Source organism: Amia ocellicauda, chromosome 1 (genome assembly GCF_036373705.1).
Source record: "Amia ocellicauda isolate fAmiCal2 chromosome 1, fAmiCal2.hap1, whole genome shotgun sequence".
Classification (NCBI taxonomy): Eukaryota; Metazoa; Chordata; class Actinopteri; order Amiiformes; family Amiidae; genus Amia; species Amia ocellicauda.
The window spans coordinates 21,006,987-21,257,937 of record NC_089850.1 but is presented as its reverse complement, the minus strand read 5'-3'; the positions used below and the strand labels follow the sequence as shown (position 1 = coordinate 21,257,937).

Below are 250,951 nucleotides of genomic sequence, written 5' to 3'. Positions count from 1 at the left end.
CATTTCCACTGCTCCCGGGTCAAATGGTGGCTAGCTTAACACCACTCCAGCTGACGCTTGGCATTGCGCATGAAGATCTTAGGCTTGTGTGGCTGCTCGGCCATGGAAACCGATTTCATGAAGCTCCCGAACAAACAGTTCTTCTGCTGACATTGCTTCCAGAGGCAATCGGAAGTGATTGTTGCAATCAACGAAAGACAATTTTTATGAGTTACATACTCAACAGTCCCGTTCTGTGAACTTGTGTGGCAGACCACTTTGCGGCTGAGCTGTTGTTGCTCCTAGACGTTTCCTCTTAACAATAACAGCACTTACAGCTCACCAGGGCAGCTCTAGCATGGCAGAAATTTGACAAACTGACTTGTTGGAAAGGTGGCATCCTATGACGGTGCCACGTTGAAAGTCATTGAGCTCTCAGTAAAGTTAATTCTACTGCCAATGCTTGTCTAAGGAGATTGCTGTGTGATTTGAGTTTACAGTGGCTCTCAAAAGTTTTTACCCCTCTTGGACTTTTCCACATGTCATTGTGTTACAACATGAAATCAGAATGGATTTAATCAGGAGTGTTTGCCACTGATCAACACCGCAAATTTCCATAATGTCAAAGTGAAAAATTTTGTTCTAAATTAATTACAAATACAAAACAGAAAATAATTGAATGCATAAGTAATTACCCCTTCAGTCAATATTTGGTAGAGGCACCTTTGGCAGCAATGAGTATATGCTGTATAAGTCTCTACCAGCTTTGCACATCTGGACACAGCAATATTTGCCCATTCGTCTTTGCAAAATTGCTCAAGCTCCATCAAGTTGGATGGGGACCTTTGGTGAACAGCAATTTTCAACTCTTTCCACATATTCTCAATTGGATTGAGGTCCGGGCTTTGACTGGCCACTCCAGGACATTGACCTTTTCATTTTCAAGCCACTCCAGTGTGGCTTTGGCTGTATGTTTAGGGTCATTGCCCTGCTGGAAGATTAATCTTCTCCCAAGTCCCAGCTCTCTTGCAGACTGCAGCAGTTTTTTTTTACAGGATTTCTCTGTACTTTGCTGCATCCATTTTGCATTATGCTGCCACCACCATGCTTCACGGTAGGGATGGTGTTCTCAGGATGATGTGGGGTGTTAGGCTTGCACCAAATGTCGCGCTTAGCGTTGTTGAGGCCAAAAAGCTCTATTTTGGTCTCATCAGACCATAGAATCTTTCTCTACTTGGTCTCAGAGTCTCCCACATGCCATATACACTAATTAGAAGCGGTGTCCACATACTGTTGGCCATGTAGTGTACAAATACTGGACAGTCCGCTAAAATACTAGCTGGCTGGCAACCCTAATTGCCACAGACAATTTTCTACTTTTTCATGTTTGAATGGTTAAACAGATGTTTGTTATTAATATTTTGTTTTTGTTAAACAGTTATTTACATAAAATAAGTAAAAAAGGAAACATTATAAATAATGATCGCATCCTAGTTTGTATTGTTTTTTGTGGATCCGGAGCTGGAGCTGGTTAAAAGCAGCTGGAGCTGGAGCAGCAGGGTGGAGCTGCACCGGAGCCACTCCGAAGCTGGAGCTGGGGCTGCTGGAGCCCGCATGGAGCTGGAGCAGGGGGTCTCCATCAGCTCCGGAGCCAGCCTGCAAACATGGAGCACTGCCAACCCTCCTCAATTGTGGAGGCAGCAAACAAGCTGTAGCATGAAGGTGGTTGGTGCCTGTCAAGTTGGCAACCCTAGGACCCGCTGGTGGACAACGGCGGTGAGGGAAGCTGTCAAGTCAAAGAAGGAGGTCTTCCGAGCAATGCTCGCGTATAGGTCTCTTGAGTCAATTGAGAGGTACCGGCTGGCCAAGAGGGCTGCAGCAGTAGAGGTCACCAAAGCGAAAGCTCAGGTATGGGAGGAGTTTGGAGAGGCCATGGAGAATGACTATTGGACAGCTTCAAAGTTGTTCTGGCAAACCATTCGGCGCCTCAGGAGGGGACAGCGGGACGGTGTCCAAGCTGTTCTCAGCAAGGGTGGGGAAACACTGTCCACTACTGGGGAGATCGTTGAGAGGTGGAAGGAACACTTTGAGGAACTCCTCAACCTGGTCGACACGCCCTCCTTGCAGGAGGCAGTGCTGGATAGCTCCGGCGAGATTGGATCTATCGCTGTAGCTGAGGTTGCTGCAGCGGTCGAGGGCCTCTGCGGCGGTAAAGCTGCAGGGGTAGACAAGATGTTGAAAGCGCTTGACAGTGTGGGGGTGGCGTGGCTAACTCGCCTCTTCAATGTTGCGTGGAAGGCGGGTACAGTTCCTTTGGATTGGCAAACTGGGATGGTGGTCCCCATCTTCAAGAAAGTGGACCAGAGGGTGTGTTCCAAATACAGAGGGATAACACTCCTCATCCTCCCTGGTAAAGCCTGTGCGAGAGTGCTGGAGAGGAGACTTCATCCGATAGTTGATTCAGGATGAACAACGTGGATTCCGTCCAGGCCGTGGAACAATGGACCTGCTCTTTGTCCTTTACCAGATATTTGAGGGGGCATGGGAGTATGCTAATCCAGTCTACATGTGTTTCGTGGATATGGAGAAGGCATACGACTGTATTCATCGGGATGTCTTGTGGGAGGTGTTGTGGGAGTATGGGGTGCCGGGGCCGCTTATGCGTGCCATCCAGTCCTTTTATTCCCAAAGCGAGAGCTGCGTATTTTTGGTGTTAAGTCAAAAACGTTCAAGGTGGGTGTTGGACTCTTGTCCCACTCCTGTTGTGATTTTCATGAACAGGATATCAAGGTGCAGCCGAGGTAAAGAGAGTATCTGGTTTGGGGGCTTGGAGGTGGCATTGCTGCTGTTTGCAGATGATGTTGTGCTTCTTGCCCCATCCAATTGTGATCTCCGACACACACTTGAGCGTTTCGCTGCTGAGTGTGAAGCGGTTGGGATGAGAATCAGCACCTTCAAGTCTGTGGCTATGGTTCTCTCTCAGAAAAGAGTGGATTGCCCGCTCTAGGTTAGGGGGGAGCAGCTGACTTAGTGGAGGAATTTAAGTACCTCTGGGTTTTGTTCACGAGTGATGGAAAGGGGGAGCGTGAGATTGACAGGCAGATCGCTGCAGCATCTGCAGTATTTCGGGCGCTGTATCGGTCCGTGGTGGTGAAGCGGGAGCTGAGTCCTCGGACAAGGCTTTGCGGTTTAAACGTCAGTTTACCTCCCCATCCTCACCTATGGTCATGAACGTTGGGTAATGACCGAAAGGACGAGATTGCGGGTGCAAGTGGCGGAAATTAGGTTTCTCTGCAGGGTTGCTGGACTCACCCTTTGGGATAGGGTGAGGAGCTCAGTAATCCAGGAGAGCCTCTGAATAGAGTTATTACTTCTCCGAATCGAGGGGAGCCAGTTGAGGTGGTTCAGGCATCTACCGGGCACGCCCCACTGGGTGGAGACCCCGAGGTCGACCCAGGGCACACTGCAAGGATCATATCTACCGACTGGCCTGGGAACGCCCGAGAATCCACCTGGAGGAGCTGGAATCTGTCGCTGGGGAAAGGGAAGTCTGGTCCGCCCTGCTTAGTATGCTGCCACCGTGACCCTCAACAGGACTAGCAGTGTAGAAAATGGATGGATGGATGGATGGATGGAGATTTCCATTATTTTCTTAATATTAATTATCTCTTTACTTTATTTTCTTTTTGTTTTTGCTTTGGATGTGTGGAGTAGGTTGTATATATAACAAATATTAAATCCTATTTCAAATTGCCATGACTGGAAGCTTTGAAGCAACAACATGTGAGGGTATAAATACTTTTGCAATGCACTAATATATACACTCACCTAAAGGATTATTAGGAACACCTGTTCAATTTCTCATTAATGCAATTATCTAACCAACCAATCACATGGCAGTTGCTTCAATGCATTTAGGGGTGTGGTCCTGGTCAAGACAATCTCCTGAACTCCAAACTGAATGTCTGAATGGGAAAGAAAGGTGATTTAAGCCATTTTGAGCGTGGCATGGTTGTTGGTGCCAGACGGGCCGGTCTGAGTATTTCACAATCTGCTCAGTTACTGGGATTTTCACGCACAACCATTTCTAGGGTTTACAAAGAATGGTGTGAAAAGGGAAAAACATCCAGTATGCGGCAGTCCTGTGGGCGAAAATGCCTTGTTGATGCTAGAGGTCAGAGGAGAATGGGCCGACTGATTCAAGCTGATAGAACAGCAACTTTGACTGAAATAACCACTCGTTACAACCGAGGTATGCAGCAAAGCATTTGTGAAGCCACAACACGTACAACCTTGAGGCGGATGGGCTACAACAGCAGAAGACCCCACCGGGTACCACTCATCTCCACTACAAATAGGAAAAAGAGGCTACAATTTGCACAAGCTCACCAAAATTGGACAGTTGAAGACTGGAAAAATGTTGCCTGGTCTGATGAGTCTCGATTTCTGTTGAGACATTCAGATGGTAGAGTCAGAATTTGGCGTAAACAGAATGAGAACATGGATCCATCATGCCTTGTTACCACTGTGCAGGCTGGTGGTGGTGGTGTAATGGTGTGGGGGATGTTTTCTTGGCACACTTTAGGCCCCTTAGTGCCAATTGGGCATCGTTTAAATGCCACGGCCTACCTGAGCATTGTTTCTGACCATGTCCATCCCTTTATGACCACCATGTACCCATCCTCTGATGGCTACTTCCAGCAGGATAATGCACCATGTCACAAAGGTCGAATCATTTCAAATTGGTTTCTTGAACATGACAATGAGTTCACTGTACTAAACTGGCCCCCACAGTCACCAGATCTCAACCCAATAGAGCATCTTTGGGATGTGGTGGAACGGGAGCTTCGTACCTTGGATGTGCATCCCACAAATCTCCATCAACTGCAAGATGCTATCCTATCAATATGGGCCAACATTTCTAAAGAATGCTTTCAGCACCTTGTTGAATCAATGCCACGTAGAATTAAGGCAGTTCTGAAGGCGAAAGGGGGTCAAACACAGTATTAGTATGGTGTTCCTAATAATCCTTTAGGTGAGTGTATATATATATATATATATATATATATATATATATATATATATACACACAGATGCATATAAATAAAATAAAAAAACTCTAAAATTACAGATACCTGCAAACTCTTCAACAACCCCTCTTCACCTCCAGATCTCCCACCTGAAGCATCCAATGGTCACACACATTGTTAATGATTCACTATTGTCTGTGATTGTTCCAGTACCTCTAAAGATGGCAGTTAGTACTCCATTGCTGAAAAAAGAGAACTTAGATCCTAACATACTTAATAATTATCAACCAATTTCTAATCTGCCTTTCCTTGCAAAAATACTGGAATGCACTGTTGTCTCCCAACTTAAGATGAATCTAGCTGGCAATAATTTGTATGATCCATTTCAGTCCAGTTTTAAAGATATGCCTAGTATGGAGAATGATCTTGTTAGGGTTGTTAATTGTAGCATTTTGAGTTTGGTACGAAACTACAGACCATAATGCTTTAACAAACTTAATAATTAAAGTAAATCAAATTAAAACTAGTGATTGCTTTATATACAAAACTGAATTAACAACATGAAACTATTAATAATATAGAATATAAATACAATAATACAAGTACATTTTCCAACTACAGTATTTATTTTTTACCGTGTGACCAATCAATAGTCCCTGCAGAAATTCCGTGTTCACGGAACTTACCGCAGAATTTGCCTTCTTCCACAGGATTCTCTTCCTCCTGCAGAATTCCGCAGAATAAGCCACTGAATGATATAGATGGAAAAAAATTGTTACCATATATAACCACTAGCTGTCAATAATGTAACATAAACTTATTGTGCCTATTTTGCATTTTATTCACACATAGGCCTCCTGTCATCGCTGTGGCACTGTCTGTACAAACTCCAACACATTTTTTCCAGTCGATGCCATTCTCTTCGATAAATTCATTCAGAAGTAGAAAAATATGCTCTGCTGTAGTTCTTGCTGGGAGTGGCTTACAGAACTGAAAGTCCTCATGGGACATGCCCTCAAACTCATATAACATAAACGAGCAAATTGGTAAAATCGGCGACATCAGTAGACTCATCTAATTGTAGTGAAAAGCATCTGCTCATCTTAATGCGCTCTATCAGTGTACCTCTGACATCATCTACCATGTCAACAATTCTACGAGTGACTGTCATTCGAAAGGGGCACCAGGTTGAGCTGTTTAGCAGCTTTTTCTCCACACATAATGTCATAATGTCACATAATGTAATGTCTTTTGCCAATGGTAAACAAAGTTCTTCACCAATAGTGTGGGGCTTACCTGCTTTAGCAATCCACAGACTAGCATGGTAAGATGCTTCTTGGGCTTTGGAAACTGGAGTAGCACTGTTCCTTATGGTGGTCTTGTGCTGTTTCAGATGTTTAATTTTCCTTTGAAAAAAATCAACAGGCTTATTCTTCAAGATTGCATATTTCAAGGTTAAGTGCCGCCTCAGATGCACTGGCTTCATGCTCTCATTGCTGAGAATCTCACAGCACATGACACACTGTGGTCTTGGCTCTTCCTCCTTCCAAGTAAATAAATAAATAATAAGTAATAAATCCCAAATTTAAATAATTTGGATCATACCGCCTTGTTGCCATTTTCCAACACTTGCTAACACCAGCAGTGCTGTCTGTATCTGGTTCACCAGCAGAGCTAGTGTTAGCGACTGATTTATTATCCTCCTTGTTCTCAACATGTGTGTCTGATCTGTTGGAGCTGGGATCAGTACTCTTGGAGTCTTGTCCTTCCAGCCATGATGTAATAGTTGATTTTTGCGAGGTATTCATTTTCAATTGTTCTATTGGCGAATGTGGTGCTAAACTCAAATATTCAAATATACTCAAATATTAGCACACGGTGAACTGACGTAGCTAACAGGAACATAATAAACGTCATAAATTAGTAGAAAATATGAAAACCCGTCTCAAGCTTTGTGAAACAAATTCAATAAATTACAAATTTTTTATTTTATTTATTTAATTTTTAATTACCAATATTTCTGTACACAATAAATTCCAGGGTACCACCTGGGGGCGCTCCACGTACCACAGTTTGATAACCACTGGTCTAGTCTATTTTATAATAGACATTTAATTTGATAAAGCTATATATATATATATATATATATTTTATTTATTTTATTTTATTATTATTATTTATTTATTTTATTTAAAGTTTTTCATGTACAGTAATGCCATCTAAAAGTAATGTATGTTTATACATGTATAGTTCATGTAACTGTATACATTCTAAAATGTAATATTGATTTGTCATGACAAATGTTAGCATTGTCATTGAAATTGGCAATTAAAGTGTTTCATGTCAATTTTGAGACATGGGACTTTTATAAAAGTTTAAGCAGCCATCATTGTCTCAGTTTATGCCTTTTAATTGTTCATTTCATTTCATTTTCTGATCTCAATCACTGCTGCAAATTTCCACAGAAAACACCTTTTTAAATTGTAAAATTGAAGAAATAAATCTGATTTATGGGAAGGACTAAAGTAAGGAACCTTGGAGTTATATTTGATCCCTCACTTACATTTGAGGCACATGCATGCAACGTTGCATTAAAACCACAGTGGGAAAGAAAATGGCAAAGGTATTTTCAACAAGCTCCAGCACTGATGATGACGATGTACTATTTATCCTGTGGAGTCAAATGCAAAAACACAGAAAAAGCCAATATTGGGTGCATCCAATATTAATGAAGTTTACAAATCTGGGGGAGGACCACCGGCTGATACAGGAGCACAAAATGGACAATGAACGGTTCTGAGGGTACTTCCGGATGTCACTAGTTCAGTTTGAAGAACTACTTAGAATAGTCAGGCTCCACCTGCACAAACTGAAGACAAACTTTACTGAACCTATTGGTCCAGAGCAATGTGTGGTTATATGTCTGAGGTATTTACATATTTAATGTGATGTGTCCAACAACCATATACACAAGCATACACTTAAATGTAAGATAACCCCTATATTCTAACAAAATGTATTTTTCAGAATTTAGAAACTGGTGACTCCTACACAACCATAGAAAACAGCTTTCGAGTTGGCATTACAACTGTGAGCAAAATTGTAAAGGAGATATGCAGTGGCACCCCCAGAATTATTTATTAGGCCACTGAAATGGGGCCACGGGGGGGGGGGTGCTGACAGTAATTAATTCACGCTAACGGGGAGGGGGTGCTTCGTTCATGCTAACAGGGGGGTTGTGCTGACAGTGTTTCATTCACGCTAGCAGTGGGGGGGGGGCTGACGGTGTTACGTTCACGCTAGCGTAGGGGGGGTGTTGACAGTGTTTCTTTCACACTAGCGGGGGGGGTGTTGGGGGTGCTGATGGTGTTTTGTTTACGATAGTGGGGGGGGGCGCAGACGGTATTAGTTGGGGATGTGTCAGATGCTGTGGGAATGCCTTGTGGAGACCTACATGAAGGTACCGAATGAACCAGAATGGCTTGGTATTGATAGCAGATTTGAACAAAAATTGAACTTTCCAAATTGTTTGGGAGCTCTTGACAGAAAACACATTGTAATCCAGGCACCATCCAATTCTGGATCAGTGTTCTTTAATTACAAATGAACATTTTCAGTTGTGCTATTGGGGTTAGTTGACACAGATTACTGTTTTATGGTTGCTGATGTCGGTAGTTATGGAAGTGATGGAAGAATTTGTTCAACATCGGCATTGGGCAGGGCACTCCAGAATGGAACTCTATGTGTTCCATCACCTTCACCACTTCCATAGGCACAACACCTGGACCAAGTAACCCATGTCATTGTGGCTGATCAGGCTTTCCCAGTCCCTTTCTTTGATCAACGCTTGCCAAAAGCACGTAAAATGTCAGAAAACACTTCTGAAAGCATATTGGAAATGAACACACATGCATAAATACATACTTTTTAAAATGTATTTATTTATATAGTACTGGCAAAAAGTGTAATCCAACACACCCACATTACATATACATGAAATATAATAAAGGGATTTTGAACGATGAATGTGGCTCTAATTGATATATATATATATATATATATATATATATATATATATATATATATATATAATTTTTTTTTTTTGGTTGACTGATGTATATTAATTTGAAAATGGAACTATAATGGACCCTGGTCTGAATGATTTTAATAAACACAAAAGGAAAACATGTATAGCTAGTGAGATGTTACAAGTGTATGAAAGAATAATCTTCATATTAAGTTCCTCAGTAAATGTGGGCTGAGAAACAGGTATGTGACTGCTGAACTGCAGGGGTGGGTAAATTGCATTTGCGTTGCATTCTTTTTCATCAGAGTTATGCACTACCTGCAGTATTTTATTTTTGCATGAATACTGTTGGTCAGGAGACATACTTTTAAGTGCCAGTGCAAGGCTCAGCAAGTAAGCAATAAGCGGATCTTGAGGTTCAGTTGCACGCCATTCATCAATCTCCATTCGCTTCTCCAATGCTGTCACATTCTTTCGGCTGGTTTTCCTTGGGTGACAGGTAATTCTACAGCCTTTCATTCTCTGGAACTGAATGACTTTGCTGCCTGTGTTTCTTCCCAATAAACTTGGGTTTCCGTCAGATCCAATAGCACACGCTGTGCCTCCCCCTCTCACTGAGTTGGTGGTCTACCAGGCCATGATGACTTGACTACTGCTTTGGGAGTATGGAACCGTCAATGGCTTTACAACAACAACTAGCATTCTGCAGCTGCTGCCCAGGTGAAAAACTTGGAAAGTATATCCGCACTTCATGTCTGATTCACTAGAGAACTTAACCATCAAGTCCTGAGCCTCTTCACAGTGCAGGAGGGACACTGCTGGTCCCAAAGAACACCCTGAATGTGGCACACTAGGTCCCCGCCCACAGCAGAATGACCATTGTCTCACATGCTGACTGTGATGAAAACACATTCTATCATGCCAATTACATCGTATATGCCCACCAAGTCCCCCTGATTAACTTCTAATGACATGCAATGCCATCTGTATACATGGCATTCCCTACCATGCCCTGCTGGACACTGGGTCCACAGTGACCTTTTCTCTCCTTGTCACCACAATCACCTGCTTCAGCACCATGACTGGACAAGGGGCCTGCATACTAGGCAAGAGTCGTGTGCACCTGGAGGTGGACAGCCGCACCTTTTACTTTCCAGTCTGTGTTGCCAAAGCACAAGAGCAGTGTATTCTTTAAGAGGACACCAGGCACCCAGTTAGCCCTCATGATGCCATGAGCCTGAAGAATTGGCATACCCAGCTGCTGACTATGGGTCTGACTATGCTTGTGAACTATAGGACCATATGGAGATTGCTCATGAATACACATGCAGGTAGTTACGAGCTGCAGGGACCGCAAACACAACTACGATTTGCACACCCAATGGCAGCACTTTGCGCCAGGGTACCTGGTCTGGCTGTTCAACGTGAAGCGGACAGTAAGTGGATCGGACTCTGAAGTGTTGGGAGAGGGTGAGCATGGTGGTCTGTTGTGTCAGTGGCACTCAGTGGTTCTCCATCGAGATCGGTTGGCTCCCTATAGGCCGCAGAATCAGCTTGATTCCCCAAGGTGAGCGTCCACTCCTTCACCTGCCCCAATGCTCCATTTAGTGGAGTTGCCACTCCTCTGGGACATTATGCCAGTTTCTACACTAGTTGGTGTTGCCCCATCTACCCAGCAGCATAGCGACCTAAGGTGGGGGGGTCCTGATATTCCTACTGCATTAATATTGTTCTATGTACCGGGGTAAGCTCATAACACTTAGCTAGATAAAGAAGAGGCAGAGGGAAACAAGCAGGTATTCCAGGTTAGAGGGTTATTCCTGGTGAGAGAAATTTTTATTTTTATTTTTTAGGACAACCACAATGGATTGGTTAGACAGTAATTATGTATCTTTTTTCATTTTCAAAAAACGGTGTGATCTTGGCCACCGCTATCAATGACAATACAGTTTACTTCAATCCTGATATCAGATATAAAGTATATAAATCCTTCTATAAGAAAGCAGAGCAAAATTGACTAAGCCTTTGCAGACCACCAGTTATCCCAAATTGCTCCCAAACCAAACCTAAAGCTATCACAATCTGTGTGCCAGTTTATCCCCTGATTTGATCTCTATAGCACTTTTTCTCCCATATAATGTAAAAAAACTACTTCTTAGAGCAAGCAATGCAGTTGCACATCACTCATCCCATCTACAAGTAGCATAGAAGTGTCAATGGAAAATTCACACAGTATTGAAATGTCTCAGATATATTGCATAGTATGTACTGAGCTAAATCAAAAGGAAATGTCAAATCTCTCACATGGATGGGACAGTGTATGTTACAATGTCTACATCCATTTTTTTAAAGTACTATAAGAAAAACATATCACAGAAGAAATTAACTTGAATGTTACGTTCTTTAAAAACACATAATTAATTATAATAAAACTTTCTTCACAGCATACAGTAAACTTCTTTGTTGGTAACATGGGAAACAATAGGTTATTATCATAACCCCAGTTCCCTGAAAAAGAAAGACAGCCATTACTGAATGGGAAGAGCCTTCTGACCTGCCAATCAGTGAAAACATGTACCAAAGCTGCCCAATAGGGGCCCTGATGGCAGGAGGAAGACCCACCTCTGACATCTTTGAAAAGTCTCCTCCTGACTGCAGCTGCCTGCCATTTCTTCATCAGGAAGGTCGTCTGGCTGAGTGACCCCTGAAGAGTAATGGCTGTCTTTCTTTTTCCGGGAACCGGGGTTATTATAATAACCTATCTTTCCCTTTCAAATCGAAATACAGCCATTACTGAATGGGAAGACTATACCAGAGCTGTCACGAATCCTGACACCTGATTTAAGCCCCAATCCCATCATGGCAAGCATAGCAGAGCCTCACGGAGCCTGAGGGCCAGCTGTTTGAAGTACCTGAGTGCCCAAGTTTGGGCGCAGCCGGTCTGCCACATTGAGGCAGTAGAACCTCATGAAGGTCTGTTGACCGAACCAGGTCTTCAAGTGAGGTGCCGTGAAAGAGAGCACACAATGTGGCCTGTCTCCTTTTTGAGTGCGCTGAGATGTGTTCAGGCATGGGAACGTTAGCAGTTCGCCACGCAGTGTGCCAGTCGCTGTTTTGAAACTGCCTTCCCTCTGGTGGTGGAACCGTAGCAGACAAAGAGCTGGTCGGATTTGTGGATGTGTGCATATAGTACTTCAAAGCCCACAAAAAAGGGCAGAATGTGTGTAGTCTGCGGTCCTCATTAGATGTATGTGGTGGGGGATGGAAAGACTCCAGGACAATTGGTTGATTAATGTGGAATGCCAACACAACCTTAGGTAAGAAGGCCGGGTTCATCCTCAGAGTGACTCTGTCATTGCTTCCAGAGAAGATCAGACAGGCTTTATCCACAGACGTGAATTTCACTAATTCTCCTTCCCGACGTTATTGCTACAAGGAAGGCTGCCTTGAGCGAGAGAAAGTGGAGCTCCGTTGTGGTAATGGACTCAAAGGGAGCACCGCTCAGTCCTTTCAGCACTAATTCCAAGTCCCAGGCTGGAATTGTGTGCTTTATTGGTGGTCTAAAATGTCTCGCCCACTTCAGAAATTTGGTTGCTAGGAAATGGGCTCCTGGGGAGACATTTTCAATTGTATCATGGCATGCTGAGATGGCAGCCAAATAAACCTTCAATGTTCATGCAGATTTCCCATCTTCTAGTAGCTGTTGCAGGAAGCACAGGATGGTCGACATATGGCACGACACCGGATCCACATGTCTGGCTAGACACCAGTTCTGGGAGGCAGACCACTTATAAGTATAATGGGCCCTGGTGGAGGGGGCCCTGTCCATCTGCAGCATTTCCACGACATTATCAGGCTGCTCTGTAGACATTAGGCGGTGCCTTTCAGGGGCCAACCCCACAACTGCAGCTGTGCTGGGTTGGGGTGCCACAACGATCCCTCTGCTTGACTCAGCAAGTCCTGTCAAAGTGGAAGCTGCCATGGATCATCTGTACCAGCATCGCAAACCACAACTGTCTCAGTCACCGAGGGGCGATCAGGAGGACTTGTGTTCCATCCTGGCGAATCCTCTCCATTGTCAGTGATAGAAGTGGCAGTGGGAGGAAAGCATACAGCAGTTCCTGTGGCCATGAGTGAGCAAAAGCGTCCATGCCCAGGGGACCACCTCCTGTTTCCAGGGAGAACCACAGATTTGTTCCACCACCTGGGGATTCAGTCTCCACTCCGAGCTGTCCGGACATCCCCTGTAGAGAATGTCCGCCGCAGTATTGGACACGCCAGGCAGGTGTATTGCTCGTATTGAGCGGAGATTGTCCTGCGCCCACAGGAGAAGTCTGCACACCACACGATGTAGTCTGGGGGAGTGTAGGCCCCCCGGTGGTTGATGTAAGCCACCACCGACGTGTTGTCTGTCTGAACCAGGGCATGCCAGTCTGTCAGAACAGGGTGAAAGTGGTGCACGCCAGCTGCACTGCTTGCAGCTCCTGTACGTTGAGGTGAGCGGAGACCGCTCCCTCTGACTCCCATCCCATTCCAGACAGCACCCCATCCTGTACCTGAGGCATCTGTGGTGATGACTTCCCGTCTGTGCGGGCATACGACGGGGGAGTCGAGGCGCAGATTGTGCTGATCTCTCCACCAGGATAGTGCCTGCCAGCATGTTGAGGTCATTGTCAATAGGTGGTGTTTGTGTCTTGCTGGGTGTAGCCTGTGGGTGTTTACCCAGCATTGTAATGGATGCATGTGCATGAGTCCCAGGGGGAGAATATTCGAGGTGGCCACCATCAGCCCCAACAGTTTTTGAAACTTGACCAGTTGGAAAGTCGATGCCCTTCTGAATGATGCGAGGCACTTCTCCAATAACTCGAGTCTGTCTTTGGATAGGTAGGCAAGCATTTCCCAAGAGTCTAGCCTCATTCCCAAGAAGCCAACTATCTGTGCAGGTTCGAGGGAGCTTTTCTCTGTGTGAACTGCAAGACCCAGTGCAGTCACATGACGTATGACCTCTGCTGTATGTTCCTCTGCCTGAAGCCTGGAGTCTGCTGGAGATCCGCATATTTCGAAGCTGTCTCCTTAGCCTTACCCGATCACCTTAGCCGGCTGACGGCAGCCACGCCCAGCCACGTTGTTCAGCATGTGCTGCTGACTGGCTAAGGTCTCCGTCACTTCCCTAAATTGGCAGAGCATCATGCTCTTAAATTGCTCCTCTTCCGCTCTCCAGGAGGGAGGTGCCCCTTGCCTTCTAGGGGGAGGGGACTGGCATGGTGAAACTCTCTGCAGAGTAGAGCACCGAGATAAGGTGGATCGGGACCGTCTATCCCTCAGGGATCTCCTTCTGTGGGAGCGTGGTCTCCTCTCTGGAGAATGCCTACAAGGAGGCGGAGAGGGGGAAGCAGACTACACCCTAGCTGGGGATGGATGAAGACGATCACCATCTGGCTTGTTGTTGTGTAGACACTCTCAGGGTGGGCCTGCGTGGGGCTGAACCTGCAGAAGAGCGGCGGGTAGAGCCTCCACTGCGACGACTCGTTGAGGCACTTAAAAAACGGCGGGGAGTTCCTGGCTCTCTTGCGGCACGTAGCCTCTGTGAAGGCAGTACAATGCTTGCAGCCTCCGTCACCAGTCAGTGCTTGTTGGGTGTGTTCAGTGCCCAGGCATCGGACACAGAGGTCATGCCCATCGTCAGAGGGCAGCTTGCTCTGGCACCTGGAGCACCGATTAAAGTCCCCTTTAGGCTTCATCCTGGACAGCAAGAGGTCTGTCCTGATGTCTTCGTCGTCCAGACCTTCAATATACACTCACCTAAAGGATTATTAGGAACACCATACTAATACTGTGTTTGACCCCCTTTCGCCTTCAGAACTGCCTTAATTCTACGTGGCATTGATTCAACAAGGTGCTGAAAGCATTCTTTAGAAATGTTGGCCCATATTGATAGGATAGCATCTTGCAGTTGATGGAGATTTGTGGGATGCACATCCAGGGCACGAAGCTCCCGTTCCACCACATCCCAAAGATGCTCTATTGGGTTGAGATCTGGTGACTGTGGGGGCCAGTTTAGTACAGTGAACTCATTGTCATGTTCAAGAAACCAATTTGAAATGATTCGACCTTTGTGACATGGTGCATTATCCTGCTGGAAGTAGCCATCAGAGGATGGGTACATGGTGGTCATAAAGGGATGGACATGGTCAGAAACAATGCTCAGGTAGGCCGTGGCATTTAAACGATGCCCAATTGGCACTAAGGGGCCTAAAGTGTGCCAAGAAAACATCCCCCACACCATTACACCACCACCACCAGCCTGCACAGTGGTAACAAGGCATGATGGATCCATGTTCTCATTCTGTTTACGCCAAATTCTGACTCTACCATCTGAATGTCTCAACAGAAATCGAGGCTCATCAGACCAGGCAACATTTTTCCAGTCTTCAACTGTCCAATTTTGGTGAGCTTGTGCAAATTGTAGCCTCTTTTTCCTATTTGTAGTGGAGATGAGTGGTACCCGGTGGGGTCTTCTGCTGTTGTAGCCCATCCGCCTCAAGGTTGTACGTGTTGTGGTTTCACAAATGCTTTGCTGCATACCTCGGTTGTAACGAGTGGTTATTTCAGTCAAAGTTGCTCTATCAGCTTGAATCAGTCGGCCCATTCTCCTCTGACCTCTAGCATCAACAAGGCATTTTCGCCCACAGGACTGCCGCATACTGGATGTTTTTCCCTTTTCACACCATTCTTTGTAAACCCTAGAAATGGTTGTGCGTGAAAATCCCAGTAACTGAGCAGATTGTGAAATACTCAGACCGGCCCGTCTGACACCAACAACCATGCCATGCTCAAAATGGCTTAAATCACCTTTCTTTCCCATTCAGACATTCAGTTTGGAGTTCAGGAGATTGTCTTGACCAGGACCACACCCCTAAATGCATTGAAGCAACTGCCATGTGATTGGTTGGTTAGATAATTGCATTAATGAGAAATTGAACAGGTGTTCCTAATAATCCTTTAGATGAGTGTAAATGTGTGTTGCATTAAACTGTTTTGTTTGACAATTTTAGAAATAAAACCTGTCAACGCCGAGAAATATCTTCTCATTCCCGTTTAACTGTTTTACTGTTTAACACACGTTAATAGACATTAGATTATTGGTGACCCTGCCCATCCTTAATCATTGAATAATAATCAGTTAAGGGAAATGAGACTTTGTAAATGAGACTGATATATATATAACGAGAAGTTACCTGACATAAATACTAACCTGCGTAGTTATTTGATGTCCGACTAACAATACTAATGAAAGACTCACCTTCGTCTTACTAACCGGTATTGTAGTCAATGTGTTTATAACCTTTTTTGTTTAACGATTTGTGTTATCATATGCGATCCCATGGTCTTTGATTTGGTCACGGAAGTGATTTGTCTTTGATTTGTTGATCTAGAGTTGAATTTTAATTAGTTTTTCCCTTTTGTATAATTAGTGTAGTGCTACATTTAGTCTTTGTTTTTAATACATTTGACAATTTATATCTTTGGAATTGGTGTCTGCGTCCAATTATTACAGAAATTGAGTTCTACAAGATTCCAGGATTCGTGATAAGGTGATACTATAAATTCACTTCTTTAATTGAAATGTATAAGTGTACGTTACGCTACAACGCACACAAGCGAACGAGACTAAAAGCAGTATCACTGGCAGGTGAAAGAAGAAATGGCAGGCAGTTGCAATCAGGAGTTGCAATCACAGATGCTGGGGGCGGATCTTCCTCCTGCCAGCAGGGCCCCTATTGGGCAGCTTTGGTACATGTTTTCACTGATTGGCAGGTCAGAAGGCTCTTCCCATTCGGTAATGGCTGTCTTTCGATTTGAAAGGGAACACATTTCATAATGGACATTAAAAGGATAATCTTCTAAAAAGTACTGAAATACCTTAAAGCTGGACATATTTGCATACATGGACCTGCATGAAATTACAAGTGTGGTGCATAGTTTGCCACATCAGTGGTAAAGTGCATATATTAACAGCATAGCTTAGTCACAAATGGGCTGTGTTGTGGATACAGAAATGTAATTGCCTGCCAAAAGAGATTAGTGTTTTTCAAAGGAAAAAACTGTTCCCAGGGGATGATGTGTAAATCTTGATATGCTTTTACTTAACATATTGTAATGACCGCCGGGGGTGGGGGTGATTACTACATGTTTTCTTCACAAAATGAATTATAAAGATACATGTAAAGATCATTGGTAGGTGTATTTGTTATTATTATTATTATTATTATTAATATTAATATTATTATAATTATTATTATTTGTTATTGTCAGCTTTACATTTCTGCTGGTGAAAACTAATTATTTTCAACTTCAGGAGAAAAATACAAAATAATTGAAAAGCTACTTTACCAGTTTTATTTCAACCCAACAAATTCATTTTATATGTTTTTTTTAATTGCACTGTATTTCAGAGCACAGATAGTCAAGTGCCATTGTTTTGTTCCCTAATGTACCAGTATGTATAAACTTAATCTAAATTACTACTGAGAATTGTCCTCGTGTTGTACTAGCCAAGACACTAGTTCATACTTCAGTTTCCATGACAACTGTCTTAGCAACTAACATGTTTTTTATATAATATTTATTGACGGGCAAGTTGACCTGAAAAATACATCGACCTAACCCAGAACATAAGGATTTTTTAAAATGTATTACATTTTTGTATTTTTATTTCAAATACTAATTATATTTGCAGTTTAACGAAACTGTTTGGTTGCTGTTTTTCTAACTTCTAAATGTTGTCATATTGATCAAGAAATTGTGTATGATATAAATGATTATTTATAAAACAAAATATGCAAGAGTTTTAATAACACTAGAAATAACAATAATTAAAAAATGTAATTTCAAAGAGCAAAGGCAAACTCCTTGTGGTTGAAGGCATTCTGCTACATAACAATACAATGTCATGCTAAAAAGAAAAGGCTTATTTGGATTTAATAGGATTATTATAGGGCACAGAAGCAAGCACAACACTAGTGGATTAAATGGTTTATTTAACTGTTGGAAAACATGCTTTCACAAAGAAGAGAAACTATAAGGTTATGTTATGTATGCAGACTCTCACAGAATGCCATTTTAACAATAACTTCTTTATTGTATTTGTCCCATGTCTGCCATCTTCACTGATTTCAGCAGTGAGTTCCTTAATTATGCAGTATGACAGTCTTAATATATCAGCTCAACAGCAACTACTGTTAAGAGAAACAAGTAAACAGTGACGTATATTGTTGCAAACCTGACAGACATTTATAATAATATCATCATAACTATAATTATTATTATTCCATAATCAATTGTAAACACAGTTGTTGGATATTCATGGGGTTGTGCTTTAATGATTAGTGGGATAAAGGGCTGGCACTGTCATGGTTGTCGCAGTGATGGGTGTGCTCTGTACAGGGCAAGCTCTGTAATCTGCTACCAGAAGCAGCTAACCTGCCCACAAAGGAAATATGTGTGTTTGAATTTGTAGACAAACTGGAAATAGAGACCCACATAAGCTACGTCGAAAGATAGCATCTCAGTTGTAATCTAACATGTTCGAACTCAATTGTCTATACCAAATTTAGCTCATGCTAATATTGCATTAGATGAACATAAATGAATACATATATGAAAAAAACATATAACTTGTATTACTTGCAATATACTTTAATGAAAAGAAAACTTACATATAGTACATACAAGTAACATATTACTTATACATGTTTATAAAAGAAATAGACCATAAGTGATTTTCTTTAATATATGTATTCATTTCTGCTTATAGTGCTATAATAGCAAGTACTAAACATGCATAGAAAACATTTAATTGGAATAAGTTCAATGACCAATAAGTAAAGAAAAAAATCTTTCATGTGGAACAATAAAGTAGCAATACTAATATTAATAATAATAAATATATGTTCAAATATGTTCAAGCAGCAATTTCTGGTGGAGAAGCACATATAGCACTATGGAAATGTAATGCAATATTTGGAATTACAAAAATGTCAGGTCATTATCAGGGTTTGCAGATATTGCCATGGCTCCTATGGAAAACTGATGCCATGTATGTTTTGTCCAAAAATGCCGAAGGTTATTCTTGAACTTGGACCTCTCCACGACAAATTAGTACATTTACTAATAACTTAACTTCAAATTAAACATTAATTATTCTAATTGCAAATGTTAAATTACATTTCTGTAATATTTTTGGCCATAAGTTAAAAAAAGGCTTATATTATAGTTTGTTTTCTGTCCATGCTTAAAAAAAGAACATACTATCCTACAATCCCCTGGGACCACCTACTACAGGTTAAGAACAGTGGCCTACTTTCAGAAAAAGTTCAGAAACGGGGTCTGGATTGAATGGGGCCAGTTTGGCCTGCCTGCTCCATTTTTTTAAAGAAAAATGTAAAACCTACAGAGCCCTGGAGGGGACAAGAAATTATATATATATATATATATATATATATATAAATAAATTGAGTGGGAACGATTAATATATCATGGGGACGTTTTAATTATATCGTGTGCACGATTGGTCAAACTACATAATTTGTGACAGGATTACATTCAGAAGGAAGCAATGTATGGATCGAATTCAATGTCAAAATTAGCCAAAATATGTACCTGCAAAACTGAATTTTCTACACTTAAGGTTTTTAGTTTATGCTTACAATTCCATTCCAAAAAACAATGCGTAGATCAGGCATCATGGATGATCATTGGCAATATCAATCTCCAGTCTCATCAGACATGGCTGATGACACGGCAGCAGAAAGATAGTCTAAATTGCTTAACGTGGCTTAATGTGCTTTAAACATAACCATTACATTTCAAAGTTTGTACGTAAACAGTTGGACACGTCCTAATACTATGAATAAAGGATGGATATGTTTTTACTAACATAAACAATATGATTACGATGTTAAGCTGTAATTCATGCTTGGCTACAATAGGGCTTAGAAAAGACAAGACACTTATGCTTTTAATATCACTTTAAACATCCACTCTTTTTTGTAACAGCTTGGACAATGCCACTCTTGTAATTTATAGTTTGGATGTAAAAGGCTATGATTTAATTATTCACATTAAGTGCATTATATGCAGGGTAATCGTAATCATATTGTTTATGTAAATCATGTGCAGCACACGATATAATTAAATCGTTCCCACAATATGATACATTGTTCCAATAATATAATTAAATCATTCCCACTATATAATACATTGTTCCCACGTTATATGAATATTTTTATTATTATTTTATTATTATTTTTTATGTTATTTGTTAGGTCATATTCATTCAGATCATTCTAAGGGGTTCACAAACCTTCTCTCACCACTGTACTTGTAGAAATATTTTATTGTGTATGTTTTCTTGTTTGGAACATTTATAATATATAATAATGTGTCATGATTATAAAATGTAAAACCAATGTCTAACTATGACTCCCAGTTTATATTATTTAACTTTAGTGCATTGAAGCAACACTACACTGGAATTGACTAAAAACAAACCATGAGGTGTAAAATGTCAGACTTAGCAATCTCTTACACTAAACATCTTATGTTGTCTGAATGAGCACTTATAGTAAAGAAATAAACTGAAAATTGCAAACTAAACTAAAATAAAATATTGCAATATACTGTAATTCATTATAAAGAAATAAATATTGATCCCATTTTATATTTGGTCACATTGTAATAATCTGAAGTCTTTATTCTAATCAAAGTGCATTTTAAATAATTTGAAACAAAACATTTTGAAAATGCCTGAATGTTCAACAATCTATCATAAACATTTAGCTTCATGGCCAGTTAAATATTCTTCCTGTGATCTGATAAAACTTTTGATTAAAAGGGTGAAAAAACTTGCGCAGTTTTGTGGACACAGAGGGATCTATATCTGGGTGTATTCGCCCTTTGCTACCTGCCAGGCACTTGTTAAAGACAATGTTATATCGCAGGCAGTAGAACCCTCTGGTAGCATTGAAGTATAAGTTATATTGGCTAATCCTTGGAGGGAGATTTAGAAATTGCTCTACAAGCTGCAGCTCTGGCAAAGGATCGGTTATAAGTTTGTCTCCATCTACAATGTGAAACTGTTCAATAGGAAAGTATTTCAGCCACCTCTCCAAATGTTTGGTGTAAATACTGGTTCGCACAGCTTTGTACTTTGTGTTAACCTCATAGGTGTTAGTATCCATGGCAAGCTTCTCAAACTTATAATAAGTCTTATTCTTTCTTTCCTTTCCTTCCAGAACTTGAGTGTAGTCTGAAATGGCTCTTGTTGTGGGTTCCCTCACAATAATTAATAGTTTGATAGATGAGTTCATTTTAAAAATTCGCTCTGGGACTTCCTCAGTGATAAAGTAGGCCGGACTCTTCTCAATGGTGATTTGGTGAAGGAAGGAAAAGGGCATCTTTCCTCTGTACCAGTCGATACCCCTGGCATAATTTTGGTCATTGTCAAAAAAATGGATTTCCTGTGAGGCTTTGACCACAGCAGGATGTAGGTTCAGCATCTCTAGAAGTGCTCTTGTTCCTCCTTTTCGCACTCCAATGATGATGGCCCGAGGAAGTTGCTGCAACAGGTTGTGAACTCTAAACTTTTCTTTTGTGGAGTTCCCTTTGCGGAGCTCGTGCAGAACACCCCGCTTGTACTGCAGAGTTCGCAGGGGGATTTGCTCATGGAGTTGAGGAGTCAATCTGCTTTCTATAGGGCAAATAGGCTGCAGCCTGTGAAGTGAAAATGAATGTCAAATGCTTTAACACAGAATGGACTGAATACTATAATTAAATCACAAGTGATGCTTCTTCTGAGGCACTTCTACTTCAGAGAGAAAATAAAGTAAGCACAAACATATACCTGTAGTAAATCTGAATACGTTTAAAATACATTCCACTTTCCAGTAGCTTCACAGTGATGATATCAAAAGTAGTACTGCATCTAACAAAGCTAATGTTGCTGGTAATTTCAAAAATACCCATTTTAAAGGTAAATACAATTTTAATTGTCTAACAGTAGTAAAAATAAATAGATAAAAATAAAAACAGTACATTTTACATTATCATGTTACAGCTTCACAATTATTTGTCCATCATCCTATTACGTAGGATCATATTGCTTTAAAAATAGTAAATATTCATAAAAGGTTACACACACACACTTATATATATATAATGACACACTGTGGGGTGACTTTGTAGCAGGATCGTGGGATTGACAGCGTGACGGCCGGTGGAGATGCCTTTAGGCGAGACAAAAAAGAAAGCCTATCCCAGTTCGGGCACTTACTATACTGTGATTAATTTCCCTAACTAGCACTTGGGACGTGAGTGGATGGGATTTTGAGTTAGAGCCATAGTTGTTGTCCAATCCAAGTTTGTTTGTTCAGTGTTGGGTCCTCATACAAAAATGGGTCAGGTTGCCAGTAAATCACTACAAATGCTCATTCAGAACTCTCTCTTGCCCTCCTGCACCTCACTCCAGGTATCGTGCCCTGAACAGGGTAATCGTGGGTGCTTAAATAGGGAGTGTGCTCTACCTCGAGGGGGGAGGCGGAGACCAGGAATGGCTTTGAGTGACTCCTCCTCACATTCCTCCCCTTCCTGACTACACCCAACACTGTGTCACTATATATATATATATATATATATATATATATATATATATATACATACACACACACAGTGTCTTGCAAAAGTATTCAGACCCTTCCTATGGTGAAGTTGTAACAAGGTGGTACAAGCCTGTTGGGTTTGTTCACTTTTCAGTTTTTGCAAGTTTTGTATTCTAGGGTTTTATTTTGAAGTTTGTGTGCTGAGCACTGTGTGGGTTGTGGGTTAATTGTTAGTTTTGCACTTTAATTGAGCACGTTATTATTGATTTGTAGTTAGTCACTGGCAGGTGTGTACGGGTGTGATTGTTCTAAGGGGACACACATAGTAATATACCCTGTTGCTTATATTCAGTACATTAATTTGACAAAGCACAAAAATAAAATGTTTAAATAAATGTATATATTAGTATTAAAACGTGTTCACCCACTTTCATTTTGTGTCTTATTAGATTAAAGTATTTACCATTTTCCTTTGTCCCACAGTGCACTGCACAAAATTAGTGTTGAAAAATGAGGGCAAAGACGATTGAGTAATTCAGGGCGGGGGGTCTGGGGGTCCCCAGAACTGGAGACCTGAAATGCGCGGTTCTGAGTCATTTCGAAGTAAAAAAACCAGCTCAAAATCTCCATGAAATCAGGCAGATTTGGAATCAAACATATCTTTGCTTCACAACCACATATCACCAGCAAAAAATCCCATATCATCCAACATTATATATGCAAACTAAACGCGGTTTCTGGTTCGAGCACTGAGTGCAACAAACCTCCGTAGCATTACTTAAAAAAAATTAATAAAAATTATGATAAAAAGTTAATTAAACTTATTCTCGCGGTCCAGTCAAAAGTGTCTGGTGGATTTGGCCCACGGGCCGCCCACACTACGCCGTGAAGGACTGAAATCCTGCAGCGCCCGCAAGGTCCCCCTGCTCAAGAAAGCACATGTACAGGCCCGTCTGAAGTTTGCCAATGAACATCTGAATGATTCAGAGGAGAACTGGGTGAAAGTGTTGTGGTCAGATGAGACCAAAATCGAGCTCTTTGGCATCAACTCAACTCGCCGTGTTTGGAGGAGGAGGAATGACCCCAAGAACACCATCCCCACCATCAAACATGGAGGTGGAAACATTGCTTTGGGGGTGTTTTTCTGTACTCCACTGCACCGCATCAAAGGGACGATGGACCGGGCCATGTACCGTCAAATCTTGGGTGAGAATCTCCTTCCCTCAGCCAGGGAATTGAAAATGGGTTGTGGATGGGTATTCCAGCATGACAATGACCCAAAACACACAGCCAAGGCAAAAAAGGAGTGGCTCAAGAAGAAGCACATCAAGGTCCTGGAGTGGCCTAGCCAGTCTCCAGACCTTAATCCCATAGAAAATCTGTGGAGGGAGCTGAAGGTTCGAGTTACCAAACGTCAGCCTCGAAACCTTAATGACTTGGAGAGGATCTGCAAAGAGGAGTGGGACAAAATCCCTCCTGAGATGTGTGCAAACCTGGTGGCCAACTACAAGAAACGTCTGACCTCTGTGATTGCCAACAAGGGATTTGCCATCAAGTACTAAGTCGAAGGGGTCAAATACTTATTTCCCTCATTAACATGCAAATCAATATATAACTTTTTTGAAATGCGTTTTTCTGGATTTTTTTGTTGTTATTCTGTCTCTCACTGTTAAAATACACCTACCATTAAAATTATAGACTGATCATTTCTTTGTCAGTGGGCAAACGTACAAAATCAGCAGGGGATCAAATACTTTTTTCCCTCACTGTAGTTCAGCAAGTCCAGAGATGCATGACTCAAATTAAGTTGCCGTGGGATAAATGAGTGGGACTGTGATGTGTGGTGAAAAAAACAGGGCTGATTGCTTAGATCCAAAAAATCCTGTGCAAACAGATGTTTTCACTGATGAAGACCACAACTGAAAGGCATCTACACTCTATACTTGTCACGGTCTCCCCTGTTTCTACCTTAGTTCACCACCAGAGGTCTCCCTCTCCCGAATACTAGTTTAGTGCTTCTCCTTTCCTTTATCCAGTCAAACCAGTCTTTCCACATTCTTCCCTACCAGGTACACCTGTTCTATCCTCCTCTCCTGTCATTGGTCAATCCTTCATTCACCTTGTTCAATCCCTATCTCCTTCACAGTACTTAAACCCCTCTGTTTCCTAGATTCATCGCAAAGTCTTTCATTCTCTCCTGGATCATTTCTAAGCCTTGTTTCTTGATTGCCTTCCTGTGTATTTTTGACCTCTTGCTTCCTTCTCTCGTTTACCCCTTTCGGAGCTCCCTACTAGCCTGTTCGCTTGATCGTTTGACCTGGACTGTCCCTGTTTATGCTCTCTCGTTTTGCCCTTATTGGATTATCTGCTTCAACTCTAAAAGCCTGCACTTGGATCCTTTCCTTTGGTCCTAGAGGACGTCACAATACTGGACTTTACTCCGGACATTGACAAACTAGTCTTGCAAAAGAGGTGTCAGGTCTCCTAAAGAAATTAACCCCTCAGAGCAGCAAGTGTGCTGTGTGTTTTTAATAATTGTAAGTGTTAAAGATTAAGTATAATTATAACAAATTAATTTTATTTAGAGTGTAGTGAATCTTGTTGAAACAAAACAGTGAATCATAATCAATAGGGACAAGCAAATATTTATGTGGCCCTCAAATGAAACATGAAGTTATCGTATGGCCCGTTGTAAAATTATGATTGACACCTGGTCTACATTTGCCTATACTTTTCTCCATCCTTTTTCCCTTCAATCCTAACAAGGTTTCCAGTCCCTGCTGAAAAGAAGCATTACCATAGCTTGATGCTGCCACCTCCAGGGTTGACTGCACTTTACAACAGTACATTAAAATCTAAAAAAACACAAATCCCTTAATGTATAAAAAAATACATTGTATTTATACGTTCTGTTTAAATAAAAAATAATAATTTTGCAGTATGTGGTAAAATTGAAATTAATGAAACATACTAGATCTATTATGATACTGATACAAAATTAAGTTAATGCAAAGGATAAATATTCTCTCCAATAGATGAAGTACTCTCTGTATTTATCATTGTGATTTTCTATACTGCTGGAGAAAATGATGTAATGGTCATATCTTGCTGCAATCCTAACAAGGTTTCCAGTCTTTGCTGAGGAGAAGCATTACCACAGCTTGATTCAACCACCTCCAGGCTTAACTGTAGTGATGGTGTTGACTGGGCTGTGAGATGTGCTGTGTTGGGTCTGCATCAAACATAACACTTTTTTGACCAATGAGTTCTAATTTGTGGAATAGATTGTGTATATAATAAATATTAAATCCTACTTCAAAGGGTACTTTCTCCCAGGTATGTACTTTCTAAATCATTTGGCGAGCCCCCTGACTGGTAGCTCGCAATCGACCTGTTGGGGACCCCTGCTTTGATGCAACAAAATGTAAAAATTGTGAGAATACTTTTGCAAGGCACTGTATATATGTATGTTTTTGTATGTGTATTTGTGTATACAGACCTATCCAAGCTCCCAACTCTGGCAACTAAATACAGGAGACTTCCAACAGCAAGGCTGCCCAGCAAAAGGAGCTTCTGTCTCAGCAACACCTGCTGTTTGAATAGCATGGCCCTCCATCAATCTTCAGTGCTGCGTCTTCAGCCTGTAGAGATCATAGGACATAAATCACCAAGTAGGAGAGGACAGGCAGATAAAAACATTGATTGAGTTCTTAAAGTGATTAAGCCACACTTAATCAAGATGTAAGCTACAGAAGTTTTAAAAGCACTGAAGAATTATTAGCAAAAACAATGTTTTTTTGTAAGCTCCTATACGTAGGGTCAAATTAAATAAATGTTTGTGCTGCGGTGAGGCATTAATGGCATTACTGCAATGAATCTCGTCCCTGCTAAACTTTTCTGGTATGAAATCTATAATAATTTGTGGTACCAAACGAGCTTTTCACAGATCAGTGAGGGAGAGATGCAAGAGCTCAACCCATCAGCCCATGTTTTACATTGCATCATCCACCAAGAATCATTGTATGGCAAGGTAGCTGAATTAGATAACGTAATGAGCACAGTTGTTAAGTGTGTGCATTTCATTCGCAGCCAAACTTTGCATTACTATCAGTTTCGAGCTCTGTTAGCTGTACGATCACAATACGATGACATACAGAACTTCTTACAAGTACGTTGCTTGAGTTGTGGCACAATTTTGAAGTAGTTCTTTAATTTGTGCCATGTAATACAATTTCATTAGGCAAAGGACTTGACAAACCTCATTGGCTGATGGACCTTGCTTTTCATGTCGATCTAACGGAGCAAATAAAACATTTGAATAGGAAATTTCAAGGACCCATAAGGTTGTCATAAGAATGCAAGAGGAAATAAAGACAAGTTGAATTTGTGGGATAGGCGAACTGTTGGAGGAAATTTCACTGACTTTCCCTTGCTGAGAGGTTCTAAAAATGCAAAAGTATGTATTTCGGAAAGAAAGCTACATACGCTACAGTGCAAAACTGTCAGACTATGTGGAAGCCACTTTAGACTTCCAGTTAAATATTCCAGTTATTTGCCAATCCATTCACTGCACAACAGCCCCACATAGAGATTGTGGATTTGCAGAGCACGGAAAATCTCAGGGATAAGTACTCTACAATGCCATTCCAAGACTTTCACCAACACATCTCAGCTGACAACTTCCCAAAGCTACCAAAGCTTTTTGCCAATATACAGAGCCTTTTTGCAAGCACTTATATTTGTGAATAACTCTTTTCAAAAATGAACATAAACAAATCGAAATGCAGATCAAGGGTCACAGATGAGCATCTGTCTGCAATACTGCATGTTGCCACTGCTCTGGATATCTCACCTGATATGTCAAAACTATTGAGGGGGAAAAACTGCCAGGTGTCAGGACAAGTTTTAAGAGGTAAAAGTTAGTTATCTCTTGTTATATGAACCATACACTCAACATACACTCCAGGAATTCTATGACTTTGGATGCAGGAGTGACAGTTCTTTTGCCCACACCAACAAACCATTCTTCTACTTTTGACAGACCAGTAATAGAGGAGAGAGTAAGAAGAATGGTCTGAGACATGGCAATGGTAAATCATACAATGTTGTAGGGAAATGGTATGAATATTTTGAAAAATCAGAGCCAAAAGTATCAAAACGGTTCACTTGCTGTTTTACTTGCTGTTTTTACAACAGTAAATTAAAATCTAAAAACACACAAATCCCTTAATGTATAAAAAATACATTTTATTTATATGTTCTGTTTAAATAAAATAAAAAATATTTTGCAGTATGTGGTAAAACTGAAATTGATAGTGTTATATAAGTGAAACCCCCCTATCTTAGATTCTTTTAGACATTACTAACTCAGAGCTCCAGATCAGACTATTTGGATCTCAAAAAAGGGCATTTTTAATGTTTCACAGCAATCAGTGCAGTCTCTGTAGTTTTCACTAGGTCCATAGACTTAATTCATTAATTAGTGATTGCATTTGTAAGTAGTATTTCACAAAATAAATGGTTAATTCCTCATATCTTTCCACAGAACTGAACCAGCAACACTGTTAAACAATTTAACAAGTAAACAAATAATAATACAAATTATGATTATAAAGAAACACATTTATGTACATAATAAAAATAAAATTGTCTTTCAAACATAAACATTTCAGACTGAAAAAGAAGGCCAGTCTTTTTTCTAAGTGAACAATATAAAAGCCTGAAGTTTGAAGTACTAAAAATGTAATATTTTGAACCCCAACACATTTCCACATTCTAACCTGTTCTCCACCTTAGACATGCAGATACGTATATATTTTTTTTTTGTAATGTGAGCTATTTTTATCTTCACACTTCCTCTAGATTTTGTTTCCGGTGACACACCTCAACTTGTGCTGGCGCAACCTCCCAGCCACTATCCAATCAAAGTTTCTCTGGACAACATTATCCTACCTCTGTTTTTTATGATTGGTTGATACGAATGCAACAAAATATTTTCCAATTACGTTCCAGTTAAAAGTTGGGCAGTATCATGATGATATCGTGATGTGGGAACTTCCTTGCAAAATACTGTTAGCTAGCTAGTTAGCTTACCCATTTCAGCTATTATGCCATTAACTACTTTCTACTTTGAGTGGGAGAAGGATTTTTTGTTTACACACATTGTTTTCATGACTCTTTGTTTACCTGCAAGGTGATATTAAAATTATGTTTCAGTTAACTGAGCAGTATAATATGGTTATTATAACTGGAGGGATTTTGGGCTGTAACACTTAAAAAATATATATGAGTCACTCTGTACGTTTTTCATAAGGTAGCTCCCATCAAAGAAAAGGTTGGCGACACCTGTTCAATTTGATAGTATGATTGTAACTTCAGATAATTCTTCCTGAGTGGCCATCTCCAAAGCGTTTCATTATAGCTGAATAAACTATTTTGCTATTATTCTAATTGAACTAGGGCCTGATTGTGCCTTGCCTGGCTATCTACTGAGGGAGTAAATTTCTCGCATTTAGAATGATCTGTGTCAACTGACAAGTTTCAGAAAATGTGACTTTTTTTGTCTCAATTAGTGTCGACACTACACTTTCAAATTCAGTACAGCTGTATAACAGTTCACTTCTAAGTTTGTATTTGCACAGCATACGGTAACATTTCACTGCCATGTTCAGTTCCTTCAGAAAATATTTGTTTAAATGATGCAAAAGTTCTGGATCAATAAGGTCAAATTACATAAGGTAATTTGCTTTTTCAAAGTGTTCTATGGCTACAAAATTATAATGTCATATGCTTCCTTTGCTACAGGAAAGCACTTCATCAACACCCACACACCCTTGGACAGGGTGCCCTTTTTTTGGCTTGAGTCCCTGCCCCACAAAATGTCTGTGCACAGTACTGCAGCCTGCTACTGCATCTGATCTCCATTTCTGTAAGACATTGCATAGAATATTAACATGAATCATCATAGAATAAAAGAAAATGTCAAAAAGAAAAGAAAATCCTGCATTGCCAGTCCAATTGATTGGTGAACTGATCCATCAGCAGTCCTTTAAAAAAAAAAAAATCTTAAATCAATCCTTCAATCAGTCTTTTGATTTTCATAAACATTGTGTACTGTTCTGTGCTAGTACTATTGCAAACTCATCATGTTTTTGTTCTGGAGACTATGAGAAAAATCCAGAAAAATTTGAAAGATTTGCGAAAAACATAATTGAACATACTAGCTGCATGATATTAAGCTGAAGGGCATAGCAATGTACAAATTGTATGGATTGTGTTTTTAGTTTTGCTTGCACATCATTTAAAGCATCACTCATTACAGCTGCACCATCATTTGTGTGTGCAATAAATTTATAAGGCTCTAGTTCTTGTTTCAGAAGTGTAGCTAGTCCTCCTGAAGTTTGGTCCTGAACTTCAAAAAATCCAATAAATCTATCCACTACAGCTGCCCAGATTACATATCTGAGCACGATCTTTAGTTGACTGAAACATGACACAACTGTAGTTTTTGTACTGTTACGAATCTTGCATCTGCAACTTCAGCTGCTTTTTAACTTTTGTACAAGGCAAGTATGCAATCAAACAGTCCATTTTGTATGGTCATTGATGTATTTTTTGATACAGTTTTCTGTCTAATACAGAAAACTGATCCCCCAAGTTGAGAAACACTCCTCGATTTAAAGAGGAATTAGTCTTATAGTGACCTCTCAGTGCTAACTCACAACTTCCACAAAACTTAATGCAGTCTATTATCCTTCAAAGAATGTCTCTCTTATATTGCACAAGCTCATTGTGTCTCTGATATCCTTCATCCATATGAGTGGCAATATCAGAATTTCCCATAATTTTCAGTTGCACTTGTTTTTCTTAAATCTTTTCTGATGTGTTTTAAATCATCAATTTTGTTTGTGGTCCATGCTGTCTTGCCACCAAACAGCATACATGGGGAATGGCATAAATTAACTAGCCTTGCAAAGTAATTCCAGGTTAGTAGAGAAAAAGATGGCATTGCAGCCTACCTCCACACACAGCCTACACTGCAGTTGATTAATTACAATAAGACAATACATCAGCTAATATCACAAACCTTCACCACTGGCAAATTGACTGGAAATGTTACAAAATTAAACTTTTGGTGGCATTGGCAACCATTTAGTCTCAGTCTGGAGCCCTGTGGCGGGATTGGTGGCAGTGGTGACTGCATTGACGACATTGGCATGAATTTAGTTTTTGTTCCTGAATTGAGCACAATAGTGATCGTGTTGTCTCTTCCTAGTGCAGTGGATTTAGTCTCCTAGACTCAGGACTCAGGATGATTATCAACTCTGGATATCTTATTCAATACATGCAAGGGATGAGCCACCTATCACTCGTGAAGTGATTTGGGACGGATATTCGAATATTCGGCTCTCTATGTAGCGGTAATGAAGATTGAGGGGAGGGTGGGATTTGTCATTTCTTGTCTGTTATTGCCTAAACAAGAACGTACATCTGTTAATGATGGCTTCCTCACTGAAAAGGCATAGAATACTTTGATAAAGTCAACAAAAACACCTAAGTGTAAGTTTAATTGCAGTTCAATTAAACTACCACAAATCTACAGCTGTTAGCCCATATAAAAGCCAAACACCCTTCTTTGATGCTAGCAATGACATAAAAGGAAAGAAGAAAGAGTTATCATTTCTAATAACTACACTAGTGATTTAATTGGCATTCTATAGTAAGCCTTCCCATCTCATCAATATTATTATTATCATTACTCATGAATAATAATTATTAACCTCTAAATTGCCAGCTGCATTGGAAGGTCATTTGCATGTAATATGTTGCAAGAAAGGAGTCATAGAAAAGTTAAGAAAAACATGTTCCTTACAAGAATGCAGGCAATTAATAGTTACTGAAGAGTCACAGCACACAAAGGACAGAGGCAAGATAGGATTTCTATATTTTCCCACCACACACTATTATGATATTTTGCCAAACATTTTGCCAAAAGGACGTTAATGTTAGGCCATTTGTGTTGCAGCTCACATTGCTAAACTATTATGAAAGTCAACTCTGCCATATTCTTTGGGAGATGCACATATTGTATAAGCAAGTGTTACTTTGAAATTGTAATTAACAGAAAAGGTTGTGAGAATATCGTGAACAATAACACTTACTTGCAAAATAATAGTCTGACATGAGATGCATGAGAGTATTATTCTACAGAGTTAAGTACACTATTAGTGACAATTAATGAGTGAAGGGGTTCTTTTAGCAGGATAATTCCCCATGCCACAAGGCTTGGATTGTCCAGGTGTTCAGAGGTCATCATCACCTGAATACTAAACCCTGTCTCTCACATTCCCAAGCAGCATGTGCACTTGCACCATCAACACTCTGCTCCCATTGGACCAACACTACACATGCCTGTCCCCTGCTTCCCTCTGCTCTGCATTTAAACCCCCTGTTACTACAATTCAATGCTCAGTCTTGTTTGTTTTCCAGCAGCATTTTTAAGTGTTATGGTGGTCTAGGATATAGACACCCTTGTGTTGCTGATCTTTACTAGTTCTTATATACTATGATCTCTGGATTGTCCTCTGACTTCTTGTATGCCTGATTGACTGACCCTTTGCCTGAATACCCAATGACATCTCTTGCCTTGTCTCCATTGCTTTGTTTGCTGGCCCTTTGACCTGGATTGTTAACTACATGCTTCGTCCCACACTTGAGTTCTTCACGTCCCTGGCTGTTTGCCTAACAGTCATTACACCAGGGATGGGTCTGGGACCATGATCATGAATTCAGCTTAATACAGGGGCCTCCCCATAACTAACAAGCATCTGTGAGATGAGATTGAGCTTTTTGGAGTAGAGGTCCATCTCCAGTCAATTTGGAATAACTATGTGAAGCAATGGAGTTGCAATGTACCAGTATCCCTGTGCTGCAGTTTCGACATCTTCAACAAATTGAGGCTGTTCTGAGGGCAAAAGGGGGAGCAATTCACTAAACGGGTGGTGTACCTAATAAAGTGACTACTCACTGTATTTGAGAGTTCATTTTATGTTAAACTTTTGTATTAATAAAAGGCAGGGGAGGACGCACACCCAAACATTTCGGAGTTGCAAGCTAATGAAACAACATCCCACTCAACATAAGACAAAGAAAGCCATACACTCATGTAGCACTCCAAAATAAAATCAATACATTTTATTAAAGCAACAACCACACAAAAGCAAAACAAAGTTTAATCCAAAAAGCCTTCATCAGGGTGCAGTGAGTCAGAGACCATGCAACAAATATAGTTAATGACAGGTGAATTTAATTAATCACAATATAGTTAAATAAACTTATGATAATATTATAATAAGCTTCATTAATGCATAGAATCAGTTAAAGGGAAATTGTTAAGTAGACATGACTATTGCAGTACATAATAGTTAAATAAAGCCAAAATAAAACATTAAATACATATTTAAACATTCTTAATTGGTTCAGTGTTATTGAACATTTAGATAAACTGGGAATGTCAAATATAATTGAAGGAGTTAGACAGATGTTAATTAGTTGATACAATAATAAATCAACCTCAATGACAAATTGATTGAACAAGAAAATACTTGAATTGTGACATTGCACAATGATTGTGAAAAATAAATTTTATTTATTTTTGTTTTAAATCATGGCCTCTAACCAACCCCCCCTCCCCATCACCTTCATCCTCATCATTGTCATCATCTGGACTTCTTTTTGTTCACTAGTAACATATTTTTGTTCATAAAGGTAAGTATTTCTCATGTTTATTAATGTACATGATACATAGTTACACTAACAAACTAGTGTAAATCTCGTCCATGGAACCTAACCCCATTTTTTCCCATAGGATTTTAGTCTTGCCAACAGCAGTTTTGGCAGCCACTGGGAACCTAACCCCTATGGTGGGCAAAGGATTATTGTATGGTGAAGGTTTCATGCCATGGTGTTCATAGTAATAAATCAGTTACATACACATTCTGAATAAAACATAACTAACAAAACACTTAATTAAATTAATGTGAGGTATATATGCAATTTTGTTATTCAGTGTGCTTTTAGTAACAGAATGACTTATAAATGATTTGAATAGCAATGATGGAAGATTGTTAATGATCACTCAATAGATGGCTTAGAGGTGGCTATATTGGCCTCTTGGGGATGGATGATTGAAATACAGTTTAACAATTCTAGTCATCCCAAACGCAGGGCTCTAGCTATAATCTGTTTAAAACATTAAATGCATGTACGTGTGTGTGTGTTGTTTCCAAATTCAATTCAAAATTTGAATGTTAATCTCTTCTAAGGCTTTAGTGCACACCATCTCACCCTACTATACCAACAAAGGTCATAATGAAATCAGACAGACAATCAGTTATCAGACAGTATCCTTAAGCACAATTTTATTTTGTCAAGGCTGTGTGTAACCTCTCCGTGCACACTTCCACAGCCCTCTTCCTGCTTTTGGTGCCTTTTCCTTACTATAGGGAAGATAGTGACATGTAAAAACAAAGATCCACCTAATGAAATCTACCTAACAAAATTTCATTTTGAATTTGATAATGTATTATTGATTTGTTTGTTTTTGACATACATCATTTGTCTAGACTGGTGATATTTCCCATAACACTGTCACTTCATTTTTAAAACAAGACTATAAAGCAGCCATTTTGCTGACACACCACTAGAAATACGATTGCCAGAATTAATAAGGTACTGGAGGAATTGTGTAAACAGAGAGATTTCTCACTCTGCATCGGGGACGGAGTCACAGGAAAAGTGATGTATTGCTGTTGGTAAAGGCAAAGTACATATGTACCACAGCTGTATTTGCACCTTGTATTTGTTAGGGTAGTGTGATACTGAAACGTTCATTCTCTACATTAGTTTAACAACCTTGTTTACATGAGCCAGTTTAGATAAATTCAGTTCTTTAGATTTTCAAGGGTATAAAAAGCCCTTACAGCTAAAGACTGTTTTTTTGGCATAGCAGATTTATTGCTCATTTGGTTTGTCTGGAATGGGGACTCTGCAATGTGCTTATGACAGTGGTTTGAATCACTGTCTGGCTTCATAAGCTATAAAGCTAAAGTCACAGTCAAGGACAGCTTGCCCATTAGGAAGTATAACTACAGGACAGTGAACTGGGCCAGCTGACTGTTTTTGTGCACTGGAATAGAAACCACACTGTTAAGTTATAAAAAGAAAACTCCAAGCTAATTTCAATGCATTATATCTACTACTAATTTAAATGCCACTTTTATCTTACAATTATCCAGTGTATGACATAAATTAAAGAAGATATTACTTAAGGCTTTTGTACATTTTAAAATGCTAGTTTTCTTTACATTCGAGACAGAGACAGCTACACAGTGATATCACCTTAATAATACTTGCCTAAGCTTATGTTTTAAATGTGTAAAAAACAAACACAAAATCACAGCCTGTGCAATAATGCTAAACTACAAGGACAGCACTTTATTACATGGAAAATCTCTGAGTGTATAGTGTAAGTAAACCCAAACATTTAAACACACACCGTGGGAAACATTTATATGTCTATAAGAAACCTCAGGTCTCAAAAATGTGTCACAGTTAATGTCATTCATACTTTTGGATCACTATGTTATGTTTGTATCCTTTTAAATTTAGACAGATTTGTTATTCAGGCATGTTACAACTAGATTAAACAGTTTAATCTGATGATGCAGCTGCATTTCACCTTGTAATTCCATCTAGTTAATCTCACCACACCATAGCAGATAGCAGCACATTCTGGTGATGAAAAACAGCAAACCTGTTTCTCAGTTTACCTTATATTCTAATACAGCTAATTTATATAAATAGCATAGCAACACCAGCAAACTATAATCCAATTTAAACAACAAGTTACATTAGCTTCCATATTTATTGGCATTGGATTAATTGTACAGAAGAATGAAGAATAAAATGACATGTTTGTACAGTTCTGACAGAGTGGAATACTACATAACTACATAATATCTACATAACAAAAAATACATAAACTCCAAGCTTATAGCACCTACATCAAGCCACTCAAATGAAAAACAAAATAGAGGATCTTTATGAAGCAACAGGACAGCTACAATAAAAAAGGGCAGGGTGCAATTTTAAAACAACTTGAGACATTTATAGGTAAATATAATATAAACATCAAAAATGCAAAACAGCGTCTCCTAATAGGAGATAATTATTTGATTATCAAGAAAGTATAAGAATTCTACAAAAACCTATAGTGATGACAGCAGTGAAGATTTGAAGAGTTTTCAATGAACATATGTAAAATACCAGGAGAAATAGCTTAAAGAAGCATAAAGAAGTTGAAAATTGGGAAAACACCTGCAAATGCTGGAGAAAATATACAGATTATTGTGAAACTTTTCACATAGTGAAAATAAGAATAAGACAAATCCCAGGTAAATTTAACAACATAACGGTCTTCCACCTTGAGACAGTAATTGCTGCAAAAGGTGCCTCTACTAAATTTTGACTGAAGGGGGTGATTACTTATGCATTAAAGTATTTTCTATTTTGTATTTGTAATTAATTTAGACCAATTTGCAGATTATATTTTTCACTTTGACATTATGGACATTTTCTTTGTTGATCAGTGGCAAAAACTCCAGATTTAAATCCATTCTAATTTCATATTGTAACACAATGAAATGTGTTAAAGTCCAAGGGGTGTGAATACTTTTGAGAGCCACTGTAGATTGAATCCTGTCAGCATAGCACTGTAAAACCCACACAGGGCAAAGCAACTGCAGCCGGCGGACCTTGAGCCATCATCTGCAAAACACAGACAAGATGGATGCATAGAAAGTGCATCCCCTACCCGTTTAGCCAGTACAACAGCCAGTAGGAGTGCTGTCTTCAAGGAGAGAAACTTCAAGTCGACAGACTGAAGCAGTTCAAAGGTGGCCTTGGAAAGTGCCTCAAACACAACGTCAAGGCGCCACGATGCAAGTGTCAGTGTTGGGGTCGTTACTCACAAAAAGTAATATATTACATTGTACTCTTTATTCATATTAAAAGTAACTACATACTTTAATTAATTAGTTACTTTACTTTTTGATTACTTTGCATTACACCCCAAATGTTGCATGACTTCACTAAACAATTAAAAAGTTACACCAACACAAGCAGTCGAATAATGACAGAAACATAGTTATCTTTTGTTGTTTTAATAAAGGGAAAAGTTGTATTGCCACTTATCTCTTTAAACACTAGCATCAAGGCCCAGAACAAATCCCCCAAATCTCCTTTCTACAATAAGGGAATTAGTTTAACAAATAGTGCCATAAAATAATTGATTCAGTTAATGTCATTAACAAAAATTAGAACTTTTTTCAAAAGGCAGCTTTGGAGGTTGAAATAAAATAAATGAATTGAAATAAATAGGACAAACAAGTGGTCGCTAAGACGGAAACTAAGCCATATCGTTACAATATGTAATGCAGTAACAAGATTTTTGCAGTTGATTTTTTTTAATGGTATGAATTTGAATTTGAAACATTTTGCTAAATAAAATGCAACAAAAAATAATCAGACACAAACATTACATTATGATAACTGGATTAATCCATGGTAATAAATCTTAAACCTGGCAGGTCTTACATGGTTTAACAATAACTAACATACATTAATACATATAGCTACATAACTAAAGAGTATTAAAAGAGTAACAACATAATTTTCAAATTAATCTACATTCATCTAAAAGATCTGAAAGGTTTAAAGGTATCATCTAATCTAGGTATCTAGATGTGTTTGAAGAAAGAATGGTGGTAAGACTGTATAGTCCTCCAGAAATAAAAACTCAATATTCAGTCAACTGTAGCTAGCAGTGATCTACACATTTCTGCTACACTTTGCCTACAGCTGGTGAACATATCTAATATGAATCAAATTTGTTTAATATATATATATTAATTTTCCATGATAATGTAGACTTAATAAAAGGTTCCAAATACATTAAAACCATAGTTTACCATAATCATTTATTTGACATTTGACATATACACTAAAGCACACTGATGCATATTAAACTGCATTCAGATAATTATTTTGGACCAATTGAAGTCTTTCTGGTTTATAGTGTCTTAAATCTCTTGCTGTGGGTGTTTCTGGGCTGTCCAATATTGCACAAGGAAGAAGTCTTTCGTACGATTCATAGCTTTTGGTAAAAGGTTCTGTGAGATATGATCTGAGACTTCAATGTAATTTTTTTGTCAGCAAATTAGCTTCCACTCACAGAAGCAGTCCTCATGAACAGTAGCCATGTATGTGGTTCCTGCAGCCTCAGGCCTCCATGAAGGCAGTTTGAAATCTGTCAGTTTTTATGACTGACCTTGAAGAGAATTCCATTTGGTAATTTATGGCAAATACTGTTCTAAGGAGACCCATTTCCAAGATTCACTGTCATTTTGCACTAAACGATTGCTCTGCCTCGAAAGACAATCTACGTCCCTGACAGAGCAATCCCATCAAAAATATTGCCTGGCCACCTCGGTGACCTTTCTAATTAACGGGAGTAGAAATTAATACTTTTAAAAGCTGCTAGTTTTTAAAAGGCTTGTGCAAATTATTCTAGCAGTTTCCTTTGTACACTATGATGCACTGGTTTATGACATTTCTGCTTTTTCAAGTTTGAGTTACAGTACTGAGTAACTGAAGCAAATAGTATTCAGATCACTTGAAACTGAAACATATACACTACCGGTCAAATGTTTTAGAACACCTCAATTTTTCCAGTTCTTATTGAAATGTACACAGTTTAATGTCTCAATGTACTCTGAAATTAAAGCATAGAACAAATAAACAATTGGAGATAAAAAAACAAATAATGGAATCGTTTTAACAAAATTTAACCCTTTAACCATTAAAAGGACCCCAAATCCATGTGCTTCTCTTTAATCCCATGTGACCTCTTCACTGTTGTGTTGTTTGCCAAGTGTTTGGTATCCCATGAAAGCTGATACTCAGTTTTCTAACGATGTGAAGCATTCTCTGATGTGAAAAATTAGTTTTCTATACCCCTCTGCATTTACTCCCTGAAATGGGGGGTGGGGGGATACTTGGTCTGAGTAGGAAAACCAGATCTCAGAAACTATTGCCTATTATGACATATTCTGGAGCCAGACAGTCTACTGATCAAAACAAGACCATCCACATTTCGGTAGAGGCAACACACACCCACAGAGAGCTCAAAATGTAAAAATGGAAAACTGTTTACAGTGTACTAATACACAATGATTAATATATACTGGATTACTCGTTAGGTTATTTTGAACAAAACAAGCCTATTTGCAAAGGAATCTGATACATGAGTGATCTGTGACTGTCTGAATGAGACTCCCCCCACCCCACCCCACCCCAAAATGCAGATTGTGTGTTTACCCCCTGGGCTCTGAATGATGGTGGGCAACACAGAAACTGTAAATTGGATGTGTTTGAGAATTAAACGTGCTGGTAGCCAAGAGAATAAGCTTTCAAACGATGTGTGCATTGTAGGAATACAGTGTAACTTCTATGTACAAGAGCTGCCTGTAACACTGTGAAATAATGCTTAAGAGGGTGTAGTAACACAATATATAACTCAGTTTTTGGTAACCTAAACTATTTTTTTAATCTCTGGCAGTTTACCGCTTACCTTTGTACCATTTCAGGTTATTCACTGGACTTAAACTGCTGTGTTCTAAAACTTTTGACTGGTAGTGTATATGTAAGATATTGTATAATACATCACATTTCCATAATTTATTAATGAAATACAGTATTTAAATGTTATAATAGGTCTGTGTGATATGACGATATATATCGTGTGATGATAGAAAAACGTCTATCATTTCATATTATGCTCATCGTTTATATCGTTGTGTCGCAAATCCCACTCTTTACGGCACTATTTTTTGTCATTTAGACAATGCTTTGCATTCTCCAAGGTTCTTCCACACGTGTCGGATGCAGGTAAGAAATGTGCATCAGAAATACAAACAGACATGGAGAAGAGGGAACTGGACACAGAATAACCACAATAACGAAAAGATACTTTAAGCCGCAAGTGCACACATTTCGCCCCGCTCTTGTTGCCGGGCTAAACTCGATCTGCAAGCACCCCCACCCCCACTAATTTAGATTAATATAATTTGTATACAATTAAATAATAAAGCTGGTTTGCATTTTACTAAATTGGAAAGCAATGCAAACACATACAGAAAGTTTCATTTTCTTTTTATTATGACGGTGAAGTGGTGCAGACAAGATGTTAAGTCACACAACCAAGGGCCAAGGGAAAGGGAGCATAGGGGAAATCAAAATAATACAAGTACTAGTAATGGCAAGTATTATGATATAACATTGTAAAGTGCAATCTTACAGGAAAGTAAAGGACTAAATTACAAGTACTGTCTAAAAAGATGCGTCTTTAGTAATCGCTGGAAGGAGGTCAGACACTCTGCTGTTTTGACTTCAGTGGGAAGGTCATACCACCACTTAGGGGCCATTGATGAGAAGGAGCGGCTCTGGAGGAAGGAGAGTGGAGAGGAGGCAGTGTTAGTCTTCTGGCACCGGAAAGCCACAGTGGTCTGGAGGGGATGTATGGAGAGACGAGTGTCTGAAGGTAGCTTGGTCGAGACAGCGGTAAGTGAGGGTCAATGTCTTGAACTGATTGCGTGCCGATATCGGGAGCCAGTGGATGGAATGGAGCAGTGGAGTAGCGTGTGCGAATCGGGGCAGAGAGACACCAGACGAGCCGAAGAGCTCTGGATGAGCTGGAGCGGCGGGTAGTAGTTGCAGGCAGGCCGGCCAGGAGGGAGTTGAAGGGACTGGACGAGCAGCTGAGCCGAGTAGTCGGTGAGGAAGGGTCGGATTCGGCGTATGTTGCTCAGGAAGAATCTGCAGGTGCGTGTGAGCGTGGTGATGTGCTGAGTGTAGGAGAGCACAGGATCATAGGTTCGTAGCGGAAGAAGGAGAATCCCCCAAGGGGATTGAGATGGAGAGGTCAGCAGAAGGTGAGGAAGAGTGAGGAAAAAAGAGGAGATCCGATTTGGAGAGGTTGAGCTTGAGGTGGTGCGAGTGCATCCAGGTGGAGATAGCAGACAAGCAGGAAGAGATGCAAGAAGAAGGAAAAGACAGGAAGATCTGGGCATCATCTGCATAGAAGTGGTAGGAGAAACCATGGGATGCGATGAGGGGGCCCAGGGAGTGTAGAGAGAGAACAGGAGGGGGCCCAGGATGGAGCCTTGGCATACGCCTGTAAGGAGAGGTTGGGAGATGGATGAGGAAACTCGCCATGTCACATGATAAGTCTGGTCATTGAGGTAGGAGGAGAACCAGGTGAGAGCAGTGCCAGAGATTCCAAGGTCAGCGAGGCAGGAGAGGAGGATGGAGTAATCTACTGTGTCAAATGCTGCAGAGAGATCAAGGAGGATGAGGACTGAGGAGAGGGAGGCCGCCCGAGCACAGCTGACGGAGTCAGTGACTGCCAAGAGAACTCTCAGTAGAGTGAGCTGTGTAGGAGCCGGATTGCAGGGGATCCAGGAGTGAGTGATGGGAAAGAAATGCAGAGAGCTGACGATCGACAGCACGCTCAAGGGTCTTTGAGAGGAAGAGGAGTAGGGAGAGGGTCCAGGGCACACGTATATTATTTGGGGACTCAATTATTTTTTATTTTTCACTTAATATCTTTTTGGGTCACTGCTATGACTCCCATTCTCACGTACAAAAAGGAATCAATCAGGCCCATGCACTCCTCTGACACACACACCTTTGAAACTCAATGGGTTTTTTTCACAATAAAGGCTGCACATCGTCTTACAGGAGAGCTGTTGTAGGTATGGTTCATTTCCCTCTGAACACATCCACCAGGAGACTCACTAGCAGTCACTGTGGTAGCGAAACCCAAGAAACTTAAGCTTCCCTACCCTGGTCTAAGGTATCCCACCAATGGATGAATATCAGTTACAGTCAGCTACTGACTCAAACTGGTGATATCTAGGCTATGAGGCTCAATATGTGCTGTGTGAAGCATCTTTACTGGTTGAGTCAATAGGGAGCCCAAGCTGCAGGCTCTCAAATAACCTGGCATCCAGTGGTGTAGTGGTTCCTGGAGAAGTGGGTATACTCTTAATTTATGCCCCCCATTTTTTTTTTAAAAGCAGCCCAGGAAAGGATGAATGCCCTGTGTTATAAACAGTGACATGGAAGTCTAGTCTTGCATATTTAGTTCACCCCAAAATGGGCCAGTAGTATTTGCACATTGTCACTTAACTTCTGCTGCTTGGAGTAAGGATCATTATGAAATTAATATTAGCCACCAATCTCAACCCAATGCAGGGTTTCTAACTATGTGCTCATATTTTTGGCTCAAGTGACTTAACTTCAGGTAGGTAAGTAGTGCAATACTTATATAAATATGAAATAATAAATAACTGATTTTGAACACAAGATTTATTGTCAGTGCAGGTTTTGAAACATGTCAACAGCCGGTCTACCCCTGTACTACAGTATATTCCAGACAGACTTGCTCTCTGCAGGGGTTTTCACACTGCATTGTCTAGAACGCACAGAAGAGGCAGCACGGTGGCTCTTCAACCAGGTCCTTGTATACTTTCTAGGATCAAAGTTGGAAGTAGGGGGTCCGTTGATGTTAATCATCATTAAGTTTGATATGTTTGAGACCAGTAAGACAGCCCTTTTGTCTGTGCTGATATTGTTTATAAGGCTAAAGTTTCTTTCAAACTCTGCTGTGCTGACAGGGAATGTTTTCATACAGTTAATGAGCGGTTTTTGGTCGTTGGGCTCACTGTTGGGCTCTTCCAGTAGGTCCCGCATCCCATTCAGTGCTTGGTCTGTGCACAAGTTAAATCGCTTGCACAGTCGCTTAATTTGTTCTTCACCATGGCGGATGCTGGGGTTTGATGGCCATTTACTCTGAGCAAGGATGCTGAGGTCCTTGATGGTCTCATCTTCGAAAGACAAGCGTTGCTCAAGATTGTTCACAAGGCTTTGTAAGAACTGGCCTGGATTGACAGACTTGAGCTTTGCATTTCTTTTCAAGGCTATAGATCGATACACCCCACTCTCTTTAGCTTCTAAAGCCTCACCATATTTCTCACCTGGACTCTCTTTAAATTAATGTATCACACTGATTGTGCGTTTCAGCAGATGCTCTGCTCTGAGGAGAGTTGTAGAACAAGCCTGAAGCTCCTGTGACAGGACACTTAGTTCATGGAGTGTGTCATACATGAGCCCAAGGTCACAAAGAAATTCAGGACTTTGAACACGGTCCAATAAAAACTGCTGCAAAAGAGCTCCCAGTGATGTCCAAACAGCATGAACAGTCTGAAAGCTACTGGCCATCCAGCGTACATCCAAGACTCTGCCAATGCGAAGAAGTTGTGAGCCTACTTCAGGTGCTGCATCTATGAGTTCACGCTAATTTTTGTTTGACATACTATACAGAGAATATAGCTTGTGCATAAGTGATTGACAGAGTTTACCTCATCGACTGCATCTGACACAGCTAGTTCAAGTCTATGATTTATACAGTGCCATACAAAAAGCTTTGGGAACCTCAAGGTCAACCTGGTTGCTACTCCTGACTTTTTTCCTAACATGACGCTGGCACCATCAGTGACAAATGTTATCCAGTTTTCAAGAAGCCATTCTTCTGTAAAGCCAGCATTAGTTAAACAAGTGAGTAAACCCTCTACTATGCCATCTGCTCTCTGATTTTCCAGTTCATCAAGCTCAAGGAATATGAATTCAGTGCTTTCTTCTTCTTGAACTGATGTTTTAACTGAAACTGTCATGACTTAAAAGTAGAGGCCTCGTCAATTAGGACGGCTAACTTACTCGGTGATGCTATTATGCTACTGACGATTTTGCTCTGCATCTCATTGGCAATATGTTTGGTTATTTGTGTTGCAATGTAACGTGAATGAAGTATTGAGCCCATCTTTATACCATTCAATTCCTGCAGCTCAATGAGGCTCTCATGGTCAGAAAAGGGTCTGTTCTTTTTGGCCAAATGGTAGGCTGTTCGAAACACAGTTTCGGTTTCCTTCATTTAGGACTCAGTCATAGCCTCCACCGCATTCTCAATGACCGCTTCTTTCTGTTGTTCTGCCATCTTCACAACTTGAGTGTGGACCTTAGACAAAGCATGTTTCCTCACCTTATTTCTCAAGACAGACAGATTCTCTACTTCCCTGGCCAGATGCTTGAATTTCAAAGTTCATCCATTCTCTCTCAAGAGATACACCTTGCTCCTTGATGATTCCAATGGAGTTCACACTGCTACAGACCAGACATCCTGTAAAGCATAAACAATGTAACTACTGTATTCATATTTGTAAGTGTGTAGTGTCCATTTCTCCCACATACATACAAGCACACAAACACACACACTGTAGATTTATCTGTGTCCACTGTTTTAGAAGCTGCCAAACTAACAATCTACCTAAACTTATCCAATTTGTTTTTGTATCCTAACCAGGGGTTCTTGGATTTAAAATCTTCTTTTTGTTTGGCTGTCCACTGGTCTGGCCAGTCATTATTGGTGTCTACAAAAACAACAACAACAACAACAACAACATGAGTGATTGAATTATGGTCTATAAATGTAACAATGGAAACAATTACCATAACCTGAACATTACTGAATTTAGTTAATTGAGGAGGAATTTACAAACAATGCGAAATCTAACTGTATTTGTCATTGAATCATTCATTCAAGAGATTCGTTCAAAAACACTACATCATCCAGTAATGAAACAAGTGAAGTGTCTATGAATGAGTCATTGAATCATTCATTAAAATCATTTTTTTTAAATAATTAAAATTAAAAAAATTAAATAGACTGCAACAATTAACATTTTGTCAGAACCTCTAGTAAATTACATGCTATTTTGTTTAGTTGTCTGTAGTGATGTTACATATGACACTGAAGATTCGCGTGTATCGAGTTCGCAGCGCAATTTCTCATGAAGCTCCGTGCCGGAGTGTGTATCGTTTTCAGAGAAACACGTGATCAACGAAAAAGAAGCCTCACTTTCTTTCCAGTCACATGAATGCTTCGTGTGTCGAATTGTTTAACACAAGACCACTACTCTATGGGTTTACGGAAGTTCAAGTCCATTTACTAACATTTTTATATATATATTACATTATCATATATTCTGCCATGTAAACCCCATAAATATAAATATAAGGACCTATAAGTATAAAAACCATAAACTAAAACTTGCCTCTGTTGGTCTTATTATTATTATTGTTGTTGTTGTTACATTGAATTTATTGCCACACAATAATATTTGAATTATACTATGAGAAAACTGAACACATTTATTGAATAAAATGGATAAATGGATTAATGGATAAAACATCGGAGCTGCACACTCGATTTTATGGCTCCTATAAATTTAACCTGCCACAAGATGGCACTGTTTTTGACACTCCTGATGCTTTGAATCTTTTCCCAAGACAATCAAAGAAAAGCTTCAAGAGGCTTAATTTTTCCATCCCTAGTTGTCTGTTCAGAATCATGATCTCTATTTGAACCAAAAAATCGCGGTCTCAATTTATCCTACTCCTTTGTGTGAATTGACTGTTTCTCCCATGACATACAGTGATGGGCTAAGGGTAATTTCGAGCCCTGACATATGTTATTAACATAATTTACAAGGTCCTGCTATTAAAAATTGCTCACCTTGATTGACGTCTTCAATGACTACATTCGAAGTTGTAGTTGAAGAGGCAGCATCTCTGTCACTGTCGGCATCCTCTCTGACAGGGGTGGGGGACGGAGCGGGCGTGGGCACTTGGCTATCATTAGCTGAGCTGCTGGCTAACAGCACCGATGTAGCATTGCGAGGTCGTTTAATTCTGAAATCAATTTTTTGTTTGAGTAGTTCGCTTCATCTTTCCTATTAATTTCAGTAATTAAATATTCCAAAGGCCATATTTTAACATGGCGTCGAGCATTGCCAAAATGACAGGCAGCGAATCAGGCAGTGATTGACAGTGCTCTGATCCAATGGCGTTGGGCATTGTCAGATTGACAGTACCCTAGCCCAATGGCCGTGTTGGGGGCAATCATATTTCAAGGGAAACCGGCGCCTCGGTCCTGACCGCATTACTGTCTTTACTGGGTGTTTTAGAGTATATTTGCATTTATTCACATGCGATTGGATTAGCTACTCATGTGCTGGACTCTCATGATTTTAGCTAATGCAGGACACTACTGAATGATGCATATCAGAGGGGATTTAGCAGTGGGTATATGCAATGCTGACTGATAAAGACTGCACTACATCCCTGCTGGCATCCAGTTTAGGTTATTTCAAGCGTCATAATTAAAAATGTATAAGCAATTCTAAACCATCATTCTCTTCTAGATCCTCTGCAATCCAGCTTCTGCACTGCTCACTGAAACTGAAACTGTCCTGACACTCCTTGATATCTCTCCAGCCTTCCACACTGTTGATCACACCATCCTCCTGTCTGTCCTCCCTTGTCGACCGTGGAATCTCTGGTACTGCTCTCACCTGGTTCTCCTCCTAACTCAGTGACTGCACCAGGTGACATGGCATGGATAGTTGTCCACACCACAAACTCTCCTAACAGGTGTGTCCCAAGGCTCTGTCATTGGCCTCCTCCTGTTCTCGCTCTACACCAGTTCTCTGGGCCCCCTCATCTCATACCATGGAGTCTCCTACCACTTTTACGCAGAGGATACCCAGACCTTTCTGTCTTTTCCCTCTTCTGACCCGCTCATTCCATCTCACATCTCTTCCCGTTTGCCTTCTTTTTTCTCCTGGATGCATTCACATCATCTTTCCCTCCTCCTCCTCCTAACCTTTTTACATTTTTTCCTAACTTTTTTCTCTCCATCTAAATTCCCTTGAAACCTACCATACTCTAGCTGTTCTCTTCTGCTAAGAATCTAGGAGTCACCCTTGATCCTGCTCTCTCCTACGCTGATATGCACCTGCTGGTTCTTCCAGAGCAACATATGCCAGATCCAATCCTTCCTTACTGACTATTTGACTCAGCTGCTCAACCAGACCCTGGTTCTCTCCTGCCTGGACTATTGCAACTCCCTCCTGGCTGGCCTGCCTGCAACTATTACCCACCCACTCCAGCTCATCCAGACCTTGGCTGCTCGTCTGGCGATCTCTCTGCCCCGATTCGCACATGCTACTCCACTACTCCACACCCTTCCCTTCTCAGCTCGCATTCAGTTCAGGACTTTGACTCTTATAACCATTGTCTGGACCAGACAGCACCAATCTACCTTCAGACACTCAATCTCCTTTTCATCCCTGGCACCGAAGTGGTTGAACAACCATCCCACTTAGGTCAGAACAGCAGAGTCCCTGACCACATTCCAGGGATTACTCAAGACACATCTGTTCAGACTGTACTTGTAATATAGCAGTTATTCTCCCAAGCTGTTTAGCACTCCTGTAATTTAGCATTTTATATAACTTTGCTTTAGTATACTCCTGCTCACTCATTGTTAGATCATCTGTTGTTTACTGTGAATTCTCCTATGCCCCCCCCTTAACTCTTTTCTAAGACTTCACTGCATCATGTCTACACTTGTCACCTGTTTGAACAACTATGTATACTTTATTGTAATTTTGTATTGATTTTACTAGGATGTAAGCTTTGTATTTTCTATTAACAGTGCCTCTTAGTAGGGATATTAAGTGAGCATACATTTGTGAAATAAGTCCTTTACTGTCAGGAAGAAAAGCAAGAATGGCATCCAGTGCAGAATTAAGTAGTATAAAAGGAAATTAAGGGAATTGGATACACATGGAATTTCAAATCTGTAAGTTGCGAAAGAAGCTTGAATGGTGCAAATTACATTTGTCTGACATGGTTTTTAAATAGCTAGCAAAGCTTTAACAGAATAAAAATCCTTAAAACATTCCAGGCCTTTCCAATCAATCATAGAGGGTGGAAATAAGTGGTTACATGAAATGGGACCTAATATAGAGAGGGATTTGAACTTAAAGTGTTTATGACATTGAGACCAAATTGTGATGGTTGAGAAGACAATTTGATTGGATGTGTAACAAGAGAAACTTAAAAGGAAGGAAGAGCAAGCCAAGGCAGGAAGAGATGATTAATGTCAGGAATGTGATTCTAATTGACCAGTGCAGTCTGGTACATGAAGCTAGTAGGTAATTTTATTAATACTGGCTACCCAGTAATACAAATCTAATCTGTTTTGTTGAAGAAGTGAATTACAGTCCCTAGGAGGTCTGTCCTTCCAGATAAAAAATGTGAATAACTGATCAAGATAGCAAAAAAAGGATTTTGGCATGAAGAGAATGAGATACTGAAAGAAAGATCAATTTTGGCAGAATATTCATTTTTACAAGCTATCAAAAGGGGTAGACTAGCCCATCTTTGAAAGTCCAGTTTGTTTTGTGCAGATAAAGGTCTGATGTTTGAAGTGAAGAGTGAAGAAAGAGAGCTAGTCTAGTAACCTTGTCTCCCTGATACGTGAAGCCTCACTTAACCAAATAAAAAGAGGGTGGAGCTTCAGAGATCTTTAAATGCAGCATCACTGATAGGGAAGCATTCACTCTTGCTAAAAAAAAAAAATGTTGTACCCAGAAAATAGGCAATATTCCTCCAGAATAGCAACAGTTTTAAGAATGAAAACCACAGGGTCAGATGCATATAGGAAAAGGGCATTGGCATATAAAGAAATACATTGCTCCACATTGCCATGGTGCACACCTCACAGCACTGGTGAGGTCCTTATTGCATTTGAAAGTGAAGAGACGTGTTTTTTCAAGATGACCAGCCTGACCATCACTAACAGCGACAGGGCCTATGCACCAAAATGCAACTCAAACCAGATAAAATATATACATAAAAATAAAATTGTACAATTCTGAAATAAAAATAACAAACCATTTATATTTTAATTTTATTGAAATAGGTGTACGGATACATTGTTATAAAAGTATTGTATTTAACTGACAAGATAACTAACATCCAAATGCATTTATCAGATATTGTTTGTGCAATTCAAGTTGTGCAATTACATTTTAATAATTATCCAGAAGATGGTGATAGACCTCTGTACTGTACCATATGTTAATTTATGTGGCTCAAAGTGAAAAGCTGACATTTTGATTGTTCAATTGCACCAACATCCTTCAAAGAAATGTTATATTTAGTTAAAAGGCAACACTGTACACTGAATTTCACATAGTTCCTCCAAGAGGTAATGGAGAAGATTTGTTTATAATTCAAATTCAAATAATTCAAAAATGCAGCATGGTTGCCAGGCCATGTGAGCAAACTGTAATGCAAACCGTCTGATTTCAACTTTTGACAGCAGTTCATATTAATATCATTTAACACTGGAAATGCCAAACTGGTCAATTGAACCAATTCCAGTTTATAAAATTAATCAGTAATGGGAGATATATTACAATCTACATTAAACCTCAGAACCAGTCAAATTTGCTGATATGTTAATTGCTTTTCTGTCATGTTATTTATAATATTGTAACAGTTTGGCCAAAGTGTCAGGACTCTGTAGCAAAGGAACATGCAATTCTGCAGATTTTACAATACAGGAATTGCTTTCTGTTTAGTGATTCACCCGTACACTGCCCTCACAAGGATAACAGGACAAGAAACGTGGGAAAGGGAGGAAGGCTGTGATTTGCACAATTATTCAAGCTACTATTGTGTTGAAATTTTGAATGACTGTGTCTACTAATCATGTTTGTTCAAGGCAAGTTGCGGCATTAAAAACATGGCTGCTGTGGGCCAATTACAATTACAATACAACTTTATTAGCCCCCAAGGGGTAATTTGATTTAAAGTTGACAGCGGTGCATCAAACAGGCAACATTCCACATACAGTGCATCCGGAAAGTATTCACAGCGCTTCACTTTTTCCACATTTTGTTATGTTACAGCCTTATTCCAAAATGGATTAAATTCAAAATTCTACAAACAATACCCTATAATGACAATGTTGTTTGAAATCTTTGCAAATGTATTAAAAATAAAAAACAAAAAAAGCACATGTACATAAGTATTCACAGTCTTTGCCATGACACTCAAAATTGAGCTCAGGTGCATCCTGTTTCCACTGAACATCCTTGAGATGTTTCGACAACTTGATTGGGGTCCACCTGTGGTAAATTCAGTTGATTGGACATGATTTGGAAAGGCACACACCTGTCTATATAAGGTCCCACAGTTAACAGTGCATGTCAGAGCACAAACCAAGCCATGGAGTCCAAGGAATTGTCTGTAGACCTCAGAGACAGGATTGTATCGAGGCACAGATCTGGGGCAGGGTACAGAAAAATGTCTGCAGCATTGAAGGTCCCAATGACCACAGTGGTCTCCATCATCCATAAATGGAAGAAGTTTGGAACCACCAGGACTCTTCCTAGAGCTGGCCGCCCGGCCAAACTGAGTGATCGGGGGAGAAGGGCCTTAGTCAGGGAGGTGACCAAGAACCCGATGGTCACTCTGACAGAGCTCCAGCATGTCTCTGTGGAGAGAGGATTACCTTCCAGAAGAACAACCATCTCTGCAGCACTCCACCAATCAGGCCTGTATGGTAGAGTGGCCAGACGGAAGCCACTCCTCAGTAAAAGGCACTTGACAGCCCGCCTGGAGTTTGCCAAAAGGCGCCTGAAGGACTCTCAGACCATGAGAAACAAAATTCTCTGGTCTGATAAAACAAAGATTGAACTCTTTGGCCTGAATGGAAAGCGTCATGTCTGGAGGAAACCAGGCACCGCTCATCACCTGGCCAGTACCATCCCTACAGTGAAGCATGGCGGTGGCAGCATCATGCTGTGGGGATGTTTTTCAGCGGCAGGAACTGGGAGACATCCTTGATGAAAACCTGCTCCAGAGCGCTCTGGATCTCAGACTGGGGCGAAGGTTCATCTTCCAACTGGACCATGACCATAAGCACACAGCCAAGATAACAAAGGAGTGGCTACAGGACAACTCTGTGAATGTCCTTGAGTGGCCCAGCCAGAGCCCAGACTTGAACTCGATTGAACATCTCTGGAGAGATCTGAAAATGGCTGCACCGACGCTCCCCATCCAACCTGATGGAGCTTGAGAGGCCCTGCAAAGAAGAATGGGAGAAACTGACCAAAAATTGGTGTGCCAAGCTTGTAGCATCATACTCAAAAAGACTTAAGGCTGTAATTGGTGCCAAAGGTGCTTCAACAATGGCTGTGAATACTTATGTGCTTATGTGCTTTTTTTGTTTTTTATTTTTAATACATTTGCAAAGATTTCAAACAAACGTCTTTCACGTTGTCATTATGAGGTATTGTTTGTAGAGTTTTGAGGAAAATAATGAATTTAATCAATTTTGGAATAAGGTTGTAACATAACAAAATGTGGAAAAAGTGAAGCGCTGTGAATACTTTCCCGATGCACTGTAGACACACCAAAAGCAACACAACACCCAAACAAACACATAGCAAAACACAGCACATATAAAAGTAATAATAACAGTGAAAGTGCAAAAAACAGTAGTCAATATTCTGGAGGCATCTGTATAAAGTGCAAAGTGCAGTATTACGGACTCAAATATCTAAAATAATCTAATTTGTCCTGAGGATGCCAATGGGTCTCTTATAGTCTATTTCATAGCCCTATTAACCAGAGGAATGGCCTTTGGGACAAACGATGCCCTGCGCCGGTTAGTGGAGCACTTGAGACAGCACACGCATCCAAGGGGGAGCAGTTGGAACTGGGGGTGGAGAACATGAGTGCTGTCCCCCACAATGTTACGTGCCTTCTTCCTTACCAGCTGCTCATAAAAAAAGGCCAGACTCCTGAAAGGCACTGCGATGATCTTGGAGCAAGTGCTCACGAGGGCTTGTAGGCGGTTCCTGTTCTTGAGGCTAAAGGATGTGAACCAGCAAGTGATTGAAAAACACAGGATACTCTCAATGAAAGAACTATAGAAAGTTTGCATTGTAGATTTATGGACACTGAATGAGTTCAGTTTCCTAAGAAAGTACTGTCTCTGGTGAGTCTTTTTGAAGATGGCGTCAGTGTTTTGATCAAACTTCAGAGTACTATTGAAGATGGTGCCAAGATATTTGTACTGGTCTACAATGTCCACCTCCTCGTCATGGATGATCTCTGGGGACATCCTGGGGGTTTCCTTCTTAAATCAATTATGATTTCCTTTGTTTTTGAAACATTCAGCTCCAGCAGTGCACTGTCACACCAGCTGATGAAATCCAGAAGGGTGGGGCCGTGTTCCTGCTCAGACCTTTAAGGAGTGACAGGAGAGTTGTGTCATCTGCAAATTTGACAAGATGGCAGTTGTTATGGCCACTCTTGCAGTCATTAGTGTAAAGAACGAACAAAAGCTGTGACAGTATGCACCCTTGTGGTGAACCTGTGCATGTACAGAGAGTATCTGACAAACATTTGCATACACGCTCTGTAGTCTATTTGTTAGAAAATCCATAATCCATAAAATGAGTCCAGGTAAAAGATTGAACTGGGTGTTGAGTTTGCTGGCGGGCTATTGATCAGTGTAACTGCGTGTGTCCGGCGCTGCCCTTGTCTGTATTCAGATCTAAAGACGTAAGTTGCCCTGGACAAGGGTGTCTGCTAAGAAATAAATAATAATAATAATAATAATAATAATAATAATAAAGCAGCCATTAATTGTGCTATTAGCAGTACTGCCTGGGAGGGATTGCGCTGTCATTCAACACAACGCAGATGTGTACCCTCCTAATTAGCTACAGACGGAGTATTTAACAGCCTCCTAGAACCTTTGTGCCAGCAGCCTTCAGTGCCCCCCATCCGAACAGCCACAATTCCAAATGGCCACAATTCCAAAGGGCAGGGACTCTAGCTGTGGGACTCCAGCGAGGAGAAGACTGCGAGGAGAAGCCACACAGCAACAGCAGGCAGCCATGACTATCTTTCCGATTCCAGTCCTGATCTCTCCTTCCTCTTGGTGTGCACCTGCACGCCATTGCCTCCCTAATCCCTCTAACCTCATGTTCCTGCCTCTCCCCTCCTCCTCCCTCCCCTCTGTTCCCCTCTCTGGAGGTCTGTGGATCTGCCCCTCTGCATCTGACGAGGCCGACTTCATCTCCACCTTCGCCTCCCACCACTCTCTGGATTTCCTCACTCTCGCAGAGACATGGATGCCCCTGAGAACTCAACCACCCCTGCCACCCTATCCTCTCTGTTTGCCCTGTCCCACTCCCCCGTCTTACCGGGCGAGGAGGAGGAACAGGGCTTCTGCTCTCCCCTTCTCTGTCACCCCCTTTCTCTCCTCTATCATGACTAACAGCTTTGAATTCCATGCAGTGGAACTCACCTCTCCCTCTCACCTCTTCCTTCTAGTTCTCTACTGCCCTCCCGGTCTACTCACGTCCTTCCTGGATGAACTCAACTTTTTACTCTCCTCCCTCCCCTCACTGTCCTCATCTACCATCCTCCTGGGAGACTTCAACATCCACCTCTCCAACCCCTCCCACTCTGCTGGATTTCTCCCCCTCCTCCACTCTTTTAACTTCTCTACTCCCCGTCTCCCTCGACTCACAGGGCTGGCTGCCAGCTAGACCTTATCTTCTCTAGAGGCTGCTCCCCTTCGACGCTCTCTGTGACACCCCTGGACATCTCAGACCACCACTTCATCTCCTTCTCCCTTTCTCTCCCCTCCCTCCTCACCCCACCCACTCACTCTGTCACCTTCCGCTGTAATCTCCGCTCTGTCTCCCCCTCCACCCTTGCCTCCACTGCCCTCACTCTCTTACCTTCCATTGATTGTTTTTCCCATCTGTCTGTTAACTATGCTACCTCCTCTTTGTTCTCCTCCCTCACCTCCTCCCTTGATTTTCGCTGTCCTCTCATGTCTCGTCCTGCTCGTCCCTCCCCTCCTCAGCCTTGGATCTATTCCGCTCTACGCTCAACCCAATCCAATCTGTGCACCACTGAACAGAAGTGGAAAAGGTCCAAACTCCCAGCTGCCCTCGAACTCTACCGCTCTCTACTGTCCACATTCTCCTCCTCACTCACCTCAGCCAATCACTCTTTGAATCCACTGTCAACAGCCCCCACAAACTCTACTCCACCTTCTCCTCCCTCATCTCTCACTGCAGATGATTTCGCCTCCTTTTTCTCCTCCAAGATCAAAGTAATCTGCAAGCTCTTCAACAGTCCCCCCTCCTCTACCATCCCGCCCAAGCCTCCCACCAATCAAGCTTCCTTTTCTTCATTCTCACCTCTCTCGGACTCTGAACAAACCTACAATGTGTGCCCTGGACCCTCTCCCTACTTGCCTCCTCCAAGCGACCGCTCCTGATTTACTCCCCTTCATCTCCTCCCTCCTCTCTGGCTGTTTGTCCTCTGCATTTAAACAAGCTGCTGTCATCCCACTCCTCAATAAACCTACCCTTGTCCCCACCTAAGACCTACCACCCTGTCTCCTTACTTCCCTTCCTCTAAAAGACCCTCAAGCGTGTGGTCCACCATCAGCTCTCTGCATTTCTTTCCCATCACTCACTCCTGGATCCTCTGCAATCCGGCTTCCACACAGATCAGATTGTTTTCCTGATTTCTATAAATAAAAAGCTAAATTGTGGATCATTTGACGTATGGACATATTTCAACCTCACCTCATACACATGACCAGGGAGAGGATGGCTCAAGGTGCAATAGCTTGTATTCACCTAGAAACCCCTACATCAGTGGTGGAAAAAGCTAATTTCTGATGAAGACACATATTTCTAGCAGATGCACAAATACAAAATTGTGCATCCTCACCTGTTACAATTACAGAGCTCCACCGAAGTGGATCTCTGTGGTTTCTGCGGCTTGTCAATCACGTCTAGTTTGCATGTATAATCTCGGTTGATATGTGATTTTTCGCTGGTGATATATGGTTTAGAAGCAATGTTTGAGTCCAAATCTGCCTGATTACATGGATTTCATGAAGATTTTGAGCTATGTTTTTCAAGTTCAAAATTACTCAGAATCGCTCATTTCAGGTCTCCAATTTTCAAAAATTCTTTGCCCTCATTTTGCAACAATTAAAAAAATAAAAGTGGTCTGAAAGTGCTTTAATACTTACATTTATATTTATTTAAATGTTTTATTTTTGTACTTTGTCAAATTAATGTAATAAATATAAGCAATGGGGTATATTATTAATTCTCATAATTGTGTGTGTGTGTGTGTGTGTGTGTTGGAAAGGGGCATTTGGAGGTGTGATTTTTTTTCCCCCTTTACCTTGAGTAAGAAATTCGGACCCTGACAAAAAATAATTCACTACCCCTGATCTATAGGCTCCTAGGACAGAGCCATAGCATAAATCCAGGATCCTATTCTGTCGCGTTGTGCAGTTTACATATTGATAATAACTTTTCAGTGCCTTGTCCATAGCAGACAATGGTTAAAATCACCAAGAATAAAATTAGGAGCATCTGGAGAGATGGCCTCCAGTTTGTTTATAGTATTTACTAAGAGTTAAATTGCTTTATCAACATTAGCCCATGGGTGGATGTAAATAACAACATAAAATAGTTAAAGGAATTCCCGAGACATATAAAAGGGTCGGCGTGAGACGGCCAAACGTTCAATATCTGATTGACAGATTTTCTCCTACACTAATACACTATCATACCACTTTCTGTTAACATATATACAGACCCCCCGCAGCATTTTTCCCCCACCTTCACCTTGTTTCTATCGAGATGGATAGGCAGACCAAATCCATCAATGGATAAAGCATTGTCATCTTCTCCGCTATCCAGCCAAGTCTCAGTAAAAGCAAGGATGGGCACATTCCTATATTTGTGCAGGTAATTCATTTCATTTGCCTGCAACTCCTCCAGTTCATGGTGTAAAGAACAGACATTCCTTTCTCCTGGGATTTAATCCTTCACAGGGGGATGGTGGAGGTCAACAAGTATATTCTAAAATGGATTAACGAGGCCCGCGGCAGAGCATAGATGCAGTAAAAACTGCCTAATCACAGAGTATGCAGAGCCCACAGCATTGCACTGAGAACACCATGTATAACATTTTTTTTTTTTTTGGGTCCTGGGTATTCTAATTGCTTATGCCTCAAAAGTATAGAAAATGGCTATTATTCCCCACAAACTTTGTTTTTGTGACCAGGACAGTGATATTTTGATGTATACCTACTTCCAATGAGAAAACGGGCGAATTTGTGTCTTTTCGTTCACATAAAGTCAGAAAACAACAACATATGAATCCAAATTAACATGTATTTATACTAAAGTAATACAAAAATGACTACAAAAGATTTAGAAGTAAGTCGTTTTTTTAGATTTACGGTTATACTGTAAATCACTTTCAAGAATCAGCCCCCAAATGTAGTCCCCCATCGTGTTCTCGTTATACTGTCCATGGTAGCGGTGTTCAAAGTCCAGTATATCCTGGTGGAAGCACTCGCCTTGCTCCTCCGAGTACGCTCCCATGTTCTCCTTGAAAAGTTATCATTCATCTTGACACAGGGAAAGTTGTTTATAAATACAAAAAAGGTTAAGGACTAGATGCCTTGGTGATTGGTTTAAAAATTAAAACCATAAAACAGCAACAACAAAAAAGCCTAGAATAAACATAGAACTTGAACTTGCACGCACTGACAACCCAACCAGCGCACAACAAGAGCTGCACCCAGTTTGCAGCCAATGCTAATAATTATTTTAAACATATTCAGCATGTTGAAATCTTAGAGATCAAGGTCAGTGATCTTGAGGCTCAGCTTGTTGATCTGCGCTGTATTAGTGATATGGAAGAATTAGTCAATCAGCCCATGAGAAAGATAGTGTGCATGCCAAAACCTAGGAGAGTTGAGACCTTAGAGCAGGAAAGTGTAGAGAACTGCTGGGTTACATTAGGTTGTAACCGCAGAAAAGGGCGTGCGCATCCATTAGGAGACAAAATACAAAGAATATTTTGAACTGCAAAGAGATCTTAAGAAAGGGATCAAGAAATCAAAGAGGGAAATAGAAAGAAACATAGCTCTTGGAGCTAAAACTAATGCAAAGAGCTTTTTTCAATACTACAACAGCAAGAGGTCAATAAAGGAGGACGTGAAACAGATAAAGGGCAGAAATGGAAGGATCTTGGGAAACGAACAAGATGTGGCAAATGTTCTAAATGAGTATTTCACGGAGGTTCTTACAAAAGAAAAACTGATAACATGCCACAGGTTAACAATCAGTCCAGTCAAACCCTAAGAGAGATCAAGATAAATGAGGAGGAGGTACTAAAGGGACTAGCAGAATTAAAAACAAACAGATCACCTGGGCCAGATGGTATATTTCCAACAGTACTTAAAGAAATTAGGGAAATTATTTATAGGCCACTAACTAAAATATTCCAAATTACACTTAGAACAGGGGATGTGGTAACTGACTGGAAGACAACAAATGTCATACCAATCCACAAGAAAGGGGACAAAACTGAGACAGGAAATCAGTCCAGACCAATCAGTCTCACCTGCATCACCTGTAAAATGTTGGAAAAAATGAGGAGCATCTTAATGAAAACCATATTCTTGGAGATAATCAATATGGGTTTAGACGAGGCAGATCATGTCTTAATAATCCATTGGAGTTTGTTGAACATGCAACAGCAGCTGTAGATCACGTGAAAGCATGATATACTTAGATTGATCCTCAAATTGGAAGCTGTAGGCTTTCAGGGTAATGTAAGTAGATGGATTATGAACTGGTTGATGTATAGGAAACAGAGGGTGTCAATTAGAGGATTTGCTTCTAACTGGAGTGAGGTTGTTAGTGGAGTTCCACAGGGATCAGTTCTAGGGCCTTTGCTTTTTCTAATCTATATTAATGATCTGGACTCTGGGATAGTTAGCACACTTGTCAAATGTGCAGATTATACTAAAATAGGTGGCTCAGCAGATACAATTGACACAGGTTGTTCAAAGGTACTTAGATAATATTCAGTTGTGGGCCGACACCTGGCGGATGAAATTCAATGTGGTGAAGTGCAAGGTATTACATGCAGGTAACAAAAATGTCCACTATAATTACACTATGGGAGGTACAGAACTTGATGAAGTATTGCATGAGAAAGACCTAGGAGTCTATGTGGACTCCTCACTCCTCCATCCAAGCAATGTGGGGAAGCAATAAAAAAGGCAAACAAATGTATATTGTCAAAAGTATAGAATTGAGAACAAGGGCAGTGATGTTCAGACTGTACAATGCACTAGTTAGAGCTCATCTGGATACTGTGTGCAGTTCTGGGCTCCACACTTCAAGAAGGATATCGCTGCTCTAGAGGCAGTTCAGAGGAGAGCAACCAGACTTATTCCAGGTCTGAAGGGAATGTCCTACTGAGACTGAGGAACTGAACCTTTTCACCCTGGAACAGAGGAGACTGCGTGGGGACTTGATCCAAGTCTTCAAAATCATGAAAGGCATCGACCACATCAAACCAGAGGAGCTTTTCCAGATCAGCAGGGACACACGCACCCGGGGACACAAATGGAAATTGGGCTTCAAGGCATTCAAGACAGAAAACAGGAGACACTTCTTCACACACACAGTCATCGCAATCTGGAACAAACTCCCCAGCGATGTGAAGCTGGAAATTTGGGAACATTTAAAAATAGACTGGATAGGATCCTTGGATCACTCAGTTATTAATGGACACCAAACGAGCACGATGGGTCGAATGGCCTCCTCTCGTTTGTAAACTTTCTTATGTTCTTATTATTTAGCGAAGTAAATGAAGAAACTACCCATATTGTGTAGTGTAGAAGTCTATCGCCATCTTGTGGAAAGTTATTGTAACTTAATTGCACAAAATGAATTGCAAAAATATGCAAACTTCAAATGTTTCATAAAATACATAACCTGCTATGCAGCTTAGAAGCTGAAAAGTTACATGAAACTTCTAGTTTTTATCATAAAATGTGATATCAAAAACAACAAACAATATATCAAGTAGATCTATTCAAATCAATTGAATAGAGCCCATTACTAATACTGTTTGGCCACATGGTTTGGTGGCCAGGTTGCTTTGAATGACAAATTGTCAACATTCTTTAGAAATCTTTAAAAATCACTGAATCATGAATTGATCTGAAACTCAGGCCAAGACCTTTCCTAATAACCTAGATTTGCATTTGTTAATGGCAAGTTTATTGGTCACATGGTTTGATAGCCATATAAAATTATACTAAACATTCAAATGTCTTCTTCTCAGAAACTGTTTGCCAGATTAAGGCAAAACTTCACATACATAAACTAGGAAAGCTTCCCTCTCAAATTAGTTACTAGGGGTATAAATCAAAACATATATCACAGTATCTGAGATTACAGGCAATATGCAACAAGTGCAAAATACAATACACATATACAGGAGACAGAACATACAGTAGAAAAACATGTTTTGAAATAATTAAAAATGATATCCAGTTACATGACATAAGTAAGCAATATATTTCAGTCATTATTTGTTATGAAATACAGGAACAGAGTAATAAACTCTAAAACTTATCCAGTTGCATGCAACAAAAAATGAAAAAGGATGTTTTTCATTCCTTCATGTACCCTACTCCCCACACTCTCTTAAACACACACTCTGTGACAGCAAATTAGAACTTTAGACAGGTCTGCCTAAAAAGCCCTCCAAGTATCATTCGTTTAGTTTCTACTTAAAAAAAAAAATGTACATAAAATGTATTTGTGGGTTAAATTTTATTTTATATAATCCAAGTTTCGCCTTTGTGAATTTTAACAATTAATTATTTAATTATGGGTCAGATTGTGATCTGTATAAAGGATGACTATTAAGTCTTGTAATCTCCTAAAATAAAAGTATACCTTTATAAGAGTACTAGCTATATACAGTAAACAAATGTGGTTTTCCCTCTTTCACTTGCTTGCACATGTTCAGGTTCATATACAGTGTGGATTATTTCAAGTAAATAACAGTCTTACTAGAGGTGGCTGCAAGACTAAAACCACACGTAAGAAAGTCTATCACTTTCTATTTACAAAATGACAGTTCCCATCAAAGGGATCAAGAATGAGGATATGAGTACCATCAACACATCCCATTATTTTCAGAGGATGGTATTTTTGTTCAAACTTATTCTCAATGGCAACAGCTTCCTGGTTAGTTGATACTCCCTTTAGTGTCTTGAAATGTGTTGGACAAAACCATGTAGTTGAACATGTAGTCCAATTTCTTAATTATGCTTTTGTGTACACTACATTAGTTGGCAATCTATCTGTATTCACCGCAGCTAGTTTTTTCAGCACTAAAGCAACTCACATTAGGAAAGGTATGGGATTACAGACACATTAATTTGATGGGCTAAGAAACACAGAAACCATATGGGAGTTTAGTGAAAGATGCCCACTCATTGTAAAGTTTTGCTTCCAGTTTTTTTCAGAAAAATGTATCATTATTAGTTTACCACCATTCTCAGCTCAAACTCGCAAACTCAGGGATCTTGTGTTAAGTGCTGCTGATGACATTAAGATAGATGTATAAAATCCAATTGGCTCAAATCATATGATTATATAATACTCAGATTGACTCTTCGCTAGCAGCAAAGGCATTGCATGGAATTACAGCCCACACATACCAAAACAATATTAAATTCCATCTGAAAATTACAGACACTTTAGTTTGTCTATTTACTGATCTCAGGCATGCATACTTAATACCAGAATATTCCTATTACCACATCAAGGCTGAATATCAAGAATTCTGATGTATGTATAGTACTGTGCAAAAGGTTTATGCAGGTGAGAAAAAATATAAGAATGCTTTCAAAAATAGACATGTTAATAGGTTATATCTATCAATTAACTAAATGCAAAGTGAGTGAACAGAAGAAAAATCTACATCAAATCCATATTTGGTGTGACCACCCTTTGCCTTCAAAACAGCATCAGTTCTTCTAGGTACACTTGCACACAGTTTTTGAAGGAACTCGGCAGGTAGGTTGGCCCAAACATCTTGGAGAACTAACCACAGTTCTTCTGTGGATTTAGGCAGCCTCAGCTGCTTCTCTCTCTCCATGTAATCCCAGACAGACTCGATGATGTTGAGATCAGGGCTCTGTGGGGGCCAAATCATCACTTCCAGGAGTCCTTGTTCTTTACGATGAAGATAGTTCATAATGACAGTCGCTGGATGTTTGGGGTCGTTGTCATGCTGCAGAATAAATTTGGGGCCAATCAGATGCCTCCCTGATGGTATTGCATGATGGATAAGTAACTGCCTGTAGATCTCCTCAATGCTGAGAAGATCATTCATTCTGACCAAATCCTCAACTCCATTTGCAGAAATGCAGCCCCAAACTTGCAAGGAACCTTCACCATGCTTCACTGTTGCCTGCAGACACTCATTCATGTTCTGCTCTCCAGCCCTTCAGTGAACAAACTGCCTTCTGCTACAGACAAATATTTAACATTTTGACTCATCAGTCCAGAGCACCTGCTGTCATTTTTCTGCACCTCAGTTCCTGTGTTTTCATGAATAGTTGAGTCTCTTGGCCTTGTTGCCACGTCGGAGGTATGGCTTTTTGGCCGCAAGTCTTCCATGAAGGCCACTTCTGACCAGACTTCTCCAGACAGTAGATGGTGTACCAGGGTCCCACTGTTTTCTGCCAATTCTGACCTGATGGCACTGCTGGACATCTTCCGATTGCGAAGGGAAGCAAGCATGATGCGTCTTTCATCTGCTGCAGTAAGTTTCCTTGGCCGACCACTGTGTCTATGGTCCTCAACGTTGCCCGTTTCTTTGTGCTTCTTGAAAAGAGCTTGGACAGCACATCTGGAAACCCCTGTCTACCTTGAAATGTCGGCCTGGGAGAGACTTGCTGATGCAGTATAACTACCTTGTGTCTTGTTGCTGTGCTCAGTCTTGCCATGGTGTATGACTTTTGACAGTAAACTGTGTTGGCTGTTCCTCACCCAGTTTTATTCCTCCTATATAGCTGTTTCTGTTTCAGTTAGTGATTGTGTTTCAACCTACATATTGAATTGATGATCATTAGCACCTGTTTGGTATAATTGTTTAATCAAACACCTGACTATATGCCTACAAAATCCCTGACTTTATGCAAGTGTACCTAGAAGAATTGATGCTGTTTTGAAGGCAAAGGGTGGTCACACCAAATATGGATTTGATTTAGATATTTCTTCTGTTCACTCACTTTGCATTCAGTTAATTGATAAATTTAATCTACTAATGTCTATTTTTGAAAGCATTCTTACATTACAGCATTTTTTTCCACACCTGCCCAAAACTTTTGCACAGTACTGTACACGGAGCATTCAGAATAAATATTTTAAATACTGAAAATTCCAAATACCTGTGCCCTGCAAATTTACTGAAATGCAAAACCCTTCCCAGCGTACATCACTGTAAAGTACATGCATACTTTACATTCTGTTTTTATTCACTTGCAAAACCCACTTTATAAAAGGGTAATCTTTATACTTGAACACTAGTTTTGCGTCCCTCTCTCTCTTCTGTACATGGCAGTCTGTTTCAAATGTATATGGGTCCAATACAGAATGTGCACCTAATCATAACCAGAATCAGGTTTAGAATAAGAAAGAGGATTAGGTAAAACCTGTATCTCTACAGTCTGATTTTATAGTGGGCTATAACTGCTAGTTTCAGTCTTATAACAATATTTCTGTTATGGAATGTGAGTTAAAGGGAAGTAGTGCACTCACCAAAATTATGTTTATATCAACTCGTGTTCTTGGGAGTGTAGTAGCTGTCATTATAGTAACTATTAAAGTATAAAATAATTACTTTTACAACAATCATAAATACTGTAAATACCACAAAGGACAGCTCTTCTGTGTTTCTGGATATAATGTTTCGATACTTACTGGATAGCAGAAAAGACTACATGTAAAAAGCATGGAATTTGTTTGACAAATTCAATGCTTTTTACACGTAGTCTTTTTACATGTAGTTCAGTGGTTCTGCGACCATATGGCTCCGTGTTCACTGGGACACTGAGACATGACAGGATTTCAAACAAGCCTAACTAACGGAAAGACACTAACATTTTAATTGGGCATCATATACACCGTTGCCAATTTGAGTACCGTTGTATTGCAATAACTTAATCTAATGAAGACACTAAAGCAAAATAAATTCTACTTTTTTTTTTAAGTTTATAAGATTATAGTTTACACTTATTAGTTACAGGTTTAGAGGGGGAATTTTTATGGATTAAGTCTGTTGAATGTTTTTAGTTTTTAATTGTTTGGGCACAGTTAACCTTATTTGATTTGTGTGTGAATGGGGCAAGTAGATTTGTATGAAGTGCAAGTAGATTTTATGAGCTTCTTGTCCCTTGGACAATAAATGTTTTCAGAAATTGTACACCCCTGGCTTCACAGAGTTCTCCTATAAGTTTCAGTTCATATGACATTAACAGAATGGGTGCTTGAAGCTCCAACAACCTCTCCAGGGACTAGCAGGACCTCATTAATTTCAATTGGCTATTCCACCTGGTAGCATTTGCAAGCAGCAGTTTGAAGTGTCCTTCTAGGACATTAGGGGATTTTATAGATTTGTGGCAAGATGCCATATGCTTGTGAACCTTTGCCATCAATATCTTTACAAGGCCTTTATGTTCCATGGCATCATGGACAGAAAGTCGTACAATGTGAATAATGTACGGACTCCATTCAAGTGGAAAATAATCTAGCTGCTCACTTACATTGAGCATTTCAAGGTCAGTTGCCTTATCCTTATCTTCATTCTCATCGGTTTCACCATCTTGGACCTCTAATGGTGGGAATAAAGTGAATACCTTCACCATGCTGGCAGCATTATCAGACACTATCAATGATTCCTTGCTTTCTTTGTTGTAGTATGCCATGGTCACCTAATATATTTTATCAAGATGTTTTCTGCTGTACGTTTCCCTTTAAAACGTGTGGTTTGAAGACCAAATTCCAAAATCAAGTTGTTTGTGATCCCAAGAAGGACCTCATGTCCCTGCTCGACCACAGCTCTATAGTCAGACAGTCTTCAACTTGTTGCATTAGAGACCTCCAATAATCCAATAATAATAACACTGTCAGTGCACTGAGGAATAAGATGCTGGTTCATCAGTTTCCTATTGGGCATGCTGAAACATGGTGGCTTCAGGACCTCAAGAGGACCTAATTTTTTATTAAATATGTTTTGGTGGCTAATTCAATGTTAATAAAATGTAGGTCAATTACATCTAAATAAAACCCTAAACTAAAAAATGCACATTGCTTAATTTCACAAATAGCCATGCATGAAAAAGGGCTTGGTTCTAGTGTGCATGCTAAGGGTTAGCTTTTATATAGAAGTTTGTAGTTAGCATTAATTGTACTTTTGTTAAATGTGGTGAACAGTTCACAGATGAAATGATGGTACTTAATATAGTTTGTAAAATATTAATATTATCAGTGTTAAAGACATTTTATAATGATTTTTTAATTTTGAAAGCCATGTGACATGTTGACTGTTAAGCATTTCAAGAAACTGATTTCCAAGGCATGTAAGACTTTGAGGGGGAAAAGTAACACCATGCACTTACTTGACGATAGCTTTTGAAGTTGGAAGTTGCTTTGGTTGAACCTCAGATAGGAAGTAGTTACATATAGCACAAAGATTTCCTGGTATACCACTTGCAGTTGGCTCACCAATGTGAAGTCTTCCCAGACCCTCTATCTGTAGTAGAACTTTTATGCATGATGTTATTTCTCAAGGGACATCCAAATCTCAAAGTAGTTATACCAGTCCAGACTTCACATCAAAAAACCAGGCAGTCTTCCATAGCAGGTCATGGCAGCCAACAGAGTTCTCAAAATAGTTCAAGATCTTAGACAAAAAGCAGACTGGAGTCACTTTCTTTATAGAACACACACATATAAAACAAAAATGTTGTCTTAAAATTTTATTGATTTTGACCTTTGACCTTCGTTTAAAGGTCAAAGGCATAATTATAGCTTTTTTCTCTGTATAATGTCTCAGAGAGAGGAGATAGACCCATGGTGAATATTGAATCCAGACAGGAAACCTATAAAAATAAGGTTATAAAAATATGACCTTCAACCTTTTCTTCAAAGTCAAACTCACTAGGAGTCTTAAATCTAAAAACTGAATTCAGATTTGTAAAGAACATAATGGGTTTACTGATCAAATGGTTCAAGCACCTTGATCTTGATCATTGACCTCTCCTTAAAGGTAAAGCAATATTTCAAATTGTTTATATGACTTTAAAGAGTGTAGATAGGCTAATGGTTGCTATAGGACACATATAGGAACTCATACACCGCTCAGCCATAACATTATGACCACCTGCCTAATATTGCGTAGGTCCCCCTTTTGCCACCAAAACAGCCCTGACCCGTCATGGCATGGACTCCACTAGACCTCTGAAGGTGTGCTGTGGTATCTGGCACCAAGATGTTAGCAGCAGATCCTTTAAGTCCTGTAAGTTGCGAGGTGGAGCCTCCATGGATCGGACTTGTTTGTCCAGCACATCCCACAGATGCTCGATTGGATTGAGATCTGGGGAATTTGGAGGCCAAGTCAACACCTTGAACTCGTGATTCATCAGACCAGGCCACCTTCTTCCATTGCTCCGTGGTCCAGTTCTGATGCTCACGTGCCCATTGTAGGCGCTCTTGGCAGTGGACAGGGGTCAGCATGGGCACCCTGACTGGTCTGCGGCTACGCAGCCCCATACGCAACAAACTGCGATGCACTGTGTGTTCTGACACCTTTCCATCAGAACCAGCATTCACTTTTTCAGCAATTTGAGCTACAGTTGCTCGTCTGTTGGATCGGACCACACGGGCCAGCCTTCGCTCCCCACGTGCATCAATGAGCCTTGGCCGCCCATGACCCTGTCGCCGGTTCACCGCTTTTCCTTCCTTGGACCACTTTTTATAGGTACTGACCACTGCAGACTGGGAACACCCCACAAGAGCTGCAGTTTTGGAGATGCTCTGACCCAGTCGTCTAACCATCACAATTTGGCCCTTGTCAAAGTCGCTCAGATCCTTACGCTGCCCATTTTTCCTGCTTCTAACACATCAACTTTGAGGACAAAATGTTCCCTTGCTGCCTAATATATCCCACCCACTGACAGGTGCCATGATAACGAGATTATCAGTGTTATTCACTTCACCTGTCAGTGGTCATAATGTTATGGCTCATCGGTGTATATGGTCTATTCAAAAATATCCTGCATTCTGACCTTCTCCATATGGTCAAATTGAGAACTGGCTCATAACTCCTTACAGAGAAAACCTAACAAGCTGCTTCAAAGCTACAAAACCGCAGTTTCGTCCATATATCCGTACACCCCCTAGAGATTACATGTACCTTGTGATAAAGTGTTGGTGATGAATTGGTTATGAAATGTTGGTGATGAACAGTCGTAGACCCATTTTCCCACAGCCGTGGATTCGGCCTACCTATACTTACCTATAATTACTATTGTGGAGTAAGAATGTGAAACGCTAACACACGTGTTGACTTGATGAAAATGACTTGAGTTGCCATGGGGAAGATTAATCTGTTGCTTTTGGAGTTTTTCGGCTGTGTATCCACGATCCAGGACATTATGACACAACACATCCCAAAACCCTGAAAGAGCATACATGCTGGCTTTTGACATCTGTCATTATTTAGGAAGTGTTACATGTTAAGATTTTAAAAGTTGCTAATGATCTTACGTATACACTATAGCAACAAGTAAAGATGTATAGCTGATGTTTTTCATAACTTAACCCTTTACCAGGTTCCTACAATGCATTAAAGATGGTGATTGATGATCACATGCTTATTTGTACAGCAAGCTTTAAGAGAATGCGTTTCTGAAGTAGCAACATTTGACGTTGCACACAGAGAAGCTATGAGAAGCTATGAGCAGCAAGTGCAGCAGGCACAGAGACACAAGACCGCAAACAACATTTCAGTATTCAAATATCTGAAGCATTTTCCTACACTGGACTTTGAAGTAATGCGTGAGCATGATGGAGAATGCATGATTCTCTCAAACCCACACTGAACTTGTAATGCTGGAGGAGGCTGGCACCTGACACCGGAAATCAAAGCCCTATCTCCCATGCCCCAGCTGCACATGCATATCATTTCACCAAAATGTCCATACAGGTCAGTAATTTTGGGCAACATGCTTCCTCAATGTGCTTCAAGGCCATTAGATTACATTAAACTTACAATTGTAGCTTTGACATCATCAGGTCTTACACCTCTGTGTATTTTTCTGTGTAGATTCCACTTTTGTTGTTATGACCAAAGACTCTGAATTTGTGACTTAATATTTCTTCGAATACATTTGTATCTAATCCACAATAGGCAAGACTTTTATGAAACAATACTTTGTCAAAACACATAACTATCAGAATTAGTTTTTAATCCCAGCAGTCAATTGAATCAATATAAGAGTCCCCATAATAAATTCCAGACTTGAGTTGAATAAGTATTGAACAGCATCTACAGTTTTTACTATCCAATCATATAATCTAATGTATGGTAATTTTTATGCCCTGCAAAAATCACATTCATGTTTTAGTAGTGGCAAAGCAAACAGGGTCTCTAATGCTGTCAATTGTCTTTTTGGGTTTCACTGTGCCTTGTTGGATTTTAGACTCAGTTATTTCATTAGCTAGTTCAGTTTTTCTCCTGAAGGTCACTGAAGGCTACCTTGCTCTGAGGGAGTCCCATCCTCCCAGCTGTACTGCAATCCAACCCTGCAGCGTCATTAAAATAAATGAAACAATGCATCAGTGTGCCTACGTTCTCACAATTTAGCATAGACTTAAATAAAGCCATTAATAAAGTAGCAACCCAGAGAGAGTTTTGTTCTGTTTGCATTTCCAAACTAATAATAATACAATAAAATAAAAAATCTAATTTGAATTCTGACATTTTGGTGTTGTACAACTCTTTAGTGAAACCTAGTGGGTAAACATAGTACATGCACAGTTTGAACTGCTCAATTCCTAAAAATCAAAAGAAGCTTTTAGTTTCTGTCTATTCTCTCAAACTTAAGTAAGTAACAATAGGGTATGCTGTGAGGTATGGAAATCTTAAAATCTAAAGGATGTCAATTATACCTGTTATTTGACTATATTTTAATCACGTTAATAGAAAAGTTAGAAAGTCATATACAATCCTGATAGAAAGCTAATGCAGAGTACTGTTAACAGTAATAATACTGCGAACACCCTTTGTTTACTCTGATGTATGTAAATGCTCACATTGCTGCATACAATGAATTCCCCATCTTTGTTGCTTTGCAAGATGAAGTGATTGATCGATTTTTTTATATATTCTATTCAAGCAAGGGGCACGTTTATTAATAAAATGAAATAAAAAAAATCTCAGGAGGGCATAAACTACTTATACTGTGTCTGATATAAGAGCTATTATTAGGAGAAAACTCCAGTATTAAGAAAATAACAAGTACATACCCTAAGAAAGGAAACGTCATTGACTAATCATCATTAATCGTCCTTATTGCCAAACAGTTTTTATATCAATTTAAATCCCTTGCTAAAGATTACTTAATGGACGTAAAGTTATAGCTAGTAATCATGACACAAACAGAATACAAAATGTAGTTTCAGCATCATATAATTACCATAACTCCGTAATGCTATTGATTTCGTGCGGCAGGCACAGAGACATAGATGCTGAAAAAACTGAACCATCATATTTTGTATTCGAGATTTAAATGTAAATAGATTTAGAACAAAACATGATCCAGGGCTTGTGGTTGCATTTTGAAAACTGAAATTGACAGCCTTGCCACTTTTGAGTCATTCTAGCTTGGTTATCATGCATTTCTTATGTCAGATGTGTGTGTATATAGAGAACATAACACAGCAGGAAACTTTACTATAAAACAGATCATATTATTAAGCGTGTAATGTGTCAATGACTCGACTTTACAATTATTAACCATTTATAGGCATGTAGCTCTGTATGTTGTTGAACTAGCCTACTATCTCTGTTAAAAAAAAACAAGTTAACTACCCATCATTAGAGCTGCGTTTCCATTTCTGACATCTGTGATCTCTAAATTACAGGGGAAATGTTCATGTCAGTGCATCACTAATCGAGCATACTCCCACAGCCCTTCACATGCACACAGCATTGTCAGTAATGCAATATCATTATTAACAGAGGCATCACAAACAGCAACTGCCATAACACCAAATCAAGTATTGCATTGCAGTTCAATTTCATCACACAGCAAAGGCAATTATTGAAAAACAAATGTATCATCACTCACATAAAACGAACAAATACAAATATCGTATATATCCTCCTGACACAACAACACTGGCAGTTTTACTGTGCTGGACCCTGACCCAAACAAGCTCTTAGTCGGCTTTCTAAAGTCACAGTGCCATCCGATGGTATGCGACATTGTCCAAGGCAATGGCCCACAGGAGCAAACAAGCAAAAAGCTTCTGCAAACAACCAAGCTGGACACTTACCTCTTCTTAGGCATCCTCCAAAGGAGAAAGCTGTGCTGTCGGAGTCGTTGTGCACAATTTCACCGGGGATGTAGCATAGGGTAGCATCCCCCCCATTTCCCTACCGAGAGGCTGGCACCAGGTGCTTCACTCACACACTCGCACTCAGCCCCGGCGACACAGCCGTCCTGAGCCGCGTCTCCGGGACGGGCCGCTCTTCCTGGCCGCACTCGCCGAGAAGCTTCTCCGCGCAGAGCCCGTCCCAGCGCCGCGTCTCCGGAGGGGCAGGTAACAGCGGCGTCACAGCCCGGCAGCTCAGGCAGCGGCGCCGGGAAAAGCGCCGTCCCGGGCGGGCACGTCCACTGGCGCTGCTCGGTGAATCCCCACCCGGGCTGTGTCACATCACTGGCTGTGACTGAGTTGCAGCCCAGAGCAGCGTCGCCGGCTAGTAGTGTAGTAGTAGCTGCAGAGTTTCTCAGACAATTGAAGGCTTGATGCGGAGTGCTGGGCGTGTTTCCTGGAGGGGGGCTATCTGGGTGAAGCTTCAAAACAACATCATCATCAACAATGTTATTATTTAATCAAGGACTGGCTGGAAGCTTGTTCTTAGTTTTTGTCTTCATTTTCATGATTTAATTATTTTAGTTTCTTATGCCACCCAAATTACAAACAACCCAGGAGAACCACTGCAGCTGTATAGTTCAGACTCCACACGTGTGCTGGTTGTGCACTTACACACATGACGCGGGCTGGGCGCACATGTGCTTGTCCTACATTTGCGCTTTAAAATGCACATCCACTAGAATCGCTGGACCGAGTGATGTGAAACCTGGCAAGTGTCGTATTAAACAGAAGAGCCCTGCCCGGGATTTCAATTATGAGTTTTAATTAATCAAACAGCCCACATGTATGAGGTGCCAAATGTAAATCAACCCACACGTTTTTGCGCGTCTTTTTTCAGATTTACTCAAATATAGTGTATGCTTTCCACATTTAATAATTATGACATGTATACATATTTCAATGTTTAAAATAAATACTGAAATAAATGCTAAATCTCCATTTTGAAAAAGAATTTTGTTGTTTGACAACATATTTAACTAAATCCTAATCTGGGTTTTGAAAATAAATATTTAACTTAAAATCTAAATGTAGATGCTGAATCTAAATGTTACATTTAAATGTTAAATTTGAGGTTTGCAAAATAAATATTTAGCTAACACTCAAATCAGTTATGCCCATCTGGGGTACATCAGCCTTCGCACAGCAGTGGGGGCTTGGTATTGGAGTAACGGAGTGAAAATGTCATGATAGGTGGCTATTAAGTAATTAAATTTATTAAATTGTTATAGGAATCCATGAAAATACCCCGTTTTGTACGATTTTACACTATTGAGCAACATAATACGGAAAAATATGTTTAAGTTATTTAATGGCAAGTATGTGGTTAATAAGACTAGCCACAAACGTAAGTTTATATTTCAAAAGATTTTCATTATCCAATTAATGTGGAACACACACGTATGACTAAATAAATGCGATAGTACACATTTGTCAGAAGTTATTTAAGTTTTAAAGGAAGCTGCATTACAGTTAAATGTGTGCCTGTGATGCTACCAGGTATTTCTGATAATGCTGCACTGACATATTGACAGCTTTTTAGTCTGTTTTTCTAGCTATTATAATCCATAGTGTCACCTGTGTGCCACGGATTTGCTATGCACAATGTATTCTGTCATCTCCTGTACTTTATGATCAGCAGCTGAGCACAATTTATTTTTTTGTCTTTCAGCAACAGTCCCCTGCTAGGGACTGAGGAGGCACCTTGACCTCCACCCTGGAAGCCCATCAAGGCACTGCCCACCCCAGAGGGCTAACAGTGCACCCCAACCCAAGGTCTGACAAGCCATCTCCACCCAAGGGCTGTTGATGTTCCACTGTACTGCACTGTTCCCAGAGCCCACACGCCACATGAATACATACACAGTAGAAAGTATCAGCCCTTTGTTGTTGTTGTTGTTATTTATTATATAAAATTAGTATATATGGAAAAAAAACAGCAAACCGTTTTAAATATCATGTTACATAAATTACAGTCTCAGTGTGTAGGCTTCTGTATAACAGGAAATAAATAATATTTTTACATTTTCTTTTTTAAGTGCTCCCCACATAATAATCTAATGTCAGTAATGCTTTCTGGACAGACTACACTGTACAGAAAACAAATAACAGATTCAATTTCCACACAGAAGATGAAGTCTGATTTCCTAGCCAGATTATAGATCCAGGAGCATTCAGCATTGTAAGAGTTCAATGTAAAAGAGTGTCATGACAGCCCTGCCATCCTGTTGAGGAGGGCGCTCTGATCCTGGGGATTCATCGCCTCATATCTGGACAGTTCCAAAGAGAAGTTGGCAGTGCCAGACGTCAGAGTGCGCAGGACAGTTGCATAACCCTGCAATGGTAAAATACATTCATTAAAAAACAGAGGAAGAGAAGTTTTACAGCATTGCAAAGAACAGCAACAGCTCAAACCCAAGTTCAGTTGGGTCATTTCAAATTTTCCATATTCCATAAATTCCATATTTCCCATCTTCTGCAGTAGTGCATTCTTTAGTCATTTCACTGTCATTTCTTTGAGAGATCTTTTTTTGGCCTCAAATCATGGCCTAAGAGTTTGTGTATGGCTGCTGCTCTGAGACAGTGAATAGTTTAACTGACCATCATTTCAGCCAAAGGCACAAAAGCCAGCACCACTTTGTTCTCCTGACGACTCTGGATCTCATGAATGCTGCCACGCCTTTGTGCCAGGTCCCCCAGTACAGCATGCAGATACTCTTCATTGGTTGTGATTTCCAGACTCATCAAGGGCTCCAGCACTAGTCCTCCTGCCAGCTTCAGAGCCTTACCAGTATCAGAGCAGAGAGACAGTGCAGTTATACATTCTCAACTTTCAGGGCTCAAGATTAAGGTCAAGATACCATCTCCTTTAATCAACCATTGACAACATGCTATAGCCTGTGCTGCTTCCCTCAGAGACTGTCCTCCAGAATCTCAAATTCCTTTTATTTTTAAGTAGTGGATTCAAATATAATACACTAATGATTTTCTATGTTCCCAGAGCACCTAGTCAACACAGACAGAGACATATAAGCAGAATATGAAGTCTGTGACATTTTCTAGTAGTTTTTTCAGTTGTTCTACATTACATGATCTGCCTAGTCTGCATTTAAAGTTAAGCTGATTCTAGAACCATCATGGGTTTATATTCAGCAATCTTCAACAGTCAACCAAGCTGCTCTATTCGGATGGAGCGGGTCTTACCTTGTGCATGCAGCGAGACCCACAGGCTGAGACCATAGCCATAGAGGTTCCAGGCTGCATGTTGACAGACTTAACTGTGGTCAGTACGCCCCGCACAGGGAACCCCAGGAGAGGACCTGGAGTGACAGAAACTAATGTCAGCAGAAAGCCAGGAGCCTGCCTACACAGAAATTACTAGCAAAGGGTTTTGGAAATAATATATATACAGTAGCCTCCAGATTAATGCATACCCTTAATAAAGTGTAACATCAATGTGATTTAATAGAAGAAATGCAAGTTTGCAATCATTTTTTCAATCAAATAAATTATAACACAGCACCAAGCAATGTGTTTTAAAAATAATGGCACAAAAAAAATGACCACATTTATTCAAACCTGTATGTATCTCCAAAATAATCCTGCATCAACTTTCTGTTGTCTGGAAGTTAATAGGCTTCTAGAACATTTATAGAAGGTCACGTGTTTCCATGGGATATAAACGGAGGTTGCACAGAGAAGCAATCCTTTGTTATGGTCAATGTCAGATTTCCAAAAATTGCAGGCAAAGGTCACTGACCTCCACAAGTTGGGTGATGGCTATATTAAAAAACAAACAAACAAAAAAATACCTACCCATTTCCATTAAAGCATTGATTATCAAGAAGTGAATGGTTAAGTGAAAACAAATCAGCATTACCAATTGGCCATCACAATCTCCAGACCTAAACTCAAAAAAGCAATTCACAAGAAAAAAACAAGGAATTTGACGGAGCTGGATAAATTCTTCTAGGACTGATAAAATGCAGTCAAAGGTGCCAGCAGAATTCAGTGATATGAATATACTTTATCATTGTATTTTTTAATCACTCCATTATTTGTAAAATATATTATGTTGCTCTGTGCAGTGTTGTTTGTATTAAAGTTTTACACAGTTTCATTCATTTGAGCAAAATAAAAGATCGCACACTTGCATTTCTTCATATACATACATACACACACAGTACTGTGCAGAAGTTTTAGGCAGGTGTGAAAAAATGCTGTAAAGTAAGAATGCTTTCAAAAATAGACATGTTAATAGAGTATATTTATCAATGAACTAAATGCAAAGTGAGTGAACAGAAGAAAAATCTACATCAAATCCATATTTGGTGTGACCACCCTTTGCCTTCAGAACAGCATCAATTCTTCTAGGTGCTGATTTGTTGTGCATGGTAGACTTAACTTTTGACTTCTTCGATTATTGACCTTGTGGGACTGGAGGACTAAAATACAGGTTACAAAACCAAGTCCTAAAAAGGAAGTCCCTAAATATTAATTATATAGCCTTGTTATTTGTTAGATATTTGTAATTTACACATTTAAATAAAATTTGACAATCTTTTTAATACCTTGAAAATAGGAACTTTGTATCCCATTCTCTATTGCCTCTTTCACATCCAGAGGGAGCTGCTGTTCCACACTGTCATCGTAGCGGATGACCGAAGTCGTGGCAGAGCTGTTCTCAGGCAAGGCACTCACTCCCAGCTCTATGGTTACCAAGTGCCTCTTCTCCCCAATACTCTTGTCAAGAGTGTCTGTAAAGGGCAATAATAGCAAACAAAAGTTAAATCACTGATTGTAGATTTCAGTCTAGTGATTGTAAGAATAGGTCTTAGTGACTAACAGGTAAAGGAAAAAAACTTAACAGCCATAAACTTTAATCATGTGTATACACTCACCTAAAGGATTATTAGGAACACCATACTAATACTGTGTTTGACCCCCTTTCGCCTTCAGAACTGCCTTAATTCTACGTGGCATTGATTCAACAAGGTGCTGAAAGCATTCTTTAGAAATGTTGGCCCATATTGATAGGATAGCATCTTGCAGTTGATGGAGATTTGTGGGATGCACATCCAGGGCACGAAGCTCCCGTTCCACCACATCCCAAAGATGCTCTATTGGGTTGAGATCTGGTGACTGTGGGGGCCAGTTTAGTACAGTGAACTCATTGTCATGTTCAAGAAACCAATTTGAAATGATTCGACCTTTGTGACATGGTGCATTATCCTGCTGGAAGTAGCCATCAGAGGATGGGTACATGGTGGTCATAAAGGGATGGACATGGTCAGAAACAATGCTCAGGTAGGCCGTGGCATTTAAACGATGCCCAATTGGAACTAAGGGGCCTAAAGTGTGCCAAGAAAACATCCCCCACACCATTACACCACCACCACCAGCCTGCACAGTGGTAACAAGGCATGATGGATCCATGTTCTCATTCTGTTTACGCCAAATTCTGACTCTACCATCTGAATGTCTCAACAGAAATCGAGACTCATCAGACCAGGCAACATTTTTCCAGTCTTCAACTGTCCAATTTTGGTGAGCTTGTGCAAATTGTAGCCTCTTTTTCCTATTTGTAGTGGAGATGAGTGGTACCCGGTGGGGTCTTCTGCTGTTGTAGCCCATCCGCCTCAAGGTTGTACGTGTTGTGGCTTCACAAATGCTTTGCTGCATACCTCGGTTGTAACGAGTGGTTATTTCAGTCAAAGTTGCTCTTCTATCAGCTTGAATCAGTCGGCCCATTCTCCTCTGACCTCTAGCATCAACAAGGCATTTTCGCCCACAGGACTGCCGCATACTGGATGTTTTTCCCTTTTCACACCATTCTTTGTAAACCCTAGAAATGGTTGTGCGTGAAAATCCCAGTAACTGAGCAGATTGTGAAATACTCAGACCGGCCCGTCTGGCACCAACAACCATGCCACGCTCAAAATTGCTTAAATCACCTTTCTTTCCCATTCAGACATTCAGTTTGGAGTTCAGGAGATTGTCTTGACCAGGACCACACCCCTAAATGCATTGAAGCAACTGCCATGTGATTGGTTGGTTAGATAATTGCATTAATGAGAAATTGAACAGGTGTTCCTAATAATCCTTTAGGTGAGTGTAAATCAAAGCTAATGCATACTTTTTTATTTGAAAAATATGCAGATCTGAAAAAGAAGATGAAGCAAAAGTTTTCAAACTTTTCAGCAGAAGTTCAATCTATGATATATAAAATATTAGTCAAGACTGCAACATTTTGTCAATGATCTTATTAATTGTAAATACGCAATCATGTTTCAGTGCGTTAATGTTAGGATGAATTACCTGTTGTAGAAATAGACTGCAAGATTGTTTCTCTGTAAGCCACCTGTAAGGGCCCGAGGTAAGTCTCAATTCCATATTCTCTTCTTATTCTATCATGAATGATCTCAATGTGAAGCTCCCCCATCCCACACAGTATAGTCTTAGAAAAGAGAGAAATAGTGTTGGGAGAGTTACTTTGAAAAAGTATTCCATCACAGAATAATAATTACATTGTTTATAAAATAAACCAACAATCTGGTATAATACTCCTAATCAGTAATTTAATTAGATTAAATGTTAACTTGGGTAATGTTTGGGAGGCTTTTTATTAATTTTTTTAAGAAGAAAAACCACTCAGAACAACAGTTAAACTTAATTAAAACAATGTATAAATATATTCTATGTTTAAAGTACGATCAAATTTAACAGGGAAGATTTTTCAATTGAACCTATTAATCTACAAAATAAAAGTTTGTTTTGGTGGTAAGTTTCATATAAAAGTCATGCAAAGTCTTGCATTAATCAGTGTATAATGACTAGAACACTTTCTCATGCAAGATTTTCTTGCTTTTTGGGAAATAGAATGTACACAGACCATTTGTCCTTAATTGTTTTTCTAATTTCATACTCAATTATCTTGTTTGAATTTTGTCTAGAACTTAGATATTTGCATATCAGTAGGGTCCTGCGTTTTATGCAACCTGCTTTCTAAGACGGTACTTCATTACTCCCCACACAAGGTGACCTTGGAGTCTGCTTGATTAAATTAACTAAACCACTTATTGATTAATATCTCAAGATCCCTTTAATCATCTCAGTTAGTCTTCCTATTAAGCTGTGTGTTTATTGAGTGGCAGCAGGTATGGACATTTTTTTTTCTTCTAATAAATCCCTTATTCAATATTATTAGTTAGAATATGTAAATAAATAAGCTTAACATTTTTAAAATGTAGTAGTAGGAGTACAATTTCTCAACAACAGAATAAAAGAAACAGCACTGATTCCTCAAACAGGTTATATAAAATGCTTAATTCATAACATCAAAGCTGTAATATATATGTATATTACAAAGATAACATAATAATAATAATAATATAATGCACATTAAGTGCCACTTAGAGATTCAGGAAAGAAAATGTCCTGTGCATTACATTTTCCTATTGAATTTAAGCATCATCAGTTGGTTAAGCCTTCTGTTTTTAAAAGTTTTTAAAGTTTTTAAAAATCTGGTATAGAGATCACTTATATCTAACAGCCTGTGCATGGCTTAAATGCACTTAATTCAAATATTTTTGCAAATTAATGTTCAGTTGAATTTGAGACAACCTTTTCACCAACCACAGCCATAAATAAGCCTCTTTAAAAACAATCCCCATTTCATTGCAGATTTGTATCACAGGACATGGAGACACTAATGCATATCTTGAAGAATAAAAGTATTATCACCTGTCCTGAGTCTGGATCCATCTTGACTTTCAGACTGGGGTCTTCCCTCTGCAAACACTTCAGGGCATGGTCCAAGTCTACCCACACACCCAAAACACAGAATACTTTGATCAAAATCCACCATTTATTTCAAGAATTTGGAAATTAGTAAGATAGTCAAAAATATATACAGGCAAAATTGAGGTTTAAATTTGTATTATCTTGGTTAGACCACAATCAAATATTCAGGTAAAATGACAACAATCAATTAAGAATATTTGCTTTACACATATAGACCAGATTTCTATAAACAACATGAGTTTACATGTGACGGATTTTCACACACAGACTCGGATGCTCCTAGTCAATTTCATTGCTGCAGAAGCTATCCAGTTCTTTAGTCAACTTATATTAAATAAACTGACATGCCCCCAGGTGGAATTTTAAATGTTCTCTTCTTGTCTATAATTAGTCTTTTGAGTTTTGTGTTATTCTGCTTAGTGTAACTATAGCTGCTGTTGTTTCTAAATAACGGATTAATCCACTTCACGATACTAGAGGGAATAGAGGCTGTCTTTCAATGAGAAAATAGTCACTAATGGTGTGGAACCTTCAGCTTCAAAACAATGTAAAGAACTCCACTTCCTTTTGCTACACCCCGGGGACGTCCGCCTGACTCGTGAGCACAAAAACCTTTTCTGTCAATATATAATATGATTCAGATTATCAACACTGTAAAACTAGAAAGACACTGATTACTAAGCGAAGCCCTAAACTAATTAATATAATTATATAATTAATTTAGTTCCTTCATGACACATGGCTCCGTGATGTGTTTATTATTAATATATACACTCACCTAAAGGATTATTAGGAACACCATACTAATACTGTGTTTGACCCCCTTTTGCCTTCAGAACTGCCTTAATTCTACGTGGCATTGATTCAACAAGGTGCTGAAAGCATTCTTTAGAAATGTTGGCCCATATTGATAGGATAGCATCTTGCAGTTGATGGAGATTCGTGGGATGCACATCCAGGGCACGAAGCTCCCGTTCCACCACATCCCAAAGATGCTCTATTGGGTTGAGATCTGGTGACTGTGGGGGCCAGTTTAGTACAGTGAACTCATTGTCATGTTCAAGAAACCAATTTGAAATGATTCGACCTTTGTGACATGGTGCATTATCCTGCTGGAAGTAGCCATCAGAGGATGGGTACATGGTGGTCATAAAGGGATGGACATGGTCAGAAACAATGCTCAGGTAGGCCGTGGCATTTAAACGATGCCCAATTGGCACTAAGGGGCCTAAAGTGTGCCAAGAAAACATCCCCCACACCATTACACCACCACCACCAGCCTGCACAGTGGTAACAAGGCATGATGGATCCAAGTTCTCATTCTGTTTACGCCAAATTCTGACTCTACCATCTGAATGTCTCAACAGAAATCGAGACTCATCAGACCAGGCAACATTTTTCCAGTCTTCAACTGTCCAATTTTGGTGAGCTTGTGCAAATTGTAGCCTCTTTTTCCTATTTGTAGTGGAGATGAGTGGTACCCGGTGGGGTCTTCTGCTGTTGTAGCCCATCCGCCTCAAGGTTGTACGTGTTGTGGCTTCACAAATGCTTTGCTGCATACCTCGGTTGTAACGAGTGGTTATTTCAGTCAAAGTTGCTGTTCTATCAGCTTGAATCAGTCGGCCCATTCTCCTCTGACCTCTAGCATCAACAAGGCATTTTCGCCCACAGGACTGCCGCATACTGGATGTTTTTCCCTTTTCACACCATTCTTTGTAAACCCTAGAAATGGTTGTGCGTGAAAATCCCAGTAACTGAGCAGATTGTGAAATACTCAGACCGGCCCGTCTGGCACCAACAACCATGCCACGCTCAAAATGGCTTAAATCACCTTTCTTTCCCATTCAGACATTCAGTTTGGAGTTCAGGAGATTGTCTTGACCAGGACCACACCCCTAAATGCATTGAAGCAACTGCCATGTGATTGGTTGGTTAGATAATTGCATTAATGAGAAATTGAACAGGTGTTCCTAATAATCCTTTAGGTGAGTGTATATATGTAACCTTTTTTGTTAACAGGGTTTATTTACAGGCAGGAGACCTGTGCAAAAAATCTGTTTGGCCTGATCGAGTCCCCGGGCTCCCACCCAGATCCCTGCCACAAAAGGGGCTCCATTCCCGGCTACATGTCGGGATCCTGTTTCACACTCCTCCTAGGGCTGCAGAATCATTGTGCTGTTTACTTTATCTGAACATTAAGAAGACCCCCAGATATTACCCATGAAAGCAAACAAGAATCATTTACCAGATTGTTTGGACATTGAAGGGGGCTCAATGGTACAGAAGAAGACCGGTTCAGGGATCTCCACTCCGGCCAGGACCAGGCTCTCCTGCTCTCTGCTTGACCCTAGAGTCTTCCCTTTCTCCTTGGCAGCTCTACTGGCCACAGCCAATGCAGAAGATTTTGAGGAAACGATGGTGTCCCCAGTGACAGTCTAGGAAAGATTTTTTTGGACATTTAAGACAGCATGTTTTAAACTTAAGAATTATAAGAGCATTCAGGATGAGTTTCTAAAAGAATAGTCAATGCAAAATAAACACAAGCTTCTGCAAATTAATAAACGGCTGGGATATCTTACCTGCTTCAGGCCAACTGCGAGAGCAATATTTCCTGCGGTTAGGGATGGAATTTCAATCTGCTGGTCTGCGAAAGGAAGCAAGAGGCGGCTGATCCTCTCCCTGGGGGGATTAAACAGAGAAACTACAAAGTAAACTTTATCCAATTTTGGGAGATTTGCAGCTTAAAGGCATCACAAAATTACACTTCATCATGGTCGTTACTAGCCTATTAGGGTAGAGATTCCAATGTCATACTCCATAATTCCCAACCAGTCCATAATAAAAGTATCTTTACCCATTGTGGCTAGCATGTTTAACATGGGAAGCAAAGGAAATTAAAGCACTAAAGTATGGCAGTTGTCATTTAAACAGCTTCCAGTTTTTACATGCTATTGTTTCTCTGTACAACAATGAATGAACAATGAAAAACAACATGTTTGTACAGTCTGTGGAAATGTGTTGGGAGACAGTCTCCAACCCAAGTGGAGGATTTTTTAAAAACTTTGACTCCTCGGAGCATCAACCAATCCTAGACTGCAGCCTTCTTATTCCACTGTTCATAAGAATAATCCCTTAACCCAGGATGACTGTATGGGGGCATACACATAATTAAATTTGAAATTTTAATATAATAACAACTACATTAAAAAAAAATTACTTCTTACATTATGTTTACAAGCTGAACAACTCGATGGATTTAGAGAAATTCATAAGCACAGAAGGAAAGGTAATCTGGAACCCTGAATTAATCCGACTTTTTTTTTTTTCAGAAGACAAAAGGCAGTATTGATGTTGGTTTAATGATGTGAAATGGCCTGAAATTGTGATCTGCTGGTTCCTACTTTTTTTTAAAGGTAGAGCTATATACATACGTGTTTTCTCGGTTGATATTGTAGACAGCACTCTGGGGCTTCATGGTCCCTGCATAGATACGGACAAACACAAGAGGCCCACGCTGTTTGTTGTGGAGAACTTTAAATGCAAGCGCACACAGATCATGTTCATATAAGCGCCTGGAAGGGATATATAAAGAAGTATAGACCAATTAGTGTTATATTTATTGTACACTTTTTTTTAGACTAAACAATGATCTGTGTAAGAACGACTTAATGTCTGTGTAGCCCAGAGAAATGCAGCAACAATATCCAAAATAAAGGGTCCTCATTTTTAAAATGTTTTGTAAACACACAACGATATATATATATTATTTTCAATGACTGATGTATCAGTGTACAGTTTACCATTTTTAATGTCTCGTACCTTGTACACTTTAAAAAGGGTGTTGATATTTAAGAATCAACACACAGCAGGTCCTACTCACAGCAGGTCGTGGTGACTCTCATTAGGTGCAGGCAGGTACGCAACAATGGCATCCAGTAATGGCTGCACCCCCTTGTTCCTCAAAGAACTTCCACAAAGCACAGGCACAGCCAAGCGAGCAAGTGTAACCCGGCGGATCGCAGCGTGCAGCTGAATACACAGGTAATAAAGTCTGTTATTGAGTAACCAGTGAAACATTTTACTTTCCAAATGACATTCATAAAACATTTACTGTCGGCCTTAAAATCAATAAATGATTGGCTTCTTAGTGGGATTACACTGTGTGATATTTCTGTTCCATCCTATTATTTTAGTCACTTAAATCTCAAAAATACAACTGTCATCATAATCATGGCTACTGTAAACACTTCAAAGGAGAGCGATTTTGTGTTTCAGGATGTGACGTCTCAACATTTACTGGATAGCAGAAAAGACTATTTAGAACATGGGATTGGTCTTTTTTACCTTAGCTACGTTCAATGGTAGTGTGACTGTATGTCTCCGAGTTCACCCAGACACTTTGAGAAGGGACATCAAATACAAGCTCAAACTGCATTCGTATTCATCTTTGTTTGATAAAGGTGCTGTTTATCTCCTGTTAATTATTAATTATAATTAATATGCCCCTACTGTCCTTTATTTGATTGTGTGCAAACATTAAACAGTTTTAAAGTACAGTTAAAGACAGACTATGGTAATAGGAATAATTCTTACTTTTCCAGGAGGCACTGAATCCAAATTCTCACTGAACTCCCCCAGCACTAACTCTGCAAATTCATCGTCCAGATCAGCAACCTGTAGGTATTGATTGACAGGTAGCAATAAATAAACCTTGAATGTTATACTGTTACCTAAGTGCATTTTCTAGGTTGTGGTATTCATGAGGACTTAGTGCTCGGTAAGTTACACACTACCCTCAACTTAATACAATAAATACACACACAGTTCTTTTCAGCCACAAGAAAGACGTCTGCTAAGAAAGAAAGGACCTTTTTCTGTTACTTCCCACAGTGGGGTCTCGTATAGCAACACAAACAAACAAAACAGTCCCCTTTATGAAAATAGTAGTAACCAAATCACATTCAGCTCATAATATAGTCAAATGTACATTTAATATATTGATATTAGAGGCTGATAATAGTTTGATTGCTTTAGACAAGAACTAAGAAATTATGTATGTTAAAATTTTACTTTAGAACTTTTATACAGATTACCTTTTCTATAAGGGCACATCTTGCTTCTTTGGCCTCTTCCAGCAGTTCTGGGTCATCTTTGGGGGTGAGGGGTCTCTTCTCAAACACTCTTCCATCATCTACTCTGGATTTTATATTCCACAACACTCTTTCATTTGTAATCAAATCAACCAACCCTGTGAAACCTCTACCACTTCCAATAGGAAGCTGTAAAGCAAAGTGGAAATTATTTATGTGAAACAGATGTGAAAACAGATCACATTAAGACTCATCAACATATTTATTATGGTGGAAGAAACAGCATTTATATGAATGTTAGATTTGTGTCAATCCATGAAACAATATCAACTAATATATTATACCCTGATTTGTTAAGACCTATTTATAAACCTATAGCAGTTCTGAAAACACAAAAAGAAAGTGATGGGTCTGGATTTGATAGTCCTAGTTTTAAATCTTCAGTAATAAGTATTGAGAAGAAGTTTACAGTATTACCTGTAAAAGGATGGGATTCGTCTTCAGTTTTTTCTTGATGCTCTCAACTGAATAAGAAAAACTGATATAGTTTGAGATAACTGTGTTAGTATGTGCATGGTGTCAAATGTTAATGTCAAATGTCAAATGTCATATCTGTGAGAAATTAATGTGCTGGTCAATTAAACTGGCTGAGGTCTTTAATTACTGGACAACGTTTTATATAGGTTAAAATCACATTTGATGAAGGCACCTGCCAAATGTCATTGATTCTTTTGTAATCAATTTGGGACAAGTACATTTTATTTTGGTTTGTTTATATTTATGTAAGGGATCAACCACCATTATTGGCAAAATAAACCACTGTTTCGGGTGCTGTTAGGTATGAGAATTTGCTTGATTCAAAACTTACCATGGTTTATGCAACGTAAAACATTACCCCCAATTTAAATTATATTTATACATCCAAATTGAATTCCTGGACTGTAAATGTTACCTATAACTTTGTGGACTCTCATCACACCATATCTTCACTGTAAATAAACTGCACTTTCAGACCATCATTTATTTTCTGGTTGTCTATTGCCATTTCTTCATTCTGCCTGGACCTCTCTTCAGAACTAGCCCATATCAACATCCTCACATTGACACACTAACATAATATGAACTGTATCTGCTGTTAAGATGAATGCTATTTTATTTTTTGATACGGTGCGGTCACATGCTTTGCGAGTCATATTGCATTTTTCCAGCCTGTTATCTGAAACCAAATGCCAGGTTCAACCAGATCTTGCTATACTGACTTCAGGTAAGGCTTTCTGCCAGGTTTGTACATTTCCTTGTTTAGTTTATTTCCTTGCTGAGCCATGCTGCTTTGCAGCTAAATGTATGTTTATTTTTATATGAATACACTGGGAAAATTACAAATATAATACATTTTGTCTGAAGAGCACAAATTACAATGGTGAAGTGCTTCACCAATCTGTATCGATTTAAATAATATAAGTTAAAAATTAACAACAAAAACATCAGTTGTGGAAACTTAATTGAATGAACTTAACTTCATTCAATTAATCTGACACAGCCTAAAAATGGGCATGAGCGTCTGCCAAGAAAGAAATAATAAATACAATGGAATTGAAAATGATAGTCCTGTAAGAATGAAAAATCTAATTAAATACCAATTAAAAATCTCTCTCTCTCACTTCCAGTTCTTTATCAAACTTGATTACACTTACATTGTAATTGACCTCTTAATTTCAACTCAATTCAGAATTTACCCCAATTCTACAGACAACGAAAAAGTACTAACAGTAAAGACTGAGTTTATGATTTTCTTTTCTTCTTACCTGGCTCCAGGCTTGTCCATTTTGTTAAGAAAGCAAATGCGCGGTACACGATGCTTGTCAGCTTGATGCCACACTGTTAGTGTCTGAGCCTGGTAGAACAAATAATAACACCTCCAAATTAATAAAAAATTCCAGGTTTAATATAGCCTTGACATTTTTTTCTTCCAAACATGAAGTCTAACAAACTGAGCTTATTTTTAGCTTCTATAGCACCAAATCATCGAATTAATAATGAAAACTTAAACTTAAACGTTCAATCCTTGCGTTATTTCTAATTGTATAGTAGTGGGACATTCTTGAAAGTCATGACTGATTAAATGGATAGAAAAGCTTTTTTCCAATAACAATTAATGGAATAGTGGAAGGCAATTGTTCTTAACTTTGCCACTTATTGTATTTCCTTTTTTTAACCTATAATGTATCCTTTGTTCACCTAACTTTAGATTTAAACACTTTCACACATAAAATAAATACTTTTACCATTTTATAAAATAAAGAAAACCTCTCTCACACATATTGTAATATAAAACTGTATCCTTTTAAATCACAGTGCCATAAAGTTCCAACACATAGCTAAAATATCATGTATATGGAACATAATGTTAGGTATTTTTAAACAGCATAACAATGAAAACCGAAGCAGTTTTTTCCGAATAATAATAATACAATATTAACCTTTTGTAATTTCTTAATGCAGGCATCTGCGATTACATTTTGAAACCTATACTGATTAAAATATGTAGATTGACCAACATTCACCACTAAAACCAGAGACTACAAGACAAAAAAATAACATAATTAAGTTGCATTGCACTGAAATATACTGATGCCAAACTTCATTATTTAGGAATGCATTTAATTTAGTTTAGGTGCAACTTCAAATTCCTGTCCTGTCTTTAAGTATGCTTTTATTAGATTTGCTGACCACTGTGCTCTCATTTAAGCATTAAAAGATAGAATGAACAGACATAAACATTTAAGAATATGTATTTTATATGTAAGGCTACATCCACACTGGTTGTGAGTAATGCAAGCAATCCTTTTCAGAAGGCAGTGCATTCCAAAGGGGGCTTCCACATCAGATGGGAGCGATGTCACTATGAGAACATTTTGTGTTGCCAAGTTCCTTTTTCTCTCTTTGCGTGACTCCAAGCAAACAGATCAGAGGCAAACTTATCACCTTCGACTAAGCAGACTGGAGTTAAATTTAGTAGGAGGAATACAGTGGAATAATGTATTTAGTTGCATATATATTAATATAAAAGATGCAAAATGCATACGGTGTAAGATAGTTTGCATACAGACAAAAATGATGATGATAATTGATGAGGGTTAATTACAATATTAAATATCCTGTGTGAAACTTTGCTGAATTGCAAGATGTTTCCTGATGAACTACAAGATGTTCTTTGATTGAGTTATCCTTTTATCGCAAAGTCAAAAATAACCAGCATTGTTGGCCAGGATAGGACACATGTATACAGCATAGTTTTTCTTTGTTTTCTTGAGGTTAAACGTCTCTTGAAAATGAATCCTCACAGAGTGAGGAAGTGAAAATTGACTGCATGTATTCTGAGTGTTGCTGTTCAAGTATAAATTGTATTTCACAATTTTACCTGCACTGACTTCTCAACTCTTGAGCAGGCTTTCCATCACACACTGCTTAACTGGTTTTTATGCGGGTTCATTTCAGACAACATAAATACAGTTGTCACCACCACTGGGCACTAAATTAACAATTTGCCTAATCAAAGATGTTTAATGATTTGAAAAAGTTTGAGATTTCAAGTTGTATATGAAATTGTATACTGAACTTAACACTAAGCACTACATTTATATTATTACATATTAAGCTCTGAAATGTATAGGTAAGATAATCACTGAAATAGGTGTAGCTTTTTTGTAATTATTAAACTGACAATCCATGAGAAGACCTTTCTTATATCTTTCCTTAGAGCTGCAAGATCCCTTTCCACAGTATCCAACACAGATACTATAAGCTTTACTTGAGAATGAGATCTTAAACCCGTATGAAAAATACATGTAAAAAATACACAAGTCCTTAATATTTTTAATTGAAGTAAACCCCTGAGGAAATTCTAAAGTGCATTTTAATTTCTGAAAATAAGAATGAAGAAAGAAAAGAAAAATACTGCTTAATGTAACAGGTTCACAAACCAGATCAGAATACAACCCACCTCCACACCAGCTGAAGCATCAAACACAGCTACAGCGCCATCCAACACCCGCAGAGCTCGTTCCACTTCCACAGTGAAATCCACATGACCTGGAACCGAGAGGTGACAGCAGTCTTTCCAATGAATGTACAGCAGCAATAAAAACTACAGGGAATTTTAGTAAAGCTAACATGTCAAAATCCAAATGTACAGGGTCCTTAAAAATGCAAAGGACAAACAAAATGGATTTTCCCTTCAAAATGTGCTACACAGTTCTGGGGGATGAATATTTAGATATACAGGGCTATGAACCTGCAAGTTTAAAATACATTGGTTTTATTAAGGAGGGAGAGACTATGGGTCTGATATGTTTGGAACTAGTATGTGGATGGTTTTACCATTATCTGCAACACAACCTAAAATATTTTTACATACATTCATAAGAAGGTATCAGACCATTATTATTCAAGCATTTTCAAAAACTATTTGCAGTAAGAATACTTCTTGGATGATTATTAAATATCTTTGGGACCCCATCTGTACCTGGTGTGTCTATTAGATTAATCCTGTGCTCTTTCCAGTCGAATGTTACAGCGGCAGACTGGATGGTGATGCCCCGCTCTCTTTCTTGTGCCATGAAATCCGTCACAGTGTCGCCATCATCCACATCTGAAGAACATCAAAAAGGTTTCCAAGTTGTTATATTTGGGCAACTGAAATGCCATATTGCATGAATACAGCCAAATTATAGTACATAAAATAATGTATTTCTCTAAATAAAATCACAAATTGAGAGCAACACAATATCAGGCAAAAACGTTAATGCATAAAAAGATACACAAATGTGTAACATTAGCCAATAACCTAGACTTGGGGTCAAATGCATTTCCAATACTTTACAAACACTCTGAAGACTGTGTTCAGTCCCATTTCATCTAAGGGAGAGCTTTTTATTATTCCTTTACCAATCCTCACCCCTCTATAAAATTGAATTCAAATAATCTTCTAATCCACTTCAGACCTGTCACCTCCTCAGGAAGAGAAGACTGTGAAGAGATGAGTTTGGTGGCACTGAATTGGTAGTACTGTGATAAAAGGGGAGACATTTTACCACAGTACTTATTCAATGTTACAATCTTAAAAGTGTTTGAGGAATACTGCATATACATTTGACCCAAGTCTACAAGACTAAAAAACTGAAAACAAATAAATGCTAACCAAAATCTGTCATGCAAGTAAACATTTTAACTTCTGTGATCACAGAAATTCAAGAATAAATTGCTATGTAGCCATTAGCATTGCCAACTAATAAAAACATTGCCAACAACTATGTAATCAAAACGCAAGTAGTAATTATTTTAATTTTCACATATTATATTAAGTCCAGACATGTATTTATATATTATTGTCCAGGAAAATAACACTGCTAACCTATTTAACAGGGGCTGACTGCTGGCTACTACGTTATTTCAATATAAAAATGAGAACTCTTGATACTTTAAAAGGTGCTTTATCATTTACTTTGTTTCACAATTTAAACAGATTTTCCTTTGTTATGTTTGTTGCTTGTTTTTAATTTATTAAGTTTAATTTATTTTAGCTATACTATGAAGATATACTTCCACCTGGACTCATTTGGCTGTGCTCCATTCCAAAAATCTCCATCTCCAAGTGTTATTCCATTTGAAGCAGGAGGCCATAAAATGCTTGAACTGGAACAGTTTCAGCATTATCAGTCACAGCCAAAAAAAATGAACTTTGAAGATATGCATCGTACATAATAGAATATACACTCACCTAAAGGATTATTAGGAACACCATACTAATACTGTGTTTGACCCCCTTTCGCCTTCAGAACTGCCTTAATTCTACGTGGCATTGATTCAACAAGGTGCTGAAAGCATTCTTTAGAAATGTTGTTCCGTATTGATAGGATAGCATCTTGCAGTTGATGGAGATTTGTGGGGTGCACATCCAGGGCACGAAGCTCCCGTTCCACCACATCCCAAAGATGCTCTATTGGGTTGAGATCTGGTGACTCTGGGGGCCAGTTTAGTACAGTGAACTCATTGTCATGTTCAAGAAACCAATTTGAAATGATTCGACCTTTGTGACATGGTGCATTATCCTGCTGGAAGTAGCCATCAGAGGATGGGTACATGGTGGTCATAAAGGGATGGACATGGTCAGAAACAATGCTCAGGTAGGCCGTGGCATTTAAACGATGCCCAATTGGCACTAAGGGGCCTAAAGTGTGCCAAGAAAACATCCCCCACACCATTACACCACCACCAGCAGCCTGCACAGTGGTAACAAGGCATGATGGATCCATGTTCTCATTCTGTTTACGCCAAATTCTGACTCTACCATCTGAATGTCTCAACAGAAATCGAGACTCATCAGACCAGGCAACATTTTTCCAGTCTTCAACTGTCCAATTTTGGTGAGCTTGTGCAAATTGTAGCCTCTTTTTCCTATTTGTAGTGGAGATGAGTGGTACCCGGTGGGGTCTTCTGCTGTTGTAGCCCATCCGCCTCAAGGTTGTACGTGTTGTGGCTTCACAAATGCTTTGCTGCATATCTCGGTTGTAACGAGTGGTTATTTCAGTCAAAGTTGCTCTTCTATCAGCTTGAATCAGTCGGCCCATTCTCCTCTGACCTCTAGCATCAACAAGGCATTTTCGCCCACAGGACTGCCGCATACTGGATGTTTTTCCCTTTTCACACCATTCTTTGTAAACCCTAGAAATGGTTGTGCGTGAAAATCCCAGTAACTGAGCAGATTGTGAAATACTCAGACCGGCCCGTCTGGCACCAACAACCATGCCACGCTCAAAATTGCTTAAATCACCTTTCTTTCCCATTCAGACATTCAGTTTGGAGTTCAGGAGATTGTCTTGACCAGGACCACACCCCTAAATGCATTGAAGCAACTGCCATGTGATTGGTTGGTTAGATAATTGCATTAATGAGAAATTGAACAGGTGTTCCTAATAATCCTTTAGGTGAGTGTATATTCCAAATAAATCTAATGACGCATACAAACTAAATGTTTCTTTTAAGAAATCTGAAAAGGTATCATATATTATTATATTTTATATAATATATACTTGGTGAACACTGGACAGCAAGGCCACACAGGATTCTATAACAATGTCAAGTATTGTGAGTTTTCATGAAATTCTGAGCATGCTAGGCGCTTTACATTTTTATCAGAAGAATAATTTAATGAAAACCTAACAATAACAATATAATTAATCAAACAATAATAATAGCCATCAGGTACTTTCAATGTTTGGCACCCTAATAATAATCAAGAGTAACAACAATAGATGTCCAGCACTTTAAATACATGTCCAGCTAATAATAATGAAAACAATTACAATAGGTGTCCAGCATATTCAATTATGTAAAATTATAACAACAATAGTCTTCCAATCATTCTGCCTTGGAAGCCTAATAAGAATAATCTGTACAACAATAAGCTTTCAATTATTCTGGCTAGGAAGCCTTGTAAATATTAATTTGCAGCTGCCAAGAGATGCCAGAAAGAGTATATATTCCAATTGCTTTGGGTTGTTTGAGATTTTAATAAAACACAAAGGCACCACTGAGTGTAATTATTACCCAAGTTGCAGCGAGGAACACAAATCTCATGCTGTTATAGTTATTCGCCAGGCTCTTTCACTATCCGAAAAGTAATGAACTATCACATCAATAAACCCCAAAACAGCACACAATTGGGATTTTGCACAGATGCCCTGATTTGCTTAGGCTTGCACTTTTAAATATTAAAACATTTCTATGATGTCATCTTTTTTGTGATCTCTCAATTGATTATACCTACGAATTATTTAATTAAAGTGGCTGTGTAGTTTTAAATAGAAGGGGAGTGTGGGGGAGATGTATTGTTGATCAACTTAATCCACACTTAAGAATCCACACTTTGAGTTTAGGAATCCTCAGTCACAACAAAGCTAGTTGTAGTTTATTAAGCAGCAGTTGGTTGAAATTTATACTAGGCCTATTATACATTTAAATGTAACAGTTAAACAGTTTGCAATTCCATCTGCTAACATTAAATTGTATCCCACAGCCTATTATATACAGTACTGTGCAAAAGTTTTAGGCAGGTGTGAAAAAATGCTGTAAAGTAAGAATGCTTTCAAAAATAGACCTGCTAATAGATTATATTTATCAATTAACTGAATGCAAAGTGAGTGAACAGAAGAAAAATCTACATCAAATCAGTATTTGGTGTGACCACCCTTTGCCCTTTGCATCAATTATTCTAGGTACACTTGCACAGTCAGGGATTTTGTACACTGCTAAACAAAATTAAGGGAACACATAATAACGCTACAGTGTTAAACTGTGATGATTATGTTGGGTGTATTTTGATAAGAGCATTTGGGCTCTGAGCTGAAGCACTGATCTAAAGAAAACCTCTCCCCCCCAAAGTTATCAGATTTCCTTAGCTCATCAGCTTGGAACTGGTTTGCATCAGAGTGACAGTTTTGGGGAGGATGGCACCGAGAATGGGCCGAATGGTTTGGAGTCCTGCTGTGAGATGTCTGGAGAAAGGGGCCTGTAGGTGATAAAAACTCTTTGAAGTGGACGAGAGCCGAAATCCCGACATAGAGCTACGAACCCGGGCCAACCGGCATTTCCAAAAGATGGCATGGATTGACATCAGTCATAAATCAAGCCCCCCTCCAATAGGACACTGGGGGCTGAATCCGAAATCCAATCTCAAAAATTCAAGAACCAATCACCTATTGATCTGACAGACTATAAGGAACAGCGCATGGCTTTCTCTCTCTCTCTCTCTCTCTCACCTGAACCAGAAACTCGCTGCCACAGCTCAACCTGTAGCTCTGTTGCCCGAACCGGAACCAGAAACCAACCAAGTCGACTGTATACGAAAGTGTCAGTCATTTAAATAGCTATTTGAGTCTTAAGAAACTTGACCCTTGGAACAAACAGGGCCCTGCTTTCCTCAAAGACTTTGTCTTCAAATAAGTACGGTGAGAGACCCTGCTTGCCAAGAAGATTTTGTGCACAACCTTGGAGCCTTCAAACCAGTGGAAAATCTGTTTGGAAAAGACTCTACTTTCGCGAAACCCCAACTTCCAGGTGCATCGACTGAGTGGAAGTTCTTGGACAAAGCCGAACCGGACTGCCTTTGTTCCAACCACACGGACCTCGTGCCGTGTGCTGTTATCTGAGCCCGAAGACAGAGAGGCCTCTCTGCGACGAAGTTCAGATAAGTTTAACAGTTTGGAGTTCATGATTCATGACATTTGAGAAATCAATTAGAAATGTTAATCTGTGATTCATAACTCTAGAATGTGTAATATCATTTAGTTTTTCTTAAATATAAATGTGTGTTGCATTAAACTGTTTTGTTGATAATTTTAGAAATAAAATCTGTCAACGCCAAGAAATATCTTCTCATTCCTGTTTAACTGTTTAGTCTGAAATTGACACAAGTTAATAGACATTAGATTATTGGTGGCCCTGCCTATCCTTAATCATTGAATAATAATCAGTTAAGGGAAATTGTGGTAACAAGTAATGATAGGATCTTTCTCGGCACTTAAACGTAAATGAGACTGATATATATATAACGAGAAGTTACCTGACATTAAATACTAACCTGCGTAGTTATTTAATGTCTGACTAACAATACTAATGAGAGACTCACCTTCGTCTTACTAACCGGTATTGTAGTCAATGTGTTTATAACCTTTTTGTTTAACGATTTGTGTGTTATCATATGCGATCCCATGGTCTTTGATTTGGTCACGGAAGTGATTTGTCTTTGATTTGTCTTTGATTTGTTGATCTAGAGTTGAATTTTAATTAGTTTTTCCCTTTTGTATAATTAGTGTAGTGCTACATTTAGTCTTTGTTTTGAATAAATTTGACAATTTATATCTTTGGAATTGGTGTCTGCATCCAATTATTACAGAAATTGAGTTCTACAAGATTCCAGGATTCGTGATAAGGTGATACTATAAATTCACTTCTTTAATTGAAATTTATAAGTGTACCTTATGCTACAACACCAAGTCGATTAAACTTCGGGGTTTCAATCTGTCCAGTTAGGAAGCCTATGCGATTGTGAATCAATGTCACCTGTTTTGGTGCAAATGAAAATAACAACAGGTGCACTGGAGAGGCAACAGCAAGACAACCCCCAAAAAGGGAATGGCTTTGCAGGTGAGCACATGGGACAGACGTGAAAGAGTCTGGAGACGCCGTGGTGAACGTTATGCTGCCTGCAACATCATCCAGCATGACCGGTTTGGCGGTGGGTCAGCGATGGTCTGGGGAGGCATATCCTTGGAGGGTCGCACAGACCTCCACGTGCTAGCCAACGGTACCCTGACTGCTGTTACGTAGCGGGATGAAATCCTCAGACACATCGTCAGACCTTACACTGGTGCAGTGGGCCCTGGGTTCTTCCTGGTGCAGGACAATGCCCGGCCTCATGTTGCCAGAGTGTGTAGGCAGTATCTGGATGACGAAGGCATTGATGCCATTGACTGGCCCCCACGTTCCTCAGACCTGAATCCAACCGAGTACCTTTGGGACGTTATGTATCGGTGCATCTGACGCCACCAAGAAGCGCCACAGACTGTCCAGGAGCTCACTGATGCCCTGATCCAGGTCTGGGATGAGATCCCCCAGGACACTATCCGCCGTCTCATCAGGTGCATGCCCAGACATTGTCTGGAGTGCGTACAGGCACATGGGGGCCATACACACTGCTGAGTCACATTATGAGTTGCCGTGATGAAATTCACGCAAGTTAGAACAGCCTCAACGAATCACACAATGTACAGTAAAGATTTTGATCTTTAATATATTTCGTTCATCAAGATCCAATGTATGATTTGAGTGTTCCCTTAATTTGTTTGAGCAGTGTAGTTTTACTGCATCAGCAAGGTCTCTCCCAGGCAGAAATTTCAAGGAAGACAGGGGTTTCCAGATGTGCTGTCCAAGCTCTTTTGAAGAAGCACAAAGAAACGGGCAACATTGAGGACCGTAGACACAGTGGTCGGCCAAGGAAACTGCAGATGAAAGACGATTTATGCTTACTTGCCTTCGTAATCGGAAGATGTCCAGCAGTGCCATCAGCTCAGAATTGGCAGAAAACAGTGGGACCTGGTACACCCATCTACTGTCTGGAGTAGTCTGGTCAGAAGTGGCCTTCATGGAAGACTTGCAACTGAAAAGCCATACCTCCGACGTGGAAACAAGGCCAAGTGACTCAATATGCATGAAAACACAGGAACTGGGGTGCAGAAACATGGCAGCAGGTGCTCTGGACTGATGAGTCAAAATGTGAAATATTAGTTTGTTTGCAGAAGTGCTAGAGAGCGGTACACGAATGAGGCAACAGTGAAGCATGGTGGAGGTTCCTTGCAAGTTTGGGGCTGCATTTCTGCAAATGGAGTTGGGGATTTGGTCAGAATTAATGGTCTCCTCAATGCTGAGAAGTACAGGCAGATACTTATCCATCATGCAATACCATCAGGGAGGCATCTGATTGGCCCCAAATTTATTCAGCAGCATGACAACGACCCCAAACATACAGCGACAGTCATTAAGTCCTGGAAGTGATGGTATGGCCCCCACAGAGCCCTGATCTCAACATCGAGTCTGTCTGGGATTACATGGAGAGAGAAGCAGCTGAGGCTGCCTAAATCCACAGAAGAACTGTGGTTAGTTCTCCAAGATGTTTGGGCCAACCTACCTGCCGAGTTCCTTCAAAAACTGTGTGCAAGTGTACCTAGAAGAACTGATGCTGTTTTGAAGGCAAAGGATGGTCACACCAAATATGGATTTGATGTAGATTTTTCTTCTGTTCACTCACTTTGTATTTAGTTAATTGATAAATATAACCTATTAACATGTCTATTTTTGAAAGCATTCTTACTTTACAGCATTTTTTCTGATCTGATAGTTGTCCTTGCAGGAATAGTTTAATCAAGGGAGTGTTTCATCTGACAATGTTGTAATTTTAGAGGTTAAGGTAGGTTAAATGAGGAATTAAATAAGCATATGATGTATTTAGACTGTACCTAGCTGTAATGTAATCAAGGGGAGTAGCCTGGTAGGAGAATAATAAATTTGGGAAGTGAGTTTAATACACTCTGTTAAAAGAAGAAAATGGAGCAGGCATGCCTGAGAATTGGATTGATCTTTTTATGTAAAACTTAATACAACTCAATGCACCTCCAAGCGCCCTGGTGTATCCTGCATAGTACAGCATCCTTTCAGTTGTTGTAGTCTTTCCTGCATCAATATGTGCCATGATGCCAATATTCCGGATTCTGAAGGGGAAAAAAACAAAACAATGATGCCAATACAAATACTCAAACCCTCATAATTCAAAATTAGTGGCAAGACTAAATGAAAAGAAAAGCATGTAGTAATAAACCACTTAACTCAACAGTCAGAGATGCCAAAAGAAAATAATAAAACAGACTACAAAACCAGGAATGTATTGTATTTTGTCAATTGGAATAAATATATAGACAAAAATTTTTTGACATAAGCCATCCTCAGTTGATTTTAAGTTCACACAACTCCAGGTACACCACATTTCAAACATAACTGTACAATTTGTAAATATATCTTAGCATTTAACAATGTTACTGTAGATAATTGGTCTTTGTCTATATTTAAGCAAAGGAAAGTAACCAATTAATTATTCTCAATACAGTATGACTAAAAATGTAAAACTTTCATGTAATAAATTGAGTGAGGCGGCGGCTTCTCAGGGCTGTTTTTATCCTGTTCTGGAGTAAGAATCCACGCTTTGCAGGCACACTGGACACAGGAATTGTGCTGGCAATCTTTACCAGCTTTGCCAGTTGGGATAGATTTCCCGAATTACCTGATGACCGTTTCACAGGCCGTGTGAAATTTCAACCCGCCGTGCCCACGCAGCGCTGTCATCATCAGCACTGCATCTCGCTGAGTCACATGACCAAACTCTCAGTGATGTCTTACTGGGACAGCGAGCAGAGGCTCACTGTTGTCTTGGCAACATATCTTATAGGTCACACAATATTAGGCTATTTAATATGCTATTAATCTATGTATGCCTGTATTTATTTATTTGGCACATTTCCCACTGGACATTTTGGCCGTTGATATTTTCATCTGCCAGACAACTACACGTGATAATGTAAACCCTGCCTGTGATACCTTCATTGTCAATGAAAACCATATGTGCTGGTCACATGGTACTCTGTTATCAACTTGTGGCCAACTAATGAAATGGAATTCCACATCTTGAGTAACACAAACATGCAAACTACAAACATATTTACTCCTACAACTCCTGGAGGAGATTAGGTACACTGGTTGTTTCTACAGCTATTCAAAACTCAATTATTTCACAAGATTGTCTCATCTGAATTGATTTCTCGTATACCTCAGGGAATCATTCTGGGTTCTATCCTTTTTTTACTCATATGTTGCCACTGGGGGAACTTTTGCAAAAGTATAGAAACTGGTTAACATATGTATGCAGTTCACATCCAACTATGAATCTCGATGGAATCTAAGTTTTCTGGAGCTGCTTCTATGGCCTATGTGTGCTGGTTGGGAATTTTAACACTGGATGAAACAAATTGGATTTCATTCAGTTAGATGTTATCAAATGAAGGTTGTGTGTGGTAACCAAACAATCTTAACTCTAAGTAAACTCCCCTGTTATGTAGGCCTTTACTGGATGCTTGTGGTTCACAAAAAATAAACGTTTGCATACTTTTAAGGTACTTGTGTGGTCTATCACCTTCTTACTTGGCAGAATTAATACAGCACTATGTTCTTAATTGAGAATTATGCTCTGCTGATGCAAACCTACTCTGTGTTCTCTCAGGACAATTTCCTTTGGTGCAAGATTGTTTCAAAGCTACACTCCTAAACTTTGGACGTTTTTCCCTCATGATGTCAGAAGTATCTAATCTGAAGCCCTATAAAAAAACAGACTAAAGACTATTTTGTTCTTTCCCTTGCACTGGATGGAGCGGTTTAGGGTTCTGTTTTGGTGTAGCCTTATGTCTCTATTAAGTATCATATTATCTTAAAAATTGACTAATTAAATTTAAACCATTATGTACGTGGTACAGAATTCTAAAATGGTAAATTAGTTTAGTTATTGGATTGTTAATTATAAAAAATACAGAAGGCAGCATTGGCCAAAACATGTTTGCTTAGAATTAAATCTTATATTAATCCACAAATAACAAGATAAATTAAATCAGAAGCTAATTGCTTATTTTAGATTTTGTTAATTGAGTGTAGGCACTGTGACTATTGAATACTGAACTATTTGATTAGTAAACACACCAACTTAATAATATAACAAATTAACATATCAAATAATCTGTTGCCAGTAGCAAGATAATACTGTAATATACTTTATTTTTTTATTTTTTTTATACAAGATAAAGAATAAAACCCTTCTTGAAATTAAGGTCCACATTTTTGTACCCTTGAATTAAACAGATTTTACAGACTGAGATGTTTGATTTACACTTACTTGGATATATCTGGGCAGACCACTCCACGTACTGACTTGACATCTTCTATAATAAAAATACATATTTATTTTAGTTTAACAAAAAATGTTTATTCAAGTATAGGTCTTTTTATTATATATTTTCAGTTTGTTGAAATCTGAGTTAACTTGTAAAAATGTAAAGATTGAACCTGGTTAAAGGACAACAAAAGCAGATTCTAAAATGGTTGATTGTTTGTTTAATTATAATTAAAATACATAATTATGTTCATTGGTGTCTAATAATAATATTGCAGCTGTGAAATGACATGTTTTCTCATTATCTCTCTTCAAAATGTGCATTCACTAAAACATAGCACTGTAAAAAATAATCTGATAAATAAATTGTATTTAAATAATGTCTCACTTTTTTAATGTAAAAGGATTATTCTGTAGTAATGATAACCAACATGATTTGTGTGGCTTGGATATTTTTGTTTTATTCATTCTGAACCCCAAAACCTTCATAGGAGATTCTTTATGTCATGTCCCTGGGCATTTTACAAAGGGGAAAGGGGATTTTTTTTTTCTAAATGCCTGTGGTTTTAGCTGGCTGTCGAAAGTGGAGCAATGTATATGATATGAATTATATTATATTCATTGAACCCAGTTCTGTGGTGTGGATAACTTACCAATTTATTTTGAATAAAAATATAAATGAATAATTATAAAATAAAAAATATAAAACAATATAAAATATAGAAACAAAAATCTTGGCTTTTCACTTTTGGCAGGCGCCTATCATATGTCTTTTGTTATATTACATCCAAAGCACACCAACAATAAATTATTAAAAAAGTGTCCCCTTTTCACGCCATTATTAGCTACAAAAGACCAATTTATGTGTTACAATGTGACGTGAAAAATGTGAGATGTATGAGGTGACACCAATTGGTCAATTGGCCAGTTATCATTAATATTAATAGATTAAATTTCCTTTTAGAAAGCACAAGACTGGCTATAATTTTAGAACTGAAATGCATTCCATTACTGTGCAAATTCAGAAAAAGTCTTAATGGGAAATTAATCAGAATGGCTGGAAGAATCAGATTCATATGACCTTTTTGGGAGTACAAAAATATCTTGTTAATAAAGTCAATAAAAACCATGATTATTAAAAAGTATTGCTTTAATATAACGCATTTCAAAGTTAAATGGATTTGTTTTTGTGACCTTATTATGAGGGTGTTTATTTACTTTTATTAAACTTCCTCATTTCACAGTGCAGAGTTTAGCCAATTGTACATCTTGATGACAAACAACTTACTACTAGTTATCATAAAAGCATCTCCAATGCTATAGATATTCAGAAGAAACAACAAGACATTATTTATTGAACACACTCAGCCATGCAATCAATAATTTCATATTTTGTACTCCTTTGCCTTAATCTATGGGCCTAATTATTCTTAATTTTCCGTTTTCCTCTTTCTGGTTTATATTACAGATTGAATGTGTTTTCTATTAGACTGTCGTTAGGACAGGACCCCCATGTAAATCAGCATTTCAGTCTGAGTCAGGCCACTTGGTTTTCTGTAATATGATAAATATTAATTTTAACCTACTACTCCTGTATAAATAAACCCACTACACAGCTATTATTATTATTCTGTGGCTAAGGGACCACTGAATTTGAATGTAATTATTACCCGAGTTACCACAAGGAAGACAAATGTCCTCCAATATCTAAAATGTTTAGCTAGTCAGCATGTTATGAAACATCACATGCTCAAACACCATGACAGCCACCATGGATCTGACGAAGATAACACTTAAGTTAACAGCTGCCAATACGATTTAATTGAACAGAAATACTTCAACGCTCCTTCCAACACATATATGCATATATAAACAAATCTTTTCAGAAACTTTGAAAGCTGTCCTTTAATTAGTCACTGTTTTAAAGTGCCATGTTTGTCACATTCAGTCTTCAATTATGATTTATTGGGAATATGTTTGAAGAATTGTCTGATCAACCTTTGCTGAATGTGGCAGTGGGAAATTCTCATAATGATTGTTTTCTAAAACTAGCCATTACATGAAATAGGTTACCTGTATGAATGTCTGAATTTACCCAAATTAAGAAACCGGTAAAGGGTTATGGAACTAAACACAATATAAGCACAAACAGAACCAATAAGCCCATTCCATATATACTAAATTGGAGAATGTATCCACAGTCATTAATCATTGTTTATATACATCTCTAAATAAAGTTTAAGATCTTCTTTGTACAAGAACACCTATGGCAAATGCAGGTTTAGGAGAATTAACAAGACTTCAGTATTCCTACAGTCTGATAAACTACAGTGCAATTGCAAAACCCATGTGTTGAGGGAGTGCATGCAATGATTGTTTCAGATTATCATTACAGACTATTTAAATTTGTCCAACTAAGAAGAATCTCAAAGAATTGTGCATCTAAAATACAAACCTCTATGTATTCCTTCTTGTGTTCTCCATGTGCACCATGTTTGAACTCTGATCTTCCAACACTGTGTATACTTGAAAAAAATACAAATAAAAATACATTAGGACAAAGGTGTATTTTTTTAAAACATTCTATCCTCTCTTTGAAATCTGCAACCTTAGGTTTGAGTTTGCCTTCAAAACCACTTCTCTCACAGCACACAGCTGTAATATTGTTTTGCATCTTTTGCATACTTCCAATTCAAGGTGTGCTTTCTTGAGTACCTTACAGGCCAGATTTGTGGAGTGCTTGGGATACTGTGGTCACGTGCACACAAAAGCCTGTAGATCTTGCAAAGTTACCTTGCCTCTCTGATCAGTCTCATTCTTGCTCGGTCATTCAGTTTGGAGGGATGGCCTAATCTAGGCAGGGTCTTGGTGGTGCCATACACCTTCTACTTCTTAAAAATCATCTTTAACATACTCAGAGATATTCAAGGCCTTTGATTTTTTTGTATACCCATCCTCTGATCTGTGCCTTTCTACAACTTTGTCCCAGAGAGGACTACACAAAAGAGAGAACCTACAGGAAATGATGAATGCATCCTGAAATCACATGAATCACTAAAATATCAAGTTACACTCAAGTTAGTGATTTTGAAGGCGATTGCTTACACCTGAGCTATTTTAGGATTGCTATTACAAGGGTGGTGGATACTTATCCAGACAAGCTTTTTCAGTTTTTATTTTAAATTCATTGTCTACAAATTCCAGTACCTTTTTAATTTGGAAGTTGTGTGATAGGATAAAAATAAATGTTTATTGCATTTCTAGGCTATAAGGCATCTATATATAAATGTAAATACGCAAATGTAAATTCACCAACGTGATCTAGCACATATATTTACCTTGGTGTGGAGGCTGGTAGACTTAGGAACCTTAGATATTGCTGTTCTCAGAAGCATTGTCAGATTATCTTGAAGGAATGACTTCTGTAATGAAAGAAAAAGATGCATGGCAACATTATCTTAGAAATGAACATGTATGTCTCTGCTACCCTTCACACCTACACCTGCAGACCATTCTAATATTTTCTGACACTTTAATTAAACTATCTCTAATAAATGTTATAGTGCTGTTGTTTGTTTCATAATGTTGTGTAACCTACATGTAGAACATTACATTATAGTGTTTGCCATGGCATATTAGTCAAAAGCAGCCATTTTATGATTAATTATCAGTTTGGGACTGGCTGTGAATTAGCAACTTGGCTCAAACTATGTTTTTTAGAGCAATGTAGCAGTGTAATTCATACAAAGCTTCAGTGAACTTCACAGTTCTAGAGAAGATTGTCAAGTGATGCCACATGGCAGCCAAACCATGGTTCCAATCCAATTCATTTGAAAAATGTAAATATAAACCATAAGCCAAACTTGTGTACTAAGTGCCTGTAGTATAGAACAAGAAGTTTTGGAGAAAATACTTGAATATGTGCTGTTAATGCAATATGGCGCCCATACCAAGTAACCTATGTCAACCAATTTCAACAGAGCAATTCAGGTGTTTAGAAGTCTGACAAATGTCATGACTTTTGGAGCTGACTGCATGTTCTGCAATTCAATTTCCATAATTATCCAAAAGATGGCGGTAGAGCTGTACTCTTTACAACATTGGTAACGTGAATTGATTTGAGTATTAAAAGCTGATATTTTGGTTAGTCAATGGCAACCTTGATAAATCAATCTCCTTCGAGCAAATCTTAAAATAGGTTATAAATAGGGCCATGCATTTTATTCATTTTTTTCAATTGCAATTCTGTTGCAATGCTCTAGCTGAACTTGCAGCCAATCCAGTTATAGTAAATCAATTTCACAACTAAGAAATCTACACATTATGCTTTGCCTTATTACAAAAATAAAAACTAATTCTGATGAGTATAAATGGTAATAGAATAAATTGATGTTTTAACAGAAGAATCAAGAGACCTAAACATGGAATCAAAGACATTGCAACCAAAACGCATTTCATTGAGCATAAGCACACAGTATCCACATGTATAATTTATTTAACAATTTGCAATTCATCTTTGGACCACACTCAACAGTGAATCGGCTGTATCATCACAAAATAAATAGATACATTCAATGGTAAAGGACTAGGGCTATTGCTTAAAGATGAGAGAAGTGTAAGATCTCAACCCTCCCCAATAGTGACACATGGCATGGGACTGGTGGATCTGATTCAGTGGTTTGAAAGCAGTGACGTGAGAGTCCAAACATCATACATTTGCAGAATTAATAAATATAGTGGCACAAGAGGTAGGCCTATACAGCACAGATGCTGCAATAAACAAGCTATGTCTAAAAACCTTCCATCCCAGACAGGCAATATCATTATATCTTTTTGAGACATATTTTGGAAGATAATTATTTTATTTATCATTTACAACACTTTTGTGATATCAATTTTTATTTAGTATAGCGCCCTTTGCAGGGTAGCCACAGAGCGCTTTACAGGTTTACATTTAACACAGTGGTTCTCATCCCTGGTTCTGGAGGACTCCTTACCTTGATGGTTTTTATTCCAATTACTTAATCAAACCCTTAATTTAACTAAATCAGAGCCTTTTCATTATTTTAAACAGGAGGGGTTTTAAGTTAAGTATGAAATTGTATAAGGAACTTATCTTATTAAGGAACCAACTTTTTATCAGATAGGCCTACACAATTAGTCAAATGTAAGCAAACTGTTACTTCAATTAACAGTTCAATTATGTCATTGGGAGCTCAGTTTGAACATAGACCGGCAGGGTAGGGGGTCATCCAGGAGCATGGTTGAGATTTAATAGTGCATGAAAAAACATTACATTTCACCTTAAGACCAAAATGCCATTAAGACTATTTTATGAATAAGACATGCAACTTAAAGCCAGTCTTACACTTCGTCAGCTTTGTGAATAAGGCCCGTGAACAATAACAAGATGTGGCCTGCATTTGCAGGGCTTGGCCATTTAAAAATCCTAACAAAAAACAATAAAAGTTTCCAGCATCTCATGCCTGAAAGCCTAATAAAAAACTAACAGCAACTGGTTTCAAGCACTTAATACTTGGAAACCTGGCAGCGAATGCCAACTCTCTGAACCAGTGGTGCTCAAACACGGTCCTGGAGAGCCCCTAACAGTACCTTTTATCAATCACACTAATTTCAAGAGACTGGGATCAGATGGAAGTTATTGAGGGCTGAAAAGGGTAGTTCATTTTCTATATACCAAATCTCTACATAACTTAATTTAACAAATCACCTGCTTAATTGATCACACTGAAATGGTTACAGGTGTTAAGAAATTGATAATTAAAGGTCACATATAAAACCTGTTGGCTAGGGGCCCTTGAGGATTGGGTTTGGGCAGCACTGTCCTAAACTATCCCCCTTATGAGAGTGATTATTCAAGGATAATACAACTTATTTTTTTTGTCCTTTCTTCTCTCTACCCCCACCCCCCTTTGGTTGTTTCCCCACAAAGCTGCACACAACATGTGCGAATCGTGTCACATATTTCAAAACACGTTTTCATTCAATTATTTTCATTTATGTAGGTGGTGGCACTACTTCAGCGTTTTAAGTTTTGTTAAATGTAGCTACCTAGAATCAGGAAATTGTCTTGCATGTAACCATGCGAATACGTGTAACTCGAATGTGTAGAACGTAAGATGTATTCGTAAATTAACACTAATTCGCAAATATTTCTAATATGAATAAACCTTTAAATAAACTGTAAGATCGACCTTAGATGACTGGTACATGTGCAACACGTTTGTATTAACCTGTGTGCCTTGAATGGTGCAGGTCAAACCTTTTTTTCAACCTTTAAAAGGGTCGGACATTGCGAACGCATGTTATTGGCTCTAATAATATAATCATACAGACCCTGGTTTCTTGTGCTGTCGAGATTTCCCTGACCAGGATGCAGATCCTTCACAGCTTCATTACCACCGCGGATTTCAAATGGGTAATCATTGGAGGTAACTATGCACAATTATGTTAACAATTATGTTTTAGTCACATTCAAAATACTTACCCAACAAAAGCTTTATCGACAACTTCTTAAAGTCTATTGCACATGTTCCGCCGTAACTTCTGTCCAGAGCACCTTGACACTCACTCGCTTCACTCAAATCCTGGGGCGGTGTTACCAGAAAACAAATCCCCCCATAGCTGAATTGATGGGAGAAAACGTTCCGTGTTTAAAATGTGAAAACAATAAATACGTAATAGTGGTTTATTTTGTACACATATATTTTTATATTATTGTACACACAAAACAGTTTATATAATAATTTTTCTAATCGTAGCAGTGTAAAGCTGGCAACATAAGCATAGACACTTCTTGTAGTAAAGAGTTTGCATTTAAAAAAATATAAAATTGTATTTTATTACATTTGTTTTATATTTTTAAATACCTTTTTTTTAATGAATTTCATTATTTTTTTAAGATAAAGCTTCAAGTCCATCAAATATGGCATTGAGTCCCATTATACATTAATTGTGCACATGTTTCAAGCTGAAACTAGACTAATTGCATGTGTTTTGCAAAATCTTAACCCTGCGAACTCATATGGCTTCAGTTGCATTGGATATGCTATATAACGCAATTGTACTTCACACCAAAAATCACTTAGATTCATTACATGTTTTTTTGAAGATAAAGGTTCAAGTCCATCTAAGTAAATTCAAAAACTGCAGGCACTTGGGTACTGGCCACTTGAAGAATGACAGGAATTCAAAATACATAACATTGCCTTTTCATTGCATTATGTTTTGGGAGTTGGAGGGTAGGCGGATTTAAAATGTATTATTATTATTATTATTAATAATAATAATATTAAGCTATTTTAGTATTTTGTCATGTTTAAAAATATCCTGATTAAAAAATAAAACAATAAATAACAACAACGTTAAGAATAATAACCTTAATCTTATAAGCTTTAAAATAATATATAAGTCATGGTGAATTTATAACATTTCAATTATTTATATCTCTTAACTACAAGTGTGTAGATTTTCCCAAATAAACCCGTCTCTGAATTCCATCATAAAATGCTTCACTTAGATAAGGGTTAAGTCCACTTTCAAGGTTACAGGGCTAGGCAAACAGGAAATAAATACAGGTAGTGTAGTAGTCATAGAGCCACTCTATAACTAGTAACCCCTAGTTACTCTAGATCTGTGTTAGAGACTCAAAAACTAAATAGTTTCCTGTATTTAAAAAACCGAGTATATTGCATCCAAATAAGAATATTGCACTTAAGTTGCAAATAGCAGCAGATACAGGCAGTAAAAATCTTAACAGCAAAGGTATAAGTCAGTCAATTCAAAGAATACATTTCCTTTAGAATCCTTCACCACAGGTACAGTGCACACAAGTGAAAACAAATAGCTAACAGCTTTATAAAATCATTTCCAAAAGCAACACAAAACGAGAAAAAACAAGGAAAATAAATAAACTGCAAACAAATGTGAAACGTTCAAATAACTCGTACACGCACTCAAAATAATATGCAAATAAAACCGTTATAAATCTGAATCCTGCATACAGAACCACGACTAGTCCCTCTAAATCTGTGGTTATAACCAGACACACATTATTGCTTTGGCAGCAAAGACTACAAAACCCATAACACACCGGGCGAGCATGCGCATGGAGTAGCTATACTAGTTTGAATAGTATTAGGGTTGTAGGCGGGCAATAGCGTTTCTAATGATTTTATGCCTTTGCAATAACTGTATTTTAGGATGAGTTGAACTTTTACAATTAATTACACTGTTAATTAGTCTATGTTTTTATTGCTTAAACAAAAACACAAGTGTCGCCTTGTAGGCAGTGCTCTCCGTTTCTAAAGTCCTGAATCTGTTCCTGGTTTTCGTCAGTGAAGGTGTGTGTAATTTCACATTTTGATGTTTAATAAGAAACCAAGAAGAAACTTCCGCAGGAGGAAAAACGAATCGAGCGAGGAAGATGAGCGGACAGAGGAGGCTAACGCCGAGGTGCAGGTCTCGGCCTCCCCGCCACCGCCAAAGCAGCAGAGCCGCGGAGTTTCCTGCAGCTCGCTGCGGCACTCGCCCAAACCAAAGACGGGATCTGACGCCGAGGAAGATCAGCAACATTTACACGAGAATGACACGGAAACGACGGTGGATGAAACGATAATCGACACTGCTTCGAAAAATGAAAATAATAGGACAAATCTGTTGAGTTTTGCCGATGAGAAAGAGGGTAAGGTGTATATCCAATGTGCGCTCTTTCATTGAACCCACAAGTTTGTGGTCTTCACATACAGTGAACCGTAAGGGACGTATCTGTTCACCGGAGCCCAATAAAATGAGCTATATAGCAATATTATTTCATTTAATGCAAGTACGTTGGTTATTTAGTAGAAAAAAAAGTGTCCATAATTTCGTAGAAGCTTAATATTATTATCAGTAATAGTCACGGGTACAGTGGTGGTTGTAAGTATTCAAAGACGTGTCTATATGTATGCTTGTCAAAACTGGGCAACAAAAATAAACTGTACAGTCGCAATTGCAACGTGAGCATTGTCTCAGAAAGCCCTAACACTGCCGTGTAAGGATCATTATGGGTGTAGTCCTTATAGCAGTAACCCAGCAATGCCAACCCTTTCTGCTCTGCTGGTGTGTTTCAGTGGACGGAGATGGCTTTCAAGTGAAGAAACTGACTGACAGGGCTGTGGTGTTCAAGGCAAGGCTGAAGCAAGACCGCAATCCTGCTGCAGTGACACAGTACACAGGTCAGACACAGGAGCAGAGTGTAGTTAATCACTTCCACACCACAACTGGAGAACTGCCAGTGTTTCAAGTTTAAATTGTTTCTTAAATACTGAACTCTAATGGACAGCTGTCCTTCCTCTCCGGATTATTTCAATTATACAGTTTCTGTTAGACTCCACAGATCAACGTTATGCCACGCTTGATACAATGCTGTGTTACAGGCCAGGGGAGTCCCGTCCCCGTGACGGCATGCGAGCTAACTGAGGCAGCAGGAGAAGGATCTTCTGATGGAGATGATGGTGATGCATCCTCTGAGACTTCTGCTTCATCCAGCTCTCGAACCACTGGCCCAGGTCTGTCAGCAGTCGATGATTTGAAACACTGTTGCTAAGTCTGGTGTTTTTCTTTCCTGTCCAGTGTCCCACTGTCCAGTATGCGTTCCGAGTGTCGCTTCAGTTTTTCCAAGCATACATGCTTTTCCAGAAAACAAGATTTTACATTGGAATCGGTTTTGTATAAGCCAGGGATCGAAGTCAAACTCCCTGCGTATCCATTTCTGTCATGTCTAGATCTGTATTGCTCATGAGTTGCCTATTTCTTCCTGCTCCTGCTCCTGGCTTTCGTTCAGCACAGATGACATCCCCGACTCTCGGCAGATTCAGGCTGCGAGGAAACGGCGCCAGCTGGCAAGAACAGGGGGTGACTACATTCCTCTGGATACCACGCAGCGCGGCAGAGCAGAGCTGAGGGGTGAGGAGGAGGAGGAGGTAGAGGACAGTGAGGATGAACCCGATGATCACGAGCGCAGAATCCCTTTTGCACCCAAACCCAAATCCCTGAGGCAGAGGATGGCTGAAAAGATGGGCGAAAGAGGTGAGGGTAGTGGTCGGCTGCAACTGCAGTCCATTCTCGATAAACTTAACCCTTCTTAGCACCCCTGATTGTTCATTTGACCCGTGGGGACTGACACTGTTTTGTCTCCTGCGGTGTCTGTGGGTTTTTTTAGGTGGGAGTGACAGTAACAGTGAGAGCTCATACGGACAGGAAGATGAAGATCTCTGGGAGGAACAACAGATCGGGAAAGGAATCAAGAGACCTCAGGTGGGAACGCGTTCTCTTTTAGTTCCCATTGTAACGCTCCTCAATCACCCTTTACACATGTGTAAGGCCAGATGTAATATAAAGTGGTTATTGTTTCAATCTTTTCCATTGAAACACATACAAAAAACTGTGTCTCCAGGGTTTCAACTATCAGCCCTTTGCTCCAGTCTCCAGACAGCTTACCAAAGAAACCAGTTTAAACTGCTAACAAGTACAAATGTGTTAGAAGTTCAAGTTATTTCAGGAAAAATGATTACGTTACTATAGACTGCAACACATTTCATGTCCTTCACGGTGCCAACTGTCCTTTATATATTTCAGTAACTGTGCTGTTTGGGTAAGACTAAGAGATCTTGCTATAGAGATCCTGTGTATATTTCTGCAGAAATAATTCTCGTAACCAGATAAATCAAATTCAGAAAGTGTTGTATTGAAGAAAGATAACCATTCTGTTGGTTTTGATCTTTCACTTGATCCCTTTCCTCCAGAAAGGTGTGGTGGCTCCTGTGGTGGGGAAGCAAGTGAAAGTGAAAGTTGATCCCTCTGCATCCCTTTGTCCTGTGAGTCTGGATATTATAAAGAAAAGACTTACAGAAAAGTAGGTATCATAAATGGCTTTATACTACACATTTATATTAAACATTACATGCAGAAGTTACCATTTCTACCCATCAACATGCTGTTGTCAATATGATGTCCTGTCTGCATGTATACTAAGATTCAAGTAGCTTAATAAGCTATAATTCAAAGCCTTGTCCCACAGTGTTTCATGCCATCCTTGGGAATGGGTTCTGTCTTTTAGGGAAGTGTGGAATAAGTTGTGTAACGTATAAACCATTGAAAGCTGTGTGATGTGGTGTGACAGTGCAGTTCAGTGGCTCTGTTTGAATAGGCTGGAGTCCCTGAGGGAGGTGCATCGGGCTCACGAGGCTGAGCACCGGAGAATGCAGCTGGACATGGAGAGCGCCAGGGCGGCCCTGCAGCAGCTGGAGGACACGACTGCTGATCAGTGTTACCGCTTCTATAAAGACATGAAGCTGTATGTCCAGAATCTGGTGGACTGTCTTACTGACAAGGTAGGTGGAGCAACTTGGATGCGCAGACTATTGGAAAGGAGCTGGCAGTCAGAGTTCTCTCATGTTCTCCCGGAGCATGACATGTACATTTGATTAATTAGTTTTCCCTTTTATATCCCCTTTAACCTCACACCCAGTCTCAAAATACATCAGGTCACGGTACATATTTAAATTCTTCTATGTTAATTTCTGCAGTTTGCTTTCTTCAGATTGTGATCATTGACCGAGTGGAAGCGGAGCTGCACTTGCTGCTGAAAGAAAGGGCTGAAGCTCTGTGGAGTATCAGGAGGGAGGCAGTCAGGGAGCAGGCCTCTTCCCTTCAGCAGCTCACCTGTGAGTGTGGACCGGCCGGCGTGGCGGGAGGCCTGCCGTGTGACACAAAGACGTGGTTTATTACTTCACATACTAAGAGCCGTTCTTGCATCACTGGCAATTCCATTAGACAGAGGTCTCCATGTTGGGCATGATCATCTGGAGTCAGTCATTCTATGAGCAGATGTGACTTAGTGCTTCTACTTTCCCCTGCTGCGTTAGAGTGAATTTTCACCTCTGGAAAATTACTGGGAGAAGGACAGATTAACATGTTCTTGCCTCTGTATCCTTTCAGCTATTAGGGAGCCAAATATGTATTCCTGTGGAGCTTTCTAAATCCCTTCTTTATCATACAGATGCATCCAAAAATGGAAGTGTTAATGGAGATGAAGAGAATGGCCTGTCACAGGAAAAGAGGCAAGTTGAATGTTTTTGAGGCCCTCGTTTATAGCTTACTGCCTTGGAGTGAGGCTGAGGGTCTCTGCTGGTTTTGTGACAAGTTGTGAATGTACATGAGAGGCCACTTTCTATTGTAGTTAGTTCCAGTTGCAATTCTTCAGCTGGCTTATTTTTCCCCCATCTGTTTCTGTACTATTTAATCTTCCCTTGTTATTATATTTAATAATTATATTAATTTGAATATTATCCATAACATCAGAATCTAGATCACATTATGTGTATGGTGTTTTCGTTTTATATATCCAGCATTTTGATTATTCTCTGACAATATGATATTTAGAATAATATGACCAATAAGAATCAGACCAGTTCTGTAACGCACCCTTCTGTTCTTCAGTGATGGAGGTCCTGGCAGGCCAGGGCAGGAGCAGGGCAGCGCTGAGGAGCTTCACCCTGACCGGGAGGCACGCAGCAATGAGACCCAGTCTGAGGAGCAGACGCAGCTCCTTGTCAGGAGAGGTATGGTGCTACAGCAGTAGGGCAGCTCTGATAACCACTGTGCTCCTCTGATCAGCACTTATACTGCTAATGAGAACAGTGTAGAAAGGTAGACTTGTAGAAAGGTATGACAAGTGTCTGGCTCTTTTTCAGGGGCCTTGTCTTATATCCCTTACTCAGTTCTGCATGTTATATTTTCCAGGTCAAATACTAAGCAAGTCTCAAGAGATATTTGAGGACGTACAGGAGGACTTCTATGATGTCAAGAAAATCCTGTCTAAATTTGATCAGTGGAAACTGCGCTTTCCTGACTCCTACTACAGTGCTTACATCGGGCTGTGTCTGCCCAAGCTGCTGGGACCCTTAATCCGACATCAGCTGATTGGTTGGAATCCCCTCAAGGTACCTGCCATGACCCTAAACAGGGGGCCTTGTTTACAAATATGTAATTTGTATCTGTATTTTACATGAAATAAATATTTAGGTTTCTATCTTACTTAAAATCTCTGTAAATTCCTTTGGTTTTGCTTCAAGATATATGGTATTGTTTTAAAAGTCTGAGTGTTGCCGTTGCCATGTTCTGTTCAGGCCGAGGGTGAAGATTTTGAGGCATATCCGTGGTACCCAGCGGTGGAGGAATTCTGCCACGGTCAAGGATATGAAGAGCCCGAGGCTGCGGATATAAAGACTCTGCCTTCGATTGTAGAGAAAACCATCCTTCCCAAGATCCAAGGTCCGTTCCCCCAGCTTTCATCCCAGATGGGTTATGGGAAGGTCTCCAGCCCCTTGCGCCGGTGTTGTTTCCATATTACTGTGTATTTCAGCGCTGCTTCATCTTGTTCAATGCAGGCTTTGTGGAGAATGTCTGGGATTCTCAGTCCTCAGAACAAACCGAGTGTCTGGTGAATCTGTGCAGGAGACTGCAGGAGGACTATTCTGTGCTCACCAGCGAGCTGAAAAAAACAAGCCAGGTTTGTGCTTCCCTGGAACAGTCTGAAATCCTGTCGGTTCTGCATGGCTAGTCATGAAGTGTCACAGGCCCTCTTTCTTCCAGGTGATTCTGAATGAGTTGATTTGAGACATTATTTGTTTAACTAGTAGCAGTTAACCTATTTCCTAAGTTGCTTCTCACTGAATTCCTGAAGTTCCTTGTAAGAACTGCAGGGTCACAGATCCTATGTTTTTCGCCAATCTGTTTTTATTTTAAATGTTGCTTAGGTCAACTAAACATATTTGAATTTCTCTGGATTTGGTCCCACTAGGCTTTTGTGAATGCAGTTGTATTAAGATTGAGAAGCTCAGTTGATGAAGATGTGTTTATCCCAATTTATCCTAAAAAGTAAGTATACGGTCACGGTCGAACTCTTCTTTCATCTGGTCGCTGAATAATTTATACTACATCTTATTTTCAGTCAAACATTTATCAGTGTACTTCTAACTTTAATCAAGTAAATGGGTCCTTAACACTTAGATCTGTAAAAACGAAACCTGTGTATATTTTAATATCGAAAAATAAGCCATCACAAATATTTAAATTTATTTTTACTGGTATCCATCTGCTCTGATTCTTCTCTTATTGGTCTATTTATTATAAAGACCATCTGTCCGTCTTATTTTTCACTCTACAGGTTTGTAGAAGACAAGACTTCTCCCCAGTATAGGTTTCTAAATCAACAGTTCTGCTCAGCTGTGAAGGTAAGGAACAGCATTGTATTACTGTAAATAGAATGATTACACTATATCTGTACAAAACAGCAATCAATAATTAGAACCGTGAAATTGGGTCAAGTTAAAAGTGACTCTGCAGCATCAGTGTCTTGAGCTTCTGCAGTCTTTCAGCCAGAGGCACAGTCGGACTGTATGAGGACTCGAGTATTTGTTCGCAGCACTGAGATTGTTCTGTTTTAGCTTCTAGGTAACATTACCCTGTGGGACGGCCTGGTCCCAGAAGACACCATTAAGGAACTGGGGCTAGACAAGCTCCTGAACCGCTACATAATGATGACTCTGATGAACACCCTGCCTGACGGGGACAATGTGGAAAGATGCAAAAAGGTTCCTTTTCATGTATTTATTTCTTAGCCAAATATTATCTTGCATGATCAGATTGATAACCGTGGTGAAGGTGGTCCTGTTGGGCTACTAGCTCATGTGTTCAAGCCAATGCAGTAAAAATATGTATTGCTAAAAATCTCAGGCGGGATACATGTTGGACGGCTGTGGTAGGGAGTCACCTGTGTGGTCGACCACACTGGTGACTCCCTACCACAGGCGTCCAACATGTATCCCGCCTGAGAGTTTTCTCTATCGTTCTTCTGTTCTGGAGGAATACTGCCGTTTAGCGTCTAATTAACCCTTGCAAAAGTGGAAGATTGATTATCAGACTGATTAGTTTCCATACAAATGTTATTAACTAATGTCTGAAACACTACAGCATAGCATTTGTTCTGCTGGTTTTGTAGGTAGCTGCCTGTTTTCCAAAGCCCTGGTTTGCAACAGTGGACACCAGGTCTTCTATTCCCCAGTTGCAGAACTTCAGCAATCACTTGCTTCAGACTGCGCATTCACTGAGTAAACACAGCGCTGACCCCAGAAACAGGTAATACGCTCTACACTACAGTCCCAGGTACTGCCACCGTGGAACCAGTTGGTTGTCAGGAATCGTGCAATGACAGTGTCTCTCTTCTCCCAGGGATCTTGTAGTCGATATTGTGACAGTTCTGGGGAACATCAAGGCACTGGACCATGCAGCAGCTCTGATTGAGGAATGCCCTTATGAAGACTTGAAGACTTCTCTCCCCATCAGCCAATGAGGAATTGAGTGGTTCTACATTGTATTTTAATCTGAACAGTAGTGCTGTACCTGATTTTCACTCAGGATTTCTGAAAGGTGGATTAAATTGTTTACTTTTTTTTTATATTGAATTAAGGGCTTCATCTGCTTTTTTTTTTTAACAAGATGTGCAACAACTCAAAGTACAGCTCGTCTGACTAAATGGATCAATTTTCAGAATTACAGACACATTCACCATTTGCTAACAGGGGCAAAGGACAATTCTTCACCAATTTAATTTTGTGTTAATAAAGCGAGGGGGGAAAAAACTACTGGTTTGACAAATGTTTATTATGGTTTTTAATATTAAACTCTTCTACTTAACAAGACCAGTAAAGACTTTGACAGCATATATACAGAAATGGGCATTGGAGAGCCAGTACAACCAGTGGTTACACAAAACAAGCATGTTATTTTAATGTCTGGAGGTGGAAACCAATTGTGGTTGTTCTGCAGTGTAGCTACCAGAAGAAACATGTTTAGGACCAACTGCACTGTCCTTAGACTGTCTGGTGCCACTGTGATTCCCTCCGCTGAATGCATCCTCCTCCAGCCTTGAGTGGCAAAGTCAGAGCTCAGTATCAGTTTATTTATTCATTTTCCTCTGAACCTCCTCCCAGAGTTTCTCCTCTATTTTGGTGGTATCGTACTCCTTCACCATGTCAAACTCCAGCCACGGCTGATCCCACTTCTTGGCGTGTTTAATCTGCTCTGGCGTCAGGCAGCTGGCGAAGCAGATTCCCTGGATCCTGAACTTAGGCCGCTCCCAGCGTTTGGACCATGGCTTGGGCTTCATTTTCACTTGCATCTGGAACACAAACTGATTATCTACTTGTGTATACCACCCAAATAAATAAGAATGAACTAAATTTAATTCACTAGCCAGGGAAATTACATGGTGTTGCGGTTTAAATGTTTAATTTGAGTAATTCTGATGAACTACTGTACATCCACAATTCCATTACTGAAATATGCTTTTAATGCAGAACGAAGTTAAGCATATGAACAGTTAAAATACCATAATCTTTTAACATTTTCCTTCCTCCAACAAAGGTTACAAATGGTGACAAGGATCATAAAATAGTTGAGAAGTAAATATGTACATTCCACTGATAAAATCAATCATATTAAAATATACTGTTCTTATCTGCCAGGAGACCTTGTGACATCGGTGCCTAATAGCAGTGCTGTGTGTACCTGGTTAACGGGCACTTCTCCCGTAGGACTGGGGGGCACTGGATTCATGTTGAAATCCACTGTGCTGTACTCAGGCAGGGCATCACGCAGATACAGCAGGTTACTGTCCAGCCTCTTTTCCATCTTCAGCACCTCCACCTGCTGGATTCGGGGGTTGTAAAGTTCATAGCAAATCTCCACACCTGCGTGTGAAAAACAAAGCAGCACAAGCTTTATCCTCCGAGGCTCCAGACAGCAGCAATATTCTGTACTTATTAGATCTTAGCTGCAGTACACTAACAACACAGCATAAAAAATAAGGTTTATTATTCATCAAGCTTAGAAATACTGATTACTTTCTACATTTTATACGCTGGTTGGGATTTGTGTTATTAAAATATTACCTTGACCATCTATAATGTTCCTGAGGAGAAATGTAGCTCCTAGGCCTTTCCCAGACCTCTGGATGCATATGCCCACAAAACGGTTAGTTTTCCCATTGATGTAAGGGTCAGCCATTGTTACAGCAAGAATGCTCCCTGAAATGAAGGAACACTATTTTCACAGGGAAGATACAGGTTACATACAGAAGCTAATGGAAATATTATCTCCTCTGTATGACTACAATGAAGTATTGTATGTTTCTATAGCCAAATGCTCTATTTATTGCAATTCAGAAAAATAGAAGTGGCATTCAGAAGAAAAAACAGAAGAGGTGAATTACTGACAATTATCCTACAAATACTGGGGAACGTATATAGGAAGAATAAATCTGTGAAAATGAAAATAAGAGGGGTGAGTTGATTATTTATCACTGATTGACTTAGAATAATGGGATAGCTGAGAATAATTTGTTAAACTGTTAAATAATCCATATTAAAAGAACAAAGTTTACAAACGAGACGAGACCATATGACCAATCATGCTTGTTTGGTGTCCATTAATAACTAAGTGATCCAAGGATCCTATCCAGTCTATTTTTAAATGTTCCCAAGTTTTCAGCTTCAACCACATTGCTGGGGAGTTTGTTCCAGATTGTGACGCCGCTCTGTGTGAAGAAGTGTCTCCTGGTTTCCGTCCTGAATGCCTTGAAGCCCAATTTCCATTTGTGTCCCCGGGTGTGTGTGTCCCTGCTGATCTGGAAAAGCTCCTCTGGTTTGATGTGGTCGAAGCCTTTCATGCTTTTGAAGACTTGAATCAAGTCCCCACGTAGTCTCCTCTGTTCCAGGGTGAAAAGGTTCAGTTCCTCAGTCTCTCCGAGTAGGACATTCCCTTCAGACCTGGAATAAGTCTGGTTGCTCTCCTCTGAACTGCCTCTAGAGCAGCGATATCTTTCTTGAAGTGTGGAGCCCAGAACTGCACACAGTATCCAGATGAGCTCTAACTAGTGAATTGTACAGTCTGAACATCACTGCCCTTGTTCTCAATTCTACACTTTTGACAATATACCCTAACATGCTGTTTGCGTTTTTTATTGCTTCCCACATTGTTTGGATGGAGAAAGTGAGGAGTCTAAAGGCTCCTAGGTCTTTCTCATGTGATACTTCTAGTTCTGTTCCTCCCATAGTGTAATTATAGTGGACATTTTTGTTACCTGCATGTATTACCTTGCACTTGTCCACATTGAATTTCATCTGCCAGGTGTCGGCCCACAACTGAATATTATTAGTCCGCAGTCTAAAGGAACAGCTTTATTTTGACTCACCAACGTAGAACTCCGGGATGTGTAAAACTTTGCGCCTCTGGATCATGTCCTCTCTCTCCACAGCAAACTTCAGTGGGTTTGTTCTCTGTCGAGGAGGAATGAATTCGGGACTCAGAAACCTGCGACAAAAAGGAAAGGTCGTTTAAACGATTCGCTTTCTGTAATTATAAGCAGATCAGCAAGTTCTCTCTCTACGGTACCTTCTGAGGGCCGCCACGTTTTGCGTCTTGTCCACAATAACGGGTTTGGAGGGAGGCGTGAATTTCGGTGACTGTCCGCCTTCAGGGCCCGTCAGCAGCCTCGCAGACACGGCCAGGAAACCTTGGCACCAAAATACGAAAATAATGCTCAAAACACCAGGAAACGCGTACACAGGCCAGTGAAGGAGGAGTGCGACGGTGAGGTTGTTCTGAGCTCTGGGGTGAACCAGGCGATACAAAGTTGCCAGCAGCTGCATCTGGTAACTCGTTACTGAACACATTAATTTCCATATCAAACACATTTCTGCTCTCTATACATCGGGAGTCGGACTCACTTCAGACTGCTACTGTAGCTTGATTTGACACAATAGTCACCTTCACCAAAAAGCCCTGTAAGCATTGAGGTGTTTTTTCTGTTCTACTATATGTTTTCAGTGGCGGTACTACAATCTGCCTCGACTTGTAAAACATAAATAACTCACGCTTTTGAATGTTGTTTTGTGTGATGATCCTACATGCATGCCATGAGCACAGAGTAACGCCTGCCCTCCTGGACGCCGCCATCTTGGAATCGTGTGTGTCTGTGTGGCTTCGTCTGTCTGACCTTCCAGCCACTCACGGAAAACGTTAACTATGGAAACCCAGTCGGGACAAACTGTGCATTATTGTGACAGACAGTTGATAAGTCTTCACTCTTGTTAAGTTTCATTATGTAGCACTTCAATGGTGTAAATGGATATGTCTAAAACATATCCTAATTTAGACTGAAATGCAAGCATGTATTTTATTTAGTTTTTAATCATGTAGTGCAGTAGTCATCTTATTAGCGTTGTCATACTCGGTATTTACCACTAGGGGTCTCCACCGTACTCGTATAATACCATTATCACACAGCTGTATCAGAGGACCCCTGTTTAGAAAGGGCTCTTGGGCTCTGTCCCAGCCTGCAGCACAGGGACTCTTCGTGTTGATCCCAGGAGACCCTCGACTTCATCCCACCAAACTCTTAGTTATTAAGAATTGTAGAGCTTTCTTTGTATGATTTGAGCGGTGTGTGTGTGTATGTGTTTGTTTTCTTCTCTCTGTGGTATCAGAAATACTCTATAGCAGGGGTTCCCAACTCTGGTCCTTGAGGAACCCCTACCTTGCTGGGGTTTGTTTCAACCGAGCTCTCGCTTACTTTATTGAACCCTTGACTAATAATTTGCTTATTTGACTTTTTAAATTGTTTAACTGATTCAAATGTTGGTTCCTTAATAAAGATACGGTCCTTATACAATTTTATAATTAAAAGCTATAGGTGTTTAAAATAATGAAAAGGCTCTGATTTAGGAAAAGATTATGGGTTCAATTAAGTAATTGAGAGCTCGGTTGGAACAAAAAACGTCAGGATAGGGGTCTTCCAGAACCAGGGTTGGGACCCCTGCTCTATAGGCACTGCTATAGGCGTGTGGTTTTCTGCTCATTCTGCTCTCAACGTGTTTAACACACCGATCCGCTGCAGCTGAACCCCAGACAGCACTGATGATGCTGGCGCGTCTGCTGCACTACATGTGCTTTCAGAGGCTGCCAGTCGAAATGCCAGGCCCCTGCGTGTGGGGCATTAGGACCTCGCCGAAACCCTGCGCAGGTGGGCTGGGGCAAGTCTGCTGAGTCCGCCGCTGCGGTGGCCCTGCTCTGCTCTTCACTGGGATGGAGTGACTGCCTTGGTCAGAAATATGGGACTGGGATCCTTACATCGGAGCAGTTTAGTCAGTCACTGAATAGACTCACCCAACGCAAGAAGCCGCCGCAGTTTAAGATGTTTGTCTCGGATGTGTCTTCCCCAGCTTTCCATGTGGCGCTTCTGCTGGGAATTACGTGTCTGAGCATCTCCAGCAGCGGCTGCGCGGAGCTCTTCCCAGGTAGGACACGCAGCCAGTGACCACTTACCACTGCGGCGCTCTCACCCTGAGCACTAGGCTGCCGGCTTTGCAATCAGTAAAGCACTGGTTTGGTGTAGTTCTCACTGATGTCTGCGCTGTAACTTGCATTTCAATCCAGGCTAGTGCTTCGTGTCGATGCGTCTTGAGGTTGGAAACCAGAAACAAACGCAAACTCGGGACAGAGCTGTGTGGACACATTGACTCAGGGACATGTCTTTCATTGGCCTAAGCGAAGGTTTTGTCCCGAATCTGTTTTCTATAAAACGTATCATATTTTAATAAGCGAATTAGCATGAATCAAAATTATCTACAGGCTTTACTAGCAGATCACATCGATTTCGAAAGAAAATGACTGAATTGTGAAGTAGCTACACTGGACTTGGTTGTACGCGCATGTTTCACAAGTGTATCAAACAATCTTGCCATGTACATGTATGAGCTACAGTGCCCGTTTATGAAACGTAATCTGTGCTTGAGATTGAAATGTAAATCCTCTTACTGCGTGTCAGCAACTGTACTAACAGTCATGGATTTGCGGAGAATTTGTCAACATAACAAGTATAGGGGGTTAAAGGAAGCAAAAACCCTTGCATTCATTTAAACGACCATCGGATTCTACGTGATACTCGATCCTACATGCAAATAAAAAAAAAAAAACTCTGTTTGCAAGTGATAATTAAATGTTAATTTGGAAAAATAGCGCAGACCTGTTGAGTCTTCACAATACGTGTACACAGAGTAAAGCATCGTGCATGCACTTACAAAGATGCGCAAAGTATCACACAACATATTGTTTCTAAATTATTTGACGCTTTAAGTAATTATCCGTGTGTCACCTTATATAGTTTAACTTTGTGTTTATGGTACCGGCTCGCACAGTTGGCAGTGCGGTGGTACAGTGCGGTGTGCCCAGCTGTCTGTGGGTCTGTGTGCCCAGAGCTGCTGCTGACTCCCAGGACAGCGCGCTTTGTCAATTTGTCTTCAAAAAGATCCCTTTAAACAGCTTTAAAATGGCTGGTTTGACGTGAAAGCTCTCTTGCCAGTTGCTTTTTTGGGCTGGTTTTGCCAGGTGCTTGTCTGGCTTTTCAGAGCCCACAATGAAGCAGCTCCCTCCGCTGGTGTGACGGGGTGGCCGAGGTGTCATCGCCTCTCAGTTTGAATTGCAGGTGACAGAGAAGGTGGGGAGAAGAAAAACCCCGCAGGACTGTCATGGGACTGTGATGGATCCTGCGCTGTTTCTCTGCTTTGAAAGTCTTGTGTAGGCAACGCAGAGCTGATTCATTTATCGTGCACAAGCTGCAGGCTGATACTACAATAATTTGAACATTTCACTAAACATCTCAGATATTTTGGTGGCGTTTTTAGTTTGGCAGTGCGAAGTCCTCTAATCTGCAGGGTTTATTGGAAGACGACTATTTTAAAGAATGAATGCTGCATTCATGTGAAAGTATTTGCTGTTTACAAAATAATGTCAACGAGTAAGCAATCCTCTCAGGCCATTGTGAAGCTCTTCAGGTAGTTAACAATTATGCTTTGTTGTGTTTTGGAAAAAAAAACATCAAAGACAACATTGTAATCACGATTTATATAGAGAATGTGGAAGGTTCAGATCAATTAAAATAGCAGTTTATTCTCACAGGGTGGTTTCCAACTTTTCTAACAATTCTTGACTGAGGTGACCATTGTGCATGTTGTAGCTGTTTGTAGCATTGATTTTAACACTGCAGTAATATATGAGAGTTTTGTGATCTTAAGCAAAAAGCCTGAGATTGTGTGAATACTGTGTTGTGTTGGTCTGTACAATTTAAGGTAATTTAATGCTCTTATAAAGAATGCTCTGGAGGGAATACTGATGGAAAAGCTTTTCTCAGATTTAATCTACATGCCATTTATCTTCAACCTCCCACACAAACCTTTGATAAATATGTTTATTGTGACTACAGTATGTAGAAATGTGAAAACTGTAGACTGAGCAGGTCCATTCATGTCTCTTTTTGGGCAGAAAGAATCATCCCATTCCAGCGTTTCCCCACAGTGAATCTGAGCCCTTCAGAGTGTTTCTGTGTGTATAGAGAGAACTGGAGGATTAATTAGGTAGCTAAGAGAGTCAGTGAAGCAAAGCAGGAGGACTGGGGTTGGCTTCATGAAATACGAGAATCTTACATTCTCTGCCCAACTGTGAGGAGAACCGAGAGACTTAGAGCAAAGGGACAGATGACAGTTACAACAAAAGCATTGATTGGCCTGTATATGTCACAGGCATTTATCAGCATGTGGTGTGCAAACAAGTGAAGAAACTATCTGTTCCCTTCATCCCCTGTGATAAGAATCATTCTCACCTGAGCAAACTGCCCTGCAACTCACTTACAAGCTGTTTCCACTTCACTGTGGGGCGCACGATTTGTCATTAGCAGCTGAGCTGGTGGTTAAGGTGACCTACTATGTGGTTTTACCTGGAAGGTGCTATCATTGAAGGGGTTTAAACAAAGTCAACTCAATGGCTAGATTCAATACAATTAAAAGAGGACTATATCAATACATTTTATATAAATAGACCATGCTCTTCACTGCGTATAATATTATCGCTGCAAATCCCTGTCTTATTACCCTTTTATCCACTTTTGAGAGTATCCACTTTTATACAGTTCATATAAAGGTCATGGCAGACCACTAATGTTATACATACACTACTTCATTGTGTCTCAGTTCTAATAACTTGGTGTTAACTCCAAATGTTCTAGTTGTCAAAAGTCTGATTAACTTTCGTTGTTTAAATTTCATAGTCACAGATTTATACAGAATTCAATCCTACAGATGCTCAGGCCGAGAAGTCCTGACTTTGTTTAAGGAGAACGGAGCGGGATGTGCAAGTCTTCATTGTGCTTTCCACATGGTTCCTTACCTTTACATCCTGTAAGCATTTTCACAGAGCAGTCTGCTTTAGCTTAATCAACAGCTTTGTTTTGATGCATTTTCCTCACTACAATTTAACAGAATTCTTGATCTATATAATTGAAAAGTACAGCACATCAATTTTATAAGCTTTGCCCCTGAAAAAAGACAGATACACTTAGCTTAGTTGCTGCTGAGTCAGTTACTGTCAAGCTAAACAAATTGTAGGAGGATCAGAGAAGCAGAAAGATTATAATCTGAGGATTTCATGTGTTATTTTCGCAGTGGAAGGAGAGCATGAACTAATACAGCACAAAGGTAGAGTTCAAAGCAGTTTTATTTCTGTGTTTATAGGGCAGTTTTGAATGAATGATTTTATGCCTGTGCACACTGTACTATCCCACTGTACTATCTCTGTCAGGAGCTGACAGAGGCCACAGTTAGTCATTGCTGCTTTACTGTTTTTTGAATGCAGGCTGTTCAAATCAACACTCACTGCGATACTGATGAATCAGCCAGGCCAGCACAGGTCAGCTGCACACCCTGAGAGCCACAGGAGGTTCTGGTCTCCTAAATCCATTCATGAAAATAAGTACAATTCAGAATTGCCAGATTCTGTTTCCCATTTTATTCCCAGTGATTTGAATGATTGAGACCATTCACTGCAGCATCTGCTCTTGCTCCTGCTCTGACAAGACAGGACAGCCTCAGACTCCTCAGGAGAGGACAGACACAGGCACAGGTCATACAGTGTTGGCCAGGACAGACACTGAGGTGCTGGACAGGGCTGCAGCTTAGACCTGAAGGAGCTCCATTATTACCACATTAATGTCTGCAGAAAGATCAATGAGAAGGTAATCTTTACTGCACCTTTAACTCCAACAAAAATCATGAATCGTAGAATACCAGGTATGTGGAATGATATGCAACACTGAGAGCCTTGCAGTGGCTGCAAAAAAAAACACTACAAAATCAAAATTATGCTTGTTTAGTGCAGTGCAGGCTGATGCTGAAACTAACTGGTATGAATGTACTGGAGAATGACTTGTTGTCACATCTAATTTCCCACATAATGTGATTAAAGTGGAGATGCAGAGTTCATGTCATACAAGTTACTGTGAGTAATTCCACTTGCATGTAAATACTGCTCTGTCTGTTTGTACCAACAATAAGGTCTTGTTCCCATCTGCTTTTGTTTGCAGAGGATTTCTACACTTTCCTAACACAACTTGAATCTATTGTACTGTTCTTATTTTAGAACTGTGTGTATTACACACAACTCCTTTTCAATTCAAATTAAATGGAAAGTTCCCTCTTTGTTTGTAAACGGCACCTATTGAGCCATTTGTGTGGAGCTGCCAGCCTGGGGTCCCGTGTAAAGGATGTGGAGTTTGTCATGGTGATTTGGCTAGGTCACTGGGGTCACTGCTCTTTACTGTGACTATGGGAGAGCCATGCCTCTCCCCCACGTGGTGGACAGGAGTTTTGGGTTTCAGCTGGAGGTCTGACCCTGCTGCCGCTCTCAGGGTGTTGGTAATGGGAGCCTGTCCATGGAGGTTTTCTCCTGAGACAGATTTTGAGCCATTAGCGTTATGTCGCCTTTAGTTCCTGATCTGTCTTCAAATCCTGTTTTGATCAGGAAATGTTGCTTTAGTTTTCCTCTATCAAACACGTACGCATGTACCAAATACCACGGGCCTTATTTCTAAGCCTTCTCAGCAGTGGAATCCTTCCAGAAACTCCTCCTTTGCTGCTGTGCCAGGTAGTCTCTGCTGAAAACAGTCTCAGCCTCGTGCTTTGTTTTGATTGAAGCTGCTGTCATGTTTTTTTTTTTTTCCAAGCCAGCAGAGTTTGATAGAGTTCTGGCAAGATCTCTCTTCTAACCTGGGAAACAGGGTTATTCATTAAACTTCAGATAGATTTAATACCTTCACAATTCTATTGCTGTTTCTCTTCATTGAAAGGAAGTTTCTCTTTTACCATGCAAAGAAATGCAAGTGCAATTTTAAAAAGCATTACACATTCATTCACTCTTTCACATTACTGTAATTTTAAGCACTTTGCCTTACCTCTAATGTGTACAGTGTGTAATGTGTAAATTAGTCTGTTTAATCTTGAACTTTGTCCTTGAACTCATACGCTCTCTCTCATTCCAGTCAGTTTCCTGAAGTTTGTAAACACATCTTCCAGAGGTCACTTCTGTCTCCTCCTTTCCCCATAAGGTTTAAATGAAAACATGCTCTGGTTTTTCCATCCCTTCTTTATTGATGTTAATGATTATATGCATATGTTTGTCTTCCACAAAATACACCTTTGATCAGTTTCACAGCACGGTAAGCATTGAATAACATCTGTGTAAAATACAACAGCTACCCACTTAATTGGCACCTTGACTTCAGTGTATTAATATCCTTTGTGCAACACCTTTAAAATTGAGGAATACTCAAGAGGAAACTGAACCTAGGTTCATTTATGCAGTTCTCTCTGCTCCTACGGTCTGTTGGACTGTAGAAATCAGTGTAACTGAAAGGAAATGGGGCAGAAGAGTAAATATTGGCATTAAAGGAAGTAGAGAAGAGTGAAAAGGTTTGCTGAATGGTAGAGGAATGCCATTCTGTCTTACAGTATGCAACACAAGAGTGAACTAATTCAATCTGGTGTTCTCTGTTTGGAAAATACCAGAGAAGCTGAGTGTACAGCACATTAAAGAAGGCAATCGATTACACTTTCCTACTTTAACCACCCCTTCATTATCCTATAACTATGGTTAGCATTCCTGATTGTCTAGGTATTCCCCAGCAATAAGTATTTCTCATTTTTTTGTTATTGTATACAAAGAATGGTGACTGTTGGCCTAGTAGCTTTGTTTACTGATTGAAGCCTGATTTGTTATGAATTGCTCCTTGGCTTAGCTAGTTTCAGCTCAGATAAGCCTTTAAAAAATAAGGAAACTTGGCTTGACTCCTTCTTGAAATATTTGGTAAATAAAGACAGACCTCTTAAGAACTGTCTTCCACATTCTATTGTACAGACTTGCATATTGATTAAAAAAAACTTTTGGTTCAGAAGCAATCCCTATTAAGCTAAATCTGAAATCAAATGTAAGTATTCAGGAGGAAGGTCCTGGTTTCTGTGGTCACCAGTCACAATGAGATTGAGATTTTATAAGCCTTTGTTATTGTCAGCCTTTGTCTGATCTGAGCAGATGTTCTAAATTGATTGTAATCTAGCCTTTGGGGAATTAAGTGCACCCTTAATAAAACTATTAACAAACTGATGAAGAGCTCCGATAGCTCTTTTCCACCGACAGGCTCGGCCTGGGAAGCAGCTGATCTTTCCGCACCGGCGCGCTTTTCCACCGGTTTTGGAACCGAACGCTGACGTCACTGGTGTGGGCGTTCCCAAGCGCGGAGTAGAAGAGAAAAACACAGTAATAATAATCAGCACCGAGGCGACTGCGACTTTAAACCCTATTATACATTTCAATCAAACTCATTCAGCGTCACACACAGCGGATACACTGTAAAAACAAAACAAAAAAACGCGAGATCACACATGTAGCAGAAACGAAAATACAGCTATACGAATATGCAAAGATAACTCAGCCTTTTATTTGTATTTATTTGTATTGATGCATTAAGGGATTTACAACGATTCGATGTATTGAAAACATACAAGTTAAAGTTAACATGCATTCGTCACCGCGCACACAGTTCACATTTTCATTCATTTTGTCTTCAGAGAAGACACCGTAACAGTGTAGAAGTTCCAACAATACATAATTACGCAGGAGCGTAATTAAGCATAGTTTATTAAAGTGTAAAACAGCAAGAGTGCTGAGCAGCCCGGCAGATCAGGCTGCTGTATTACAGTTAAACTAAACAGAATATTAGCAACTGTAGAGTCCTGACCTCAGTGGGAAGGTCATTTCACTACTTAGGGGCAAGGGATTGGTTTTGGAGGAAGGGGAGTGGAGAGGGGGTACAGTGAGTTTTCTGTTGTAGGGGGACCAGAGTGGCCTGGAGGAGAGATTAGACTTTGCAGGTAGCTTGGTTGAGTCTGGACAAGACAATGGTAAGAGCCAAAGTCTTGAACAGGATGCAAGCCAAGCTTGGTAGCCAGTGAAGGGAGCAGAGCAGTGGAGTAGCATGTGTGAATCGAGGCAGAGAGTAGACCAGACGAGCAGCTGAGTTCTGGACGACCTGGAGTGGGCAGGTAGCAGATGTAGGCAGGCCAGGCAGGTGGTAGTTGCAAAATTCAGTTTGGACAAAACCAAGGTCTGGAAGAGCAGCTGGTTTGAGCAATTGGTGAGGAAGTGATGGATTCAGCACTGGCCAGCACTCCTCGGGAAGAAGGTGTGGAGTCCTCAGATTGACACCCTGACTCCACTCATTCAGTGCCAGTGGCGTTATAAAAAGAAAACTGGATTGCTTCCTAATGTGAAGAGGCAGGAGGAGTGCCTTGGAGTCTGAGAGCGAGAGTGAACAAAATACAACTACTGTAATGTGTATGGTAACGGTTTATGAACTTGATTATGGGTTGGATTGGATTGTTGGCTGTATATGTTTGTCTTTATTATTTTAATTTCTTGCCAGACACCCTTATCCAGGGCGACTTTATGAGTTAGGTGCAACTCCTCTCTGAGCCTACCTAAACATGAACAGGTCTGTCTCTAAACATATGTTTCCTAGAACCCAACTTTTAAAGAGCCCCCAGCAAGGTGGTCATCCCCCCACAGTGTCAATGTGTTTTTTACATAAATATTCCCACAAATTATGTAACCTGTTCTGTGAGGTGACTTTGTTTCAAAGTCCATCACTGATGAAACCATAGATTAATCTGAGGTCAAAGTCATCATTCTTTTTTTTTTTTAAGATATATGTATGTATGTATGTGTGTGTGTGTATATATACATGTATGTGAATATATGTATGTACAGTGAGAGAAAAAAGTATTTGATCCCCTGCTGATTTTGTACGTTTGCCCACTGACAAAGAAATGATCAGTCTATAATTTTAATGGTAGGTGTATGTTAACACTAAGAGACCGAATAACAACAAAAAAATCCAGAAAAACACATTTAAAAAAAGTTATAAATTGATTTGCATGTTAATGAGGGAAATAAGTATTATAGTCAGACGTTTCTTGTAGTTGGCCACCAGGTTTGCACACATCTCAGGAGGGATTTTGTCCCACTCCTCTTTGCAGATCCTCTCCCAAGTCATTAAGGTTTCGAGGCTGACGTTTGGCAACTCGAACCTTCAGCTCCCTCCACAGATTTTCTATGGGATTAAGGTGTGGAGACTGGCTAGGCCACTCCAGGACCTTAATGTGCTTCTTCTTGAGCCACTCCTTTGTTGCCTTGGCTGTGTGTTTTGGGTCATTGTCATGCTGGAATACCCATCCACGACCCATTTTCAATGCCCTGGCTGAGGGAAGGAGGTTCTCACCCAAGATTTGACGGTACATGGCCCCGTCCATCGTCCCTTTGATGCGGTGCAGTTGTCCTGTCCCCTTAGCAGAAAAACACCCCCAAAGCATAATGTTTCCACCTTCATGTTTGACGGTGGGGATGGTGTTCTTGGGGTCATTCCTCCTCCTCCAAACACGGCGAGTTGAGTTGATGCCAAAGAGCTCGATTTTGGTCTCATCTGACCACAACACTTTCACCCAGTTCTCCTCTGAATCATTCAGATGTTCATTGGCAAACTCCAGACGGGCCTGTACATGTGCTTTCTTGAGCAGGGGGACCTTGCGGGCGCTGCAGGATTTCAGTCCTTCACGGCGTAGTGTGTTACCAATTGTTTTCTTGGTGACTATGGTCCCAGCTGCCTTGAGATCATTAACAAGATCCTCCCGTGTCGTTCTGGGCTGATTCCTCACCGTTCTCATGATCATTGAAACTCCACGAGGTGAGATTTTGCATGGAGCCCCAGACCGAGGGAGACTGACAGTTATTTTGTGTTTCTTCCATTTGCGAATAATCGCATCAACTGTTGTCACCTTCTCACCAAGCTGCTTGGCGATGGTCTTGTAGCCCATTTCAGCCTTGTGTAGGTCTACAATCTTGTCCCTGACATCCTTGGACAGCTCTTTGGTCTTGGCCATGGTGGAGAGTTTGGAATCTGATTGATTGATTGCTTCTGTGGACAGGTGTCTTTTATACAGGTAACAAGCTGAGATTAGGAGCACTCCCTTTAAGAGAGTGCTCCTAATCTCAGCTCGTTACCTGTATACATGACACCTGGGTGCCAGAAATCTTGCTGATTGATAGGGGATCAAAATCAGCAGGGGATCAAATACTTTTTTCCCTCACTGTATGTATATATACACCGATCAGCAAAAATATTATGACAACTGACAGGTGAAGTGAATAACACTGATAATCTCGTTATCATGGCACCTGTCAGTGGGTGGGATATATTAGGCAGCAAGTGAAAATTTTGTCCTCAAAGTTGATGTGTTAGAAGCAGGAAAAATGGGCAGCGTAAGGATCTGAGCGACTTTGACAAGGGCCAAATTGTGATGGCTAGACGACTGGGTCAGAGCATCTCCAAAACTGCAGCTCTTGTGGGGTGTTCCCGGTCTGCAGTGGTCAGTACCTATCAAAAGTGGTCCAAGGAAGGAAAAGCAGTGAACCGGCGACAGGATCATGGGCGGCCAAGGCTTGATGCATGTGGGGAGCGAAGGCTGGCCTGTGTGGTCTGATCCAACAGACGAGCAACTGTAGCTCAAATTGCTGAAAAAGTTAATGCTGGTTCTGATAGAAAGGTGTCAGAACACACAGTGCATCGCAGTTTGTTGCGTATGGGGCTGCGTAGCTGCAGACCAGTCAGGGTGCCCATGCTGACCCCTGTCCACTGCCGAAAGCACCTACAATGGGCACGTGAGCATCAGAACTGGACCATGGAGCAATGGAAGAAGGTGGCCTGGTCTGATGAATCACGAGTTCAAGGTGTTGACTTGACCTCCAAATTCCCCAGATCTCAATCCAATCGAGCATCTGTGGGATGTGCTGGACAAACAAGTCCGATCCATGGAGGCCCCACCTCGCAACCTACAGGACTTAAAGGATCTGCTTCTAAAGTCTTTGTGCTAGATACCACAGCACACCTTCAGAGGTCTAGTGGAGTCCAAGCCTCGACGGGTCAGGGCTGTTTTGTCGGCAAAAGGGGGACCTACACAATATTAGGCAGGTGGTCATAATGTTATGGCTGATCGGTGTATATATATATATATATATATATATATATATATATATATATATATATATATATATATATATATATATATATATATATTTACAGTGATGATATATCCAAAAATACTGATACAAAAGCTATATGAATGCTCTTTAAATGTATTTCGAGGTCAGATATATTTGTGATAGTTGAAATCATTCTTCACATTCAACTAGTCCTTTTTATATTTCAGTTATTCCAAACAAAGAAAATAAGACAATTTATGATGAATTTATATTGGTTTAGTACATCACCCTTTACAGTCTAAGAACATATTCGTAGGAATGGCATAACAATAATAATAATAATCTCAACAATAAGAAAACTTTTTTTTCTTCTTTAAATTCCACACATCTGTCATTTGTTCTCTGGAGCAGTGTCTATCAGTTTTTTTGTTCCACAGACCACCGATTCTCAAGGGATTTTATAGGCTGTGAAAATGAATGTGACAGATGGATGAGTTGAATGGTGTTCATTGTGGGTGGTTGGAGCCTCACTGGCTGGGGAGTAGTTGCTGACAAACTTTCTCACACTCAAGTAAATACAAACAAGCTCTGTTGCAAAGGGCCGTGGACAGCTCCACAGTGTGCGGTGAAGTGTGTTTGAGTGGGGCTGTGTAGAAATAACTGAGAGGCCAATCCCTACTGGGGTCCACGGAGACAGCAGACAGACTTGTCCCCACAGGGCTCCACTGAGACGGCCCAGTCCCCACTGGAGTCCACAGAGACAGACGTAGCTCGGTGAGGCACCAGAATGATATAGAGTAGAGGGAGTTGGGCTAGTGGAAGAATGTGCTGGGGTTGTTTCTCGTACGTCTCGCTGCCTAATGATTTGTGAAGGATCATAGCAGATGGAACAGAAATGTCGCTCCTCTCTGAATAATCTTGAAGCTTCTCATGGAAACCTTATAGCTGCAGGGCTGGTAGAGAAGAGAGAGAAGAACCACCTGTGTTTCATAGGTGTCTCTACTAGTGAAGAAACTGCAAAAGTAAAAGTTTAGTTTTCCAGTAGTGAACCATCTTTTACTTGGAAGTCTGCTGGGTCCAGAACAATTACACATCTAATTCTTGCATAATTAAAATGCAAACATTGATATCTCTGCCATGATGGATATTTTGGGATCACATTTTAATTGTTTCATATGTGAAAGTAATTGTAAAATTTAAAAGATGCCAATCCTCCAACATAAGAAGTAGGTGTCAAAAGTTTGGTAATGTCATGTTGTGTGTTGGTGGTCCCTGGAATCTAGTAATGGACCATTCTCCCAGCTGAATCTCCTTCAGCAATATCTGGCCACGCAGTGAACTGGGAGTCATCTTCCAACACTTTTGCTGTGCTGCAGTAATGTAAGGCAGTACTGCAGTGAACTGTTTGTCCCAGTGCTGTTATATCTAGTGCTTTAAACCCTGAAGTAAAGCTCTCCCTCATGTGTTTAAGACACCTCAGCTGAGCTCTCCTGAAGAAGTGGGATGAGAAGCTCTTCAGACAGTTCTCTGAACTTCTCATTAATTGCTGTGGTTTGTAAATATAACCAGTGTCTGTGGGGAACTGGGAATGGAAAATAATGAAATAGCCCAAGTGTGGTGAATTGCATTGCAGATATTCTAGTAGATGTGTTGGCACTAATTATGATGCATTTTTAGAATATTCATATTTAGAGCTGTTTGACATTTGAAAAATACTGCTTCCTTATAACACCAGACATCATATCTTAAAGCACATATCTTTGTGGTTTCCAATTGATAATTTTATTCCAAGAGAAAAGAGTATAAGCATGCAGACTTTGAACAAATAGGCTTCCCCTATAAGCCTGTGTGGAGTGCTGTGAGATGTCAAAGTGTGAACAAGGGGATTACCGGTCAGCCAGAAAGCAGGCGCTGCTTTCAGCTCTCAAATGAAAGGCTATGTTGCTACAGAAGGAAAGCTTTTATTTATTTTCTTCTGAATGGGCCGCATGCCTCGGTAGGAATGCAGCAGGCTCCCATGCCTCCCTGGTGGGTCATCCTCTAAAAGCTGGTGCTCACAGTGTCCTCTGTGCTCTTCAGCAGGAGGCTTCAGATACAGGCCCCTCACTCACAGGTGCGCAGTGCCCAGCGCTCTGGAGTACAATTCGGTGTAGCTTGATGGACAAACCAACATTGTTACCGAGATGACGCAACACCTTTTTACAAGGAGCTAGTGATGGGGAATGCCCTGCTTTCGAAGATCGAGTATAGCCTGAATAATGGCTTAAGTATATATGGGCAACAGTGTGGAGTAGTGGTTAGGGTTCTGGACTCCTGTGTGGAGGATTGTAGATTCAGTCCCAGTTGGGGGACACTGCTGTTGAGCAAGGTATTTAACGTAGATTGTTCCAGTTTTATTATTTATTATCTGTATTAATGGGTAACTATTTTTACATACAATGTGACGTATGGTCTGTAATGGGATGCAAGTCTCCCTGGATAAGGATGTCTGCTAAAAATGTAATCATTCACATCTATATATTTTTGCCCTGGGTATTTGTGCCTGTTGGTGAATAATGTCAGTTTCTCTTGCTTATGTTCAGGTGTCCTTTGTTGGGAGCATGTTGGTCATAAATCAAGGAAGAATTATATAGAGAAATGAAAACAGAATTGTAATAGCCAGATAAACGAGACATACATTTGATGTGCTATCCGTGTTTAGTGCTTTACATTTTTTTACATACATCAGAAATACTTCCCAGCATTTGTGCCCAATACACTGTCTCTGGATTTTGACATAAAACCAGAAATGTCACAATGCCACTAATGAAATGTAATGTATGGTACTGTATCTCATGATTTCTGCAACAAGCCTATTAAAATTAATATTGTTACATCTGCTTATCACCGGAAAACATCAGTGGTCTAGTCATGTAGATGCACGGAATCTGACTCCAGCACTAATAGCATCTCAATCTTCTTAAGCTCTCCTTTTCTAAGCTGCTTAACCATTGTCTTCTTCACTACAGATGGGCACTATCAGTCATCTTTTACATAGACAAGGATTGCAAAACACAGGAAGCACAGGCTTCCTGTAGCAGGAGAAAAACAAAGGACCCTGTATTCCTTTGAAATGTCAGGTATAAATGTAGGTGGTAGAGTAGCGTATGCACTAATTACATACCTGTACAGCTGCTTGTCAAAGAAAAGGGAGCTAATGACCTGCCTCACTGTCTAATGAACTTGTTGGGCACATTGCAGTTTGTACAAGGCAAGGCCATCTGAAAACTGAGACACGACGGCAGCAGTTTCTCTCCGTCTCCTATGAGCTTGCAGAATTAGTCCCACACTGAGACACTTGGATTATGAGGAGATATTGAAAGATTGGAATCATTTTGGCCTTAAATTAAAATGCTGATTTGACAAAGCTCTTTTAAATTAAATAGATTTATTCCCACTGTTTCTTCAGTTTTGGCAGTGGAAACTTACTTAAAAATATCATTGCAGCAGTATTTGAGCACCAGGAGTCGGTCTTGTACACAAGCAGAGACTCCAGGCAACTGACATGCCAGTGTTGCCCCTCTAGTGGCCACTTCCAGCACAGCCTGCATCAGGTTTTAATCTGCTGTAGCTTTAAAGTGATGGACCGTTTCTGTGCTTATCAGTCTAAAATCACCTTAGAAAACAGATACTAGAATATAATTAACCCTGCTCTATGGGGAAACTTGTATTCAATTCCTTACACTTTGATTAGCCTTTTTATATAATTAATTAATGAATGTCCTGCTGGCTACCCTGCAGGATTTAGGTCTAGGGCGCCACTAGCCAGCTGGCACTCTGGGGTCTGGTCTAAACCCAGGCCAGTCCGTATGTCGGGTCTTTAAACCAGGCCAGCCACTGCCTCACAGGGGCACAGAGCGGCTGTTACATGCTTGAAGTGAGGATTCAATCAGTGTGAAACCCTCATTATTCCAGCCATGTGATAGGCCAGCCCCCTCTCTCCTGCTCTCACCTTTTTCTGGGAGACTCGCTGATTGATGTGCTGAGGCCTCGGTCCCATCATCACAGGTCTGAGGGGGGTGGGGGGTGTCTCATCTCTCTAGGTCGGATTGCTTCTTTACCTTTTGGTGAGCTGTAGGTGAATCGGTCTGCCAGTCTCCGCTGATCTGTGATAATTAGACAGGATCATAACCTGGTGAGAAACTGGCAATTCTGAGGTAAACGCATGCAGCTGGTTCCTGAGTTAGTGACATCACAGCCAGACACCCCTTTCTTTGCCTTGTGTTTCACTGGTTTATCTCTGCCTGTAACTATTGACAAATACCCGAAGGTGGTGGTTACAGCTGCATTTTCCACCTGTGTATATTCTTATTAATATTATTGTAGTTATTGTTATTAATGACGAGTCAATAGCTTGCTTTGAGAGACAGGTCTGTGTTCTGTGGGTCTTAGGCTCAGTGAGCTGCAATGAACTGGAGCAGCCAGAAGCGCCCCTGCCGTGTCCAGTGCTGAGGAGAAGGTGTTTGTACAGATGCAGAGGAGCTGAAGGGAGCTGGCAGAGTGTGTTGAATCTGGAAGGGAGGCCAGTGTAGGGTAGGACTGCTGCTCTTTTGGAGGAATACTTTGCCTTTGCTTTAATGCTAAACCTCTCTGTCAGCTGTGGGAAAGCGCTGTGGTAAGTTGAGCAGTCTTACACTGGTGACGCACATCTGAGGAAACTGAGGAAATCCTTGAATAATAATGAAAACAAGTGGTTTAAATGCAAATGGTTTGAGTTTTACACCAGTCCATTTTTCATTTCCAATTGTAACCTTGTATAATGAAGCCATGGTGATTTTCAATTCCCCAGTTTTCTTCACACGGTTTTCCTGTTTCGTAGGGGAATTTTAAAAGGCCATCTTTAAAATTATGGTAAGGTGCCTTGATATGTTTCAGTGGGTGAGAAGAGCAGGATTACATTTTATCTGTGTGTCAGAGCTGCTCAGTTCACTGGGGTGTCTGTGATCTCTGACTGACACTTCACTGGAGTCACAGCTTTAGGCCCTTGAGGGGACTCCTCTGAAGACAAATTGCATGTCTCTGTGATGCCACCGAGGGCCTACTGTGGTCCCGGTCTGAGAGTTAATTATTCTCTGCTAGCGTGGCACTGTCCTCTCACCTCTTCCTAGATGTCTAACTGGGGTTTATGGATTCTCAGCAACGCAGAAAGACAGACCCATGTAAGGAGTATTACTGTTCTGGCTGAAATAACTCGGGGCATCTACAGTTTTGTGCAGCGCTCTGCTGGGAGGAAGTATGGCTTTATAGCTTGTATCAGATCTCCTACCCCAGGATGACTGAATTGATGTTTCTTCTCATGAAAATACCTTCAATTCTAATGTGGAAGCGTCAGATGATTGTGTGTGATCTGTCCTGTCTGACTCTGATTTTCTTCTCTAGTTCCTCTGCTCTGTCTCTGTGTACTTGTCTCACTCTTCTCTGACCATTCTGTCCCTGCAACAAGGACATCAAACAATAATACAAACAATAACGATTCCAGAAGAGGAGATAATTCAGTATATGCTATGTAGCTTAAGAAAGTCCTGATATTGTATATGTACTCACGCCCCTGTGTATGGTCCCTTGATAAGTATTGTAGTGATATCTTTGCTTTATGGTATTGGGATTCACCACCAAAACAACAAATAATCAGACAAGTAACACATGAGCTACCCCACCCCCCAACACACACACACCCAGACATAATGCAGTCCCGCATATCCACAGTCCCAGATCACAACAGTATGTTTAATTCCAATCTGTAGTGTATGTGTCTCGAGTCTAATAATAAGGTTAACATGAGGCAATCTTACAGTCTAGTTATTGTGATTGATTCTATAACTGTAGATATAGGCAAGGTTTTCTGGCTTGTTATTACTTGGCTCAGATCTAACCCTGTTTCTGTGTGTGTGTGTTAGATGTGCCATCTTCCAGTCACCTGCTGCAGTCCCTTCTATAAATGTTAATTTAATTATTCTTGCAAGTGGCCTTTGAGGACCATCCCTTGATCCTTTAAGTGCAGTTGAGGAGATAACAGCTGCTCCAGGTGAGGGATTTGCTCTTAGTCCTCCTTGTCCCTGTAATGCAGCTGCCAAAAACCTGCCAAGGTCATTCAGCACTGTATGAAGAACCATGCATTACCTGGACCAGGTGAATCAGTAATTACCTACAGCATTTTCTAAGCATATTCACATTGAGCTTCTACAGTTTTTTCTCATTGTTGTATCTCATGGTATGTAGTTCTTCAGTCACTGCTGTAGTGGTGTTGAAAAAGTGAGCTCCATTCCAGGTGTCTCTGCTGTGATGTTGCTTATATTCTGGATTGGAAAGCCATGTGAAGCCACAAATATAGAATTGCTGTGACAAGGATCCCACCCTCAATACAAATTTCTTTGTGCATATTTGCTGCTAACCTGCAGATAAAGTTGCTATTATCTGGGGGACAGTTTCAGTCTAGGTCTAGAATAGAACAATATTTATTGAATGAGATATGTCGTATGGGATAAACCCTAAAAGGTAACTCTTTACAATTTATAATTGCCCTGATATGTATTTAATGTCTTCAGTTTCTTTACGACTGCCTCATTCTGTTACTGCAGGGGAATCACAATGGATCATGTAATTTGATTTATTAGAGCAGCAGGACAGCCTACAGGCCAAAGCAACCAAGCAATGTGACATTTTAGTGTGGTTGTCCACCTTTTCATGGAAACATCCATCTGCACTACAATTATTCTAGGCTAATTTATATTGTGTTGAGATGTGATATTTGATATTCTAAGCAATACGGTTTTGTGTAAGCACGTTGCGATAACCGTGGAGATACAGATGTGTAACCAGCATCCTCTCAGAGCCCCATTGTCTGGCACCGAGACACTAAGCTGTTTACTTTCACATACCAAACGGGCCTAATTGGCCTAAAGCAAAGCTGCTGCTTCCCATTTGTGGCAGCTCTTATCATGTGTTAAAAAATATCGTCACTCCCTGTGAAGCTGCTGTGATCTTTGTTTGGCACCATCAGTTCCTGTACAGGAGTCAAAACCTTTTAGGAAAGAGCTTTGTATCAGGAAGAATGCCTTCATGGGAGGCTTATGTATTTTTCCACTGTGATCAAGGCCATTATTAAATAAGCAAGTGACTCATTGGGCATAACCCTGGCACCTGTAGTCATTCCTTCATCAACCTTGGCCTCTCCCTTTTCATTTTCACAGCAATGTGCTTTTTTTTTCAATGTTATAAAAGGTCTATTAATAATAATAAGAAAGTTATATTGCTTGTTGGTGTAGGTGGGCCTGGCCCTGTCCCTGCTGCACTGTGCTATACCGCAGATATCTAACAGCTGCTGTGCTGTGTTGTTGCGCAGGGCACCTGTCCAGAGCACTGAGGAATTACAGTGAGCAGGCGTGTGATGGAGAGTACTTGTCTGTGCGCTGTCCTCCCAGAACCACCATCAGCATCCAGTCCTCCTTCTATGGCCAGAGAGCCCAAAGCCAGCAACAGTGCCCATCCCACTCCCGCACCCCCAGCACCCCACAGCACCGAGACGGGACACCCTGCTCTGTGTCCACTTCACTCCAGGTGAGCCTGCGCCTCCGCTTATTTACAGACAATCATTTTAACTAATAATTTGTGACATTATTTTTACTTTGAGTTGTTGTTGTTGTTGTTATAATTTTCCCTGATATGTGACATCAGTCTTGGTCCTGAAATAAATCTTAGTATATTTTAATTGAACTGAACTTAAAAAATATATTTAACTGGGGATAAACCTCAGCCCTCCCATCCGAAGTCGTTATCTGTGCTGCACTCCTTGTGGTGAAGAGCAGTGTGACATGTGACCCTCTGTCACAGTGTTGACATGGGGAAACTGTCGCCGTGTTGACACTCTTGCTGAGGAGGTGACCCATGTCTTGATGTGGAGATTCAGTCCTCTTGCAGAGAGGTGGCTCGGGAGCTGATTCTGCAGTGTATCGAGTATCAGAATGTGTGAAAGCAAATGACAAAGTGTAGAATCCAGGTGGGAAAATCTATTTTGTCTAAGGGTAGTTGAGCTTTGGATTTATTTCAATTGATGTCATTCACCCTTATATGTCTGATAATTTGATTCAATTATTTTAATGTTGCTTATGGCAAAATATATAATCTTGACTGAATAAAGGTTTAAAGCTGTTCTTTCCAGGTAAACCATTTGCGTCTGACATATTTGCTTAAGTTTTTTGTGTATAGCTCTGACGTTGTGTATGCTTCACTGAGTGACAACACATTTGCAGCTGTCTGTGGGATGCTGAGATCCAGGGTTTGACCGTGCTTGTTATACCTGTGACTTAACTGGTTTGTGAATACAGAAGAATGGTCATATGCAGTAAGTTATATAGAAGGAGAGCTCTCTCAAGGAGGCAGCAAAGAGCACTTGCATTCAGCCTCACAGAATGAATCACAGAAAGTCACAGAAGAGCTCAATCTTAGCTGTATTTATTTATTGTGGTTTTGGGAGATTTGGGTGAAGTGGGTGCTTGATGAGTGGGCAACTGCACAGTACTTAAAGTAATTGCCCTTCTGGAAACAAAGCTGTGATTATGAATGTCAGTAGAGCACTGAGTGTGTAGTCTGTGTTTTCAGTCAAGACTTGTGCTTATAGTTTATTGTGTACAGGTTTTACCTTATTACAGCATCACTACCTGCACAGGTATTCCTCATGACATAATATGCATTTGTGTTTTTAATTCCTAGATTTAAGCCTAATTGCCCGTAATCCTATAATACACAAGTATTAACTATTCCTCCTGGAATGCAGGGCAATATCTGAGGTTAAAATGTAAAACGATTACAAATATCTGAATTCCTGTAGCAATATGGTTTGTACTAGCCTGCACTAGAGGGGACAAGAACAGTGCACATTGTGTACTTAATTCTTATTGCCTTCCTTTCTAAATTAAGACAGATATACTTAAGCTTACTACTACTGATTTTCTGAACTGGCCCCCTACTCCACCGTCCAAAATGGATGTTGTTGGTTCAAGTGCAGTTTTGTCTAATATGAGAAAACAAGCAGATTCAACACTTTAAGAATATCCCCTGTCCCCTATGAACACCCCTTGTCCACTATAAAACGTGCCATTGCCCTCTATAACAGTTTAATGAATGACTGACTGATATAAAATACACAAGTGATTGATACATTAAAAGATTGTAGTCTATTTACACTAATGTTACTAAAAACATATATAATGTCACCTCTTCTGAGGTATATGCATAACTTGCATAGTAGCACGGACACTAACTTACTTCCTGTTATCTCTGTTAATCGCATATTTTTTTTCAGGTTGCACTAAAACCCGCTTTATTGATTAATTTTAAATCGGATCATAGTTCGTTAGGAAGCAGAGAGACAGAACTTTCGGCATTGCTCTCTATCCCTCCTTATCGGAGATAGCACAGTGTGAAGTTGGTGTGAAATAAAATGCATATGTGGTGCTTTAGGACAGTTTATTAATAATAATAATATGTAGTAGTAGTAGTAGTAGTAGTAGTAGTATAAGTGAAGAAATATATATTGATCCACACCTGGATGAAGGCCTCCCCAAGATGTTTCCGCTTGCTTCGATATATAGCTTCTCTTTTCCATGTCATGCCTGCAAACTTTATGATTTCATTTTCCCATTTTCTATATGGTCATCTTCTGTTTGTTTTCAGATCCATTCATTGTTATTGTTATTCCACGCAAACCTCTTTCCATCATTTGGTCATCTGCATTTTCTGTAATATTGTGTTTAGTGACCAGGTTTCAGTGAGCACTGGTAGTATGCATATACTACAAATTGATTGATGTATTTTTTTAATAATTAAATTTGAAAGTGAACTGTAGGCCTATGAATTAGAAAAACACATTTAAAAATCACTTTTTAGTGCTGACAGTTCAGATTAGGAGTGTTAAATTATTAAAACAAAGAGGGATTCAAGATCTTATCAACATAAATCTGCTCATTAACCGAGTCTCTGAATTGTCTTTAAAAGTATGTGCTGAAAAGTGTATTAGTTACTGCTGTAATTTTTAGAGCATGTGTCTGAGGCCGGGCGTGTTGAGTGACAGGTGGATTGTTTACAGTTCTTTAGTCTTCTCAGCACTGATCAGACCGCACATTGCCTGGAGCCTGGGATACCTGTCTCAGTGTGCACACATCACCTGTCACATCTAATCCTGGCTGAGGAACATGCCCCAGGGTCAAGTATTATAGAGGCCCGAGTCCTCACGTTTCATAGGACCCTGTTTGACTGTCTCTGTGTTCCCAGTGTGGCAGAAAATGCACAGCAGTGTGTGGGGAACATTCAGTGTTGTGGATAAGACCTTTCCTGTGTGGGAGCACAATTCAGACCCTGAGGTTAATGGTTATTTTCTCCTGACCGCTACCCTGATTGGCTCCAGTGCCTAGCTGAGAGCCAGAGCTCAAAGTGGGGTCAGTCTGTGCTCATCACAGAGAGATGTTAACCTCCAGGCCTTCTAAACACCATAAACTTGTGTGGTAGTTGAAAAAATGTCTCTCTCTCTCACACCTTGTGTAGAAGATGTGGGATGAGTGCCAGGACAGGAGGAGCTGTCACATGCTTGTGAACAGCCGGCTTTTTGGACCTGACCCCTGCCCGAGACACAGCAAGCACCTCACTGTATGGTACAAGTGCCGGCCAAGTAAGGACCCTCCACCTATCTCTGTCTCTCCCTCTTTCCCCTCTCTCTCTCCTCCCTCTTCCCATCTCACTGCTCAATTGTTTACATTGCCAGGAGCCCAGTCACCCCTACGCCAACACCTGCTTCACTGATTTTCTCGGGTTGCTTGATCTATTCTTTCAAGGAAAGAATAACAGAACTGAAGACTCAGACTTCCTTTTCTTCTCTGCTGTTTCTTTGCCCGTGCACTCTCAATAACAATGAGTAAGAATTCATGAAAATACCATCCTTAGATCATTTATTCTTGTCATTTCAGTTTGATAATCCTCAGACTGAGCTGTGATTTCATGCATTCTATTTTGTGCCTTCTGCCCCAAAAGAAAATCCAAGTGCATCTCTCCTTCTTTTACTAATATTTTTCTAATTATTTTTCTTTTTCTTTTTAAAGCACTCCAGTTGAGATATGGATATATAGGCACTCTTTTCCATTGTTTATTCAGACGTTTTTAAAAGAAGCTTTCATAGTTTTACTAATGCAGCTCTTTTAGGCCTTTCCACTCAGCAGACACTGTGCTCTCTGTGCTTCATTGGTAGATGAGTATAAGAGCAAAGTGGTGTGTGAGGGCCAGAGGATGAGGCTGAGCTGCAGGCGGAGCACGGTGATTGCAGTGTACTCTGCGCTGTTCGGACACTCTCTGGAGGGCCGTGTGGATTGCCCCCATGCCAGCAGCACAGCCCCCGCAATAGGTAAGAGCAGCACAGTGGCAGGGTCCCACCACATAGCCCTGTGACATCACATCACATGACCACACTCTGCTGTTTCCCGACACCTGCTGTTTGAACAAACTGGATGTAGAAGCTACTTTTATTCATAACCAACATTTTGTTCAGGCTTGACTCTGGAGCCGTGATCAGAGGATTTAACAAATGCCTTCCAGTGACCGTACCTGTTCAGGCTGACAAGATAGTTCACATTAAGTGATATGAGCAGATGGCACCAGAATAAATACCCTCCAAGTGTATCAGGTTTACAAAAGCCCAGCAACCAGGTTGGAAATGCAAACATCAGATGGAGTGGAATATGAAGGTTGAATGTCATTAGTCACCTGCGTCCATTATAGCAATGGATCATGCCCTAGAGTCTGTCTATAATATGACATCTGACTTATTCATACCTTGCCAGGTTTCATATTACAAAATGAACAAATAAAGTATAATATTACTTTATTATAGCCCTGCTGAATAGTCAACTTTAAATGTCTGTTAGAGATACCAAATCTGTCATGGGTCTGAGAGTTTTCTCCCAGTTTGTAAGTGGGAATCCAAGGTTTCTAAACACTTCAAGTATATTGTATCCAAGCAACGTGGTTAGACTCTATAAAGAAGTGTGGTGTGTAGTCTGCTATTATGTGTCTCGAAGCTGATTTAGAGGATGTTTACAGGGGGAACATATTTGTAGAGTACAAAACCTGTAATTAGCACTGGCAGCACTAACCTACTCGAGTACAATATGTTCACCAGTCTTACAGTTCCTAGCCATTTTCTCTAGCTCTGTACTGTAAATGTGATTAAGAATCTGTGTTGAAATTCCTGTTGTTTTAAGAAAATAGGGTGAATGCGTTTGTTGCTGTTGCTCTGTGTCATGTCTGAGAAACCCCCTGTCAGTGTGCCAAGTTGGAAGAGCACTTTAGCTTTACTCAGGAAAGTCTCCACTGGGCTTTGTAACGAAATTACCTGATAACTCAGTCTGCACTGTGTAGACAGTGTAGGCCAGTGACTGGCGATAGGACACATCACTGCAGACAATCGGCTCAGCTGGAAAATACAGACAAGCTTTAGGTTGTCATTTAAAGTCATATAATTTAATTATTTCACACTGTTAATCAATCATTGCCACATAGAATGGCTACACAGTTACATCTTTGTAATGGGGAGCTGTGGCTGCAGCATATATGAACTACTTAATATGGGTGAACATAAGGTAAAGTTCAGTTTGAAGTTGACCATCAGTGTCCTGAGAGTGCGAACCCTGAATTTACTCTGAATATGTGCATCCGTGTAGGAACTGTTTTCTAACAGTCAAGGATTATCCAGAGTCATAATAAACACACCAGCGGCTGCACACTGAGACTTTCTGTACATTGAGAGCAGACCAATTAATCGCTCTTGAGCCTGTGGACCTTGTGCTCTCAGCAGAGAGGGAATCTTTATTCTGCTGGGGTGCAATTAGGGACAGGAGAGAAGGATGAGGGAGAAGGAGAAGGAAGAGGAAAACTTCAAATGCAGATCTTCTTTGGGAAAAAATGTCAGTCTGTGGAAAAAAAATTATAATTAAAGATGGATTTATTAAATGTATGAATGCATGTGTGCATGGATTTACTGGTTAAACTACAATCTCACTTCTGGTTACATAAAGCATTGCTGTGCGGTGCGGGATTCAGAGGCTGGAAAGCCTGATCATTGTTTCAGGTTAAATGCCACAGCTTTGCAGAATCCCTTCACCTTAAAAGTCCTTCTCAGTTGAGTAACTCCTGCTTTAATGAAGATAAGATAAAAACAAACTGGAAGCAGTGAAAGAGGCTTGTGGATGAGTGGGAGGATGGAATCAGAGCCAGAGTTTCTTTTAGTCATTGTTCATCACCAGTAATCTGTAATTATGAATGATTGCAGTTTAAATTTTATTTTCATGGAGTTGCCAAATTAAAGATTGCAGTTTAATGTTCTTCTTATTAAAATGTGGCCTCGGCTCTCTCACCGAGACGTGTCTTTGATCAGAGCGGAAAAATTGTGATTGCACCTGAAACTGTAACCCAGCCTGACAGGGGCCCCCCAAGCACAGCAGAAAGGAGGTGGTTTTACCCAACCTGAATGATTGCAAGAGTGAAAATGAACTCAGTAACTGACTGAGGAATGACTTCAGCAAAGGCATATTGAAGAACAATCTGTTTTTATGTGAAAGAATACCTAGTCTATCTGTATTCATCTGTCACTGATGTGGAACTGAAAGGAGACCCGCCCTTGGCATCACATTAAAGCCTTTCATTTCCGCAGCCCAGTGGGAAGTGACACTGACCCTGGCTGATGGAGGGGCTGCTCTCCATTCTTGCTGATCCCAGGTCAGGCTGCCGAGCGAGAGCAGCACGGAGAGACTGAGCCCGCAGCGCTGGAATGCAGCAGTGCATTAAAGCTGTTCTCAGGTCTGTCCAATCTGGACTGTGGGAATGCTCTTAAAGGACACCTGGAGGTCAAATTCAAAGTTAGTTCACAGACAGTAGCTTCATCTGCTGAGGTCCTTTAGCTGTGTATCTGTTACAGAGCCAGCAACCATGGAGACTGTGTAGCCACCCTTGGTTCAAGGCTTCATTACTGCTGGGCAGTGAATCACTGGGATCCCAGGGCCAATACTTGAGCATTTTCTTCGCTTCCTGCTATAGGTTGTATTAATAAAACTATAGCTTAGTTGGTGAACTTCAGGTATTAAATGTCTAAACAGTAATAGCATTGACTTAGTTATATATGGGTAATTTAGACTTGGCATCAACTTTTGAAAGGCCTTGTCTTGATACACCTGCTTAATTACTAAGAAATATAGATTGATAGATATTCAAAATGGACTCTCTTCCTCCATCTCACAATCCCACATTGTGAATGAATTCCAGAATGTTCTTCTTTATTTGTATTTAACTCCATTAGAGTTTTCTACACTGAAGAGCTCCCATCCAGAAGTGATGATAATGGTTTGTAAGCATTCACTCCAGTTCAGGCAGGTCTCTACTTTCTCTGCCTGAGGAGCAGCTGTAATTGGATTAATTGTGTTTGGTTTCCCAGAGTTGTAAGCAAGGATATCCTGGATAGGACTTATAACCATGGACACTGGAGAACTGTTGAATCCTGGGCTCTCAGCCATTCCTCAAATGGTAGATTTAGCCTTTTATTGCAACAACTCTCAGGCATCACAGATAGTGAAGAGTTCAGATGTGATCATGATGTGCTCTCAGAAAATCAGACGGTGATGAACAACACATCCTGCAATCTGTGCTGTTGTAAAATATGGGTAATCAATATATTACTAAAGAGATATTGAATGTTATCAGACCAGTCCAGAAACAAGATTAATAATTATAATACATATATACATTATATTAATACACAGCTAAACATGAGCTTAAGATTTTTCAAAGTTTGAAAGACAGGTGGTATTTGTACTGATTATGTTACTGGGGTCAGATTTACATGTTGTTTTTTTTTCCTTTAAGAACATCATGAGATTGGGGTCTTGTTTCTCTTTATCTTATTGTCACTCATCTCTTGCTTTCATGCTCACAATACACCAGGCAGCATGGAAAAGTGAGAAAATAGTATTAAATCACTGAGACTTAATTCCACCTGTCTACTTATACTCCGTTAAAGTGAGGGCTATCATTCGAAAGCACTTGTGACCATTTCTAGACATGGAAAGCCTGGATTTCCAGACACAACCTGCTATACTATGAAAGAAGATTATTATAGTAGGCAGCAGCTTTGCTTCATGAGAGGAACACTTGTCTAACCTTGACACCAGGCCTGTTTTAAAGACATGGTTTCAGGGTTGATTTGTACCTTGACAGTTAATGTTTCAAGTGGTAATGAACACCCAACATAGTGTGCTATTTAGGATAAGCAGGGCTTGTGCATTTTTGTTCACCTTGACATCAGAAAGGTCAAAATGACACAATACAATAAACGAGCGACTTGCAGGGTCTCGAAAATGACACTTCCTGCAGGTAAGATTAATGACCCTCCGTTCCCCATCTGTTACCGAGTCTGTGTTGCTCTCTGACACTCTCCCTATCAGGTGTCTGGAGGACAAAACACCAGGGTGCGGGACACCACAGAATCACGTTCAGTCAACACTCTGCTTTGTCCTGGAGAATGTTTGAACTGTGTTTACTTCTTTAAAGAAATGTAAATACTGCCTCCATTTTAATCAGATGAGTGGGAGAAGATTACCTTTTTCCTCCACATTATTTCTACTTAAAAAACAAAAACAAAAAAAAAAACACATTCTCCTGTGACACTTGCAGTCACTGAGCACTGTTATGTATATCATACCTCCTCAGGTTGGTTAAAAAAACATGTGATCACAGCCTTTCCAGACTGTCCATTGAGGAGAATATCAAAGCAGTCAGTGTGGCACGTCTCCGATTCCTTCAAGAGTCACGCTGCAGTGTGGCGCTGTGCCATCGCTGGGTCCAGTTTCTCAACAACAATGAGTACAGCGAGTGAGGTGGGTGGCAGGGCCATGACAGACACTGGTCATGGCTTCAGCGAGTCACAGCTCTGTAGTTTGACCAAAGAAATTAAGGTTTGGATCTGCATTTGGCAACGCCAACCAAGTCAGGCTATAGCAGTCCCTAGTGAGCAGGGTGTGGCAAAACAAGGATGTCCTGATCAACTTGATTTTGTGTCAATAATCAAACAGTTTATTTGAAACAAACACACAAAAAACAAATCAAAACAAAACAAAGGAAACAGGATCCCAAAAAATCAAATGATTGGGGTTTCTTTATTGCTCACAGTTTCTGCCGCAAGCTGTCTGCAGGCCCTCACTCTCCTTGCATCTGAGGAGACCCAGCTCCTTTTATAGCCCATTTACCCATAATTCTTTGCACCTGCAGTTAAGGTTAATACATCAGGCTTCTAATCTTACTACAATGTAATATTACAATGACAATATCCATTATGTCTTTGAATAACACACAAACCAAAACATAAAAACACATACCATTACTTTTATCAAACATTCATTTGACCTCTGACCTTTGAATGCTCATGTGGCATTCTAGATAAGCCCAGGCGGCCATCTTTCAATTCATAAGTTCACTCAACCCCTGTTCACCAATATAACCTAATCTCCAAATATGGTGGAAACACTGCAGTGATTTATGGGAAGGAAAGGTAAGTCCTCATACATGCTTAATTCGTATCACCTTCACACATTGTCACACAAAAAGGGAAGTTAGGGAAATATTTGGAGACGAAACAAAAACAAACTAGATAGTTCACCCTGTCACACAGGCACACAATGGCACCAGAGTTGGCCTTAGGAAAATCGTTGACAAAACCTGAGAACTTACTTTACTGAAGTGCTGAAAGTGCACAAAACCTTAGTACTGTCAGCATAGCAGCCATTTATCTCCAAGTCAGTGTTGTGTGTTTACTCTCTCAGGGTCCGTGTCCTGTGTGTCCAGTCTCTCAGGATGTGTCTGTGTTGCAGAGTGCCAGTCGAGCCGCGCCCTGCCAGTCGTGATGACGTGGTGCCATGGAAGGAGGAGCTGCAGTGTGAACGCTTCCCCACAGGAGTTTGGTGACCCCTGTTACTCCGGTGTCCGCAAACACCTTCACGTCATCTATACCTGTGGTGAGTCTGAGGCTGATCAGCCAAATTAAGAGCCGCAAGCTTGATGAGGTTTAAGCAGAAGTGGAAAGAGTACTAAAAAATCCTACTCAAGGAGATAGTAAAAGTACTGGTATTAAAAACTACTAAAGTAAAAGTAATAAGTAGCTCATTTAAAATGTATTTGGAGTATAAGTAACATATTTACTTTTAACAACGCACATTTAACACATTATCTCCAAGCAAACATAAATATACATACATACATACATACATACATACATATATACACAGTACTGTGCAAAAGTTTTATGCAGGTGTGAAAAAATGCTGTAAAGTAAGAATGTTTTCAAAAATAGACATGTTTATAGATTATATTTATCAATTAACTAAATGCAAAGCGAGTGAACAGAAGAAAAATCTACATCAAATCAATATTTGGTGTGACCACCCTTTGCCCTCAAAACAGCATCAGTTCTTCTAGGTACACTTGCACACAGTTTTTGAAGGAACTTGGCAGGTAGGTTGGCCCAAACATCTTGGAGAACTAACCACAGTTCTTCTGTGGATTTAGGCAGCCTCAGCTGCTTCTCTCTCTCCATGTAATCCCAGACAGACTTGATGTTGAGATCAGGGCTCTGTGGGGGCCAAACCATCACTTCCATGAGTCCTTGTTCTTCTTTACGCTGAAGATAGTTCTTAATGACAGTCGCTGTATGTTTGGGGTCGTTGTCATGCTGCAGAATAAATTTGGGGCCAATCAGATGCCTCCCTGATGGTATTGCATGATGGATAAGTATCTGCCTGTACTTCTCAGCATTGAGAAGACCATTAATTCTGACCAAATCCCCAACTCCATTGTAGAAATGCAGCCCCAAACTTGCAAGGAACCTCCACCATGCTTCACTGTTGCCTGCAGACACTCATTCATGTTCTGCTCTCCAGCCCTTCAGTGAACAAACTGCCTTCTGCTACAGCCAGATATTTCACATTTTGACTCATCAGTCCAGAGCACCTGCTGCTATTTTTCTGCACCCCAGTTCCTGTGTTTTCATGCATAGTTGAGTCACTTGGCCTTGTTTCCACGTCGGAGGTATGGCTTCAAGTCTTCCATGAAGGCCACTTCTGACCAGACTTCTCCGGACAGTAGATGGATGTACCAGGGTCTCTGTCAATTCTGACCTGATGGCACTGCTGGACATCTTCCGATTGTGAAGGGAAGTAAGCATGAAGCGTCTTTCATCTGCTGCAGTAAGTTTCCTTGGCTGACCACTGCGTCTACGGTCCTCAACTTTGCCCGTTTTTTATGCTTCTTCAAAAGAGCTTGGACAGCACATCTGGAAACCCCTGTCTGCCTTGAAATGTCGGCCTGGGAGAGACCTTGCTGATGCAGTTGAACTATCTTGTGTCTTGTTGCTGTACTCAGTCTTGCCATGGTGTATGACTTTTGACAGTAAACTGTCTTCAGCAACCTCACCTTGTTAGCTGAGTTTGGCTGTTCCTCACCCAGTTTTATTCCTCCTACACAGCTGTTTCTGTTTCAGTTAATGATTGTGTTTCAACCTACATATTGAATTGATGATCATTAGCACCTGTTTGGTATAATTGTTTAATCACACACCTGACTATATGCCTACAAAATCCCTGACTTCATGCAAGTGTACCTAGAAGAATTGATGCTGTTTTGAAGGCAAAGGGTGGTCACACCAAATATGGATTTGATGTAGATTTTTCACTCACTTTGCATTTAGTTAATTGATAAATATAATCTATTAACATGTCTATTTTTGAAAGCATTCTTACTTTACAGCATTTTTTCACACCTGCCTAAAACTTTTGCACAGTACTAATATATAATTTTTTTTTTCCTCAGTCATGGCCAGAGTGTAGAGAGATGTAACAATAAAGTAACAGTTCTATTGATTTAAAAGTTTGTGTTATTATTATTTCTAAATGGCTGTAGCTGATATTTAAATAAATAAATACAAATAAAATCACAATACCAACTTACCTAGAACACAAATAAATGTTGATATAACTTTATTGTGGGGAACATCACTGGTCAGGACAGGAGGCTGTATTTGGGACAGACTAAAACGAATGACCAAAGGGAATGCCCATTGACTATAATGGGGAGTGGAATGTCCATAGATTACATTGGGGAAAACAGAAGGATTGTCTATATCTTCAAATCCCACACAGGAATCCTAAAATCCTAAATACACTTTCTTTAAAATAACTTAATGTATAAAATAAAAGTGGAACGACATGGAATGACAGCTGATTTCTATGGAATGACTGGAACTTTGAAAACGCACTGAAAACAGCACAAGTAGGTCTGTCATACACATTTTTATTTTTATTTTTCAATGACAGCCTACAAAATGTGTACTCTGTAACGAATGCCTTTTTAAAAGTAGTGAAGTACAATACTTAACTCAAAACATACTTAAGTAAAAGTAAAATTAACAAATTTGAAGAATACTCAAAGTACAAGTACACTAAAAAGCTACTCAATTACAGGAACGAGAGTAGTTGAAATTCGTTACTTTTCACCCCTGGGTTGAAGAGACAGGAATTCCCATTATAAAGCTCGTAGAAAATGAGACGCATGCCTGGTAAGGGGGTAGTGTTAATTAAAAAGCCACATGCTTCACTTGCAGGTCTTGTTATGTTCTGCCCGTAGTTAAGGCTTTAAAATAAGTTATGTATAGATCTCTAAAGGTGATGCACATTGTCGGCTGTAATTAAGAATCTGACATTGCTGACCTGTAAAATATTGACTTTATTTGACTATATCTGCAGGGCTTAAGATTAAATGCATTCCCAGTGATGATGTTGCACAGTTGGTGAGCTCTGTCTCAGCTTCCTTTACTGATGTATTACAATCCCACAATTACACTGGCACACACTGCTGTGCGTGGTCAGGAGTTCCCCGGGGGTGGTGCCTGATTGGCAGAGTCCCACAGGAAGAAGGGGTGCGGTTAACTGCCCTGTGTGTAGTCCATTGTCCCCGGTGGCGTCTCAGGCATTGTGGGCTCGGGTGAGAGAATGGCAGATGGTTCTGGGGGTGTGCAGGCCATAAGTGCTCTGGGTTTACCCTCTCCTCTCTCCTGCTCTCATCGGCCCTGGCAGTTTTGTAGGTGGTGTTATAGCAGTGCTCCTACAACTCCTCACTCTACCAGCGCTCAGTAAGAGCCTGACAGGCTCCCAGCGAGCTGGAGGAACAATAGGAAGAACGACTCTGCCTCTTCCTGTTCCCGCTGACAGAGCTCTCCACTATAGAGTGACCAAACAAAGGGGAGCCCTGCGCCAGGCTGCTGGGGACCTGGCACTCACAGCACTGGGCTCTGTGCACAGGAAATTACTGCTGCTATCTGCCAGGGCTGGAGTCTGTGTGCATAAGCAGGGGGCTCGATGAGTCACACGCACCGGTGTAGACAGGAAGTCACTGTGCGTTGCCTTGGTGATGGAGTATCACCTTCCAGTGATGGTGATGGCCTACACTGTGGAAAGGAGCCAGATTTCCCAGATACTGCTGGAACTGCTGTTTCACAAAGGAAGCCTGACTGCTCTGGACAGTGTGTGTACATACAATGACTCTCAAAAGTATTCACCCCCCTTTGACTTTTTCATGAAATCAGAATGGATTTTATCAGGAGTTTTTGCCACTGATCAACACAGAAAATGTCCATAATGTCAAAGTGACAAATATAATCTGCAAATTGTTCTAAATTAATTACAAATACAAAACAGAAAATAATTGAATGCATATGACATACCCCTTTGCTGTGACATTACATTATTTGTCACTAAGCAGATGCTCTTATCCAGGGTGACTTACACTTATAAAGTAGGGCATTTTACTGGAGTAATCTAAGCTCCACCCAGGATTTGAACCAACAACCTCCCAGTTATGAGTCCAGAGCCCTAACCACTACCCCACAGTGCTACCTACTACAATTAAGGTGTGTCACATGATTTCAGGTTAAATACACCTGTCTCTGGGATGTCCCACAGTTGGTTAGTACAATTCCTAACAAAATCATGAAGACGAAGGAACATTCAATGCAAATCCAGAATAAGGTTCTTCAAAAGCACCGATTGGGTAGGATATAAGAACATTTCCAAGGCATTGAATATCCCCGGCCGAGAAGGGAACTAGTCAGGGAGGCCACCAAGACACCTATGGCAACTCTAAAGGAGTTACAGTCTTCCACAGCTGAGCTGGGAGACACTGTGCATACTGCAACAATAGCCTGAGTGCTTCACAAAAGTGGCCTTTATGGGAGAGAAAAAAACTCACATCAAATCTTGCCAGAAGGCATGTGGGAGACTCTGAGACCAAGAGGAGTAAGATTCTATGGTCTGATGAGACCAAAATAGAGCTTTTTGGCCTCAACACTAAGTGCCATGTTTTGCGCAAGCCTGACAATGCACATCATCCTGGGAACACCATCCCTACCACGAAGCATGGTGGTGGCAGCATCATACTATGGGGATGCTTCTCTGCATCAGGGCCTGGAAACCTTGTAAAGATAGAGGGCAAAATGGATGCAGTAAAGTACAGAGAAATCCTGGAAGAAAACCTGCTGAAGTCTGCAAGAGACCTGGGACTTGGGAGAAGTTTAATCTTCAATAACCCCAAACATACAGCCAAAGCCACACTGGAGTGGCTTAAAAACAAAAAGGTCAATGTCCTGGAGTGGCCAGTCAAAGCCCGGGCCTCAGTCCAATGGGCACAAATTGCTTGTGTCCAGATGTGCAAAGCTGGTAGAGATTTATCCACATAGACTCTTGGCTGTAGTTGCTGCCACAGGTGCCTCTATCAAATATTGACTGAAGGGGTGATTACTTATGCATTCAATTATTTTATGTTTTGTATTTGTAATTAATTTAGAACAATTTGCAGATTATATTTTTCAATGTGACATTTTCTGTGTTGATCAGTGGCACAAACTCCATTCTGATTCATGTTTGTAACACAATGAAATGTGGAAAAGTCCAAGGGGGTGAATTCTTTTGAGAGCCACTGTAGGTCTGAGCGCTCTGGACAGTGTATACATAGGTCAGTCTTATTAGAATGTATTCGGTTTCAGCTCATATGTTTAGGCTTTTAAAATGCCTACATATGATGTATTTACCAATATATTTTCAGACAGGAATATATATTTTTTTTATAACTTAAATATCACACATAGTATGTGAGAGGTAGACTGAAAGCAAGAAAGAGGTTACAAAGGCTTGTTCCCACATTTGTTTTGGAGTGAATGCTATGGACGTTCAGATGGTCAAAGTGTTAGTATGAAGACAATAAAAAGCCTTTTGCCTCTGAAAACCTAGGGCTGCTGTTCCCTACATCTTCGATCATTGACCGTCTGCTGTTTTCAAACTGTATTGTAAGTGTTTACATATTCCCTTGAGAAATGTCAGAGTGCAAAAAACTAATTAAAAATCACAGAGGCGGGGGGACGTTCCACTATTTTTGGCAGCAAATATGAAGGACTAACACAGATTTTAATAACATAATGTGAACTGCAGTGTGAGTCTGGAGACCGAGAAGACAGCTGGAAACTGTTAAAGTCCCACATACACTGAGTTTATCATAGAATTTTTTTTTTTTTTTTTAATTGACAATGAATCCCTTGGAAATAATTTTTAATTGTCAGTTGGCTTTAAGTTATATTTTCATGAGGCTATATTTCTCACAGAGTTAAGTTAAATATTAAAGCATTTCCTACCTTGGTAGGTTTTGAATTTCATTTACTAGATTTAAAACTTTTTTCAGTGAAAATGTTGGATCATCATGGTGCTGAACATGGCATTGCCATTGAGATCCCCCTCCAAAGCAACACTGCCACCAAAATAGCAACACTAAGACAGTGACCTATCTAGGGCCCTTGGACTGGGTGAGGACTGAAACATTCGAGTGTTTCACAGTACTGCACTATGACAATGACTTTATTACATTGCCAGAGCCAGACCCATCTAAAATCGTGTTTTTCAAAGTGACTGTGACTGAAATTAGGCCAAGACGGTGCAAACTCCATCAACACTGCCTTGGGCCAGTCATGGTGATATCAATGCCCACAACTGTGTCAACACAGTGCTACAGATTAAAGCCCAGTGTAAAACATTTGGCAGCCAAAGGGAGACTCCGCTGAACTGCTGATGCACGATGGTTATATGTGCAGTCTCAGCATTTCCACAGAGCTGTGGTCATAGAGCACAGCGAGCTGGGCAGTGCTCCTCCCACCCGATCTGTGTCCGGAGTGGAAGAGGACCCACTGACGCCCTGGTGGTGCTGCAGGCTCTGTCAGCAACACAAGAGTCTGAGGAGGTGACCTAAGGCACCGCACAGGAGTAACAGACACCAGAGCAACTGTGAAGGAAGTAGGAGAAACACCATCTGTGTCGTAGCTCCGTGTCCTGCAGTTCACTAGTTTAGTGCCAGTAGTGCTGCAGCACTGAAACACACCCACAACAGTGTGGATCTTGGGTACGGTCATCCCTTCAATCTGCACACGCTCTTTCCAGAAAGACGAGGTACCCAGCTGTGTCAGTCTGTCTGTTGGTTGGTTGGTTGGTCCATCTTTCAAGGGCATTATCCAGTCATGTTCTTTACACAAGAACCTGTACATGTTAGTAAAATGTATTGTAGCATTTCATCACAATAAAGGGACAAAAACACTGCATTTTTGTGTTTATTTAATGGCACTGAGTAACACATTTTTAATTCACACACTTACCCTGGCATGGATTCCATCTTCGCTGTGTGTAATCATTAACTTTGTGTGTAAACAGTGCTTTCTTGAAGTCTAAATATAACATATCATATTCTTACCTATCAGGTTGGAGATTAGAGATTTTCGACTCGGTCACTGGTACCTTACACTGGTAGATTTCACTGCTGCTTGGATTACCAATACTTGCCTTCTGCTATGGGGATATTATATTTGCCATTTTACTTGTTTTTTTATGGGTGGCTTGTGAGTATGAAGCCCCCAGTCTTTCAGGATGACGAGTTGCGCTGTAGGGACATGCAGACCTTTTCAGAAATGGAGCCGCAGTGTTGATCACCTCCGTTTGTCTGATGTTAAAGTTATGAAGTTCCCACTGGCCTGTGTGACTCACTGCTGTGTGAGTTCAGCTCCGGTTACTGTCAGACTAAATATTCCAGTAAACTGCAATACAATTCTGTAGTATGCGGGAATGCTGTCATACCACCCCCCCACCGATGTGATTGCCAAGAAATGGGGATCAAGTGACATATCCCACATTGGCTCTAGTGAGTGGGAGAAACACAGAGGTACTGCCCCCAGTCAACTACATTACTGTGTTACTAACTACTAGAATTAGATTGGTTTGCAGTTATGATTCAATCACAAGACGTGGATTTGTTTATTATTACCACAGGCTTGAAATGTAGCATTGTGATTGTTACTAAAAGGCTTCCAAGAAGGCTTCTAAATTGATAGGAATTGTTTTAAAGTGAATCATGTTTTACCTTTTTATAGCAGAAGACTGGTCTTTCATAGTTTCTGTTGTAACTGCTCAGGTTTTGTGTAACACAGACTGAAAGCCCTGTAAGCCATGTCTTCCAGGCACATTTTCTGAAACACTGAGAGATCTGGTAGCAGGGACAGTGCCTTGCCTGGCTGACTTTCCCCATAACAATGAAGCCCACCCAGTCTGGCTGCAGAGCCTGGCGGGCTGAGTGCTTTAACTATCTGATTCCCTTCCCTTGCATCGTAAAGCCATTGGAATGACACTAATTGTGTCACTCAGTCAGTTCTAGTGCAGCACTTATTTACCAGGAGTGCTGATGTTAATTCGGGGTCTTCTCCTCTGAACGGTACTGTTGTTTGCAGTCGGATGTCCTGTGCCCTGTTCATTTTACAGAGCCCGTTCACAGCCCTCAGTACTGGTTCAGTTCACACTAGAATTGGTCCATAGGTCGGCGTTTTGCATTTGGCTGCTGTTCCAATATTATTTCTATCAAAGTGTGAAATATCAAATTTATAGTGTTAAACTATTCAAATGTCTTGCTAGTTTATTCTGTGTGTTGTCTGGTTCATTTTAAAGAGTGAATTGCTGCTTGTCCTGAAGGCTGGCAGTCTAGTCTGTCACAGCACAGTTGTGTGTGGTGCTCAGTATGCCTCTGTTCAAGAGGTTAAAGTCTTATTAATAGGCAGTAAATAGGATAAATGTATTCAAATGCAAGGTGATATAGAGCCAATTACTGTGTTTACCATTTTAAACCAGAATTTAAGAAGCAATGTGGAAATACTTGAATACATTTTCCTTGGTGCTCATAGATGTTGCAGTAAAGAATTATGAGACATTAAACTGTATCAACCCTGGAAATGTCATAACTGTGGTTAGCAGCCATATACACTATAGCATCAAACATGATCAAATTTCACTCCTAGAATTTGTAGAGATCAAATCTGCCTGCTCAAACTGTCAACACAAACCGTGCTTAATTATTAAAACCTTAATTTAGCTTCACGCTGCAATTTATGAAGTACACAATATGTAAACAAGGTCTTGACAAAAATAACATTGTACTGTGGAAAAAAAAGGCAGACTTCGCAAAGGCAGACTAACTCGAGCAGTTTCTTTGCCTGTCTATTCCTCCTATATAACCACACTTTGTTGATCACACTTTTTTTGTTTTAAACAACCTTTGCATCAAAAAAAGGTTGTTGAATTGTGGTCAATTTCTTTCTTTCTCTGTTAAACAAAGCAGGGTATAATGCCTCTTCCAAAAGGCAGAACCAGCTTTGTGAATTCCTGTCAGTCAGCAGAGTTTCGTCTGCAGGAGTTAAAGAGAGAATTCCCCATCTAGAGGCCGAGTCCAGAGCAGAGCTGAATGAAACTCTCATGTCACTTCCTGTTGCTGCCTTCCTTGGAGTCTCAGATTCTCTCCCTCTTTGATTCCATTCTTGCATTTGTTCCTTGGCGAGGTGTGTAGCCGATGCCCCCTGCCCTCCTCTGTCACATTCCAGCTCCTCAGCTGCCTGTGGCTGACCTCTCTGAAGAAAGCTGCGAGGGAGAAACGGAGGTTAAAGAGGTTTCCTCCTGCTGCAGACCATGCCTGGCTTTTAAACTTACTACTTGGCTTGTTTACTTGGAAGTGCTGCTGTAGCGGCGTACCTTGTTAAAGAGACAAACTTTTGTTTCCTTCTCTCCCCCTTTCACTGCACCTCTCGGGATTCTCTGGCACGGTATGGATTATTTTTTAACTCTGCTGAAGACTTGGGTCCTCTGAGAATGAAAGAAAGGTTCACAGCTGGTCACATGGCAGTTCTAAACTAAAATATGTACTAGTAAGTGTTTCTTTTCAATGCAAAATAATGCAAAAAATCAGTAATAATAACAGAAAGAAAATAATAACATTCTGGTGTTTGTTTATACTGTTATAAACTGTATTTTTCTTGTCAAACAATTGCCTAGCTGTAGATGTCTGTGAAATAGCCCTGAAAATACGGGAATATATAAATACATGCAGAAATAAATGAAGAACAGGGTATTGCCTGTTTTTATGAGAGTTTTTTTATGTTGACCTTCCAAATTATAAATTGGAAGTGGTCCAAGTGCTTTTCTAATTTCTCTGTCCCGTTGATCTGTGTCAGAAAGATAGATTGCAGTTGACATTTGCTGTGTTAATACTGGGTCCTCATGGATTATCTGGGAACAAGAAGAAACACGTGTGGAGGGGAGTGAGGAGCACTAGAATAGGCAGAGTGGGCCGGAGGGCTTTGAGGCGGCAACTTAATGTGAAGACAGACCCACGACTGTGGAACAACTGCTCCATACTTACATGTTGAATTCTTGCATTACTGCTGAGCTGTAGGGGAGTCTGGGTGGGGGAGCTGCCTTGAGGGGGACAGTTTTCTCTTCCCATACATGGTGTAGTTCAGCATGTCTCCTGTTAACCACTTTACTACAGGGAGTATCCAAGTGCTGCATGTAAGAAAGGTGATTCTGTGATTAATAGACATCTTACAGTGCTCTGTAATCGTTTTTTATCATTATTTGACTATTGATGTGTACAACTGTGCAATGGAAAGGTCTCCTTTGTATTTCTTTGAGTATAATACAGATTCATAACTTCACTCCCTTCATGCAACACAAATAGGGGCAGACACAAATAGTGCTTTGACTTGTTGACTTGATATGTATGTGTTTGCGATCTTCAGTAAACTGGTTTCTGGTGGAATCATTGATGAAGAGGGCACAAGTACAGCACTGTGTGTCAAATGTGTCAGCACTGATGGTGACCAGCTCCTTACACCAGGGTGTGTAGGATAGTATGGATATCTGCTTTCTCATTTAAATAATTTGTTTTTGTTTGTTTGTTTTGGATTTGTTTGTTCTGAAGGGCTGACTTAAAACTTCCCACAATTTAATTTGCAGTCAAATTCCTGTTCTCTTATAGTGCATTTTCAAAGAGTTGGGAAACGCAGGCAGTGCTGTGTGCCCTGAATCTCCCTCAGGTGGGATGACACACTGAAGGGCTTTTAGTCAGTAGAAGGTGATACAATCCAAAGTGGTTTCTTTTCAATTAATGGTTTTTATGTCTGTTCAAAGTTGTAATGACAGAGCATTTTCCCCAGTTACAAGGATGGATTTGGAAGTAGACTCTTGGTGACCTATGACCTTCTTTGTAAACATCCTATGATGGATGGGCTTACAGTTTTACTTGGAAATTAGTGTGATGGAATTCCTATCAGTATTGGGTTTAATTAGGTTGATTAATCTATTGCTTTACTGAACTGTGAAAAGGCAACCATTAGGCCTGGGCTGTGAACTCCCAGAGATTTATTTCCCCTTTAACAGTCCCTGTCTACATGTCGGTTTCATTTCAAGGGACAAAAGTATCCTTAGAGATATTTACTCAGAATGTTTTACGACCATTTCCTTTTGTAATTCCGGTTAGATTAATATATTTGCCTGCAGAATGACTTGCTTTGGATGCAATCGTATTTTTGAAACCACAGGCTGTATAATTGATAGGCTGATGAGACTCTGGTGCCTTCATCGGTTTGAGGTTAAGAAGTTGTGTGACAAACCCACAGAATAGAGCAGAGAAATTGCCAAATTAAGAAGGAAAGATTTGCTTTAACTCCGCTAGAGTTTAGAGGGTAAGAAGGCTCCCTTACATATGCTGTGAAAATCCCCATGATCCTCACAAATTAGATCTCAACCACATGAAGGGGCAGAGTGTGGTGTCTCCTGTCGGGCAGCTGTACACCAGGAATCTGTGTCGTCTCTGACAACAGCCTGCACTCTGTACTTCTTCGTATTCCTGACCTGTCAGCACCCAACAATGTCAGAGAGGAGGGAGGAAATGAATCCTCCTTTTTTTCTCCCTCTCTTTCTCCCCCATACTCTCTCTCGCTCTGACTGACTTTACTACCTTCCCCACCAAATGGTTCCATTTAATGCAGCCAGCCTGTCTGAAATCCGCCTGCTGCCTGTGAAACCTCCCTCCCACCACCTCCCACTTCATCTCAGACTCCATACTGCTCACAGGATCGCTCCTTCTCTTTCCCAAGGCTCGCTGCCGCCGCTTCAAACACAGATGCTCGGGAGCTTTTATAAATTGAGTAAGCAGATGTTCCAAACTTCCTGGCATTCTGCTGGTAACAAGCAGCTGCTTTGTGTCAGCTCCGTGTTTTACCCCAGTCTGCGCTGTCATTAGCTGAGGCTGGTGGCCTGGATAAACTGTGGATCATTGTCTGGGAGTCTGCAGCTCCAAACTCACCCAGCCTGGGGAGATCTATCTGTCTGTGGAACGGGAAACGGGAGCAACAGTCTTGGGGAGTCTGGACTCCAAGTGTTGTTTGTCAGAGCTGAGGAGGTAAGTTTCTTGGATTTTCAGTGTCTGAGTGTAAACTCAGAGACACGTTTCTTGGGCTGTGAAGTTCCTGAGCCCTCGCGTGAAGAATCCTGAATGCATGTGGTTGTAAACAAGGCTGAGTGAACCATTGTGTTTACAACTCTTTGATTTTTCTACCGTTAACCCTCCTGGGAGAACCTCGGGGGGGAAACATCAACAGCAGCAGTAACTCTAGAGCTCGTAACTCTTTAGAGCCGGTAGTTTTCAGGCGGGGATTGCAGTGTGTTTAGAAGGAATGCCAGGATTCAGAAGTGCTCTGAAGTGTGCTTCGAGATTGTGAGTTTTATAATGTTGCGTCAGGGCAACAAGGTTCCACTATTTTTAGAAGTTGATTAAAGAAGAATGCAAATTCAAGAATTTGAAGTAATACAAATAGGAGGGAACTGTTAGGATTTTCATTCTATCGCAGGGTGTATTATTTTAATCGTAAGAACCTCATAAGAATAGTATGACCTTAAATCCCAGTATTTGTATTCCTAAGTCTGATCATTTAAAAGTCCCCTACATGCCATTTGCAATGGCTTTCATTCATAAAATGACTAATTTGCATTTCAATATTTGATAATACAGTTTGTTTTTTCTAGTCAGGTCCTGCTGTTAAAAATACTTCTCTGGAACACAGTCTCCTAAGTTCACAGTTAACAGAATTGAACAAGGTAATTAGATGAGAATGTGATACCCACAGGGAAAAAACTACCAGTGTCAGAATTGATAATCCTCAAAGTGCACTTTGTCGGTAAAGCCTGAAATTAAACACATGGTATTTTTTATGAGCAAACTCCACCCTCATTAAAAGCAGTTTGTTCTGGGAGCCAAGGGCCGGTGTGTGCTTCACAGGACTGTTAACAACAAAAATATGGAAAAAGACAGAAGTGATCAAATTGTTTGATATTATTGTTAATCCGCACAAATGAGAAGCACAATGAATGGGATGGAGAACCTGCTCAGGTAGTATGTGAAGTGCAGACGTCTTAGTTGGGTTTTTATATAACACTTTTTGCTGGAAATGTACACATTTTATATTGTAGGTTTGTTGTATTGTTTTATAAACCACACTGCATCAATAGTTTCAGCTAATTTATAACTGGTATGGACTAACTGTGGCAAAGGGGGTGGAGAGCGTGGACTGTAAGAGATGCTCAGTAAGTGGAGAACTCAGTCTCTCTGAGGGACGATATGTTGTTAACCTTCCCCCCCCCCCCCCCCCCCGGGATCTGCTATCTGGCTACCTGATAACATTCTTTTGATAAAAACACAATAGTCTTTTCCAATACTTCTATAATGAGAGTGCGGCTACAGACAACGTTTCTATGACCCATTCAATCTACGTTTATAATTATGTTCAGTCTTGGGTGTTATATCGCACATCAGCTACTAAGGTTGATTACTTTTACAGTAGAATTAGTACTGGCTCTCATCGTATGTTTACATATATTGTTTAATATATTGTTTATGTAACACTATATGTATATATACATAGACATTCCAGATGTCTATATATTACTCTTCTCATAAAACTACATTTTAAATTTAGAAATAATACAGCAACAAACAAATCATCAGATTCTTAAGATACCTGGTATTTTCTAGTTCCAGTTTTGCAGCAGTGAAATATGCTGTAGCTCGTTAAGGTCTTGAGTAGTGGCACTAGTAATGTACTAGGCCCCTTCAAAGCAAAGCACAGCTTTATTAAACAAACACAGCCAGAAAAGGCAATGTAGCTGCTTCTCACCTCAACGCCCATATACTCAGCTAAGCCTGGCCCTTATATGGACTTGGTGTACTGATTAGCAGCATTAACATAGGTGGCATATACAGGTTAGATAAATATCTTAAAAACAGCTCGATAATGACACGACCTTCAGAAACATCACAGTAGACCAAAGGTTAGAGGTCACTTGGAAGTCTGTGTCCAGTCTGACTGCAGAACTGGTACCTGAGTCTTGAGTCCAGAGAGGCTAGTCACAGTGAAGAGCACAGACTAGGGCATATGGGGGTAGCAAGCTTTGTCAAATACCCTGTAAATCTATTTGTAACCATGTGTGCCCATACTGCTGAAGTCCCTGCAGGAGACCAACCTAAGAGCAATGTATGAATTCCTCTGCAGGAAAGTGCAGACAGAACAGAATGTACCTGTGATGCACATTGGTAGCACTGACATACACTCTGGTACCACTCTGTACAAAATTTTAACCATATATGTGGTACTGTCAGATTAAGTTTAATCCCAGGCTTGCATTAAATATGTATGATCCTTACACAGTTTGGTGCACCTCTTTGATTCCCAGAGCTGTGTTCCAGTCCAGTCCAGTTTATTTTTGACTGAAGGACAATTACTGTTTATAAATGACATCTGTCAGGCAGAGGAAAGCAACACCTTCACAGTGTTTGTACTGTATTGTGATTTATGGTGTTTGTGCTATATTAGTTACACTAGACAGGAAAGAACAGTCAATGTCAAAAGCTTAACAAACGTAACCAAAGAAATACAGTATATAGGAAATCACAGCTGTAACTTAAATTACATAATTCCTCTCTGCTGCCTTTGCTTTTTTCATATCCTTTGTTGCTCTTGCACTTTCTCATGTTCTGAAACTAAATTTTTACATGGGTTAAGATGTGTCTGATCACTTTTTTTTAACCAGGGCCAATCAGCTTATCTCACCCACTGACAACTGAAGTGAATTTATTGCCTCCAGCTATTCAGCACTCTGTGTGCACACTGGGAGCTGTAGTTCATCTTTGCACTCACATTGTTTTTAGTCTGCCCTAGAACTACAGCTTCCACAGTGCCCTGACAAACTCACACAGGTAAACCCAAGGAGCTTGGCCTGTTGAAGTAAAGGGAGTTGTCATTCCAGAGTTCCCACATGTCCCACAGTTTCCTTTTAATAAGTGCATAAGACAAAAGGGCAGATATTAATGATTGACCAAGTGAAAGTGCAATAATAAGGTATCATCTCAATCTGTTGACAACGTTTATTTGAATTATGAAAACGCAGGTGTTTTCGGCATTCCACTTTACCAGGATGTGTTTAATCCAGAGCACCAACGGGCTTTGATCCAAAGTACAGAGTTTAGTTGATAGACTACAGTCTTGCTGATGATCTTAGTATCTTTTGTGATCAGATCCAAGGGGCTAATGAGCTGGTGCTTGTGTCCCTGTTTTATAATCACCATTCAGGAGAAATGAAAGTGAACATTAAGGATGATCTGTTTCTACAGAGTATCCCTCTTTTAAAAAGTAAATGGGTGGTTAAGCATTCTTTGAATATTTCACTGAAGCTGGAGACTTTGGATAATTTAACACAATATTGGACAGAAAGCAGTTTAAAATTAAACACAAATAAAAGTCTGCAGCTCAAAGGAACAGATGCCTTTTCAAATCTGCTGAGAATTTCATGACCTTTTCTGGAGTATAACCCAGGGATCAAAACACTATCAAAAAAAAAAAAAAAAAAAGCTAAGAGCTGGCTAGAGATGGAGCACATAGAATCACACACACAAAAACGTTTATGTGTAGAACTGTGCGGTTATCCATTCTGAACAGGATCAGTAAGTTATGAAAACACAAACAAAGATTTTAGAACTTTAGTTGGGGAAACTTTCTCAGATACAAAGGAAACAAAAGCTCTCTAACCTTTCTTTAATAGCAGGCTATCTGCTTATTGCAGGGACGGCTACATTTCACATCTGCGTGGGTTTAAGTGCGTCTGGGTCCTCAAGCAGTGCTGCTCTGCTGCTGGGAGTTAAAAGACGGGGAATTTCTCAGGAAGGCTGGATATGGGGATTGGAACAGGTTCAGATTCCTCAGGAATTAGAAAAAAGAAAAGGAAATGCAGGTTTTGCTTCAGAGAGCTAATTTGCCTCTAGCCATATTTTGTGATTCTAATGAGGTAGAGAAAGTCAGCTGCAGAAAAAAAAAAAAACATTTGGGAGATGCAAGGAAACTAGGAACCTAAACTATAGACAAAAATATATATTTTCTTGGCTGAATGTACGACAACAAATATTTTGCTGTTCATGCAAGTGGAAGTTGAGAGAGAGTCTTCTGCAGGCTCTGGGGTTTAATGTGATGAGTCTAGAACACAACAAAGTCGTCGGGGTTGGGTCTAGAACTGAGTCTAGAATTCACACAAAGAGCAGTTCAGTTATTTCAACATCAGGCATCCATTCCACCTCATTAACTACACTGAAGATAACATTTTGCAATTGAATTGTGTATTTACTCAGATCTGGTTTAGCATCTGGAGAGAAGCCCAAGAGGACGTTTTCCTCTTCTCCAGACAAAGAAAAATCATCAGTAATCTGTGACCGTGAGCTGCCACTCTGCAGCCATTGTCTTTCAAGGCTAACCACTGCTGCTGAGCACAAAAAACACTACCTATGAATAAACAATGGCTATACAGGACATGTTCAATTATGCTGATCCGGTACAATAACAGTGAGCCAAAGGCAGTGTATCAATCACACTGAGCATGGTGACTTGCTGTAGAGCCTTCAGCAGACTGATATTTATAATTCTCTGTATTGAGACAGACAGTTTGAATTCCATTGGCTTCCAGTTGACTTCACTGGACCTCGGATAGGTTGTTTTTGTTGAGACTTTGAACAAAGTTAATTTACCTTGAATAAATCATTGCTGAAAGCATTACCTGTTCCTGTCAGAAAAGCATCCAGTACATGGTAATGTATTTCACTAAACAATACCTGGCTCTTTTATTCATTCACAAATCAGTTTTTCATGACACAAATCAACCAACACTAGGTAGAAGATCACACTACAGTCGAGTCAGTTACTGTTTCACAAAGACCAGCAGAGAAGCTTGTGTCACGAGTTAAGGAACACCTTGCATTTGTTTTGTGGGACAGAACGGATAATGGCCCGCTAGAAAGGTGTTTCTGAAACTCTGGACTTACGTTACATTGTTATGATCCAGCAAATAATTAGCCAAAATAAGTCCACCGATTTCTCACCCGCTGTTCTAGGCATCTGGTCAGTTCCAGCTCTGGTAGTGGTTTGAAATTGTGTGATCGGTGAAGCCATGAAATCGGCTCACTTCATCTAAAGACAGACACTCAGTGCTGTTAAGAGTTTCAGACACATACCTCCAGGCTGGAATGCTTTAGAAAAATATGAGCCAGTTAGATTGTCCGACACAGTCTGGGTGAGGTCTTGGCTGCTAATGTGGAGATGTCTGAGAGAGAGTTTTGTTAATGATTGTTGACACTTCCTGAACATATGAGTTGTAATCACTGCCCAAGCATAAGTTTACCCTTAAGGGTTTGTTTTATGCGGTACAACCATTGTGATTGACTATGTTCATGGGGCATGTTGTGTCTCTGCGCTCTGTTGTGTAGGTGCTATTAGTCATTTCTGAGTAAGTTGGTGGTATTCGATTTTCACTTGACCTCACTTTGTAGTTCATCTGTCAGAGAGAGAACCAGTCTTTCTCTCTCGGTAGAAAAGCATTTATTCCAACACTTTTACCAGACGACCCATTCATAAACTTTACTGGAATCAAATTAACAATTGTTGGTTTGGACTTTGAAGTCACAGTTTAAACGGGACCTGTGCGGGACTTGATTGAAACCAGGCTCCGTTAGTGAAGCCCTTTAAGCACCAGCGGCTGTCTGCCTGTCTGCACGTGTTTCCAATCTGCTGCTGCCAGCTGATGAACTGCCGCTTTGTTCCACTTCCTTCATTTGTAATGTTTATTAATAGGCAGTTAATCTGTTCTCTAACTGTGGAGAATGTATTAAACCAGTTTACTGCTAAACCTCCCCTTGGTAGTTTGTTTTCCTGAACAGGCCGTCGTGGTTCCTGCTGAGTGCAGAGATTCTCATTCCCAATGTCTTCATTATTGTGTGTGAGAGTCTGACTGTCAATTAGACAGTTTTCTGTGCGCTCAGTTTTGCTTTGTGCCTGACCCGAACCCTGACCTGAACACCTGCTCTCTGTCACCCGCTGACCTGCTGTCCTGGACTGTTCCTCATGGCTGCCTTTTTGAGCCTCTATAAAAGTAGCAGTGATTACTGCCAGGAGCTGGACACTGGCCTTTATGGGACCAGTCTGTTCTCAGTACAAGAGGCTCGGGATGTCCCTTCTCCTGTGCCCCACCCACCCAATGCCAACAGAAGACCGTTATCGCCAAACTAAAACATCTACTCATTCATTGGTTTGATGGTATGGCCCACATCCCCAAATTAGTAATGCATTGATTTCTCATGAAATTATAGGAAAAGAAACACTTCATTTTCTTTGAATTGTCCACCTGCTTTTAACTGTAAACAAAGCCGGTCAGGATGCTATTTATGGAAAGAACAAGCAGCTGTAGCAGCACATGGGGAAACCGAAACCTGTATATGTGTGGACGCCCTGCAGCCCACTCTGTAAAGAGACCCATTGTGGACATATAAATAAACCACTCTGTGACCTGCAGCACAGAAGGGACTGATCCTGCCCCTACGGTATATCCTTGCTTTGCAGGGCTTCTGTGTCAAGATTAGGTCCTCCTTTTGCCATGTCCTGTACCTTTTTTTTTTTTTTAATCAAATCTAGATCTCCTGCCTCACAAAAACAGTTATCGAGACAAATGGTTCTGCTCGCTCTACGTTTGTCATCTCTGTATCACTTCATAAACGTTAGCAAGTGTCCCCACAGTCTGCTGCTTGGATTGTGATCAAGTCTGTTGTCTTCATTTATATTCTGTTCAGGATTTTAAAGGCCCCAGTCAAATCGCCCCCACACCTGTTTCCTGTCTACAGGAGCCCTTTTTTCAAATGTTGTCATAACTCCGTCAGGCTGACTGTCCTTCCCTGGGCAGGCTGTGTCCTTTAATGATGCTAGAACAGAAAACACTATTGCAGATCTATACTGATCTGGTATTCTGGGTGTAACCAAGGCATTATTCAAACCACTAGGATCTTTCAGTACCTGTACTGCAGCCGAAACTCGCCAGCATGCTGTTTGCCTTCTTAATCGCTTCACCTCAATGGTCAGCTGAGGTCAGTGCTAAATCGGGTACCATCCGCAAAGAATCATCAGGTTATTTTCTGCATATTTGAAATAATCCAGTTTTCAGGATCTGAATGATGTTTTTAGGATGCAGTCACTGATGACACTTTCACTCATTAGATATACAAATCCACAAAGGGTGTAGGAGTACCCAAGGAATCATTTCTCAGGTCTAACTGTCCTTGTGTGTATGTGTGTATTTTTCCTAACCCTTTTCATGATTTAGTAATATGAAAATCAACACATTTACAGATGTTTTTGTTTTTTTGTTAAAGGACATCCGCTAGATGTTTCCTCTTACATGCCCTTCAGTATTTGTGCTTCTGTTCACACCCCCACACGCCCCCAGCACTGTTGCAACTTGTTGTGGAGTAAACAAGTCACTTTAATGCAAAGCAGTTCAGCACAAGGTGGCCTCCAGGTTCCCACAGGAGGCGTGTGGATCTCTGTAACCCAGGAATGAGCTCTTTCCCACAGGCGCTGGCAGATTAATTTAATTATGCTCATGTGGGATGGGGAATCATCACACTGTGTTCCAGGAATCAGGCGGTCACTTGCGTCATGTGCTCTGGAACAGTGGAGTCAGCGGGGAGCGAAGTCGCTCACCCCGGCACAGGAATTATTCCAGCCACCCTGTCGTGTTTGCATAGTTTTGGTTGATTGGATTGAAGTGAAAGCCGGAATCTTTCAATATGTAGCTGAATTCTGCTCAACATCCAAACAGCACGGATAAAGAAATACAAGGCTTGTGAAGGGCAGAGTGAAACATTTTGTGGTGAAAATCAAACAAATTAAATGATGTTTAACTTTTAAAATAGTGAATTGCTTCATTACATTTGTGTAGATTTTTAATAGCCTGCAATTCTTAATAAAATACAAACTCTAATGTTATTGATTGGCCTAGTTCTTAGTTCGCTAAGGGGTTTCAATATTAAATAACAAGTGACTTTTCTGAAGAGCAGTGCATGGGCTGAAGTTTGACATTTTATATTCGCAGAGTTACATTGTTCCCATGAAGATAAAAATAGACCTGAGTCCCTGGTGAATTGGTTAGTTTTATTTTTTGGTATCTTTAATTTCTCTGTGTGGAGTTTGGAACAATGCCTAAGCAGTCTTGGGAAATTTGGTAGATCCAGTTAGTAACTGAGGATTGTCCAGGGTGAAGGAAATGGGAATAACAGCATTGTGTTTATCTGCAATTGTACCTTGTTTAATGGCTTCGGAAATCGGATATACAGTGGTAAAATCATGTACCATTACTAAAATGTGAGACATATGTAATGTGTGTGTGCCCTATTGTATTAGCACGTCAATTTCCTTTCCTAAATGAGAATTGTATTACCAGATAGCCTTCCACTGAATATATGGGTGGAACATTTAAATTTATTTTATTTTAATGTATTATTTGCCTGCCAGAGAACCAGCTTCTGATTTACAAACATTTCAGACAGACTGTGGGATATTGACCACTGTACACTTTTATGTGTTTTCTTTGGTGTCTGAATGTTGTTACTGCAGTGTATATTGCACATCTGTTCATGGAAACTGGGTTGTTGTGTGAATGGAGTCCTTTGTGAATGGAGTTATTTAATTGAGAATGAGCTGAGCATCCTCTTGCCCCAGGGCCAGGGTGTTCTATATCTGGCTTATTTGTATCTGAGAAAAATATAATGTAGTTAGTAAGATTGACTGAGAGAATGGGTAGATGGAAAAGATGACAGAATTGGAGAAGATTGCCCATCAGTGGGGGTGGGTTAAATATTAGTCTTACTGTAAATCTGATTTAATTTTTAACTGTAAAACACGCATTTAAAGGTTATTTTTGTTTCCATGGTCAGATCTGAAATGCTCAGTGTTTGCTTTGTGTGTCTCATTTGAAAATAAGTGGGGCTGACTCATAAGATCTGTGTCCAGCTGACCTGTAGAAGAGAGTGAGCTGGAGGCGCCCCAGTGTGACTCGCAACCCACTCAGGTGGTGTCTGGATATTTTAGGATGCTGTCAGTGATTGACTCTGGCCACCCTGTGAGCTGTGCTGCTGGGATTCAGTGAGCGTCCTGATTGTAATGCTTTTCTCTCGTTGCTCCAGTCCCCAAGAAGCTGCTGGAAGAGAACCACTCCAAGCTGACGTCCCCACAGCAGCCACAGTCACGCAACCCCAACGTTATAGGAGACAGCGCTCCTCCTGATGGGCCAGCTGTCCTGACCTCACACTCTCTCTCAGGTACTTGGCCTGCTCTCTCACCTGGACTCTACCTCTGCATGCAGTCAATTTAATAGCAAATCAGGAACCCATCATACATAGGAATGGACAAAAGACAGATATCGTTAGAGTTACAGTTGGCTTTAGTTCAGAAACATCCTGCTTTGTTGGTAAGATTACTGTCATTTGGCTCCTAGAACAGCGGCAGCAACATATCCCAATTAAAAGGCAAAACAACTAAAACTAAAATATTCAGCCGTTATGAGTTCCATGTTTATTGATGTCATAAAATGGGAAGCAGAACATTTTTGTTTATTTCTGGAGCTTGTGTTTCTGTCCTTGTAAGAGCATGTTACTGCACAGCAATATATCCTGCTGTCACAGTCCCACCCCCTCACAGGAGGGGCAGTGAGATATAAACACAGTGAGAATCAGGGTAATCACAACCGATTCAACCAACGTGTTACAATCATCCAGCAGTGGAAACAGCACTGGAAAGAAAAAGAAAAAGAATATTAACAAATATGTAAACAGTCACTGTCCTACTGAACAAAACAAATGTTTAACAGCAGTATTATATCAGCAATGGATAAAGCAGTGGCTTCAGTTATGAGAGTTTGAGGGTGAACTATTATGCACAAAGTCTCTTCATATGGAATTGGCCGTACTCAATGCATCATTGAATGCTGCCAAATCAAACATATAACATTAAGAATGTGTAGAGCGTCCTGTGTAACTGACCCTCAGGTGTGGGTCTTTAATAAACGTCAGACCTGTGCTGCGGTGCTACAGAGAGCTCATGCTTCAGTGCTGGAAGGAGACCTGCGGGGACTGATGAACTGAGCTATCAGAGTGAACATCTTGTACGAACAGCAGTCGTCTGATTAACTGCGACACTTGCGGCCGGGAGCCAGGGTGTGATCTGGAGCTCCTGACGCTCCCACTTGGAGCTGCTGGGAGGGAGGGGTCACCCCTTCTTGTGAGGTCTAGAAGGGGGCGACAGCCATCCTACATGTTGATGTTTAGTTCATTTATGTACACTGTCTGAGAATTAAAAAGAACTGAGCGCTGTTTATAGTCCCTGCCACCCCCTCTGTCTAAATCCAGACCACAGCCGAAGGTTTCTCAATCTGTATCTGAAAGAGTGGATATAAGAATATCATGTCCTGAATATATAATGTGGGAAAATGAAAAGAAGCAAACAAACTGAATAAATGTTAAAGTATTTTCCTGACGTAAAGATTTATTTTAGAACTCTTCCCCGCAGTTTGGAGGTGGGGTGGGACATAAATTGGGTATTTTGGATTTAGGAAAAATACATCAGCCCAGCTTTGCCTCTCTACCCAGTTCTGTCACTGTGGCCACCCAGCCTAGACAGACTCTCACCCACTGCACACAACAGCAGAAGGGCAACTATGAAACTCACAGAAATCTCTCAATATTAAGACAATGCTTGTAAGTCTGGAAACAGGCAGGTTTGCATTATTAGAACAAAGTATTTTGCTGAAGGAAAAGAGGATTTTAAAATGTGATAATCCAACAAATGCATAAATATATATACAAATATATCTGTAGCTATTCCACTGCATTCCTTAAAAATTGCTTTGTTTTTTATCTGGGACATAACAATAATAATTAGAACTATTTTCTGGACAAAATATGATTGATAAACACTGCTTTCCTCTCATAACAAACTTTGGCTGACTTAATTCATACCAATTTCTAAATGCGTTAAGTGGGTAATTACACGGTGCCTTGAATTACTGCATAGCTGCACTATTTTTGCAGGACTATGGTCAGCAGTATTTCATTCTAGTTTATCTAATTGCATGTGTTTTGATCTGAGTCGTAATTTACTGGTGAAGTTTGCTGTAAACATCCCATTGCAACCTTTAAATGCAAGCAGAGCTCCTCTGATTAAACACAGCAGCGCAGCCTACCTTTGGGCTGTGAGATGTGACTGTGCTGATGTCTTGGTGCAATGTACAGAGCAACAGAAGAAGAGGGTCAGGGAGTCCGGCTCTTACTCCATGGGACAGAAGCCCTTGTGGGAGCCTGCGGATGACAGAGAGCAGCCGATGCTGAACCACACCATGGAGTCCAGGGCAGTCGGCACACAGATGGCTCTGATCAGCAATGTGATGGCGGCCTACACCTATATCTCAGGTGAGAGCGGCGCCCGAGACACCTGCACCAATCCCACATGAAACGAGATCTGTGAACAAAAACACATTGTTGTAAAATACCAGAAACCACACGGTTCAGAAGGACAGGTATGTAGTTGTTTTGTTTTTTTCTGTTTTGTTTTTGTTTTCAGGGTCTATTTTAGTTCAATAAAAGTGCATTATCCAAGTCAGGCGTTCTAGTCCAGATATGCCATAGATAACTGTCATCAATCACCTGTTATAGAAGCAGCTGGTAAAATAATGCGCTCGTTTCATTTCCTCTCTTAATTTACCTCCCAGGTTGTTGAAAGAAAAACAAACAGAATTCAGGCAGCGGTGCGCGCTGAGGTCTGTCTGTGCGCTCTTGGCATGGGGCGCAGACAGAGCCTCAATCAACTGCACAGATCTGACAGCAGATAAGATCCTTCTGAACTCCACACTAACTCTAGTGTGTAGACACAGCCTGCTCTCTCAGACCTGTGCGCCTTCAAAACTCATTCCCTTTCACTTTCCTTTGTTTCGTGCCTATTTTGGTGCCTCATATAATGCCTTGTTAGTCCCTTCTGGTCAAAAGTGTCTCATTGATCACAACTGTCACTTCTAATACCTTTCCTTTCTGCTGATGTGAAAAGACAGATATGAACAACACAGCAAGTATGCAGAAACGGAGATGGATATTGACTGCAGGGCACCGACAGTGGGCTACTGTGGGAAAACCGCATAAGACAGCAGCTCCCTGTGTATTTGCACTAGACTCAGTAACCTGTGTGTCTTTGCAGAGCACCCTGAGCGAGCGGCACTGTGCTTCGTGGGCGGCGTGTGTCTGGGCCTGGTCCTCACTCTATGCGCACTGGTGGTGCAGATCTCCTGCCGTACCGACTGCAGGACACCCCTCCCCCAGCCACGGCCCCGCAGGGCAGACAGTGACAGCGGCAGTAGCGACAGCGACAGTGACTGGGACTCCTCCTCTGACCTGTCCGCTCGGCGGCACAGGCGCTTCGAGAGGACGCTCAACATGAACGTGTTCACCTCGGCCGAGGAGCTGGAGCGCGCGCAGCGGCTGGAGGAGCGGGAGAGGATCATCCGCGAGATCTGGATGAACGGCCAGCCTGACATCCCGGGCACGCGCAGCCTCAACCGCTACTACTAGCCAGGGTGCCGCAGCGTGGTGGCCAGCTGCTGTCCTGTGCCTGTGGATCGCAGCTCGCCAGGCCCGGGACATTGCACAGCGGGTGGGGAAACTATTGCCTCTGCAGTGAGAATAAGCTCTTCAGCATGACAAGCTCAGCTGAAACCAGACTTGTGGAAGTGAAGCACTGTTTATGCAACGGCCGTTTTGGAGGAAAACTAACGGCGATACGCAGCACTGACCGATTTGCCTTTGTGTTTTTGTGTTCTTAATGAGGTTTAAGAGTTGAGGTGTGAAAGTATGACATTTCTAACTTATTACTGCGCAAGTGATGCATGGATGGGTGAACAGATCATGGAGTCTTGCTCTCCCGTCAGCATGGGACACCGGGGCGTGATAATCACGGTCACTGCAGACGCTCTGGGCCCACAGTACTCTAAACAAGGCCCGTGGCATAATTTAGGAAAGACAGTGTGTGGAAATGAGAACGAGACTCTGAAGACCTACATTTCAGACTGTAGTGGATCATTTATAAAAGAGAAGAAATTGACCACATTAGAAACAATATCATTCTGAACCAAAAAGATCTGAATTCATCTCAGCCCTTATAAAATCTATTGTAATATTTAATAGTTGTTTTTATGTTATGAAATACTTTTATACAGTGGCAAAGCTTTGACTGGCACCTCAGGGATAAAATCCTAGTATTTTGTATTGTACAATAATTTGTATTTTATTTTTTTTCTAAGAAGATTATTATCACATTGCTTGAGATGTGTCAACATTCAGTTACAAAACCTCAAAGAGGTTAAACTAATTGTGTGTTGAAACTGCACAATGATGTGCCTTAACCTGCTACTAAGACTGTAGATGATCTGGGACAATGAAGAACATCTGTATTCTTATTCTAGGCAGTGAAACTCTAACGAGGTTTTGAGATTAATGGAGTGAATCCAATGGGTGTACAGAAGGAAAGAGAAGCAGTGCTTTATTTAAAAACAAAACAAATTGTGACTGACCAACACCAAGGACAGCTGACTCCTGCGCTGTGGGGTTGTTGTGTAGCTGGCAATACTTCAAGGTGGCTTGCACTTCGAATGGGTTTCCCTGGGTCTGACAGTTAAAGGATGGGAGAGATCCTTCCAAACTGATCACAGCCTTCACCTCAGGGTCACATGACTACAGAGAACAGAGCCCATGGGATTTTGTGTGGTATTTGAATGTGGAAATTAGAAATAGGAGAACAAACCCCCTGAAAAATCAAGGATAACATGTGCCAGCAGAACATTGTGCCTACAAAACACATAAAATGCATAACTCACAACTCACAAACACAACTTTCTACTTTTTGGTCCTCAATATGTTTGGGAACAAAGGTAATTTCCCTGGAGCACATTACAGGCTCTGCAGTGGCTCACACATAATCTCCTCCCCTCTCCTCTCTCCCTTCTCCCTTCTCCCCTCATCTCTCCTCTCCTCTCCTGGCCCTTCCTCTCCTCCGTTTGTGTCTCTTCTCCTCCCACCTCTCTGATTGATACAAACTCTTTCTTGGTTGACATGACAGGTGCACAGTAAAATCAGGGTGCTGGATGTCTCTGGTTCTGTTTGTCCAGGAGGAATGCCCTAGAGCAGCTTTGTTGCAGTTTTTACAGCTTTTCCAGGTGGTGATTATACACAGCAATGCGGCTTGACGGTGACAGATTTATCACACCACTGAGTTCTATTGGAGATGCTTTTGTATTTAAATGGAGTGGAATGTATGATAGACCAAAGGCTGGTAAATGAGACCAAATTTGAGACTTGTGCCCAAAATAAATGCAAAAAAAAAAAAGTAAAAATAATTGTTCTTGGTTCATTTTGTATCCTTTTATTTAGATACTAACTGAATAAATGGTCAATCTGGGGATGTTTGTGGGTTTACAACATTTTAGTATATTTTATATATATTATATTACATGATAAAAAAAATAACACTGGCCTTTTGGAAATACGTGCAAGTGTCTGCCAAGCTGCACAAAATACTCAGGTTAGATAATGTGGGAATACCTTTATATAATAAGCACAACAATGCCATCTGTGTGATTCTTTGAGTACTGCAGCCGCCAGTTGCAAAAAAAAAAAAAAGTTAGCAAATGTAAAACCATGTAAATCACCTAGGATGATAATATTTACAGTTACAGATACAGAGAGAAATAAACAATAAAAAATAACAGTATCTACCTGTCACCTGACAGAGCTGTGTACCTCTACGTGTGGTCATAAAGAGGAAACTGGGAAAATGCAGGAGAAAGAACAGTATCACTGAACCCTATGAACTGGTTATTTGAAGGCATTGATATATGCAATGCAGAAAACTCTATATGTGTGGGTGTGTGCTTATGTATTGTGTTGAGGGCGGGTGTGAGAGAGTCAGTTGAGTGTGTGAATTGTCATGCTGTGTTTACACCTTGAGGTGTGTGTGTGTGTTTTTCTGGCTACTTTTTGGGGGGTTGGGCTAGAGTCTAGACCACCTTCCTGCTTATTGAATCCGAAGTAGCTAACTGTGATGCACATCAGTGGGTTGCCTGTTCTAGCTGATTGACTATTCTTTTCACAGACTGTTTCTGTATAGCTGCAGTTTCTTCTGTTAAAAGGCTCTGGAGTTCTCCTGTGCTTTAACTGCGTGAGTTTTCGTTCAATAAAATGCTTGTAAGTCTGCCCCCCTCCCGCCCCCTCTCTCAGCGGCATGCCTGCAATGTTTGTACACACAGTTGTACGGAGCCTCTCGCTTCTTTGTGTGTGATTGGCTGTGATGGTGGAGCTGGCTGGGATAGCCCTCTGGCAGCCATCTTTCAATTGTGTTTGCAACCAAACCTCTTCAGGAATTGCTTTGCAGAGGGGTTTCAAAAAAGGTATGTTTGAAACAGAAATAAATTGCATGCACCGATGTTTGTAAAGGAGAATGCAAATGTATCTGAAAGCGTTGCGGAAGCAGCGGGGGTCGATTTGATAGGCAACTTTGCAAATGTAACGAAGTTTTGCAAGGAAAATCTAAGGGGGAAATAACGTAAAAGGTATTTTTTTTGAGTCGTTGCAGCAACATGGAGCATCTTTTCTCTTTCTGTGCTTTATTTCCCTGGCGCTGACAGTGCGTGTGGTGGCGGCTCTCGGTCCAGGGAGATCGGCGGTGCGGGAAGTTGAAGTCGGTCCGATCAAAGCGCTTCTCTTGTCCGTGTTTGAAATAAAATGAGAAATACTTGAGTAAAAAACCCTTCTTGATCCAGCGGTTTAATGTTGGCTTCGCCTATCTGTTGCAACCTTATACACCATCTTGTCTGATCTCATCTAACCGTGGCTTTCAACGTGGGGATTTATGGGGGAACGGAAAACAAGCCAGAAACATTTTAAAAACTACACCTGTCATTATGATCTGTCGAAAGTGGTCTCTTTTATTGAGTAAACCATTCATTTCTGTGTATTCATTTAATTATTTTCAAAATTGTCGTTGCTGCAGTATTTCCTTTTGTAATGTATTGTCAGTTTTCGTCCTAATCCGAGATGATCTGCAGGCCGTACAAATTAATTTGAGATAATGAAGAAAATAATGCATTTTCAAACGAAGAGAGAGACAATTAAAATGCATCTACTTTATAATTTTATTTTGAGGCTGGCAACACACAATGCACCGCAAAAGCGACGAAATTACCGGATTTACGCTGTTCAACTTGACACTTGAACTAGGTATTTTCTAATACTGTGCATCAAACCAATACACTAAATGTTATGATTTGCGTGCAACATATTTGAAGGGGCGTGTTTAGTACGGCGCAGTGTGGAGCTCGGTCGTGTTCTTGTAGCGCAGATTTCCGCAGGTCTGCGCAGGTCTGCAGAATCCCACCGATCCCATTGGTGGAGCCGCGCAGGCCTGCGGGAATCTGCGCAGCGGCAATGCGAGCCTAATCTAGTGTGTGATGTCACCGAGATGTGTTTTCAACTCCAGTGCTTGTTTGAATTACACTTTGCATGCTTTATAACAACGAATTGTAAAGAAGATATACCCATGTTGGTTAAAGACACAGGCACACAAACGGACACCTAGAAAGCGCGGTGTGTGTTTGAGCAGCTTCCCCCTCCGTGATCTCTCGGTAAAGGATCCCGCCGTAATGACGTCGGCTGTGCGGCTCAGGCTGCAGTATGAAGCGCCGCCTGCTCTGTGCTGCATAAATAAGCGCTTCTAGTGTGTTTAACGGTGTCGTCCAGGTCTTCAATTACTTCTGTCTGAGCATTGAACACTTATCAGTTTTGTCCAAATGGAAAAAAACGGGTTTACCAGAGTAGTGTTGCCCTTCCTATGGAAACGGGCTGTGAATGTGCTTCCAGTTTAAAGAGCAGGCGCAGTAGGAAAGGTGGAAATGATAAAACTGTTTTGGCACCCATTCAAGCGTTACACTGCTACACAGTTCCTTACACTGTTACATGCTTTTGTGATATTTAAATCTTTAGTTACTCTTTTGATGCATACTTTTGTAATGTCATGATCAAAGCAGTGAGGCTCATTGCTGTCTCTTCTCCCCGCAAGAGTGACAGTAGAGCACCATGGCCCGTACCAAGCAGACTGCTCGCAAATCCACCGGAGGCAAAGCACCCAGGAAACAGCTGGCAACCAAGGCTGCCCGCAAGAGTGCGCCCTCTACTGGAGGAGTCAAGAAGCCCCATCGCTACAGGTCACTGTGGGACTCTGTCTGTGGGACTCTGTGCCCAGTGTGAAGTAACCCATCCCGTTCTGACCTGTCCTGTCCTCTCCTCTCCTGTCCTGTCCTGTCCTGTAGGCCCGGGACGGTGGCTCTACGAGAGATCCGGCGCTATCAGAAATCAACTGAGCTGCTGATCCGGAAGCTGCCGTTCCAGCGGCTGGTCCGCGAGATCGCCCAGGACTTCAAGACCGACCTGCGCTTCCAGGGAGCCGCCATTGGAGCCCTGCAGGTGGGCAGTCTGTCGTGTACTGGGAGAGAGGGGACATGCACAGGGAATAATAGGAATAACACTAATACAAATATATGAATAATACTTTCCTTATGTATTACCTTTCATGCCAGCAAGCACCCAAATTCCTTTGCATAAAATACACAAAACCAGCAGCACAATAAAATTAAGAAAAAATAAATAAATTATATAGTACATATACATAGATTTAAAATATAAAACACAATATAATAATGGCATACGATTAGAACAAAATCATATTCCCAGACTTGCTCAGACTTTAAGCTCTTTACCCTGGATGTACTTCACTCATTAAAGGTGTTACTACAACAAAACAAAAATATTCAGGCGAATAACTGATGTTTGTTTTTAGTTCTATATTAGTAGCATTTCAGGCTTTTTGCTACTGTTCCACCCCTGACAAAAACAACAAATAGAGAGAGCCAGGGTTCCTGCAACATATTTATTTTTCAGAACAAAACACAATGAACAAAGGCACACTGAGCTCAGTCTCTCTCTTAGCTACTTCTCTGAGGTGGGAACTATGGTACCCCTGTATATTGCCTCACCCCACCTGTGACCGGCTCCCCAGTCACAGTGCCCCCTGCTCCCGTGTGGATTTAACCTTCGACCCCGGAAAACAGTTTTCCACTTGATGCATCAGACCCCCAAATGACCTGTCCCACGCCTAACACACAAATCTGAGACACCCAACATCCTGCAGTCCCGCCACATAAGTACCAGATCGCTACACTATACGTGTGTGTGTGTGTGTATGTATGTATATATCTATATCGTATATACACTCACCTAAAGGATTATTAGGAACACCTGTTCAATTTCTCATTAATGCAATTATCTAACCAACCAATCACATGGCAGTTGCTTCAATGCATTTAGGGGTGTGGTCCTGGTCAAGACAATCTCCTGAACTCCAAACTGAATGTCTGAATGGGAAAGAAAGGTGATTTAAGCCATTTTGAGCGTGGCATGGTTGTTGGTGCCAGACGGGCCGGTCTGAGTATTTCACAATCTGCTCAGTTACTGGGATTTTCACGCACAACCATTTCTAGGGTTTACAAAGAATGGTGTGAAAAGGGAAAAACATCCAGTATGCGGCAGTCCTGTGGGCGAAAATGCCTTGTTGATGCTAGAGGTCAGAGGAGAATGGGCCGACTGATTCAAGCTGATAGAAGAGCAACTTTGACTGAAATAACCACTCGTTACAACCGAGGTATGCAGCAAAGCATTTGTGAAGCCACAACACGTACAACCTTGAGGCGGATGGGCTACAACAGCAGAAGACCCCACCGGGTACCACTCATCTCCACTACAAATAGGAAAAAGAGGCTACAATTTGCACAAGCCCACCAAAATTGGACAGTTGAAGACTGGAAAAATGTTGCCTGGTCTGATGAGTCTCGATTTCTGTTGAGACATTCAGATGGTAGAGTCAGAATTTGGCGTAAACAGAATGAGAACATGGATCCATCATGCCTTGTTACCACTGTGCAGGCTGGTGGTGGTGGTGTAATGGTGTGGGGGATGTTTTCTTGGCACACTTTAGGCCCCTTAGTGCCAATTGGGCATCGTTTAAATGCCACGGCCTACCTGAGCATTGTTTCTGACCATGTCCATCCCTTTATGACCACCATGTACCCATCCTCTGATGGCTACTTCCAGCAGGATAATGCACCATGTCACAAAGGTCAAATCATTTCAAATTGGTTTCTTGAACATGACAGTGAGTTCACTGTACTAAACTGGCCCCCACAGTCACCAGATCTCAACCCAATAGAGCATCTTTGGGATGTGGTGGAACGGGAGCTTCGTGCCCTGGATGTGCATCCCACAAATCTCCATCAACTGCAAGATGCTATCCTATCAATATGGGCCAACATTTCTAAAGAATGCTTTCAGCACCTTGTTGAATCAATGCCACGTAGAATTAAGGCAGTTCTGAAGGCGAAAGGGGGTCAAACACAGTATTAGTATGGTGTTCCTAATAATCCTTTAGGTGAGTGTATATAAACAGCTGTTTGAGTCCCTGGCGAACAGTGTAGAGCAAAAGTAATTCTCAGGTGTGTTCTTCATAATGTGCTGCAGGAGGCGAGTGAGGCGTACCTGGTGGGGCTGTTTGAGGACACTAACCTGTGCGCCATCCATGCCAAGAGAGTCACCATCATGCCCAAAGACATCCAGCTGGCCCGCCGCATCCGTGGGGAGCGTGCCTAGACTGGCACGCACAGCTACACAGCCACTCCTCCTTTCACTTGGTAGTAGGACGTGTTAGATTTACTCCATGGGCAAACTACATGAGATTCAAGTACATAAAGCAAGTGAAACGGGAGTTAAGTTTTATCTCCATTTTCATATGTGATGTATGTTTTTTTGTAATATAAGAACAACAAACACGACAAAAAACAAAATATTCTCAAGGGTTGAACTTTTTAAACATTTTAATACAGTTTGGTGTTTTATGGACTATACCAGCATAACTTGGATTGTTTATGGTTTTTAACAGCCACTGTATTTTATTTTTATTTTTTGTATCTCTAACACTGAAATATTTTTAAACATGATCACATTAATAGATTCCATCCAGTCTGTATTTTTTCCTATGCTGTCTTGTATCCACATGTATGTGTTTTAAATGTGTTGTTCCTGTACATTTGCTATTAAAATGCATTAATCATAAATACTGTATTCTTCTTTCAAAAGATTATGATTACAAGATTTTCCTATTTAAAAGTATATTTTGTTTACAAGTTATATTCTGTATTGGAAATGAGTAGTAACCAAATAAGCAACCTGTGTTAAAGTAGTACAGAACATCACTGGCCAGCTCTAACTGCCCAGGCTCTGATAAGCATTTCTAAATGGAAACGCACTTTAGGTTAATTACATTTTTAGTACGTTTTTATTTGTGTGTGGGTTATGTATTTAGTCAGTACACAATAGTAAAAAGATGTTTGGGGTCACCCAAGCGTTAAAGGCAATTCTAAACATGCACTCCCCAGTATTATTTTGAGGTTACATACCGTCAGGGATTTGAAATGCATATTACCATTAATCAGGCATGTACAAACGTTTATTTGTTTTCAACAAAATGAAGCAATTGCATTGTTCAGTGTAGCAATGGCATCACAAATGATTGTCATATGTGCCTGTTTCAGAATTTCTGATCAGACCCTTCAGTGTATGGAGGACTATCCATGCCAACATTAAAAACAAAAACACGGGGGAAATAAAAACATAGAATGTTTAAATAAATACATGGACATGAATCCTTTAATTTCCACATTTATGTATGTATTTAGCGTGTGTTTGTTAATGTCGCGTTCGCCGCTTTGCTGTTGGCGCGTTGTGTACAGTCGCTATAGCGACCGTTGCTCAGACGGCGCTTCACGCACTGACGGCACCGCACAGCCATGGCTTTCCACCGGACCCACGGGCTGCCCTTCCTCCCCGGGAACAGCTTCCCGGACCCCGCGGTAAGCGCCAGTGTAGTGTTTGGTTATAACCTCTGTGGAGACAGTGGACGCGTTTCCGACTTTGTGTTGATGTGTGCATGTTTGTTTTTCTATCAGTGTATGTTTTTGAATATGTGCTGGACTACCTGGCATTAGCAGTGTTGCGGTGTCGTCTAAACCAAAACGAGCAACAGCGCCGAAGCGTATTAGAGCCCCAGAGAAAAAACTCAGTATTGCTATAATACGAGATAATGTCATCTCGCAATAGCCTGATTGTTGCGCTAATACGAGATAATGCATTATTTCTCAATAATGATTGCGTTGTTATGAGAGAAGTTTGCTTTGAGATTCAGATCATTTAGGAGGATCAAGAATACGTATTCGTTTAGTGGCAGGGGTTATACTTAATGATATGGACTTGGAAATAAACACAATTAGAAAAAAACTGCAAGTTGCATTAAATATTTTGAGTTGTGGTGAAATATGCTTCAAACATATTTTTGTTATATTTGTAATTCTCACTACTTATTCCTACCATCTACTTTCTAGTTTTACAATATCTCGTATTAACGTGGTGGCTCTGTGGCGCTAATAATCTTCTCAGGCAAATGTAAAAATACCAACATTAAATAAATAATAGAAAAAAGTAAATATAATAATACAATGCATTCAATTTGGCTTAAAAGCGTGAGTCTCGATCCATGAACATGTCTGTAGAAACAGGAATTCAAATTGTTCCAGAGAGGAGATGAGGGGCACAAGTTTGTTACCTGTCTGAAACGTGCAGTATCAGTGCAGGTAGCTCTCCAGTGCAGTGTGATTGAATACACCTGTAAAAACAAGCTGCACTGAGCAGGTATAAAGAGTAGGCACAGAAACACAAAGCTTTCTGCCAGGGCAGCTGAGCTTGTACTTGATCAGGAAGCTGCGTGATCGGTGCTGTTGTGCCACTTTAACCCCAATGAGTAAAGTATGATGCTGGCAGATAATGCTCAGCTCAGTCAGCTTTATGCAGAGCCCTGTTCTACACTGCTCTCCCGTGTCTGTCCTGCAGAAGTCTGCATTCCACCGCTCCCAGACGCTGGACTACAAGAACGGTTACGCCCTGCCACGCCGGCCCCGCGTTGGCATTGGACAGGACCCCCTCCTGGCCAACCAGCTCTCCCAGTCTGAGCTGGACCAGCTGGCCAGCCTGTATCCTACACTGACCTACGGACAGCCTCGCCCCTCTGCCCCTTCAGACTTCATCCCTGCACATGTCGCCTTCGATAAGAAGGTACATTATCCTCTCTTCACTTTGCAGTACGCTCCCCTGCAGGGACAGCCTCGTGGACTACCTACATGTAGTTGGTCTCTGGTAGTAGCTCACACCCACAGATCCACATGGATTATTATTTTATTTATTGTTAGGCCCAAAAGCAAGACTAGGCAATCAATTCCAAGCACTGAAACATAAAGAAAAACTCATTGAGAGACCATGATAAACTGAGTATTGCTTTTAATGTTGGCAGTAAAGTGAGACTGACTGTGCAGAACTGAAGGCGTCCATTCCCCCCACCCCACGCTCTCCCAGGTGCTGCGCTTCGACGGGTATTTCCAGCAAGAGGTGCTGGGGTCGCCAGACGAGCAGTACCGTGTGCGGCCCGTGGTTGTCTTCTACTACCTGGAAGACGACAGCATGGCAGTGGTGGAGCCGGCCCAGGAGAACTCGGGGCTGCCCCAGGGGAAGCTCATCAAGAGGCAGCGGCTGCCCAAGAACGACCAGGGCGATCACTACCTCTGGACCGACCTGAACCGGGCCTCAGACTTGTGCATGTACGGCACCACCTACCGCCTCACACACTGCGACGCCTTCACGCAGGTATAGAACAGCCTTTGGTCACTCTCAATGATTGCAGGTGTTCAGGGTAGCAGGCTTTATGACTCCTGATGTATTGTTACTGTTGAACTTTACTCCATTTCCATTAAGCCACTTTGAGACACTGTGACTTAGAGAAAGGATAACTGCATATTTTTTTATTTTCTGTAACAGAATGTGTTTCTTTGCTGCAGGAGTTCCTGGAGAGCCAGGGGGTGGAGCTGAACGAGCCAGAGGAGATCCCTGCTGACCCCTACACTGAGCGCCGTGCCCAACCCCCGCGCTCCTACGTCACCCCGTCTGACTTTGACCGACTCAGGCAGTTCCTCACCATGGACCGCAAGGTACTGACGCCAACTTTGTACATACACAGTTCAGTGTGCCTTGTGTGCTAAGTTCCTCAGCATGCCTGTGCTCAGTGTGTCAGCGTGCCTGTGTTCTGTGTTGCAGGTCCTACGTTTCTATGCGATGTGGGATCACTCGGACAGCCTGTATGGGGAGACGCGGGCGGTCATTGTCCAGTACTACCTAGTGGATGACTCTGTGGAGATCCGTGAGGTCCACCAGCCCAACAGTGGCCGCGACCCCTTCCCTGTGTTACTGAGGCGACAGAGGGTGCCCAAACACACCCACGCCCCTGCTAGTGAGGAGACAAGTAAAACACACACACACACACACACACACACACACACACACACACACACACGTGTTTATAGCTGGGAGCAGCGGTGAATGTAGGTGTGATGCACTTTGCTGTCCCTCTCCTGCAGACTCCTTCCCCACATGTGTGCTGGAGATCTCAGACCAGGAGGTGAGGGAGTATTTGTCACCCAGGGACTTCAAGATCGGAGAGACCATCACCATCATGGGCCACCGCTTCCTCCTGTACAATTGTGACAAGTTCACCCGTCACTACTACCAGGAGCAACTGGGGGAGACCCATCCGGCGCCCCTCGAGGTCAACAAGACACAGGGCGAGGAGGCCAAGATGGTGAGTTCAGTGTGGGGGGGGGTTTAGTTATTTCACCTGTTTGCTGAGACACAATGAAACTGATTTTTTGCAGCCACCCCTACCCCCCATAGGAACTGACAGCTCCAGACCAGACAGCCTGCAGTCCCTTCTAATCAGACTGAAAGTGTTTGTGATTTCCTGTTCTTCTGCACACAGGACATTCCTCCCTACAATGGGTTTGGTTCCCTGGAGGACTCACTGCAGAACTGCCTGTCTCTCATCCCCGAACCACCGAAGAAGGACCTGATTAAGATGTTGGAGAATGACCACAAAGTGCTGAGATATGAAGCCAGACTGGTGAGGCCTAGCCGAAGACAGTTGCAAATAGGGAGAGAGGGATAGACAGGCAGCTGTTAGTTTCGTCTTCATTTGTAGAGGTGATTTCTGTTATTGTTGGCATCAGCTGGACAGGTGAAGAAGCTTAATAATAAACATTGTGTTTGTTTCGCTGCAGTGTGGTTATAGCTCATTCACAGCCTGCTGGGGACAGAGTTCCTAAGCAACGCACAACAGACAATAGTATCCACTTACATAGGCTACACAGTGCCAGTGTTACCTGCTAATGTATGTCCCTCACTAGTGAAGCAAGCATCCTATTCCAATTCAGAAGTCAAGTGAGCTTGTTGCTAACTTCCGTAGTTATATCTCGGTTGCTATAGTAGATTGCGGTTTTCCACTCTCCACAGACACTTGTTTCCTAATTTCTGACTATCACATTTGTTGTATCCCTGGAACCTTTCCCTTCAGCCAGGTGTTCATTAGACTGCAGCCAGGTGTTCTGCAGCTGACCAGCACTGTTCTCCCCACAGGACTCCCAGAACCCCCAGGACAACGGCCGTCGCTTCGTCCTTTCTTACTACCTGGCAAACGACATGATCAGCATCTTTGAGCCGCCGGTCCGGAACTCTGGAATCATCGGGGGGAAGTTCCTGGAAAAGGCCCGCATCCCCAAACCGGGCAGCACCATGGATAATCCCATATACTATAGCCCAGCGGACCTCTTCATCGGAGCCAGGGTGGAGGGTAGGCCTCTGCTCACACCGTGTAGTAGCTGTAGACTCCATCCCTTACACCTGAAACACAGGGACCAGTCAGTCTCTGAGAGTAAAGACTCTTTGTTGTCCATTCTCCCCGTCTGCATTATCTTTGCTGATAGCGTTTTGTGTTTTGACGACTCGCCCACCTGTCAGCAGCAAAACTGTGTTTTAATGAGTTCCGGCATCTCTGAGGCTTTGTTTTATTCTACTGTATTTTAACATCAGCCCACATAGACTGAAACTGATTCAAATGGATATGGTTCTGAGGTAAATAAAATATGCTTTTTTTATACAATGTTTTGAAAGTGTTTAAAGGTCAGCTGTCACTTTTGTTTCCAATCAGTCTTGAGGAGCGGCAGCCAAATGTTGGTGTGTTTATTCATAAGTGGACAAACTAAGTGTGATACCCTTGTCTGTCTCTCCCTCTTTAGTTTTCGGACATCGTTTCATACTAACAGACGCCGACAGGTACGTCTTGAACTATCTGGAGACGATCTCAGAGCACATCCCAGAAGAGACCTTGAGCTCCCTGCGCCAGAAGCTAAAGGACATGCCTGAGCACCAAAGCCAGCCCGGTGAGTCTCCAGTCCCAGCAGTACAGCTTACTGTTCAGCTCTCACAGCATTACAGACATACACAGAATTCCTATTTAGGTACAATAACTGTTATATGCTGTTACTTTCTGTATTGAATTTGGATTCACATGGAACGGAGAGCCAATTTAGGTTAACAACATTAAATTATGTTTTTTCACTTTTGGGTGTTTTTTTAATCTTTAAAACCATGGGTGGTGCTATGAATATGTGAGGAGTAAGCATGGAGAGACACTGCTGTGTGTGTAGAAAAGGGCTTCTGGGAAAACTGTCCAACTGCCATTAAGCTTGTTTCCAGATGGCACAGGAGCCCCATTTATTTGTTTTTCTATTTTTTCATATTGTTTTTGCAGATGAACCCCAGACAGTTTAAACACACAGCTGCAGCACACAGGAACACCGCCATGCTGGACTTGTGCTCTGCCCCTCTCCCCCTTCACTGCATCTCTCAATATCCTGATCCCACTTTCATTGCCTTCTGCCAAGGCCTGAAATAAACTGATTTGCTGTATTCGGAGGGGATTGTGTGTCATCAGTTTATTTAGTAGAGAAACATTTTACTTCACTTCAAGTGTTAAGGTTAAAAAGGGTCTGCTTTTACAAAACTGGGAATCTTTGTTCAGGTTTAAAGCAGAGCCCTCACTTCAAATTGAGTATCTCACGTGTGGCTGGACGGTGATGCAGGGGGGATTATGGACTCGCAGCACAGCGGAAAGGTCAACAAGGTGACCTGCTGAGTGTGACCTTTACCCTCAAACTGACTTCCCATGAAATTGAAACCTCTGCATGACAAAAAATAAATTCCAGTGAACTTGAACCATGTTGTGAAATATATTGCTTTCAGGCACCTAAACTGAACCACAGCGATGGTACTGTATAAGAAGTAATGATGGGCTAAAGAGCTGTAAATAATGTCCATCTCTGGACTGAAAAACACAGACGAGATCAAGAGCAGACACACTCACAAACATATATATTAAACGGGTATAAATTTGTGGCAGGTTTAAATGAAAAGGGCTAAGACCAGCGTGGAACACTTTGGTACATACATCCTGTTTATTATACATTGGTTTAATGTCGACATTGAAACAGGGGGTTTAAAGATACACAGAAACCAGAGATAAACCAGGAAAGCTGTTGGGAGGTGGTGGTGGTATCTACAGCTGATGTCTTGACTTCATTACAGCACATGAAGCGTGTGTGTGAAATTCTCAGTTTTCTCAGTTTAGTTTTTTTTTTTCTAACAATGGTTTATTCAAGTGTGCAAATGCTATAAAAATTAAATACAATGGTGTGGGGTTGGTCCTGCAGTGGCCCCCGTTGCTCCACTACAGTAATGACTGTGTCCGTGTGCAACACTGTTGCCTCCCGTCATTCAGGGGATCCAAGCTGAACCCACTCTGAGCACAAACCCTCAGGCAGGTTACACACAGGGCCACAGACACACTGGCACATTGGGAGACCAGGGAGGGCAGCTTACCAATAGCACCGAGGAGTGGGGCTCTCCAGGCAGCTCAGGACAGGAGCAAGTCACTTCACTGCAGTTTTAAGAAGGGGGGGGCACATTTTTGGTTTGTTAAAGAAAAATAAACAAGATTAAAGAGGAGGGTGCTTGCCACTGCAATACACAAGTAAAGGCACTGGCACTGAACACACTGGTCACGGGTGACATCAGTGACACAGACTCTCGAGGACCTTGAACAGGGGGTGGGGGGGTGGGGGGCAGCTAGTCAGCGTGGAGGAATACTGCTCAGGGGTGAAGGCGAGAGTCTGGGGCTTTGAAAGGGCAGGGGCGTTTCCCAATACTGCGCCACGGCCCGATGGCAGTCATGGCCGCCTCGTGTTCAGTGTCCAGTTGGGGGGGGGCGCGGCGACCAAAACCGGTTTCCTTTTCTGTTCCGTTCCGTTGGAGCGAGTCCAGGCGCGAGCACACAGCCGGGCAGCAGGGGCAGCTCTAGGGCGTCTTGATCTTCTTGGGACGAGGCGAGGCACCGTTCTCTGCTTTGATCACTCCGTTCTCATGGTGTCCTGCAGGGGTAGCCAGGAAAAGACTGTTACCCGGGCCTGCACCTCTCACTCTGGACTGCTTAGGTATGCATTCTGTATGCTCCTCCATCCCTCCGATGCCCTGTTCCTCCACTCCCCCTCTCTCCACTATCTTACTTTCTCTCTGTCTCTCAATCGCACCCTAACCGCCCATTTTCCTCCCTGTCCCTTAGCGGCGCCCCATTCGCCCTCCCCTCCCAGCTCACCACTCTTCACTGTCCTGGCAGGCTGGCGGGTGGCACTGCGGCGACGGGCAGCCTGCTCCTGTCGGTACTCCCTCCAGCGCCGCAGCTGGAACCGGATGAACTTCCACAGCAGCCAGGCCTGCGTCAGGCACACCAGCAGCAGCACGGCCATCCTGCAGGGAGAGAGTGTTAGCCTCGTAGTAATAATATAATTAATAATAACCCCTTCAGACACATTGTTTGCATTTATGACCAATATAAGTGGTGTACACAACAGTAACAATAAGAGGTTTCATTTATATAGTATTTCATAGTGCAAGATCTCAAAGAGCTTCACAGAAGCAAAGATACAGACCAGAGCATAAGAAACGCCAAATATACACCCTCCCCAAACCCCTCCTCTCGCCTTGCAGACTGATCAGTCTGCAAGTGCTGTGAGGGCAGCTCACCTGAGTGGCAGAGTGTTGAAGTTCCCTGCCTCCCAGTCCATGCCCTGGCTTTCCACTCGGCCCAGTCCGAAGCCCACAGCCAACACGGACAAAGTGAGTGTCACCATGCGTGTCAGGATGAATCCCACCGCCCACATGTCAAACCTGCAGACACGCAGGGGACAGTCAGCCCCATTGTGCAGGATAGGGCACAGGGCCCTGGAGCCAGCAGCACAACACACCTGAAGTACTAAAGATCTTCTGCATTCATTACAGCTGCTTTAGATTTCCCTCAACTAGCGTATTGCAATATACTGTATCGATTTCCATGTGTTACATTACTCTGTGCAGGCATAATCATGAGAAAAACCAAGAGCAACATTAAATGTGGTTACTGTAGCTGAACATCAGAACACAGAGATCAGAGATAAAAATGCCTTTTTTATCCTTGGCAACAACAGAAACAAGACACACACGGTGCAGGCATAGTTAATCAGTATGATTCAGAAGTAAAATAAGGAGCAGGAAAAGTGATCTGGGCACTGGAAACGGAGACTCACAGCTTGTGGTGACTCTCGTCTGTGAAGTAAAACAGTCTGGCCACGTGGAAGCCCAGTTCAGACAGGTACTGCAGGAACAACAGTACCAGCCCCACCCGCGTCAGACTGCAGGGAGAGAGACGTGGTTAGGGAACATGTATCGGCAAACAGCACCAGTACTGCACAACAGTTTAAACTGGATCATTAAGCTACAGTAAGACCAGCTGAGCTAGACAGTTTTGGTCCTGTGAAAATAAATAGCCTTCTGTCCTCTAGTGGTCACAGTGGGCAAATGCATCTGATCTACTCAGGGTGTCAGGGCTCAAACCTTTTAGTTGCTTCAAGGCAATATTGCCCAGCAAGAAATCCCTGAAAATGTTTATACACGACTCCAATGAATGCTTCTGTTGTACAGATATAGTTTAGGTTTCACATGGTATTTTTAATTTGGTGACTCAGTGTGTTACTCAGGTGTTAAACTGACAAATGGTAATATATATATATATATATCAGTCAATTAATTGTTTTCCATATCATTGCTGACTGTGTTCTTCACAGTTCCTTAGCCTCTGGACTTTATTTTCAGCTGATATGTAAACAACAACAGGATCAAATCTAAAAATGGAAGAAAAACAAACAAAAAAGGAGAAGTTTAATTAAAACCACTGCTTAATTCATCAGACGAATCCAAGACAGTGGTTGTCTCTGTCACCCGCCCATCCCATAGTGTCTGTCAGTCTCCTGCCCCCCCACAGTGTGTATTGCCTCCACCGTCCACCGTCCACCGTCCACTTACTTGAGCAGGTAAGCCAGGCTGATGTGCAGCAGGTACAGCGAGATGTATTTCAGATGCCGAGGAATCTCCTCCTGGAACACAGGGAAACAGACAGGCCTGTCAGGCTCCAGCCTTCTCTGTAACCTCGTTCACTGGGGAAACGGCCCAGTAAGAGTTTGCACTTAGGAAATGTAATGTCCTACCTTCCTCACTTTCTGGAAGTACAGCTCAGGCAGCGCATGGAGCCAATATGCGATCTGGAAGAGGTAGAAGAATTTCACCTGGAACCTGTGAGGGAGGGAGGGAGGGAGGGAGGGGAGAGACAGGTTCAGTTCATAAACACTGTCACTCTCTCACTATGCTGTCGCTGTACAAATCCCAGTGCCTCCAGCCCCCCACTGCTTACCTCAGATGGACGTGAGGGTAGTTCTCCCAGAGACTGCTCAGGTTCAGTAGGTACCCCTCCTGAAACAGCAGCAGAACAGGGAAGAACAGACAGACACAGAGAGGAGGAGGCTGTGAGGACAGGCAGGTATGGTCTTCACTATAAGAAGGTAGTTAGAGGGACAACATCCCTAGACTCAGTCTTTTAATTGGAAAACATTACGCAGTTCTCCCCATTGACTGGTATGTTTCTGTGTATGTGTGCGCTTGTGTCCCAGGCTGTTCTGTGCTCACTGTGATGAGGATGTAGAGGCTCCAGAGCGACGACACCAGGTGAAACACACACAGGTGCCCCGACTCATTGAACTTGGTGTTCTTGCTCTTGGAGAGATGCAGCCGCCGGTTCACCTTCTGAAATGACAGGGGAGCTGTCCTGAAACATCAGCAAGCTCAGCGTCACACCGAGCCATGTCACTAAGTGTCACTGCAATTAGGCCTCCAGGGGGGTCTTATCTGGTCAGATGGTTGTTTAACTGATGTTGTGCTACAAGGAGGCAGGCAGATACTCACATCCAGAACATACTCCTGAACGACCGCGTGGAGGATGATGGTAATGAGGAAGTAGAACAGGATTGTCACACAGTCCCTCCAACCACAGTGATAGACAGACACCTCCCCTTCTACAGGAAAGGGAGAGAGGGAGATGTGACTATATGTTCTTGGTAGTGGTCTGTGCAGAACTCAAGTCACTTTGAATGAAACCGACAGGACCTCTTTACTTCCTCAGAGCGCTCTCACAGTCCTAACCCTCAGCCCTCATAACCTCTCCCAGTTCCAGTGGTCAGGTCTGGGAGACCAGTACGAGCCAAAGAAAATCTACTGTGAATAGATAATCATGGTGTGGCCTGGTCTTCCCTCAGACAGCAACACTCTGCTGTAAATCTGCAGAAACATACGAGATATATTGTAAAGGCGCTGTTACAAGCAGGACCAGAGCGGGTCTCCCAGATACAGACAGCAGCCCCACAGGGACTGTCAGTACTCTGGGGCCATAACCCAGTAGGTTGTTTATTGTTGGTCTGTTTAAAATCATTTCCTGCACTACACCTGGGAGAGGGGGTTACATCAGTTCAGGTAAGTGGAAAATTAGTTGAATTTGCAGATTAACATCTCAGGTTTGGAATGGAAGTCACAGCGCTCCCCCCCGAGGCCCACGTATGAGGGGCAGGGCTGCAGCGACAGACTCACCTGGTATGGAAATGCTGCTGTTGTACTGGGGCAGGATGAACAAGAAGGCTGTTTTTGCAGTCGCCTGAAATAGGAAAAAAATCACAAAAATCATGAGAGAGTTGGTGTGCAGCTGGCGTGGCAGTGATGCGTGCAGCTCGAACCGCAGATACGTTGAACACGCAACCCTGGCTTTGAGCACAGCAGGGGGTGTCCCTGCTCTTTCCGTTCAGAATGATGTGTGCAGTCCAGCTCTAATGCACAGACCTCCCAAGAGACTGTGTAGTGACTACTGCTGGGGGTGTGTATCCTTCACCAGCTCAGTTACACATATGCCATGGCTTGACCGATAAAACTTGCGCTCTGATGCCAGGGAATGGTGGCCAATTAATGAAAAGATCAGCAGAGTCAGACTGTGGCCACATGAGCAGGACACCGTTAACCAGAACCTGAGTCTGTTTGGCTCATAGTTCCTGGCACCTGGCAGAGACAGGAAGTGACATACAGCCTCGGAATCGGCCTGGCACACCTGCATGCCGCCTTGGCCTACACAAACCAACACCGTTACAGTATATGTGCTGTGCAGAACACCAACCACAAAACAGAGCACACTGACAGCTGCATGTGGGGTCATTACCTTGTACCTCATGCAGGGCCAGATACAGTTTAGTTCCACTACATTTAGGGGTGTTCATCTTAATATGGCAGATGTTTAAAAAAAAAAAAAAAAAAAAAAAAAAGATTTAATGAACCAACCCACAATGAAACTGCTAGTGTGTTCTGAAGACGCCTCAATCGTGTTATTACAACTAATATCACACAATAAGATTCAAGCCACACAGTGCAATTGCAGGTACAACCCAGCTGTCTGAATCACCGGCTTGTCGGCATAAGTAGCGCCCCGGGGGCATGAATTCCCGGGATACCTTCTAATTGAATCCACGCAACAGTTTAGGAACAAACCCTATTCAAGACAGCGGTATACTCTTCAGACATTCACTGAGGTGATTTTTATACTTAGGCATGTGTGTGTGTGTGTGTGTGTGTGTGTGTGTGTGTGTGTGTGTGTGTGTGTGTGTGTGTGAGATATAGATAGATATATATAGTTGATAATTTAAGATGTAATGCTTGCCTTGACTGCGGTGCACTGCTATATGGAATAAATGGGACGTCCATCGCTTTTCATTTTTTTTAAAGAACAAAACAAAAAAGTACAAACTAAGGAATTATGTAGTACAAGGTTGCATTACTCTGAAATTCCCTGCATACACGGAATAACCATAATCGTGTTAATGAAGTTACAGCGGCCCTGTGCACTCAAGAGAAAGCCAATGTCGTCTGATTTGAAACGATCTACTCAATTAGTGCTGGAAAAAGACAGCAGCCATGGCAGCACAAGGTCCCTCTTTCTCAGCCAGTGCGAGAGAAACGGAGACCCCTCGTCCGGTCCAGAGATGGAGACGTGGCACTGAGGACCGAACCGCTGACGCGATGCGCCGCCGCAACCCCGCTCGGGCTGCTTCGGGAAAGTCAAGAGAGAAAATGAGACAGAGAAACAATCCTTATAATCAGGCTCCACGACGCCCTGGCAATAACGCACCCCCCCTACTGCCGCTACAGATGCGGATTTCTCTAGATGCAAGAAAGAAACCCAGCGATTAAAAAATGTCTGCTTCCCGAAATTCCACTAACACCCGTTATGAAACTGCAAGCGACCCCGGTCACTATTAGTTTACCAATCCCTGCTTTTCAAATATTACACATGCAACTATTTAGACAGGCAGCTGGAAAGTATATTTAACCCCTTTTCCTTTGCGATCTAAAGCCGATACTAAGAAAGCAACAGTGATTCCCAAGGCAATCAAAGGAACGACAGAACGATACATTGTAACGAGCGCGCGTTAGAACATGGCCATTGGAACAGATTAGAGAAGCGTCTGATCTGAAACAAATCCGACACACTGCCACAGGGAAGTGTCTGCAGCTCCTGGTTCGCCTGAATGGAGTATTTGCACACAAAAACAGAAGTAAATCAATCTGTGCACAGAGCGGCTCAGTCATCAGTGCGAGCTCGGGTCGGGCTTTATTACTAATACAATATATACAGGCTGCATGCAAATCTGGAGAAACAGAAGTCTGATTCTGTAGCTCGGAAGGACTAAAAATGCCTCCAGACGGCTGTCGCCCCGGACCTGCCCACCGTCAGATAACATTTTTAGGAGAAAAGGCACGAAGGGGAGAACTGGGAGATCTGGACTCATCTCACCTCGAACATCAGCCCGATCAGGATGAACACCACCAGACAAAACACGATGTCGGCGTGGTTCTGAATGAGAAACTCCTGGCTGAAGAACGGATAACTCTTGTTTCGCCTCCGAAAAGCCATTTCGGCGTGCTTAGTTTTTTCTCCGTCTTTTTCTGTATGCAAAAACTTTCTACGAAGTTGAGCACTGAACTCCAAAAAAAAAAAAAAAGTTTTCTGCAGTTCCTCAAGCGCATGCGCCGTGTCGCTTAAAGGGGAAATATTTTGAAGAATCCCTTAAAGGTGAAGTGCACGAATAAGACCATAAGACGTCTCATTACATGTTTTTGTAGCCTACTCATTTCCTCTGTATTCATTTGAATTAGCTTTCTATTTTTTACCACTATGCATTTAATGTATGTATGACTCGACGGTTCACCAAATAATATCATGTCTGTAAAATGGGAACTTACTGGGGAAATGTGTCTCAGTTAAGATGTCCTGTCCTCTATCAAGATAAAAGACAACATACAGCAATAGATTTAAGATACTCAGTGCTCCATGTAGCTTACTTGTCAATTCAATATGCTGTTAAAGCAGTGCTATTTGATGGCCTTTATTGATTTGTTTTATAGGCCTATTCAAGGTACGGTATTGCATTTGAAACAGTTTGCAAGTTAATCTGGACATGCAGACTATAATGATCAAGACACCTGTTAGATGGCTTTCTGACGGTAATAGAAGTGGATACTGAAGTCTGTGTGTATAATTACAATACTGCACACTCTAAATCAGTCTATATATATAGTCAACAGAATACAAACAAACCCAGACGTTTTGAAGATTGTATATGTTTATTATTCTGTACATGGACATTGTATTAGGACCCAAATAAAGTTACACAATAATAGTTACATAATAGAGATATAAGGTAGTACCTTCTAAATTCAGCGCAGACTGAATTTATAAATTGTATTATTATTTTTATTTTTTTAAAGGCACAGAAATGAACCGTTGGCCAGGTTGGTGCAATGTTGGTGCAATGCTGAGGTGAAACGGCCTGTTCTCACACCCAGGACCAGCCCAAACTGACAGGACACTGACCGGAAAGTGACCCTAGTCCCAGGGGCCAGCGTCTGTGTGTTCAGCAATGCTTTACAGAGCGAGGAGACCACCGACACAGAGTAGTCAGAGTTCCCACAGCTCAGACACTTTGATCTGTAGGTGCTCAACAAACTGGCAGGAAGTCCTCCCACAATTCCCAGTTCCAAGGCCAATTATGCAATGCACTGGCTTAACTGCAGGTCACCCAGTCCACACATTTACCATCTTTACAGCCAGAATTACCTTTCCACACACCCCAAGTAGCACCTGTTTGGAATTGACCTGGCACTGTGCTGTTTTACTAATATACCACAGGAGGTTAGAAACAACAGCACTGGATTGCTTAAGGCCCCAGGTTCAGATATCACAAGTGCATTCATGGCAAAACACATACAAAACTGTTAAATTAAAAAAACACTAATACTTATTTGCTCCACAGTTGCATTTGCAAACGGGGACAAACACTAATTGTCTACTTTTATATATAGATTTATATTGTTTTACTACATGCATAAGATTTTAAATTATGCTCTATTCTAAATACATTACTTTAAATTAAATAATGTTAAATGTTAAAGCCAGCTATCCACCTCTCTCCCTCAGTTGTGGTTCCTCCTGTTTATTGCAATTGCTATTCACCGTGTCTTGTCTGAGTGTTTGTCTGGCTATAAAACTGCACTTGGTACAATATCTAACCAATCATGCAAAAGGCGTCTTAGAAGACTTGAGAAGGAAAGCACGTCAGTTCCTATAGTACATTTCCTGGGAGAAATCTCTTCACAAGCCAACTGGCACAACAATCTAAACATGAAGAAAAAATAGTTCAAAGTTCATTCAATGATATAGAAATATCACAAAAGTGGTTTAAACAAATGCCGGTATAACTGAAGAAAATAAACAGAAAGAGACCCAAATTGGACAATACAAGGTTCTTTTCTTTCTGTCTTATGTTCTTTCCAGAGTGTTCTGTGACGATGAGAGCTAACGGAGCCGGCGTGGCTGAATGTGGTCCTACCATGTCATAATGTACCGAGGTAAACGGGTATCACGAGTGCTAGTCTGAGGTTAGTAAGGATGCGTGCTCATGACTATTTGAGGTTTGTATCTCCTCGTAAGACAGAAGAAATTATTCCTGCATTGTCTCCTGATACCCAAAGTTCCTGCAAGTATTTAAATCAGTACCAGCAACTCAAACCTGCAGTATCAGTAAAATAACACATTTCTGTGTCTGCAAGTCATTAGTATATATATTTCCACATGCATGTTCAATATTTCAGTGCAGTAGCAAATTTTATCTATACTCCTGATTTTTCATGACAATGTGTGATGTTTTTCCTCATATTATATAATCGTTAGTGTATCTAAAACAAGCAAGTTTAGTGTCAGGAGGAAAAATGTAAATCTCTCAGAACTCAAACTCCCTGAAATTTGTCTGCCAACTCCAAAGCTAATATTTACTGCAAATGGTTATTTTCTCCATTTAATGTTTTTAAAATAATGATTTAAAAAACAATTTATTAAAAATGTATGTTTTAAAAGTGACAGTTTGTAGATACATGGGCTCTGATGATGGTAATAATCTGATATTGTAGCATGTGTTTGCAAAATATTACCTGGAACAAATTTCAGAACCCCAGCAGATAATAAGTAACTCTAAAATTGTTCGTACCTGACTTTTCACCAGCTGAACGAGAATGCCTATAAACTGTAACAAAATAAAAGATTTTCCACTATTAAAAACTAGGTCCATATTCTGAGCAGTGCGAGTATGATAAACTGTGCGCCACACATGCAGCGACAATGCTGAGTAAAATGCTTTGTGAAACCAAAGAATACAGTTTGTAGATTCTCTCTCAACAGAGAGAAATTCTGTCTTTCTTTGCCTTCAGCGTCTGTTGGGTCATTGTGCTATAACAGGCGTCTCCTCCCCCTAGTCCTCACCGGTGGCTTCAGAAGCTCTAAGTCTTGCAGCTCTGTTTCCAGTTACATAAAACAACCCTGTAGTCCATTCACTTGTTAAGGGAAAAGCTGGCGTTATTCAGTGATTCAGTGTCCTGCAGCGGGCTCTAGCCCCGGCCCTTACGAGTGCCCCGCCTCCTCTCTCCTCCAGGGCAGCAGCTGTCTGCGGGCCCCTGCCATGTGTGTGCCCTGTTGCTCCTGGGGACTGGTCTCCTGTTTGGGGGTGGAGGTGAAGCGTGGCTCGGCCCTGCCCAGCCAGACCCTGCCCCCCCGCAGGGCGACGGGCTCACTGGAGATAGGGCTGAGCTCGGCCACGCTGTCCCCCCCACCGTCTCTGTCTAGCCCCGGATTGCTGGCGCTGCTGGGAGACTGGGGGTCAGCGCTGAAGTACAGGGTAGAGCTGGACTCGGTGGGACAGACGTTAAGCTCGGGACTGTCCCCCAGCACTGACTTCCCTTCCGGGGATCCCCTCTGGAACTCCAACTCCTGGGAGTCCAGCGGGGAGCCCAGCTCTGTCCTCTCCTCCTCTTGCTCCCCCTGCTGCTCATCCTCAGGGGAGGGCTTTTGGTCAGGCCCCTGCGGATCTTCCCTCCACTCCTCCGTGAAGGGGACAATGCCATGATCCCAGTCGGAGGCCGGAGAGGACATATCATCTGTCTCGGGGTGGTACAGCTCCACATTTAGAATGGCCTCTACCGCCCCCGCCCCGTAGGCCTGGCTGATCTTGCCCCGGTCTCCTGTCTTCAGTGCCAAGCGCAGCAGCAGCCAATGGTGGTGCCCACTCTCACCTTGGGACTCCGAGCCGTAGCTGCCCGGGGGCCCCAGTAGGGAGCCGGCCAGCCCGCTCAGAGACAAACTGCCAGTGACGTGCAGGGGGGGAGCGGCTGCCATCTTGTCTCCCAGAGAGAACGACAACTCACCCTTCTCCCAGCATGCACTGCCCCCTGGGCCACCCCACAGGCTGTGAGAGATCTCTGTGGACTTGGGGTGAAGGAAGTGGTAATACACCACCAGAGAGAAGATGCCTGCGGAGAGAGAGGAAAGAGTCCGTGTGAAGAGAGGAAGTGATTGAAGAGAGTGAGGCAGAGTAAGGAGTTTATGGATAGTGAGGAGAGAGGGGCAGATGGAGGAGAGAGGGACAGAGTGAAAAGAGGGCATAATAAGTGTGAGGAAAGTGAAGAGAGAGGAAGAATACAGGGAGAGAGTGAGGAGAGAGGGTCACAGTGAGGACAATGACACAGGAGAAGTACAGCAATCTCTCTCACCCAGGAGGAAGCTTCCCAGCATGGCTGAAAGGACCCCCACGCTGTCCCAGGATGCGGCGCTGAGGAAGTCGGAGGCAGACAGAACCAGGGTGGTGTTCTCCAGCAGCATCACCTGCAGCGGCAAGGAGAGAAGAGCAGGGCCAGGCCAGAGGGGCGTCAGGAATATGGAGGGCCACAGGGGTGTGTGGATTTAAATTGCCATCTGACAGTCTCACCAGCGGAGTAACAAACCTGTTACACCAATGGCAACATACTGGTGCCCTGACTTAAGGGATGGGAAAATTCTGCCAGGTTTGGGGGCACTTACCACGTAGAACCCGGCCATGCGGAAGCGGGAGGGGCCGTCCTTCAAGTTGAGGAAGCAGAAGACATGCACCACACCCATGACCGCGTTCCACAGACGCCAGCGCCACGTCCCAGGGCAGATGTCCGTCTGCTGGGACACCAGCCAGAAGGAGGCGGTCAGCCAGTGCAGGCCTGCAAGGGACACAGTGCCATCAGGCCCTCTCTGTTGCACAACCCTTATACATCGTGAGAGCCGATACAACAGCTGGCAGTGATCACAGCTGCTCCCCCCACACTCACCTGCCACTGGGTAGACCCACCAGCGGAACACCCTGGTGAAGAAGGCGAGGCTGACCACCCTGGCGCCCACAGTGCCCACCCTCCACAGCAGCTGGCACAGCAGTGAAGCCGGGGGCAAGGCCAGGTGCCCAGGTCGGATCAGCACACAGGCCCAGCTGTACAGGACCAGCGCCCAGCACAGGGACAGCAGGCACGCAGCACTGCACGCCGCCACTGGAGGGAGGCAGAGACACACAGGTCACATTGAGCGCAGACAGAACAATGTCTGATCCAGTTGGGTAACCGAGCACACACCTACAGTTCCATATACCCTTGAGTAAATAGGCACAAAAAAGATAAAGATAAAATGGTTTGGATAATGTGTCCTTCTGAAAAAAAAAAAAAGTCTAAAAATTGTATACTGTAATCTTATTAGCATGGCACAGAGCAAAGCCATATGTCATAAATAATGTATTTAATTCCAGACAACAGGAGGGTTACACTTATTCACACCTTTGTAGTTAGTACTTTGTAAATCCTCCTCTGGCTGGATTACACTGGCAAGATGCCTCCTGTAGCGTTCTATGAGGGTCTGGCCCTTCTGAGGGGGATTTTTGACCATTCCTCCAGGCAATCGGTTTGTGAACGGACTTCTTGAGTTTGAAACACAAATGTTCTATTGGATCGAGGTCTGGACAGATTGCGATGGCCAGTTGACAACACTGATTTTGTGTACAGCTATCCGTTTCTTTGTAGATTTGGATGAATGCTTTGGATCATTGTCAAGTTGATCACTTTTCAGGGAATCAGAGTTTTGCCCAAAGTGTCCTGTTATGTGTTGGAGTTCATGATTCATGATCTTAACAAGGGCACCAGGACCTAGATGTCAAACAACCCCAAAACATCCCTATTCATATTTCATAGTGGGAATTAATGTTTTCTAAGCATGAGCTTCACCTTTTTTACATCAAACATAAAGCTGGTGAGCATGTCCAAAAAGCTCAACTTTAATTAATCTGACCATAAGGCATGGTTCCAACTGTCATTCTGATGTAGTCAAGTTGCCTCTTTTTGTGGCTCACCCTAAAAAGAGCCTTCTTCCTTTCAGCCCCACATACAGGCAGACATAGTGGAATGGTAGTTTTGGCACTTTGTATTCTGAAGATGCCTGTTTGTTTGGCGATCTCCAGCTGTTGCCTCCTGAACCACTTGTCTCACAACCTGTGGTGGCAAGATGCACATGGATCCTCTTCCTGCCAGGGTTGCCACTACTAGTAGCCTTACATTTCCTAATAGTGGACACTACAGTGGGATGTGGTAGATTCAGCTTTTTGTGGATTCTTTTATAGTCATTCCCCAACTATGTGGCGGTCAGTGACCATTTGCCTGCAGTCTTTTTTGAGCTCTCTGATCTTACCCATGATGATGCATGCTACTACTGAATGTCTTCCATGTGTTACCTCCTCTTATACCCCAGGGAAACAGGAAACCTCTGCAGGCCTCTATATAGTTCCAGAGGTTTCCAATGAACTTCCCATGACAAGAGCAGAGTGATGTAAATTAGTTTTTGTTGGATTTTATTTAAATACATTCTTAGATGTGTGAATAAACGTGACCCTCCTGTTTCCTATTTATTTTATGAACGTAACTTGGCATGGCTCTGTGCAATTCAAATAAGATTACAGCATTAACTTACATATAAATCAATACACATAATGAATTAAATAGTAATGAAATGTAGTAATAGAGTACCCCCGTGGGAGTGAAAAGACCCTGCATCCCATCAGGCCTGGGCTGCCTGCCCCTGCTCAACACAGACCCCAGTGCCCTACCTGTGGAGAGCAGGCCAGCATCACTGCTCAGGAGCAGGTAGGTGTGCAGCAGCGCCTGGGGAAGGGAGAGCAGCAGCGCCTCCAGCAGGCGGAGCGCAGACACATCAGCCTTCCGCATTATGGCCACACCCAGCTCCTCATCCGCACCCCGCCGCCCAGCACAGCACGCACAGTCCCACAACCTGCCAACAGAGCGCAGACATCAGACCACTGACCAGCCTGGGTTCAGTGCTGCCTGACCAATGCCCAGGCCAAGGCAGACCAGCCTGTGAAGGCCTCACTGAGAGCAGGACTCTAGCTTGACACGGGTCACTTTCACCTGCTTTTAGTGGCTGACATTTGCAAATACAGTACAGCGTTGTCATTACGAAAGTTAATGAATGATAAAACAAATCAGATAAAAAGGAAGGAGGTCAAAGTAAAATCCCCTGAGGGTGTGTGCTACATTACTGGTGCTGTGACTGACACCGTGGTGTCCATCGGGACAGTAATAACTCCCACTCCCAGGCAGGGACTCGCCTGTATGCAATATGAACAGGGACCACTCACCTTTTGTAGATCCCCAGCTGTAGGCAGTGCACCACAAATAATCTCCCCTTCCTCTTGTCTCCGTCGGCCAGGAACCACAGGAAGCTCAGCACCTGAACCCCAACCGCCGGCAGTGACAGGCCCAGGACCCACCCGGCCCACCACAGCTGGCCAACCAGAAGGCAGTGCACGAGGCTGTAGGTCACTAAGGGCAAAACAAACACGCAAAACCTCAATCAAGAACTGGAATATACAATCAGGGAGAATGGCTGTAGCACTCCTCTGCACTGATGTCCTACAGAAATACTGCCACCTCATTCTGCAGTAACTCAGATTCTGCAGTACCTCATTCTGCAGTAAATGTAGTATTTGCTTCATTGGCACTTATAGGTACAGTGTACTGTAACTGTCTTTGTTTGGTCTTAAATCCATGACAATGCTGTGGAGATTGGCTGTCATATAGTGGCGCTATAGCACATACAAATTGATTAATTGATATTGCAATGCTGTAAAAACATTAGACTACAGTAAGCTTGCAGTCATCTATTGCAGTAATTGCAAGATTGGATTTATGTTTTCCAGAGTTGTTTTTCATCACCCCTAGCTCAGAGTCTATCATATTTTTGTATTGTTATTACTGTTATTATTATACCAAAAAGTCTAATTTACCATAACACTGACCTTTTCGAATATGAAATGTATATGATTTTATGCAATTTCCCTGTTTTTGTAGCAAGGTTGCTTGGATTGTTGAATGTAAAATGTTTTGGTCAGACAAGAGATTTCAACCCTAAATAAACAACTTTTAGATTTGTTTTAATTATAATTAAATTTAAATTAATAATTTTCAAGTTTTGTGGTAGCCAGTCTCTGGCAACATGCTCCTGTGTGCGCTGTGAACAGGGCCGCCTCTGTCCGCTCAGCCCGGGGGTCCACACAGAGCCCCTGTTTCCCGGCTGTCCAGGGGGAGGATCGGCCGCCTCCTCCGCTCAAGAGCGGGCCAGGCGCTCCAGTGGCGGAGACAGACAGCGCATCATGCCCGTCACATCATAAAGCCACGGACACGCAGGGACACACGGGCGTCTCTTCCTCACGATCACAGAAACACACGTCACCGGGCACGTCCCACGGGGGCAGCTCCGCTCGCAGGCCGAGCACCTCTCCCGGTGCGGGCTCCATTCATCGCCCGGGCGGCAGGTCTGAGCGCGGAGGACACTTACGCGCGCTTCTCTCTGCCGCAATAATGACCGCCGTCACGCCGAACAGGATCCCCTGCGACCAGCCCGGCCCGCAGCGCCCCTGCGCGCACGACATGGTCCGGCCGATGCCCGTCTCTCCGCGGTCAGCGTGTGCGGGCAGCGGCGCCCGGGCTGCGGCGAGGAGCCATGTCTACTGTCCGCAGTGCCGCCGCGCCGCCCCGCCGCTCCGCTCCGCTCCCTGCCCGTCAGCGGCGGCGTGACGTCACTGACTTAAAGTGGTAGCAGATGTTCCTGGAAAACTCCTTCCTCCCCTCTCTTCTTCCTCTTCCCCTGCTTCTGTGGATTTAGCATGCCTCCTGGATTTACTCAACAGCATATTTTGAATAAATCATATTGGATTGTACAACTTTAATGTTCTGTTATCCCACTCTAGCCCCTACAGCAGAATGTACTACTACTACTACTACTACTAATAATAATTTTAATAATAATAATAATAATAATAATAATAATAATAATAGCTAGCATTTAAAGTGACAGTTTGTAATCAAAGTATTAATAATACTGCATGTACTGTAGGTTAGGGATAGTATTCATCACTAATAGTATGTACAAGTAAGTTGGTTAGTAGCTGCATGTTCATGTTCAAGATAGTATGTCAGTTAGTATAAGGCAAACACGAGTTATTAAGGAAAATACAAAGTGTGGTAGTAGGCATCGTGAAAATACAAAAGGGAATAAGAAATGTCATAGAGGACCATGTGCCAAACATGAGCCTGTGACACTTCTGTCTCCTACAAGATTGTAGTGTGGTGTGCTGTGGTATAAATACAGTAAGGTGTAGTGTGGTGTAGCATTGTAAACACATGATTAAATATCGTTTAAATAGTATAAATATGGTTAAAATGGTTAGTGCAGTGTAGTGTGGTGTGCCATGCTAAAAACATGGTAATATATGGTAAAGTGTAGTATGGTGTAGCATGGTACAAATATGGTATAAATGTGGTAAACGCATGGACAAATCAGGCTAAAAACATTGTAAAATTATAACATGGTAACATTATTTATTTATTTATTTATTTATTTATTAGCAGGCGCCCTTATCCAGGGCTACTTACAAAATATAAGAGCAATACAAAGTGCAATAATACAGTAGTTCAAAACATAATGCAATTTACAAATTTACACGAGTGTATACGAAATATACAGTGAACAAAAAGTCCAACATCTTAGATTGTAAAAGCTAATAACTGCAGACAAGATGTGAAGTCATAGTTAAGAGCTAAGGGAATGGCCCATAGGGGGAAACAATTAAACAACACTAGTAACGCAAAGCAAGAAGTATGACAAAGCGTTGTATATGTACAATTTTACAGGAGAATACACGACTAAATTACAATACAATGTCATGAAGTGTATTGCGGTGAAGCATGGTATAAATATGGTACAGTATACCCACAGATCCACTGGGCTAGGCTCGCAGGACAATCAGTGACCTGACAGGACTGTTGTGTAGTATCACTTCTCTTCAGTATCAGCACACAGCCCGTTGCGCCGCTCGGCCACAGGGGGCGCTGTTCTCCGGGGACAACACTATTTATTATCTACAACATTTTATTCTAAATAACGAGTCGGAGGGCCAATATATCAGAAGTTTAATTGGGAATGTATTTATTCGTCTCCTATGTTGCGCTGGAACCTGTATTGCGCTGTATTTGAAACACTGCAATTTCGTTTTATAAATATTGCTTATATAACTATTTTTATTATTCAGTTATATATATTCCTTATTTTTATACAAATGTCATGATTTCCCTTATATAATTTATTTTATTAATGTATGGCAATATCGAGTTTAAAACTAAACTTAACTACACCTACTACTTTTACTACTACTACTGCTGCTGCTGCAATTTCAGGATTTGCACTTTATAATGCAGGGACATGTTGTTGTATTTATTTGTTTATTTATTTATTTTGTTGTTGTCTGTTTATAAAGCACTCTGTGACTATCCTGCGAGGTGCGCTATTATTATTTTTATTATTTTTTTATTTCTTGGCAGACGCCCTTATGCAGGGCGACTTACAACATAGTGCAATAAAAAATGCACTTACAAGCTATACAAATACAATTTGATTGATTCGCTGAATAGATATTTGGCCCTCTATGAGATGGCGCTAAGGTTGGCTAGAGACAGCGCTGGATAACAGAGGCGGTGAGGTGCGGGTCGCAGTGGCGAGAAAGGGCGCTGCTCCTCTGATGAAACAGTCGGGGATGCTGTGGGTCTAACCGGTCCTGTTCTCAGTACTTTGTCTGGACATCACTGGAGATAAGCAGGCAGAGGAAACGCCAAGGCGCCGCTGCGACCCCGCTGGGCAGCCAGGATAGAGGAAAGGGGTTTGTGTTGGCAGTGCATCAGAGCTCTGGAAATCATCTCTCTCTCTCTCTCTCTCTCTCTCTCTCTCTCTCTCTCTCTCTCTCTCTCTCTCTCTCTCTCTCTCCTGAGTCTCCCTAGTTCTGTTTCTGTCCACACCCTGCTCTTCCCCAGGTGTCGTTTATCTCCCTCTCCTTGTCTTCCCTCTGCTCTCTGGTACAGTACAGCCACCTGGGGCATCTCCTACTTTAATTTTGAATAACGTATGTTTGTGTTTTGTTTTGTTATAAATCTACTCTCTAACTAGTCATAGTTGTATCATTTTCTTGTTAGAATTATACTGATTATATCATTGCAAACTTATGTCTGCACTCCACTGAGCTGCGCAGCTTCTTAAACTTCTGCACTGGTCAGGAGAGCCGAGGTGCAGGCTACACTCAGTAGTTACATGTGAACAGGATCACCTTGTCAAAGACTGACCATATCCACTCCACGCTGTGATCAGCAGAGGATGGCTACAACAATAGAGAACACAAGAGTTAAAAACATAATGCTTAATTTGCTGGTTAGGTCTATTTCTCAGAGCCTGTGGGCAAAGACCACCAGTGTCCACAGTGTGGGAAAAACCCAGCCAGCCCCACTCTGAGACTGACACAGGCGCCCTCCCGCATTGCCAGGTACTGCTCTCCCTTGGTGGTCTGAACCCACCCTTCCTCCCTCCCCCCGACTCTCTGATCTTTCGTCTGAGATAAGGTGGGGTGGGTCACCAAGTTCAAGCAGAAGTCAGAGACCTCACTCTTCACTGGCAAGGATCTGAGAGAGAAAATGAGAGTGGGAGAAAGAGAGAGAGAGAGAGAGAGAGAGAGAGAGAGAGAGAGAGAGAGAGAGACTCTGGAGTGTAACCTGTAGGTTGGAGCTGGTTAATTGAGAGAGAGACAAGATCATCAGGTTAATGCTTTGTGAGACCTGGACCCTTGGAACCCCTATTGTTTTAAACTTAATTGATACAAATTGGCCTGGAATTACTCTGGTAACTAGTAGTAAGAAAATACACTTTACACTTTTGATCAATGCATTACATATTAACTGTATAATTTGCCTGTATATTATTGCACTTTTGTATTGCTCTTGTAACTGTGACTGTTAATATTCTCAGGTCAAAGTGAAATCCTGGCCATTGGAAGTCACTGAGCCATTGGTGGAAATGAAAAGTCCCCACCTGAGTTCTTCAGCAGTGACAGGGCCTGGGGTATCCTTAGCATCATGAGAGCATTGTTAGAAACAAGTGAGATAATGAGCTTGGCCTGTTAAACATTCAGTGTAGTATACCATGGTAAAAACACTGTAAAGTACAGGACAGTGAGGAGAAACCCTGGTCAAGCACAGAGAGTGTAGTAACCCAGGATACAGACCACTGGGGAAAAGAACATGCAAAGCAAAGTTCATGCAGGCTGAAAATATGGGAAACCATAGGACAACTGCCAAATTGTACTGTAGTTAACAAGTAAAGAACTGAAAGTCCACATGCAGAATTCACAGATTGCACTTCCTGACCATCGACTGCCTTAAACAGACATTCATTCAGCTTCCAGAGAGAGTTGGTTAATGCCTTCTAATAGGAATGAAGACTCTGATGAGACTGCTCTGTCAGTGTCTGTGCAGTCAGGTTGTAAGCAGGTGTTCCTGGGAGCTGTGGAGTACTCACCCTGTCATTGGGCACAGACTCCCCCATCCTCCTGGGAGTGAGAGGAAAGAGATGTTTTTTTAATTTTTTTTTTTCTCTTGGAGAAGTGCCCACAAGCTGCAGACTCCTCCACTTTCAGCTCAAGATCAAGGACTGTCAGCTGGGGCAACAACACACTGCATTCCACAGGCTCACAGCATCCCCCCCCACTGACCTCCTCACCCACACTGGCACATAAGGGCCCAAAGACTGCAGGCTGAAGCTCATTGGAGACCTGCGTTCTTGGTAAGCTACAGGTTTGTTCCAGGTTAACTAAGGCTTTCTTAGAGCAAACTCTGCCCCACTCCACTGAAGAGTCCAAACAGCTGTAATTAGCCATTTCTTGTGAAGCATTGTTGCACTGTTGTCCAGTGGGTCATGTTGGAAGTCAAGAAGATGGACTAGAAGAGCAATGGAATGTGTGTACAATAAATCATAATTTATAAATATCTTGATAAGAGGCTCCTCCAAGACAGGCCTGTTCTTTAGCACTGCCTCTGAGGACAGGAGGCATTGTCTCAGGACGCAGTAGCGTACATCTATCTTTCCACCACACCTGTTCCACGATGACAACTCTACACAGAGCACACACACACACACAGAGCACAAACATAGAGAGCACACACAGAGCACACACACACATACACACACACACACACACACACACACACACAGAGCACACACACACACAAAGCACACACACACACAGAGCACACACACACACAAAGCACACACACTCACACAGTGCACAAACACAGAGAGCACACACAGAGCACACACACACACACACACACACACACACACACACACACAAAGCACACACACACACAGAGCACACACACTCACACAGTGCACACACGCACACAGAGCACACCAAGCTCAGGAGACCTGTGAATGCTGTGTAATCTGAATACATTTAACACAGAAATGCAAATGAGCTACAGAATAATATTCTACCATATAGGCTACTTAATTTGTTCAAAGATATTTCTAAACCACCAGAAACTAGCACTATAAATAAATATATATTTTAATAATGAACAAGCACTGAAAGGCAGATGCCAATATTCTTAAAGGGCCGTGCATCCTTTTATCACCACACATGTGTCCTTGTGTTTGAAGCTGGCAAGAGCTTGGACAGGCTGAACTCTGTAAGTTCATTTAGAGGCCAGTTAGTCATGCTTACATACAGTGATGAGGCACAGTGAGTTTCTGCAGGGATGTAATAGTACAGTCACTGGAGATGCCACCGTGGATTGGTAGAAACAGCTAAAAAATCGTCCCCACACCTCGCACTGAGAGATCCTACTAATGAGTCTGTGTATGAAATACAGTCAATCACAAGTTGTTTTTCAGGGACCCCCTCCAACCTGTGAAGACTTGTCTCAGTGTAACAATAATACAGTAATAAACACACCCTGTCTGGTTGAGAGCAAAGCTGCTGATAAGACAACCGCCTCCTGAATGCACACTGACTACTTCTATTCAAGCTCCACTCCTTGAGGGATGCCGTAATTAAACTAAGCACAGTGAAGGATTAACAACCTCAAGACTGTAGCAACGGCTGGTTAATGTGCTGCATTAGCCGCCACCTCCTCACGGGTGAGCCCTGAACCCAGGACAGGTCTGCCGTGTGTTCAGAGTCTCCCTCACCGCCTGTTCACTCTATCCAGCACATGTTGTCAGTTTACATGTGTGTGGAGAGTCCCCTGACTACCTCAAGAGGGCCTCTAAACCATTTACTGTACAAGAGGCTTGGCTCTCATCCCTCGAGGGGTTCTGACTTTATTTTTTATATTTTATTCCTCTTCACTGTGTCTCTCTCCCTCTCTTCCCTCTCAGAAATAACGGTGTGCACCAGAAGTTTAGCCTATCAAACACCAACACAGGAACCTGAGGGGCTTCGGCTGCAGAGTGTTTTGAAGGCCAGGAGGAACATGGTAGGTACCTTGTCAGTCCCACTGTTTGTGCCTCTCAAGCACGGTACAGGAATGCAGTGTGTAAATGCAAGGGATCCTGGGGGAGCTTGCTCTCAACAGTTGGCAGATATTCCCACCAGGTGGCACTGTTTGCTGCTTGTGTAGTGTGCCATCACCTCTAACATTTTACATCTTAATTATTTCTATTTTATGAATTAGAGGAAAGTGTCCCCCCCTTGTCCCTCATCCCCCGTCCCCCACTGGTCCTCTATCATCAATTCTATCACCACCTGACCGTCATCCTGTCCAAGAGTGACTTATTAGCAGCTTCCCCTTGCTCCTGAGCTGCGACTTGCTCATAATATTCAAGTGCTGGACAACTGGAGCAGCAACAATGATGCTGAAGAGCCCAGTCAGAGAAACACTATCAGGGTCCTCTTCAGTTGGGCGGAAATGTATCGTTTCCTATGCAATCCCTGTGACTTGTGGAAGCCTGGAATATGACCATGGCTGTTATTGATTCTAATCACATTGTGTGTCATGGACTTTTTAAAAAACATTTTGTATTTGACCCTTGAGGGGATTTTGAGGCATTTGAACTGAGCAGCAACCACTAAACATTGAATTTTCTAATCATTTCTTGCAGCTGTGCTGAACGCTATAGTTGGCTGGGGATCCAAGGCCGCCGAAGACTTTGTTTTATTCAGTGATGTTCAAGATTTGGAACTGTGCGCATTCCACAGATTTATTTTCATAAACCAGTGGAAAGCAAAAAGATAGTAGGGTACAGTCTTAGATACACAAAAAGTTAGCAATGAGTTTATATTGCTCAGATAAAATCAATGTTTAGTTATATGGATACAGTTTGGGTTTGGTAAGTGAGGACAGAGTCTGCTCAGAAATAACTTTAGTCATAAAAAGATAACAGTGATATTTAAACACTGCAGATTATTTGATTAGTATTATTATTGTTTCTGCTGAAAGTTAGACCATCCCGCTAGCATACTCATCCACACAGTCGCTCCAGTCTCATTCACATAGTGAGGGGTAGGCCACGAATTCTGGTAGCCACAGATTTAAATCACCACCAGGGAGATCAGATAATGCTTTACTTTCACCTGCCCTGAAGTTCAGTGAAGAAACAAACAAAATCCAGGTCCAACAGGCCGTAGGAAGAAAGAGTTTACGATTCTACGCCTCTCTCCTCAGCGCTTTCTGTTTCTTGTTTTTTTTTAATAATTATGATTTTTTAACCCAAGGCCATTCTTACCAGGAGAGAGATTTAGGGAGGGAGTGAGTGACAGAGAGAGTGAGAAGGAGGGATGGTGAGGAAGTGAGCTCCTGAAAGGAATGACTCCCATTGCACAGCCAGTGTTTCAAGGCCAGAGTCCTCACCCGTCTCTCAGCTGCCAGAGGCTAAAGCGGAGTCCTAGGAGCTCTGAGAAGGAAAATGTTACGTACACAATCAGACTCCCAAATTTCTCCATTTTGTGAATCCACTTCACCAAAACACTGGCTTCTTCATTGATGTAGAACAAAATAATTAAGTATCAGAAAATGTTGTGTGGCATTCTAGGTTGGGATTTAGAGTCTGGGCCTATAGAACTTGAGACAAGAAGAAAAAATAAACTGTAATGCTTGAAGACATTTCTGCTTCATGTATGGTGATTCCTGCTTATCTGTCTCCCAGTTTAATAGAGATGAGATTTATTTGCAAACTTTTCACCTCTGGGTCTTCATTCCCTCAGAAATGTAGCTGAAATCTCCTGCACCCACTCTTATAATGTATCATTTGACTGCAAAATTACTGCAAAATGGATTACCTTCAGGCAGAGAATTTGTTTCGGTATCTAGTAATTATTTTAATGCAAGATTAAATTATTGTCTGACTCCTAAACTAGATGTACAGTTCCATAATAATAATAATAAAACTGCGTTTGCGGTGTGTCCTGTGCAGAGTGTACTCTGCCTTGCTCCCTCTCTCTGCCGGGCTCACTGTGACCCTGTACTGGATGAAGCACGGATTGAAAATGGACAGAGGGATAACAATAATAATAACTCCTCTGGCGTCCCCTGTCAGTGCTGGCTGAGCCGTGCTTTGCGGAGATGTAGAGGCAGTGGCTCTGGGTTCATTCCCACACAGTCCTCACTATCGCAGTCTGTCTCCGGCATTCCTCCCCCAGTGCTGACGTCAGCGGGGCTGATAAGGGGGTACACATGGGAGAGGGGGGGCAGGGGGTGGGTTACACTAACAGAGACAGCCATGGATAAGGCCACAGACAGATAAGAGGCAGAACTGTGGAGCCCTATTGTTCTAACAACTCCCTCGTCATTCCCTCATCCTCACACAACAGAAATATTCCCCCCTTATCTTCTCTCCAGGACGGCCATGTCTGGAAGAATCATCTTCTGTAACCCGGGGATAGATTTTGTCTCGGGTCTGCCAGCAAAACACAAAGTATCAGTCTGAGCGCTTTGATTTGCTAGTTATTAATCAAGCAGAAAACACTAATAATCACAAAGGAGTTGATAGTGTGCGATTTAGGGATTACGCTTTTTTATTTTCTTGCTTATCATGTGAGTCCCTGTCAGACAGCTAATCTAAAGAATGCAAAGGTGTATCTGCAGAGTTGTCCATTTGGCTGGCTGATACTCGGTGTTGACATTCATCCAGGCCAGGCAAGACTGACAGACAAACAGAAAAGTTAATTGGGGTGTTTGAAATTCTGACTTTTCCCTGCAACATCTGAAATCCCCCAAAATAGACTAAGAAGCAACATAAAAACTTTTAATCTCTTAGTGGCAAAAGCCGAAAGACTTCTGATCGGTCCTTTTGTTTAGAACACTGTCAGTTATCAGAGTAACTGGTCAGAAATGACGAGCCTGATACCACACTTTCCAACCCTAATGCTGCTTTAACAAATGTTTTGCTTTGAATTTTCAATCTATTTTGTCTTGTCTTGAATTCTGTCGTTTTAGTTTATATCACAAAACTTAATTCCTTCAATTAATTAAATCTTAATTCCCTGTCATCATATGACTTTCTTATGGCAGAGATCATTTATAAATTCATTTATTTCCATCCATCCATATTCAAAACCACTTATCCTGGGGAGTGTCAGGGAAACCAGAGCCAATCCCAGCAGGCATAGGGCGCAAGACAGGAAAACACCCAGTACAGGACACCAAGCCATCACTGGGCAACAGACACACACACCTACAGGGCAATTTAGCATGGCCAATTAACCTAAACCATATGTCTTTGAACAGTGGTAGGAAACTGGAGTTCCCAGAGGAAGCCCATATGCGGACATGGGGAGAACATGCAAACTCCGCACAGACAGGCACCCCAAGCCAGCATTTGAACCCCAGACCCTTGAAGCTGTGAGGCAGCAGCACTAACCACCATGCCACCATGTCACCCAAATTCATTTTTTAATATTACTCCATAATTAATTTTAGACTCAAGAGGCATATAACTCAATTTACTGGATATATTTCTATTTTATTGCATGTAATATTTTTCTATAAATCTAATTTATGATTGCACATTTAGGGCTGAGCTCCTTTGTATTCAAGCACTGGAGAAAATACAGTTAACATATGAAATGTGCTAGGAAGAACTGGTCAACACAAAGCCCTCAGTCAAGGCCTTCTTGAATCTATAAAAACTAAATGTTTGCAACCTTTCAGAACAAGAGGCTATCTGAACATCCCTTCAGAGAAAGTCTTAGATCTCTCTGTCTGTATATATCCGGATTATTACGATTATTTTTACTCTCTGAACGAAGAGTTCTTCTCCTCCGCGGCGGTTGAACCACATGTGACCCCACGTCGCGCCCAGTCAGGCTCCTATATTGACTGTGGAGCAGAAGGGCTCGGCCCCGACAGGCAGTCCGTCGCTAGGGAGCCCGGCGTTATCAGCAGCCCCGGCCCACGAAGCTGTGTTTGCTCTCCACTCTGGGGCCTGCGGACTTTGGCCCGGGCTTATCTCAGAGAGAGGTCCTGGGAGCCCTGAGCACAGGAGACCCGCCCCGGCGCTAAAAATACACCCAGCGATAAATCAATCACAGACACTATCAGCAACCCCCCCGAGCTGCAGTCTGTCAGAAAGCATCGTGACAGGGCAGCCCCGCCCACAGGGAAGAGCTAATGCCAGGGAAGTCTGGCAGGCAAGAAAGGATGTGTGGATGGAGGGACAGGAGGACGTGTGGACTAAGGGTTAGGGCCGAGGGGCAGGGATACCTCATGTTGTTATCTTTAGTCAGGAGACATAATTCCATCACATGTGCAACTCCACCAGAACAGCAGCAAGCCTGAGAGAGCAATGAGCAGGAACATGGTTGCCACATATTTCCCTTGATACTGTTGTTCAATAACAGAGCCATCTGATGGCATGATAAAGCAGGGAGCAGTGGGGCCTGCAGTCATCTCTTATGTCAGCAATCCACAGCTCCTAACCTGTGGGACAGCCCAGTAGAGAGTCTACAGCATTTAATTTTTAATTGAGCTCTTAACAGCTGGATCAGCTAATTATCGACTTAATTTGGTCATTTTAAAATCACCTTATGCTGCCAATGGTACAGAGAGACCTTTACTGGGCAGACTAAATAAGTATAATACATACACATGTTCACCGTATGCCACATAAAGACTTTTAAAAATAGAAACCAAAATACCTTGTACCTGTCTGCCACAAGTAAAAAACTAAATCAAACTGACTTTCTCTTTATAGCAGCATTTGTTTTATAAGACATTTACATAAAACAAATACAACTGTGAGCGAGGTAAGCTGTTGAAGCACTTCTCATTATCTCTGTTTGCTCAGCAAATTCTACAGTGAAGACAAATAGTCCAATTCAGTACTTTAATATATCATTTGCTGACAGGGAGTTGGTAAACCCTGGTTAATTATTCAATAAAAAACAAACTGTTTATCAATTGCCCTCCAGTTAAACAATTATCTCCAGCTGTAAAACTATGCAGCAGAAATGTGCTTTTTAAGCCAGGTGTGCTTACAGCCGAGTATGAGGCTTCATATCCTGGGTCTGATACGTGGGGCCTTGAGTCTGCAGAGCTGCATCTAAACACATTCACAGAAAAGTGAAATGGTATCCTTCTTGTTACTGGGCTTTACTAAGAAACCAAACACTGTTGACTGCTAAAAAGCATGTGCACTATTAAAAAGCATGGCATTGAATGTGTCTCATGCATGCAACTAATTAGGTGAATTAATCATTAATACAAAACAAATCCTTAATTTTGAACAAGTCCTTGTTAGAAATAAGTGCTTTCAAAATGTCACTATTTATGTTCAGTGTTCATTCTCTATGGCAGTCATTAGTTTAAACAAACAGCACTGACAAGAAAAACTGATTGCTCTAGTATCTTCTCACTTCACAATCAGTGCGGTGCGGGTGTGCTTTGACAGAGCTGCCTGAAGGACCACAGGCAAATCTCAACCCTGGACACAGCACACGGCACAGGACACTTTCAGAGAGCCAGTTCTGATTCCTGCTGTGTTGATGCACTCCTGGGGCAGGGACACACTCTGGGATCTGCTCAACTCAATACAACTTGACACCAGTCAATTAAACCAGTGTCAAAGCCTCTGAAATGGTCTATCTGCCTCAAAGTGCTGTCTTACTTGCTTTGACCCCAGGGGGATATGAAAGCCAACCACAACAAGTTCTCATGTATTGCATCCTGTGTCTTTCAAACATTTTGGAGTTTTGCTCTCTGTCTCTGTCTGTGGCCTCATGCTTTCACAGGAGCTGGGTCTTTCCTGTTTCTACTGGGCTGAGTCAGAAGTCTGGTCAGAGGACAGGGGCTGCCATGGGCTGAGACCCCATCAGGGCCTCCCATTCTCACCCCCCCATGGAGGGACACACTTCCCAGGAGGTTCAAAAACAGTCCCGTAGAGGCCCACTTTAGTCCTCAGTCCTCACTCCCCCTACCCCACCCCCCTCCCCCATCCCACCTCTGTCTGCTCCCGGTTCTCAGCAGACACGTCATTAATACGGCCCGTGACAGTAGGCAGGGCCCAGGGCATTAATCAGGCGCAGAGAACAGCATTACAGAATGTTTACACAGCGTAAGAACCAGAGAGAGCATGTGCTCTGTGCTCCATCAGTGTCTGTCACTGATAGCCTGGCAATAGCAGGTCCGCGCAGAGCCATGCACTCCTCTCTCCTCCTCTGGCTATCAGCTCCGAGCCGCACTGACTCCCAGGTGCCTAACCTGTCAGACCTCGGGTTCTGACCAGTGGGTGCTGATGTGGTTCCTGAGATGGCAGCACAGTGACACTCAGCAACTCCTTCAACACTACGTTGTGAGGGCTGTTCCAGACTAACAAGGCACTACTGAAGAAGAGGATCTGTTCAGAACACAGCAGCATGCACACTGAGGATACAGGACCAGTTGTGAGATGTTAATGAAGCAGCTGATGAGGGCAGGATCCACACATGGCAGACTTTCAGAGCAAGCTGCCATCCAGGTTCAGGAAAATGCTCCCCCCCGTTTTCTTTTTTCTTGATATTATTATTACGTAAGGTACCATATAACTTTGATTCAGTTAAGGATAAAATAGCTCAAATATGTGTTGCAGTTAACAGTTACTGGAAACAGCCACTTGTGGCATCTCTGTGAATCTTTATGTTCAACTGGAGAGGAAGAGCATTATCCATAAGCCATTAATTCAAGTCTTTATCAATCAATTAAGAACAGAAAGTTTACAAATGAGAGGAGGCCATTCAACCCATCATGCTCGTTTGGTGTCCATTATTAATTAAGTGATCCAAGGATCCTATCCAGTCTATTTTTAAATGTTCCCAAATTTTCAGCATCTACCACATCACTGGGGAGTTTGATCCAGATTGTGATGACTCTCTGTGTGAAGAAGTGTCTCCTTGAATGCCTTGAAGCCCAATTTCCATTTGTGTCCCCGGGTGCGTGTGTCCCTGCTGATCTGGAAAAGCTCCTCTGGTTTGACGTGGTCAATGTCCTTTATGATTTTGAACACTTGGATCAAGTCCCCACGTAGTCTCCTCTGTTCCAGGGTGAAAAGGTTCAGGTCCTCAGTCTCTCAGTAGGACATTCCCTTCAGACCTGGAATAAGTCTGGTTGCTCTCCTCTGAACTGCCTCTAGAGCAGCGATATCTTTCTTGAAGTGTGGAGCCCAGAACTGTCCACAGTATCCAGATGAGCTCTAACTAGTGAATTGTACAGTTTGAACATTACTGCCCTTGTTCTCAATTCTACACTTTAAATTCTACACAATTAATTTGTATTTGTATAGCACCCTTCACAGGGTAGCCACAGAGCGCCTTTCAGATTGATAAACAGACAACAAAATATAATATTATATATTATATGAACAAACAACAATATAAGATAAATATTTAAATTCACTGAAAAATATGTATATTTTCTTAAAATTAAAAAACATAAAAATATGTTGTAATTCATTTACATATATTTAATTTTCCACAAACATATTTTTAAAGCTTTTAAAACGTTATTCTGAAAGTAAGTAAGTGAGTGTATTCTAATGAGTATGCTGTGTTTTCCATACAATATATTTCAGGAGACAATAACACAAAGCCCTTATGAGCTTACCTATGCTCAGGGTGTAAAAACATCGTAACTTCCCAAGATCTCTATCCAGGTAATATGTTTATTCCTCCTTGAACAAGCATAGTCTTAAACCAGGCAGTCTGCGAGGTTACAGATACTTCACAAATTTCACTTGGAAAAGCTTAGGATTTAAATTTTTTTTAAGAGGTTAAGAAAAGTCAAGGACACATTTCTATGTTGTCAAGAGGCAAAACCATCATGTACAAAAACAAGGGTTTGGTGCAATAAAATAAAGCAATAAAGGCATTGATCTGTGATCATGAATAGTACATTAAATCATAATTAATTGGATTTGCCTGTCCTAAATGGTCTTCACAGGAAATAAACAGAAAAATAATCATACTCTCAATAATTATTTTTTCAAAGTAAAGCAAGATCAACAGACACATTTTATTACATTTAAAAATGAAAAATGCTGCATGAATAATAATAATATGTTTATTATTATTATTATTATTATTATTATTATTATTATTATTATTATTATTATTATTATTATTATAAATAATTTGGCAGAAGATGATAACTACTAATTGCATTATTGTCATAGAACTGAAAACAAATGCTTTGCCAGGGCTTAGTATTATCAGCCCAACAGGTTATATATTAATATGTCTACAGTGAGAATGGTGCAATATTGTCTTGTTTACCTTGACTTGTTGGAAGAGCCAAGGACAGAAAATCATTACAGTGATCAGTAAGGTCTGGTTAACTTCTGACTATGACTGAAATATAATTCGGCAAACCATACATTTTACAAGAAAAATATTATATTATAAATAATAATTAAAAAAAAAAACGTTTTGAGCATTTTAACCCAAAATCATATTTCATTTTGTTAAGGCCAAAAATCGAGGGTGGCTCAGTCGAACTTTCATGAACAGTTGATCTTCTTTCACTGCACTTGAATCTCGAGACACCATGAATAAGTGTCTGAGATATTACTAGAATAGATGCTAAATGCCCTGTCAGAGTTGGCACCTGTGTTTCAACTGCCCCCAAGCAGTGCACACAACAGACTCCAGAAAACATTCTTGATACTTAGTTCATCACAGTTTATAATACAGACTGAAACTGCTTGATTGCTGTTACACAGGGAAGCCACTGCTTGCTGTGGGGGCGTAGCTGTCATTTCAGAATTGGGGGGGGATGCTGTCAATATTGAGGGAGAGGTGTCCCCTATGCCTATTTAGCTAGGCATACAATATTTGTGGGACAAGTTAACATTCTCTCAACCTATACCTTGCTGCACCGTATTTTAACAATAGTAAGAGGAAGGCCAAGCGCACGGCTTCCCAGGAGACCTCGTGCGACGTGTGAAGAGTCTGCTTTCTTCCTGTAAAGCTGTAGGTCTATTATTCCTCATGGCAATCACACTGACGCCTTGTATATATTGTGTTTGGCAAATAGGCTGAGATGTGGAGAGGAATACAGCAGCAGAATAGAAAAACATAAGAGATAAAGAAGGCACATCCAGCTGGTCTGATTATGGGCTGGAGAATGTTGCGGAGGAAAACTATTTCCTATAATAACTGAAAGAGCAAACTTGAAAGCAATGGCAGTGAAATGAGTTCTGTATTGACTGGGGTTTCCACTGGGGAAGTCACAAAGTTTCTTCCTCTAGTTGTGTAGCAATCAGTTATCATAAGGACCTCAGGGACCTTGTGCTCTTCAAGCCAATAACTATGGAGCTTGGACTCATTTCAGTTAGGAGTTGTTAATGAGATAACTGTAATTACTCTTACTAATGTAATTACTAAATTCAAGCCATCACCCCAAACCCGACTGTGCACTGGAAGACACAATTTCTCAGCTTGTCTCCTGGATGGGTGGAATACTGTAACCAATTCCACAAATTAATGAACCCCAAATGATATAAAATGCAGTGAGGAAACAGCTTAGACTGGGTGTGTCTGTCTGAGACCTGAACCTTCAGGAGATTCATACCTATAGCCAGGGTGGAAATCCTCTCTTTTCCAATTAGTCGAATCAGATTGGCATGAACAAAACAGACACACATGAAATCTACATGTAACCTTATTGCTCTACTGGGACAATTATATAAAAATAAGCTATAGAAATGATTATTACATTCTATTTTGAGATATGTTACAATGTCCTGTCTCCAATAAATAAATAAATAAATACAATTATACTGAACAAAAATATAAACAAAACAAAAGTGTTGGTCTCATGAGCTGAAATTAAAGATCCCAGATTTTTTTCATACACACAAAAAGCATATTTCTCTCAAATGTTTTGCACAAATGAGCATTTCTCATTTACCCAAATAGTCCATCCACCTGACAGAATTAAGCCGATTAAACAGCATGATCATTACACAGGTGTACCCTGTGCTGGGGACAATACGAAGCCACACTTAAATGTGCAGTTTTGTCACACAACACAATGCCACAGATGTCTCAAGTTTTGAAGGGACGTGCACTTGTCGTGCAGACTGAAGGAATGTCCACCAGAGCTGTTGCCAGAGAATGAAATGTTCATTTCACCACCATACTCCGCCTTCAGCGTCGATTTAGAGAATGTGGCAGTACGTCCAATTTGCCTCACGACCGCAGACCACGGGTATCCACGCCAAACAGCACCTGCGCCGGACGGCTGACGACACTGCGGGTTTGCACACCCGATGAGCTGCTGCGCAAACTGCCAGACCGCGCCGTCCTCACCGGGGTCCTGACCGGACTGCAGCTCTGGTGGGCACTCCTGCAGTCAGCAGGCCAATCACACGCTGCTCAAAACGAGATATTTGAAATCCAGACATAGATTAGGGCCTAATTCATGTATTTCAAGCGACTGATTTCCTTATATGAATTGTAACTCGGTCAAATCTTTGAAATACCAAATCAAAAAATCTGGGAACTAATAAGATGATTCTTTACACGTCTGAATTGCTTCATCAGTGGACATAATCCTCAAGACTAATTTAACAGCTTTAATAATAATTAAGTTAGCCTAATATGTATAATAGACAAACAGGTAACAGTCAGACATTGTCGTACAGGACACTGAAAAATGTCGTACGGGACAGTCAAAATGTTATACTATAAAAACGTTATTTAATTATTAATACATATTTAATAAGTACAACTAATGTTTTATACTAATGTTGTTATTATTAGAAGGGGTTGTCTAACGATAAAAAGTGTAATCAGATTTGGCATGCAAGTCTAATACTGTAAATGTTACGAAATTATAACAATCCTGCGACAGACAAATGTATCTTGTTACGGTGAAAGGTATTTTGAACTCTGTCATACTCCATGATCTTCCATCATTAATTCATTAGAAACAAGAAAATAAGATTTGAAACTGTTCTTGCCAGATAAGAGGCGTGTTCTGATACATATCTGCTGTATACAGCGCAGAGTCGCCAATATGGATCAATACAGGCCTAGATGTCTCCTGACTCTCTTAAGACATGTATTTATCTAAATGATTCATTATTTTATTCTCAGTTTCCATACAATTCAGAAAGCAATGCGCGAGCAGTAGGCAATTCAAATGCAAGTGATAACATTAATTAATTTATTAAATTACAAATTATGTCGTTTTTCACCGCCTATAATTGAACCGACAATAGAAATACTTTTGCGTGTGAGCTCGATTTTCTCTGGATTATGAAACAAAATTTGTATTTATTTCCAGTCGGTTTTGTCGTGAAAAGAAATAAATAGCATTAATAACTTTACTCATGTTTAACTTTCTGTGAAGTTGTGTTTTCTTGATTGTTCAGGTAACTAAAAGCCAGAGAGAAGATCGTAATGTAATAGTTAAGGAATCACGTTATTCGGGGCTCTCGAAATACATTACAGCCTATATTATACACTAATTAGATAATATGAAGATAATTCTGAAAGCGACACAAAACCTTAACGGGTCGAAAGGATAAAGCAATTAAAATCGTTCTTATTACAATCGTTTGTGTAGCTCATTCATTTTCAGATACAAGTCAGACTGCATGTTAACATTATTCAACAATACATGCAATCAAAGATACACCCGAGTGAGTTAATCTATTCGTGTTGGGAACGAAGTGCTAATTGGCGTATAAGCATACATCACTATCCATGTCATACTTTATATAAAATAGGTAAATAAATAAACGCTCATCCATCATCATCCATACTTGTGTTTCAGTCCCATTGATGCCAGCTGGCAAACTGATTTTTACACGCATGGTTTTAGAAAGTGGAAATTAATTTAATTTAATGTATCCTTTATTTATCCAGAGAAGTCACATTGCTATGTATCTATTTTACAAGTGAGCCCTGACCTAAAAGGATGGGCTGGATAGGCTACACCAAGTTACACAAACATAACAGAAAATCAGCATCATATAGCCTATCAATTTGTTGGTGTAAAACTTAAAAACATAAAATGGATGATTTCCTAATTATATGTCGATAAATAGGCCTACACTTAGGGCCCTTATGTGGCTTTTGTTTGTGTCCAAATGTATAATCAATCATGTTAACTATGTCAGACATCATCATAGTTATTAAAATAGGCCTACCATTATATAGGTTAAAATACACGAGTCTAAAATTAAACGCAAAGCTATAGTTTGAACAACAAGCAAGACGTCAAGAATATAAACATTTAATTAAAAACAAGTCTGTCCCCAGATTAGCTGTCGAGCAAGATTCATTTGTAATAAACAATAAAAAAACATACTGTATAACACTGGCACCTTAACATTTTAATTAATGTTACACTAGCCTAAAATATATTTAAAAGTTAAAGTTCACACTGAAAAACAAGTATTTCAAATAATACTCAAACGAGAAAAACGTCTGTGCTGTAAAATGGTCCAAAACGCGAAGTTTAATGAACAAAGACCATTGGTTACAATAGACTCTTTTATAAACCTTTAAACCCGAAATATCTTTTTTAAACACTTTTATATTACTATAAGGATTATTATTAATGAAGCGTTAAGTGAATTACCCAATTCCCCCCAAAAAGACACTTTGTCCAGGTTGAAATTCATATTATAATTGTAGCATGGAACACTTAAACAAATCAAAGCAGTTTAACTTATTGGGTCCATAATCAAATTTGTGTCCAAAAAACGAATCCAAACAGTAGATTTAAGATCCAATACAACTTCCTCTGCTTTGATGTCTGACTGGTCAGAATGGGAGCAAGAGTGAGAGGGAGAAAGAGAGAGAGGGAGAGAGGGAGAGGGAGAGAGAGGGAGGGGGAGAGAGCGGGGTAGCTGGTATTTTGGCAGGTTTTCTTCACACTCAGCAGCCCCGGAGTTTCTCCACTCCTGCCGACTCGTATCTCCCGAGGAATCCCGTCAGGTTTTTCTTTCCCTTTTGCGCGCCTATTATTTATATTATGATTTAACTTCACTGTTCATTACAGGATCCGAGATGCTGACTTCATAAGGATAATATATATATGTATATATATATATATATTAATTTATGTGTGTATTTGTATATATCCATATGCAGAGAAACAAGCCTCCCCAGGAATCCCTGCCTGGAATACAAAGGACTTCAATGCGCAGAAGGAGACCTTGACGAAGACGGTGGTTGCTGTATCTCCAGTAGACCTCGCATGGTCAGTCCTGGGCAGTGGACATGTACCAAGGCATAGCGATGACCACCAGCCCCGGCCCCCCGTCCTACGAGTCCAGTTTCTCACACAGCGCCTCTGCCACCCCGCCGGTCTACGTGCCCCCCACCCGGGTCACCCCCATGGTCCCGGCGCTGTCTTACCTTCAGACGCACGCCGGCTCCCAGCACACCAGCTCGGCGCCCAGTCCCTCTGCCTGGGCATCGTCTGCCGCGGAGCCGGGGGCTTCCTACACGGCGGGCACTGCTCTCCAGTCCTCCGTGTCGCCCCGCTTCACCTTCTCCACCAGCCCGCCTGTCACAGTGGCTGCTGCCCGGGAGAACCCGACCTACTCCAGCCCTCTGAGCGTCTCTGTGCCCGGCAGGGAGCCGTATGGGGCCAGGGCCCTCGGCGGCTCTTACCACGGCCCCTACCCGGCCTATGTGAGTCCCAGTATGGGGGCATCTTGGACCGCATCTCCATTTGACAGCTCTGTGCTGCACAACCTACAGACAGCCGGCGTCCAGACCCCCAGACACCCCAGCATAGGTAAGGTCTAAGAGGTCGTGGGTAAGATTTTTGAACCCATAATGGTTATTCCAGGGATTTCTCAATAAATCACAAAGGGCGATGCGTGGAAATTGTAAAAGCAAGTTCACCTAAATAATTCTTCTCAGGAAACGCTGGAGATACTATAATCAGTTGAGCTGCCCAATACTCACTTCAGGGCCTGATTTTAGACGACTTTATGACGATTTACACATATGAGGACGAATGACAGTTTGTTGCTCTGATTGGCAATTTTTGAATTCACATTGACCCCAAGCCCACTTCATTACTTAAACATTTGGCACTTCACCTGCAAGAGTCAGCTCTTAGAAAGACCCCCATCTATAATATAACGAAGCCCTCTTCCTTAATTAATATAACTAAGAGAATGTGTTGTATTTTCTATCCACACTAAAATCAATTTAATAAATAGATTGTTTACTGAGCCCCATGTATTAGCTTACATTCAGGTTTATATATTAAATGGCAGAATATTAAACATATATAAATAAGTGAGCGTCTAGAATAAATAAGTACCAAATAAGCACTATAGTAATAACCACAAAGAACTGGTAGATTATGATAATGTGTGGTACTTTGTAGTAGTTTTTTATACTTTGCGGTAATGCGTGTGTCCGTATTCCCATTGTGTAAAGTCGATTTTATTAAAGAATAAAAAGTCGTCATCGAAATCTTTCTTGGCTTTTATTTCTTTAATACCAAGAATCACTTTAGTACGAAGTTCATTTGTTTGATGACGTCAGTAAATCGCACCTTATAAACGTTTGAAGATCATTATGTCTGAAGGAGACTAAATATTTAACAAGTAAAACCTGTAGGAGTTTTGTTTTCCTCCTGGATAAGCAGAAGCAGAAAGAAAGTTTATTATTAACAGTGTAATTTTACTTCTTGAACTATTGATTTCTGGTTTGTTTTCATAAATATATTTGCATTAAAATAATTTTGTATAGTTAAATATATTACATATATTTTTAGACTCGAATTATTTCAAGCTATATGCATTGTAAATATTAATGTCCTTGAGTTGTAATGAACTTATTTTATGAAATTCAATTAAATCATCGCCTTATTATTAATTATTAATTTATTATTATGGAAAGTATCCACAATATTATTTGAGGTCCTTAGTTTACCCATCATTGCTGTTTTCTGAAATCAGATTAATTAAGATAATGTTATAAGGGTTATACAATAAATGTTTTAATTAATATTTACGATATACCTTCACTTTTACTTTTAAGTTAAATTGTAATTTAGTAAAAAAAGTTTATTTAAACACGTTACAGTTGTGGTCGCCAATAAAATACCCTATCTGTGTACAAAACCGAATTCACAAATATTATGCCGTTTTATATGAAACATCTCAAATAAGAAAATAGTTACACAATCTTTAATTATATAAGCGCTCAGTTAACTAAAGTTTCCGTCTGTTTTTCCATTGGATCTTATATATATATATATATATATAAATTCAAGTAAAGATGGACAGCTCTCCATAATCTGTTTTATATAAATTCCCTGGGATAAGGCACCACGCATTTAAGGTTTGTTAAAACTATTATAGCGCCAGCAATTTTTGAAACTCACATATATATCCGCCCGGCTAGACCACAGATACTACTACTACTACTACTACTACTACTACTACTACTACTACTACTACTGATAATAATAATAATAATAATAATAATAATAATAATAATAATAATAATAATAATAATACGAGTGAATAATTGCTTAATGAAATATAAGAACACTATAATCACCATTTTTGTAAATTATTCATAAAGGAGCAGCTTTTCTACGAAGAAATCATATACATCAAATACGCACGAATACAAAAGTAGGCTGATGAAACTACGTATACAATTACAGCTGAACATGCTTGTATACATGTATCTGTGGCGTTCTGTGGGTTTTTTCTTGTTTATTTCACGCATGCACATATTTTTTCCCAGGCATGTGACACAGAAAGCTGTTTCTAAGGTCTATTATTTAAAAGGACATCTATCTCCATATAAAAGCAGACTCAATTGACTTAGGCTGACAACCTAAATGGCGCACAACTGGTAATCAATGTATTGATTTTCTGAAACGGTTTAAATCCAGCAGCCATTACAGCAGTTAACAACCCAAACAGACTCAGACATTCATGTATTATATATTTTAATAGTTCCTCCCGAACCGAGTCCAGCCCGTTTGTTACTCTGATATGATCAAATGAACTATTTGATCTCTTAGTATGGCGTTAATATCAAATTCATTGTAGTCTGTATGGAAGTGGTTATTTTATCATTTACATTAATTCAGACACTAGTTTAGCAAATTCCCTAGACGCGTGAAGTTTATCTTTTCGAACACATTTCATATTAATAGTTTGACATTTTGGGGGATTTGAAAAATCTATATTAATTATGTAATTACTTTCACAAAATGTATTAACATGATTTATTGATAAATAGCCTGCATGTATTTGTATTTTATTATCTGGGTGTTTATAATTGTATCATTGAAAACGCTTCGATATGGTACAAAATAGGCTTAATTCTGTGGCGATTTGCAAAAATATAACAGAACAACACTAGACAATAGACACAGGATAATAAAGCATTACTAAATAATAGATTATAAAGCATTCCTTTATCTTGGACCACAACACATATGCACACATACACAATAGGTTTTGGGATTTTTTTCATTTTCACCTAAACGTATTTAAAAATGAAAAGACATAACAGGATTTGTGCGCCACATATTTCAAGCAGTAGAGCCTATCTTGTCGGCGCAATATAGACCCTGTCGCCCTGCCAGGCACCTTGACATACCCGCGCCTGTGTGCTCAGAGCTTTTGTAATATTTTTAAACAAACTTATCTTCTTGTTTTATTTTGGTCCTGCGAAAGCCTGAAGAAAATGAAAACTTTGACCTACAGCATAATCGAAAAAAACACTTAAATATATGTTGAATTGTTGATTGATTGATTATTGTGCTTCAGATTATTATTATTAACCACTTAAAAGTGCAAACACAAAATGAGTAACTTGTAATTTCATATTGGCCTTATCAAAATCTACATTAAACCGTTAAAGAGAATTTACCATAGTTTACCATAGATGTATTTTGTTGTGTGAGTGAGTTGTGAATTGTATGTGAGTGAGGAAATAATAAATACATAAACATACATACATAGTTAGCTGCGCCATGTGTAGACAAGTTTAGGATACTCGGGATACAGAAACGTGAAATGTGACCAGCTTCAAACAGGAACATAGTAAGGTGGTTTTTAAGTGTAAAGACAGGATTAGGGCAGGGGAGGACTCAGTCTGCAAAAGATCAGAATAAGTCACTATCTCTGCCTGGCATGGGACTGCATCTACACATGCATCTACACGGAGGGTCTTTCCTCCGCAGCGTGTGGGCACAGCAGAGGAGAGCCGTACCCTGGCACTGCCCTGGGCTGCTGCAGGAATCGGTGCTGTTTAAGAATCCAAGTTACATCAGTGCAGTGGGAGTGCCAGGCAATGCTGAGGCAGCTAGTGGCTATTGTCGCTAGATTAGAGCACCTGGTGGCACAGGGTTAGACCAGTGTCAGAGAAAACTAAATTCATTGACCATTCAGATGTATTTGTCTTCCATGAAGAAGGAATGAGAACACCACGGTGTACCTGAAACACAGGCCGCTGCTGTCCTTCCCACCCAGAGCACACAAATACGGTTGGTGCCTGGGTGGAAGAGGTGACTAGACAGAAGAAAGCACACATATTAGACATAAGAATAATAGAAGATAAAAAAATCCTTGAAATGCCGCTGGCTTGAAGGAAGAAGGGTTAGGTGAGACCCTGGAGCAGCTGATGTGAGCTGTCGGTGCTGTTTGGGTCAGGTCAGGACTGTTGCTCTGTACTACAGTGTGCTCTGCTTGCAAAGAAACAAAGATGTATGTGTGTGTAAAGGTGGGCACTGTGGGCTCAGCACTGCTATGGTCATAAGCTCAGTTGGCATCCCAGTGTTTTCTGTGTAATTCCTTGCTGTATTCTGTCTGACCCCACTGTTTGATCACTTCTTGAAAAGTGAAGGGATTTCAGCTCACAAGTTCAGGACTTCCTGTGATGGCCACCTCACACAGCACAGCCTTTTCTTTTGCGGCTCCAAGTCAAACACCAAAACAAAACTTTGCCATAGCAATTAATAATTTGATTTATAATTAATTTATTGTCAGAAGCCACTTTCTACTAATTTTAAATTTGAATGCAATAGATTAAGAGTTAATTGGGATTTGCAAGTCAGTTAAAGTTTTAAATTGGTGTATGCACAACATTTTTTAGGTAAATGCCTTAAAAACAAACAAACATACAAACAAACAAAAAAACAAGTACCACATGTTTTTGTGTTGATTAAAATATCAAAAGTTATTTCTGTGAGTGGCTGTACCTCATTTTCTTGTTAGTAAAGTTTCTGTGGTTAGGTTCATGTGTGCAGAAACAGAGACTGTTTGCTTTTGCATTTCTGATCTGCTCAGTTTGCCTGGTAACCCACTCACTTCTTGCTATAGTGTTTAATTTGTATTATATATTATATCAAGGCTTAGCAACTGTAATATACACTACAGAAGTATTTCTAGTTTATTTTCTATGTCTCATCACTGTACACTCTGATAATAAGGATTGTGCACACCTCGCAGCACTGGATAGATCTCAGGGTCTCATCCACAATATGTTTTTATTCTAATAGACATGACAGACATACAAACCTAGTTAAAGTGGGAATTCCTCTCAGAATTTGCTTCTGATGCTGAAAAAAACAAGATCAGTTAACCTTGGAGACAGCTGTGCAATGGTAACAATTTTTGAACAGTTGACATTCTTTAGTATTATAACCCTGCAGAAAACGCAGGAAGTTTGTGTTTACCAGATTATATTTGCTACTTCAGCACAATATAATCTCTGCATGCCTGACTGTCAAATGCTTTTTTCCTTAATTATTATCTATCATTTTCAAGTCTGAAGTGTCTAACTAAACAATGTTTTAAAAGCTTTGTACAAAGTAGCACACTTACATTTTAAAATCAGAACAATCTACTGAACTAAACAGAGCTCTTTATCATACTAGGAACACAATTCCTATTGTAAGGCGTTCCTAAATAAAAGGCAATTAAAGTTAGTCTTTGTGACCTTTGCTCTGAAGGTTGTGTTAAGTGCACAAGTGTGAAAGAACGCCTTTATGTAAAGAAAATTAGGATCGATTTCTGCCCCCTTGCTGTCAGGGTAAGCATGTAAATTAGGTTTTCCCTTCTGACCAGAACAATAGCGCCACCTATTGGTCTCTATAGATCATTGTATCACTTCATGAGTTTTACTTTTCCCTCTGGTCGGTACACATTAACCCTATTGCGCAGACGTGGAACATAGGGTGAACCAAGTCCAGCTAATCTCAGGTAGCTTCTCCCTACAAACATTTACCAAATGCTGACAAATGTCTTTGAGTCGTATTCAGTGTTGTGGTTGGGAGGTTGTTGCCTTGAGTCATTGTCAGTCATTTTCAGGATTTGGAAAATTCTACTTTTAGAAATTCAATTTCCAATATTGATGTGTAATTAATTATTATTGGTTATAGCTTAATTAATTTAGGAATTAAAACAATTATTTTTCCTCTGTGTCTGTACTGCCTCCTAGTATCTCCATTCTCCTCTTTTCTCTCCTCTTCTCCTCTCCTGTGTGTGTGTGTTTGTGTGTGTGTGTGTGTGTGTGCTGACCCCTGTCCCCTCTCCTCTCCTGTGTGTGTGTGTGTGTGTGCTGACCCCTGTCTCCTCTCCTCTCCTGTGTGTGTGTGTGTGTGTGTGTGTGTGTGTGCTGACCCCTGTCTCCTCTCCTCTCCTGTGTGTGTGTGTGTGTGTGTGTGTGTGTGCTGACCCCTGTCTCCTCTCCTCTCCTGTGTGTGTGTGTGTGTGTGTGTGTGTGCTGACCCCTGTCTCCTCTCCTCTCCTGTGTGTGTGTGTGTGTGTGTGTGTGTGCTGACCCCTGTCTCCTCTCCTCTCCTGTGTGTGTGTGTGTGTGCTGACCCCTGTCTCATCTCCTCTCCTGTGTGTGTGTGTGTGTGTGTGTGTGCTGACCCCTGTCTCCTCTCCTCTCCTGTGTGTGTGTGTGTGTGTGTGCTGACCCCTGTCTCCTCTCCTCTCCTGTGTGTGTGTGTGTGTGCTGACCCCTGTCTCCTCTCCTCTCCTGTGTGTGTGTGTGTGTGTGCTGACCCCTGTCTCCTCTCCTCTCCTGTGTGTGTGTGTGTGTGTGTGTGTGTGTGTGTGCTGACCCCTGTCTCCTCTCCTCTCCTGTGTGTGTGTGTGTGTGTGTGTGCTGACCCGTCTCCTCTCCTCTCCTGTGTGTGTGTGTGTGTGTGTGTGTGTGTGCTGACCCCTGTCTCCTCTCCTCTCCTGTGTGTGTGTGTGTGTGTGCTGACCCCTGTCTCCTCTCCTCTCCTGTGTGTGTGTATGTGTGTGTGTGTGTGTGTGTGTGTGCTGACCCCTGTCTCCTCTCCTCTCCTGTGTGTGTGCTGACACCTCTCTCCCTCTGACCCCCATGCAGAGCTGTTCGATGACTTTGCAGAGGGTCGAGAGTGTGTGAACTGTGGTGCCATGTCCACTCCTCTGTGGCGGCGTGACGGTACAGGACACTACCTCTGCAATGCGTGCGGCCTCTACCACAAGATGAACGGCATCAACCGGCCGCTCATCAAACCTCAGCGCCGCCTGGTGAGCAACACCGCCCCCTACTGACTGCTGATGACAGGGCACTGTGGGACCCTGCCCAGACAGGGCCCCTTTTCCTCAATCATAAACATTCTGCTAGCTGACTTTTTTCTCAGTAATCCCAGTACCCTTTTAATATTAATATGCTGTTCTAATATATTCACCTTGGATAAAGAGTAAATTAATAACAATAAGGGAGCCTGCAATCCATCCCCAGTGGGCCAAGTCAATTTTAAAACACAGCAGTGATGAGAGTTATAGCAGCAATAAGGGCGGCACCCATATGGAAAACTTGTACATTTAAAGCATATGTTGATATATTTATATTGTATTCTAAATATGTTACAAATATATTAAAACATAGCATTTATTTATTTATTTATACATTTATACATTGTACATATATGAGTTCTCCGTACCGGGTGGCTGAGCTGGTGGGAGTCAGGCCTGAGTGAGTGTCTGTCTTTCAGTCGGCCTCCCGGCGTGTGGGCCTGTCCTGCACCAACTGTCACACCACCACCACCACACTGTGGCGCCGCAACTCAGAGGGGGAGCCGGTCTGCAACGCCTGCGGGCTGTACATGAAGCTGCACGGGGTGAGAGACACCTGCGCAGCAAGACACCTGGTTACTGAGGCAGGGAGAGTGAGGCAGAGGGTGAATTAAATAGGGGTAATGGGGGTGTTAGATAGAGACTCAGGGAAATAACTGAGGCAGGGGTAACTGAGACAGAGTGACTGAGACTGTGAGACAGGTTGTGTGACACCTAAAGTTCCTGAATGTATTTCTGACCTAGGTCCCTGAATTGTGACCCGGGTCTCTGACCTTTGAACTCGGTCTCTGACCTGTGATCTGTGACCCTGTCTGCTCTCAGGTCCCCCGGCCACTGGCCATGAAGAAGGAAGGGATCCAGACTCGAAAACGCAAACCCAAGAACCTCAATAAACCCAAACAACCAGGTGACCCAAATCTCATTCCTCTACTTGTAGTGCTGCCGTGGTGCGACAGAAACTGTGGTAGGGGGGCAGGCTGAGTGACAAGGTTGTGACAAGGGTGATTTTTCACTGACAGGACCCCCCAGCTCAGAGAGCCATACTCCCACCAGCACTCCCAGCACAGAGGAGCTGAGGCAAATTAAAATCGAACCCGGGACCACCCCCCACTACAGCCACAGCACACACCCTCAGGTAAGAGGAGACGCCTTCGCCGTGGATTCACACAGCAGGTTGCCAGGTTTGCCCCCTGGTCTTCCCGTGGTTATGGCATGTGTGCGCTTCTTTGGCCGTTGTTTGTGTCATGGTTTACTGCACTACACCTCTCCATGCTTTACCAGGGTTTAACTTTAGTTTGATACACTTTATTCAGGCAATAGTAAAGAAAAGTAACTGAGCTTGTAGTTAGTGTTCCCCTCTGCTGTTGTGTCTCTCCTCTCCTTATCTCTCTGTTTGGTCCTAGCGGTGCCCATGGCCTTGTGTAGCCAAACTAATTCCACAAGCATGTTAAAAATCTGAATTAAAATGGTCACTTTTTAATAACAGCCTACAATGAACTGCTGTAGAACAAAGACGTCACAATTTTTATCCTTAAATGATAGCATTGAAATGTTGTAGAGACCCAACAGAGGCATGTTTGAGGTAATGTGTGGATTATCCATTGGTGTCCTGGGTCCCCACTGTGTCTTGTGTGTTGCTCCACCCTGCAGGTCCCCTCTGTCCCAGGGTTCATGGTGACCCAGAGCAGCTCCTCCAGCCTGAAGCTCTCGCCCAGCAGCCACACTGCACCTTCCTGCTCAAAACCTGAGTCCTGGAGCAGCCTGGTCCTGGCCTAGCGATCTGCATCTCTCCCTGGAGGCCGCTGGACTGCACAGCCTAGCAGAAGAAGCCCAGTCCGTCTCCAGAGAGAGTCAGCACTACCACAGTCCAGTATTAGTATAACAACAAGTGCCTTAGCAGGGTCTGATCCAATCAACATGTAACACAGACATGGTTTCTCTGCCCTGTGTCCGCAGCACTCTCTCTCTGTCTCCTGGCAACCCAGACCTGGAAGCGTTCCCACTTTGATTTTGTTCATCTCTAGACACGCCTTCCAGACTCTGTTGTGAATATAAAGTGTGAATGTAGACCTGAGTAATATGGAAACTCCACTCTTCCTGTTTTTTGTTGGTTTTCTTTTGTCTCTTGGACTAATTCAGGATCCCACAGGAGCACAGTGCAGTACAGTAAAGGTGTGATGTGAGTCAGACATTAACTCAATAGTTGCAGAACTCTCAGAAACAGAGGTTCAAAGCCCTTGAAAACAGAGGAAGTGAAGACACCGGACAATAATCAGATCTGCTCCTGAGCATTCCTTTCAGATCCTTTATGTAGAACAATAATGCTGTGGTCACAGTGAACCGACACGACATTGTCTGACTGGGTGAAAAGATTTGCAGTGATTCTCGAAATTACACACCACAAACCTGTTCGTTAGGAGACAAGAAAACAAAATGCAGCACACAATGGTACAGGATGAGTATAAAGTAGTTTCAGCTTCAAGCCAAGGTTCTCCATTTGTTTAGTCCTGCTGAAGAAATTACAACTTACCCTCACTTTAAAGACTGCGCGTCAAAGGCTGGCGTTGGACTGACTCTCCAATCACAGTGTTACATCACAATCCTCGAGCTTCTCGTCATTTCACCGCCCTGACATTCACAAGAAGCTAAAGCCAAGATGCACATACTCAAGCTAACCCTGAACACTTGTGAAATGCTATTGTTCTTACCTTTGAGGTCTAGAAGGTCCTCCTCACTATCAGTCTCAAACGTCCCAGAAATCCTGCAACACTCCTCTAGCGACAGGGTGAGACCCTGCGGCCGTCTTCCACACTGTCCTCTGTCCTGTCCAGGTCCCTGTGTTGCGGTCTGAAGCTCGACCCCCCACAGCGCTCCTCAGTGGGGTCTGGCAGAGGAGGCTACGTGTTGCCCCCACTGTGTTGTCTCGGTCCTGTTTCAGTGCTGTCCTTCCTCTAGTATTTATTTTAATGAGAACTTTTTGAATTGACAGTTGAGCTTGTTTCGTCTGAATTTGTGACAGTGCCAGCGAGAGACGAGTCGCAGCAGTCAGTGGAAGACAACAGGGCTCAGAGCTCACCAGGCTTAAGGCTTGTTGTTTTAATCCAGACTGCAGAAAGTATAGCTTTCAGCATGCTATTATGTTTCCACTGTTTCTAATAATTTATGGAGGTTAGTTTAATGTAATTAAATGCATTCATAAACATTCATGTATACAAAATTGACTCCATTATGTCCTTTTTATGTATAGTTTTGATATATTTGGTTAAACTTTAAAAATAAAAGGAAAAATAAAAATAGAAATATATATATTCACTAAAGGTGCAAGATCTTTATTGTAAAGTTGCACTAATAATGAGCTTGTCATGGTTTTGTCTGCACAAATACTAAAATAAATAAAGGACATAAAACTGAAGAGACAGCACTTATTTTATTAATTAATGTTTCTGTTGTCACTGTAACCCTCAGTGTCAGACTAATACCATTTTTAAATCTGAGGCCGGAAATGTGCTATAGTTGGACTCCTGCTGTTACCATACAGGTTGGCTTCAATTTCAGTTCCTTGAATCAAAATTAGCCGTTTTGTTCAGCCCTGGAAAACCTCAAAAGTGAAGTTCATGGTATCAGGAGAAACTTCTGCCTGTTTTATCCGCGCTGAAGGTTCCTCTTTCTGCTCCTGTCAGTCGAGGGTCCTCTGCATCTCAAAGGCCTTTTGCACAAAGCAAAACAAATAGTGCATAATCTATTTGATGTATTCTATATAAATACATAAAATAAATGACATTAAACATTTCTGCAACTTCACAAACACACTGACATGCATGAAACAGAACTGGTGTATAATTTACTGTAAGAAATCGCAAAACTCAGGAGATCAATATGCCTCACCATAAGTCATGCTTACTGAGATTCAATATTAGAATGGCACAATTGTGCGATTAAGTAACTGTAAATTGTGAAAACAATCAAACAACCAAAAAACATACAAGACACTATCTCAGAAATTAAACACAAACGAGACTAAATCTGATAACTAATAACATTGTTATTATTGTTGTTGCTGATGATATTAGTAGTATTTATTTATTATTTAGTAGTAGTAATCGTTCTGCTCAACATCATTTGCACTGTTAATGATACTGGATATATGTGCAGACCAGGGTAAACACTGCTCGCCTATCACACTGACCCTGTCTAACGCACACCTCTGAAACTGCGACCATGCGTCCGCCCAATCACGGAGCAGCCACTCAGAGAAACCGACCAATCACGGCGCTCCGCACAGCAAGGCGGAGCATCACACCAGTCTGCTCGCTCTCTCATTGGTCTGTCTTATCTGAGCCCATGAAGAGCGGACCAATCGTGAGCGTCAGTCCACCCTACGTATGTGTGACGGACGTGGGATTGGGTGAGAGAGGCGGGAGCGCTGCGTGCCTGTGATGCGGAGTGAGAGCCTGAGCCTCCAGCAGCATCCAGCTTGGCACACATCTGAGCTGCTGTCACAACACCTAACCGGCAGAGTAATCGTTAAAAATGGACATACTAAAATCACTCGGCCATCCCGAAGAGATTTACAACCTCTTCAAATTTAAGATGGGCGGCTGCCGGACTGTCATGCCTAAACTGGACTATGTAAGTAGTCAAGGATGTGTGTTTGTTTGCTAGGTATCTGTTTTGAGTACCTGGCTTATTGATGACCTGGTTTTCTTATTCAAGCAGGACTTGCATTTACAGTTGATGCAATTTGTCATTCAACCTTTTGGAAATACCGATTAATAATAATAATTATTATAATATAGTAAGCAGATGATGCAGTCATACTGTGCAGATGACAGTAACAGTATTTGTCACAGCACCATTATTTTTATTGTGTAAACTGTCTGGGTCTGTGTTGCTGCCACACAGACACTAAACAAACACATGAATGGCGTTTCTGTCCTGTATGACCAGAGACGCACAGCGGACTCACAGCACTGCCACTTATTCATATGATATGATATTATATTACACTATTATATCAACACTGCGGTGCTTGTGCTCCGCAGCTCCGCTAGCGGGCAGCCTGGCTCTATCTTTGGTAATTACAGGTCACAAAAATACAACTACTGTACCTAAGTTTACATTTTATAACGTATTACGAGTCCTCTGTTTTCACTCTGGAAATGAATAAATACAATGAGAAGCGAATTAGGAACATGTGACTGACATGTTTCTTACTGTCAAAGTGTCGTTTTAAAATATTTTAAACATGATCAAAAACAAACACTATATATATGCGAATATGTAAGGACATTGTCCAGTTGTGACGACAGGATGCTCTTGTCATTTTGAAGAGCAGTTGTGTTGCACACGCATGCGCGGCAGTGCCAGCGTGGTGGGCGTGTGCAGGGGCGTGGGGACGGGTTTATTTGGGTGGGAGGGAGGTGATGTTGTGAGCAATGGCTGCCGTGCCCTACGCTGTGCAACAGCTGTCCACAGCACCCGAGGAGCACACGGGCGATGACAGGCCTTTAACCCCGGGGCTCTGACGCAGCTCACGGCGAGCTCGTCCGTCCATGGCCGGTCCCTGCTGCAAGAGCACCGGGCCCCTGTCGGTGTTTAAGCGGACCCTCTCCGTGCCTCCCCGGAGCCCCGCTCCTGCTGCGCGGCGGCTGCTCTCCGGGGGCAGGCGAGGGAAGAGGGGCGCCCAGGAAGGGTGGTGGGCAGTCCGGCCCAGTGCGCTGAAGACACCGGGCTCCTACCGACACCCAGCGTCTCTGTGTTTCTCCTGTCAGGAGTCCATGACCGACACCCTGCGGACCTGCTACGTGTACCTGAACCAGACCAGCCGCAGCTTCGCCGCTGTGATCCAGGCCCTGGACGGGGAACTGCGGTGAGTGCGGGGGCACAGGACTTAGTCTTGCACGGTGTAACGGTGCGCCTGAGGATAACTTCCTAACCAGGGGCGTGGCTGTTCCTCAGAGCAGTAAGCCTAGTGAAATGTATATGTAGATCACACAGCCACACAATCACACTGGGTTTTGCAATATTCATATTTTATGCAGACGACCCTCCCTGACCTTGAATGAAGTTAAACGAATTTGCATCGCCTGCGTGTTGCGTCACAGTTCTACACACGTGTAAAAGCCACGCTGCAGGGCAGGTGTGCGTAAAATACTAGCATGTTTACAAACACGGAGTTGCACCTTATGAGGTGCGTTGCGAAATTCCTGATTACGTGACACGCACACGCAAACTGACAGCAGTGTTACTTTTAACAGTTTATAGTTTAAAAGTCAGCCACATGTTCTGCACATAGCAACTGAGTTAAAATAACTAATCTAGCATAAACATTGTTCAGGCAATTACAACGAACAGAAAGTTGGTACACATAAAGCACAAAGGGCTAGACCAAATAATCACTTTGACCTACCCACGAATGGCAAAATACAAATCTGTAGCCTATCACGCTTTATTTTCATAAACAACTTTATACTGTTTATAACTTAACCTGCTAGGGTACAATTTGCGATTAGTATGTGAAGTTTTGATTCAGTCTACCCCTAAATTGCAGACTACCAGTATTGTTCCCCACAGTCATGAAGAAAGTCTGAAGAAGATAGTGTAGTGTAGTCCAGATGCATGAGAATTATCACACTTTAGAATAAAATCCTTTAACATGTTTTACTATTTTCACCACATATTCTAGATGTCCAACTGAAAGTGACTGATAAAGTATTAATGAATACACAGTGGAAACAGTAAGAGACACTGAGCATTTTTAAAATCCTAATTCCTGTAACATGTAAATCCTAGCTTGTTAATAACAATACTGAAAAATAACTGACATATGTAGTTTCTGGCTGTGGTCTGTGCTATAGTAACGCCCCTCTCTCTCTACTCCCACAGCCATGCAGTGTGCATCTTCTACCTGGTGCTGCGTGCTCTTGACACTGTGGAGGATGACATGACCATCCCACTGGCCAGGAAGGTGCCTCTTCTACAGGGCTTCCATAGCTTCCTGTATCAGGAGGACTGGTGCTTCACTGAGAGCCATGAGAAGGACCGGCAGGTCCTGGAGGACTTCCCCACGGTCAGAGCCTAGGACAGGGACATGCAGCGTAGTTAGTTTAGTTTGGGCTGTGATTCGATACAAATGTGTAGAAGCTTTATGCCATACATTGCAAACCTGATACTCAGTGAATACTTTTTTTAGTTTATGTCTTCAGTGTCTTTCTTCTTCCTGCACACTGACCCTCTGGGGGATCCTCCCTTTATTCTTCCCCCATACAGATCTCCCTGGAGTTCAGGAACCTGGGTCAGGAGTATCGGGACGTGATCTCGGACATCTGCCAGCGGATGGGCCTGGGCATGGCAGAGTTCTTGGAGAAGAAAGTGGGCTCCATGGCAGAGTGGGACAAGGTAACGCAGGCCCAGTCTCCCTCCAAGGTCTCACTGTCGCAGCCAGGCATCCCTGCCTGGAGGTGCAATCAACAGGGTTAACGTATGAGGTTGCAGACCTGTTGTTTTGCAGTAAAATGTAGTTGTCAGACAAACGTCTCCCAGACACACACAAGCTATATTAGACCATCCCATCGGCCAAGAATAAAATCAATTTCATCCACAGTTGTTTCTACAGCAGCCCGTGTCTTCACTGTGAACTTTGCTCGCGTTAGACCTCATTTATTGATTGTGTGTGCTACAGCAGGACAAAGAAAACAATGGAAGTTATCTGTCTGCTTCCAGTGCAAATGCACATGATCTATACCTAGTATGCATCTGTGAGCACAGCTCACCTTTGCCTTTTGTATTGTGAACTTCTTGGGAACAGTTAATAAACTTCCTGTTTGTAAGTCAGTGACTCAGACTTGCCCGCTATCTTGGTTAAGCTGAACTGTCTGTGGTGAGTCTCGGCTGGGAAGTCAGTGCACTCAGACCTGCTTATTGACCTCACTGACACACCCGGGGGCTGTGGGCAGCTCGGAGCAATCCCCGAGACTTACAGAGCAGCAGACTGTCCTGAAGCACAGCCTGTGTTGGAAAGCACATCCATTAATACAGCTTGGCAGCTGTGCAGGAATATTTGTTTCTTGGCGAAGCATGGTACACAAACAACGAGAAATCATGATGAACAGCTGCCCAAAAAGCATGCAGTATTAAGTGGCCAGCTTTGCTGATGCGGTGTGTGTTGTTTGTGTTGGCAGTACTGTCATTATGTGGCCGGCCTGGTGGGTATTGGCCTGTCGCGCCTGTTCTCTGCCTCCCAGCTGGAGGACCCTGAGGTGGGTGCTGCCACAGAGCTGGCCAACTCCATGGGCCTCTTCCTGCAGAAGACCAACATCATCCGCGACTACCTGGAGGACCAGAAGGAGGGCCGCACGTTCTGGCCACAGGAGGTAACCCTGCGGCCCCTTCATTCCTGTGCTGCTTTGTGATGGATTTCTGTGTGTTGATCTAGGTTTCAGGCTGTGTGGCATGATCTGTGTTACTACTGCTTTTTGCAGCGGTGCTGTTTGGTATGACGTGGCACTGACTTGCTGTGCTGTGTTCCTGCAGGCGTGGAGTCAGTTTGCGGCACGGCTGGAGGACCTGGCAGAGCCGCGCTTTCTGGACTCGGCGCTCAGCTGCCTAAACCTGCTGGTGACCGATGCCCTGCGGCATGTCCCTGATGTCATCAGCTACCTCTCCCGTCTGCGCAACCAGAGTGTCTTCAACTTTTGTGCCATCCCCCAGGTACACCTGGTCTTCTCCTGCTGCGTCCTCCCCTCCCCTCTGTGCTCTTTCTCTGCATGTGTAACAGCATCTCCTCCCCCCCAGGTGATGGCCATCGCTACCCTGTCTGCCTGCTACAACAACCCACAGGTGTTCCAGGGCGTGGTGAAGATTCGCAAGGGTCAGGCTGTCACCCTGATGATGCAGGCCACCAGCATGGGTGCTGTCCAAACTATCATCTCTCAGTACAGCCAGGAGGTGAGGTCACCGGGGTGCGAGTATGGGTGCTGGTGCTTGCGTTCCCCTCAAGGACCACGTCCCTGAATTTATCCAGGGCCTGTGCCTACTGAGACCGACAGCCACTGCATTCCAAAACGTCTGACTCTCTCTCCCTGCCTTTCTTTCTGCCTACAACCCCCCAATCCCCTCCTCCCCTCAGATCCAACAGAAGGTGTCCCCTGTGGACCCCTCAAGGGAGAAGACTCTACAGATCTTGGAGTCGATCCGTGAGAAAAGTGTGTGTCGGGAGCCGCTACCCTGCAGGGTCGTCCACCTCTCCCCCGTCTGCCTCTCCGCCGCCATGCTGCTGGCAGCCCTGAGCTGGCAGTACCTGAGCGCCTCCGCAGGGCCGAGCGCCGGGGCCAGCGACGTGCAGGGACACTGAGGCTGGCGAGGAGTCCTGACCCTTCACACCTCTCTGTAGGGAAGCACCCTGCCCTTTTATAAGAGTTTACTGCAGGCTTTCCCTACTGTGGGAAACATCAACAGCCACACGGGAAGTCATGGCGAGGGTATCGGACAGGAAATTAAACTGCGGTACAACAGTGCAGATGCTAGGTATATAATTGACGTGGTGGGGAAAATGGCACATTTATCATGCACATTTACTGCAGTAAACTTTCTTAAGGGGCCTGTGGAACAGGACTGTGGGAGCAACATGGGGCGTTGGATGGCAGGGCTGTGCTTAATTGCTAATTTACTGACCGAGCTCGTGCTGCTGGTACCGTGTGAGTGGAGGCGCCTTCTTAGGGAGTCAGGGCTGTCCTGTGTCTAATGGGGAGCTGCTCTAGAGGCACTGGTGGCAGCACTGGGAATAAGGCACCTGACAGGCCAATTAAAATACTTTTTGCTTCATTAAGCAAATAATTTATGGTTTTAAATCAGTTATTTAGAATATAAACATTTTGAAGTTGACAACTCAGTTATAGATTTTAAACCTGAGCACATTCTTTGGAGTCATTTTACAGTTTTTAACTCCTTTAAAAAAGAGCAATGCCCTGGGAATATAGGGTGCACAGCCACGTGTCCATGTGAGTCTTACCACTGTGGCAGCACACACTGGCATCTGCCAGTCAGGCAAGGTAGAGCAGCATTGTGTAATATTCAGGCCATTGGAAATGGAAAATGTCTTTTATGGTTTTCTCTCTTTCTTATTATTTAGGGGTTTAATGTATATATTTAATTCGTTTTACAATGGGAGGCTTTGTCCCCCTTCCAGGGAAAGATAGAAACGGCAACAATGTACTGTGAGTGACGGAAGCAGGGGGATGCACGAGGGCAGCAGCATCCTTTTGCGGTTAAGTGTACTTAATGCAGGGCTTTGTTCTGTGGAAGCTGGCAGGATTGTTTTTTAAATCTGACAATTGAGGTGGCGTTATACCATTGCTATGTAATGTGTCATCTTGATTTGTACATAATCTGAAGAACTAATAAATGTTTAAAAGTTGTCTTTCCTGGTTGCTGTTCATCTCTTCTGTCTGCAGTGGAGTCCAGCTCTCTAGGGCCTCTAGGGGCAGGTGTGGGAATGAGCCTGGGACTTTCAGCAGCAAAACGGGCAAGTCAGAATTTAAGAACATAAGAACATCAGAAAGTTTACAAATGAGATGAGGCCATTCAACCCATCGTGCTCGTTTGGTGTGCCCAATTTTCAGCTTCAACCACATCGCTGGGGAGTTTGTTCCAGATTGTGACGACTCTCTGTGTGAAGAAGTGTCTGCTGGTTTCTGTCTTGAATGCCTTGAAGCCCAATTTCCATTTGTGTCCCCGGGTGCATGTGTCCCTGCTGATCTGGAAAAGCTCCTCTGGTTTGATGTGGTCAATGCCTTTTGTGATTTTGAACACTTGGATTAAGTCCCCACGTAGTCTCCTCTGTTCCAGGGTGAAAAGGTTCAGTTCCTCAGTCTCTCAGTAGGACATTCCCTTCAGACCTGGAATAAGTCTGGTTGCTCTCCTCTGAACTGCCTCTAGAGCAGCGATATCTTTCTTGAAGTGTGGAGCCCAGAACTGTCCACAGTATCCAGATGAGCTCTAACTAGTGCATTGTACAGTTTGAACATTACTGCCCTTGTTCTCAATTCTACACTTTTGACAATATACCCTAACATTGTTTGCCTTTTTTATTGCTTCCCCACATTGTTTGGATGGAGAAAGTGAGGAGTTCATGTAGACTCCTAGGTCTTTCTCATGCGTTACTTAGCTGCGTTACATCTAGTCCTGTTCCTCCCATAGTGTAATTATAGTGGACATTTTTGTTACCTGCATGTATTACCTTGCACTTGTCCACATTGAATTTCATCTGCCAGGTGTCGGCCCACAACTGAATATTATCTAAGTCCCTTTGAATAACCTGTGCTGCCGAGATTGTATCTGCTGAGCCACCTAATTTAGTATCTGCAAATTTGACAAGTTTGCTAACTATCCCAGAGTCCAGATCATTAATATAGATTAGAAAAAGCAAAGGCCTTAGTACTGATCCCTGTGGAACTCCACTAACAACCTCACTCCAGTTAGAAGCGACTCCTCTAATCGACACCCTCTGTTTCCTAGACATCAACCAGTTCATAATCCATCTACTTACATTATCCTGTGTACTGTTGGAAATATACCATCTGTCCCAGGTGATCTGTTTGTTTTTAATTCTGCTAGTCCCTTTAGTACCTCCTCCTCATTTATCCTGATCTCTCTTAGGGTTTGACTGGACTGATTGTTAACCTGTGGCATGTTATCAGTTTTTTCTTTTGTAAAAACCTCTGTGAAATACTCATTTACCACACAATTACACATTTGCCACATCTTGTTCATTTTCCAAGATACTTCAGTTTTTGCCCTTTATCTGTTTCACTTCCTCCTTTATTGACCTCTTGCTGTTGTAATATTGAAAAAAACTCTTTGCATTAGTGGGTAACTGGGAGTTGGCGGTGCGGGGGCTGGTTGGAACAAAAGCCATGAGATACTGTGCCCCCACCATAAAGTGAGTTTGACTCTCCTGCTTTAGGGCTGTGTTTAAGATTAGTGGTGGGGTTGAGAACAGGGTTAGTTGGTCATGAGAGGGAGAGGGATATGCACAGAAAAGAGCATGAGGAAGGTGTAAGAAGGAAGAGTGATATTGTGCAAATATTGTCATTTGACTGTGTTGGTCACATGATAGTTCAAGCGGCAGAGGCAGAAAAAGGAAATAATCACATTGGTTATAAATCTGAAAGAATGTGATTCATTGCTAACACCAAGCTGAGAGAAGCAGATAATAGTTACACAAGTATTCTTTAAGGAAATGTCGCAAGCAGGCTTGGTTGTTTCTTATGTGTTCTCAATAATATCACATGTTGCATGTGTTGAGATTAAAACCATACAGCTGAGTGTGCAATAACTACTGTCACGGACTCATCATATCACAATGTAGTAAAAAAAAAATGCGAAAATGCAAAGGCACCTATACACAATTGTGCTCCCTTCCCTACAAAAATCATTAGGACACTTTTTACCTCTTCCCTACGGTGTCGTAGATTAGTGGTTTTATAATAGGGGTCTATACTAACAATACACAGTGCAGCTGTAGTGCTGTTACAACAAAGGCTTTTGGAAAAGTACCAGCCACATCATGCTAGTATATGAAGTAACAGGTGTACACTATATTAATGTCCTCCAATTGTTGCCTTATAGCCTGTAATAAAAATACATTAAAATTGTATTTTTTTTTTCATTTACACATTTATCTACACATCCACCCCACAATTTCCTAGTGAAAAACAAAATCTACACATTTGTAGAAAATGTATTAAAGTTTTGAACTCAAATAGCTTTGTTGGATAACTGTTCACTCCCTTGTAATAGCAGTCCTACATTATCGCAGGTGTAGCCAATCGCTTAAATACAAAAGCATTATATTTGGAGCAAACCCAGCACAGTGCAGCACCCAAAGAACACCGCCCCTGCTGTGAAGCATGGTGAGGCAGCATCGTGTTATACAGGTGCTTCTCATCAGCAGGGGCTGGGGCTGTCAGGATAGAAGTGGAAATTAATGGAGAAAAGTACAGAAAAGTGAGAACCTGCTGTACTCTGCAGTGTAAATGATTAGTGAAAGTGTGCTGATGCTAAGATACAGCCAAACATTTACAATGGACAAATTGCCTTGCAGTTATTGCATTAATTTGTACTTTTGAGCAGTCTAGGATTTTAAACTGGAGTGTGGCTTGTTTACCAGTATCAGAGGAAATAATAATTGATGAATAAATTCCTGCTATCTAGTTTGTATTTTTGGTTTGTTGCCCTGGAATATTTAATATACCTTTAATGTCTATGTTTCACAAAATCTTGCAGTGCTGACTTCAATTCCAGCTTGGTGCTAGAGGCTCTCTGGAGACTGAGCACTACAGCCTCCATGGCAGTGTTATCTGTCGTGCTTTGGTGGGTACAGGCCTGTAGTGTAAAACACAGAGCTTCAAAGCTGTCTACTGTCAAAGACAACGTCCTTACCACAAGCCTATATTTCTCAATTAGGAAGGTCTATAAATGTATGTATATATTTGCCAAAATAAGGTTGTATTATTTACAGCAAGAAAGCTGAAACTGGGATGGAAATTTACCTTTCAGCATGACAATGACTTGAAGCAGCCAAAGCTATATTGGAGTGGCTAAGGAACAAAAAAGTAAATGTCCTTGAGTGGCCCAGTCAGAGCCCCAAACTCCATCAATGCTCACCAAGGAACTTAACAGAGCTGAAACAGTCTCGTATTGAAGAATGGTCAATATTGACAAATCTAGGTGTGCAATATTGGTAGAGACCTATGCCACGAGACTTGCAGCTGTGATTGCCTCCAAAGGTGCTTCCACCAAGTATTAACACAGGGAGATAGAGACATGTCCAATTATTTTGTATTTTTTTTTTTCCAAAAATATTTTACCCCCATAACAGTGTGGAGTATGGTGTGTAATGCATGAAACTTCGAGGCACTGACACTACAAAATGTGAAAGTTCAAGGGGGTGTAGACTTTAGGCACTTTATATTAAGGTTAGACTTGTTTTTTAAGCTTTTCTAAAGGCTTAATTTTTTGATAAGTTTTACTATACTATATATATTTATTCATGAAAGGTGACTTAGTTGAATGCCTTTCCGATATATATTCAAGTGTATCTGTTACATTTAGTGTCATTGAAGGTTTTATTTGGAAGCACAGTAATATTATTACACAAGATGGCCGTGATTCTCACTCGACTGGGGATTCACTGCTACAGTTATTACGATGTATTAGGATGTGCTTTACATATATCATTAGGCGACTAACATTTAGTCACTCTGTGTATCGCCACATGTTGTATTGATATTAGTATTGTGTAAAATACATGCATTCAAAGTAATGGTAAGCAGTGACATAAGGGCGCAGTGCTGCTCCCTGCTGAACCACATGACAGTCATGAGTGCGGACCATGTGACTGGTCATGTGACTGGTCATGTGACGCCGCTCGGCCGGGGCGCTTATTAGCGATGCGGAACTGAGTTGCTGTGCAGAAGGTCGGACGGTGTGCGGAGGACGGCGGAGATCTTACACGATTACAGGTATGCGATCAGCACCGAGTCGCCGCTCAGTGCTTTGGAGATGCGTGTAAAGTAAGGTTGTTGGGGGTAATAACGTGTGTGTGTGTGTGTTTGTTTGTTTGTTTGTTTGTTTGTTTGTTTGTTTGTTGTCGTCGCTGTGCCGTGCATCGGTTGGTTGTTTAGGTCATACATGGTTTAATCAGTTCGATCTGGAATCGGGATCAAGCCTACCATTCGATTGTGTAACGTTACTGCCAGTCTACAGCTACACAAGCCTACAGCTGCTATTGTAAACTACATCCAGGTGCTTTGGTTTATTGTGTATTTGTATCGGTGGTAATATAACTACGATCATTTTATCCTGCATGTATCCTGGGCTGTATGTAAATCTGAATCACTGTACTCTGTTTGGTTCAGAGTAAACCAGTGCTAGGAGACCCGTCTGTGCTGAGCTGGTAATCTGAGTTCAGTGCGGTGAATGTGCACTTCTGAGTGACAGTAGTCTGTATTGCATGGGGGCTGGGGCTGGGGCTGCAGACAGGTCCCGGGGGGCGAATCCCACATAAAATATGTATTTTCTGGCACGATAACTGTCCTTCCATGTGTTGGGTTGTGTGTCTGCTACTGGGAAAGTTTCCTCTGTGTTGTACTACATGTCATGAAGCAGGGCAACCCGAGCATCGGTGTTTATTTTTTTATTTTTAACCTTATGTCATGTAGAAACCAGAATGCTTCCGTTTTTGTATAAATGTCACAAGTTTGTGACATCAATTGCCGTCAGAGGTGATGAGTGTGCATTTCTCTTCAGCTTGAGACTTGTAATCTTGCTGTAACTGTATCCAGTGAAGAACCATCAGTGTTTTTATCCATAAGAAAGCAGCTTCATCCGGTAGGAGTACAATTGTAGACCCTCCATATACAAAACTCTAAAGCTGCCTTCTTAAAACCAGCACTGTGAGAAGCACATCTTTTTTTGTGCAACTTCCTTCTGCTTTTCTGTTTTCTAATTTGTAGGCAGCAAGACTAGATACAGAAGTGTTTTAACATCAAGGAGTCCAAATAGTGCAACAGTACTGTAATATGAGACTTGGACCTTTTCTTAGCAATGCCGGTGCCGGGTTGTTTGTAGCGTGACTGTGGTCTGAATTTGAGCGTTTGCTCTCTAGTACCAAAAAAGACACTGCTGTTTTCAGAGTTGACTTTGCATATGTGAACTCCTGCTTCTGGATGTTTCTCTATAGCGCACTGCTGAGCTTTAACACTTTTTTTAAAACCGTGCCTGTCAATCCTGGGCCTGGAGAAGACTTGTCTTTCCTGATCTTAAATTGCTCCAGCAGAGCTCTAAATGACCAGGTTGACACACTTAACCAAAATAAAACTACTTCATTGGTCCTTTTCAGTTAGACGTCAGTTTAAACTGAATGGTGTATGAATCACTCAAAATAACTGAAGAGCTCGGCTGCATCAGAAGCACCAAAGATGCACAATGGGGACTTCAGAGCCTGAAAACCACAGTTTTGAGAGGCTGTGTGGGGCAGAAACCGTTGTGATCTAAAGTGATTATTCTCACAGCAGGCCCTGCTCAGTGGAGAAACACCCCCTGTTTCCTGGAAAGGCTGGTTCGTTCTTGCTGATTCACTGCCACTGGCCCCAGGCCCTGGCAGGCAGCTCTGCATTAGCTTGACAGATCTGCTCGTTTATCTGCCTGGCTATCCTGAGCGCTCAGAACTACACTGCCGCTCACTGAGCTGGGCTTGGTTCAGTGTAAGGAGCTGCTGTGAAACCCACAGATGTGGGCCAGGATGATCACATTGTGTAATGTGTAGCTGCTGCTGTTGGTCTATCCCAAACTCTGATGTAGGACTTGTATGTTAAACAAAGGAAATGTTCACAGAGCTAAGTTATATCAGGCCTGTGAAACGCAGATTTGGTTAAATAGTCAATCTTATGATTTCAGTTGCTAAATCAGTTTGGATCTTGCTGTCTCAATCTGGAGCAGTTAAAGGGTTTCAGAGATTGCCTGGTTAATGATACACCCTACGAATCAATTGGCAGGGTAGGAAAGGGTTGAAGCGGTGGGAAAAGTGCAGGCTTTCGTTTGGTCTGAGAGCCACACCCTGCCACACTCTACTGCAGATCACTGCCTCCACAAACTGCACATCTCTGCCCTCTTCATTTTACCCAGATCTTCACATGCTACACTGAAATACATTGGACCCTTTACCCTGGTTCCTTTTTACGCTACTTACTTGCAATTGATCAATTTCCTCATGTCTGTACACCTGGTGTTTTATGTGGCTCATATTAATATTTCAGGAACTTGTCTACAATAGCACAGCGCTGGCCAAGCCTGGTCCTGGAAACTCACCATTCTAATTTCTTGCTTATTCAAATGGTTAACTACTTAATTGATTGAATTATTGGGTTTTATTAGTCAAAATTACCCAGGTGTCCAGTGATTGATTTGAGACCTCCATGTTGCTAAGATTATTCCACAGTACTCAACAGGTGGCGGAGCTGCAGTAACATGTCTTCCTTTTTTCACTTGCAGGATGTGGCGTTTGGCTGTGCTGTGCGTTCTGGCGGCTGTGTGTGGGTCGAGAGCCCGGCCACACCTCTCACCCCTGTCCCCTGAGCTTGTGAACTACATCAACAAGATTAACACCACCTGGAAGGTAAGTGGAACAGACTCCTGAAATCGGACGCACCTGAGCAGATCTCTCGTCTTTCAGAAGTGTTCTGATTTGCTTCCCTGTATGGTTTAATCTTGTGGCAAAATGGAAACTAGCATGTGAAATTGTAATGGCATTTTCATTCATTTGTATGGCTTCAAAGTTGCAGTGTAAACCTGGAAGATATTGTTATAAGTTCAGGCAAGAGGGATGTAACTGTACATTTTTGTGTGTTCAGGAGAGAATGTGGAGTACTTTGTGTTGAACAAAAGCTCCACTGGAACATTGGCCACAGTGAATGGGAAGTCTGTTAACAGTCTCTTGTCCCGCTACAGTAGGTCAGGGGAAACCATGCATTTCCAGCACCTTGTTCAGATGCTGCGTCGCACTTCCCTGTAGGGAGGGCACACATACATACTTTATTTTTCTCTAAAATGTGTTCCAGCATGTTTTAAATCCTATTCCCCAGTCTCCCCTTTCCCGAATGAGTGTAGGATGCTTTCTGGACATCTAGCTAGCTAATGTGTATGTGCTGTGTGCAGTTTTAAGACTGATTGGCTGCTTTGTGTTGGATATTCCAATGACATGCAGAACTGGTCCATGTCTCTCTCTCACTGGCTTCTTTGTCTCCAGGCTGGACACAATTTCCCCAATGCTGACTTCAGCTATGTGAAGACTCTGTGTGGGACTCTGCTGAAGGGCCCCAGACTGCCAGTGATGTGAGTGTGAGAGCTGGAGGGCACACTCCTCACGGTGACGGGCAGGGTGTGATTGAGCACATGTGCTGCAGGACTTGTGAGCAAAATGCTGCCAGGATTTGTTGATGTTTGTTAGCTGCTGATTGTCAGATTGCCTCCTGTGTTTTGTGTGAACTTTGTAAATCTGTGCTTTATTGAAGAACCACAGATGTATATATGTTTTGTGTTTGTTGGGGGGGTTTGTCTTTTGCTTCCTAATTTGAAGAAACTGTGTGATTTAACAGTACAGCAGACGGAGTATCACATTTATTAGTCCTGTGAGTTAGAGCGCTGTACAGGTTCTGGAACCTTCCATTTGCTGTGCTGTGCTGCCCCCCTGTACACACACTTCCCAGGTTTATTTAAATGCCCCTTCAGAGGAATGACGTTTTAAATTTTAGCTTCAACTAGGTCATAAATAACTGTTCATGAGGTCTCCTCTCCGTTGGAGCAGTTTTGATCTGATGCTGATCACACTCACGGCGGTCCTCTTGCCCTCTGATGCAGTTCTGTGTCACGTTCCTCCTCTGTCGCTGCAGGGTGCAGTACGCTGATGACATAAAGCTACCGAAGAGCTTCGACCCTCGGGACCAGTGGCCCAACTGCCCCACCCTCAAGGAGATCCGAGACCAGGGCTCCTGTGGATCCTGCTGGGTGAGACCTGTTCGCTTCCTTTTATACTCCACTCTTATATAGATGACTGACTGCATTTTGCTTTTGCTGTAGATGTGATGTAAATGTATGTATTCAACATTTACATTTAATGGTGTGACTCTGGGAATTCCCCTCCTGTCTCTTCAGGAACGGCAGCAGTTATACATGAGTGGAGATAGCCATGGAAAGTTATGTTAAACACCCAAAAGCTTTTGCAATGTCCCTTTTATATTCAATGAGGCATTGCAAGCAACACTACTTGCATTTCATACTAAGCTATTTGAGTTGGCAGTTCAGTATAAAACCTCATCCAAATCTTAATCGGTCTATCCAGTTATTTCAAATCCGGGTCCATCATGCAACTTTTTCTATCGCTGTGCCTGCCTGGGCTGTGTTGGACCTGTGGTGGTGCTGTAATTCCAGTGGTAGATCTGCACTTTTCTACAGTATTGGTCTTGGTCTGTGAGTGTTTCTGTCCATGTGTCTTGAGCATGTCTCACTTGTGGTGTTGTGCAGGCTTTTGGGGCAGCAGAGGCGATGTCTGATCGTCTGTGTATTCACTCCAATGGCAAGATCAGCGTAGAGATCTCCTCTGCAGACCTTCTGACCTGCTGTGATTCATGTGGCATGGGGTGAGAGTGCAGGGCATGCTTGGAGAGGAAGGGGGTGTTGTTATGCAAACCACAGGGTCATTGACCCTGCTATGAAACCTGAAGATGGCTCCCGAGCAAAAGTATCTTTCTTCTGGATTGTATGGTGCTTCATTTGTATAGATTTTTGTACACATCTGTATTGAGAAGGGTGCTGTTTAAGTTGCGTAGGATCTCTGTGTCTGACAAAATCCTTTTACCTGCCGCCTGAGTGTTTGTTAATGCTGAATGGGATTCATTGAAGGGAGTAAGTCGCACTTGGTCCATTTAATCCGAATGAGTGGTGTGATTGGGCAGTGCGTGTCGGAGGTCTGCGCTGCTCCTGCCCCCCCCCACGGCGGGAATGTTTAAGTTGGTGCACTTCTCTTGCAGATGTAACGGAGGATATCCCTCGGCTGCCTGGAACTATTGGTCTGAGCAGGGCCTGGTGTCAGGAGGGCTCTACGACTCGCACGTGGGTGAGTGCCCCAGTGAGGACTTGAGGGTGATGTCTATGCTGCTCCTGCTCAGCTGCTTTGTGGCAGGAGTCTGTGACATCGCTTGTTTGTGCACGTTTTGGTAGGGATAGAAAAGGGGGCTGGCCTACTTAGTGGTCTTTCAAGGAATCCTCCCATAGACTACTGAATCAATTGAATGAGAGACTGCACCAGTGGTTGTTCCTTTTCATTTAAATAATTAACATTGGAAAATGCAGTACTGGGTTGAGGTTTAGGATGAATAAAAAGCAGGATTTCCCTGGATGAGAAGCTGATCCCGTCTATCTCTTTGTCTGCAGGCTGCCGGCCCTACAGCATCCCCCCCTGCGAGCACCACGTAAATGGATCTCGCCCCCCCTGCACTGGGGAAGGAGGAGACACGCCATCCTGCCTGAACAAATGTGAGGATGGCTACACCCCTACCTACCAGCTGGACAAACACTATGGTAAGATACTGCACCCCCTGCTGATCCCCTCAGTCATGCTGCTCTAAACCTTACCATGGTTGTAAAAAGTGTCCTTGGAGCTCAGTTGAATTTTTGGAAACCAACGCTGTTCTGAGGGCAGTGCTGCCCCAGGGGCAGAACAGAATGATGTCTGATTGGTTACCTTCCTTTAGAAGGTGGGAGAATATATCTCATGCATTTGATTGTTATTTATTTCTTGGAGGTGGGACTTAGCTGTAGGTTGGTATTTTTAAAACTTTTTTTTAAGAAATTTGATATCTCCATCAGTTGTTAACAGGCAATCAGCTGTATTCTGGACTGCAGCCAGAGGTCTTCTGTGTCTTGAAATTACATTCATGGACACATTCCACATATGAGAAAATATGTGGATAACACAGCCACAATTTACATTTAAGATGTACTGTATTCACTGTGATAATCTGGTACCAAAGACAGTAATTTGGACCATTCTGATTTATGTATAATTATACACTGTGGCGCAGTAGAACAGGGTTCGAGTCCCCATTCTGCTTTGACCCGAATACCCTCAAGTGCTACAATATCAATTCCAGCTAGCACAAAATGCCTAAATTTTATGTTGCTACAACATTGTAGCTATGCTTTGTGTTAACAATGATGTATTTAGCTAGGTAGCTAAAATTCTTCTACTGGGCATAAAATCCTCCCATATGCACTCTTGAATGTATTACAATGTATGTGTGGCTGCCCCCAGATTATATTATATATAAAATATATACATTATATATATCTTCTAAATCACCCTTGATTAAATGTTGGCTAAATGAAGTAATTGTATATAGACCAGAATGGTCCGAATGACTGCCATTGGTACTGGATTATCGCCATGAATACAGAGGACTTAATGTAAATTCTCAAATTATCCAAATAAACAAAGTCTGATAATACTGTATTATTGTATTTGAATGTGTCCTTGTATGTTATTTCAGTGCTTTACTGATTTCACAGGGTTTAATCTGGCCATGAAAGACCTCTGGCTGCAATCCAGAATACAGCCTGTTATAATGTTTGCAAATTCTTGTATTATTTTGCCCCCCATTTTTTTTTTTTTTACTTGTAAGTCCTGCCTTCAATAAGTAAATAACCCAATCAAAGGCATGATATATGTCCTGCCTTCTAAAGGCAAATAACCAATCCGATGCATCATCCTGTTCTGCCCTCAGCCCTCAGCACTGCCCTCAGAACAGGTTCCCAAAAACTCAACTGAGCGTGGTGTGACAATACATGAGTCTTGTTCTTCCTTCCTACACAGGTCTGAGGTTTGTCTGTGCTCTCCACACAGCAACTGCCGTCTTTGCTTCTCATACAGAACCTCTAGTTGCTTCTAGTTCCCTAGTTCTGCTTTTCTTAAGGGCAAATCTTTCTAAAGTGTTTAGTGGTTGTTTCACCTGTTTTTCTCTCGTTTGCAGGGAAGAAAGCCTACAGCGTTCCCTCCCAGGTGGAGCAGATCATGTCTGAGCTGTACAAGAATGGCCCTGTGGAGGGGGCGTTCACAGTGTACGAGGACTTCCTATTGTACAAGTCGGGTGAGTGTCCCTCTTCACTCCCTTGTGGTGACCCCTGTAGTCTACAGCTGTAGTCCTCGTTGTCAACTGCACTGTATCTGCAGGGCTTCATTCAACCTTGAACTTTTGAGTAATCTCATTTCATCAGGTGCTGATGATTTGAGACACAAATCTGACTAGACTGGACTGGACCAGAGCTGCGCACAGTCTGCCTGAAAATAACAAAGTGGCTCTGGAGTAAAACTGTTTTGATTCAGAAAAGACTGACAACGTCTTCCCCACCCCCTCTTTGTTTGTTTCGCCCTCCTGTAGGCGTGTATCGGCATGTCACTGGCTCTGCAGTGGGGGGACACGCCATCAAGATTCTAGGCTGGGGGGAGGAGAACGGGACCCCATACTGGCTGGCTGCCAACTCCTGGAACACCGATTGGGGTGACAATGGTAAGACCACACTTTATGAACCTCTTGCTATAATTTTGTGTACTTCTCTGGGGTCTGACAATGATTGGAGATTTTGATGGCCATTTGGTGTATGTGGACACCTGCTTGTCAAACATCTCTTAAAAACATTCATGGAGTTGGTCCCCTCCTTTGCGGCTACAACAGTCTCCGCTCAATTGGGAAGGCTTTCAACTAGTTTTGAGCATTGCCTTATGAACCTGTTGCTGTAACTTAACATTTGAATGATTTTGTGTACACCTCGGGGGGCGGGGGGGAGGGAGGTCTGACTTGTTGAATGAGATTTGATGGTGATATTATTCAGTATCCAGTGGCTATTTTCCAGAGCCCTGTAGATGCTGCAGGGCTGTGGCTCTCCAGGACCAGATCTGCTCACAGCTGTGCTAAACGCCCTCCTCTCCCCTGTCCCCAGGGTTCTTCAAGATCCTGCGCGGGGAGGACCACTGCGGCATAGAGTCTGAGATCGTCGCTGGGATCCCCAAGCTGTAGGAGGAGATGCAGCAGATCGCAGCCCCCATCTCCCTCCTAAATATATGGCATGGTGAAGGACCCTGCTGTCTGAGTCTGTGGGTGGGGCTGGTGCTGCCCCCTGCTGGCTCTGATCTGTAGTGCTTGACTATAGGAGTTGATTACTATCCACTGACTGCTTGCTGCTGCTGCTACTACATCAATGATACAAATACTACAAATGTTTTTAGCCACATTTTTAGTTTTTTAAAATTTACAAATCTACCACTATCTTTTTAAAGATGTTTTTTGTGCTTCATTGTTTTACTTTCTTTTTTAAATTGTTAGTTTTGCCAACCATCAGAGTGGAGGATCCGTTGCAAGACTGGAGCGTCTGGTGGGCAGTGTTAATGCAGTGCCCCCGTGTGTTTGGATCAGTGCAGAGCGATTGTGCGCGTGCGTGCAAGTCACTAATGTGGACACAGGCTCTTACAATCCTCAATAAAGCAAACTAATAATAACTAACTGACAGTTCTTTCCCCAGGCACTTCCAGATTGGGTTGGTCTTTTGAGGCAGCCCACATGGCCTGACTGTATGTGTTTTTTTTTCTTGCTTCCTTTTATAAGTCTGAGCTGTTGCCATGTGCCAAGTCATTCAGTTCAGCAAGTTCAGTGTCACACCATGCACCTGAAGAAAGAGAAGTGTCCATGCTGGTGTTAACTTGTAGAAGCAGAACACATTTTTTCAGGAATGTGGGGCTGCTGAGAGCCTGTGTTGGAAAAACTGTGAAAGAAGAGCAGGAATAGAAACCAGCCTTGCAGTTCTGCTGGTTCAGAGACGGAAGGCAGGTTCTGATGCACAAGATTTGGTTTGTCTTCCGTTGCCTCAGTCTGACAATATTCACAGACCTTGTTAATCAGTGCACTAGATATTATGCATTTTAAAGTTCTGTTTTACTGAATCAATGATTAGCAATCTCATACTTATTAGGTGTCTCCCCTCTTTTTTGTAATTATATAAAAATGAAACTGAAGCTTCGGTTGTACATATATATTTTTTAAAGCTCTGTTTACTTGATCTTGTAAGGTCTGGACCTGTTCTGCTGTACTAGTATCTGGTCCCATTGTATCACATTCCACTGTGTGAAAGAGTGCTGGATTAAAATGAAACCTGAATAAAGACTCATTGAATCTAAATCTGGGCTGGAGTTTAAAATTGCTTATTTCACCATTGTGCTCAGACAGGGTGCCTTTTCCCTTCTCCTTATTTTACCTAATGACTGGAAAGTTGGAAACGCGAAATCTGTGACGTTCCAGGTCTGTAATTCTGTTTGCTGCTGCTCCTGTTGTGAAGTCAGATTCATTTTGTGTGTAAGAGCAGATGTGTATTAAAAATAAGACCACAGATGCCATGCAATGTTTTATACTTAAATTTACACACAGGGCCTACATCGAATCTGAAACAAGTACAGTAAAGCCTTAATTTTCAGTTTCGTTTCAGTGAAGTTTAGAAAGCTAACAAACCCAGACCTCCATTCAATCAAATGCAAAGCTGGTCATTTGACCGAGTGATTTGCTATAGCAGTCTGTGGTCCAGGGGCCTTCACTGCCCCGCTGATTTTTGTTCAAACCAAGCTCTTCAATACTTAAATTGGGTTGAGCTCCCATGAACGGGAAAATTAAGTCTCTGAATGCTTGATATAGACACTGCTGGAAAACGCTGGTGTGCAGTTAGCTGTGCTGCTAAACGGATATTTATAGAAAGCTTTGGCTGTCGGTCCTCAATGTGCGGAATGACAGGGCAGAGACTATGGTAAATGGCCTGTTACTGCAAGCAACATGACTGAGGTAAAACAGCAGAAGTAAGTTACCAGACTAACGTAGTGTCTTACCTGTGTGAGCTCACCACTTCCTTGTGGTGGCGGTGTGGCAGTTTCTGTGATTCGACTTTCAAAACGCACTGGTCCATCTGACAATGCCAAGGACTAAAGATTTATTTGTATACATGAGCCATATATACTTTATGGATATTTAATCATTACAGCCTCTAGCTTCTGTGTATTTACTAAAGTAAATATTAGCACGAAAACCGAAATCAATGAAATCGCTACATAAAAAATAACAGTCACACATTCTCCCTCGACGCCATCGCTTCGGCGCGGGGGAATAATATCAGCAATAGTAAAATTTGGGAGCACAGTGAACAATGGTGGAGCTATAACAACAAATATTAATAATTATGCCAATGACAAGCGATCCACCTCTTCCTATATGAAAAACATAATCTGCCAATTAAAATTAAAACTACTGGCGTTCCTTTCCCAACAGTACTAACAGTACTAAGACTATAAGTATTTTTTTTTTTCATTTTTGTGCATTGAATAAAGTGGATTTGTTTGCATTTGCGTCCCTGAACTGTTTGACTGAAACTCAACAACATACTCCTTATCAGACTTGCTTAGTTTGACCCACAGTATGTCTTATTGCACAATCAGTTATGCAGCACACATCATTTTTTGGTTGTATATGACTAGGCTCAGAAAAGGGAACAACATCAGTGTTCTGGGAACTTTTTTCTTTTGTAATGTTGTCCTACAAACTGTAAACCTGCTTGCAATCTAAATGAAACTGAAGTTGAATTTCTTCTGCCAAATTGTGGTGGCGTTTCAAGCGTACTTAGAATTGGATAACAATTTGTCAGTACACTCAGTATTGGATTACTTGTCTTACAAGTTTAGCAATTGTGGCAAGTGAGGTGTTCACTCCTGCTCCACGCTGTGAAAATGATCTGAGCGGATAGATGCAGGTTGTAATTTAAGCTCAAAGTTGCACAGCTGGAAGAGAGGACTGGGAATGCATTACTCTGAGATCTCCCACGCTGCACCTGGTGAGCTGTGGGAATGTGGGCACTTTGTGTGCTTTCACTTTGTGATGTGATTATTCTAATAATTATAATGAGGAGAAGGCATTGGTAAGCTGATGTATACATTCCCAAACACCATCATTTTAATATACATTAATATCTTGTCTTATTTTTTACTTTTTGCTCCTCCGTTATCCTTGGGTTTGTGGGACAACCTGAGCATCAGTTTATTAATTTTTTAACCTTATGTCATGCAGAAACCAGAATGTGACATTTAATACAAAAACTGAAGCAAACTTGTGACATTAGTTGGCATTAGAGGCTATGAGAATACATTTCTCTTCCTCAATTTGAGTTGTTTAATATTGCTGTAAAATGTGTTAACCTTCTTAAAACCAGTAGTGTAAGAAGCACATGCTTTTTTGTTTAACTTCCTTCTGCTGTGCTGTTTTGAAGCAGCAAGACTGGATACAGAAGGGTTTTAACACCATAGTGCCCTGCCAATAGTACTGTAATGTGGGACTTTGGCCTTTTCTGAGGAATGCTGGTGCCAGGTTGTTTGTAGCGTGACTGTGGTCTGAATTTGACCTGTAGTATCAAAAATGACATGGCTGTTGACTTTGCATATGTGAACTTCTGCTTCTGGATGTTTCTCTATAGCGCACTGCTGAGCTTTAACACACATTGGGGTTCTTTATAACAGTGCCTGTCAATCCTGGACCTGAAGAAGACCTGTCTTTCCTGATCTTATTAAAAGACAATTGTGCCAGCAGAGCTCTAAATGACCAGATTGACCCACTTAACTGAAGTAAAACTACTTCTATTGGTCCTTTTCAGTTAGA

At 41.6% G+C, this 250,951-nt stretch overlaps 12 protein-coding genes across 21 annotated transcripts; 7 read left to right on the top strand and 5 right to left on the bottom strand.

The window, feature by feature from the left end:
- Positions 1-19,540: 19,540 nt before the first annotated feature.
- On the bottom strand, positions 19,541-69,984 carry LOC136744763 (heparan sulfate glucosamine 3-O-sulfotransferase 5). Its single transcript, XM_066698787.1, has 3 exons — positions 69,299-69,984; positions 26,194-26,335; positions 19,541-21,810 (listed from the first exon to the last, which is right to left on the bottom strand). Exons 2-3 carry the CDS (start codon positions 26,298-26,300, stop codon positions 20,880-20,882), a joined length of 1,038 nt encoding a protein of 345 aa, XP_066554884.1. The 5' UTR covers positions 26,301-26,335; positions 69,299-69,984; the 3' UTR covers positions 19,541-20,879.
- A 1,296-nt stretch (positions 69,985-71,280) lies between these two features.
- gfm2 (GTP dependent ribosome recycling factor mitochondrial 2) lies at positions 71,281-103,463 on the bottom strand. Of its 2 annotated transcripts, none has more exons than XM_066698763.1 (21): positions 103,344-103,463; positions 100,174-100,257; positions 99,291-99,360; positions 96,839-96,884; positions 94,519-94,616; positions 86,816-86,941; positions 86,294-86,382; positions 84,096-84,184; positions 82,768-82,828; positions 82,294-82,479; positions 81,794-81,874; positions 81,081-81,229; positions 80,632-80,772; positions 79,780-79,879; positions 79,446-79,635; positions 77,141-77,217; positions 75,716-75,854; positions 73,969-74,154; positions 72,602-72,717; positions 71,999-72,181; positions 71,281-71,732 (listed from the first exon to the last, which is right to left on the bottom strand). In XM_066698763.1, the coding sequence occupies exons 2-21, from the start codon at positions 100,228-100,230 to the stop codon at positions 71,604-71,606; spliced, it is 2,313 nt and encodes a 770-aa protein (XP_066554860.1). In that variant the 5' UTR covers positions 100,231-100,257; positions 103,344-103,463; the 3' UTR covers positions 71,281-71,603. The 2 variants fall into 2 exon arrangements, with proteins under 2 accessions (XP_066554860.1, XP_066554872.1); XM_066698775.1 differs by having other exon boundaries at positions 100,174-100,254.
- Positions 103,464-104,956: 1,493 nt separating this feature from the next.
- gcfc2 (GC-rich sequence DNA-binding factor 2) lies at positions 104,957-112,362 on the top strand. The gene is made up of 18 exons (XM_066698740.1): positions 104,957-105,539; positions 105,967-106,071; positions 106,273-106,404; positions 106,685-106,924; positions 107,058-107,152; positions 107,641-107,750; positions 108,045-108,228; positions 108,438-108,561; positions 108,897-108,957; positions 109,337-109,458; positions 109,640-109,839; positions 110,026-110,170; positions 110,287-110,408; positions 110,700-110,776; positions 111,066-111,132; positions 111,346-111,492; positions 111,900-112,036; positions 112,130-112,362. The coding sequence occupies exons 1-18, from the start codon at positions 105,221-105,223 to the stop codon at positions 112,248-112,250; spliced, it is 2,508 nt and encodes an 835-aa protein (XP_066554837.1). The 5' UTR covers positions 104,957-105,220; the 3' UTR covers positions 112,251-112,362.
- Positions 112,363-112,543: 181 nt separating this feature from the next.
- On the bottom strand, positions 112,544-115,944 carry mrpl19 (mitochondrial ribosomal protein L19). The gene is made up of 6 exons (XM_066698753.1): positions 115,834-115,944; positions 115,352-115,472; positions 115,152-115,270; positions 113,851-113,985; positions 113,468-113,649; positions 112,544-113,078 (listed from the first exon to the last, which is right to left on the bottom strand). The coding sequence occupies exons 1-6, from the start codon at positions 115,913-115,915 to the stop codon at positions 112,857-112,859; spliced, it is 861 nt and encodes a 286-aa protein (XP_066554850.1). The 5' UTR covers positions 115,916-115,944; the 3' UTR covers positions 112,544-112,856.
- A 1,046-nt stretch (positions 115,945-116,990) lies between these two features.
- On the top strand, positions 116,991-169,491 carry eva1aa (eva-1 homolog A, regulator of programmed cell death a). Of its 4 annotated transcripts, XM_066698666.1 has the most exons (8): positions 116,991-117,255; positions 134,757-134,971; positions 137,954-138,077; positions 138,651-138,803; positions 144,313-144,456; positions 165,446-165,580; positions 167,549-167,725; positions 168,504-169,491. In XM_066698666.1, exons 1-8 carry the CDS (start codon positions 117,153-117,155, stop codon positions 168,872-168,874), a joined length of 1,422 nt encoding a protein of 473 aa, XP_066554763.1. In that variant the 5' UTR covers positions 116,991-117,152; the 3' UTR covers positions 168,875-169,491. The 4 variants fall into 4 exon arrangements, with proteins under 4 accessions (XP_066554763.1, XP_066554780.1, XP_066554789.1 ...); XM_066698683.1 differs by lacking the exons at positions 116,991-117,255; positions 134,757-134,971; positions 137,954-138,077; positions 138,651-138,803; positions 144,313-144,456 and adding an exon at positions 153,375-153,662; XM_066698692.1 differs by lacking the exons at positions 116,991-117,255; positions 134,757-134,971; positions 137,954-138,077; positions 138,651-138,803; positions 144,313-144,456 and adding an exon at positions 153,676-153,764.
- A 2,129-nt stretch (positions 169,492-171,620) lies between these two features.
- On the top strand, positions 171,621-176,514 carry LOC136744034 (histone H3.3A). Its single transcript, XM_066698725.1, has 4 exons — positions 171,621-171,744; positions 173,412-173,556; positions 173,662-173,815; positions 175,922-176,514. Exons 2-4 carry the CDS (start codon positions 173,429-173,431, stop codon positions 176,048-176,050), a joined length of 411 nt encoding a protein of 136 aa, XP_066554822.1. The 5' UTR covers positions 171,621-171,744; positions 173,412-173,428; the 3' UTR covers positions 176,051-176,514.
- A 692-nt stretch (positions 176,515-177,206) lies between these two features.
- Positions 177,207-182,305, top strand: efhc1 (EF-hand domain (C-terminal) containing 1). 2 transcript variants are annotated; one of them, XM_066698656.1, is made up of 10 exons: positions 177,207-177,309; positions 178,343-178,564; positions 178,862-179,149; positions 179,341-179,490; positions 179,597-179,789; positions 179,917-180,137; positions 180,315-180,455; positions 180,968-181,181; positions 181,627-181,770; positions 182,142-182,305. In XM_066698656.1, the coding sequence occupies exons 1-10, from the start codon at positions 177,247-177,249 to the stop codon at positions 182,159-182,161; spliced, it is 1,656 nt and encodes a 551-aa protein (XP_066554753.1). In that variant the 5' UTR covers positions 177,207-177,246; the 3' UTR covers positions 182,162-182,305. The 2 variants fall into 2 exon arrangements, with proteins under 2 accessions (XP_066554753.1, XP_066554744.1); XM_066698647.1 differs by having other exon boundaries at positions 179,597-179,801.
- A 515-nt stretch (positions 182,306-182,820) lies between these two features.
- Positions 182,821-189,840, bottom strand: tram2 (translocation associated membrane protein 2). 2 transcript variants are annotated; one of them, XM_066698705.1, is made up of 11 exons: positions 189,639-189,840; positions 187,394-187,457; positions 186,716-186,825; positions 186,440-186,556; positions 186,168-186,226; positions 185,965-186,049; positions 185,783-185,853; positions 185,008-185,112; positions 184,469-184,612; positions 184,041-184,192; positions 182,821-183,816 (listed from the first exon to the last, which is right to left on the bottom strand). In XM_066698705.1, the coding sequence occupies exons 1-11, from the start codon at positions 189,756-189,758 to the stop codon at positions 183,743-183,745; spliced, it is 1,101 nt and encodes a 366-aa protein (XP_066554802.1). In that variant the 5' UTR covers positions 189,759-189,840; the 3' UTR covers positions 182,821-183,742. The 2 variants fall into 2 exon arrangements, with proteins under 2 accessions (XP_066554802.1, XP_066554810.1); XM_066698713.1 differs by lacking the exon at positions 186,440-186,556.
- A 609-nt stretch (positions 189,841-190,449) lies between these two features.
- Positions 190,450-198,325, bottom strand: LOC136742880 (XK-related protein 5). Its single transcript, XM_066698633.1, has 7 exons — positions 198,087-198,325; positions 196,888-197,071; positions 196,339-196,520; positions 194,528-194,740; positions 194,250-194,419; positions 193,943-194,054; positions 190,450-193,702 (listed from the first exon to the last, which is right to left on the bottom strand). Exons 1-7 carry the CDS (start codon positions 198,178-198,180, stop codon positions 192,798-192,800), a joined length of 1,860 nt encoding a protein of 619 aa, XP_066554730.1. The 5' UTR covers positions 198,181-198,325; the 3' UTR covers positions 190,450-192,797.
- A 15,984-nt stretch (positions 198,326-214,309) lies between these two features.
- On the top strand, positions 214,310-228,072 carry gata4 (GATA binding protein 4). Of its 3 annotated transcripts, none has more exons than XM_066698623.1 (7): positions 214,310-214,431; positions 217,201-217,852; positions 224,446-224,612; positions 225,080-225,205; positions 225,483-225,567; positions 225,680-225,795; positions 226,311-228,072. In XM_066698623.1, the coding sequence occupies exons 2-7, from the start codon at positions 217,330-217,332 to the stop codon at positions 226,434-226,436; spliced, it is 1,143 nt and encodes a 380-aa protein (XP_066554720.1). In that variant the 5' UTR covers positions 214,310-214,431; positions 217,201-217,329; the 3' UTR covers positions 226,437-228,072. The 3 variants fall into 3 exon arrangements, with proteins under 3 accessions (XP_066554720.1, XP_066554709.1, XP_066554699.1); XM_066698612.1 differs by lacking the exon at positions 214,310-214,431 and adding an exon at positions 216,913-217,039; XM_066698602.1 differs by lacking the exon at positions 214,310-214,431 and adding an exon at positions 216,913-217,044.
- A 971-nt stretch (positions 228,073-229,043) lies between these two features.
- fdft1 (farnesyl-diphosphate farnesyltransferase 1) lies at positions 229,044-235,075 on the top strand. Of its 2 annotated transcripts, XM_066698590.1 has the most exons (8): positions 229,044-229,289; positions 230,432-230,529; positions 231,546-231,729; positions 231,930-232,058; positions 232,841-233,032; positions 233,193-233,369; positions 233,454-233,606; positions 233,788-235,075. In XM_066698590.1, the coding sequence occupies exons 1-8, from the start codon at positions 229,191-229,193 to the stop codon at positions 234,010-234,012; spliced, it is 1,257 nt and encodes a 418-aa protein (XP_066554687.1). In that variant the 5' UTR covers positions 229,044-229,190; the 3' UTR covers positions 234,013-235,075. The 2 variants fall into 2 exon arrangements, with proteins under 2 accessions (XP_066554687.1, XP_066554679.1); XM_066698582.1 differs by lacking the exon at positions 229,044-229,289 and having other exon boundaries at positions 230,085-230,529.
- Positions 235,076-239,056: 3,981 nt separating this feature from the next.
- On the top strand, positions 239,057-248,443 carry LOC136742093 (cathepsin B). The gene is made up of 10 exons (XM_066698569.1): positions 239,057-239,182; positions 241,713-241,836; positions 242,467-242,552; positions 243,110-243,224; positions 243,741-243,856; positions 244,247-244,332; positions 244,650-244,796; positions 246,245-246,361; positions 246,653-246,781; positions 247,212-248,443. The coding sequence occupies exons 2-10, from the start codon at positions 241,714-241,716 to the stop codon at positions 247,286-247,288; spliced, it is 996 nt and encodes a 331-aa protein (XP_066554666.1). The 5' UTR covers positions 239,057-239,182; position 241,713; the 3' UTR covers positions 247,289-248,443.
- The last annotated feature ends 2,508 nt before the right edge of the window (positions 248,444-250,951 follow it).

Excerpts from the sequence above, each read along its gene's own strand:
- gfm2 (XM_066698763.1), bottom strand. The coding sequence starts at position 100,230 with ATGCTTCTGAGAACAGCAATATCTAAGGTTCCTAAGTCTACCAGCCTC. Across the intron at positions 81,875-82,293 it reads GATGTGCCCTTATAGAAAAG|GTTGCTGATCTGGACGATGA; the intron begins GTAATCTGTATA and ends CAATACCTACAG. Across the intron at positions 75,855-77,140 it reads TGGATCCAGACTCAGGACAG|ACTATACTGTGTGGGATGGG; the intron begins GTGATAATACTT and ends CTCTTTTCTAAG.
- LOC136742880 (XM_066698633.1), bottom strand. The coding sequence starts at position 198,180 with ATGTCGTGCGCGCAGGGGCGCTGCGGGCCGGGCTGGTCGCAGGGGATC. Across the intron at positions 196,521-196,887 it reads CAGCTGGGGATCTACAAAAG|GTTGTGGGACTGTGCGTGCT; the intron begins GTGAGTGGTCCC and ends CTCTGTTGGCAG. Across the intron at positions 193,703-193,942 it reads GCTGGGAAGCTTCCTCCTGG|GCATCTTCTCTCTGGTGGTG; the intron begins GTGAGAGAGATT and ends CTCTCTCCGCAG.
- LOC136744763 (XM_066698787.1), bottom strand. The coding sequence starts at position 26,300 with ATGCTATTCAAACAGCAGGTGTTGCTGAGACAGAAGCTCCTTTTGCTG. Across the intron at positions 21,811-26,193 it reads AGAGTTGGGAGCTTGGATAG|GCTGCAGCCTATTTGCCCTA; the intron begins GTCTGTATACAC and ends TTCACTTCACAG.
- efhc1 (XM_066698647.1), top strand. The coding sequence starts at position 177,247 with ATGGCTTTCCACCGGACCCACGGGCTGCCCTTCCTCCCCGGGAACAGC. Across the intron at positions 179,150-179,340 it reads ACTGCGACGCCTTCACGCAG|GAGTTCCTGGAGAGCCAGGG; the intron begins GTATAGAACAGC and ends TCTTTGCTGCAG. Across the intron at positions 180,138-180,314 it reads AGGGCGAGGAGGCCAAGATG|GACATTCCTCCCTACAATGG; the intron begins GTGAGTTCAGTG and ends TTCTGCACACAG.
- LOC136742093 (XM_066698569.1), top strand. The coding sequence starts at position 241,714 with ATGTGGCGTTTGGCTGTGCTGTGCGTTCTGGCGGCTGTGTGTGGGTCG. Across the intron at positions 243,857-244,246 it reads TGTGATTCATGTGGCATGGG|ATGTAACGGAGGATATCCCT; the intron begins GTGAGAGTGCAG and ends CTTCTCTTGCAG. Across the intron at positions 244,797-246,244 it reads CCAGCTGGACAAACACTATG|GGAAGAAAGCCTACAGCGTT; the intron begins GTAAGATACTGC and ends TCTCGTTTGCAG.
- tram2 (XM_066698705.1), bottom strand. The coding sequence starts at position 189,758 with ATGGCTTTTCGGAGGCGAAACAAGAGTTATCCGTTCTTCAGCCAGGAG. Across the intron at positions 186,826-187,393 it reads CAGCAGCATTTCCATACCAG|AAGGGGAGGTGTCTGTCTAT; the intron begins GTGAGTCTGTCG and ends CCTTTCCTGTAG. Across the intron at positions 186,227-186,439 it reads GCCTCTACATCCTCATCACA|GAGGGGTACCTACTGAACCT; the intron begins GTGAGCACAGAA and ends CTGCTGTTTCAG.
- gata4 (XM_066698623.1), top strand. The coding sequence starts at position 217,330 with ATGTACCAAGGCATAGCGATGACCACCAGCCCCGGCCCCCCGTCCTAC. Across the intron at positions 225,206-225,482 it reads TGTACATGAAGCTGCACGGG|GTCCCCCGGCCACTGGCCAT; the intron begins GTGAGAGACACC and ends GTCTGCTCTCAG. Across the intron at positions 225,568-225,679 it reads CAATAAACCCAAACAACCAG|GACCCCCCAGCTCAGAGAGC; the intron begins GTGACCCAAATC and ends TTTCACTGACAG.
- eva1aa (XM_066698666.1), top strand. The coding sequence starts at position 117,153 with ATGTTTGTCTCGGATGTGTCTTCCCCAGCTTTCCATGTGGCGCTTCTG. Across the intron at positions 138,804-144,312 it reads CAGCACAGCCCCCGCAATAG|AGTGCCAGTCGAGCCGCGCC; the intron begins GTAAGAGCAGCA and ends TCTGTGTTGCAG. Across the intron at positions 144,457-165,445 it reads TCACGTCATCTATACCTGTG|TCCCCAAGAAGCTGCTGGAA; the intron begins GTGAGTCTGAGG and ends TCGTTGCTCCAG.
- LOC136744034 (XM_066698725.1), top strand. The coding sequence starts at position 173,429 with ATGGCCCGTACCAAGCAGACTGCTCGCAAATCCACCGGAGGCAAAGCA. Across the intron at positions 173,557-173,661 it reads AAGAAGCCCCATCGCTACAG|GCCCGGGACGGTGGCTCTAC; the intron begins GTCACTGTGGGA and ends CCTGTCCTGTAG. Across the intron at positions 173,816-175,921 it reads CCGCCATTGGAGCCCTGCAG|GAGGCGAGTGAGGCGTACCT; the intron begins GTGGGCAGTCTG and ends AATGTGCTGCAG.
- gcfc2 (XM_066698740.1), top strand. The coding sequence starts at position 105,221 with ATGTTTAATAAGAAACCAAGAAGAAACTTCCGCAGGAGGAAAAACGAA. Across the intron at positions 110,171-110,286 it reads CATCCTTCCCAAGATCCAAG|GCTTTGTGGAGAATGTCTGG; the intron begins GTCCGTTCCCCC and ends TGTTCAATGCAG. Across the intron at positions 110,409-110,699 it reads AGCTGAAAAAAACAAGCCAG|GCTTTTGTGAATGCAGTTGT; the intron begins GTTTGTGCTTCC and ends TGGTCCCACTAG.
- mrpl19 (XM_066698753.1), bottom strand. The coding sequence starts at position 115,915 with ATGGCGGCGTCCAGGAGGGCAGGCGTTACTCTGTGCTCATGGCATGCA. Across the intron at positions 115,271-115,351 it reads AACGTGGCGGCCCTCAGAAG|GTTTCTGAGTCCCGAATTCA; the intron begins GTACCGTAGAGA and ends TTTTTGTCGCAG. Across the intron at positions 113,986-115,151 it reads CATCCCGGAGTTCTACGTTG|GGAGCATTCTTGCTGTAACA; the intron begins GTGAGTCAAAAT and ends CCTTCATTTCAG.
- fdft1 (XM_066698582.1), top strand. The coding sequence starts at position 230,213 with ATGGCCGGTCCCTGCTGCAAGAGCACCGGGCCCCTGTCGGTGTTTAAG. Across the intron at positions 232,059-232,840 it reads CCATGGCAGAGTGGGACAAG|TACTGTCATTATGTGGCCGG; the intron begins GTAACGCAGGCC and ends TTGTGTTGGCAG. Across the intron at positions 233,370-233,453 it reads ACTTTTGTGCCATCCCCCAG|GTGATGGCCATCGCTACCCT; the intron begins GTACACCTGGTC and ends CCTCCCCCCCAG.